Below are 283,033 nucleotides of genomic sequence, written 5' to 3'. Positions count from 1 at the left end.
AAAACTCATCAGTAGAGTTTTTGGCATCATTCAGATGGTGTCTGCTACAACAGGCTTGTACTAATAGAGGATAAAAGCAAGATGACAAAAAAATTTTAACCGTAATCAAACTAAAATATACCTGTTCTGTCTCCATGCAGCATATATTCTCTGGCTTATTACTGACAGTTTCTGACATTTTCAGTGCTTGAGATTGTCCTGTTTGTTTTTTGCATGAGCTCTTGAAAATCCGCTCTCTTCTTGAAAGTGGGCCGGGAGCAGCAGCTCATTTGCATTTAAAGGGGCACACACAAAAACAGCTTGTTTATGCTCACCCCCCAAAACGTCTCAGTTATGTATGTAACCCTCGTTCCCTGACGAGGAGAACAGAGACGTCATGTCATGACTGACAAATTGGGATCTCGCCAGAGAAACCAATCTACTTTGAGTGTAAGCCAAGGCGATGGAGTTCACGAACCAGTGGGCCATCCTCTGCTTGCAGACAGCCTTTTCCCTTCTGCTGGTCTCCGTAAAAGACAATGAGTTCCTGAAGCTTTGTGTTTGGTCCACGTACAAGCGCAAAGCATGGAAAAGACAGGACTGGGTCTCCCTCTTCCAGGGGCAGCACTTGCAGGTTCACATAACCAGGCCGGGGTCTCACGACCACATGGGTGTCACCAGGACCAAACTCTAGGCATGATTCCTTGACCGAAAATGGCTGCAGGTCCCCTACCCTCTTGATGGAGGCCAATGCAACCTGCAGCAAAGTGAATAATAGAAGCGCAGTATCGGGCCCCCTTAAGGAACCTGACGACCAGGTCATGCTTCCCAACTGACCTGCCTCCTATGGGGTCGTGATATGCATAAATTGCAGCAGCATACACTTTGAGGCTGGAGGGAGACAGCCTTCGCTCCGACTCTTGCTGCAGGAAGGAAAGCACGGCTCTGATTGAACATTTTTGGGGGTTTTCTCGGTGAGAAGAACACCAACAAACAGGTTTGACTTCATAAGCATGTCTCATTCATGGTGCTCTCGCCAAAATGATGGTGTCTATTATCTCCTGGGGTGGGTAACCTAGAACCTCCACGTCCTGTCCAGGGACCAGACATGGAGTTTCCAGAGGTCTGGACACAGGTGCCATAGGGTGCCCGGTCTTTGAGAAAGTAGAGGTCTATGTTAGTAGCTCTGAAATGTCTCCAAATCAGCTGGACCGCCTGGGGATGGAGTCTCCATTCTCCCGGGAGTACAGCTTGTGAGAGCTCGTCGGCCACACAGTTGAGCATAATGCGACCACAGATGCTTCTCTTCATGCACCACCGGGAAGAAAGGAAATGGGGCTTGGCACTAAGAACCAGCACGAGCCGCCCCGAGAAACAAATCATCCAACCTTGAGGGTTTGGGACACGGTGGTAGATTCCACTCAAGCCGACCCTCTCGGCAACCCGGACAAGCATAGCCATCATCTCTGTGTCTGACTTGGACAATGCTACCGTTCTCGAAGGAGGCAACACAACCGAATCATCATCCCCAGATGAGAGAGTAAACTCACCCTCCGATGAAGTGATTGACATCTAGTCGTCGGGGGAGCGCCAAAGGATATGGCAAAAATAAACACACACCAGAGGCTCGACCACCACTGCAGTGCCAAAAACCAACAGCAAAACAAAAAATAAAGCTTCTTCCTAAAGAACTTGACACTATGTAGAAAACACTAGCCGCGTTTCCATTACAGATTTGTGCGAAACTTTTGCAATATTTTCTAAATGTCGATAAAAACTATTATGCGAAATGACGGCGTTTCCATTAACCGATGTTATGCGACTAAAACTCTTAGGGTGAAGCTGAGGCATGAGGAAAGAGATGCATAAATAAGAAAAGAAAAGCATCTCGTCTTCTGTACAAACCTACCGCGCTATGATGATGTGACTGTACGTCAGGTGACCTGTAAATGCGGGAAAAAAATTGCAGTTTTGCGAAATTCCTTTTTCGAATTGCCTGAAAAACCACCTCATGCAAGCATAAAAACTTTTTTTGCTATAAGCTGATATGCGCTTGCACCTGCTTATTTATACCCACTTAGCTAGGTGTTACAGTGGTACACTATCGAAGACGATGTAACGATGTAGCGGTTCGTACAGTTATTACTCAATTTATGGATGGAATATGAATATAATAATTCATAAGGTTTTATGAATAAATTATGATTCATATATCGACCCAACGGGGAATTAATCATATATTGTGAATCAATTACAACAAATTATAATCAATTACATATATGATTAGTTCTGGTTTAATAATTATTTAGAGAAACTGTTCGTTTGTCCAGCAAACTAAGCCCCTCACAGAATATTATAAACGGAGTTATTCTCTGGCCAAGAGAATATTCCTATTATAGCATCAAAGCATAAAGCGATAGAAAAAACAAACAGAAAAAAGTGACTTGGTCTTCAGTTGAAAGATCAAACAGAACAATCGAGCATGAATTAAGTGTTTAATATGTGCAGCTACGACTACAGAGATTATACGTCTAAAATATATACAGAAGTATACACATATATATACACAAGAGTGAAAATGAAGAAAAGACAGGAAAAGAAAGATGATCAAAGAATGGCAAATTACACAGTTAAACCTTTTTGAGAGAGCCAGCACAGAAATCAGTTTGAAAAAATTGCAGATAAATCATAATACTTGCTTATTGGTTCAAGTCCGTGTGTAGCAGTTTCAATGCGCCTGGCTGGGTTGGTCCTTTCCGAGAGGGTTTCTCCGGCGGGGTTTTCAAAAGAGGTTTAAACTTAAGTACCTTAACCAAAGAGAGAGAGTCCAAAGAAGTGGTCCCGAAGATGAGCGCGATGGCAGCGCGTGGTCACCGGCGGCATCCAGGAGAGACGTGCACGAGGTGCTCGTGAGACAATCAGGAGACAAAGGAGAAGGTGTGTGTCGTTGTTTTTATGGAAACCCAAGCTAACACACCTCCTGAATTGTAGCGGCCAATAGATGTGCAGCACTATTTGGCGGGCAAAGTTCCTTTGTTTGGTCTCCTAGATGAATTTGCATTCTTAATGACTATCAGATCGGATTTTGAGATTGAGTGCTTTCTTCACAGTATCATTAAACACATAGAAATGATGGGTGCTCCTTATGAAGTCACCAAAGTGAGGAAGTTAGAGTTTTCTGTTTACTCTCACAGGTCCACAAACCTGCCGAAAGTCACAGTCGTCCGGAGCCAAACAAAGTTCATCAGGTTAAAAGCGTTCTGAAAACTCCAAAGTTTATTGACTCTGAACAGATCCATCCAGAATGGCCTTTCGGCCAACGAAATTCCTGTGCGGACTTTGTTGGACGTTAACCAAGTTTGATGGCACATGGATCCGGATGGTCACGCAGCAGGTGGTTCCTACTGGTCCTTGAGGAAGGGCGGATGGGCACTTGTCTGTGGACTCTTGCATCCCTTTGGTCCCTTTGGATAGGATGAAGGCCAGGCCCAGGGCGAGTGCGTACTTGATTGCCATGGGGAGGCAACGGACTGTGTTGGCAGCAGTCCAAGCTCGGGCTCTAGGTGAGCTGGTCAGGACAGGCATTTGTGAGAGTGCTTGGAGGGCTGCATCAATGGGAGTACTGTCACTTAGCTGGGACCCCCCTTTGTCAATCCTCAGTTCCAGTCCTGGATCTAAGGTGTGATAGTGATTCCTGGAGGAGGATGGGATTTCCAGTTCTGACTGGTCCTCTTTGCTTGAGAGACAGTACACTGCCAGATGGCTGCGGTGAAGGATGGAACCCAGGGGTACCTGGATCCACTTACTTGGATTGGGCAGGCTGACACGAGTGGCGGTGTTGTGCTGATTGTCGGGTAGGGTGGCAGCATGAGTGGGGGTGTGGATGAGCAATCGATCACCCACAATCTCGGCTTGTGTTCCACTGACTGGGGTGCGAAGCTTGGCCAGGCAGCATGTGTCGCTGGTCATGGGCTGCAACCGGCCCATTCCTTCAGTGTGGTTTCTGAGGAAGAGCTGGTTTGGGCAGAAGTACTGAAAGTCTTTGGTGAAACTACACCTGCAAAAGTGGGGAGCCAGGCACAGCCGTGGGTTGCTGTTGTGGTAGGCTACCGCAACTGAGGTGTGTTTCTTGGCATGGGTGTTACATTTCCGCCACCTGACATTGACCATGTCTTTGGGTCTGGAGATGTTATCTTGTTCACCGCTGGGTGGATTGAGAAGGACGGCCACCTCATTCTGCTCGGGGTCGACATGCAGTAGGATGGCAGCACCCAGGGAGTCGGCGAGGTGGGCTGGAACAGTCTTGGTGGGTCTGCCAGTAGCAAAGTCCAGCACAGTTTGTGTAGGAAACTGAGGAATCCTATTCATAGCCACTCCGTCCATAGAGAAGCTAACTTCTCGCAGCAGGTCTGTCATCAGAGCTATGACCAGCTGATTTTGGGCAAAATCATTTTGGAAGACTGTTCGCCGTTTGGATCAGCAGGAAACTGTGAGTATAGAGAACCACCACAATACCTTTCCGGGATTTGCAGGTGGTTTGCAGGGTTTGGCTCTGTGTTGCGAGTTGTTTTCTCAGTTGTAGGCAGAGCTTGTTGCGATGCTGATGAGGGGAGCAGGCTGTGATGAGACTGAAGTCTCCTGGTTGGTACAGGTGCAACGGCAGTGGCACCTGCCGTGCCATCAGTAGTTCCGTGGGGAACACCTGAGTTGACTCCTGTATGGTGTCTGTGATGGCTATGAGCATCAGATGAGGTTTTACAGTCCAGTCTTTCTGGTCGACTGACCGTGGAAACGTGACTCCTCGGTTTTGCTGTGGGGCTCGATGCTTTGCATTTGCAGTCCGGACGTGACGGCAAACTTGACATCCTCTGGCGTGCTCTGCCACATCTTGCTGCATGCTGGGCCAGTACGCCACTTGTTTTAATGTCTCATGAGTGATTCTGGTGCCATGGTGTTTGGCACATGGTGTGTTGTGGGCGTACATCAGTTCACCCCCCTTTTGGCCCTGTGGCAGTACAAGCTTTGGCGCTGTGAGGACATCAGGGACATATTTTAGAAAGTTCACTCCCACATGCAGCATGTGGTTGGTGTCATGTAGTTGTTTGTGGCCAGGGGCCGTCATGGGACCAGATGCCATGAACGGGAGGTTGGAGAGGTATGAGTGGTGGTGTAAAACCTTTCGCATGGAAGTGTTGGCAAGTTTGGTTGTCAGTGGCAGTGGTAGTAAGGCGGGAAATGTTGCAGGAACAGTCCGCTGGCTGCGGGTTGTTGTTGCCACACTAAGGGTGGGTGTGACCATAGCTTGTTATACAGGGTGCCAGTCTTGGTAAGGGCATTAGTTTGGTCGTTCACGCCTTTGTCACGCACTGGTTGCTTTAAGCGTCTTTTCACCTTTTCCCCGTAAGCGATCGTGTCGTGTGCTTGGGTGAGGTGATCACGTGTCTGGAACAGGTGTTGAAGTTTCACCTGCTTGTTGCATTCAGTCTTGAAACCAGTTTGTTTCCAGCCCAGAAGATGGCATGTGAAACAACATTCCTTGGCACGCATTCTCTTTGAGGTACCTGTGACAGGTTGGTCGCTGTTGTTGGGGTACCATTATCTCAAGTGTCAATGCTGGTGTGCTGTTATAGCCGTTTTGGCAGGCAGCTGAATCTCCGCTCCATGCAGACTTGTGCTTTCTGGCACGTTGTGGCAGTGGCACTTGCTGGTTTGACTTCCTGAAGTCGATGGTGAGTCGCCACTTGCTGTCTGGTTTGACAACGGACCAGATGGAGACTGAATAGGTGCTGTTGCATGGGCAGCTAACACCTTTTTCTTCCGTGAAACAAATAGTTTCCTGCACTGGTTCATGTGAGGCAATAGGACCATTGTACTGTTTGATGAAGGTGGGAGGAGCATTTGGGTGTGTTGCACTATGCACTGTGTGAAGTTTAGTGAGACCACAGCCTAAAAAGTCTTTGTCAAATGTCACTTTGAATTTGTTCAAGACGTTTCTGAGTCTTTGACAGTCTGCGTCATTCTTTAGGGCACTTGCATCTTTCTGGATCTGTTGGCCTTTAGGCTCAAACCTTGGGAATGGCTCTGTTGTGGTGTTAGCTGTCAGATTGGCTATCAGAGGTGCGGCGCTTTCCTGAGTTTCCCAGGCAGGCTGTTTAGAGACTGTGGGTACTGCAAGGTGTTTGTCCTCCATCAGCTCCGTTCTGCGCACCTGTTCTGTGGGTACCAGTTTGACGGGAGTGATGGAGATGATGGAGATGCTCTTGAAGGATGCTGTGAAACTTGTGTTGCTTAAGCTTCCTTCTGGGACCATGGCAGCTGGTATTAAGTTAATGACTGTTAACCTGAGTTTAAAGTCATAGGGGCCATGGTCCACTATCCATTCTAGATGGTAGGCTTTGGGAATGCCGCTGTCTGTCACCATGCATTTGTTGAGCCAACTGTGAACTGCATAGGGTGGCACTTCAGTTAGGGGTGTGGCTTTTAGAGTGAGTCCAAGTTCCACGCCTTCAGGTGAACGTGTGAAGGGGCCCAGCATGTGGCTTGGGTTTGACCACATTGCTTGTTGAGCCAAACAGCACCCCCTTTGGTGTAAGGTGGTACTACCGTTTCCTGTGTGTGGAGCCAAACAGCACCCCCTTTGGTGTAAGGTGGTACTACAATTCCCTCTATGTTGATCCAAACAGCACCCTCTTTGGTGTAAGGTGGTACTACAGGTTCCTGTATGTTGATCAGGATGCAGACCTGTTGGATAGTCTGGCCTGACAGGAAGTTGGCAGTGTTGACAGGAACAACAGGAAGCTGTACAGTCATCGGGGCCCACAACAACTCATTTGCACTGTCCGTATGAGCATTAGAGTGCATCAGGAGGTCTGGAAGGACCAGGAAGTGAAGGGTTAAATGCCGGTTGTTCCATTTGAAGTTCAAAACGCAGATGTCCTTGACAGTCATCATGGTTGACAGACGAAAGTCTAGTGGAAAGTGTGTTTGCTTGTTGACAAATGGGAGGTCCGGTGTTCCTTCACTGAGAGCACTTAACAGCGTGTGGCTGAAGGCTGAGTTGTCTGCCCACAGTGTGAGAATAATGTCTGTTGTAGTTACATCATTCAGCTGTGAGTCTGTCGTGACCTTGGAGCAGAGAGAGTTACAGTCTATGGTGAGTTGAAGTACGCCAGGTAGCGAACTTGAACTGTGCTCTGAGCCGGGGTTCCTGCGGTTAGCTGGGAGATTTCCCGCGACCTCTGTGACCTGACCGTCTGGCTCAGGTGGTCTGGGTGACTTGGAAGGCAGAAGTTCACACACTTGAGCCCAGATTTTCAGCAGCCTGGCATTCAATAAGGGCTCAAAACAGTCTAGCAGGTCTTTGTGGGTGAAACAGAGAAACGTGTCCATTTGCGCTACGCACACAGGAGGTACCAGGCTCACTTGACCAATGGTGTGGTGCGTGGGAGCTGTGTGTTCAAGGTGGACCTCATTTGGACTGTGCGACTGCACATTCAGCTCACATCTTTGTGACTTGAGAGTCTGTTTTGTCTTTCAGCTTCGTTTCTCAGTCTTTCAAAAAGGTAAGGACAGGTTTCTGGGCAGTGATCGGAGACTGTGTAACTGGTTTGATTTTCTACAGTCTTTTCAGGAGCAGTGTTCTGCTTGGATTGAGCTTCGTCGACCAAGTTTTGCAGCTGCTGAGTAGACATACTGCGTGAGCAGGCCAAGGCTGCCAGGTGATCACTCACCGCAGGGTGCAGCTCTCGGAGAAGCAGAGTGTTGAAGATAAAATCTTCCTCCATTGCTGGATGACCACGTGCTCTGAAGTAGGCCATTTGCAGTTGGTTGTAGCAAGTGTATGGGTTTTTCAGTCTGCCCCGTTTTAGGTCCATGGCAGCAGGGAGCCCTTGATCTGATGCAGGGTCAGAAAGCTTTTGGATCAGAGCCTGTCGCAGGTGCTGGCAGTTGGATGTGACACCTGCTGGCGAAGGTTCTTGGCCGCTGGACATTTTGGGCAGTGGACTTTTAACCCCATTTGGAATTAGGGCTTCTTGACTGGTTAGGGGAAACCCGGTGATGTGTGTTTCCCCTCCCATGCCACTTTTCAGTTCTCTGTAACCAGTGTCAAGTTCATTCACATAGTTTCTTTGTTGTTTTGGAGCCATAACTCCTTTCTGGGCCTGTTTAAGATGATTTTCACAGGTCAGGGCTTTAGTGTGTCTGTCTTTCGGCTTAGTCTCTGCTTTGGCTTGGGGAGCTTCGCTGTGTTGAAGTTTTTCAGTCAGTTCTCTATGCTCCACCTCCAGGTGGAGCTCTGCAAGGGCTTTTTGAAGTCTTTGCAGCTCCTCCTGCAGCTTGGGTTTGGATTCATCCGCTGTCCAACGCTGGTCCTGGGTCTCGACGAGTCGCTGATCGTGGTGACAATGAATCTGGGCCTGATTCCGTCGGGCATCCTGCGCCTGGAGCTTGAGGTTGTGGGCAAAGGCTTGGATGACTTTCGCCTATTCTTTGTAGCTCGGCGTCGGATCGGGGGCCATTAGTCAATTCAGGTTGTCGTCCAGCTGCTCGTTGCTTAGGTGCTGGGGATCCACAGTGTCGTTGGGCAGGATCGTGCTGGTCAGGGAGCCCAACCCGGTCTTGAGTCCGTCCCCATGGGTGCTGGGGCTGGCTGCTCTGAACATGTTAGCTTGCTGTTGGCGAGAGAAAGACAGCACAAACAGAACCAATGCAAGCACGCGTAGAACTAAGGACTTATAACAATGCATGATTATATAATTCTTTGGTTTGGTTCCAGTTAACTGGTGCAGACAGTTAGTGGAATATAGGCTAGACCAGCACTTCTCAAAGTCCGGACTCCGGTCCGGATCCGGACCCGGAGGGAATTCAATCCGGACCCGCCTCCATTTCGTATTTCAACAGCAGTAATTGTGTGTAAGGGATTACAAATCTGGATTTCCTACTTTGATAAACGGAAGTCAAAATCATTTGTTTAGTGTTTTTTTTTTTGAAATTATCTTTTTATTAGGAAAGGCAAATTTCCATCACATACATTAGTTACAACTTTAGTTATTTAAGTACATAGATGGAGATGAATACAGATATTTTAGATGAGATTGTCCATATTGCCTTTCTGATATTTTCTTTTACGGACCACTACTTATTTCAGTTGGGAACCTTAACAAAGCAGAACAGAACCGGGATGCGCACCATTTCAAGTAATTAAAACATCACATAAAAAGAGGGCAGGTCTACACAGAGCACAAATACAGTCAAATGAAATCAGATCTAATTGGTTTTACATACTCAGTCCATTTAGTCCAAATCTTATAGAATTTTTCTTTTTCAACTTTGAGGGAAAAGGATATCTTTTCCATAACATAAATTTCATAGACAATTCCTCAATGGTGGGTGGATCTACTTTTAACCATTTCCTCGTAACAGATTTCTTACTGGCTGCCAATAGTATCACAAGCAGTTTTTTATCGTTAATGTTCCATGTTTCCAACCCTAGATTACCCAAATACACAGTTTCACATTTAAATGGAATGTTTACATTAAATACATTGTTTATGTGTTTATGGATCTCTTCCCAGTAAGATCTTATTATCTGGCAGTCCCAAAAAATATGGAAGTGATTGGCTCCGTTAGATCCACAAAGTCTCCAACAGGCATCTCCGCTGCCTTGGTATCGTTTCTGAGTGGGTGTAATAAAAAATCTTGCAATATTTTTCCAGCAGAATTCCCGCCATGTGTGTGACCCGGTTGATAACCATTGTAACTGGCATATTTTCCCCCAGCTCTCCTGTGTGATCTTCACATTTATTTCCTTTTCCCATTTCTTCTTTATGTATTCTGTATTTTCTTGTTTAGATAATTGTATAGCATTATATAATTTGGAGATAATTTTGTTGCTTGGTCTGGGTTTAGTTAGTGATAAAAATACTTCCAGGAACCCTGACTCACTAGTTCCTAACACCCCTTTAATATTTTTGTTAAAATATTGTCTTACTTGCAGGTATCTAAAAAAATCATCTTTTCCCAGTCCATAATCTTTCTGTAGGGTTTCAAAACTCTGGAATGCCCCTTTGTGAATAAATGAATGATAAGTAGTTAAACCTTTTAAGATCCATATCTTAAACCTGCCATCGATTCTGTTTGGTGCAAAGTCTGAATCATAGGCACACCATCTCATAATTTTAGATGCTTCTCCTAATCTACAAATTTTAACTAATGCCTGCCAGGACTTCAGAAAGCTGCCTGTTATAGAATCATCTGGGATGGCCTGTTCTTCTAGTAATTTGTTGTCACTTAGTAAAGCTGTTATTGGGATTCCGTTTAACATTGTACTTTCTATTTCTTTCCATGTTGCAGTGTATGTTGGTGAGCACAGGCAGACTAAGGGTCTCAGTTGGGCTGCATGATAATATTCTTGTAGGCAAGGAAGGCCCAATCCACCCTTCTCTTTTCTTAATTGCAGTGTCTTAAATTTAATTCTGGCTCTTTTCCCTTGCCACAAATACCTTGCTATTAATCTGTCCCATTCTAAGAACTGCTTAGATGGTATTTTGGTTGGCAGACATTGAAAAAGGTATAGCATCCGTGGAAGAATATTCATTCTGATTGATTCTATGCGGGAACTTAAACTCAAAAAGGGAATAACATTCCATCTGTGAATATCAGATTTTATCTTTGAATTTAATGGGCCATAATTGATTTCGTACAATCTTGAGAAGTCCCTAGGTAATACAACACCCAAATATTTATATATAGATATATATATAATATATAGATTCAGCATCCCATTTCCAATTGTACATGGTCTTAATCGAGGCTGGTGGATCATAGTTAAATTTTAATATTTGAGTTTTGTTAATATTAATTTTATAACCTGAAATGGAACCAAATTCTTCTAGTAATTTCATCAATTTTGGGAGTGTCTGAGTAGGTTGTGTTATACTTATCAATAAATCGTCAGCAAATAGGGCCAGTTTTTGCTCCCCAGATTTCATTGTTACCCCCTTTATATCCGACCTTTGCCTAATCAGTTGACTCATGGGTTCTATAAACAGGGCAAAGAGGAGCGGCGACGCACAACACCCTTGTCTCGTTCCTCTCTCCAGAATAAATGAATTGGTTAGATCTCCATTGATTTTGATTCTAGCCGTTGGTTTATTGTATAAAGCTGCAAATGTATCAATTATAGTCATATGGAAGCCAAATTTTGAAAGTACTTTATATAAAAATGACCACCTCACAGAGTCGAACGCTTTCTCTGCGTCTAAACTTAATATCAGTGTTTCCAGTTTTTGTTGTGTGATTTGTCTCATAACGTGCAGTGTTTTCCTGATGTTATCTTGGGTCTGTCTTTGTCTGACAAAGCCAGTCTGGTCCTTGTGTATTAATACTGGTAATATCAGTTCTATTCTTTTAGATAATATGGAGGTGAATAATTTATAATCATTATTTAAAAGACTTACAGGACGGTAGTTCCCACAATCCAATTTGTCTTTCCCCTCTTTAGGTATGACCGAGATCATTGCCTCCCTCCAAGAGGGGGGGATATTTTTATTTTCCAAAACCCAATTGAATGTTTTTAATAATGTTGGAATTAGTTGATCTTGCATTGCTTTGTACCATTCTGTGGGAAAACCGTCGGTCCCTGGAGACTTCCCCCCTTTCATTTTCCTGATTGCTAATTGAATTTCTTCTTTTGTTATTTTAGATATTAATTTTCCATTTTGTTCATCAGTGATCTGTGGGAGATTAATCTGGGCCAGAAAGGCATCGATTTGATTGTCATTGTTTTCCTGTGGCTGGGAATATAATGTTTTATAGTAATTTAGGAAGCATTGCTGGATTTTTTCCAGACTGGTTTCTATTTCATTTGTTGCAAAGTTTCTTATTTTGTGTATAGTTCTATCTGCTTGTTGTTTTCTTAACTTATATGATAGAAGTTTGAGTGATTTTCCACCTACCTCATAGTATTGTTGTCTTGTGAAAAGGAGCTTTTTTTGAATTTCCTGCGTGTTTATTTCATCTATTTCTTTTTTTAATTTTTTAATCTTATGTTTTTGTTTAGTGTTTTATGTCTTTTTGGAGATGGTCCGAAATTAAAGCGAAGGCGAGATATTTAAAGTTTTCCTCTGTGGTTCAGTTGCCATGACATCCAGGGAGCATATACTTTTGATGTAATTGGACACGAGTCGCGCGACGCAGCGTTTGAATGGGTGTGGAGCAGTGGTTCTCAACCTGCGGCCCGTCACAAATGTAAATGCGGACCGTGATATGCCGACCACAATAATAATAATAAAAATTAGCATACAATTTATTTAAATTATTAAGTGAATTAAATAAATATAAATGAGCTATAATGCTTTATTTGTCATATAAAATAATTTTGGTGAGCATTTATTATTTTCAGACATCAGGCAATGTAGCCTAATGACGCAATCGCTCAGTTAACGAAACAAACACAAGTGCGCGCTTAGGAAGAATTAAAACAGTAGTCATTAATTTTGTAAATTTAAGCCTCAAAATGGTCAAATTTGTTATTAAAGGAGAAAAGCTAAATGTGGAAGATAAAATGAAGGAACACATGCAAACAAGAAGAGTCGCAGCATCAGCAGGAAAGGTAAGAAGAATGGAAGAATCAGTTTGCTGTTAGGCCTAATGAGCGAGATGGGCAGCCTTCCTGTTTGCTCTGTATTAAAGTACTTGACAAGCAAAACTACAATTTCAAAAGACTGAACTGTGAATTCGATGTGTTTGTTTGATGTATTTTAAATCAGTAAAAATCACCGCATACTGATACCCGTGGCTCGATGAGCCCAACTCTGCGCGCGCTCGCGGATCCGATGCTGCGCGAGGGATTGCGACATGACAGAATGCTTGATATTGTCAGAGATTGTAATTAGCATACAGCGCGCTCAGTGTTGTTTGTAAAAAGAGCTGAGTAACATTTGCTTATTAAGGTGTTTATGTGATTGTTTGGTAACTATTGCGATGCTGTTGAAGAGAGTCATACAGTCATACAGAATTAAATAGCAACTTAAAGTGATGTATATACAGTTTGTGTGTTTATTGAGCATTACTGATTATTATTGTAAAGCTAATGTCAGTAAGTTAGTTTTTTATTTGTTATCTGTTGTGTGCAACATCTTGGTATAATAATAGTATTATCTGCTAATACCATAACATTAAATCTGATTGGTTTGCATTGGTGACGTCATATGTAAATTATATGCGGACCGTGAGACTTGCACTTGGACCATTGTGCGGCCCACTGGGAAAAAAGTTTGAGAACCACTGGGCTAGACACTTAATTGTCGATAGCCAAAAGGACCACGTGGGTCAATTTGTGTGGGTGAGTGCCGGATTTGAATAAAGATTTCGACAGGCGGTAGCCCTAAAAGTCCCTGACCCGTACTGAACTGTGAAAGTTTTCACAGATCAGAAAAGTTATGTACATGACCCAGGGAAGGGTCAGCTGACCAAAACTCAACTGTGAAAGTTTTCACAGATCAGAATAGCGATGTTAGTGACCCAGGGAAGGGTCAGCTGACCCGTACTGAACTGTGAAAGTTTTCACAGGTCAGAATAGTGATGTACATGACCCAGGGAAGGGTCAGCTGACCCGTACTGAACTGTGAAAGTTTGAACAGATCAGAAAAGTGATTCTAGTGACCTTGGGATGGGTCAGCTGACCCGTACTGAACTGTGAAAGTTTTCACAGATCAGAAAAGTGATTCTAGTGACACTGGGATGGGTCAGCTGACCCTTACTGAACTGTGAAAGTTTTCACAGATCAGAATAGTGATGTACATGACCCAGGGAAGGGTCAGCTGACCCGTACTGAACTGTGAAAGTTTTCACAGGTCAGAATAGTGATGTACATGACCCAGGGAAGGGTCAGCTGACCCGTACTGAACTGTGAAAGTTTTCACAGGTCAGAATAGTGATGTACATGACCCAGGGAAGGGTCAGCTGACCCGTACTGTACTGTGAAAGTTTTCACAGATCAGAAAAGTGATTCTAGTGACCTTGGGATGGGTCAGCTGACCCGTACTGAACTGTGAAAGTTTGAACAGATCAGAAAAGTGATTCTAGTGACCCAGGGAAGGGTCAGCTGACCCGTACTGAACTGTTAAAGTATAGTGATGTACATGGTCCAGGGAAGGGTCAGCTGACCCGTACTGAACTGTGAAAGTTTTCACAGATCAGAATAGTGATGCTAGTGACCCAGGGATGAGTCAGCTGACCCGTACTGAACTGTGAAAGTTTTCACAGATCAGAATAGCGATGTTAGTGACCCTGGGATGGGTCAGCTGACCCGTACTGAACTGTGAAAGTTTTCACAGATGAGAATAGTGATGCTAGTGACCCAGGGAAGGGTCAGCTGACCCGTACTGAACTGTGAAAGTTTTCACAGATCAGAATAGTGATGTTAGTGACCCAGGGAAGGGTCAGCTGACCAAAACTCAACTGTGAAAGTTTTCACAGATCAGAATAGCGATGTTAGTGACCCTGGGATGGGTCAGCTGACCCGTACTGAACTGTGAAAGTTTTCATAGACGAGAATAGTGATGCTAGTGACCCAGGGAAGGGTCAGCTGACCCGTACTGAACTGTGAAAGTTTTCACAGATCAGAATAGCGATGTTAGTGACCCTGGGATGGGTCAGCTGACCCGTACTGAACTGTGAAAGTTTTCACAGATGAGAATAGTGATGTACATTATCTGTACAAGGTCATTTATATAGTAATATATAGCAATATATAGTAATATATATATATATATATATATATATATATATCATATTATACAAAAAACGGGGGGCAGAGCAAAGAGAAACACGACCACGAGATAAAATGCTATTGTGAAAGTTTTCACAAATCGAGCTCGACCTAAAACAATGTTATTTTATTCCAGCAGTCTGCGTGTTCATTGGTAATAGACGTTAAACATGAAGAACGCCTTTATTTCACATTCCTTACTGGTGGACTTACCAAGGGGTTTACGGACAAGAGCTTTGCTGTGAAAAAATTCATAGATCAAGCTGGTGAAGATGACACCAGTTTCATTCCTCTAAGTGTCCAACATTTGGAGCTATAGCCATTATAAAATTAAGAGTCGCTACGAAAAAAAACCCTGATTTCGGCCCAAAGGACAGCGTCACCTTAATTCACAAATCATGGAGAACGATATTTGGTATTATTTGCATGTCTATGACAGCGCACTGCGTATTTATAGCCAAAAGAAATCTGAATTTCAAACCGCAAACTATCTTTACTGCGGTCCAGCACCAGAAGAGCTAACGTTACTGGAGGGATGTTATGCTCCTCACTTCAAAACGGATCAAAAGTAGGATTCTGTTGTGACTTACCCTGCTGTTGAACTCCCTTCCTCCTCATCAAGGACTCCAAGATGTTTTCGTTTTAGGTGCCGAATCATCACCGTGGTGCTCCCGTGCCATGCCATGTTGCTTTTGCATATCTTGCAATTAACACACTTTTTTGAATGATCTAGTGTGAAATGCTCCCACACCTTGGATGACTTGGGTCGTACTGATTTCTCTGCCTCCGCCATGTGTTTCAGAACAACGTTACGGGTCTCTCCGATGGTCTTTCCTCTACCTCCGCTCTGCTATTTATTTATTTTTGCTCCGCTCTGCTTCACGCTCAACCGCACTTTTTTATACTCAAACATCTCCGCGTCTTATTGAGAGGCGTAGTAGTCGCGCGACACAACGAATCGATAATGAAATTGTTTGCCAACTCTTTTAATAATCGAATTTTATCGATTTTATCGATTCGTTGTTGCAGCCCTAATTTATAACACACGTTTAATCTCTCTCTCTCTCTTTTTTTTTAAAGGACACCTATTATGCAAAATTCACTTTTACATGGTGTTTGACTGTAAATGTGTGTTGGCAGTGTGTGAGCAAAACCACCCTAAAATGAGAAAAATCCACCCAGTGTTTTTTTTACAATCTCAATAATTCATAAGCACTGTCTCAGAACGCCCTGTTCTAAGATTGCTCTAACTGTGACGTAGAATTGCGCTAAGCCCCACCCACGTGGTTTGATTGACAATCTGGTTTTGGCATAGACCCCGCCGTCGGTGATCTGTCAACCATCCTCCATTGTTTCAAGGACAGCCGGTAATGTCTGCTAAGAAACATAAGTGTTCTGTTGTGGGATGTAATAATGAACATAGTAGTTCCCTTTCATGGGAACTATCGACGCTACGTCGGATGACGTGATGGGAACCCTCTGTATTTTGTGTTCGTGAAGCACCTCTGTATCCAACCAATGAAAAGACGTGACGTCAGCGGCGGGTGACGTCACGGATCAGGAAGCTATAAAGCACACCTGAACACAAAGCACGCCAGCTTCTGTTGTCTTCAGCAAGCGCTCTCTGTATCTCGTTTGTCTTATTTATTGTTTGTCTGTCTGATATATTCACACAGTGATCTCTTCGTCCGAGGACAAGAGTTTCAAAGCACAATAAAAAAAGACATATAAAGAGAAATATTATGGCGGAAAAGCAGCAGTTCAAAAAGTGTGTTCCTCCCTGCCCACGCTTCATTGTGGAAGGGGATACACACGACATGTGTGTAAAATGCCTGGGGGTTGAGCACGCACAGGCGGCTCTCGAGGGAGCCGTCTGTGTGCACTGTGAGCGGCTCACCCTCAGAGTGCTGCGATCGCGTCGAGCGCTCTTCGAGGAGGGCGCCGAGGCGAGTGTTCCCCGCGGGTCCGGTCCCGCTGCTGCCGAGGCTCAGCGTAGGCTGCACTCGTGGGGTTCACAGATGGATCTAGCGGAGGGGGAAGAGACGGGCCCTGCCTTATCGCTTCCCTTACCCGCTAGACCCAGTGTCTCTCCTTTGGTGGCGGAAGCACGCGTAGCGGTTTCTTCCCCCCGAAGAGAGGCACCGATGCTCAATATATCTTCCTCCGAGGAGGTTGATGTAGAGAGTGTCGATGATGTACCGCCAGCAACATTACCGGCTTATGAGGAGCTATTAGAGGTAGTGACCAGGGCTGTTGAAAAGTTGAATATAGAATGGCCTGTGGAGAAAGCCGAATCCAGAGTAAAGAGTAAACTGGACGAACGCTTTCTTCCCCCTCGGTCACTGCCTCAGCGCCGGGGTGTCCCGTTCTTTCCCGACCTCCATGCCGAGGTGTCGAGGTCATGGAAGAGACCCGTACAGTATCGGCTGTACAGCCCGCAGACATCGCTGTACAGCAATATTGTTGGCCTAAAAAATCATGGCTATGGGGCGATGCCTCGGGTAGAGGAGACGCTTGCGAGCCATCTCTCGCCCGAGACCGCGTCGTCCCTTAAGACTCCAGCGCTGCCCACCAAGCCTCTGAAAACTACATCCAGCTTGGTGGGTAAGGCTTACTCGGCAGCAGGTCAGGCGGCGGCATGCCTTCATACAATGTCTATCCTCCAGGCATATCAAGCCGACCTGCTGGGGGAAATTGATCAGAGCGGGGAAGCGTCCTTTGAGGCGATTCACGAATTGCGTAAAGCCTCAGATTTAGCTCTCCGGGCCACCAAGGAGACGGCCAAATCCATCGGCCGTTCTATGGCAGCCCTGGTGGCCACGGAGAGGCACCTATGGTTGAATCTGTCTGATATCAAGGAACGTGATAAAAATACGCCCATGGACGCGCCGCTGTCTCCTGATGGCCTGTTCGGCGACGCAGTGTCAACAGTCGTCGACAGGTTTCAGGAGTCACGTAAACAAACGGCGGCGTTCTCTAAAGTCATTCCCCGCCGCGCTCATTCCCCCGAGGCTGCTGGGCGGGAGCAGCCTCGGCCGACAGCCAGCTCCTCAGCAACATCCGCGCACAGAGCGCAGCAAAAAGCCAGTGTCGCCTCCCGTACTCCCCCACGCAGTGCCTGGGGACCGGGACGGGCGGCACAGGCGAAGCCTTCCGGAGGTAGGGCGGATCTGAGGACCGTCATTATCTCCCGGAAGGCTTCAAAGAAGAAGTCCTGACACTAGTGTCACAGGATTTCTTGAGGGCAGCCCCCTCCGGGAGGATTCGGATATCGGGTCCTCCTCGGTGCCCTCAGGGGACCGTTCTGCCAACCCTGCCACCAAGTGTGAGTCAGGGCGCAGCGGTCTCCACCGATCCTCCGAGGGGGGTCGGTCAGCACGTGATTCGCCTGTCTGCCGGTGCGCCGCGTCAGATGGACGAGCCAAGTGCTCAAAAAACACCAGAGACCAGTCTCGAGAGACTGGTTCCCTTAGTAGAATATTTGGAAGAGTGGAAAAATCTCCCGAATGTTTCGAAGTGGGTGCTGCTCATGATAGAACAGGGCTACAGAATTCAGTTCGGTTCACGACCGCCCAGGTTCAACGGGGTGCTTCCCACGGTGGTAACCCCAGAGCAGTCTCTGGTGATGGAGCAAGAAGTAACAACGCTTTTGCAAAAAGGGGCTATAGGAAGGGTTTCCCCTCCCAGCAAAATGTTGGGCTTTTACAGCCGCTACTTCATTGTTCCGAAGAAGGATGGAGGGTTGCGCCCGATCATAGATTTACGTGTGCTAAATCGATCCGTTAAGAAGCTGAAGTTCAAAATGCTTACACTCAGACAGATCATCCCTCAGATCAGGTCCGAGGACTGGTTTGTAGCGATAGATCTGAAAGACGCATACTTTCATGTATCCATCCATCCTTCACACAGGAAGTTCCTCAGGTTTGCTTTCGGGGGCGAAGCTTACCAATACAGGGTTCTTCCGTTCGGCCTATCCCTCTCACCCCGCACGTTCACGAAGTGCGTGGATGCAGCGCTGGCTCCGCTGAGACTCCAGGGCATCCGCGTGCTGAACTATATCGACGATTGGTTGATATTAGCTCAAACAGAACAATTGGCAGTTCAACATTGAGATGTTGTTCTGTCGCACATGAAGAGGCTTGGGCTGAGGCTCAACGCCAAAAAAGAGTGTGTTGGTCCCGAGTCAGGTTGCAAACTACTTAGGTGTAATCTGGGATTCCACCACGATGCAGGCGCAGTTGTCCCCTGCTCGTGTGAATTCCATTCTCGGGGCCGTGAAAGGGGTGAAGTTAGGCCAGTCACTCACTGTAAAACATTTTTCAGAGAAAATGTTTCAGAGACTGGTGGGTCTGATGGCAGCTGCGTCCAACGTTATTACTTTTGGCCTTCTGCACATGAGACCCCTACAGTGGTGGCTCAGGACCAAGGGGTTTTCCCCAAGGGGAAATCCTTTTCGCATGATCAAAGTCACGCGGCGATGCCTTCGTGCTCTGGTCATGTGGAAGAAGCCTTGGTTCCTAACCCAGGGACCCGTGCTGGGGACTTCTGGTCGTCGTGTAATGCTTACGACAGATGCTTCCCTCACGGGCTGGGGAGCGGTCATGAGTGGCCGCTCAGCTCAGGGTCTGTGGGAGGACCATCAGCGCTCCTGGCACATAAATCGGCTGGAGATGATGGCGGTGTTCTTTGCACTAAAACACTTCCTCCCCGACCTGAGAGACTGTCATGTGTTGGTCCGCACGGACAACACTACGGTGGTCTCGTATATCAACCATCAGGGGGGTTTGCGGTCTCGCCCATTATCAAAGTTGGCCAGCCGCATCCTCCTCTGGTCCCAGGGGAAGCTCCTCTCACTGAGAGCAGCTTATATCCCCGGGCGGTTGAATGTGGGAGCGGACGCCCTGTCGAGGCAGGGCGCGAGACCGGGGGAATGGAAACTCCACACCGAGGTGGTGGAGTTGATATGGAAAACTTTCGGTCGAGCTCAAGTCGATCTCTTTGCCACAGAGGAGTCAGCTCAGTGCCCTCTGTGGTACTCACTTCAACACCCAGCACCTCTAGGGCTGGATGCCATGCTACAGACGTGGCCGAGGCTACGTCTGTATGCATTCCCCCCAGTCTCAATGCTCCCGGGAGTTCTGGAAAAGGTTCGCCAGGAGAAGGTCGACCTAATATTGGTGGCCCCTTACTGGCCGACCAGAATATGGTTTTCAGACATAATGTCTCTACTGCACGGCTCTCCCTTGGAGCTTCCTCTCAGGCAGGATCTTCCGTCTCAAGTGGGCGGCACGATTCTCCAACCCCGCCCAGAAATGTGGAAACTGTGGGCCTGGCCCCTGAGGGGGCAAGGCTCATAGAAACTGGTCTCCCAACCGAGGTTGTGGAGACCATCCTTCATTCCAGAGCTCCCTCCACGAGGAAGTTGTACTTATACAAATGGAAAGTGTTCTCTCTGTGGTGTGAACAGCATAATTTGGACCCGGTCCATTCCTCAGTCTCAGACGTGCTTCGGTTCCTTCAGGAAAAGTTCTCAGAAGGTTTAACCCCTTCCACGCTGAAAGTATATGTGGCCGCTATTTCGGCTCATCATATCCCTGTAGGGGGCTCCTCGCTGGGTCGAGACCCCCTAGTAGTACGCTTCCTCCGTGGTGCACTCAGGTTGAGGCCTGTGGTGCGCACAAAGACCCCGACCTGGGACCTCACTATTGTGCTCCAAGGGCTGGCTGAGGCTCCCTTCGAGCCAATAGAAGAGGTGTCAGACAAGTTCCTGACACTCAAAACTATCTTTCTCTTGGCCGTCTCTTCTCTGAAGAGAATTGGTGATTTACAAGCGCTGTCAGTCGCTCCATCCTGTCTTGAGTTCGCGCCTGGTATGGTGAAAGCCTTTCTACATACCAGGCCGGGATATGTTCCAAAGGTTCCGACGAGGGTCCAAGGCCCCATTGTACTGGAGGCTTTCTGCCCGCCTCCTTTCACAAATGTGGATCAGGAAAGAATCTGCTTTGCCCTGTAAGAGCACTAGATGCGTATGTCCACAGAGCTGCCCTGTGGAGAAAAACAGAACAATTGTTTGTGTGTTATGGGTCCCCTAAGAAAGGGGGCCCAGCATCTAAACAGCGGATGAGCAAGTGGGTGGTCGAGGCCATCTCACTTGCATATGAGACGGTGGGGCGCCCGTGTCCTTTGATGGTGCGGGCTCACTCCACGAGAGGTATGGCCGCGTCCAGAGCTCTTCTGTCTGGTGTCTCTATGGACGACATTTGTGGTGGGGCTGGATGGTCATCCCAGTACACCTTCATCAGATTTTATAATCTTCATCTTAATATCACTCCGGGGGCCAGGGTGCTACGAGATAGCAGCCAGGCACTTGGAGAGACGGCGTAGTTGGGATTGCGTTCCCATCACGTCATCCGACGTAGCGTCGATAGTTCCCACGAAAGGGAACGTCTCGGGTTACGAGTGTAACCCTTGTTCCCTGAGTAAGGGAACGAGACGCTACGTCACGTGGCCGTATCTCCCGCATACCTGGTGCGCTTGCTTCAGACAACCTACAGAAGCTGGCGTGCTTTGTGTTCAGGTGTTCTTTATAGCTTCCTGATCCGTGACGTCACCCGCCGCTGACGTCACGTCTTTTCATTGGTTGGATACAGAGGTGCTTCACGAACACAAAATACAGAGGGTTCCCATCACGTCATCCGACGTAGCGTCTCGTTCCCTTACTCAGGGAACAAGGGTTACACTCGTAACCCGAGACGTTTTCACTTACTTCCGACATCAGAGCCACTGAAAACGCAGTGGATGGATTTTATTTACGAAGGAAAGGCACCACTCAAAATTCCAAAATACGTTTATGTTTGCGCGAATCATTTTTGACTGACTGTTTTGAGAACGAGGGTCAATTCAAAGCAGGTCTTGCTTCAAAGTTAATCCTCAAGTGTGGATCGTTGCCTACTGTTCACGATCCAACGTCACCTCCAGAAGAAGTACGTGTATTTAATGTTTTTTGAGCAAATAGTCATTTCATTCGATGTCACAGCCAATTCATTAACAAATGCGTCTAAAGTTGTTGCCGTCGTCGTAGAATGTCTGTGTAACGTTATATAATTTAAACCTTGTTTGTATAGTGTGTATCTAACGTACTTAGCAAACGTTATCACAGTATTTGTGTTTGTAGTTTCAAAAAATTGCGCGAACGTTATCACATTGTGCGTGTGTGTGTTGCACATCCATAATTGCAAAGGGGACGTGATTAAAACTCTATAAGTACATAAATTTATCAAATAACCATTCAGAGACGTCCTGCTCCATTCTCAATTGTGTTTCTTCTGCCGGAGTCTCTTCATCATCTGGGTCTGATTCCGGTTCAAACATGTACGGCTAAATGCCATACAAAACAGCGGGTCTCTCATTCTCAGCCATTCTGCTTCTACAGACTGTTTATTGCCATATGTATGCAAGTTACGCCCTCATCCAAAGGCAGGGCGGGGATATGCAGCTCATTTACATTTAAGGTGGTACACACCAAAACAGCTCTTTTTAAAACAGGCCTCAAAAATGACATTTTCAAATGGTTATAATAAATTAACTGTGGGGTATTTTGTGCTGGGGACACCCAAGACCAATATTACATCTTGTAAAAGGGCCATAATAGGTGCCCTTTAAAATCCCTGATAGTGATGGCAGCCATGGCCGCTATGTCCCTTGGTGGCGGGCTTTATAGCTGCACCGTTCCCATGGATACTGTCTAGTAATGAATATGAAATATAAAACAACATAAAAATAACACATATGCACAACACCTTAAAACTATCAAATAAATGTACAATTCTAAAATTAAATTGAGTTATACTTATGTTAACCGTTTAAAGTTTAAATTATGTAACGTTATTTAATGTAACATGCAAGAGGCATGTGTTACATTACCCAGTGTAAGGTTATGTCAAAGACGTCTATGCAAATGTGACTGGAATGGAAGCAAACAATGCTTTAATCTTAGTGTAAAAGTTAGCTCTATTTATTTAGGCTATTTATCATTACCTTAATTATTAACGTTGGTCTTTATCTTTTCATGAATATTTGTTTGTTACTGTTATTGAACTGGATTGAAGATCATTTTCAATTAACATTACCTATTTTTTATCTCTCTCTCTCTGCAGGTTATGTCAGACTTCAAATGTTGGACATCTGTCCAAGTTTGCCAGTGGTTGAGAGATATTGACTTGGGGGAATTCTGTGAAACTTTTGTGGGTGAGCTTCAAGTATTCTGTGATTGATGCACCAGTGTCCTAATTGCATGTAAGAACAGTCTCTTTCAACAAATAGCTCAAATACCTGCAGTATTTCCATGAGAATGAGCCTAATTTCTTTGTTGTATGTGGACATAATGGCTGCCAAAAAAGGTACAAAAGAGTGAGTTCTTTACGTGTCCATGTTTTTCGGAATCATAAAGTCTTGAGAAACGTTGAGGACTCTGAGAACAATCAGGAGGCTCCAGGCACCTTAACTGCTTTTAATGATTTTTATGATACTTTTGATTCTGAGGAACCAAATATCCCTTTTTCTGAAAAAATATGTGGGTTCAGATCACTAATTGAGAGACATTTTGCATTGTTTTGTTTTTCGTGTTTTTTTTTTTGAAGCTTTGATTGTGTTTATAGTGTGCAATATAACATGTGTTCATGTTATATTGTATTTTTCACATAAGTATTATGTGTATTTTTCACAGTATTTTTCACATAATTTACTTATCTGTATACCGCTGTTTCCACTGTCATAAAAAAGGGGCTGATGACTTCCTTGTTCTATGAAGTCCCTCCTGCAGAAATACGTAACAAGTTCTGATTGTGCCAGCGGTTCCTGTGTTGTGATTCGACAGCAGCTTTCCATATAGCGCTCCTTGCCCGGAAAGGTCACGCCTCTTACCATAACGAGGAGATGCACATAGTTTTACATGTGGATTATTGTGGTGTTGTGCCGAATGAACACAAAAGACAATAATTCCCGAGAGACTGAACTCTTTAATCTCCACAAGCAGCGACAGAAAATGTACAACGTTAGCACTCACTCAGAAGAGTACCTCATACGGAAAACAGCCATGTACATAAACATAGTCCCCTCTTGTGGCCATTATGTGCACTGCAGTCCAACATTAACTATTGCAGTAAGGATACCACAATTATACTTTTCGGGAACCGAGTTAAACATAAATTGTAACCATTGATCTCTAAATACAGCGTCCCTGGGAAGGCCAAACAAAGGGGATTGGACTGCGGGATGAAAATAACAGCGTTTCGACGACATGGCGACAAACACACTCTACAAATGCAACTCTTGTGTATTCCTGTGGGCGGAGGTTAGTCAAAAAACGGTTTAATGACGTCATTAAAGAAGGAAGTAGAGGGATGTAGTCCAAACTGGCCGTTTGATGTAGGCGACTTCCGTTAAATAAAATATCTCGCTTGGCATTGAACTTTGAGCTTTAAAATTTTACAGATTTTATTTATACTCTAACAACAACATTACACACTAACTAAAGTTTGAAACATGGGATCACGAAGAACGGGACCTTTAAAACTTAAAGAAAAGCACATCCTCCCCAAAACTGTTCGGCATACTATTACTAGTGAAGTTAAAGAACTGATTGAACTTTTTAATGCGCAGTCTAGGGACCTTTTATAGTTTTGTCTTGAAGAAGCAAATATCAAGATTGACAATCTTTCAAACTTGAAGTCCTTGGTTGAAGACAACCTCTTTGGGAAGTGTTTTGATGTTATTGTGTCAGACTATCAGTTTGAGAGGTACTGTATTAGAGAGTTTGGGTTAATTTAACCTGTTGAATATTTACTTGGATATGACTCAACAGGAAGAAAAGAGACTTTCCAGTACATTCCCATTTTGGAAGTTTTAAAAAATATATTGAAAAGAGAGGATGTTTTTCATCATGTTGTGGAAGACACAGTTTTTGATGGAGAAACACTTAAAGACTTCACAGATGGATTAATTTTTCAGCAGCATGCCTTTTTTGATGGCTCTGAGACACAGCCGAGACTCCAGTTAAATACTGATGAATGTGAAATTGTTAATTGTTTAGGATCCAAAAAGCAGGTCCACAAAATTTCAAGCGTCTACTTTGTTCTTGGAAATCTTCCACTGAAGTATCGTTCCAGTCTTCAAAATATACATGTGGCTGTACATATCAGAAACCGATTGCTTCAGAAGTATGGTTATGTGCAAATTTTGCAACCTCTTCTTTGTGACCTTTGTGAACTTCAGTGCCGTGGTGTGTCAGTTGACATTGAAGACGAGTCATGCGATTTCAAAGGCTCTGTGATTTCCATTTGTGCTGACAATTTATCAGCCCATTCCTTGGCCGGCTTCAATACTTGCTTTAGTCAAGGACAGATCTGTCGTTTTTGTCTGTGCTACCACCATTGGTAACAAAACTGAGGAAAATGAGTGTATTCTCGGGACTCCTGACACACACCGTAGACATTTACAAGTGTCAGATGGTAAATCCTTGTATGGTGTTACTGGAAGCTGCCCTTTTGGTGTCTCAGGTATGAGGCCAAACATCTGTACTTTAAACACCTGTCATCGATTGTAAACAATTACCAGAATATTGCAAAGAGCTATCAAATGCGCCAGTGTTGGGAAACCCAATCACCTGGATACCATGGCTCTGAATATATCCCATACTCTTTAATAGAGATACCCTTGCATGCACTACCCTCTCAGCTTAGGGAGATTCTTGCAGAGGACACAGCTGAATTGAGTGAGACACTCTGGAAAACCAAATAAGTGGTATATGAAACAGTCAAATACACCACTGGGGACTTCTTGATCCTTGACCTTGTGCATGCTGAGGAAATCCCAGTTTTTTTGAAAGTTATACATATTGTTAAATACCATAGTCAGTGGAAATTGTGTGGAAGAATCAACAAAACCTAGTGCTTCTCTGAGCATCTGCATGCCTACAGTGTCCAATCAACAACTCAGTGGTTGGCCATTTCACCTGGGGAGGAAACTGACTTCCATGCCCTTGACGCATACACGGATCAAGAGGACAACCTGCACATCACACTGCTTCATCGGCATGTGAGATATACTAAGTTATTTGCAAATTCAAATTAATTTAAATTTAATGATTTGTTTGATTGCAGTGATGAGCAAAATTAGAATCTTGGTGTTATCTATGCACCTCCTAAAATGCATCTACACTGAACAGCAGTTATGTTTTGTCCTGCAATTGGCTTTTTTCACGCATTCATTCAAAGACTTTGCTTCAGTCAGCAGAGCAAGTGCAAGACATGCACGACGTACCACACTTCAAAGATTGTTTACAAGGTGAAATGGGTGATACGCATTTACAAGACAGTCTCATGCTGACAGTAAATGTAAATGCATTTATTTTCATATTTACACTTCAGTGATGAGCAAAATTAGAATCTTGGTGTTATCTATGCACCTCCTAAAATGCATCTACACTGAACAGCAGTTCCCATTCAGTCGGTCACGTTCGACGTACGTCGGACAGACCGACGAATAGGAATCTCGCTAGAGAGGCCAATCTACTTCGAGTGTAACTAAACGAGCCAATGCACATTGGCATGCAATCATATGCATCAGCTGCTTACCTCGCAGCGCGGGTATATAATGAGCAGCAGGTGCGTTGCATCTTCAGCTTTTCGCTTCGGAGCCAAACCTTCCATGAAGACAGCTACTGAAAGCGAGTGTGGTGAACGAGTCTCTCTTCAAGACGTCTCTTTGTTGCGAGGTGCAGGCGGACAGCGCAGCAGCGGGGCCGATTCTCCTTTTGTTTTTGTTTTTGCCTTTTGTTTGATTGAGCAAAGCTGTAATCAGCGTGAAGGCCGTTCTCATGGCTGGTGAAACGGTGCGCCTAGAGCGCTAAAAAGCTGTTGTTACAGCTGGTAAGAGGAGCGCCTTCAAGGAGAGTGCACACGACAGGCTGCACATTCCCTGTCTGTGCTGCAGCGGCTATTCCCCTGCGTGCTTCAGCACCTAAAAGAGTCAGTCCTTGAAAGAGCTAACACGAGTAGTTCGCGTCTTTTTAAAGATGTCGTTCTACTTGTGTGTTTCTGGATGCGGTCGTTACCTGGCGCCTCGGGATGGTCACCAGCGCTGTATCGCGTGCTTGGGCTTAAGGCACGCTGAGGCAGCGTTTGTGGATGAGTCATGTACCCATTGTGGGAAGATGACCATCGCGGAGTTGCGGTCGAGACTCCACTTTCTGCAAAGGGGTGGAGTCCCGGTCCCGACGCCTCGCTCCAATCCTCCTCAGAGGGTTGCTGCGAGCGGCGGGGCTGGTGACTTGAGGATAACGGTGAGCGTGCTTCCTTCGGGGAACCAACCCCCTAGGAACCCTCCCCCCTCGTGCGCTCCGCAGCCAGTAGAGCTGCCCGCGGAACGTGGTGGACCACCCCAGAGGTGTGTACCATCCGTTTCCTTCGGAGCTCCCCCAGACGACCGGATGTCGATCGCTGCATCGGAGGGTGAGCCTGATACTTCTGGGGAGGATGAGTCGGCGCAGTTGCCTCCTTCGGGGGTGACAACTGTGCCCGACACGGACCCGGAAATGATGGCTATGCTTTCGCGGGCCGCCAACAGGGTCGGGCTCGTGTGGAATCCTCCACCGTGTCCCGAACCTTCGAGGTTGGATAACTGGTATCTCGGGGTGGCCAGGGCTGGTTCTCAGCCCCCCACCCCAGTGCCCTTCTTCCCGGAGGTGCATGCAGAGCTCACAGGCACGTGGACGGCACCTTTTACTGCCCGAAACCGTGTCGGTGGGTCCTCCTCCCTCACCACCCTTGATGGCGGGGCAGCGAAGGGTTACACGCGCATACCCCCTGTGGAACGGGCCGTTGCTATGCAACTGTGCCCTAACTCCACCTGGCGGGGGGAGCCGTCTCTCCCTTCCCGGGCCTGTAAGTACTCGTCGGATCTTACCGGCAGGGCTTATCAGGCCTGTGGGGAAGCTGCCTCTGCCTTACACGCTACGGCGTTGTTGCAGGTCCATCAGGCCAAGGCACTGAGGGACCTGCACGAGGGTGGTCATGATCCACAAGTTCTCCAGGAACTTCGTGCCGCGACGGACCTCGCGCTTCGAGTGACGAAGGTTACGGCGCGGTCAGTGGGTCGTGCGATGTCTACTATGGTGGTCCAGGAACGCCATCTCTGGCTGTGTCTTGCGGACATGAGGGATACCGACAAGGTCAGGTTTCTTAATTCCCCCGTGTCCCAGACTGGCCTTTTCGGCGACGCGGTCGAGAACTTTGCCCAACAGTTCTCGGCTGTACAAAGGCAGTCTGAGGCCATCAGTCACATCTTGCCGAGGCGGTCAGCTGCTGCACCTCCACCGCCGGCGGCACCTCAGACTACCCGTCGCCGAGGGCGCCCCCCTGCAGCCGCCCCCGCTCCCGCGCCCCAGCAGCAGCAGCCTCCATCCAAGCGGCGCCGTGGAGCCGGTCGCGGGCGGGGTGCCCAGCCCGTCCAGCCACCCCCCAAGAAGAAGGGTGGCAAGGCCAAGTCCAAGCGGCCCTAGGACGGGCGACCCGGAGATGGAGGGGACTGCTCTTCAGGAGGTGGTGACTGCACCGCTCCTTCCCCCGGAGGAGGGCCGGGTGGAGAATCTTTTGTTGTTTCCTTTTGTTCCGCCGCTGGCTCAACGACCAGCGGTACCCAAATTTTCAATAAAAGAGCAGTTTCCTTTATCTCCGGGTCCGAAGAGGGCTCGGAGAGCAGTGGGAGGGCTAGAACCTCACCACTCTCATCCACCTCTTCTGTCGCCAGCGGACAGCAGCGAGCAGCAGGTAAGCAAATCCTCGACTGCTCCCTCTGTCCACCCGTGGAAGCAGGTAAGTGTTGCACAGCACACTGTGACCTAACTCCACCTGGCGGGGGGAGCCGTCTCTCCCTTCCCGGGCCTGTAAGTACTCGTCGGATCTTACCGGCAGGGCTTATCAGGCCTGTGGGGAAGCTGCCTCTGCCTTACACGCTACGGCGTTGTTGCAGGTCCATCAGGCCAAGGCACTGAGGGACCTGCACGAGGGTGGTCATGATCCACAAGTTCTCCAGGAACTTCGTGCCGCGACGGACCTCGCGCTTCGAGTGACGAAGGTTACGGCGCGGTCAGTGGGTCGTGCGATGTCCACTATGGTGGTCCAGGAACGCCATCTCTGGCTGTGTCTTGCGGACATGAGGGATACCGACAAGGTCAGGTTTCTTAATTCCCCCGTGTCCCAGACCGGCCTTTTCGGCGACGCGATCGAGAACTTTGCCCAACAGTTCTCGGCTGTACAAAGGCAGTCTGAGGCCATCAGTCACATCTTGCCGAGGCGGTCAGCTGCTGCACCTCCACCGCCGGCGGTACCTCAGACTACCCGTCGCCGAGGGCGCCCCCTGCAGCCGCCCCCGCTCCCGCGCCCCAGCAGCAGCAGCCTCCATCCAAGCGGCGCCGTGGAGCCGGTCGCGGGCGGGGTGCCCAGCCCGTCCAGCCACCCCCCAAGAAGAAGGGTGGCAAGGCCAAGTCCAAGCGGCCCTAGGACGGGCGACCCGGAGATGGAGGGGACTGCTCTTCAGGAGGTGGTGACTGCACCGCTCCTTCCCCCGGAGGAGGGCCGGGTGGAGAATCTTTTGTTGTTTCCTTTTGTTCCGCCGCTGGCTCAACGACCAGCGGTACCCAAATTTTCAATAAAAGAGCAGTTTCCTTTATCTCCGGGTCCGAAGAGGGCTCGGAGAGCAGTGGGAGGGCTAGAACCTCACCACTCTCATCCACCTCTTCTGTCGCCAGCGGACAGCAGCGAGCAGCAGGTAAGCAAATCCTCGACTGCTCCCTCTGTCCACCCGTGGAAGCAGGTAAGTGTTGCACAGCACACTGTGACCTAACTCCACCTGGCGGGGGGAGCCGTCTCTCCCTTCCCGGGCCTGTAAGTACTCGTCGGATCTTACCGGCAGGGCTTATCAGGCCTGTGGGGAAGCTGCCTCTGCCTTACACGCTACGGCGTTGTTGCAGGTCCATCAGGCCAAGGCACTGAGGGACCTGCACGAGGGTGGTCATGATCCACAAGTTCTCCAGGAACTTCGTGCCGCGACGGACCTCGCGCTTCGAGTGACGAAGGTTACGGCGCGGTCAGTGGGTCGTGCGATGTCCACTATGGTGGTCCAGGAACGCCATCTCTGGCTGTGTCTTGCGGACATGAGGGATACCGACAAGGTCAGGTTTCTTAATTCCCCCGTGTCCCAGACCGGCCTTTTCGGCGACGCGGTCGAGAACTTTGCCCAACAGTTCTCGGCTGTACAAAGGCAGTCTGAGGCCATCAGTCACATCTTGCCGAGGCGGTCAGCTGCTGCACCTCCACCGCCGGCGGTACCTCAGACTACCCGTCGCCGAGGGCGCCCCCCTGCAGCCGCCCCCGCTCCCGCGCCCCAGCAGCAGCAGCCTCCATCCAAGCGGCGCCGTGGAGCCGGTCGCGGGCGGGGTGCCCAGCCCGTCCAGCCACCCCCCAAGAAGAAGGGTGGCAAGGCCAAGTCCAAGCGGCCCTAGGACGGGCGACCCGGAGATGGAGGGGACTGCTCTTCAGGAGGTGGTGACTGCACCGCTCCTTCCCCCGGAGGAGGGCCGGGTGGAGAATCTTTTGTTGTTTCCTTTTGTTCCGCCGCTGGCTCAACGACCAGCGGTACCCAAATTTTCAATAAAAGAGCAGTTTCCTTTATCTCCGGGTCCGAAGAGGGCTCGGAGAGCAGTGGGAGGGCTAGAACCTCACCACTCTCATCCACCTCTTCTGTCGCCAGCGGACAGCAGCGAGCAGCAGGTAAGCAAATCCTCGACTGCTCCCTCTGTCCACCCGTGGAAGCAGGTAAGTGTTGCACAGCACACTGTGACCCCGCTTCGGGCCGCCTCACACAGAGAGCCTCCCGGGCCGCGTCCCTGCGTTCCACCTCGCTGCCCCGCGGCGGGTACGCCGGTGGTCCTCTTGGTGCCGCTGGTGTGGTCTCTGGGAGCCTGGCTAGCGCTCCCCAGTCCGTCTCGCTGGCTCCTCCGGACCATCAGGCTCGGCTATGCGATTCAGTTCGCCCGGCGTCCCCCCAAGTTCAGGGGCGTCCTCTTCACTTCAGTGAAAGATGTCGATGCCCCTGTTCTGCGTGCGGAGATCGCAGTCCTACTGGCGAAGGACGCGATAGAGCCGGTCTCTCCAGCCGATTTGAGGTCAGGGTTCTACAGCCCCTACTTCATTGTACCCAAGAAAAGCGGCGGGTTACGACCGATCTTGGACCTGCGAGTTTTGAATCGGAGTCTTCACAAGCTACCGTTCAAAATGCTTACGCAGAGACGCATTTTCGAGTGCATCCGTCCCCGAGATTGGTTTGCAGCGATAGACCTGAAGGACGCGTACTTTCATGTTTCGATTCTTCCGCGACACAGGCCATTCCTGAGATTCGCGTTCGAAGGTCGAGCATATCAGTACAGAGTCTTACCCTTCGGGCTGGCCCTGTCTCCCCGCGTCTTCACGAAAGTTGTGGAGGGAGCCCTTGTTCCCATGAGAGAACAGGGTGTTCGCATTCTCAACTACCTGGACGACTGGCTCATTCTAGCACAGTCTCGGGATCAGTTGTGCGAACACAGGGACTTAGTGCTCAGGCACCTCAGCCAGTTGGGGCTTCAGGTCAACTGGGAGAAGAGCAAACTCGCCCCAGTGCAGAGGATCTCTTTTCTCGGTATGGAGTTGGATTCGGTCGAACGGGTAGCACGCCTCACAGAGGAACGTGCTCGGTCGGTGTTGAACTGCCTGAATACGTTCAATGGCAGGACAGCGGTCCCACTGAAGTTTTTTCAATGGCTCCTGGGGCATAAGGCGGCTGCAGCGGCTGTAACACCGCTCGGTCTGCTTCATATGAGACCGCTTCAGCACTGGCTTCACGGCCGAGTCCCGAGATGGGCGTGGCAACGCGGCACGTTCCGGGTGCCAATCACTCAGGAGTGCCGCCGTACCTTCAGCCCGTGGTCGGACCCCTTGTTTCTTCGGGCAGGAGTCCCTCTAGAACAGGTGTCCCGGCATGCTGTGGTCTTCACAGATGCTTCTACCACCGGCTGGGGTGCCACGTACAACGGGCATGCAGTCTCAGGGGTTTGGATGGGACCCCATCTGCATTGGCACATCAATTGCCTCGAGTTGCTGGCAGTACGCCTTGCGCTGAGCCGCCTCAAAGGCCTGCTTCGCGACAAGCATGTACTGGTCCGTACGGACAACACTGCGACCGTTGCGTACATCAACCGCCAAGGTGGTCTACGCTCCCGTCGCATGTCGCAACTCGCCCGCCATCTCCTCCTGTGGAGTCGGAAGCATCTGAGGTCGCTTCGCGCCATTCATGTCCCCGGTGTGCTCAACCGTGTGGCCGACGAGCTATCACGAGCTGCACTGCCCGGAGAGTGGCGACTCCACCCCCAGGTGGTTCAGCTGATCTGGAGAGAGTTCGGAGAGGCTCAGGTAGACCTGTTTGCCTCACCAGAAACCTCCCACTGCCAGTTGTTTTACTCTCTGACCGAGGGAACACTCGGGACAGATGCACTGGCTCACAGCTGGCCCCGGGGCCTGCGCAAATATGCGTTTCCCCCAGTGAGCCTACTTGCACAGACCCTGTGCAAAGTCAGGGAGGACGAGGAGCAGGTCTTGTTAGTTGCGCCTTACTGGCCCAACCGGACCTGGTTCCCAGAACTCTCACTCCTCGCAACAGCCCCTCCCTGGCCCATCCCTCTGAGGAAGGACCTCCTCTCTCAGAGACGGGGCACTCTTTGGCACCCGCGTCCAGACCTCTGGAAACTCCATGTCTGGTCCCTGGACGGGACACGGAGGTTCTAGGTGACTTACCCCCTGAGGTACTTAACACCATCACTTCGGCACGTGCACTGTCTACGAGACGTGCTTACGCCTCGAAGTGGAACCTGTTCGTCGAGTGGTGTTCTTCTCGTCGAGAAGACCCCCGAAGATGCTCGATCGGAGTCGTGCTTTCCTTCTTGCAGCAAGGGTTCGAGCGTAGGCTGTCCCCCTCCACCCTCAAAGTCCATACTGCAGCCATATCCGCTTACCACGACCACATAGATGGCAAATCTGTTGGTCAGCACGACCTGGTCATCAGGTTCCTTAGGGGGGCGAGACGGTTAAATCCTCCTCGTCCCCCCTCCATACCCTCTTGGGACCTTACTCTGGTGCTCAGAGCACTCCAGATTGCTCCCTTTGAGCCTTTGCTGTCAGCAAACTTAAAGATTCTCTCTATGAAGACTTTGCTGCTGGTGGCATTGGCCTCCATCAAGAGGGTAGGGGACCTGCAGTCATTTTCGGTCGACGAATCGTGCCTAGAGTTCGGGCCGGGTGACAGCCACGTGGTACTGAGACCCCGGCCTGGCTACGTGCCCAAGGTTCCTACCACTCCCTTCAGGGACCAGGTAGTGAGCCTGCAAGTGCTGCCCTCGGAGGAGGCAGACCCAGCCCTGGCTTTGCTCTGTCCAGTTCGCGCCTTGCGACTGTACTTAGACAGAACTATAACAGACATTTGTAGAGCTGCGGGCTGGGCGACACCTAACACGTTCACTAGATACTATAGCCTTCGTGTCGAGCCGGTCTCCTCCCGTGTTCTCGCCTCAGGTCAGAGGCACGGAGAGGCCCCGGCTTAGTGTCGGCTTGCTGCGCGACATGCGCATTCTATTCTCCAGAGAGTCCCTACGGGCAGACCCTGTTGAGTCCTCCGGTTACCCTTCGGCAGCCGACGTGGCGGAGCGTCTGGCGCCAGGCCTATACTCCGTTGTATCCTTGAGAACCGGATTTAGGCTGGGTTCCATATGTGTGACCCTACGGGGATCCCATATGGCTTTTTCCACGGCTGCTCCTAAACGAAGCCCGTGTCTTTCCCTCTGGGAGAACCCATCTCTCATCGAGTGGAGTCACCCCAGTTCTTCCATATGTTGTACAACCTACAAGGTTAGTCCATATGTACTTATCCATATAACTCCTTCGGGGAAGGATATGGCTTCCGCAGCGTTCCTTATTGCATGTAAGGCTACTCTTTCCCAGCGTTATCCAATTGTCGCACTGAGTGGGTTTTGGGAACAACAGTGATCGACCCTCTCTGTGTGAGCCTGGTCCCACCGTCCTTAGACAAGGGGGTTCAGGTGGCTCACATCAGAGCGCTGGAAGGGGGCAGCTCCTGTGGCGCTTTGGTAGGGATTCCTATTCGTTGGTCTGTCCGACGTACGTCGAACGTGACCGACTGAATGGGAACGTCTCGGTTACATAGGTAACCCTCGTTCCCTGAAGGAGGGAACGGAGACGTACGTCCCGTCGCCACAGGCGTTGTCCTGCTGATGCTGCCGCCTGCTCGGTTCGGCTCCTCAGCGAAAACCTGAAGATGCAACGCACCTGCTGCTCATTATATACCCGCGCTGCGAGGTAAGCAGCTGATGCATATGATTGCATGCCAATGTGCATTGGCTCGTTTAGTTACACTCGAAGTAGATTGGCCTCTCTAGCGAGATTCCTATTCGTCGGTCTGTCCGACGTACGTCTCCGTTCCCTCCTTCAGGGAACGAGGGTTACCTATGTAACCGAGACGTTATGTTTTGTCCTGCAATTGGCTTTTTTCACGCATTCATTCAAAGACTTTGCTTCAGTCAGCAGAGCAAGTGCAAGACATGCACGACGTACCACACTTCAAAGATTGTTTACAAGGTGAAATGGGTGATACGCATTTACAAGACAGTCTCATGCTGACAGTAAATGTAAATGCATTTATTTTCATATTTACACTTCACCTAGACTGTTTTTACTTAATGTCAAACTTTTAAAGTTATTTATTTATTTATTTATTTTTACATATTTCAAAAAAAATTAAAAAAAAAAATTAAAAACATTTGTACATCATTATTTAAAAATGAGCTGCATTAAGCAATCTATGTAAACATATCTAAATAATGCCACTTCAGATGGAGCTTCTTTGACACTTTTGCAGTGCAAAAAAAATTAGATGATCCATTTGGATAGGTAACAGTTTGATTGGGTCTTATTGTTCTAACTGAATTTATTGTTTAATATTTAAAAACAAATTTTCTATTTTAATTTAAGAAATTGCAGAAATATGATGCATATGTTTAATAAGATTAGAAAAAAATTACTCTTATAATGGCCCGTGGAAATTAATTTAAAGGGGCAAATATAGCCTTCTAATGGGAAGTTGGTGTCTGTTATTGATCAGAAAGTGCTCAAAAATTTGGACTGTGCTATTTTTTTTTTTTTTTTTTTTTTTTTTTTTCGGAGCACAAGTGCTCCTAAAGAAAAATGATAGTGTAGAGCCCTGATGCAATATGCCAGTAAAGCTTTAGTTTACTTTGTGATTAACCAATACTACTTAACCTATACCATGAAATTTTGCCACTGCTCTGCTGAAAGCACAGTTGCAAAATCATACATTTGTTAAGTTACAGTACCTGATTTGTGTTGGGGGGATTTTTAATAATAAAGTTAATTTATTCATAAAATGATTATTGTTTTTGATTAATAAGTGCAGTTACTAACAATATTACTTGTTTATTTCTTGAAAATGCACATTTGACAGGAAAGCACAGAGTTTGAGTTGAGATGCAGATAAAATTAACTTTTATTAACTACAGTAAAATGTAAAAACCTTTTATAGGGAAATATTTTAATTTTATTTATTTATTTTGGTTGTCACATTAAAAATAACATTTAAATTAATATTAATAATAAAAAAATAATATTTAGAGGTTTCTCCAGAGATGTTTGTTTGGGTTCAAGTCCAGGCTCTAACTGGGTCACTTGAGGACATGCACAGATCTCGATCTGGCCACTCTTCTATAAGGCGCAGCTTGGTTGAGTGTTGCAGTGATGGTTGTCCTTGTAAGTTTCTCCAATCTCCGTTCATGATATCTAAAGCTCAACCAGAGTCACCATTAGGTTGTTGGTCACCGTTTACCAAAGCCTATCTTTCCAGATCCTTAGATCGGTGCCTCAAAAGAATCCGGTCTCTGAGCACTGCAGGCAGTTCCTTTGACCTTATAGGTTGTTTTTTTCCTAATATGCTTTTTCAGCTGTTAGACCTTAGATAGGAGTATGTCTTTCCAAGTAATGTCAAATCAATTTGTCTCAGTTTAATTCCAATCAAGATGTAAAACATCTCAAAGAGGATCCAGAGAAATTGCAATGCCCCTTAGTTAAATCGAAAAAGGGTATACATTTTTACACTATTTAAGTATTTGAGTTTTTTTTTCTTTTTTCTTTTTTAGGCTGATGTAAAAAAAAAAAAAAAAACAAAACAAATTGAAAACATTGTAGCATATGTAGAAATTTCTGTGCATCCCTAAAGCCGTCTTTCCACTTGCACATGACAAACAATGGCTGATGGACCAGAAGTCATTCATTTCCAATGGACAGTCGCACAGGGGCTAGTAAGGCTGCATATCTCGGCTACCATGTCACCAAGATGTGCAGAAGGTCATCTCAATTTGAAGGATCCTTGGAAGGCAGCCTTTCATTTCGTATCCTTCATTCGGTTCATTTTGAAGGATGCATCAAGTGTATCCTTTGCGTCCTTCAATTGCCCACAGTCCTTTGAACGTATTCCAATTCATGAAAAAGAACCAAAAGAAAACGTCTTGGGTTACAAGTGTAACCCTTGTTCCCTGAGTAAGGGAACGAGACGCTACGTCAGTGACGTGATGGGAATCCTCTGCATTTTTGTGTTCGTGAAGCACTATTGTATCTAACCAATGAGAGAACGCGACGTCAGAGGCGGGTGACGTCACGGACCGGAACCTATAAAGCATGCCCGGAAACAACGTGACGTAGCGTCTCGTTCCCTTACTCCGGGAACAAGGGTTACACTCGTAACCCAAGACGTGTCCTTTCGTGGGAACTATCGACGCTACGTCAGTGACGTGATGGGAACGCTGTCCCAACTACGCCGTGCCTCCGAGTGTCTGGCTACTATCTTGTAACACCAAAGCACCCGGAGTTCTACTCACATTAAGATTATAAAATCTGATGAAGGTGTGCTGGGATGACCAAATATCAGCCAAGGAATCTCCTGACACATGAGCTCTAGAAGCAGCCATACCTCTAGTTGAGTGTGCCCTGACATGCAAAGGACACGGGTGCCCTAGGGCTTTATAAGTCAATGTGATGGCCTCAGCCACCCATTTACTCATCCTCTGCTTGGACGCTGGGCCCCCTTGACTCGGGGACCCGTAACATACAAATAGTTGGTCTGATTTTCTCCACAGGGCAGCTCTGTGAACATATGCATCCAATGCCCTCACAGGGCACAGCAGATTAAGTTTTTCCTGATCCGGTTTAGTGAACGGAGGGGGATAAAAAGCCTCCAAAACGATAGGACCTGGGACCCTAGTGGGGACCTTAGGTATGTAACCAGGCCTTGTATGCAGAAAAGCCTTAACCCTGCCTGGTGCAAACTCTAAACATGATGGTAAAACCGAAAGAGCTTGAAGGTCACCTATCCTTTTCAAGGATGAAATGGCCAATAAAAACACAGTCTTCAATGTGAGCATTTTATCTGACACATTTTCCAAGGGTTCAAAGGGCGCCTCAGCCAACCCTTGTAACACAATGGCTAAATCCCAGGTCGGAGATTTTGGGCGTACTGAAGGCCTCAACCTCAGTGCGCCATGAAGCGAACGACTAAGGGGTCTCGACCTACCGAGACACCACCCATAGGAACATGATAGGCTGAAATAGCAGCAACATACACTTTTAGTGTGGAATGAGTTAACCCCTCTGAAAGCTTTTCTTGAAGGAATTGAAGCACACAGCTGATAGATGAATGGACTGGGTCCAACCTATGTTGACTACACCATGTAGAGAACACCTTCCATTTATACATATAAAGCTTCCTTGTAGATGGAGCTCTGGACTGAAGGATGGTCTCCACAGCCTTGGTTGGGAGACCAGATTCTATGAGCCTTGCCACCTCAGAGGCCAGGCCCACAGTTTCCACATTCCTGGACGGGGATGTAAGATCATGCCGTCAGCTTGGGACAGGAGATCCGGTCTGACTGGAAGCTCCAGAGGAGAGCTGTGAAGAAGCGATACAAGGTCCGCAAACCATATTCTCGTTGGCCAGAAAGGAGCCACCAATATTAAGTCCACCCCTTCCTGACGGACTTTGTCCAGAACTCCCGGGAGCAGAGAGACTGGGGGAAAAGCATACAGACGTTGCCTCGGCCATGTCTGTATCATGGCATCCAACCCCAGGGGAGCTGGATGCCTCAGAGAATACCACAGAGGGCATTGAGTTGACTCCTTTGTGGCAAAGAGATCGACTTCCGCTCGACCGAATGTTTTCCATATAAGCTCCACTACCTCGGAGTGAAGCTTCCATTCCCCCGGACTCGCGCTCTGCCTCGACAGAGCGTCCGCCTCCATATTCAAATACCCCGGAATATACGCCGCCCTCAGCGAGAGTAATTTCCTTTGGGTCCACAGGAGGATGCCACTGACTAATTTGCATAGTGGACGAGACCTCAAACCCCCTTGGTGATTTATGTAGGAGACCACCGTAGTGTTGTCTGTTTGAATCAACACATGGTGGCCCCTCAGGTCGGGGAAGAAGTGCTTCATAGCCTGAAACATTGCCAGCATCTCCAGCCGATTTATGTGCCAAGAGATCTGGTGTACCTCCCAAAGACCTTGAGCTGAGCAACCACTCATGATCGCTCCCCAGCCCGTGAGGGACGCATCTGTCGTAAGCATTACACGACGACAAGAAGTTCCCAGCATGGGTCCCTGGGACAGGAACCAAGGCTTTTTCCACATGACCAGAGCATGAAGGCATCGCCGCGTGACTTTGATCATGCAAAAAGGATTTCCCCTCGGAGAAAACCCCTTGGTCCTGAGCCACCACTGTAAGGGTCTCATGTGCAGAAGGCCAAAGGTGATAACGTTGGACGCAGCTGCCATCAGACCCAACAGTCTCTGAAACTGTTTTACAGTGAGTGACCGGCCTAACTTCACCCCATTCACGGCCCAGAGAATGGACGTCACACGAGCGGGAGACAATTCTGCATCGTTGCCTGCATCGTTGGCAACCTGACTCGGAACCAGCACACTTTTCTTGCCATTGAGCCTCAGCCCAAGCCTCTTCATGTGTGACAGCCCAACATCTCGATGTTGAGCTGCCACACGTTCTGTTTGAGCTAAAATCAACCAATCGTTGATATAGTTCAGCACGCGGATGCCCTGGAGTCTCAGAGGAGCCAAGGCTGCATCCACGCACTTCGTGAACGTGCGGGGTGATAATCATAGGCCGAAGGGAAGGACCTTGTATTGGTATGCTTCGCCCCCGAAAGCAAACCTGAGGAACTTCCTGTGAGAAGGATGGATGGATATGTGGAAATATGCGTCCTTCAGATCTATCGCCACAAACCAGTCCTCGGATCTGATCTGTGGGATAATCTGTTTGAGTGTAAGCATTTTGAACTTCAACTTCTTTACAGATCGATTTAGTATACGTAGATCTATGATCGGACGCAACCCTCCATCCTTCTTTGGAACAATGAAGTAGCGACTGTAAAAGCCCGACATTTTGCTGGGAGAGGGAACCCGTTCTATAGCCCCTTTTTGCAAAAGCGTCGTAACCTCTTGTTCCATTAGCAGAGACTGCTCCGGAGCTACCACTGTGTGAATCACTCCACTGAACCTGGGCGGACGAGAACCGAACTGAATTCTGTAACCCTGTTCTACCATGAGCAGCACCCATTTCGAAATATTCGGAAGACGTTTCCATTCCCCCAAAAATTCTACTAAGGGAACCAGCCTCTCGAGACTGGTCTCTGGTGTTTTTTGAGCACTTGGCTCATTTATCTGGCACGGCGCACCGGCAGATAAGCGAATCACGTGCTGGCCAATCCTCCTCGAAGGATCGACGGGGAATGCTGCGCCCTGTCACACACTGGGTGGCAGGGTTGGCAGAGCAGCCCCCTGAGGACACCGATGGGCAATATCGATAGATATCAATCGTGGAACCCCTTCGGAGAGGACTGCCCTCAGAAACCCTGACCCATGAACGTCAGGATTTCTTTTGGGAAGCCTTCCGAGAAATAATGACGGTCCTCAGATCCGCCCTACCCCCAGAAGGCTTCTGCTGTACAGCGCGCACCGGTCCCCAAGCTTTCCGCGGGGGAGAACGGGCAGCCACACTAGCTTTTTGCTGGGACCTGTGTCCCGAGGAGCCGGCTGTCGGCTGAGGCTGCTCCCGCCCAGCAGCCTCAGAGGGATGAGATTTCCGAGGGAGGAATCTTTGGAACGTCGCTTTCTGTTTTTTCGCCTCCTCGAACCTGTCGACGAATGTAGCGACTGTGTCACCGAACAGGCCCTCGGAGGAAAGCGGCGCATCCCTAAGGATATGCTTGTCTTTATCCTTAATGTCTGCAAGATTGAGCCACAGATGTCTCTCCGTGGCCACCAGGGCTGCCATAGAGCGGCCTACTGACTTGGCCGTCTCCTTGGTGGCACGGAGAGCTAAATCTGTGGCTTTTCTCAACTCTTGAATTGTCTCAAAAGTAGCCTCCCCAGTCTCATGAATCTCCCCCAGCAGATCAGCTTGGTATGCCTGCATTATGGACATTGTGTGCAGACATGCCGCAGCCTGACCCGCTGCCGAATAAGCCTTGCCCACCAGATTCGATGTTTGCTTTAGTGGTTTGGTGGGCAACGTCAGGGATTTCAGGGACGATGTAGACTCGGGCAAGAGATAGCTCGCAAGCGTCTCCTCAACCCGAGCCCAGTGATGTTGCTGTACATTGATGTCTGTGGGCTGAAGACACGGTACTGCACGGGTCTATTCCACGACCTCAACACCTCAGTGTGGAGGTCATGAAAGAACGGCAGTCCCCGACACTGGGGTAGTGACCTAGCTGGGAGGAAGCATTCATCTAACTTGCTTTTAACTTTCGGAACACTTTCTTTCGCGGGCCAGCTTATTTTCAGTTTTTCTACTGCCCGGGTCACTACCTCCATAAGCTCCTCATGGACCGGAGATGAGGATGACGGTCCCTCATCACCACCCTCGACACCTTCAACATCAACCTCCTCGGAGGAAGATATATTCAGTGTCGGTGCCTCCCTTTGAGGGGAAGAAACCGCAGCGCGTGCTTCCACCACCAAAGGAGAGACACTAGATCTAGTAGGTAAGGGGAGCAATAAGGCAGAGCCCGTCTCTCCCCCCTCTGCTAAATCCATTTGTGAACCCCACGAGTGCAGTCTTCGCTGTGCCTCGGCAGCAGCGGGACCAGACCCGCGGGGAACACTCGCCGCAGCGCCCTCCTCAAAGAGCGCCCGGCGTGAGCGCAGCGCCCTGAGAGTGAGCCGCTCACAGTGCACACAGACAGCCCCCTCGAGAGCTGCCTGTGCGTGCTCAACTCCCAGGCACTTCACACACATCTCGTGTGTATCCCCCACCACGATGAATCGTGGGCAAGGAGGTGCACACTTAGTGAAACGCTGGCTTTCCGTCATTTTATATATATGTGTATGTGTCTTATTCACTTGTTTTGGAATCTCTTGTCCTCAGATGAAGAGATCACTTTTTTTGGCGAGATGGTAGACAAACAACAGTAAATAAGACAGACAAGATAAAATAGCGCTTACTGAAGACAACAGAAGCTAGTGTTCTTTGTTTCTGGGCATGCTTTATAGGTTCCGGTCCGTGACTTCACCCGCCTCTGACGTCGCGTTCTCTCATTGGTTAGATACAATAGTGCTTCACGAACACAAAAATGCAGAGGATTCCCATCACGTCACTGACGTAGCGTCGATAGTTCCCATGAAAGGGAACAAGTTTTTGTTTAACTTTATCAGAAACATTTGATACTTTTAAAAATGCATTGTTACTGATAAGTAATAAATTATTAATTTAATATTTATATGCTATTATTTTTAATGTTGTCTCCATATGTTCCCTCCAAATTTATTAGCCATTTGCATTCATTTATTCATTCCACCACTGTGAATGTGAAAGGCTCTTTCTGTTGCACTCCTTTACTGGACAATGTTGCAGCCAGACATATAAATCAGTGTGGGTAAAACCCTACCTGGCACGGAGGACACATCTCGGTGAGCACCAGCATTTAGTGCAAGTTCTAGCACTAGTTCTTTTATTTATAAAGCAGATTTCAAACACCTGAAGCAACTGGATAGGTCATCCAAAAATACATTCACTGGGTCGGTGCAAGAGGTGCACCTTAAAGTAACTGTGGACCGCCCTGTAGAGACATGTTCCCATTGACCGCATGCTTTCCGGTCATTCACGAAAGTCAACGTTCTGTAAAAAAAAAAAAAAAAAAGAAAAGAAAAAAAAAAGATAATAATAAAATAATAGAATATTCTGCTACATTTATGTGTATCTCACATATTGTAGCTTAAATGAGCCATTGAGTGAATAAAAGAGTAAAATCCTTTCATTCAAAATATTATTACCAGTTTGAACAACACCACAATTTACCCAATTTCCATCCCTAATAATTTGCAACTATCACAGTTGTTTTATAACTGTAACAGATGAACATTATACTTGAGACTGGTGTGACAGAATCACTTAACTGACCCTGTGAACGTATTTTTGGATGGCCTATCCAGTTGCCTCAGGGGTTTGAATTATTTTTCATAGTGCAACATGAACTTACTTGCTAGGGCCAGTCCTACATTGCCTGTGGGAACCATGCAGTAATTCCATCATATCTACATGGATGTGTCTTTCCTATAATTTATGAAGGCTAGGAATTGAAAAAGAGATCAAAACCTTGGTGTTGGCTTCACAATGATTTCTACTCTTTGGTTGTTGTACTGTATATAAATTGTATTTTAAATACTCTAAAGTTGCCCCCCATGGGCACAATAAAAGCTGGTGCCATAGTAGACTCTCTTGTGCTATTTTTTTGGCCATTGTGGTGTCACAGTAGAATAGAACTTGTATAGTTTACCATTATTTTACAATATACTTGCCCCATATTTTTGTTAATGTAGGCCTATATACTAACTTTACCCTAGGCTGGAAGATTGTGTATAGGCATAGACAACAGGAAAACAGTCCAAGATCAAATACAGTATAACAATCCACAAAGAAATGCTCAGAAAGGACCACCATAGCAAATCAAGACTTCGCAAAGGTGGTGTGTGTGTGTGTCTTGCTTAAATGGTGTGCGTGTGATGAACTGCAGGTGTGTGCGCAATCAGTCCCAGGTTTTTTAAACCAATTCCACTTTGTTCATTCTTGGAATGTTTGCTTGTATGGTGTTAAGATTCATTGACTGCTGCTTTGAACTTGTGAATTGTCCTGACACTTTATTTTTATTTTCAAATATTTATGTTTTCTACTTTGTTGTTTATATGATTTAGACCTACAATTAAATAGTTTAATATGATATGTTTTAATAATAATCAGTGTTCTAGTCTGAAATATTTTGAATTTTTTTTTTAATTCTGCTTGGGGAACTCATTGAGCTAGCAGCAGCCCTGGGCCATAATAAGTATGCATGTATTGACTCATATCTACAGAGCCCTGACCATGACATGCAAGAAAAATAAATAAATTGTGCATACGATTTACTAATTTGTCATCAACAGGACTATTGCAGCAAGCCTAGCGAAAACCAATGAGGTTCATTCTCGTGTGTTACGCAGCACCTTTGGGCTTCCACAAAAACCAATGTGGTTTGTTCTCACGCGCCAAGCAGGTATAATTGAGCTTCTATTTATGTTTGCTGATCAATGTTTATAAGTGAATAAAAGCCTAAATTCAATCTATTCATCATATAAAGCGACAGTCTCTTCAGAAAATTATTTGGACTAAACCACTTGACTCATATGGATTAGTTTTATGATCTCATTATGAACTCAACAGAGGGATAGAAATCTGTCAGATTTAATTTAAAATTTCTTCATTTGTGTTTGGAACAACATGAAGGTGAGTAATTGATTACTTTTTTTCACTTTTGGGTGAACTAACCCTTTAAATATATAAAGTATATTTGTATTATTTAACCGTTTAATTATTGCAGGTTTGTGTAATATTTTGTGTTTGCAATTTCAATGTTTTTATTCATTTTGAGGAATACAGAATCTGTTTTTGTGAAATGAGTAAATTTCTCTTAACACGGGGCCAGGAGAGGTGTCAGTCAATAAATGAAAAAACAAAGTAACTTGCATTACTTGATGTGTCATTCCTGGTTTCAAGAGGCTGTGTTTATGAGCCAAATTTAGAGCCTATTCACAAGCAAAATTCTACAATCAATATTTCAATATGAAAGACAATGAACAATTTGTTTTATGCATAATAATTTACAGTACATAGGTCATATGGAGTAAAATGCAGTCACATGATGCAAACACCTAGGTGATAATTCCCAATAATATTTTTTTATCTCTGTCCACGCTTGTGTATGCGTAATGAGACATAAATGGCAATGAGACTGTGTAAGGAGCATCAGGAGGAGAAAATATGGCCTACAGAGCACACAATATGGAAAACAGCCACCGCACTGTTGTGTTTGGCTTCCAGGACACAAATGCTAGTTTAACATTTAGACACAAACAGTGAATACCATTCCTTCTAGAGAAAGCAGGAGAGCTGATGGCTTTCCAGACAGTACTGCAGGCTCCATATTGAGGAAGAGGAATTAATGTGCTCCTTTAATCTCACTGTGGTCTTGGTGAATTTGTATGATTTTGGAAATCACTAAATACATGTGTGCATGCCTGGACCTGAATTTTGAACACTCCTTAAGTCATGAACGTTTTAGGGTTATGCAGTTTAGACAACTAAAGGTTAGTGTATTTCACTGCTGTGGATGTGTTTGTTGAGGAAATATGTAGTATGGAGTGTTATTGGTGATAAAAAAATTACAAAAGAATATGATCAAACAACAACAATAATTGTTATTATTTTATTCATTTTATTAGATCTTTTTATACTCCGACTTGATTTTAGTTTTTCTGTTGCCTAACAGTAAGGTGTTTATCAAGAAGAATGTGTGAGAGATACAGCATGTTTATTTCACAGTTTACAGAGAGCGCTGAATTACTTAGTTGCTCAAAGTACATATTGTTCAGTCTTTTCTATACTGTAGAGTCTGAAATCAGATAAAACTTTTCCGAAATTTAGCTTCAGGGCCCAGAATCAGTTTAAAAGATCTGAGAAGCCTTTTCATTCACTTGCCTATATTAGGGCTGTGTTACAGAAGATTTGCAGTGCACTTATTTGCAGCGCACCATTACTTTGTGGTTAAGTGTCTGGAGTACCAAAGGAGTTTGTGGCAAGAGATACTTTAAAAAAAAATTTTATTTCTTAGTTATATCCATTCATTGGCTCAATGAGCATAAGTGAACTCTATATTTAATATAATAATGGGTGCAAAAATAAAATGTTTTTGATACATTGTTGTATATAATATATAATCAAGCAATGTACATTAAGGTAACTTTGCAAGGTAAATAGAAGTAATTTATATTACTTCTAAAATGTAGAAATGTTTGCACAACAAAAAGAGTATTTAACTATTACAACTACTGCAATATCACATGAATGGTAATAAGATCAATACATTTATGCCTTCTTCTACATGCACTTTCACTCATTCTCTTAATGACATAAGCAAAACAAATGTTTGCTTTTTTCGTCATTTAGATTTTCTATTCCATGTTTCTACTCTGTATGTCCATGTGTGTGCTGTCTGTACTATAACAAGAAATTCACAGATCCATTGTGGAGAAACAGAGAGTGTTAACAACATCAAGAGCCTCAACAAGCAAGTGTACATCTCTCTGGTCACTTAACTGAAGGTTTTGATGTGACATTGACACCAAGTCTAAAACCCTCTTCCAGATTTGAGAGCAACTCCCTATTCCCACACTGAAGAGACTGATATGGACCCTTCTCAAAATACCTGCCTCCCCATATCTGAACATGACAACAGAGGCAAGTGGACTACAGCTCTTCTACCACATGTTCTCACTAGAACCCAGAGAACTTGAAGGAGGAACTTTTTGATTCCTTGTAAACCGAAGAAGAGAAAAAAGGCTGAAGAAGAGGAGGAGACGGAAGAGGAGGAGGAGGGAGAGGTGTGGGACCTTGTGTATGTCAAGTGGAATTCAAGTCCAGGGTGCTGAGCAGGCAGAGTAGAGGGGCACTGGCTCCTTGACGGAACTGATCAGACTCAGCAGACACCAAGCAAGATAGGCACGTAAGACAAACCTTCTCCAAATATGTCCTTCGTGGTTGTCTTTGTCTATATCTGTCTGTTTTTCTTTTTCTTCAACTCTCCACTGATGGTCATTACTCTACTGTCATCTAATGTTATTCAATGAAAGAAATTTAACTCTAATTTAACGTGTTATTACTGTACCTTTTATACCTCTAATATGGTAATATAATTCTAACAATTTAAAATATAAATTATATAAATTAAAAAGATTTTTGAAATTTGATCATTTGGCTGGTTTTGGCTGGTAGGTAATCGCTTGCATGAGCATGTCTTGACTGTTAGAGTGCCTGTACAGAAATAACCAACCAATACTGGAATAGGGTTTTCACACTGGCCTTCCTTTGCTTCACTAGGCAATGTATCCTCTGATTATGCTGATATTCTATAAATTTACATAAATTTCCTCACAGACTGAAACACTCAAGGATTGTTAGGTTTTGCTGTTGGATGCAGATTGCTGTCCGATATGCAGTTAGAAGCAATGAGTGCATAAAATAATTTTTATATCAGTTTTGATTTTTCTCTTAAATTTCTCATCATTTGTCAATACTGTAAATGGTTTGGGATAGATGAAGCAAACCATATGCCAAACCAGCATTTGAGAGCTTCTTAAATAATAGTTCAGTAGTGCAGTAGTCCTCAAGCCACTGGTTTGATAGGCACCAGCATGTGTCAGTAGAGATTTGTCATATGATCCCTTGGTGAGGAGCCCTGACTCCATTAAATAGTGGACACCCCCCCCCCCCCCTCTCTCTCTCCTACTTGTTCTTTTACTTGCTCACTCTTTCCCTTCATGGTCCTGCCACCCCACCACAGTGTTAGCACTGACATAGTTTGCACAGATAACCACTTTAGCCAAGGGGTTTTATGACCTTTTGCAATGTTTGTCCACCTAAAAAAGCTTTTGGTAAGTCAGGTTGCTTTAGACTTAGCTGACTGTTAGAAAGGGAAAGGATCAGCATTAGAAAATTATGTTTTTTTTACAAAATTGTGAAGATAGATTGCCTGGATTTATAGTGTAAGTGTTTGCTTATTTTCTCCAGAACAACTTGAGGCATTCCCTCATGCTTATTTCTTATTTAAAGTTGTATTAATTCAGTCAGAATTGTTTTGATGTAAATGTGTCTGATTAATTTTAAATTACTGAATTTATTAATTTTTAATAATAATAATTAAAAAAAACTGTTTTGACCTAAAGTTTAAATGAGTTTCAACTAACCCAGCTAACAATGTTCTACTGAGGCTTGTGTGATATAGAGAGCTAATAGACAATAAATGACCTCACTTTAAATGTTCTACCTAAACGGCATAATGCAATATTGAAATTGCTTAATAGTACACACTTATTAATACTTTTAAATAATAGTTGGTGCCTAAACACAGATGTATTGACCATGGTAATTACATATGAGATGACCTATGCAAATTTCAAGGTGCACTATGGCCATGTACACACCCAATTTCAGGAGTGACAACTGCATTTAACCCTCATGTGCTGTTTGATTTCTGGGTACAACCCAAGCGGGAAGGAAGTCGACCGGAAGTTGAAGTTGGCCGCGTGCCGCCATCTTGTTGCAGAACTTCACTTATGTTAGCATCCCATTGACTCCCATTAATTTTGGCGTCACTTTGACAGCGAACAACTTTACATCTGAGGCGTTTAAAGACTCCATTTGTCCATTATTTATTTTTAAAGATACATGACAATGTATAAAGGGCTCCATTACCTTCTATGTTACATTATGGCCCCGTAGCAACAGTTTTTGTAAAAATAGGCGAACGATTGTGTCATAACCACTCGACTCTCTGTCGCACGGTAGAGAAATTACCGTACAGACAGGAGGAGAATCTCGCAGACAATCGGGGAGACGTCAAGAGAGAAGCCTACTGGCGTTACATTTTAAAATACTATACAAAATAATTAATCAGAATACTTACTCCTGCTCACTCACGCCAAAGAACTCCCCGCTCAAGCTCGCCGTCTCTGCAAGATTAACGATGGCAGTTTGCACGCACAGCTACTAGAAGATTTACATCTGTCAGACAGGTTGCGGACGTCATCAAGCTTAGTGTGAGTCTGCGCGTCAGAAACGGAAGTGCTAAAAATCGCAAAAAATGGGCTTCACTTGACTCAATTGAGTTCCAATGGGGTCGCTGTGTCCATTTCTTTTACTGTCTATGGTACAACCTTGCTGGTGCGGGTCAAACTGACCCTAATTGGATTCAATACAATTCCCCAAAAATCACACTATGAAAAAAACAAACAAAAAACAAAACAAACAAACAAACAAACAAACAAAAAAAAAACATACAATCAGTTTGAAATACTTATCTTTTAAAATCAATACTTTTCACACATTACAAAGATATAACTACCTTAGACTTAACCTAAATGAATATTGACAAACTACAGTCAAACAAAAAATTATTCAGACACAATTTTTTATATATTTTTACTAGTGGGTGCAGGACACTATAGTTCATATATGTAAGTGAGGATAGTAAAATAAAGTAAACTGTGACATATAATAACAAAAATCCTTCATACAGTGGACTAGCAGTAAAATTGATATAAATTTGGGACCAAAAATTATTCAGACACTTGACCTGACCAGGTTTTGTGTTATCTAACATAATTAAGATTATTTTTTTCTGACACAGTTTGAGTTCACTAAACTATATTGAACAAACTGTAATAATTAATTAAATGTTTAAGGTGTATGAATAAATTTTGGTTTGACTGTATATATCATTTGAAAGCTTTCAGACTGTAGTTTTCATATTTGGTGACTGATTTTCAAAAGAAGTGACAGCGCAATATAGAAATAGCGATAGATTCTCCAATTGTGATGCGGTGCCAAACAATAACGCTATCTGGTTCTTTCCTTATTTTATTTTTTTTTTGTGTGTGTGGGTTTTAGAGGTTAAATTCAAATCAGATATTAACATTACTGCTCAAACTACTTCTGAATAGGATGTCTACTTCATAAATATTATGAAAATTATGGAGCAATATGGTTCAGCTCACTCAAACCATATATGGAAATCAATCCTTGTATGGTCACTAGTGGAGCCTGGATGTCATCTAGTAAAAAAGCTTGGTGCTACACCTAAGAAAACCGGAAAGTTCTTTTTTTTTTAGATATCAACTTAAAATTAGGTACAGAACTTGTTCAGATATTTAGCTTTGATTTTCTTGAAATTTTAGAGTTCAACATGTTTTGTAAAATATATATTTTTATATTTTAAATTTTCATAAACTTAAACTTCTATAACTTTTTAAACTTTACTTTTACAACTTATTTTTTTTACTTTTACAATAATCTGTGAAGTGTTTCCTTAAAAAAAAAAAAAAATTTAGTCTGTGCTCTAAAGTATTCAAGACCAACTTTTTTTAACAATTTAAGTCGGAAAAGTAATTTTTATGTTTATGCTCAAAAAGTGGGACAGACAGTTAACAGGTAAAACAACTTTTTATTTTCACAAACTTTGAAAATAAAAAGTTGTTAAACTCAGCAAGACACTGGCACTTCAGGACTAGAGTTGAAGAAAGTTTTATTATTATAGCTGAGGGTCAAATTGACCCATGATCAGCAAGATTGTATAAAATTTCTGTATGCACATTTCACAAACATCAGCATGTTGAAACTTTGTTTGCATGTTGTATGCAAACTGCATTTCAGTCAACTCAAAAATTGAAATGGCTCAAATTGACCCGCAACAGTACATGAGTGTAAAATATGGGAGTTTTGTGTGTATAGAGTTGAACTCACTCTTGAAATTGCTATGATTGACACTGTGGTAACCATAGCAATGTTCAGGCTTTTCGCATGTTTGATATCCTTCATTTTTGACCAAAGCAATATTAAAGCGACTAACTACTTTGATATGCTTGATGGTTTTAACTAAACCACTGTCGACTGAATCATCTTGTTTTGTTTAAGTGTGAAAGGTTGCTTCACAGAGGCTCATATAGCTATCCACTTTATGGATTTAATAAAGTAGGCCATTGCAGGTCACAATATTTTGGTATTTGGATTTAAGTTTATTAAGGGCTTGATCTTATTTGATGTTGTTTTTTTCTAGCAATATTTGGCAACATAATGAGTCAAGACGTGCCTTGTTCCATCTGATTTCTTGCACCATCCATACAGAAAAGAGACACAACTCTGATACACGTTTAAATACATCATTAACAACTAGTTGTTCAGTTCTGTACACACTGCATAGAATTTTTTGTAAATGCGGTTGTCACTACCTGATTTTTTCCGGAGTTAATATGGTTGTAGAATGCGGTTGTCACACCTGTAAATTACTGAACAGTGTGTGTATAGAACAGGAACTACTAAAAGTTGAACTGACCACTGAATTTAGCTGGTGTGTGTTTGTGGCTTATGAGCCAATGCTGCATGATGTTGTCCCAAATGCATCAATGTACAAATATCTAAATAATTGTGTATTTCCATTCTTCATAATTTTCATGCCATTTTTTAATTTCCTTGTCCTGAATTTTCTTTCACAGGACTAAGACGGAGTGAGGTATGGTCAGTGAGACAGCTGAAAAAAGCCAACTCTACAAATAAACATAAAGCATTGCTTTTCACTGCTGCCAAAAACAAGGGTGTGTTGATGTTCAAGAAGTGTTGACAAAGGGTCAGAAGGTTCTTGCTGGTTAGCTACACTGTTACAGCTTCTAGATGACAGATTTCAGGACGAGAATGAGATTGTACACTACAAAGTAAGTCAGGACTTCAAGATTGCCACGCTCTTCATAAATTGAATCTGAGAAGACGACTGCTCAGGTCAAGGTTCTGTTTTGAGCTACATCTGAATTTTTAAGCACAGGCTGTGTATAACTTGGAAACAATGGAGCATCTTCCACAGACAAAAGGCAAGGGAGTCTTAATGTTTGCCAAGAGGCGTCAAAGGATGGATGAGCTTTCTGTAGAACAAGAGGAAATGAGAAGAAAAGGCATACCAGTGGATGCAATTGTGGAACCAGTAGGTGAAATTGTAAAGCGTCCTCCACAAGAAGAAAGTACACAAGCCCGACAAAATGTCTATGAAAGACAACAACAGCAGTATCAAGAGCAGCTAATCCAGCAACAGATGTTGCCACAGTCAGCAAATGGTATGAATGGTATGGATCAATACCAAGGTTTGGCTGTTCCCAGACCCCTTGTTCCCAACAGAACTGCTAAGCCCTTCCTTGGTGGTCATAATCAAGGCAAAAAAACTTTTTCACCAGTCAGAGGTGTCTCAAGCCCAGCAACTAATAAACCTGAAAACATATTCAAAGTTGCTGTTCCAGTAAACACAACCCCACAGGTTTGGTCCCCCATATCAGACATCATTGCTTCACGTGATGAACGTATTGCTATACCTGCAATTAAAACAGGGATAGGAGCTAAAACTAAAAGGAGAGGAGCAAGCAAGGCAGACTTGAAAGAAATGCCCCTGCTTCAAAAGAAAGGAGATCAGAAGTCCTTAACAGAGTCAGTTCCAGAAGAGGACTTTCTCAGTCTGGGTGCTGAAGCATGCAATTTCATGCAAGCTCCAACGATCAAGCAGAAAAACCCACCACCTGTCCTACCCAAACCTGTTATCAACCCAGCTCACCCTCCCTGGGCTGCAGAGGGCCATGCCATCTCTAGGAGTCCCCTTGCAGCATCTAGCTCAGTTCCAGTTATGGGGCACACCCAGGTGCAGGCAATACCCCAACAAAACCCACCAAAGCTACAGCCTGCAGGAAGAGCCCGGCCCTCATTGACAACTCAGCCAATATCACTGCAGGCATCAGCTGCTTGGGTTCCATCCCACCCACCAGATCTGCATCAATCACCCTGGACTCCAGAACCACATCAGGTACAACATAAACCTGATTCACTCCATGCTGGTCCTTCCCAGTCTAAAACATCATGGATTAGGTCACAAAATGATGGTAACTCTGTTGCTTCCTGTCCACCCCAACACCTGGGCACCTACGTTCAGATATCTAAGGCTTCATCAGCTTCTCCTAAAGGGTATTCATCAGATGCAGGTGCTTCTGAGGGTCTGAACCTTAAAGGAAAAGGGGCTGAACTGTTTGCTCGGAGACAGTCCCGTATGGAAAAATTTGTGGTGGACGATGAGACTGTGCGAGCCAACAAGGCCAGATCCTCATCGCCAACACTTTCAATGCCAAGCACTTGGAAATACTCTTCTAATGTCCGTGCCCCACCTCCAGTGTCCTACAATCCTATTTTGTCCCCCTTTTATCCCCTTGCAGCAGTTAAACAACCCCCTCCTGCAACTAGTCCAAAGATAAAGCCTAAAGCAAACAAGGAGAAGATGAATCCACCACCCAAACACCTCAATGTTCTGGATGTCATGAAACATCAGCCTTACCAACTGAATTCTTCACTTTTTACCTACAACTCCACTCTAGAGGCTAAGGAAACAGTTTCCCCTAAAGAGTCTAAGCAAACTTCTAATCAAACTTCTACCAGTTTTCAGACCCAGTCCCTCACTCTTGAGGCACCTACAACATTCTCTCCATCCCCAAATAGTTTTTCCAAGAGTACACAGCCAGTTCTAAAGCCATCTAAAGCAACTGGAGAGGTAAATGTTCCATACCCATTTGTCCGTCAGTCTACATCAAATGAGGCAACAATTGTTCCACAACAATTAGATGGGAAACAGCGATCCATGTATGATGGTTCCAGAAACACCTCCAATGCTCATAGTAGCACTGGGGTCAATGTTTTTGTAGGGTCTTCTTTACCCATGAATAATGAATATGCTTCACGATGTTCATTACCAGTGGCTCCAAGACCAAAGTTTTCAGCCAAAAAGTCAAACACTGGCAAGCAATGGAAACCAATGAATTTGCAACGTTAGGTCATAAGTATGCAAAACATTTTGTTTTGGCAGATTCAAAAAATGCTCTTTGGCAGTTAGGAGGAATTTTTTTGGTCTGAACATTTTTTTTTTAATAGTACAATGACAAAGGATCAAAGAAAGTTTGATTCCTCATGTTATGACCCTTTTAATGATGCTTCCTAGATCAATACACAAGATAAGAATCTCATACATTATAGAACAGTTCTACAATTTATAGCATGAATTGATTTGATTAGTTTCACAATTTTATTGTGATATGTTTCAATTACAATTTCAGTTACAATTTATTTTTATCTATCTTTTGTAGATAAACATTTTCTATTTCTTGTATAAAAGCAACACATCAAATTCACCACATTATGCCAAGTAGACCTGGGTTATGAAAAAGGAATGTAAACTTCTCATATTTGTGGCCAGGCAAAGCACCAATTAAAAATCAGTGTTAAAAGCATTAGATTCTACGTTTTGGCTACAGTACTAGATCTCCCCTTGGACTGAGTTTCCTTTGCAATTCTGTCAGACCCCTAATTCATTCTTATTATGTATTTTGTAAATTAATTATTTGTAATGTTTAGACACTGTTCAAGTGCAGAAAGCAAAGGATGTGTGTACAGAATACTTTTAGCATATTCATTTGTACTAATTCAAATATAATTCTGAACTGTTACTTCTGTTCTTGTTTCTTCTTTCCCTTGCACTTCTTGATTCTTCCCTTTAATAAATATTTCTATCAGCTCTGTCTCACTTAAAGCTTTCTGTGCTCTCTATTTGCTTTTCTGATTCCCCCACACATTTTACCAGTCTTACTACAGTTCTCTTTCTCATATTTCCATATTACTCATGTTCCTCTTCTTGCTTTCTTTCTGGTCCTGCAAAGACCAGTCCTTAAATGGAACATCTTCAGTGTAATATAAAACACCTTGGGTCAATGAGTACTAAATTTAGTCAAAAAATACAAAACTTTAAAAGCACAAAAAACTTTAAACAATATTAAACAATGTTCAATTATGTGATTTTGCATTGGCTTACCATTATTTGAACAGTGTCAACAGGTGTAGTCTTTATTCTGTCAGATTAATTCTGTTCACAAATAGTTGAAATAATATGGATAGAAGTGGCTTGGAGGCTGTGGTTTTCTTGAATGGATAGTTCACCCAAAAATGAAAATTTTGTTGTCATTTACTCACCCTAATGCTGGTCCAAACATGAATGAGTTTCTTTCTTCTGTTGAACACAAAAGAAGATATTTTTAAGAATGTTGGTAATCAGATAGTTGACAGTAACCACTGAATTCCATTGTATTATTTTTTCTTACTATGGAAGTCAATGTCTACCGTTAAATGTTTGATTACCAACATTCTTTAAAATATCTTCTTTTGTGTTTAACAGAAGAAATAAACTCGTAGGTTTGGAACAACTTGACGCTGAGTACGTGATAGGTGAACTATCCCTTTAACTCTGCGAAGAGCTCATTTTAAAAATAGCTCTCGCTCCATCATGTTTGAAACACACAAACACTATTAAGACAATTTCTGCTTAATAATATAGGTCTTACACTTCTTAACTAGTCAAGTGCCTTTAACCAGAGGTAAGTGCTGAAATATCCCCACCCCCAACTCAATCATCATGTTCTAATTACGACACTAAAAGACAGCAGTTTTGTCTGAGAGGCAATGTCAGAATGTTCAGAGCTTACTGTATGACTTGCAGAATTTTTTTTCAATGTGCTTCTCAGATCTTCCCAAACTGAGAGAGTATAAGCTTGTGTAGTTAAGTTACAAAGTTATGTAAAATCAAAAATATTTCAGGGTGACTGAATAGAAAAAAAAAAAAAAAAAAAAAAGAAAAAAAAAAAAAAAATATATATATATATATATATATATATATATATATATATATATATGTGTGTGTGTGTGTGATTAATGTGTTAAATCTGGTTAATTTTCATTTTTTAAATATTTTTAATTATATATAATTCAATTATATACATATTTTAATTATTATGTCTCTATTAAATAATATTAATATTTGATAATATTTAAACAATCTTCCTCTTTTCAAAAGTGCAACCACTTTTTGTGACTGTATCTATTTATAAAGCATAATGACCAGTTATAACCACGGAATTAATCCTGTGCCAACCAACCCCTGTAGGCAAACTACCCTGACCTCCCCTAACCCAAAATGAGCCCAATGTCTCTAAAGAGCATTTACAGATGGAGTCCAGATGAGGGCAGTCTAAAAGCATGTAATAATTTATTTTTTTGTTTGGTGTAAAAAGTCTCTTGAGAAATCCATATGCGACAATAGTTTCTTCATGTTACAAACTAAATATGTGATTTTTTGGTAAGGCTCATGAGTCAACTACTGTGACAACTTAAGTATACTGAATTGTTTTACAAGTACTGATAAGTGAATGTCCATCTTTCCACCTTGTCTTTTCCTCAGAGACTGTCCTCTGTCTCCTGCTTTCCCTGTGTCCACCTCAGGTGTTCATCCAACACGCGAATCACTGAATAGGCAATATTCTTGGGTGGAGCATCCCAAAAAAACACTCTCTTCTATGGAGGCAGTTGCTCAAAGTTCTTTTGTTCTCGATGAGGTCAAAAAGTCTGCTGCTCATAGAAAATCACTACCAGAAACGCAGCAGAATGGAAGCAAAGAGTGTCCTATGAGTTAGTTGATGGCCCACAGGAGATGGCGCCTGTAATAGCTGTTACATCCCCTACAAGCAGCTTTTCTTCTGTGCCAAAAGAACCAACTGTATATGGGCTTCCTTTCCGTACCTCACAGCTTCTGGTGACCAGCAACAGGTACAGCAGGGGTAGTTCTCTGCCATGTAATCTCACACTTCACACAAAGTATCCACAATCGTATAGAGTCAGTTGGAAACTGTAATCAAAATAGTTTTGTGATTGATCAAATTAAATCATAGAATAGTTATTACAAAAAGGGGCTTTATGAGTTGATATTTGAATTGATTCATTTTGTAATTACAGAGGTTTTAGTAAATTGTTATTCAGTAAAAACAGTTTTTAAGAGGAAAAATATGAAATTTGTTCTTTTGCTCACTCTGTATAATATTGGTGTGCAATTACCTTTAATTACAAATTAAATCAATATTGTTGCTGTTGGCAGTGGGCAGAGAAATAAGTGGACAAAACCAAATTTTGTTTTTGTTTTATAATAGTAAGAATCATCATCAATACAGAACACAGGTTTTAGTGACTTGCAAGACCTAAATTAAGCAGGATTGTGTGCAGTGAGAATAAATTCATTGTTAGCAGGCAATGTCAGTTTAAAGTTTGTTGTAGGCCTAGCATTCTAGCATTTTTAATAAGTTTCATTTTTTAAATCTATCTTAAAGGTAGGGTAGACAATTTCAGAGTGGCTAAATAGCAAGTTAGCTTTGAAAGCATGAGATCCCACCCTCCCTTCTGAGCACTCTCCAAAGCCATGCCTCCTCTAAAAGTCATTGATGCATAGAGCAGTTTCTGCAAAGAATCACGAGACAAGAGACGGTGTTAAATTAAAGCACACAACACATAGATACGCATAAATTCTAGTCTGAGGACGTGAACAGCTCTGGGTAGAGCGTCAAGGGTTGCCATCTCGTAATTACAGTTATGCCATGGTGAGAAAGCAGCATAAGCTTGTTCTTTTGGTTAAGGAGTAACTGTAAAATGTGGCTGCTGTTTGTTTACGGTCTATGTTCAACTCTGCATAGCCTTACGGAATGAGCTCATGATTTGTGATCCTACATGAACAGGGTGTGTGGAGGTATGGAAATGTTACATTGACAGGCAGGCAGGACAATGTATCATTGCATTCAAACCAAATGCAATGACTGGACATTTTTTGTCCTAAGACTTCCACAGAGGATATATGTGTTTCAATATTTAGAACACTTCTATTATTCATTGCTATCAGGATGTGAAAAGAGTTTGAACCAGTTTAACAAAAAGTGTTTATAAAACAAATTGCCTATCCTACCTTTAATATTATTAAATCACCTAAGTAATTTTAAATTACTAGTGGGCCCTGCCACCTTGTTGAGAACAGCTGGACTGGATTATTTGTTAAATGGCACTCATTACATCATGTAAATTACATCTTTTATACTATGAATGAGCACAAAAGGAGCGAAAGTCACTTTTTATTAGTATTATGTTAGATTACTTTAATTTGTCCTCAAAGAGGAAATTCTTTTCCACAGTATGTGTGTAGGTGTTTTCTGTGTAATATATATATATATATATATATATATATATATATATATATTACACAGAAAACACCTACACACATACTGTGGAAAAGAATTTCCTCTTTTTCAAGACAGAAGTCAAGCCAAAATCTGATATATATATATATATATATAAGATTTTGGCTTGACTTCTGTCTTGTACAATTAATCTATTTAGTTGTGATAAATGCAGTTAGTATGCAAAGATTAATCTGAATTACTGAATTATTTAGATCTCACACTACAAATACGACAAGTTCATGACAAGCCTTCAAAACAACATTTTAAATAAAAGAGTATTCAGACTTTGTTGGAAATTGTGGAAGTGTGGTGATTTCATTGTTATTCTTATTAGTCTTTGATTATGCCTTTTTCTCTGATAGTGAGGGCAGCAGGGGGTGATCTGTGTGGGTCCTGACACCCCAGTAGTGTGATGGGGACCCTATACTATCAAAAAGCACTGTCCTTCACATGAGACATTAAACCTAGGTCCTAATTCTTGGTCGTAAAAAACCCCAGGATGTCCTTTGAAAAAGACAAAGACAAATGTCCCCACTGGCCTCTGGCCATCATCATAGCCTCTCAATCATCCCCATATATATATACTGATTGGCTTCATCACTCCGTCTCCTCTTCACAGATAAGCTGCTGTGTGGCGGGCGTTCTGGTATGGCTGCTGTCATATAATCAAGGAGGATGCTGCACATTGGTGGTGGTTGAGGAGATTTGTGGGGTGTTCTGTACATTGTGGCTGTGAATGTTTATCCACATTGCCTTTCATTTAAGTTTAAAAAAGATAAAAAGTCATTGTCAGTTTTGTCTATCACTTGACAGGCAGTTTTGGTTGCTTTATTAGAAAGTTGTTTCTCTGTGCTGTGTGTGAGAGAAAATAAAAGTTGTCTTAAAGGTGGTACAGAGGATGTTTTGTTTTATACATTTTTGCAATATTACTTGAAACTGTCTTTACTAACTGATAAAAGACCATTTATTAGGTGCACTGAAAGGAATATTATTAATATACATCATCTGTACATGAGGTAGGGCCTTAAAAACATCAGCCAATCGTTTACGCCATGATCGGCCCTCTGGCTTGTCAATCACTGCCATTACGTTCCTTGTGAGAGACGCGCGGCTGCGCGCTCCAGTAAGTTTCCACACTCTACAGGCGCCGCATGCAATGTTTTTGTCAGGAGACAGGAGTAACAACTGCAGATTATGAGTTACCTGCGGTGAGTCCGACATAATGAATCCACTATAGCCGCGCACACACTTAACGATTGTAAGGCCGATTATGAATGTAAATTGAGACTTATGACTGATCACACTCAAACGCGTCCAGTCAGAGCCAGTTGCGTTCAGTCTGCGATTAAAATCGGTTAAATTAAAATTGCGTTCAGTCTGCGATTAAAATCACAGGAAACAATCACTGTATGTTGAGCACAGTCTTATAATGTTTTAGCTAGTCGTTAAATGTGTGCCCGGCTTAAAGGGATAGTTCACCCAAAAATGAAAATTTGATGTTTATCTGCTTACCCCCAGTGCATCCAAGATGTAGGTGACTTTTTTTCTTCAGTCAAACGCAAATTATGATTTTTAACTGCAACCGCTGCTGTCTGTCAGTCAAATAAAAGCAGTGGATGGGAACTTCAACTATAACAGTAAATAAAACTTGCTTAGACAAATCAAAATTAAAACCTGCGGCTCGTGACGACACATTAATGTCCTAAGACACGAAACGATCGGTTTGTGCGAGAAACCGAACATTATTTATAGAATTTTTACCTCTAATACACCACTATGTCCAACTTCATTCAGCTTCCTGTTAGTGAGGTCAAAAAACGCGTTGTAATGACGGAAGTGATGTCTCGCCCATATACTTCAATGAGCGCGAGACATCACTTCCGTTGTCAGAGCGCGATCAGACCTCACTAGCCGGAAGCTGAACGAAGTTGGACATAGTGGTGTATTAGAGGTAAAAAATTATATAAATACTGTTCGGTTTCTCGCACAAACCGATCGTTTCGTGTCTAAGGACATCAATGTGTCGTCACGAGCCGCAGGGTTTAATTTGGATTTGTCTATGGAAGCTTTTTCGACTCTTATTATTCAAGTTCCCAATCACTGCTATTATTTGACTGACAGACGGCAGCGGTTGCAGTTAAAAATCATAATTTGCGTTCGACTGAAGAAAAAAAGTCATCTACATCTTGGATGCCCTGGGGGTAAGCAGATAAACATCAAATTTTCATTTTTGGGTGAACTATCCCTTTAATAACACAGCGTATGCCGTTGGTAAATACTCGTGTTCCACTTGAACCCCAAAGTCGTGTTTTTGGGAGGCGTTCACTCGAAATGAGCTGTGAACGAGGGGGGTTGTTCTTACGCATGCGCTTATTTTAAAAACTCAGTCGACGAAAATAACCTCTGTACCACCTTTAAGGCCCGATAGGCCTTACTTCATTTTCCACGTCCCGCTCCATCTTGTGCACAGTTAAGCACGCGAGCCTTTCAAAGTAGCCTATACTCCTTTGGCCTTGAGTGCGGAAAGAGTTTGTACGCACTATCTAGTGGACTGCTGTATTTCAAGCATCCCCGCACCGTGCACACATATATGATTTGACTACCAGTTGACTATAGGCAATCTGATTCGAATCTGATTCGACTATGTAAATCCGTAGTCGGGGACACCCCTACACTGAATAAATATATTTTCGTCAGGTTAGATGCTGATTATTAATCACTCAACTAGCTCTACTGCTATGTAATGGGCCCAAGTCTCTGTTATGGAACCCCGAAGCCACTTCAGCATTCAACCAACTGTAGACAGCCTTCTGTACAAGTCAAGTCACAACTCTTGTTGTACAACAACTGTACAACCTCCTGACTCATCCAGATCCAGAACTCCCCTTCATCGTCGAAGTCAACGCCTCCATCACCAGGGAAGGAGCTGTACTCTCCTAGTGGCAGGGTAAGCCTCCCAAACTCCATCCATGATGGAGGATAACTATGATATTAAGAATCGAGAACTGGTGGCTATCAAAACTGACCTTAGAAGAGTGGCATCACTGGCTGGAGGGATCCAAACACCCCTTTGAGGTCATCGCTGATCACAGAAATCTTGAATGAAGCCAAAAGACTTAACACCCGTCAAGCACGCTGGGCTCTCTTCTTCATTCGATTACATATCACTGTTACATACTGACTTGGTGACAAGAACCAGAGAGCTGATGCCTTTTCACGTCTTCATCATCCTAAAATTGTCTTCACACCTACAGAACCCATACTCCCTCCAGCCATAATTGTCAGTCCTATACAGTGGTCCATTTATGAACAAATAGTCAAAGCCACGCAGTCTGACCCAGCTCCGTCAGGAGGTCCTGAGAGATGGACCGACGTTCCCACTCATCTTTGTCTGTGATTCATGGATTCAGTTCACACATTTCCGGCCTCTGGACACCCAAGCAGCCAGCAGACACTCTCACTAATCACCAACCATTACTGGTGGCCCAATATGGCCCAGGAGCTCAGTCTGCGCCATTTCAAAAGTCCCACGTCGTCTTCCTGAAGGTAAACTGTTGCCACTCCCGGTTTCCAGTTAACCATAGTCCCACATCGATGTTGACTGCCACCTTCTAACTCTCACACATGCATATCATCATCGATGGAGAGTGAGAGGGTCTCAGACTTCTCAGAGTTCATAGACAAAAGAGTCAGGCCAACAACTAGAAGAACAGCGACACCCCAATACCATCCTGGGCAGAAGATCTGGCTTTCAACTGTCGCAAGCTGAGTCCCCGCTATATCGGTCCCTTCACCATCCAGAGGCAGATCAACAATGTCACCTACAGGCTAAACCTTCCTCCTTACTACTGCATTACACCTTCTTTCCATGTGTCACTCCTCAAGCCCTTCACTAACCCTCTGATTTTTTCTTCCTGTTGCTGATGACATACCTCCTCCTTCTCCAATGGACCCTGCGGATGAAAACATCTATAAAGTCAACACCATCCTGGACTCCCGATGACGGGGCAGCCTACTCAAATACCTCGTTGACTGGGAGGGGTTTGGGCCGGAGGAAAGATCCTGGAGCACTCGTGACCATATCCTGGACCCAGCACTGCTAGAGGAATTCCATTCCAATCATCCCAATCGCCCAGCACCCAGAGCCAGAGGCTATCCCTGTCGTCATCCGCCACCATACCTGTCAACACTCACGTTTTTCCCGGGAGTCTCCCATATTTCACACCCATCTCCCGCCCCCCTCCCGTTCTATTATTTCTCCCGGGAAACTCCCGTAATTTGTATGGCCATACCTCGTTATATGAATATCAATACATAATTCCAAGGTTGTGCAGTTGCCAGATCTTGCATGAAACACATCCTACTCACACAATAGATACATCATACAATTTTGAATCCATTTGTGACCTCAACCTGGCAACCTACAACTCGGTTGCGCTGTTGATATCTGTACAGATAGATGGGGGAATATGAATCAAGCGTCACTAATAATGGCATTAGAAAGCTCAGGTGGTGCTACGGCGGAAAAAAAAACCTAAATATAGCTGCAAATATAACAACAGCTGGACGGAGGAATTTAATTTCTTATCACGAAGCAGCATCAACAATTCCCATGCTTTTTTATGGGTTGCACTTCCGGTTTGGGGAACTTCCATTCAAAAAGACTGAAACTAAAAGTTTCAAATCATGAAACTTTTAGTTTCCCTAAAAATAAAGTTTATCCGTCAGTTTGACTGAATGAGCTGTCAATTTATCTTTCATGTTTTATTTTCAGACATCATGAGAATAACGTAACGCTTGGTATTTTAACGTAACATGTTTTTTAACGTACTGCTGTAATAGTATGAAAAAGGACAACATATACTGCACATTTGTGGTCTGTTCTCCCGATATAATTTACAATATATCCCATTAATAATTAACTGGAATGCACAAAGAATCTCTCGTTTTCTCCTCAAATCCTTACGTATCTTTCCAGGTTTATTTTCACAGGTAAATACAATTTATAATCTGTAAAAATGATGGAAATAACTTTGAAATAGTATCATGCAATGCTGAAGTTTATGAACATTTTTATTAAGGCAACGTATGTTTACATAATACAGATATATATCACTATAGTTATATGTAACCTGTCTGTTATTGCTGTGGAAGAATCACGCTTTTTCATGGCCTGTTGAAAGTACCTTGATGATGCTTTTACACTTTTAAATGTCCTTTTAATGTTCATTGGTTGAAGGGTGAGAAGAATAATGTCATCTCACATCTCTACAAATGTTGACAGGTATGTCCGCCATGGTCGGGGTGGAGGGGGTTATGGGGGGTATTGTCAGCCACACCCTCAGCACCAGATTCCTACACACACCTAATCACCTGACTACTGATCAGCACCACCTGCACTCAATCACCATCACAGTCACTATTTAAACCATGCACCTCATTTCTACCTTGTCTGGTCTCGTCGTTCTACACTGAACACTTACCCGACTACCTACCTTTGGATACTTACTTGTTACAATCCAGTTTCGAACAGTCTTCAGTGCTTCTTTCATCTTCAGCATCCAGTTCACCAGTCTTCTCTACACACCGTCTACAACAGATAAGAACTGTCACTTCACTGCCAGTATCACCATATTGATCTACCACCATGTTACTCACCTTGTTCTTCCCTGGTGTTTCAATAAACTCGGTTTCGTTATTACCTGTGTTTGCATTCTTCTGTTCAGTGACAGATAATGTTATCAATGACTTGCTATAATCCACATTAAATGTATAAAAAAAAAAAAAATTAAGAAGTGGAAGAAATGCTGCTACAAAATGGTCCATGCCATGTTTTGGCGATGATCTATTGGATTTGACTTTTTACTTGAATTTCAAACACATGACAATAGAATATATAAACTTTGATGAACTTCTGTTCTGGCTAGGCCTATGCACATTTTGGGATATTGCACAAGATGTGAACAAAATCTTCAAAAAGAAACTCGTACACTCTCTTGAGGTGGATCATTAAATATTGAACAAAAAGCTGCAATAAATGCATTATGAATCCATAGCAGGGAAGGACTATTATTCTGCTGTGCTGAACTGTGGAAGAACTGATGACGGCACGGTTTAATGTTTAGTTGACCAATCATTTTCCATCAATTTCCGACCACATGTAGAGATCAAATATTCAAGTTGTTTATTCATTTTCTACCCCTGAACAAAAATGAGAAATCAAGCCAAATTCTTGTTTTTCGTTTTGTTTGAAAAATTAAAAAGGTGCAGTTTTTTAATTTTCCGATTTCTATATTAAATAAAAAAACGAATGACCAAAATATACACTGACCTTAGAATAATCTAAGCAACACATCTGAAACGTTGCTCTGATCATTCTGAAATGTGGTATTCTAAAATTCCATAGCCAGATCAGAATTGAATCAGAGAAAACTTTTTGACACGCATTTTATCTAGCACAAAACTCAAGATAATTTGCATCTAGCGCGTTAAATGTCTACGTTAATTCTGAGTTTATTTTGCATGTCAACCATTTCCATTCAGGATTTCTCATGCACATTTCCAAAAAGCGCATCAAAAGAATTTAATAGAAACCTGACTGTGATCATGTTCCATTACCTCTCCCTACCTTGGATCCATTGCCCCTTTTGGAGCAGACAGCTATCTCAGTTCTGAGTCCTGATTATGTGTTATGCAATAAGGCAAGAGCAGGATTGTCATACTGCCCATGCTTCTGTATGGAAAGAGAAATAGTGCGGTCTATTTGCTGGAAGGCCCGCCTTAAATGACAATCAAGAAAATCCCAGCCTCTGAAGCTAAGAATTACACGGACTAAAGCCCCATCACCTTTTACATACATACATACAAAGTAAATCACCCATAGACTTTTGTACACTTTATTCTCGAGTATACAATTCTCCCTCCCCCTTCCATACCATCTTACAGCATTGTGAGAGGTTTGAGTGCTGAACACAGCTAAAATTAGCCTATTGATGTAAGCTGGCGTTCCACTAACACCCGCACACACCCCCACCCCAGTGCAAGTCAAGAACAGTGCGAGACAAAGACAAATCAGGCCGGATCGATCTATCTAAAAGTAAACTCTACATTTGTACAGGTAGAACTCAAGACAAACACAGCTCTAACAGGTAAGAAGAAGTTGGCCTTCCTTGAGTGTGTGCTGTGTGGACATAATGATAATCGACGTGTTATAACAATATTGGGGGGTTTTATTGTGTTTTGTGGACAGTTCTGACCCTTAAACTATGATAACAAAGCTTAGATACAAAGAAATGTATTTTGGAATATCTTAAATGTGTCATTTAGAGGGCAGATGATGTATAAATGTGCACATAATAATGGAATGATGACTAAAACAGAATGAAATTTTGAAAATTATTGTCACAGAAATACAAAGCATGCAAACAAACTAATTTTATTGTATAACCTTGAAAAAAAGCAAACTATTTAATTAGGAATAACAGATCAATTTAAGCAATACTAGCAATGTTACAAATAATTGAAATCAGAGATCAATCGTTTTAAAGTTTTTGATGAGAGCAGCAAGTAAAGGATGAAATGGAAAGGCCGTGTGAACTGTGCCAAAAAAGTTTCCATTGGCTTTGATCATCTTCAGTAACCCAATCTACACCCTGGACACAATGTTCTGTCACCAGCTCATGCATAACCATTGATTTATTTCACTTTAAGACATATGCTATCTTGTTCTGTTTAAAGATTTGGCTTGTGGTCGGGTAAGTTTCACCTTTATGCTTTCATGACCATTATGGAAGGAAACTTACAGTGGCTTAGAAAGCCTAAATATGGAATTTAATGCAACTAAAGGATTTGCTTTGGTTACTATAATAGTCTTAATTATTAAAATTGTATTTTACACAGACGTACAGTAAATTGGAAGTTTATATAAATGGATTTTTCAGTTAAATTACAATGAGAGTGCCAACATATTTTGAATATCCAGAGTGGCAACATATTAGCAATAAAAACGTACTATATTGTAGCTACAATAGTAGATTAATTCATCCTATTTATAAAGCTATAGTCGTTATATCCTCATTTATAACCTTCTTTTTTTCAGAAAGGTACTCTCGAGACTTTTATCGCATTATCCTATAAATGGACTTTAGATAGTTCTACTTCAAGTATCTGTGTCCTTTATGTATTGCAGCACTACTGGGATTCTCATTTAAACCAACATGTCACAGTTCAGCACTCTTTCAGTGCGTGAGAGGAAGATACAGGCAGCTGCCCTTTGCCATGAGGTCCATGGTGGTGCCAACGGTATAACCTTCTATCAAAACCTGCTCTCAGATCAGCACTGAATGTTTGCAGAGCACAGCACAAAATGTAGCTGCCCATCACAGAGAGAAACGCCAACATTTAGAATGTGGTTCAGGGCCACAACCTCATTCTAGCCATAAATAATCTTGTGTGGATGTTCTGCTGCCTGCCAGTGGATTCACTCTGTCATTGTCATAGGCTATTTCTGCAGAGGCTAAAGTTGGAAGGATGGGATAGGACAGCTGTGTTGGAGCTGAAATGAGCACAGAATAAAGATCATGAAGAACAAGAGAGCTTCTCCTGTTTAAACAACTTTTTAGATTATGTGGCATTTTAAATGCTTTAAGTAACATTAAACATTCCCATGTTGAAAATCATTCAATAAGAATGAATGATACACAAAATGAATGCTTTTAAATGTCAAGTTATGTTTGGAATCATCTTTTTAATGCATAACATCAACAGTTTAGGTGAAAAGCTTCTGCAGCAACAGCACATGACATTCAACTTTTATAATTTCCCTTTAATAAAACATTCATAACCATCCTGTTTTACCTGTTTATCATGAATTTAACAGTTTCTATTAAATTTCAATGTTTTTTCATGTGACCTGTCATAGAATGTGTCTCTAACACAGGCATCTAAACTCACACTAAAACCTTTTTGTATTTTTGGTTTTGTTATATCATGATATATGAAAAGCTATTTGAATATATGATGTATACATGCAGTATTCAAATAAGAATCAAAAGAAGCATCTATAAATGTTCACTTCATAATAACTGTAATTTCATTATTAAGTCATTAACAGAAATTTTTACATCAATCTTCAGTAGTTAATGTCCATATAAACTGTAATAATGTCATGAGCCATGTATGTTCATATATACATATATATATATATACATACATACATGCATATCTATCTATTAGGGCTGTAACGGTACATAGACTTGATGGTTCAATACGTACTCCGGTTTTGAAGTCACTGTTTGGTACAGGTTCGTTACAGCAGGGGGGAGAATATTAAACAAATTTGCTTTTTTTTTCTTCTTCTTTTTTTTTTTTTAACAAATGTGCCTCTGTGTTTAAATAAATTCAATTATAATTACATTTTCTTAATGATAAAAATCTTAGCTAATGCAGTAAACTATATAGGTAGACCTTACAAATTACTATAATATTAAAGATTACAATTGACAACACAGCCAAAATTATTAAATTCAGATGCTATTTATTTTTAGATATAATAATCAACACTCAAATAATAATAATAATAATAATAATAAAATAATAATAAAAACATGTAAATTGCACATAAGGCAGGTTATGCATTAATTTTCTACTCCAATTAATTTTTTTTCTTTTTTAAATATAATCACTGTCAACTTGTTTTCATGACAAATTGATTTAAACATACATTAAATTAAGACATTACCAACAAGTTAAGTAGGCCAAATATAATGAATAGGCTAATATAGTGCATATTTGAGATGCTTCTCTCTAGAGGTTATTTCTCTATAATGAACTACAGTAACATGCTGTCGACAATAAATGCCTGAGGTAAATGTAATGCTACGTGTAATGCTATTATTCTCAATGTAATGCTATTATTGTCTGATGCCTTTCTGCAATTGAAACACATGTAAACATACCAATCAATTGCCTTTTCGTCTTCTTCTGCACTTTTTACTGATAGCACACAACGTTGCATTACCACGCGCACCCCCTTCTTTATTTGGATTGTATTCGTTGTGTGACTTCATGCACCAAACTGTGACATGTATTTGGTTGGACGAATATATATATATATATATATATACACACACACACACACATCGCACACGCACACACACATACATAAGTTATATAGCGTTATCCAATTTGGATAATCCATTTAGGCTCTGTTGAATTATTTTGTAATAACAAAATGGTGTTATATTAATGCAGGTTTTACTATGGACCTGGGGAAGAAACTTTCCACTCCAAAAGACATCATGCTGGAGGAACTTTCTCTCTTGTCAAACCGAGGATCACGTCTTTTTAAGATGCGACAGCGGAGATCAGAGAAATACACATTTGAAAGCATTCAGAATGAAGCCAACACAATTTTAAATGTAAGTAGCATCTACACAAATACACTGGCTTGAGCCTAAATGCATAATGAAGTCTATTTGCTTTTATTGTGTATAAATCAGTACAACAGTTCAAAGGAAAGGATACAAATCAATGTTATATCTAACCTACTCCTGATGTGATAAAAATGGCTCAGATATCTAATTTGATGTTTAATTTGTCACTTGATCACTGACACTGAGCCTATGACTAGGCTGTTATATAATTGTGATATGCTTGTTTGAACTGCTGTATGTGTGGTTACTTTGTTAGTTGGTAAAGCAAGCATGTGTTCTCAGCTGAATGAATGGCAGCCACACATGGAAGATAGCAAATGCCACGTGCCCTGTGTCCTTTCAAATGTTCCTTCTTAAGGGTCAGCACTGCCAGGCGTCCCTGACAACCTACTTCATTTATCACTGTTCAAGTGTGCGTGCGTGTGTGTGTGCTCATGTTCACCACTGTGTGCCAAAATGCATTTATAATTTATACATAAATTAAATCTGTACACAAGTATTCATAACTTATATATAAATGCAGGGCCGGCTCTAGCCCTTTGGTTGCCCTAGGTGAGATTGCCCTAGCCCCCCTCCCCCCAAAGGACAAATACTATACACCAACTACAAGCATAGATAAATGCAACATAAAGTTACAAATAAAATATGAGTTCTAACTTAAATATAAAATGAAACTGTTCACTGTGTAAATGTAATGTAATATAGATTAATCTTTGTTAAAGCTGTGTTTTGTTGTTTGACATGACAGACAACCGCAGGTATTTTTAGGTTGCTGTCACTTTAAGAGTAAGACTCCATTAACGCGCACATCCGATAGATACACATCCGATTCCGAATTCTCACCTCGTTCAATTAAGACATAACCGAATGTGTTTGAGAATACTTTATTATTTTATTATTTTGACTGACATAATGCGTGTTTGTGACCATCCAAGTGCATTGAGGACGCGAAAGAAAAATTAATTTAGGGTTTAAGAGCTATCTGGAACGCGCCTCTCTCTCTTTCTAGCTCTCTGTGCGCGCGAGCCTTGTATGCGCGTCTGCGCGTAGCCTACCGATAACACCTGCGTGCGATACCGAATTAAATCCTCTTTTTCCTCTTCTAGCGCTGGAATAGTTTTATATCTATTTAATGTGTGAAATAGCAAAACAAAACACGTTCAAATTATAACCTGTTCACCCTATTGCGGTGATACTTGCAAATGATCCGTGAATCACATGCGTCCCGAACCGTGAGGCTTGATCCGAACGGATCACGGATCAACAACAATCCGTTTAACCGCTAGTTTAAGGTGATGATGCACAATACTAAGCACATTTATTTCATTTAACACCTTAATGGCTGAGATGAGAAGATTTAGCCTACCTCTATACTGGGTTTTCCTTTTATCTTTCTCCGTTTTCGTCCCTGTGCACCGGAGGGTTTATTAGACCGCTTCATTTTCTTCATCAACTGCGCACCTAACGTAACGTAACGGCGACCCTAGAGGGCGCCCGCGCCCCCAACATATTTGTCGCCCTAGGCAACCGCCTAGTTCGCCTATAGCAATCGCCGGCCCTGTATAAATGTGTATATTATGTAATGTATGCAAATGCAGAAGCCACAGTATCTCATAATTGCTACCAAAATGAAGTGAATTATTTTAAAGTGAAGAGTTGGTATAAGTGAATTGTTTTAACAAAAAATCTATTTTTTTTTAAGTCCCCATGAACCTGAAGTTGCAAACGAGTTTTCTCCAGTTTTGTGATGTATTTCCAAGTGAAACGGAATATTGAATAGAGGGCAGGGTTTTACTTTAGCGCTCCTCATCTCCTTCTCTGGCTCATAGCCGACTAATGGTTAGGGGAGTGGTTTAAGCGTTTTCAACCCAAGCGGTCAAACTGACATCATCAGCGAAGGAACTTTTCAGGTTATTTTTTTTCTGTGCGTTAACATGCATAAATGAATTGTTCACCACAAGACTAGTAATATGCACTAACAAAGTAAATAGGGCTAATTTTGATTTCATGATGACTTTAAGAAAAGAGTGTCAGTGCTGTGACACAATGGTAGTGATGGGCTCTTGATGTAATGATTCTGTGGTAATCTAGGCTGTTACATGTTGTGATCCTAACTATTTTATTTGAAATCAGTGGTGTTGACATGAAGTTTTAAAATCCTCCATGGAATTCTTGGGCCTTTTAACATAGCGTGTTAAAGAGTGCACTTTTTGGAAATCAAGCATTATGTACACAGACATTTTAAAGTTTCAAATGGGGTTTAGTTTACCCAACTTCACCCTTGGAGAAACTGCTGCCAAAAAAAGAGAGTGCTTTCACAGTGCAATTTTAACTGTGAAACCATGTCACTTTCATGCCACTTTATCTACAATGTGAAATTATTTGAAAATAAAAAAACATTCTGATATAAAATTGTTTTCTTGCTACACATGCACAATGAGCTATGTCCAAATTGAAATTGACATTTTGTTTCAGAATGAAAATCAAGCAAATGCAGAAAACTCAGAAAATAAAGAAGTTGCATCAAAAACACCACCAAACACACCAGATCCCAGAAACCCAGCAAACCCAGAGGACATTGCACCAGGTATGTAAAATTCACCAATGTTCATAATGCGCAGTTAAATCGTATAGATAATTTGGTAACAAAAATGAGAATTGTGTTTTAGAACCAATTTTATTTCAAAACTATTTCATTTGAACAATGAAAATGGTTTATGTGAATTATTAATGGGTGTCATAATGGCAGATGAGTCAGGAGGATTGCAGTACTCTTGCTTGTTATCCACCCTCACATGCTAAGATGCTTACAAAGCCTTGTATCATCTAGAGTAGGTGCAATGGAATCAGAGAGAGTGAAAAGAATATATGATAGCGACAGCACACGACACCCCCAACTTACTTTCTATTTTTAGTTAATTAATCACTCAATAAATGGATGCTGCATTTGCTTTAACATAAACCTGAAGGTTATATTGTGCTACTAAATCCAAGACAAAACTGGATTTTTAAGTTTGTTAGGTTTATTAAAGTGCAGTATGGTGCAGTTAATTCTGTTTGAGTCCAGTTTTAATCTCCCCGATTAGTTCCATTTCTTTCATCTCCATTTAGGTCAATCATTTTCAATTTATATGGTTGTTCTACATAAGATATTCTTTACAGAGGGCTACGCTATATCCATAATTTCACCAGATCTAATGATAACATGCAATCAAAGTCTAAACAGCAGAAAATGTTTTGCAGGATATGGCGGTCCCTTGACAAACATTCCTCCGGAGAGGTTCAATGCCACAGCTATGCCAAAATCCTACCACTCCCCCTGGGAAGAAGCCATCATCAATGACCCCACGCTGGCCGAGACACTTAAAGTTCACATGCCAGTGCCCGAGCCTAAACCAGAGCTGCCTGACTACAAAAGCTTTAATAGGTATTGTATTTTTTCTTAATGCCATCATGCAAATACTGTTTCCAACAACCATTCATTTTAATTTTAGAAAATGCAAATGCAGTGTTTTTCTCAGGATATGTTGGTTTATTTTAAAGTTATCATATTTATTATTAAATATAGTTTCATGACAGTTAACATTGTTGTATTTAATGTATGACACACTGTTGAAAATGGTATAGTTATTCAAGTGTATATTTTCAGTTGTGTTATATAGTATCTGTAGTACACAGCACCATCCTGAGGAGAAGAACAGGAGGTGCAGTCTCAATATCCATATATCCAATAATTCATATCTGAAAAATGTATTCATGCCCTAAACTTTGATGAAAATTTGAAATCAGAATTTATACTGGATTTTTGACAGTAAGTTTTAAATATTTTTGAACATTTTTTACAGGATATATATATATATATATATATATATATATATATATATATATATATATATATATATATATATATATATATATATATATATCCTGTAAAAAATGTTCATAACTTCATATATAATATATATATATATATATATATATATATATATATATATATATATGAAAATTGTCCATAACTCTCTATTTTCTCAGAGTGGCTACACCATTTGGTGGTTTCGAAAAAGCTCCACGAGGGATCACTTTCAAGCTTCCAGAGGTAGACTTGAATGCTCCTCGATACCCTGAGCTCCAGGATCCCACAGCTAAGCGGCCCACTTTCAACAGGACTGCCCAAGGATGGATCTCCGAAGGCATGCCTCTCATTTTACCCACTGTCTCTCTGGAGCCTTTCGAGATCCCTGAGTCTGACGATCTGTAACACTGATTGAATCCTTTTTGTCCCCCAACCCCAATGAGCTTGATTGTGGTATAAGGTGTTAGTAGATGTCAGCTTCTGATTGCAGGCCAGATTTGTGTTTTATTTCATTTCTTTGTATGTTTAAGTGACTTTTGGACAGCTGATGCCTCAGAACTGAAGACTCAAAAGGGAATTTAACAAAACATAATTATGTGAGGCAGCATTAATAATCATCAGGATGAATCATTTCTGTTGGGTTAAAATCCACATAGCATCGCAACTGTTATTGTACTATGTTAAGCTATATCACTGATCATTACAACTTTACGTTTAATGTTATAATTATCTGTAACCACAAACTCTGAATTTGATTGCCTTCAAAAAACAGAAATTAATTTAGATTTATGGTGAATGCACAATGATTTTTTTGTCCTTGTAAAAATTGCAAAACAAGCATACAGTAAGTAAAAGTATATACATGTGGTGTTTGTGTAATGAGTTAATTTACTGACACATCCAGGGTGTTATAGTGATTTTCACTAACATTATGCATGGTTATACTGTGAAACATCATCAGTTTTCTAATGTTGCAATCATCTTTATCAGTAATATATTTAGTACAGCATCACATAATTTTGAGGTTATAATTTTTTTATGTTGTGATTAAATATTTTGCACTCTAGGTTACAGAAAATCCCATAAAGCTTTTAAAAATCATTCATTTAAAATCTGAAATTAAATTGCAATGCGTTAAACAATGTAAATATAATGTGTTGAGTTCCTGAAATGTTGTTATATATATTAGGGCTGTCAAATGATTAATCACAATTAATCGCATACAAAATAAAAGTTTGAGTTTGTGTAATATATGTGTGAGTAATGTGTGTAAATAATATGTATATATAAATACACAAATTAATGTATATATTTAAGAGAAATATGTTATTTATGTACAATTTTTTTTATTTATATACATAATATAAATTATATAAAAATATAAATAAATACATATACTTGTAAATATTTCTCAAATATATACATGGATGTGTTTGTATTTATATATACATAATAATTACACACAGTACACCCATATATATTAGGCAAACTCAAACTTTTATTTTGTATGCGATTAATCGTGATTAATCGTTTGACAGCCCTAATATATATATATATATATATATATATATATATATATATATATATATATATATATATATATATATATATATATTCTGAAAAAAATATTAACAGTGTTAGAACATTTGCTTGAATTGTAGCTCCAAACTGTACAAATAAATTGCATATTTATTTCACATTTCTGTCATCATTTTAATATAACATGGTCAACAACAACAATAATAATAATTTTCTGCATGGTGTTTTCGCCCATACAGTCTATCAGCATACTAAATCATCATCATCCAAAACAGTCTCTGGAAGAATCTGTCTCACTTACCCTGAGACATAGCACACAGACATATCCTCTGACACTGGCTATATTTAAAGGAGTCATAAGTAGCCTTGAATTTGACACTCCCTGTGCTACAGTTACAGTAAACACAAAGACTTTCAGACAGTCAGCAAATGCTTCCTTCGAGCTCTTTAATAAAATGTGCATTGAAAAACATTAGCTATTTTACACTAGAATACTTAAAGACCATTAAATAATCTATAGCAGAAATATACCCTAAGAAACCCTAAATGACAACAAAAACTGATTTATTATCCCAGGTGTTCAAAACCTGATTTCTGCTTTTTTTTTTAACTAATTACCTTTTAATTGGTAGATCCATCTGTAGACTTGCAGTTAAGGCATTTTCTCTTAGTTGATATCATTAGTGCACAAGCTAATTGCAGTGACTGACACTTTTTAAGGCGGATGGAATATTCCTGTGATCTGTTAAGGAAGTTCTTGCCTGCAGCCTGGTTCCACCTCATTATTCACACAACAATGACCAACAAATGCTAATTATAGTCAGCAAAATATAGATAATACTCAGGAGTATTTTAACTGTAAGTGTACTGCACTGTCTTTCAAAACATAGAAAGGACAAGACAAACATTATCTGTGTATATTACGGTCAATGTTCAGTGGGAGATAAAAAAAAAATCAACATCAAAATCTTGTCTGACACACACACACACACACACACACACACACACACACACACACACACACACACACACACACACACACTCGCACACACACACACACACACACACCTATGTTTGTTTTTGTGAATTGTGGGGACTTTCCATAGACTTCAATGCATTTTACACTGAACAAACTGTACATTCTATCCCCCTACCCTGCCCCTACCCCTAAACCTAACCCTCACAGGAAACTGTGCAAACTTTTACTTTTTCACAAAAACTCATTCTATATTATTTATAAACCCATTTACATTGTGGGGACCGCTGGCTGGTCCCCACGATGTAGGTGAACTCAGGTTTATATTACATCATGGGGACATTTGGTCCCCACAATGTAATATAAACAAAAGCACACACACACACACACACACACACACACACACACACACACACACACACACACACACACACAGGTTTGTTTTGCTATCAAAGTGAGGACATCCCATAGGTGTAATAGTTTTTATACTGTACAAACTGTACATTCTATCCCCCTACACTAAAAATGTAAAAATGCAGAACGTAAAAATTCAGAATGTTTTCTGTGATGGGTAAGGGTACCCTTACCCATCACAGAAAACATTCTGCATTTTTACATTTTTAAAACATTGTTTAGTATGTTTTTAAATCTATTTTAAATATGATGACTCATATTTCACGTTTATGTCGTAATACCAGTGTAATACCCATGTCATTATACAAATTTGTGTCCTCATAAATCAAAATAACACACACACACACATTATATATATATATAGGCCAACATATTTCATCACATTTGAGTCATATGATTTTGCGCGTAGGCTATTAGTCACAAATTTCGTAAAATGCGACAGTAATATGATAATATTATGATACATATATATTTTTTTTTCTTTAAAATGTTGTTTGTCATGCACCAAACACTGTATTGACCAGTACTGCACAACAATCTAAATGTCACATCGGGTGTTTTGCTTGGTCTCGTGAGAATATGACTGAATCCACGCCCTCCAAACACGCGGGTTATTCCTGCGGAATGACAGTAAATAGTGTAGCGGAATATGTGGGGCGGAGTCAGCGCGTCTAACTCCACATCCATCAGAATAATCTCCAGCTCAGGACCTGAACGGATAAACCCTCATGTTGATGAGTGTGGAGGAGCAGGAATGCATGAACATGGACACAGCGCTGCGATGTTATTGTATTTAGGCCTGGAAGAGGATCTTTGACCAAATGGATTTACTGCGCTTTATGACATGCTGAGCAATGAGGGATTCCGACAGCAAGTAACTTGAGCTGGACGCGCACAATGAACTCAGCTCCTTATGCATATGGATAAACACGCTTCTAAAAGCAGGATTTGAATACAAATATACCGGACACGTGTAAGTGAGCTTGTTTATTAACGACTGTGTCTCAAAACCTAGCTAGCTGCCTACATGAACAGCATTTTGGGGCATCATAGGCGCGTTCTAATGCCCCGAAATGCTGCATAGAGCAGGTCACCTGATGCGCATGCGCAGTAACAGGTGTAACGGCATGCTGAGCGCATTTCTGCTTTTGTTTATCATCTCATGTTATGCAAATACTTTTACAAGACAACATACTAATGAAATCTGTTTCATAATTACTTAAAGGGAGAAAGGACTGTTTTTAATGGCTGTATAGACTGACTGACACAAAGTGAATGACATTCTGAAGTGTTTTAATGTGCTTTTTAACGTCAAATGAGCTCATATAGACACGATTTTTGTTTTTCTGACAGTTTTTTTTTTCACTGTGTGGATTAAAATATAAACATAAAATAACAGAATAGCTAGCTATTGTTCTATGCACTATTGTTTCATGATGAAGAATAGCTGCAAATCAATTAAATACACTGAGCTTTGCCACAGTATTTACACCGGTCAACTCCAGAGTATTCTCTAGAGTAAATATTCAAGTTCTTGTGATAACCACAAATTCTTCAGAAAATCCTTCATTGTTTGTTGTAATCGTAATGCTGTTAGAAATTATGTGTTTTTAGAATGAACTATGTAGAGGCAGGAATTCAGCAACAGTACTGCAGTTGCCTACAGCCCATCATCTTCATGCAGTAGCCATGGCAATGGTCCAGCATTTACAGTAATATACTGCGACACTGCGGCAACAAGTTCTACATTCATCCTGACCCTAGCCACAAGGGCTTTGGGTAGAGGATTGCCCCTTAGCACTGAAAAACAGTCATATTTCCTTACACAGTCATCTGTCTCAGACATCATGACACAGCCAAACTTTTCCTTATAGCCAAATGAAAAGGCTAGATGCAAATGCTGCCATTGATTACTGCAGTTCAAAGTAAAATAATAAACAGTAGTCACTTTAATAATAACAAATACAATACAAATGTCTTTACATGTGTAAACAAATTTGTAAAAAAAAGTATTTTCTAACATTTTTGGGAAACGTGAATTGTGTTTAGACTTAAAGGGTTAGTACACCCAAAAATGAAAATTCTGTCATGAATTACTCACCCTCATGTTTTTCCAAACCCATTTTGTCTTCTTCGGAACACAAATTAAGATATTTTTGATGAAATACAAGAGCTCTCTGACTCCTCAATAGACATACCACCACTTTCAAATTCCGAAAAGGTACTAAAGACATATTAAAATAGTCAACGTGACTGCAGTGGTTCAACCTTAATTTTATGAAGTGACAATATATTTTTCATTAAAAATATCTTAATTTGTGTTCCGAAGATGAACGAAGGTCTTACGTGTGTGGAATGACATGAGGGTGAGTAATTAATGACAGAATTTTCATTTTTGAGTGAACTAACCCTTTAAATGTCAAGCATCTGTCATTCATGTTTAATGAGTTTGAGAGGTGTCGAAGTACAAGCAGTGCAGGAGAGTTCATTTAAAAAAACACAAGAACAAAGAAAAAGTAGCTTGATTTTTTTATGGGACATTTTAATTGCATATTAGAAAAAAGTATCATATCTTAATGCAAAATCATATCATTGCCATGTGATTTTGTGTGGCAAATACAGTATAAAAGAATGTGCTTAATGATGTTGCTTAATGTGTTAGACTTGCTTTTACAACAGTTTGTATGTATTGCTCATTTAACAATTTTTTTGGATTTGTTTTAATGGAACTATACGTTAAAATATATTATTTTAAATTGAAACAAGTTAGTAGGAGTGGTTTGATTTTTCAGTCAGCATTTCTCAACACAGTGAAAGAAGAATGCTAAAGCAGGATGTCTAAACTGTAGAGTTTTCAGAAAGAGATATTTTTTTAATTTTTCTTTCTTTTTTTATGGATAAAAGTCAACCATGCAAAATAACCAAGCCCGTTAAAGTACAGTAATGGATCAGTTTAATTATAAACAGAAATCAAGTCCATGTCATGTACTTCTTTACAGTAGCTGCTTACAGCTATATTTTAGTTTTGTTCTTGGTAGCCTATCTTGTTTTCGGTAGTACTCTTTTATAGGTTGCTTACTAATGACCATTAGAGTAGCTGTTTTGATATTTTATCTTGCATGGTCATTGTGCCTCTCAACACTGAGGTGAATACCAGAGATAATGTCTAATAAAATGTTTGGACTTGGCCTGGATATTCTTTCTGAGCTCAACCAGCAAAAAGTTAAGCAGTCAGGAACTATTTTAGGAACTATTGACCCATAGACCTTAACATCATAGGGTATACCAAACAAATCTCATGCGAAACATTTTATTGTTTTATGTTTTGGTGAATTTGTATGATTTGATACATAAAGATCACCATAACCCCACCCCTAATCCCGTAAGTGGGCCATAAGCAGGTTTTACGAATTCCCCACCAATTCGCCCAAATGTAAAATTACCACGAGATCGTGTTGTGTAAACTCTCAAGAATTCAGATGGCTTTGTTGTGGCATAGAGTTTTAAAAGAACAAACCATCCTGTCATGAAATGCAGTTGGTAACTGCTGAGTATGATTTAAAACCAAATATATGGCTCTTAATTGTAATAACACCAGAGTTCAGTAAAATGGCTATATTGTAGTAATCTGAAGTAGCTTTCTATTTAACAAATTTTTTTTCCCCCATATCACTTACCTCCTGTACCCTCTGTGTCTCTTCCTCTCTGTAGGTCTTCCTTTGTTAGCCAGTGTTCTTCTTCAGTGCCTGTCCTGAGGAACCTTTATGAATGACCCCCTTCAGTGACCTCCATTGACTTTGCTGGAAATGCTGAGGAGAGTAATGGATTTGTTCTTCTATCTGCATCCATCCTCTTATTGCCAGTGTGCCTGGATGCAGATGAATCCTCACATACAGAGGAGACAAAGTGTGATCATTGTCGTAGTAACTGCTGGACTGATAAAGCAACGTGCTGCAACTTGTGGCTAAAAGTCACATTATCACATTAACTGAAGAGCTACTGTTTTGAATGATTCCTTATATCCCAATGGTGTGCTGTCAAATACTGCACATTGAGAAAAAAAAAATCCAGTGCAGTATATTTTGCTATTTTTGTAGGGCACTGTGAAGTTGGCCTTCTCTGTCAGGTACAGGGACTGTGGCACTAATGTTGCCTAAAACAAATGCATCAACCTCAAGTTGCTTCAATAATTGACTCTGGTTGTTTGCTGGAGAGGGCCAGTCTCCAACCTCATGGCATGGGTCAAACTTTTTAAAAAGCCTGGAGGCAACATGGCTGGTACAGGTACCTTGAGTGGAACAGGGCTGGGCAAGTCCTACCAGCCGGGCAGTATGATCTCTCTTGCTTTGACCAAAGGTCTTCTTAATGAGCCAGGCCAGAACAGCTGCTTCCTTAACAGTGCTGTGCAGGTGAGTGAAGTGGTTTTAAAAGCATGTGCAGGTGTATGATTTAACAAATAGTTAAAGGGTTGGGTAAATGTAAAATGTAAACTCTGTCATTAATTACTCACCCTCATGTCGTTCCACATCCATAAGACCTTTGTTCATCTTTGGAACACCAATTAAGATATTTTTGATGAAATCAGAGAGCTGTCTGACTCATTAATAGACAGCAATTTAACCATTACTTTCAAATTCAAGAAAGATGCTAAAGACATTGTTAAAATAGTCAACGTGACTGCAGTGGTTAATTAAACCTTAATTTTATGAAGCGATGAGAATAATTTTTGTGCACAAAAACAAAACAAAAATAACAACTTTATTCAGCAATATCTTCTTTTCTATGTCATTCTCATACGCTGTTTACATCCAGCGCTTCCAGGTTCTATATCCGTGTTTACGTCCGAACACCGGCTCAGTATTGGCCGACGCTGTACACGTGAGCACCACGACGCATGCATGTGATGCTGACGCAGGAGTCGGCTAATACAGAGTTGGCGTTCTGAACATGGAAACTCTGCAATGTGTTTTTAACATGAACTGTGTAAAAGAATGACAGTAGAGAGGAAATTGTTGAATAAAGTTATTTTTGTTTTGTTTTTGAGCAAAAAAAGTATTCTCATTGCTTCATAACATTAAGGTTAAACCACTGTAGTCACGTTGACAATTTTAACGATGTCTTTACTACTTTTCTGGATCTTTAATGTGGTAATTTCATTGCTTTCTATGGGAGATAAAAAAAAACTCTCAGATTTAATCAAAATATTGATGAAGGTCTTATGGGTTTGGAACGACATGAGGGTGAGTACTTAATAACAAAAAATTATTATTATTATTATTTTTTTTTTTCAAAAATTCACTAACCCTTTAATCAACGAGGTCCAAAAAAAATCCACCACTGTTTGACAAGTCAAACCCCCCTTTCAAGGATACTATAAAGAAAATGGTATATGGAAAACAATCAGTCATATATTTGGAATCAATGGTGAGAGTTATTAACAGAGGTGGGATCATTATGCCAGGCTAGCAAACAGAACATAAAATTATCTCAGGTATCCAGCGCTAGTTTTGAAAACAGTGTCTGGCTTCATTTAAAGTTGCAGTGGAAAAAGACTAGGTGTTGTTTTAATTCCATTATATTGACTACGTCAGCTAAATACACTGTTAGATTAGATCGATTACACTAGCTAGATTCACTCAAAACAGTATGCTGAGGACATCTGCTGGTTAAAGCCATGTACATGCAACAAGAACAGCTAAAACATGTTCAATGACATGTTGTACACACTTTGAAACCACTGCTTGCAAGCTTAGAACAAACAGACCATTATTGTTAGTTGGTGTGGAAGCAAATATGGTTATTGTTATAGTTATCTTTATAGTTATCATTCTTGGTGTGAACAGGCCTTAAGGGTGCAAAAAGATTGAACATCGTTCACGATGACAGGTTGATTATAAACAAACTAAAGACCAATTTTTCTTACAGGTTCTTTGGCAGCTTGACATATTCAGGAGGAGTCTACGACACCTATCTGGCCATTTCTGCTTGGGCGATGCCTGTATTTTCTGCGCTTTAAAGGTGCGCATGTGAAGGCTCAAATCTCTTAAATTCTAGTGAGCTTCTTTCCTAGACAACATTGAAAAACAATATGAAACATTAAAATTGTCTCAACTTGTGAATTGCAAATTTATGGTACCTTCTAAAGTCTGCATGCAATGGAAATTGCGAAGGTGTCCTGTGGTATCTGTCACCAAAACGTTTGCAGCCGATCCCTCAAGTCCTGTAGGTTGTGAGGTGAAGCCGCACATTCCACAGATGCTCAATTGGATTGAGATCTGGGGAATTTGGAGGTCAGAGCAACCCCTTGAACTCTTCATCATGTTGTTCAAACCATGTTTTTTATATATATGTATATATATATATATATATATATATATATATATACATACATACATACACGACTCACCTATGTTCCTCAACAGTTTTCTGCATCCCTCCACCACCCAGTATCCTCACTCTCGCATGGTTAATATCCTAGCCAGGGATACGGGGGGAGCACTCTGGGTTCTGGGCACTGGCTTGTCATTGTCCAATTCACTGGGGAAGTGATGTTGCCATCACTTTCCCAGATCCATGTGATGTAAATGAAAATGGAACTCATCGGACCAGACGACCTTTTTCCACTGTTCCAAGGTCCAGTTCCGACACTTGTAGGTGGACAGGGGTTGTCATATGCACTCTGATTGGTAACCATAACAATCATTAAAATTTTGTGTGACTCGTGCCACAATAGACCTTCTGTTGGCTCAGACCTTTGTTGCCCTTGAGCATTGCTGAGCCTTGAGCACCCAACACCCTGTCTCCTTATCCCTCCTCGAACCATTGTTGGTAAATATTTGTCACTGCTAAAAGGGAGCAATCCACAAGCCTTGCCGTTTCAGATATACTCTGACTTAGTCATCAGTTCGGCCCTTGTCAAAGTCATTCAGATCTTTACTCCTGCCCAGTTCTCCTGCATTCAACACGTTGATTAATCTACCCAGACCATAATATATGACCTTGTTAGGAGATGATCAGCGATAATCACTTAATCTGTGACTGGTCATAATGTTGTGGCGCATCAGTGTAAATCACATTGACTTGTAGTGCGGGACTTGATTTTGTCCATCGAGAATTGATTGGATTGTTGAATCGTTGGATTGTTAGATTGTTGTTCTTTGCTAATTGCTGCAATTGTTTCATGTCAGTGACAGGTTGCTGGATTATAGCCCAGTCCTTATGCTGGTGCACACTTCATCAGAGAACAGATGTTGCTGCAAGGGGGAGCTAATGTTTTGAAAAAAAATAAGGATGTACACAGATAAATGATTTATAAATATTCCATGAAAACAGTTTGTTAATTTTGATTCCATCCATAGTGACTTAAAGAATATCTGAGACGACATTCTCAATGAACACTATTGCATTTCTGAATTGTGTGTACTGCATTGCTGAGTTTGTATGTGAGGTTTATTTGGCTGTTTCTTTTTACAGAGCATCTTCTGTCAGTTCCAGCAGAGTCGAGAACGGGCTCTGCCGTCAGACACCCTGCGTCACGCTCTGGCCGAGACCTTTAAAGATGAGCAGCGCTTCCAGCTGGGCCTCATGGATGATGCAGCAGAGTGTTTTGTATGTCTGACTTCAGAGAGAAAAATTAGTAGTTGTGATAAAATCTGTTTATACCTCTGTTTCCTCTTCTAAGTGGAACTCTACAGTGCGTCATGTAGTTGCTATGGGAACGCTCCTCATGAGCCAGTGTGTGTGCTTCATGCCTATCTTGATTGGCTAACGCCATCAGGTGACATCACAGGTGCAACAGCAGGCTATATAAGGGGGCCTAGAGAGTGTCATCAGCTTCTTTGTCTTCAGGAAGACATTTGTTTGCAACCCATGTGTGTGAACTTTCTGTTTTCTGTTTGTGGCTAGGAGTGTAAAAAATGTCTAGAAAGATATTCTGAAAGTGTGTGTTGCAGTGTCAAAGATACATAACACCCAGCAATCTTCATGAATTGTGTGATATGTGTCTTGGAGCGGAGCATGCTTGACCTGCCCTTGAGCGAGCTGGTTGTCCTCACTGTGACCAGTGAACAAGCTCCGCTTCCGCTTGCCTCTTTTCAAGAGGGATGGGAGCCTGGCGTCTGCACCCTGTGGATCAAGTCCCATGGCGGCTCTGGTAGCCCGACGATTGTAAGGAATATGTGGTGGCGGGCCAGGCCGCATATCATGTCGGTGCTCCTGGATACTAAGCAAGCTTCCTGCACTGTGTGCCACTCCATTGCTGAGGAGAGCAGCAATAGAGTAGACAAGTTGAGGTCCTACATCTCCCTCTCCTGACCCTATTGTTGACCCCAGCTGGAGGCAGGGTCAGAAGGACAGGGCATTTGAAGGACAGGCATTTGTTCAGTATGGTGTAGTGGGTATTTCATTCCCATAGCATCAGCTCAATGAGAAGGGGAACGAGACATTGCTTCACGTTGCCATATTTCCAGCCTGTACAACTTCCTTCAGACAATTGAAATTGATGACATCCTCTCTAGGCACCCTTATATACCCTGCTGGCACACCTGTGACAGCACCTGACCGCCATATCCAATCAAGATTAGTGTGTATCACACATGCTTCAGACACCAGCTCACAAGTCATCCATAGCTGTGGTGCAAGAGGGACTATTCAAATTTTGACATTATTTAAGGATCTAATGCCTAGTATCTTTTAACAAAGATATTAGGCCTGGTTTTCAAGGTCAATACAAATTAGAGTTGTATGGCAGTGCTAAAGTTAAAGTGGAAAGAGTAAAGAGGTTTTTATCTCTTAAGATATAAACATCTCACTTGATCAAGGTCACAAATGATGTTCACTTGTGAGTCGTGACCATCGCAAACTGTCCTGTTTGCAGTGGTCTAAGCCAGTTTTTATGAGCTCTGCAGTGTCTTGCCTAAATGTTTGGGTTACACTTTATTCGAATGGTGACATTGTTACAGTGTAATTACATGAAGTACTGAGTAATATTAATTAACCATTGTGCTGTGTTGAAAACCCTGTAACACCTTTTGTGTTCCTGGTCAGAAATATCTGGCCTTTTAAAAAATTGCTTGTAAATCGCCCGTAATGCTATATTATCTCCAAATGTTAGATTCAATCTTTTTGTCAACTTGATTTCTTTTAATTAGGACAGGTTTTGTGTTTCTTTTTGGAACTGATTGATCGTATACCTCGTTGATCTGAGCTTATGCACCCCAGTTTTTTAGTGAAAAAAAAAAAAAAAAAACAGCATTATTTGTGGATAAATTGCCCATTCAAAGAGAGAGGAGCTGCACTTGTATTCCAGAGAGTCGTTTCAAAGATGGCCACTGAGTGAAATGACTTGTCTTAAAAGGACTTTGGTTTAACCCAGAAGTCTGTGTTTTGAAATGCTTTTATTTTGTACAAAATGGAACAAAGTCACACTTTTGGTGTTCGTGGTCAAAATGACTGGCCTACGAAAAATAGCTTATAAATCTCTTATTTTGCTATATTATCACCAAATATTGGATTTAATCTTTTTGTCAACTTGTTTTCTTTTAATTAGGTTAGGTTTTTTATTTATTTTTACAAACCCGATTCCAAAAAAGTTGGGACACTGTACAAATTGTGAATAAAAAAGGAATGTAATAATTTACAAATCTTATAAACTTATATTTTATTCACAATAGAATATAGATAACATATCAAATGTTGAAAGTGAGACATTTTGAAATGTCATGCCAAATATTGGCTCTTTTTGGATTTCATGAGAGCTACACATTCCAAAAAAGTTGGGACAGGTAGCAATAAGAGGCCGGAAAAGTTAAATGTACATATAAGGAACAGCTGGAGGACCAATTTGCAACTAATTAGGTCAATTGGCAACATGATTGGGTATAAAAAGATACTCAGTGTGGCAGTGTCTCTCAGAAGTCAAGATGGGCAGAGGATCACCATTTCCCCCAATGCTGTGGTGAAAAATGGTGGCGCAATATCAGAAAGGAGTTTCTCAGAGAAATATTGCAAAGAGTTGAAGTTATCATCATCTATAGTGCATAATATCATCCAAATATATCATCCAAAGATTCAGAGAATCTGGAACAATCTCTGTGCGTAAGGGTCAAGGCCGGAAAACCATACTGGATGCCCGTGATCTTTGGCCCTTAGACGGCACTGCATCACATACAGGAATGCTATTGTAATGGAAATCACAACATGGGCTCAGGAATACTTCCGGAAAACATTTTCAGTGAACACAATCCACCGTGCCATTTGCCGTTGCCGGCTGAAACTCTATAGGTCAAAAAAGAAGCCATATCTAAACATAATCCAGAAGCGCAGAAGAAGGATCCAGGTACTGAAATGGCCAGCCTGCAGTCCAGATCTCCTATAGAATACATTTGGCACATCATAAAGAGGAAGATGCGACAAAGAAGATCTAAGACAGTTAAGCAACTAGAAGCCTGCATTAGACAAGAATGGGACAACATTCCTATTCCTAAACTTGAGCAACTTGTCTCCTCAGTCCCCAGACGTTTGCAGAATGTTATAAAAATAAGAGGGGATGCCACAAAGTGGTCAACATGGCCTTGTCCCAACTTTTTTGAGATATGTTTATGCCATGAAATTTAAAATCAACTTATTTTCCCCTTACAATTATACATTTTCTCAGTTTAAACATTTGATATGTCATTTATGTTGTATTCTAAATAAAATATTGAAATTTGAAACTTCCACATTATTGCATTCTGTTTTTATTCACAATTTGTACAGTGTCCCAACTTTTTTGGAATCGGGTTTGAAAACTAATTGTATGCCTCATTGTTCTGAGCCTCATTGATCTAAGGATAAAGTTCTTCTCTCTGAAAAAGAAAGCCTGTAATTCTTAAAATTGCTTGTTTGTGTACAAATAGTTACTATGGTTAAGGTTTGGGATTAGTTTATGGTTGCCTTTAATTATACATAATTAACTCTTACTACTATAGTAAGTACATATAAAATGTGTAACTACAGTACATCATCCCTTAATAAAATGTTACCAGTGTTTGCATGTATAGTAAAAGTTGCACAACAACCCAATTAAAGGGATATTAAAGGGATAGATCACTCACTAGGCTTTTTTTCAGACTCACAATGGCTCTCCTGTCCCCTTGTGTGAAGAAATATCTTGATAAACTAAATGGAAAATATGGCAAATTGTTTAATTAGCATATATATATATATATATATATATATATATATATATATATATATATATATATATATATATATATATGTATATATATATAGTACTTATACCTATTTTTATTAATGTTGTATGTGTATTAAATGCATTGTCCACTTGCTCATTGTATGAGCGATCAAATATAATGGTTCACTTTTCTTTTCTTTTCTTTTCTTTTCTTTTCTTTTCTTTTCTTTTCTTTTCTTTTCTTTTCTTTTCTTTCTTACTGTGATTAATTTTAATCCATTTGGTGCCATTAATGTGCTTTATTTGAAGTTGCTGTTTTTTTGTTGTTTGACCTTCTTTGTGGTAGGTTGCTGTCACTAATAATAACGACGATTGTTAAAAATAACATGAAGAAGTGTTAGCCTAGAACTAAGAATAACTGATTTGTCACTGATCTTTTTTTTTTTTTTTTTTTTTTTTTTCATCTTTTTTGTAAACTTTGGGAGACAGGAGAACATTCTAGAAAGGATACACCTGCACCTTGTTTCTGACTCATCCACAGAAAATTGTACTTCCAAATCATGCATCACCCACCAGAAGTTTGCCATGACTCTTTATGAGCAGGTACTATGATGTTGTTTTCTCTTTTTTCTTATTTACTCAGTTACAGCTTAAAATAACAATTGTCTTAGTGTTTTCTGATAGTCTTTGAATCATGAAGTTTTTGTTAATTATTTTTTTACATTTTTGTTAAAAAACTGCACTCCACCCTCACAGAAGTTTCTTTCCCTCTCTAGTTTGTTTGTCGTAGTTGTGGAGCATCATCAGATCCACACCCTTTCACTGAGCTTGTGCATTATGTGTCCTCCACAGCCCTCTGGTGAGTGAAATAATCTACTGTTACTGAGAGAAAATCTTCTGCAATCAAATCACAATATTTAAAAAAATAAAATTATTAATAGTGTCAGTGTGAGGATCCAGTTGACCCATTATAATCATCATACCTGCATTCTTTGGGAGGGACAAAAGTTAAATTCTGACAGATAGAAATAGCTTCACAAAAAGTTCTGACTGATAGCTGAAAGCTTCACAGAAAGAGCATTGTTTGCATCGAAGGATTACAGTTTAATTTAAACTAAGTGGAATAGAGCAAGGTCAGCACTGCAGTACACTATTGCATTGTCTACTAGCGAGAGTGGTTCTGTGTCAGAAGTGATCCTCTTTGTACTTTTGCTCTTTTGTCAGTCAACAAGTGGAGCGAATCTTGGAGAAGACAGACAGACTACGCTCAGACATGTTTGGTGAACTGCTGCAGGCAGCCAACACTATTGGAGATCTCCGCAACTGCCCAGTATGCAAACTTTTGTTTCCTTTTTAACTAGTTGCATGCACTCTAGATGCTACCACATTTGTGTCTAACTCTTATTTTTAAGTGCATTTTTGTTGCCCTCTGTTAAGTGTGTTAATGCATCATAGTACATTTCATTCCAATGTAGTAAAGTTGTAAAGCCTGTAAAGATGTCATTACATATCACAGATAACATTATTTAAATCAAATTGGCTCAGGCACAATTTTGCATGAAAACACTCTTTCTGTTTTTTTTTTTTTTATTTATTACTAAATTACTTATTGGTGGCAGATCTAATAACATTAAACCTTGCTTTGATAAGTTTGAACAATGTTTTGAAGAGTGCAGCAAATCAAAGAAAGCAGAATATGACATCTTTATGGACATTGTATATACATTGTCAGTTCCATCACTGTATTAGAAATTACCTGAAGCTTTAGTTGCATCACGTGTAGTGCTAATAATTAACATGCCAAGTTTAGCAAGAATCTCTGATTAACAAATTAGTAAGTATTAGCTCTCAGTTGAAGTTGGTAGTTCACTATTAGCTAATCAATAACTATATTTTTACATACCTCTCAGAGGACAACTAAGAGCTACTATATACAGGCTTATAATTAATGTGAATAATGCATGATGTATAATTAATTCTAAAGTGAAGATCATGGTAACCCACTAGTAATGACTCAAGTATTACCAAATCCTTCAGAAGGAGTTACTTGGATTGAAAAGCCATGCTTGAAGTGAAAAGCATGATAACTGAAGTCTTTGCAAGCATCTGAGGGTTTTGTAAGGTTTTGGATGGCAATGACTCAAGTGTTACTACATCCTTTTAAAGGAATTACTCATTATTTGGAAAATTGTCTTGTCTATACAGGCAATAAATGTTAAATCTGCAAATCCTTCTCAGAGTGCTTCAGAACAGAATGCCAAATGCGGGTGGATTTCAGGATGTCGCAGTTGAATTGTATATATAATAAATACTTTTTTCAATTGTAGTCTTTTAAAAAGGTATCAAAAACAATAAATTAAGGGCAATGTATTGGTGTCAAAAATGTTGGTTACATTTTATATATATTTTTCAATTGTAGTCTTTTAAAAAGGCATCTGAAACAATAAACTAAGTCCAATGTAGTGTTGTCAAAAATATTGATTGATACATATTGATACTGAAATATCTGAAACGCTTCCAATACTCATTTTCTACAGAATAGATACATGATATCAGCTGCTCTCTCATCTCTCTGAAAGCGAGTTGACACACAAACCTGCCTCCCCTTACCGGATGAATATTGTTGATGTTACAGTGTTTGAATTTCAGGGGATTGCATGTATTGCGTGCAATTTTACTTGCACACAAAGTTCTTTTTCGCTGCTTATTGTGTTTAAACAGTCAAATATACACAAAATAATATCTTGGCAAGTATTCACATAAACACAGTCAGTTATATTTTAAGTGAACGTAAACAGTTGGAAAAGAAAATGCATGTGTAACAGTATAATGGATCTGTGCGTCAGGTCTTAGGGTGTACTCACACTAGGCACGTTGCCTTACACATTCACACTCACATTGCACTTAATGTTCCGTGCCGAGGCACGCTTACGTCATGTAGCTTTTTGTATGCAAGAAAACAGGAAGAAAAAGCAGATACTGCCTAATAGATTTATCATTTATACCGTGCAGCGACTTTCACTTGCATGTATAAGAGGATTATTACGAAGGCAGCTGATGTTAATGGAGGGATTTTCAGCTTTACTCACAAACTACAATTCCTGTTCATCAATAAGGTGAGAACCAGACCCGTTATAAACGCAAATACACTCAAATTAATTACATTAATTGAAAAGTGTACTATTCAAGTAGTAATAAAGATGTTTGCCATCACAATGATGACAGTAGCGCACACAAAAGTAGTAGCTGTTCCGTGCTCCGGCATGGTCAGCGCTCACAATGCATGCGTACTGTGCTTGAGCCCAACTGAAATGTGCTCTGGCCTACCTCAGTGGTCCGGGGACGGCTAAACGAACCGCGCCCGGGCATGGTATGGAGTGATCACACTAGTCAAACGAACCGGGCTTCAGGGGTCAAACGCTCTCTGGCTCGGTTCAGAGCGCCTAGTGTGAGTACACCCTTAAAGTGACAGCAGCCTAATATATACCTGCTGCCTTATAATATATAAAAATATATGGCAGTTTTCCCCCATGGTATCAAAATAGTTAATGTCAATCCCTGCTTACATGTATACTATAGCTTTACTTGGATAGTATGTCTTTTAGATGTATTTTAAATGAAACAGACTACCTCTTTCTTACCACATAAGATTCTCATTCTAATTTACATTTTTATTTTTTTTTTCATAATTCTGCCTCAATAACTTACAGTAGTCAATACAGTAGTTACTTTATCACTGTTATGAGGCAGCTCCGGAATGACAGAGGAGGATCCAAATGCAGACTAGTTTATTAAAACAAAACAACAAAAGTAAATCCAGGCAACAAACAGGAGATTCCAACTGTGAGATAAACAGAGCACACATAACATCCACTAAAGACAACACTAGACAAAGAACATGACAAACACTGGGCTAAATATACACAAGGGGTGATTGGCAAACAAGACACACCTGGGAACAAAACATGGCATAAAACAGGAAATAAGTCCACATAATGTCAGGAGAGCACAAGACAGGAATCATGACAATCACGTTTGATTAAGAGAAATAAAATATATTCCATTCTTTGTTATCAACAACATGAAGTACATTAAACATACATTACATTGTGTCATGGTTTCTCTAACTGGCATTTGTGAAGGAACTGTAGGGGGTTTGTGAGTTTAATGGAAAGCTTATAATTAAATAAAAAGTAAACTTAAAATACATAATATTATAATAATAAAAAAAAATGTGTTTGAAAGATAAAAGCAAGGCATAGCTGTACATGGTTTTAATGACTTACTGAGTATAATTAAAATAATAATTAATGTGTTTGTCAAGACTTTATTCGATATGCAAAGTTGCAATGTTGAGAAAAGGTGAAATGATTTCTGTAAATCCAGTGGTCAAATGCTGTGTGGCCTCTCCATTATCCATGTAATTATAGCCAATGGACTAGTGGCTGGTCTTTGTGTGCAATTCCACAAAACTGGAAGACTTTTTGAATGTTTTTAAGTTGTAGATTTTCTTTAGAAAGGAAATTTTAAAAGATTAAAAATAAGAAATAGGGAGAATAAAAAATTCTGAATGATTTATTGCCATTGTGTGAGTAATGTGTAATCATATAATCAATAAAAAAAGTAACTGTTGTCTGATTACAATTATTTCAAAACATAATATAATTGTTTGTTTGTTCATTTATTTGTTTTGAGCAATTAAAATAAAAATAATACATTTAATAAAATAAATTTGCATGTATATATATATATATATATATATATATATATATATATATATATATATATATATATATATATATATATATATATATCGGCTTGAAAAGGAATTGGAAGAAGAAAACGTATTTAATCCCACCCCCATCTGTCATTCAAAAACATAACACACAAAGCATAGCCGCTTCCTTAAAGGCAATCTTACATCAAACCAAATAGTTACCAAACTCCAAATAAATAAAAATAAATAAAAAATAGTTGAGAATAATTAGAACTATATACAGCTATGGAAAAAATTAAGAGACCACTCCAAGTTCAGAAATCAATGTTAAGTGGTCTCTTAATTTTTCCCATAGCTGTATATGCAAACATACACATGCACACACACAACAATGTTAACACAGCAACAAAATAATTATTTATCTTAGAGATTGTAATACATACATTCAAATTGCAACACTATCACATATTAATCTAATTACAGTTATTTTTTTAAAAATCTGATTACGTAATCCAGATTATAAAGTGTGTAATCTGTTACTGCAAATAAAATAGTATTATTATTACATACTGCATCAGCATCCCTTTGCTTGACATTTTGATCTGTTCTCTTATGCATTGCAGAGTAACTGTGGGCAGAGTATCAAAATCCGACGCGTGCTGATGAACTGCCCAGAGATCGTCACCATTGGCTTTGTGTGGGACGCTGAACAGTCTGACCTCACTGAAGATGTCATCCGCTCTTTGGGCCCAAACCTCAATCTTTCGGGGGTGAGGGTCAAATCTCTCTGCATGACTGTAGCTAAATGATGAATTGTCTGTTTATTATTATTCAGTCAGTTTTTATTATTCTGCACCTATTCAATATGATCATGTTGTGTAATTATATTATAGTGCAGTGCATGTCATTGTTGTATTATTCAACATTTAAATGATTCAAAATGTCCTGCATGTCATGTGTGGGACTCACCATCTTGTGTGCTTTAGCAGAAGCAAGGATATCTGAATTTTTGTACAGGAGTATCAAAATTTGTATATATATTTATTTATTTTTTTATAAAAAAGTCATATTTTTGGTCTCACTGCATGTATAAATTTAAATGCCACATGGCTGTTTGCAAGTGTGTGATGATAAAGTCAGCCATCTTTTGCCATACTCCCCTCTGTTAGACCTCAGTTTCCTCTTCAGCAGTCATATGAGTACTGGAGGCCAATATCACGTAATTTCTAGGTCACTTCACCAGAGGAGACATCATGAACCTTGGCACAATATGACAAAACCATCCAGTTTGAACCCCATGAGCTGGAGGCAGTTTACCATTTTATTTTGATTTTGAGACATCAATGTCCGTAGATTGAACTAATATTGCAGTTCTGCAGTAGACTATATATGTCACATTGTGAAGCACAATGCTTCAAAATATCTTCAGTGTTTCATTTTCCTCACTCTGAGAGTTTTAAATGTAAGTTTGACTGTTTTCTCTGTTTATTCTTCAGCTGTTTTATAGAGTCACTGATGAAAATGCCAAGAAAAGAGATCTCCACTTGGTGGGAATGATCTGTTACTCTAGTCGACATTACCTAGCATTCGCTTTTCACAGCAAGTCTTCCAAATGGATCTTTTTTGATGATGCAACCGTGAAAGAGGTATTTAACAAAAACACATTTTGTACATACAGCATGAGTGAAATAGTTACTGTATTTATTATCTGACACTTACCTCCTAAAAAGTGTTGGATGTGGGCTGTTGGTTCAAACACCACAAGGGTTGATCCATGAGATTCCATCATTGTGTTCATGTTTATTGCACTTAACCTCAGCTTGTTGCAGAGAGACCTTGCATCTTGCAGCTTTACTGTCTGTCAGTAACGTTGGTTGAAAGTCTTTGCTAAATGACTACTTACCACTGCATAAGCTTTATACTGTATATTGTAAAATCTCAAAATATCTCAAAGACTACAAATTATCCAACAGATTCTACCAGACTAAGATTTCCAACAAATATCTGATGCATGTTCAGATTTATATCACATTTTATCTTCTGAAATCATACAGTTATTGGCACAGTTGTTTTTATTGTGTGAACAGACTTTTTTTTGGAGTGGAACGACTCTTTTCTCACTCATACTAAACATCTGAGCCTCATACCCTGTTTTGCATATTTAGTGGGGTAATAGCACCTGAAATTGAATTCCTAAAGCACTGCAATTTACTCTTTGCAGATCAGGCACAATGCCATTAGTTAACCACTTGAAACAGCACATTTTTATGTCAGTTATTTAAATATATAAGGAGGACTAAAAAAAATACATGACAATACATGACATGTGGGGGAAAACAAGATTATTGTGGTGAATTAAAACTTTGTTTCACACCTTATTAATCCATACTCTTGTTTTAGTTAAGTGGTGGCCATGACTTACTCATTCCATCATTTTAGTTAAACAGTGACAATAATTTAACTAAATTAAAATGAGGAACAAATTACATCAAGCTACACCAAGCATCTCTTTAGGATATAGTATACGGTCTACCATATGGTTTTGATATTGTATTAAGTTGTGTAGCTTTTTTTTGGTATAAAAGTGGAGTCAGATGTGGACATTTGTTAATAAATCTATTTTTAGTTAAAGTAATTGTAATTACCGGAATGATAATGAGGTGCAGACTAAATAAGCTAAGCTTAGTGTGCAGAGCTTAGTAAAGAGTTTGAACAAACACAGTCTTTACGTGATGTGATTTGTGTGCTGTGTGAAGGCAGCTAGCAGACGGTCGCTTAAGCCTGTCTGCTTCCTGGCCTGAGCCCCAGTGAGTCAGATACTCATACTATTACAAGGTTAGTTAACCCCAAAATGAAAATTCTGTTATGACTTTCATTCATCTTCGGAACACAAATGAAGAGTGAATGAATCTTTTTAATGAAATCAGAGAGCTTTCTGTCTTTCCATTGACAGCATACGCAACTACCACTTTCAAGCCCCAAAAAGGTAGTGAAGATCATTAAAATAATCCTTGTTATCCAAGTGGTTTAACCTCAGTTTTATGAAGGGATCCGAGTACATTGTGCAAAAAACAAAACATAATTTACCATCTTATTTACAAAATATTAATCTCCAATGCTCAATCATGAGAGCACCATGATGCATGCATGTTGTGTCGACATGAGAGTAGATGTTTTTCTCAAGTGGTCAATTATGAGGTTTTTTTGCACAAACTATTGTGCAAATTATAGTTTATAGTAGAAAGCTCTCAGATTTCATTAAAAATATATGCATTTGTGTTCCAACGTTCGAACGACATGAGAGTGAGTAATTAATGACAGAATTTTAATTTTGTTGTGAACTAAACCTTTAAGCTTATTTAACAAATTTAAGAGTGGCACGTTCCTGTAGGCGATGGAGTCATTCTCTCTTCAAAAGACCAGGTCTTCATCAAAAGCTATTGCAAGTACAGTATCTCTGAATCTTGTTTACTGTATTCTCTTGACACCATTCACATATTCACCACCTTTTTGAATAGGACCAGAGCTGATTTCAGTGTTATCTTTGCTAACACACACCTCTTTAAAATTACTTTTTGGATTCTCCAACTAGTAAAGCCAGATGTTATTAGTGCAGACATGAGTAATAATAGCAAGCACTTTTATATATACCTTTGAACGAAGAGTGTCTGGCTCCTCGTTTCATTGCACTGGTTGAAGATGCATCTTCTAAAAACTAGTGAAAAGCAACATCATCACACTCTGTATACAACCAGTGCTTGAAGTGGGGGAAAAAAGTGCCGGTATACTCCCGAGGGTGGAAATCACAGTCCAGGGAGGTCAGAGTACTGGCAACATGTGAGAAGTACACAAGAAAATGTGAGGGTACAGTACAGATTAAAATATAGAAATGCCAGTACTGCGTACCGGTATGTACCAGCCCGCTTCGAACACTGAGTACAGCAGCTTGTCACTGGGGCAGTACCCTTAAAGGGGCATCTTACCATAATTCATAATAGTACCTTAAGGGTATATATCACTACTCTAAGTAATAAAACACAATTTTTAGGGGTTGATAAGGTATGAAGTTGCCCTTTTAGGGGTTCTGTCCCAGTAACAAGCTGTTGTACCCCTGAAGGTAAAATTTTGCAAATTTTTTTCTAAATTTAGTGAGCTTTCTGATATTTGAACCTCTTGTCGTTTATTGATATATTCTTGTATCCAATACCTTATATCAAGATTGGCTCCAAGTGGAAAGATGTGGCATCTAAATGTATCCGAGGTCACTTCCAGCCCCTCCTCTTGTTCTATGCCAACCCAGATGGTACCGCAGTGTCCAATGAGGACGCCCCCAGACAGACCACCATGTGGTCCCGTTATAACTCGCCCCTCAATGGGAAAGGGACAGGTAAGACTGCTCATTTTGTTCAAGAGTGTTTAAACTGAGGAGGTGATCAAAAAAATTTGGCCAATGATTTTAAAATGGCTGTTTTTTTTTTAACACTTATACTTGAAAACATAACTTATAATATTTATTATTATTATTGGCTGTGTGGCTTGGGGTGTAATCTTTTTAAACATGTTGTATTTTTACTATTAAAATTGTATTGTGTTGGACCCAACATCAAGTTGATTGCAGAGTTAATAAAATAAATCAATTAGTCAAGTATGGACATTTGTGTGGAAATTAGGTACAGACCACTTTTTGATGAGTGCTGAGAATTAGAGCTTAGATTCTCTGCCCGAGCCCGAGCCCGGACTCGGCCCGACCCGACCCGACCCGACCCGCGGGCCGGGTCGGGCCCATATTTCCCGCCACCGTCCTCGGGCCGGGTCGGGCCCTTGTCACGTGTCATGCGCAGCGTCTCGTCCACTCGCAGTCTCGCACGCGTGACGCATCACACCTGTTGTGCGTGTTGTACTATTCAGTAGCTTAAAGCCTCGTTTAAAGCCTCGTTTACACTACACGCGTGCGGCGCGTTACGGCTGCGACGCGGCTACCGGAGCTGATACGCGGCCACTCTAGTCAATGCTCGTGTTTACACCAGCCGCGCCGCGGTGCGTTTGAGAAGCGTCCCAGAAGCGGCTCGCCGCTTCGCTAAAGATATTTTTGACGGACGCCGCGTCCAAGACGCGCAGCTGAAATACAAAATAAAGTCAAAATAATCACCCTGAGTAAACTCCCGCTCATATTTCACATTAATACGATGCCAGAAACTGACGACAAGAGATTCGAACTTGAAATTTCTTGTTTTTTGTTGTGTTTTAACTTCATCTGTATGGCTACAGCAAAATAAAGTATGGCATAGCAATAAACACAATCAAACCGGACAAAATATAACCATTTAGCCATTAAAAACATGAAAAAATTAACGAAAACAATGTTTGCCAGGCAAATCTAGTGGTCTCGCGAATCCAGCCGCTTCGCTTCTGAAATGCTTCTGGTGTGAGTTGACACCCCTCAGAAGACGGAACAAAACCTTGTCGGAGCCGAAACGAGGCTTAAGTACAACATGGAGCTTGAAGAACCAAAGAAAAAAAATAAAACAGGAGAATTAACTTTGAGCAAGTCTGGAGGAAAATCGGAGGTATGGAAACATTTTAAACTAGTTTTAATAAACAAACAACGCAGTTTACATGCTTCTTCCTTGTCGTATTATTCATTAAGATAATAATTAATAAATGCACGCACAATTATGAACTTGATAAATGTTACAGATATGTTTTACTATGCACAAACAAATGCTTTTCAACTTACATATGCAAAATTCAGAATTAAATGAATGTGCTGCAATTTGTACAAAAAGAGAGTCTAGCTATAGCCTACGTGTTTTAGCCATTAAATAAGCACATTTAGTTTCAAGTTTGTTAAATTTGTTTTGAAGAAAGATTTTCTTTAAAGTGAATTTCGTTTAGTATTAATTGTATCTTAATTTTAATACATTTTTCATCATCCAATTACCTGGATTTAATACATAAAAAGCAATATAGCAGATAATATAATATTGATATGGAGGCGCCGGCGCGCCACGGACACACTTACACCATTTGAAACTCGTAACACACGCTGTCACCGAATTTACAAATGCACATCTTGCTTGTTGCTCACACACATATTATGTTAAAATAACAATAGGTTGAAGTAACATTATTAATAATAATTAATCTTTAAGAATATTTGATTGAATGCTGAATGTTGAGCTTGTTCAATTTAATAAAATTAAAACTTTATTATAATTAAAATAATTTAATATTTAATATTGAGTGGCCAATTTTTTGCTCATTTATTAATAGTATTTATATAATTTATATAACTGCGCAGCTCCCCCCTGTAGCCTATGATCTAGCACAGCAGCACCTGCATTAAAAAAAATAAAATAATCTGGCGCCGCCCCTGGTTATAACGGCCCACATATTAAAAATGGTCGGGTTTAAATCGGGCTCGGGCTCATAATTACAGTGGACGTGTCGGGCCGGGCCGGGCCGGGCTCGGACACAACGTGCTCGGGCTCGGGTAGGGTCGGGCTTGATTTGTTGGGCCCGATCTAAGCTCTACTGAGAATTATTTAAATGGTGTTTTTTTCCATTACAATATTCTGTTTGTAACTCTGATTTTGAGCACAAATCCCAATTTTGTGGCAAGCATTTGCCAGGTGGATGAGTTGATTTCTGCTCGGGTTTCTGAACTCTACCAAGGACAGGGATTATCACCCACGCGCACTTTCTCTCTCTGCCTTTCACTTTATCGTTCTCTCTCTTTCTGTCTCTTCTAATCCTTTCCCTCTGGCCTCTGCATTGCACAGTTATTCTCTTGTCCCCTCTGCCGAATTTTCCCTCCATTCTCTCTTCTATTCTTGCTTTCCTCTGACTGTTGTGCTAAATGGATATTCTCCCCAGGCTGTCATACTCACAGAGCTCTATTGGAATGGGAAAGCATTCTTATTTTCCCATGAAAAACTGTAAGTAGTGTTTTTCTTTTCTTTTCCCTTTAAGTTTCATTGATTTTATTCTATTTGCGTCAATAGCTGACCACAGAAGGGTTTAGCAACCCACCCTTTAGTTTAGTATGTGCAGCTTTATGCACAGTGGGTTGCAGCACAGAGTGGTGTTGTGCATGGCTAACTATTGCAGTTGTGCAGCAAATTTGTCCACTCAATTCCCTCCTCTGCTGGACCTTTGTGTGTATATCTTTGGTGGTTGCTCAGTGTTTTGGAGACTGTGAAAGGTCTTAATGTGTTTCCTGGATTTGTTCCTCTGGTACATTTGGAAGGATGTTTAATGTCGGATCTGTGCCAGCTTGTTCCTGTAGTCTCTGCTGAGCTCTGTACTTTAGACTGAGTTGGCAACACTTCTGTTGAGCAGAACACAGATGCTCTCTTGGTAATGATAGACTGCTGCAGTGCTGTGATTTAATCAAAGTTGCTAACTTTTCGTTTGCTTCAAATAATAGGCTTAAAAACAACATTACCTAAGTTTGGCTCTGGTTGTTAGTGAATGGGAGAACATCAGTCAAATTAGTCATTAAATGTTTTGTATGTTGATATATTTAGCAAAGACTTGGGCAGTACTAATAATAAACTCTAACAACACTCTATTTTTCATCTGATGTCAAATTCTGTTACTGGTTTCAAATAATTTCGCGTGAAAAGTGTAAAGAAGTGCCAGAGACATGGTGTAGTGGTTAGTGCACATGTTGGTGCTCTTATCACACTTATCATTTACAGTCCTCACTATCCCTATAAATAAAACTGGCCAAGAAAAAAGCCAAACATTACAAGAACATTAAAAAGAATAATTTTATTATCATCGTATTACTATAGTAATCATTGATGTGTACTCACAGTCAGTTCCGATCAGTTCGTATTAGTTTATTATTTTGTGATTAAAGCCGGCATGAACCAGAAATTGCGATAGTCTTTTCTTCCCTGTTGTGATTATCCAAGTGAAACAGCTTCTTGAACAAGAAAAAAACACTTGATTTTGTCCATCTAGAGTTTAATGAATGATTGGATCATTGTGGTATTCTATTACAGTAATCTCATGTGAGTGACAGGTTGTCCTGCCCTTGTGCACGTCATAAGAGAAGAGAAGAGATGTTGCTGCAGGAGGGAGGGGAAGATATTTTGACTAACATTATGAGGGCATATGAGTTTTTTTTTTTTAGTTTTAAGTCTCTCTCAAAGGTAGATTATATTATGATTCATGTAGATTAAAATCCAATACATTTTCTATTGTTTACTTACGTGTATTACCTAAGAAAATACTGGGTAATGTAATGTAGCTACAGGGGTTAAGATTAGGTTAAGGGGTAGATTCAGGGTTATTATTTAGTCATTGCCCAGTTACTGTAATAAGTGCATCATATGTACATGGGGAACAGGACTGTAAAATAAAGTGCTACCCTTATTTGTTTAATTTATTATACAGTATTTATGTGTGTACAGTTGCAGATCCACATTACTCTTCATCTATGGGGAATGCAGTAATCCATGAACTTGTTTTTTCCCTATTGAAACATCTAGGGCAGGTTACTGCATGTCCTATATAAACAAATAATAAGCAAGTCCTCCCTCTAGCCCAGCAGAAGTTTGCAGACGCAGCAGAGATGTAATATAGTTTAGCAGGCTGTCTCTACCCAAAGCTGTTTGATGACTTTAAGATTGCATTGGCTTATTTGATTACTTAACTTTCTCTAGATGAGATACATAATTAATTTGTAAAGGTCTTTCTCTGCAAATAAACCATGAAAATAGGTCAGTCTAAATCAAGATACTATTAAGCTGTAGTGCATTATACTAATCACATTATATGCCCCTTGCATCATGTGTTACGACTAAATAAATGTTGCTGTTACTTGCAAATACTGTATTTTGCAAAAGATTACACCAGCCAACAGTTAAGCCCAGTCATCATTTACTCGCCATTGTGTCGTTCAAAACTCACATTTCTTTCTTATCTGACTTGTCTTTCTTCTGTGGAGCACAAAAGGATAAGTTTACCAGAATGTGTTCACTGCTCTTTTAAAAAATTATGGTTTGGTTTCAAACATACAAATATAGCTTTTTTCAGGCGTTTTGCCCTTTTTGGCTTTCATTTGACATGCAGGAAAAAATAGTAGGCTAAATCATGCACACGCTTCACTAAGTCATTCCCTCGATTTACTAAATCGTGTGCACGCTTTACGTTTTTTTTCCCCTGCATGTCATGTGTAAGGCTCTGTAGTATGGAAAACGTCTCGGTTACGTATGTAACCCTCGTTCCCTGAAGGAGGGAATGGAGACGTACGTCAGTAGTGACCGACGAATTGGGATATCGCTTAGAGAGCCCTATCAGCTTCGTGTAAACTAAAACAAGCCAATGGAATTGGCGTGCGATATTTGCATAATGCGCACCGCCCCCGACAGGTGTATATAAATAGGAAGCAGATGCAATCGCACTCTGTTTTTCGCTGAGGAGACAACTGGTGTCCGCGCTACAGCGAGGGTACAGAAACTGTGGCGACGGGACGTACGTCTCCGTTCCCTCCTTCAGGGAACGAGGGTTACATACGTAACCGAGACGTTCCCTTTCAGTCGGTCACGTTCGACGTACGTCAGTAGTGACCGACGAATTGGGATCCCAACTAAAGCGCCACAGTTACGAAACCCCTTCCAGTGCCCAGCGCAAGCTCAGCCGCCCATAGCACCGGCTGGCGGTGAAGGGGGCGAGCTTACACCGAGAGAGTCTACTGCTGTCTAACCACTACCCACTAAGTAAACTAGACTACACTGGGGAAGCGAACCCGTAAGGGACGCTGCGGAGACCACTACCTACCCAATGGGGGAGGAGTTTACGTGGGAATACACATATGGACTGGCCCGGGGGGCAGTACGCATATGGAGTCCCTGGGATGGCTCCACCTGGTAGGGGGAGACTCATCTGACAGGTGACAGCAGAGCTGGCTCTGCTAAGGGAAAGACACGGACTCAGCCCGTAGGGAGTTTTAAACCGTGGATAATTACACATATGGGACCGCTCACGTAGAGGAGTCACGACATATGGGCCCCAGCCAACAGACAGCGTCAGCGACGGATGTAGGCCTGGCATCAGACACTCCGCAATGTCCGAGCCGAAGGGGGAGGCGGAGGAACTCGACAGGGTTCGCCAAGCGGGGAACACGACTGGAGTGAAAGTATGCACGTATTCGGCCAGTGGCGGGAATGGCATTGCAAGCCGACACTTAGAGTGGGTACAACACGTCTACCGACTAGTGGATGCGAGTACACGTGAGGATACCGGCTCTACACGTAGGCTATAAAACCTAGCGAACGTGTTTGGTGTCGCCCAGCCCGCAGCTCTACAGATATCTGTCAGCGAGGCGCCATGAGCCAGCGCCCAGGAAGAGGCCACCCCTCTGGTGGAGTGGGCTCTCAACCCGAGCGGGCAAGGCACTCCCTGGGATTCGTACGCCAAGGCGATGGCATCCACTATCCAGTGGGCCATCCTCTGCTTGGAGACAGCCTTTCCCTTCTGCTGGCCTCCGTAACAGATGAAGAGCTGATCTGAGGTCCTGAAGCTTCGCGTTCTATCCACGTAAACGCGCAGAGCGCGGACGGGACACAGCAAAGCTAGGGCTGGGTCTGCCTCCTCCGAGGGCAGCGCTTGCAGGTTCACTACCTGATCTCTGAAGGGAGTGGTAGGAACCTTGGGTCTCAGGATGACGTGAGAATCACCAGGCCCGAATTCTAGGCACGTTTCGTCGACCGAAAATGCATGTAGATCCCCTACCCTCTTCAGGGAAGCCAATGCAACCAGAAGAACCGTCTTAAGAGACATTAGTTTCAGGTCGACTGATTGCAAAGGCTCAAAGGGATGACCCCGGAGAGCTGTGAGAACCAGGGTCAGATCCCAAGAGGGTACGGAGGAAGGGCGAGGAGGATTCAGTCTCCTCGCCCCCTCAGGAACCTGACGATCAGTTGGATTCAGGAGGATTCAGTTTCCCCAGGGACTTACCCTCAACTGCGTGGTGATGTGCGGCGATAGCGGCAACATACACCTTGAGGGTGGAGGGAGACAGCCTTCGCTCCAACCCATCTTGCAGGAAGGAAAGCACGGATCCGACCGAACATGATCGGGGGTCCTCTCGGCGAGAGGCGCACCATTCGACGAACAGGTTCCACTTCAACGCATAGAGACTCCTAGTGGAAGGAGCTATAGCGGAAGTGATGGTGTCTACGACCGCTTGCGGGAGATCACTCAGAACCTCCGCATCCCGTCCAGGGACCACACGTGGAGGTTCCATAGATCGGGACGCGGGTGCCACAGGGTGCCCCGTCTCTGAGTCAGGAGGTCCTTCCTCAGAGGAATCGGCCAGGGAGGGGCTGTCGCGAGGAGAATGAGGTCTGAGAACCAGGTCCGAGTGGGCCAGTACAGAGCCACTAACAGAACCTGCTCCCCGTCCTCCCTGACCTTGCATAGGAGTTGTGCGAAAAGGCTCACTGGGGGAAACGCATATTTGCGCAGACCCAGGGGCCAGCTGTGTGCCAGGGCATCCGTGCCGAGCGTGCCGCCGGTCAGGGAATAAAACCACTGGCAGTGGGCAGTTTCTGGGGAGGCAAACAGGTCTACCTGGGCCTCGCCGAAATGCTGCCAAATCAGCTGGACCACCTGGGGGTGGAGCCGCCACTCGCCCGCAAGTGGAGGCTGCCGTGACAGCTCGTCGGCTGCACGGTTGAGCACACCTGGGACATGAGTGGCCCGAAGGGACCTCAGATACTTCTGACTCCACAACAAGAGATGGCGGGCGAGTTGCGACATGCGACGGGAGCGTAGACCACCTTGACGGTTGATGTACACAACGGCCGCAGTGCTGTCTGAGCGGACTAGAACGTGCTTGCCTGACAACAGCTTCTTGAAGCGGGTCAGCGCAAGATGTACCGCTAGCAACTCGAGGCAATTGATATGCCAATGCAGCTGAGGCCCCGTCCAAAGCCCGTTGTACGTGGCCCCCCATCCTGTGCCAGAGGCATCTGTGGAGACCACAGCATGCCTGGACACTTGTTCGAGGGGTACTCCGGCCCGCAGGAACGAAGGGTCCGACCACCGGACAAGGGTGCGACGGCGGCTCGGTGTCACGGGGACACGGAGCGTGCCGCACTGCCACGGCCATCTCGGGACCCGGCCGCGGAGCCAGTGTTGAAGCGGGCTCATATGAAGCAATCCGAGCGGCGTGACCGTGGCTGCAGATGCCATATGCCCCAGGAGCCTCTGAAAATCTTTCAGTGGAGCCGCTGTCCTGCGCTTGAGCGAGCTCAGGCAGTTCAACACCGACTGGACGCGCGCCTTGGTGAGACGCGCAGTCCGTGTGACCGAGTCTAGCTCGAGACCGAGATAAGAGATCCTCTGCCCGGGGGCGAGTTTGCTCTTGTCCCAGTTGACCCGAAGACCCAACCGGTTGAGGTGAGCTAAAACCATGTCCCTGTGTTCGCACAACTGCTCTCGCGAGCTGGCCAGGATCAGCCAGTCGTCGAGATAGTTGAGAATACGAACGCCCTGTTCCTTGAGAGGAACAATGGCCGCCTCCGCAACCTTCGTAAAGACGCGGGGTGACAGGGCCAGCCCGAAGGGTAGGACTTTGTACTGATATGCCCGACCCTCGAACGCAAACCGGAGGAAGGGTCTGTGTCGAGGCAGAATCGAGACATGAAAGTACACGTCCTTCAGGTCTATTGCTGCAAACCAATCCCGGGGACGGACGCATTCGAAAATACGCTTCTGCGTGAGCATCTTGAAAGGCATCCTGTGAAGATACCGGTTCAGGACGCGCAGATCCAGGATTGGCCGTAGCCCACCGCCCTTTTTCGGTACAATGAAGTAGGGGCTGTAGAACCCCGAATTCATATCGGCTGGAGGGACCGGCTCGATTGCATCCTTCGCCAGTATGACAGCAATCTCCGCCCGGAGAACAGGTGCACTGTCCAACGACACTTGAGTGAAGTGGACACCCCTGAAAACCGGGGGACGCCGGGCGAACTGAATCGCATAGCCGAGTCTGCGAATGAGCCAGCGGGACGGGCTGGGAAGCGTGATCCACGCCTCCAGACTCCAAGCCAGCGGGACCAAAGGCGCCACAGACGCACCGGGGGTGGGGCAGCAAGGCAGAGAGGGACCCGACTCGGACGGCATGGGAGCGGCCCGGTGTGAGGTCGGACTCTGCGAGGCAGCAGTGCGAATGGGAGACGGCGCACGGGACGCGGTCTGCGCCATCACACTGCCGCCTACTGGCGGAATGGGAGGGGGTTGCGAGTGGCGAGGCGGGGCCTGGCACACTGGCAAACGCGCCCTCTTGTGACCTGGAGTTTGAGGAAACTGCTCTTTTTGTGGCAAAGTGGGTACCGCTGGACTCCGGAGAGCCAGCGGTGGTAGATGGACAGACGCCACAAAATCCCCCCGGCCCTCCTCTGGGGGTGGGTGAGCAGATGGAATACTCTCCCAAAGGGCAGGAACCTTCCGCTCCAGGTCGCCCGTCTCAGGGCAGAGTTTTCCCCGACTGCTTGCCACCTGGCTTGGCAGAGACGGGCTGGGCACCACGTCCGCGACCGGCACCCTGCTGTTTGGCTGGTGTAGGCTGCTGCTTTGCCGACTTAGCAGGGGCGGAGGAAGACGCAGGCGGGCGCCCTCGGCGACGAGCGGGCTGAGGCTGAGCCACGGGCGGCTGGGTGGAGGCAGCAGCGGACCGCCGTGGCATGACATGTCTGATAGCCTCAGCCTGCTTCTGTGCAGCGGAGAACTGTTGGGCACAGCTCTCCACCGCGTCGCCGAAAAGGCCGACCGGAGACACGGGGGAATCCAGGAACCGATGTTTGTCGGTCTCCCTCATGTCTGCCAAGGTCAGCCAGAGGTGGCGTTGCTGGACTACCAGAGTAGACATCGCCTGGCCAACAGAACGCGCTGTCACCTTCGTTGCCCGGAGGGCAAGGTCAGTGGCAGCGCGCAGCTCCCCAAGCAGCTGTTGGTCAGGACCTTCCTGGGGCATCTGCGACAGCGCTTTTGCCTGATAGACCTGCAAAAGTTCACACAAAACAGTCTTCTTAAACAGGACACCACTGAATGGCTCCGAAGCGAAAGACAGAGTGCGATTGCATCTGCTTCCTATTTATATACACCTGTCGGGGGCGGTGCGCATTATGCAAATATCGCACGCCAATTCCATTGGCTTGTTTTAGTTTACACGAAGCTGATAGGGCTCTCTAAGCGATATCCCAATTCGTCGGTCACTACTGACGTACGTCGAACGTGATCGACTGAAAGGGAACAGTGGTTTGAATTTTCGGCCAAATTTCTCCTGTTGTATCCCATAGAAGAGAAGGGTTGGATTTACATGAGGGTGAGTAAATGATGACATTTTTAAACTATTAAAAACTATTTAAAACTGATTATTCTACAAAATAAAGTATCGAAATAAAGTATCAGTGTTATTTTACTATTTTTATATAATATTATAGTATTTAATAACATTCTGAATTCGCTTTTGTTGATTTTAAATTTAATTTTGTTATGTGCTTTTTCATCCAGTGTTTATATTTTATTGTATTTCATCTTTATTTCAGTTACAGGACATTATTTAAAGTTTATTTATACTTAAAAATGACATGTAAACACTAAATATTAATGCAAATTTAGAAGTTCTTACAGTTTATATTATTGTATTAAAAAAAATTGTGTTTTCAGTGTTTTGAAACACACTGAACTAAAATTTCAATGTAATTCCTCTACTTAATAAACAATTTTTTAGTTTTGTTATGTAATTATGCACTTGAAAAAAAAGTCTAATTGAATGTAGGCTTAGCCCTGTGATTTCTCTGTCTCTCTTTCTTTGTTACAGACACTCAGCTGTCAAGCTCTAAGAAGCTAGACAGTGTGAGAGATGTGAGTGCAGGTTCCCAACGAACAAATCAGGGATCCCAAAAAACACCAATGCAGTCTTCAACCAATCGTTGTAAGTAAAGTATTTTATGCTTCCTTGCAATGGTTAAAGGGTTACTCCACCCAAAATTGAAAATTCTCTTATCATTTACTCACCCTCATGCTGTCCCAGTTGTATGACTTTCTTTCTTCAATTGAACACAAGCAAAGACCTGTAGAGTCCATTTCAGACTTGTTCAATCCATTTAACACAAGTGGAGGAGTCCTTCAAAGTTTGACGCTTTAAAAACCACACAAAACGACCACGATGGTAATCCAGCGGTAATTCTCACTTCTCGCCTGAGCTTCACAACACAGTTATATCAAGCTTTACAACATGCTGATGTAGTGCTTCACGAAACTATCGTGAACTCATATACGACAGCTGGAAGTGATTGCTTATATTTAAAAAAAGATTAAAATATTAGTATTTTCCTTTCACACAACTGTTGTTTCACTTCAGAAGACATTGATTCATCAACTGGGGTAGTAAGGATTACTGTTGCATTCACTTCATTTGTGTTCATTTAACGAAAGTCATATAAAGTACATCTGGAATGACATGAGGGTGATTAAATGATAAGAGAATTTTCATTTTGGGTGGAATATCCCTTTAACTAAAGAAAGAAACATAGTTTGAAGGAATTGCATTATACATATACAAATTTCTGGTATGAAACTCTAATGGGCAGGCTAATAGGTCATTTAACTCAACCTGTTTGTAATCACAACATTATCTATAGGACACAGATGATTGGTTCCTGCTGTATTAGTAGCCAATGAGCTTGCGTGCTCAATCTTCAAATACATGAGTAGCATTTGCCTAGCAGTGCAGCATGCTTCAGAAACCCTCCACCTTCCCCAGCTCCACCTGTATAGATCTGCTACGGGTAATTCATGTACGCTACATTGTACAGCTGCAGCATGTCTTACTTACTCACAGCAGCGTGTTGTGTATGTATTGGCAGTAGCAAGTCCTGTACTTGCTCTGCAGCATCAGCAGCAATAATCAACAACAGCAGCATAGCAGATCTATTCCGTCAAGACCAAACATATCAACATTGTCATACCCATTACCATGCCAAACACTGAGTTGTCATGACAGAAATAATTTTCTGCTCTTAGACAATTTACAATAGACAATTTTTGATCCTATTTCTCCCTTTTCAATGTCCCAGTTAAAGTGCTTCCAGAAAGTCCCAGCAGGTTCCGAGAGTCTTCCAGAGATTTTTCTCACCGAGGAGGGGGGCAGAGGAGAGAGAATGAAAGAAGCTATCGAAGATCAGACTCTCTCCAGCACAAAGGTATGTTACTGAAAGATACATATTTATAATGAAATATTTGTATAAATGCATCTAAAACAAATTCTCATCCTGTGGACAGTAGCCTTTGTAGAGCCCATTATATTTTTCTCTATAATAAATCCAACAAAATAATGCAGTTCTAATGATAATTCATACAGAAGTTTCAAACAACAACTTTTTTTATTTTTTTTTAATAATGTGCTCATAAAATATTTACACTTTAATCATATTATAGTGTTAGTGTAGACCATACTTCACTCATCCATTTTTACCTTGCAGTTTTTGAATTTTGTAGTTCATGGAGATTTGTGTGTTGCACATGTAATACGGTTTCCACTGGTAATATGCATCAATCACCCACAAGCCAAAAAAGAATTGCTAAACCTTTTCATGAGCACTAGAACCCTTTTAGCATAAGCCGATTTTAGACTTTTATTTTGCTACTGTAGTCCTGTCTTTTTTTGCTTATGTTTCTGAAATTAGGTTTCATATGAGAATTTATATGCATTTATGTATCTTTTGCACTGAATTTGAGACAGTATAAACTTTTTATACAGTATAAACTCCACAGTATAAACTATATATATATATATATATATACACACACACACACACACACACACACACACACATATATATATATATATATATATACATAATGGTGTTGATCAGTTGATCAATCAGACATTTATGCATCTTTTATGCATTTTAAATGCTTTTATTATTCACTATTGAGTCCACAGAACTATCAAATAAATAAATGCATCAGTCATTTGAATTTACAATGAATTAACTAAAATGGTGAATCAATGCAATGATTTTTTCCCCCTCTGTCAATCTTATTACTTATAAGATTTTTGTTGGCTCATGAGCCAGCATATACAGTCACTGTTTATTTAGTTGAGATAGCAGCTTACAGATATTTTTCTGGGAGTTTGAAAACATGAAAGAAGCCATGTGCCCAATGTGATTCAACATTTCTATTTTCAGCTGGGGGCGCTTGCTCTGACAGACGGAGCTTCTAAGGGCAACTTACACACAGGAAAAAGTTTAATACTGGCTAACCTCCAAAATAACTGCAAACCATCTGTCCTATTAAACAGGATGCAGAAAGCATATCTGTTAAAAGAAGCTTAATATTCATGTTAAAATCAGTGTAACCTTATGAATGACTGAGTCTTTGAAGATTGAACAGTTGTTTTTGGTAACACTTTACAATAAGATTCCATTTGATAACATTAGTTAAATGAATTAACAATTCAAAATACTTCAAATGTTAATTTCAACATTATTAAAATCAAACGTTGTATCTGTTAATATTATTTAATGTACCTGAGCTAACGTGAACTAACAATGAATGATTTTTATTAAGTGACATTAAAAAAGATAATACTATAGCAAATGTATTGCTCACTGTTAATTATAATGAGTGCAATAACTAATGTTATCTAATGGGACCTTATTTGTAAAGTGTTACCTTTTTTCAGTTAAGTTAAAGCAAAATAATAATAAATTTTTTATATCTCTCTCATACTTTTACATATAGATAACACTTTAGAGCTTTCATTAACTAAACTACTAAATACATAGGCCTATTATCTAACATCATTACTGTGCATTTACATAATTAGAAACAGCATGAAACTATAATTTATATCTACTGTTCCCCCAAACACCATTTAGACATTTAAACATTTCAGAATGTATTTACTTTAGATAACAAAATATCAAACAAAGTGACATACTTAAACAAATTATTTTTTTTTCCCAGAAGTAACTGTTCTGAGCCATTTATATCTATTTTAAAATGAACTGGTGCCAAGGTGATTTCATTTTTTTTTTTTTATATAGAGTCAGTTCCCCTTTAGTGTCATAAAATATGACAACTGGACCATGTCTTGATTTTGAAGAATCTATCAGTTGTTTTAAAATGTGACATGTAACACTTTTTTTGTAAGATGCTTGGCTTGAAAATTGTATATTTGAATTAATTTTTAAATGATATGTTATTTTAGACATTCATTCATTTTAAGTAGATTCGGTATCCAAATATATTTTGGACCACTGTTTATTTATATTCATAATTTGATTTTTTTTAGATATGACATATCCTCGATCATCTTCTCCCCCTGAAAATGGCCCGAGGTTTCATTCTGATCAGAGACAGAGAACTCTCTCCTCGCGAATCTCTCGACCTGAGCATTCTTCAGTACATCCTCGTGTATCACCCCAGGAGTCACGCTCAAACCAGGGAATGGCCACTGGCACCAGTCGTCACATCGAATCATCATCCCTCTGCCATCGTGGGTCCACAAATGTCCCAGAGCGTGGCAAGTCCAAGCCCTCATGGAGACCAGTGCGAGAGGTCTTGAATGTAGACAGTGTGCTGAGCGAACTAGAACAACGTCAGCAACAGCAGCAGCGTGGGAGCCCTCGATGTGTCCGTCGCTTTGATCATGAGAGAGGGCTGATGAAGGAGAAACAAAAAGGTCTGATGACTATTTACGAAGATGACTCACGGTTGGAGACTGAAAGTCAAAGCTCCCAGGAGTCTCAGCGACAGATGATGGTGACCAGACCTAAAGGTGGAGCAAATATAGCACAGCGGAGTGATAATTGGATGATCCAGAGGACAGAGTCAGGATATGAGAGCAGTGATAGGTTGAGCAGTGGTTCCACCAATCCTGACTCACCAGGTGTTGAGAACTTCACAGGCAAAGAGCTCAGACTCAGTCAAGAAGCACAGCACCTCAGGTAGGAGAAATTAAGTAAAGATACGTGTGAAGTTTTTCTTTTGGATTCCTTGGTCTTAATGCAGTGGTGTATTTTCCCAGGGATCAAGGCCATAATAATCAAGGTGACTCAAAAATGGAGGCAGTGCGTTCTCCGCTGTATCACAGTGAGTATTACTCATACTCCATGGCATCAAGTCACCTTTCACAAAAATGATAAGCAGCAAAAACTGTTTTCAACATTGATAATAATAATTAAAAAAATAATAATAAATGTTTCTTGAGCAGCAAATCAGCATTAAAATCATGTGATCATAAGATCATGTGACTCTGAAGCCTGAAATAATGTTGCTGAAAATTCAGCTTTGTCATAACAGGAATAAATTACATTTTTAAATTGATTAAAATAGAAAACACAACTTCCTTCTATTTTGTGCACATAATAGTGAATGTACTTTCTTTTTGTCAATAACAGAATACATCTTTCGGACAAAATGCACTCAGCATGTCATGAAATCCATTTGGTTCACTTACATTTCATGAATCAGCATTCAGCACACCACAAAAAGCTCATTCTGTGGAGTACATGTTATTTTTTTTAACCCCCTTTCATGGACTAAATATATATTTCATTCACAGAATGAGCATTTCAGGTCACATTTGGCACCTCATAAAGTAGCATGTGTTCAAAAGGATGTTTTGGTTTAAGCTACAAATAAAACCAAGCTCCATCGAACCCCAAAAGTTAGACAGGCATTTGGAGTCATTCAAAAAGACGGAGTCATTCAAAAAGACTGACTCATCTACAGTTTTGTCATGTTTTTGTATACTTTGCGATTTTACGCAACTGTAATTCTCTCTAATTCCATGGTAGCACATGGTAGCATGCCAAAAACTGAGAAAATCCCTCTCTCTCCTTCTTCTACTGAGCAAAAAGAGACAGAAGCAGCTTAAAATTTCGAATACTTCATCCCACTAAAGAGTGTTGTATTACGTTGGAAAAGGGGGATGGAGGAGGAAAAGATAGATAAAAATGAATTCTTTATAATGCCTTGGTTGCATCATTGGTCAGTTGGGCTTGTGTGGCAGTCACAGAATCAGCCCCATGATATCTCTGCCTTTCAAATCTGCATGTACTGTTTCCGAATCTTGGTTTCCCAGAACTCATGGAATTTTAAAGCCCCTTCTTAGTAAAGAAAAAAAAAAAAAAAAAAACACCAGAAGCTTATGCGCCAGTAGGACAGCACACAATCAGTAAAAGAGAGAGAAATACAGGAGTATGGTGAAAGTGAAAATAGAAAAGCATCATCAGTTGTAAAATGTATTCTATAAACTTGCTAATGCCTAAATCTTAGACTTAGAGCACGTGTTGTATCCTGTGGCTTTTATCCTCACATGGAACTCAGCAGGTTGGCAGGAAAGAGATGAATAGTCTATCTATTTATAAATAAGTGAGTAGGATGTGTCCTAGTGAGTGTGTCTGTGCCCACTGCGATACAGCTAGGGGGATTTTGGCAGCTCTGTTCCTTTGCTGCTACACACCCATGGCAGAGATGCAAAAATCCACCTTTCAGGCTTTATTGTCTGTTGTTTTATGTCTCAAAAAATAAATTATTTGTTTGCATTTTGTTCCCTCAGGTAAACATTTGGTTAAAATTCAGGGAAAGAACTCAGAACATCTCATGAAAGGCAGCCCAAGTTCAAGGTATTTGCAGACTTTGTCTTCACACTGCAAATATGTTATAGTTTACATTTATAACAGCATTGGTCACAAGAATATAAAGAAAAATATATAAGAATGTAAACCTTCAAAGACAAGTTTAAAATCCAGTCGATTATCAACTTGTATGAATACAAATAATTAATTGACAGTTCTGCACATAGATCAATGACATGCCTCGATTTTTTTTTTTTCAGAAACACATTAAAAATGCAATTCATATTATGACTTTAATACACCTTATGTTTTTTAATTTATGAATTAAATGCATTTTTTAAAGGGAATAAAGTAAAAATGTGAGGGTGATGTAAATGTACTGATATACTAATGAAGAAAAAAGCCTCATTAAAAGAACATACTGTAGTTACACAAGACATTTGTGATATTTAAATCATTAAATTCAAACCATGTGAAATCAACATCAATACAAGAGGACATTTCTAAAAACATATTATTCTTACATATTTGTTTTAAAATAGATTTTTACAATCTTTTTCTTCATCATGGACACTTTTACAATCAGTTTACAATCAAAGTCTATAGGGTGTATAATGGTCCATTTCTGTAGTTTTGTTGTTGTTAGTTTTGTTAGTTTAAATGAGACAATACAGTATGTTAAGAAAAAATCTGAAATATGTAAATATGATGAAATAAGGTGACATCTAAATAAAAGTGTTAATATTTCACAGAAGGAAGCTTAGATACTCATCCTGTGGTGCCAGGAAAGGGGGCAACACAGAGAAAGAGCCATCGGCCGGTGACCTTCAAGCAGAGCAACAGGAAGTTTCCATGCGATGGCACCACAGCCCAGAAAGCCCCCTTCTGCGCCGCCTGGGCAAGATCAGCAGTTCAGAGTGTAACAGTTCTGATGAACTCACTAACCCTCTTTCAGAGCAGGAAGACAGCGCTTATCGTTCTAGCACCAGTGAAGTCGCTCCACACGAATCACCGGGTCCTAATCGCACCATTTACCCTTTGCAGCCAAGGGAAGAGTCAGCAATAGCTCCATCAATGCCAACTCACTCCAAACACGCACAGCGACCGATTGAGATAAAGACTCCACCCTTCCGTCCCAGAATTTTACAGGAGCCATCACAGACAGCATCAAGAACATCCGGTCGTGGTATTTCATCATTGCACACCACTGCAGTACACAAGAGAATGGAAATCAACGGCACATGCCCAAGCTCCTCAGATGTGAGCTCAAAATCGTGTTCTGACCAGGAAAGAGGGGAGCAGGTGTCCAGCGAGCCTGAGGAAAGATCTTGTGGGTGGGATAAGCCATCTGCTTCAGTGTCTCCAGGATCAGGAGTAGCACTGACTACTTATTTCTCTGTGGATAATTGTATGACAGACACCTACAGACTAAAGTATCACCACCAGAGGCCATTGGTCCTCTCCATGCCTGAGCCAAGAGGAGCTGTTAAGGACGGGAGAGACTCGGGACACTCAAGCCGCATAGAGAACCAATCTGAGCGTGCCAAAAATAAGCCTGACTCTGGTATGTTAAAGCTCAGCTGAGCTATTCATTCATTCATTGATATATTGTTTTATTGACACTGATGTTCCAAAGTTTGGGGTTGATAAGATTTTTTAATGTTTTTGATCACCAAGGCTAATTTATTTCACCAAAAAACAGCAAACACTGTAAAACTGAGAAATATTATTTCAATTTTAATTCAATATTAAATATTATTTTTTCATTAAATGTAATTTATTACTGTGATGGCAAATTCAAAGCTGAGTATTCAGCATCAATACTCCAGTCTTCAGTGTCACATGATCCTTCAGAAATCATCCTAATATGCTGATTTGGTGCTCAAGTATTATTATTATTATTATTAATTTTGTTCAATAGTTGTGCTGCTTAATAGTTTTGTGGAAACTGTGATGCGATCTTTTGTAACATTATACATGTCTTTACTGTTACTTTTGATCAATTTAAAGCATCCTTCCTGAAAAGAATATTTCTTAAAAAAAAAATCTTACTGATCCCAAATGTTTGAATGGCAGTTTATGGATTTAGTAACTTACCAACTGCAGTTAGTAGCTTAACTAAACTAAATTGTCCTTTTCAGGCAATAGCATCAATAAGCCCACTGCTAAATGGCACCCTGTGACTTCAAAAGGGCTAGATGAACATGGATATTTGTGAAAGTTATGGTAAGTTCTCACTAAACCTTGAGATACTGTTGTAAATTTAAAAGTTTAAAAAATGAGTATGGCATTTAACACAACTATTCTCAAAGAAAGCTCATGATCCACTTGTTAAAAGAAACAAATTCATAAAACTGTGTAACACTTCAGATTTCTTTGAAAAGTGTCAGTATTGTAAACTCAAATGAAAAGTTCTAAATATGCATAAAAGTTAATTTGATTGAACAAATTTGTTTAATTTAAGTTTACCCTACACAAACCAATTCATTATTTTGAGCATTAGGGTTTACAGTTTAAAATAAAAACTGTATCTACAGTACCAGTCAGACATTTTGACACATCTGACTGAATGTAAGTTTCTCATGATCTAAAAGCTCTTTTTATCTAAAGTACCAGGAAATCTTGACAATCGGGCTCAAAAATGTTTACACATGTAAGCTACCCTGATAAATTATAGGGATAACTAGAACATTCATAATTTTACTGTTTTAAAATTACAGCTCTGTAGTTATTGTAAGCAACACAACAAAAAACAATGTAGATATCAGCCATTTTTAATGTAAATAGCACACAGCAGAGAATTGTGCTGACGAAGAAGAAAGGAGCATTATCTAATGAAACTGTCTTCAAGCTTCAGGCAAGCCCAATGTTTAGCTGAACCAAGCAAACTAAGACTGTTACCTGGCAGATGGTGTATGCAATGCCCTATTATTTTGATAAAGAATTTAAAAGTAGATAGGCTAGTGGTGAGAATATAATAAAGATATTGGCAGATATGAACTTGATTAATGGTATAATTTGTTCTAAGAAAATGCAACATTTAACAAGCAAACACAATCAGCATATATATATATATATATATATATATATATATATTCTGTTGCGTATTTAGCTATTGATTGATTATTATTATTACCACTACTACTACTGTATAGCCTAGTTGCAATATTAAATAATAATAATAATAAAAATAATAAAACAATAATAAATTTAGTACTTAGTACTTTATGTATTTAAAAACCATGCAGTAATAATAAGAAGTATTCTTTCTTATCAGGTCCTGGTGACCCAGTGAGATGTAATGCAAGAGAATTGCCAAAGAAGTTGAAAAATATGGATTGTTTTTGTACTTGTAATTACAATGTATTTGAAACAGAAGAAAGCATAAGAAAAGATTTGTCCTTTTGTATCCTCTTCCTGTAAATTTTGAAGTTCAAATATCTTATAAGAGCCATCCACAGGAGGGCAGTATGCACTTTGGATTTAATCAGTATTTGCTTGTGAACAAGAATGACCATTTTATGCTGAATATCAAATTTATTATCTTTTACTGAATTGTGACAGGTAATACATATATGCATACTACTGTTTAAAAGTTTTAGATCGGTAAGATTTTTAAAACTTACAAAGTTTTCAGCATACTTTGGTGAATAGTAAGCTTTTGTAACATTATACATTATCTTTAAACATTTTGGGGTCAGTAAAAAACAATTTGGAAAGAAATTACAGAAATGAATACTTTTATTCAACAAGGATGCATTAGGTTGATCAAAAGTGACAGTAAAGATATTTATAATGTTACAAAAGATTTCTATTTCAGATAAATGCTGTTCTTTTGAACTTTCTATTCATCAAAGAATCCTTAAAAACAAATTGAAAAGAAAACTGTTTAAACTGTTTTCAACATTGATGATGATAATAAATTGTTTTATTATAATAAATGTATAAATACGTTTATTTTAAATTCTATTACTGTTTTGCTGTATTTTGGATCTAATAAATTCAGCTTTGGTGAACAGAAGAGACTTTTTTTAAAAACATTTACAAAATCTTACCAATCTAAAACTTTGAAAACGGTAGCGTGTATAAATAAAATAAGTCTTAAAGACAAAGATAGCGATTGTGTCCTTGATTTTAATTTCATTGCAAATGGACCTTTGTACATACTCCCTAGAGGTTGTTTGTGGAGTGCCTTCCTGCGATTTTTTTCATGCAAAATATTGACATGATTGAAAATAAATGAATTATGTAAAATGATATCCACTATATATTTTTGGAGATGTCTATGCAGTTATTTTTATTCTTTGTTTAATAAACTTCAAATGTTCAATCACTGATACAATTTATTTGCGTCTTTGTATGATAATTTTTACATCTGAAAATAATCTAAATGTTTTCCTTTTCAAACAATGTAAAACAGTGTGATGTATTGGTGTATTTCTATTTAAAATCATTTCATCCAACATGATTCACAACAGCATAAAGGACGTAAAAATGGCTTTATTACCATAAATATCAAAACTCATAGTGCAAATGACACATGATTTACATACACACTTTGTAAACTTTAGGGCTGCTAATTGTTAAAATCCCTATTTTCAAGTGGAATATTAATGCTTGCAACACGTTTCATATCGTCCCACTAAATGTTGGAATGCTGATGACATTTTAACCCCTCTTGAATATTCTCTTGGCCTCGACACCTTCATAGCAATAACTCTGTAAGCAAAAAATCAAAAAGTGAGACAACACAACTTATACACAAATTTTGATCTAAGGATATGTCATAATCCATACAGCTCACCTGTACAAGTTCATCACCGATAATCTTCCTGGTTGTTATTAGTGTCTTTCCGTTGTCCTTGCGTGTGAAAGTCCCTTTGAGCATGTCACCCTCCATGACCCAGGATCCCTGCAATCAAAATGTCAAAGGTCAGACTCATTTTGAACCCAGCAGTGACCTGTTACTGATTGTTTGTTCAGGAGGCTTGAATAAAGGGTGTTGTGATAGTTATGCATTCTTCTCTGCTACTCTAGTGTGAACTTTGTAGTTTCCACTCCAATAAGAAAAGCACACTGATTCAGCACATAACCAGCTGGCAACATTCAGTAAATGTTGTACATGTGATGCTGATTTAGAGCAGAAAAATGAATGTATAACAACACAACTGCAAGAGTCATCATTCTGCACTGCTGAACACACATCTGAATCTTTGCCCTTGATCATGGGTTAATGGTTCTTCATGGAACCATAGATGCCAATACAGAGCCTTTATTTTGAGGATGTGAAGACTGAAAACACATCTAAAATTTGAGATCATTGCGCTTACTGTGAGCTCAGTGCCGTCTGCCATAGAATAGTTAAAGGTGACACCCAGAGTAAAATCAATATCCAGTGTGCGGAAAGTGCTGACTTCTTTCACATGAAACTTATCTTCAGTCTGCTCCAGGGTGATCTTCAGGTTGTCATGAGAAGCTAGTTTCCTTTTCACCATGTTGATTCCTGTTGAAGATATGCAGTACATGTACAAACACCTTATAAATAATGACTCACTGAATCACTCTTTCTTTTGAAAGAGAAGAAACCAACAATAATCAGGCTATGCTTAATTTGTCTTTGTCCACTCACCCATTTGTTCCATGAACTTCTCGTAGTTCTCATTGCGGTCAACTTTCCAGGTCCCGTTGAAGGCCATGATGACAGACTGCTGTGATCCTGACGGTGGCCTAACTTTACCCCGCGTCTGTCTTTTATACCCGTGTGAGTGAGAGCACTCTGCCTTATCTGAGTATTATCTTCATGCTGATGTGGCTGAGTAAAGCTCACAGAGAATAAATTTCACCCTCCCTCCAGGCTATACGTTACACATCCCAGCAGCCTCGCTTCTTCATTGATTGTGCAAAAGAGTGGAGGCTTCAAGTAATTCCATGAGAACAAGCACTCACTTGTATTGGATGGTCATACATTCACAAGATATTAGTGTCTCTGTTGTTCTCACACAAAGTCTTGCTTTTGTTTGAATTGTTTGCTGTTTAAACTGTAGGGTGTGTCTGTTCACTAGTTATGGGTGTAAGAACTACTATGAACTCACTAGTAATGTGGCAAGAACTACTGTGGAACTCTGAATGGTGTATTTAAACAATGCATTTTAGCTAGCATAATTTGACATCTGTTGTATCTTTTAAATTGAAAACTGTGAAAGGCTAAACTCTTCTGATGGGTTATCGATGAATTACTTTGCAATTCTGCTGCGTATGACATGACTCATTGAGTTATTTGAGAGTTATTCACTTTTATTGCTTACAGTGGCTTAAATACTAACGAAAAAGCCACCACTGTAAGAAAAGCTGTGGCATATTCACTTATAATGAAAATATAAATCAAAAAGTGTACATGGCCTGCCAAATATAATATTAAAGCAATATGTAGTGTGGAAGCTTTATCTGGAGACTCCATGACAAGATAAAGAGATATCAAGACCTGAAACATGATAATCTCTGATAATGGTTTGTTTTATCATTCCCTCTGTCTTAATCTCTCAACAGTGCAATAAAATAAGACCTTTGAAGACCTTTTGCATACTCCCATTGCAAGACCTTTGGTATCGTCCCATTGAAAGCAAACACAAGAGAAGATCTAAACTCAAAAATAATCCATATTCAAAAAGTTCATAATGGCACCTTTACTGCAACTCAAACCATGTTGAACCATAGAGGATTCAAGTGAACATACAGGACTAAAGTGGTTACAAGTTTACATATACCTTGTAGAATCTACATAGTCAGGGGTGTAGTTTGTGGGGGGGATGTAACCCCCCCAATATTCAAATCCTTCAGTTACAACCCCCCCAATACAATACAACCATACCAACGTTCAACCCCCTCAAAGTTGAAACCAAATCTACGCCCTTGTGCATAGTGATCTTATTTTGTTAAAATTCTAAATATGACTTATTTAAAAAGAAGTCTCTTATGCTTTCCAAGGCAGAAAACAGCATTTATTTGAAATAGATTTTTTTTCTTAACATTAGAATTGTAATATACATGTATTTACTGTCTGAGACTTTAAATGGTAGTTTATATCCACAATTTATTTTTTTCTGTATATATGATTTTACAAACATTGTATGCTCCATTGAAGCCTCTGTGGTTCATATGCTGTAGGTTGTTAATGTGCATTTTCCCTGCACCATTATTCTTCTATAACACATGAAAGGTTGTTTATTAATCAGGATTGTAAAGTCATGCTTGGTTGCTGTAATCAAATAATCTTGCAATTTGCATTTGCACTTTATCACTAGGTTATCAACAATCTTTCCACTAACTCTTAGTTCAGACACAATTCAAAACAATCTGTTTCTATGATCTGTTTTAATCTTTTTTATGACATAATCAGTTGTCTTACTGCATTTGGCATGTTGATGCATTTTTGCAGAGTAGTATCCTCTAGCACAGTTTATGTACAGAAGATAATGATTAACAATCTATAATCTACAAATAAAAGTTGATTTCTCTTTATGGAAGTGGAAGTATTGAAAATATTGGGGTCATAGAGCTTCAGAAAGATTCCAAGGTAAAATAGAAATTGCAAAAGTGGCATTCTGTATTAGTTTTCAGAGCTTAGCATTATTTTTCAAAGTAGTTACATGTTTGCACCACAAGAAGGAGACAGTTGCACTAATATTAACAGATTAAAGCGACAAGCCTATTGCTTTAGTATATGTTAATGACTGACTGTATAAAGTTAATATTGGAATCCGGTGATGATGATAATACATTCATCTGCTCATATTGTAGTAGAGGATTTGCAGTCAAAATTATGATCCATAGTAAGCTTTTTTTTTTTTCATACTCTCATTAAATAAACTTCTGTATATTTAATCAATCTGTACACTCCTGACATTGTATTTTTGTTAATGTTTCTATTCAATTCACATTTATTTGTATAGCGCTTTTCACAATACTTTTCAAAGGCAATTTAATTTACATTCACATTTATACCACACCACTTATAAAGATACAGAGTCTGAGGGTCTGTGATTTTATAAAAAACAACAACAACAACAAAAACAATAGTGTACTATTTTAGATTTGACTGCTTACTTTTAAGCAGCCAGAAAGACTTATGTTTAGGGGCATTAGAAGGTAGGGCTTTTAACGACTACTGATTATTTTTAATTTTGTAACAGAAAACCCTTAGCAGTACAATGCTATTTTATTTTATCATGCAACACAAACAAACAAATACGAATATGCAAATATTTTAAATAATATTTTAATACAAGACTTAAATATATGCTGCAAGTAGAGGTGTACATAAAAGCACTGTGACATGGGCAGGTTTCCTTTAAAGAAATCTATAAATACAAACTCTCACACCAAGTCTATCCACTTTTTAAATAGTAAATATTCACTTTTGTTTTAATTTTGTTTGTTTAGAATTTATTCATTCATGTAATAACTACTCCTAGTAAAACAATAACAGTAGTGTAAGTATATTCTAAATTGTAATCATAAAACGTCTTGTCTAAATGTACATGTTTGTCAAATACTCTGATGCAGTGTACGAGTGTAATTATGATTCAAATGTGCAGGAACCTTTTTATTTACAGCATGCACATTATGCTCAGAAAAATGTGAATATGGTTAAACTAAGTTTTTCCCAATATAATACACTGATACAGTAATAAAACTGTGTTGTGATACTGAACATCTACAAGTTATTTCTTAATTAATGTGTAAAAAACAGTTTGTTTTAGGTATTTCTATGCTGTAGTGCTCTTAACTTTAAATATCAACACACAGACATATAGGACTTAATACAGTATGACAAAAGAAAATAACTGGTTTTACTCGGTGACGAAATAAAATATTATAAATACTGTCACATCCTCTACTACAAATAAAAATGATGAAAACAAACACTTTATGAGCATGTTTGCATGTTGCATAGTGTATTTGAACTATTTTCCAGTTGTATTTATTCAGATGTTCTGTTTCTGTATTAAATCAGTTCAATAGCACTCAAAATAGTATAATTAATATCAAATGGACAGTAGTTTCCATGTAAAATGTGTACAGCTCTGTTCACCCTCTGCTCTATACCCTTTTCCCCCTATTTTTTTTTTTTTCATTATCTGTGAATCAGAGATAATTGGCACTTGAAACACAGGGGTCACTGAAGAACATTCTTAATTTGGCCTCTGAGAGGGGAAGAATGAAATGATCTTGATGAAGAAAGCAAAATACATTTTGTTCTTTTTCATAGATTTCAGAATGAACAGAACATTAGCTGAGAACATAATAAAATTGCATCGTGCAGTGTGTCTGTTAGGTCTTGCGAGAGAGAAACCACACTTTCATTGGCTCTTTTTTTCCTTTCATGGTTACAGGTCCTCTGTACTCCAAATGAAACTGAGGATCAGCATTTTCGACTGACTGCAAACACCTGAGACAAAAGAATACAATAACAACATTCACTTTATTTGTGTATATAATATAATATAATATAATATAATATAATATAATATAATATAATATAATATAATATAATATAATATATAATTAACCTCATTTTGGTTGTCAAAAAAAATTAACAAAAACTACATTTAAATTTAAATTAAAACAAAATTATTTTAATAAGTCAGAAATTACTCTTTAACAATACAGATTACCACTTTTTACAATGTGTTTAATAACCTACGTATAATTATTGTACAGTGCCTATTTCATAAAAATACAAACAGATTTTTATCATTCAGGTTTGACATGGTTTTCTCACCTGTATGTGTATTCAGACACATTTATTTTTCCTTTCTCTCCTGTGGTCTCTGTACGACTTGTCAGGTTGACCGTGTTTCCAAACAAGCAGTAACGGGGCATTCTTTGCCCTATCACCCCTGTGACCACCTCTCCTGTATGGATTCCAATGGTGATCTGCTCCAAAACATAACAGTTAGATGGTAAATATGTAAAGCTTGAAAATATGTAAACACATTCACACATAACACATTAATAATCACATTGTCTTAAACAATTCTGACATATTTATACAGGAGAAATCATTCTTTTTTTTCCAGCAAATGCATAGAACATTCCTTCTCTGAGCGAGACATGCTCTGCCATGTGTACGTGCCAGAGCAGAGATAACTGTTCAGAATAAAGTTAATGTGGGTGTATTTTTAAACACTGAAAAGAAGAATGATCTGACGGTGTCCCCCTTTGCCAGACTGTGCTTATTTTGGTGTGTGTGTCTTTGTGTGAAAGTGTCTGTCCCATCCATCTATAGCTTTCTCTCTCATTTAGATGCTCTTAGTGTTTCAGCAGCATAATAACAAATCTGTGTCTTCTGGTTAAACAAAAGACCTCACCAAAACTCTTTTCTACTGCGGACATGTCTAAAACCATTTAGACCCATTATAAAGCTATTCTTAGACAACATCAAACAACCTTAATACACTGGATAAAATGTATACCCACACAGGCATGTTTTATGATGGGGGTGTTTTATGAAGGACAGCATGGTGGGTGGGTAGTTGCTGACCCCATCAGCCAGGTGCGCAAAATATTCAAGAGATGTTGTTTAATTTACGCTATGAGGCAGCATATTAAACAAGTCTAAACATTTAGGGTTTACTTATTCATTAAATTACATATACACAATGACCAGAGTTGTGTATTATGCTGTGAGCTCACAAAACATACTGTATGTGCAAAATTAATTTCTGTGATTAAAATTTGCTGCTTAACGTGTTAACAATAATTACCACAGCATCTGCTTTTTTAGATTCTCAAAGTACTTTTGCTAATGTCTTTACTGAAACATTGCCAAACATTATATAAAAGGCACAGCTAAATGTGACATTTATAATATGGGTTTCTGTGAATACTCTTTTGAGATCACCCCTAAATTAAACATTATTTTTAATGTTCAGTAATTGTTAAAGTAATTGACATGATTTTATTTTTTTAATTATTATTATTTTAATATGTTCCTTGAGTTTCACTTATAATGTTAATATAAGGAAGAAGTTTAGGAAAAGAGTGTTGATTTCCCAGTCTCATCAAGCCAGTTCAAGAGATCTGTTGGATTTAGAAGACCGTTCTGTGGATTCTTATGATCCAGCAGAGAGCATGCTACAAGGGCAGGGATTGCCTTCTGAGGCACTCGCTGAACTATGCCGCACCACAGAACTGGCTCTCTGGGTCACCAAACAAACAGCCACAGCCATCAGTCATTTGATGACAGCGTTGGTGGTTATGGAGAGATACCTGTGATTAAACCTGTTGGGGATCAGGAAAAAAAGAGAAATTTTTCTTGATACTTTGATCTCACCCTCTGGTCTTTTTGACTCATCCATTGAGACGGTGGTAGAGAGGTTTAGAGAGCCAAGGGCTCAGTCTGCTGCCTTCAGGAGTTATAATCTTTGGAGCTTTGAGTCTATACCCAAAACCCTCTGCTTCTTCCAAACCTTCTGAGCCATCTCCAGGATGTTCCAAGAGACACGATCAGAAGGTTCAGAGTTTTTGGCAAACTGCAGACTGCCTTTCTCTTTTCTGGGACAAGTATCCCCTTTGGATGGCCCTAAGGGTTGAGCTGCTCTCCACCAATTACATTGGGGTCTTTAAGTAAAGTCTAAGCTCCCCTGTGTTTTCCCTGGGGGTTTAGAGTCCGGGTGAAGAGAGTTAATGGACAAACTGCATTATGTCTGGCTCTTGTTTGCCTTCCGTCATGAGTAGGAGTAAGGATGTAGGTTCCCCCTTGGAATAGTGGCAAATTACTGAGGTAAGCTGCTCAAGTACCCCTTAGGCATGGAGCAGGGTGAACAGAACTACTATAGGCAAATCACAAGAACCCCTCAGTTTTGTTTACCTTCCTTCCAAACTTTTGTTGGGTCTTGAAGTAGGGATATCAGTCCCCTTTGAATGGATGCTCTACTATGGCCCTGGTTTGACAATGCTAACAAGTAGAGGAAGTTTGCCTGCAGGTTTCTCACCTTGTTATTTGTCAGATACTATGGTCTGATGCTAAAAGAAAAAGGCAAAGAGCTTTTAACAGGGCTTAAGTAGAGTGCCTTTACTCTAGGTAAGTTTAAGATGCTCTCCCCCAGTTTCATTGAAGTGTTTAACTCTCTGAGGTCTGGAAACGCGCCAGCGCGATCTGCATTATGTCCTGCTCTTGCTTGTCTTCCTTTGCTGAGTAAGAGTAAGGATGTTGGCTCTGCCTTGGAAGAGCAACAACATCGAATGTTGTAGCCTGAAGGGCTAATTATTGAGGTTTTTAGCACCTTGCATGCTCCCTTGGGTAGGCTGCTTTTTAGGATACCCTTTAGGGTTGAGTAAGATTAACTAAGTATGGCTGGTGATTTGCATCCCCCTGTTACCTCCCTGCCCAACTATTGTTGGATCTTGATGTAAAGTCTTATGCTCATCTTTGGTTGGGTACCACCTAAGGTCTCTCTATGATCCATGCTCAAGAAAATGTAGAGGTAATTTGCCTGGTAGCATCCCTCCTTGTTATAATAGCACTCTATAACTTAGACAGGTGAATGGATTGTGATTGTGTTTGTCTGAAAGAAGATAGTCATATTCACCTAGGTTGAGTAAATCATGGGATAATTTTTGGGTGAACAATCCCTTTAAGGAGCAGCTCCTTTAAGACTTGTCAGTAAACAGTCAATGTTATGATTGAATAACATCACTGCATAAGAAACAGTATTAACGCCCACTCACTATTGCATATGAGTGTTCTGAAAACATTATCCATAAAAAACGTGTGATACAGGTGATGTCAGAGCCAATACTGTTGCCTGCTTCATCTTTCAAAGAAAGTTTCATTCTGAACTCTCAATTACACTGCACCTTATTTATAAAACAAAATGCTCCAAACAAGCAAATAATCCTCCAACACGATGCGGGACACCATTAAAAGAAACCATCCACTTGTTCCCAACACTGGGATCCTTCTGAAGATTGCACTGAGATGCAAACTAGCTGCTTGAATTGGACGCATCAAAGCGGATATTAATTCACCCTTCCATCTGTCTTGTTGTCAACAGACTCAAGTGTGTGTTGTGTGGTTGAGACACCGAGCCAGTCTTCCCAAACATTACCTGTTTATACACAACACACGGGAAGAAACTGGCTTAACCTGGAGATTGAAGAATCTCGCAAAGGTGTTAGGTGTGGCCCAGCTCACAGCTCTGCAGATGTCTGCCAGAGAGGTGCCATGTGCCAACGCCCAAGGAGAAGGCGACAATCCAAGTGGAGTGAGCCCTCACTCCGAGGGGGCATGGCTTGCCTTGGGATTGGTATACCAAGACGATTGCATCCAATATCCAGTGGGCCAACCTCTGCTTGGAAACAGCCTTTCGCATCTGCTGACCTGCAAAACAGACAAAGAGTTGCTCTGAGCTTCTAAAGCTCTGTGTGCTGGGTCAGCCTACTCCAGGGGCAGCACTTGCAAGTTCACCACCTGGTCCCAAAAAGGAGTGGTGGAAACTTTGGGCACATATCCGGGCTGGGGTTTCAAGATTACATGATAATCCGCCGGTCCAAATTCCAGGCACATTTCACTGACCGAAAATGCCTGCAGGTCCCCCACCTCTTGATGGAAGTGAGTGCAGTCAGGAGCACTGACAGGATCTTAAGCTCGACTGACTGTATCAGCTCAAAGGGCACTCTCTGCAGGGTTATAAGTACTACAGAGAGGTCCCAAGAGGGGATGAGGCATGGCTGAGAAGGATTTAGGCTGCATCTGAAAACCTAGGCAGATGACTTGTTGCCCACTGCCTTATCTGGCAATGACTTGTAAGGCAGCTTTTGTGCATGAAGGCACCTCACAAAACTGATTTCAGACAGACTTCTGAGGCAACGTAACAGTTTAATGATCTACAGCAAAATAGTGTGAGCTTTAGTAAGAACTAAACAAATATCTACAACTAAATATTGTGAGCTTTGGTAAAAACTAAACAAATATTTAATTACAGTAGTAAACTACAGTATTTGCCACTAGAAATTACATCAAAAGTGGAAAATGTTGGTCAAAAACGTACATTTACACAAACACAACATTCGGACGCCATATTTATTTTTATAGCTCAACTGTAACAGAATGGAATACACAGGATTGTGGGATATCAAAAGGCAGTGAAGGATACATCTATGCTGCCTTCACAAATCAATCAAATAAAGGTATCTCAGGAAACAGGAAGTGAAGCTAACATTGGATTTGGATGTGCCTTGATGCCTTCCTACCTTGAAATGTGTCCTCTGAAGGCAGCATTTTACATTTTTTGGATGCAGCCTTAGTCTCTTGGCATCTCTCAGGAACCTCATAATCAGGTTGTGCTTTCCCAAAGACCTACCATCTACTGCAGTGGTTCCCAAACTAGGGTACGCATACCCCTGGGGGTGAGGTGACAGAGGGGGTTCATGAGCAAGATGCTTAGTTTTAATGTTCAATTAATTCTGCCCCACCTTAAAATAACATTAACCCTCTGGGGTCTGATGGGGTTTTGGAGCCCTGGAAAAGTTTTGACATTCTGACATTTGTGTTTTTTTTTCTGTTGCTTATAAAAATATTAACACCCTGAGGTCCGAAAACACGCCGGCGCGTTTTGCAGGATTTTTTTCACATTGCAGCAAAACAGACTTAAAATACTCCATAATTTCTTGTCATAGAGACATAAGTAATATATCAATTGAAACTATAGAATGTCTTCTTTTATTTGTGTACACTCAGAGTAAAAACACAATGTTGTGCTTTTTGTAAAATAAAGAAAACTAACATGATGCGTGATCTCTCCTCTCCCTCTGAACGAAGTCCAATCTAATAGTTCTCAGAAAATGAACTGTAACTTATGAATACTAATGACAAAAAAAAAAGACATTTATGTCTAAAGAAATGTTGAAATGTCAGGTTTTAAATTGTGCAAGTCAAATCGAAAACAAACATTCTGTGTTTATGTAATCTGTATGAAAAGAGAGCCATGTCAGAAGTCCGAGATTCAGCTCATTATCCGCTAATGTGGCCACGCCCACAGAGCCAGCGCTATTCAGATGCAAATTCAGATATATTGTATATATTATTCAATATATTGTTTTATATGAAGGAGTAGGCAGCATAATTTTTACATAATTCTGAAGCAAAAAACTCTAGTCTACAACCTCCAATACCGAGAAGTCTTGTGAACACAGATTTGATATACTTTTTTTGGCATTATTTCAGGGACTTAAGTTTTTTGTTTTTTCAATAACCACGCATAAACATTATTCCTTCAAAAATGCAAACATGTACATACATGTTCCTCACATATTATTGTAGCCTAGTTTGTGCTGAATACAGTGTAATGACACTTTTGTCAATCATATGCTTATGAACAACTGAAAAAATGTCAGGGCATGTCAAAACTTCTCCAAGCCCCAAATCAGCATCAGACTCCAGAGGGTTAATGGCTAAAGTCTCATTACACTGTATTCAGCACGAATTAGGCTACCATAATATGTGAGCAACATGTACAGTATGTACATGTTTGTATTTTTTAGAAAATAATGTTTATGCATGGTTATTAAAAAATAAAATTTAATTTAAGTCACTGAAATAAGGCCACAAAACACATACAGAATATGTATCCACACAATATTTGAGTATTGGATGTTATAGCCTAGAGGTTTATTTTCACAAAATGATATGAAAGTCATCCTGCCTACTCATTCACATAAAATAATATATTAATTTAATTTTTGTAAGACACATTTTGTTTAGACAGTATGCTTGGAGGCATAAATAATCCTGAATTATGCTGTGATTCACACCTGAGGAGACAATGACCTGCATAATGAGCCTTTCAGTCAGGTATGTGAGAGGTAATTACAAGAAATAACATAAGGACAAAGTAGTTTATTGTGTAGTTTATTTATTATATAGTTACCAATCAAATCAGAATCAAAGGCACATTTTGAGTACACAGCTATACCTGGAAATAAATCCTGTTCAAAGATATAAGTTAACATCACTTACATGGCATTGCAAGGTGTTTGGTGTTTCTATGCACTGGAGGAAAAAAAAAAAAAAAAAACTTTCCTGCTTCCAATCAGAGATCCCACCATCATATTCATGAAGAGTGTCCAATGTAGGCCAATAATCTGTGAGATAAAAGAAAAAAAACATCTGTGAGCATGCTGATAACAGGATCATATTAACTTTTGTATTAACTTTAATATAATGTCCACTCTTAACAGAAAACATATTTTTTGTGATCTCATGCATGCACATATTATTGCACATCATGTGAAGAAAATTTTGTATAGACCTATTATATTTTAAATTATATACAGTACTGGTCAAAAGATTGAACACATTACTATTTTTAATGTTTTTGAAAGAAGTATCATGCTCATCAAGCCTGTATTTATTTGATCAAAAATACAGAAAAAAAAACAGCAATATTGTGAAATATTATTACAATTTAAAATAATGGTTTTCTGTCTTAATATACTTTAAAATATAATTTATTTCTGTGAAGCAAAGCAGAATTTTCATCATTCATTGTGAACAAAAGCCTCACTGATGTGGCACTAGGCTATTTCACAGTAAACAGTTCATAATCTCTCCAAAACAGGCCAAAGAAATCTTGTCTAAACATTCATATTACCTCTATGACATTTTATGTATCGTATGTGTTATATTAGAGAGCCTATAAATGTGATTGTGCAGTTTAATACTTTTTTAACTTTTTATTTCAGTATTTATTACATTAATACGTATTATGTTCACTCATCTCAGTATAGCAATATAGTTTGGGAAAAGCCAATATGGCATGTTTACTAATGTAAGTTATGTGTAATAGCCTAAACGAAACCGCTCGTCTGTGCAATTCATATACACATAGACACACAGACCATGCAGGATTAATATTTAAAGTCATATTTAAAGTCTATAATACTTAGTCTTTTTGCAGTTTAGTATTCACAGACTATTCAGACTATCACTATTAGAAAAATGAACTTAAGAATAAAATACTTACCATTCACAGTCATCTGCTTGATCAAGTTGATCCTCGTAATGAAACTGAAAGTCACGCTCTTCCTCTGAGGGAAATTCTTCCAGGCCATAAATCCCATACTGAATATTTGTTCACAAGACTTTTGAAAAATGTATGTTGTAGCCTAAAATTTTTGCTTCAAAACTATTTGAAAATCTTCCTGTCCACTCATTCACATAAAACAATATATTGATTTAAAATCTGTATGCGGGGAGGGCATGAATGATCATGAATAATGATATGTTTCACACCAGGGAAGACAAAGACCCTCCCTTAAAGGTGATAGAGAGGATTTTTTCGTCGACTGAGAATCCAAAGACTGTAACTGGGTTTTTGAAATGAGCGCATGCGTAAGAACAGCCCCCCTCCTTCACAACTCATTTCAAAGGAACGCCTCCCAAAACTCGTGCATGAGTATTGGAAAACGAGTGTTTACCACCGGCATTCGCTGTGTCGTGTTTTTTGGTTTCATTATGTCGGACTCACCGCAGGTAACTCATAATCTGCAGTTATTACTCCTGTCTCCTGACAAAAACATTGCATGCAGCGCCTGTGGAGAGTGGAAAGTTACTGGAGTGCGCAGCCGCGCTCGTCTCTCACAAGGAACGTCACGGTAGAGATTGACAAGCCAGAGGGCCAATCCGCGCACGTCTCTCACAAATGTTTGGCTGATGTTTTTAAGGCCCTACCTCGTGCACAGATGATGTATATTAATATTATTACTTTCAGTGCACCTAATAAATAGTCTATTATCAGTTAGTAAAGACAGTTTCAAGTAATATTGCAAAAATTTAAAAAACAAAACATCCTCTTTAGCACCTTTAAAGGGATAGTTCACCCAAAAATGAAAATTTGATGTTTATCTGCTTACCCCCAGCGCATCCAAGATGTAGGTGACTTTTTTTCTTCAGTAGAACACAAATGATGATTTTTAGCTGCAACCGCTGCCGTCTGTCATTCAAATAATGCTAGTGGATGGGAACTTCTACTATAAGAGTAAATAAAACTTGCATAGACAAGTCCAAATTAAACCCTGCGGCATTCATCACTCGATTCGTGAGGTCTGATCGCGCTCTGACAGCAGCAGTGATGTCTCGCTCTCACTGAAGTATATGCGCAAGACATCACTGCTGCTGTCAGAGCGCGATCAGACCTCACAAATCGAGTGATGAATGCCGTTGGACATAGTGATGTATTAGAGATAAAAAATGATATAAATACTGTTTGGTTTCTCACACAAACCGATCGTTTCGTGTCTTAGGACATCAATGTGTCGTCACGAGCCGCAGGGTTTAATTTGGACTTGTCTATGCAAGTTTATTTTTGCTCTTATAGTAGAAGTTCCCATCCACTAGAATTATTTGACTGACAGACAGTAACGGTTGGAGTTAAAAATCATCATTTGTGTTCTACTGAAGAAACAAAGTCACCTACATCTTGGATGCGCTGGGGGTAAGCAGATAAACATCAAATTTTCATTTTTGGGTGAACTATCCCTTTAATGGACTTGTCAGGTGGGGACTGTGAGAGAACCAGAAAAAAGAATGTGAGTAAAAGTATGGCTTTTTTTGATTGATTGTATTTTATTTACAACATAATCCAAATATACATAACAAAGGCCAAAAAGGCAAATTACTAAGCACACTTATCTAAAGACAGAGACTTAAACAAGCACGCAATTTTGTGCGTTCCTGAAACAGTTCCTGTTCAACATACCTGTCATTTTGAAGGTGTTTGCGTTTTCATTTTACCATGTTCATGTAGTGCAGCTTGCTGGTGTTGGGACAGCACTCTCAGAGAAAAACAGATTTAAGAGACTTGAGGAAGTTTGAGTCAGCAGGACTCATCAGTGGTATCTGGTACTTGTAAAAAACATCAAAACAACTGTGAACATGCTGATATCAGAAGCAACTAGGGCTGCATCTAATTGTGATTTTCTGGTTAAAATTGTGATTTAATTATTCTCAAAAAAAGAAGAACACCAGGTTTGTTGTGTCTACTTATATGGCTGCATAAAATAATAATAATAATTATTATGATTTCACTTTACAGAAAACATTTTATTTTTTGGAAAAAAATGCAGGCGGCCTAGCTATAAATCATTATAAATGTTATGTATGTTTAATTCATACTAGAAGCTGGAGGGCGCCCTCGAGCAGAAAGTCCAAATATGCTTCACAGAAGTAAAATAACATGCCATTCAAGGACACCCCAATACAACTTTCACTGTAGCTGAATAAAAAGTAGACGGAAATGAAGACAATAAACACAAGACTGCAAGAGTATTTATCTGTGTCCTTAAAGTCATCTTGGATATTTTCATAAGAATAATTATATTTATGATGCAACTCTAATCGACATAGCATTAATTTTTGAATACTTAATTATAGCATTAACTATAGAATACTAATATATAATATACTGTCTGCCTCATTCTGTGATAAGAAGCCACTTCAGATCCCAAATGAAAATTATTTCAAACACATAAGACGTTATGAAGTTTTCTTATATTGTTTAGCCTAATATAAACATCTATGTTTGAGCAGATATTCACAAACATGGTATTTCACAGTAAATACTGTCCAAACATTCTAATGTTACAGTTTATGTAACAATAACACGTTAACTAATGTAAGTGGAAATAAATGACTTACCTCCGCTGGATATCAATCCCATTCTTCTGAAGTAAATTCAAGGTAAACTCACAACGCGACTTTCAAACTCGATGAAAAGCAGAGGAATGATGAAGCTGATGCTTTGTTTTGAGGTGATGGGGGTATTACGTTATCATGCCTCGGACATGGCGGATTTGCATATCAAAAGCTGTGCTGCATGTGGGGGTGGTAACATTAATTAATTAATAATGAGGCCAGGCAGGGAGAATTGTACCTCTCATTGGTTTCATAGAGAATATTTGTTTTTCAATATAACTTACTTAATATAAAAGTAGACACTTCAAGCTTTCTAAAGACATATCAAGTCTGTGTGGCAAGTATTAGCCGAGTTACAGTTCATTTTTGAAACGTGTTTCAGAAAAAGGTTCACAGAGACTGAGACGGCAGAAAGTGCTCCCATTTTGTTTTCTTTATTTTACACAAGCACAAAGTTTTGTCATTATTGTGAGTGTACACAAATAAAAGTAGACACTTAGTTTCGAATAATGTATAACACATTCAGTATTTTGAGTCTCTTTCTCACTGATAAGAAAAAAGCGAGGTAGTATCACTGACGCGACCACCGACCCCAGGTTATGCCACTATTGTTTGCTCTATTTTGAATGGAAATAATAGTTCCAATGAAAGCTTCAGCAGATCTGCAACACGGTGTTTCATGAACAAATCTGTGGCTTTGAACGAATTGCAAGAGTCAATGATTCAATGACTCATTCATAAATACAGCCACTTGCTTCATTATGGAATAAATGACTCAATGACTCACTCATTAAGACAGTGACTTACCACCACCTTCTGGCAGTTTTAGTTTAATGTTTAAAAGTATCACTTCATTTTTACCATCATTGCATATTTCTTTATCGAAAATTTTTATTTAAATTTTTTTTATTTTATAAAGGTAAAAAAAAAAAAAAAATGCACTGGAAAGTCACTTTAAAGGGGAAATATGAAAGTGTCTCCCATACATTGATTTATTTGTGGCAGCCCGCCACAATATCAACATTGACCGCCACAAATCGATTTCAGTGTTTCCCATTCATTAACTAGACTGTGGTGTATAAAATAAATATATTTAAACTTCTCATAATAACATTGAAGTTCTTTAATGTCATATGCCCCAGGACCCTCTGAAATTGTTTCAGTGGAACTGCTGTCCCGCTCCTGAATGAATTCAGGCAGTTCAGCACTGACTGGGCACGCTCGTTAATGAGACGTGCCGTCATGTTGACAGAGTCAAACGGCACCGTAAGCCTTGGTGGCAAATGCAGCCGAGAACTTACATGCCTTGGATGGGAGGTGCGGGCAATGTATGTGAGGAGTGGGAGGCCCGTGGGGTCTGGCCCGGTGGGAGAGCTCCCATTATAGTCCTCAGATCACCCTGTGTTTTAACGGAAGTGGTCCTCTGTCGTGTAGAGAGACCAGGGGCCTCATTTATAAAACTTTCTATAGATTTCATCCTAAAATTGTAGGTACATGCAAAAGCTTGATTCTGCGTACACACAAAAATTTTCAGATTTATAAAACCATGCATATGCCAGAACCTGGGCAAAAATCCCTTTATAAATCCCAGTCAGAGGAAGATTGTGTGTACATATAAAGATAAAGGTTTTAGAATGGAGTTGATTCATTCATTTCCACTGGCCAAATAGTATTTTAATTGTTTTAAACAATTAAAATCAAATTTATGCAGTTTTACTGATAAGGTGAACATATCTTTTAGGATGTATATAAGCTATCTTTAGTGGAAACAGATAGGCCTACTTATTAATTGCAGTGTAAATACAATTGTCTGACTCGGCGCATAACTGACAAAGTATTTTAAAAAGGAAATGTGCAAATCTTACCGTTTTCCTCAAGTTGATTCCTTCAAATACTGTGGTATTTTCATAATTGTTCAAACTGGGCAACGGACCATTCGACTATCGAATCAAGCAGTGTCTGCCATAATATCGAAGTGTGCATCACTGATCATTGTTCTCGCTAAAATATTTTGCATCTGCAGTTTAGTTTAAAGAGGAATTATTGTGCTCCTCACTGTCATTAAAACAGCGTATCACAGGAAAAGTGATCGAAAGTAGCACATCTACTATCTAAATTCATATAATTTTTGTTTAGCTTCTGCGTAATAATGATGATGATTAATGTAATTGAGTGCTTATCGCCATTAGTGAAAGTGTAATATTAATGTAAATGTGTATATCAAAATGAAAAAAATTTGTTTCCACACTAGTTTAAATCATTCTTTTATTTATTTAAACTGTTATTGTGAACATGCACTGTATTTATGATTAGGACTCATAATGAGGATTTAAAGTAGTATTCCTTCATCTGCCGTCAGTCCCTCAGCTCACCACGCACCTCATCATGGAGGTGCGCAAATTTTCCTGTCAAGTTTGTTTTTATAAATCACAACTTATGCGTAGGAACTGGCGTACGCCTCTTTCAGGGCCTGTTTTGTGCATACGCAACGGTTATAAATGAGCCCCCAGAACAGGGAATAGCACAGGGGACTCAATGATCATGTTCCCACAGTGAGAACGAATCATCAACAAATGCTGCCTCATCGTGCTTAGAGCCCAGACATGAGGCAGTGATCATAGCTATAAGACAGGGCAAGGAAATGACCACATCCAGAAATACACGGGTGGAATGCCATCTTTAAAAAGACACAGAGTCACCGTGGTTGCTCTTTTATGGAAGCTGCTCTTTTAACTGTTGAAGTGCCCAGGGGTGCGATTTCTGCACTTATCTGTGCATGTTTGCTCTTTGGCAAATGCACCCCTGAATGTGATGTATATCCAATGTAGAACACTCCCACTTTCAGCAAAGGCAGATCGGCAGAGCACTCTGAAACAACTGCTTGGCTCCGAAGCAGAATGAGCGAGTTGCCGGCAAGCTTATAAACCCGTATGTCCGGGGGAGTTTCTTGTCATGTAAATCTCACTCGCCAACCTTCATTGGCCTGTTTTCTTACTACCCGAAGGAGACTGGGCTCCCAAATGAGACCCCTTAATGTCAGTTCATTCGACATAACATTGAATGTCAGTGACTGAAAGGAAACCCAGACAAAGCAGAACAGGAAACGAAACACAAAGAAAATAGATTAGAACATAATCCTGACACTAATAGTCTATATTATATTATATAGAATTTCATATATTAAACAGTCCACAGTATCTCATGTGAATTCTCAGCACCCTTAGCATGCCAACTTCTACATTCTTGGCAAAACATGCCTCCAGTATCTGAAAGTAGGCCTGTGGTAATATTCTTCATGTACGTTGTACATTGGATCTATTCTGTATATATCCACCCCTCTAACAAGCGTTCCAACAGTACTGATAAAAGTAAGTAGCAATAAAACACAACTGCACCACACACACTAGTTTGTGTGATATTGCTGTAATGTTCTTCATTACATATACTTGAACTGGTATTCAGTCTTAGGCAAAGATAAGATTTGAGAAAACAAGAATTTTGTGTCCACATAATTCAGTTATTCTGGCAGAGAATGCAGTGATATGTTACCCTGTTGATTAGATGTTCTGAAACAAAATACCTTTAAAAAAATTATGTGCAACGCATAAAAAATGTTATTTTTGTTTAAACTTGTAACGGGGTCAAGAAAATATTCTGAGACATAACCTGCACAGGATCCTCATCCACTTTCACCTGTCCAGCGATCTCCATCATGTCCAGGGCCAGGTGACAGATGGATTTTGCATGGTGCGTGCAGGGCTCTGGAAGACCACTCACAGTCATGTACTTATCACCAACAGTCTCCACCTTTCAGAGAACAGAAATATTTTTAAGAAAGTGATGGATTCAAATCAGAAACCACCATAAATAGCTGATGTGCCTGTGGTTTTATGAACCTCAAAGGACTTTCCATGAAGTACACTTGGATATTTTTGAGTTCTTTAGCCCAATTTTGTATTTAAGTAATTTAATAGTTAACAGATAATATGCATTTGAGAAATTTGAGCAAGACAAAATGCAAAATCTAAAATTGGCACTTTTTTATGAGACTTTATCTTGTAATCGTTCAATTGTTTTCATTTAGGAAGATCTTACCAATTGAAGTTCAAATGCCATTAATGAATTAAATGTGACTAGTGGTGCTGGACTGGATGGAATTGAAAATAGGTTTCTTAAATCATCTTCTCATATTCTTATGTATCCACTTGCTGATTTATTTAACTTTTCTTGTCTACATGTGAGTTGCCAGTTATCTGGAAATGTGCATATTATTACTCCACTTCTCATGGGAGGTGATGTACTTGATATTAATAATTATAGACCTATATCTATTATATGTTCTATATCTAAAGTTTTTGAAAAATTGAGTAATAAACAACTGACACAGTTTTTTATATATATATATATATATATATATATATATATATATATATATATTTATTTATTTATTTTACAATTGTTTATATATATATATATATATATATATATATATATATATATATATTTTTTTTTTTTTTTTTTTTTTTTATATACTTGATGTTCATTTGTAATTGTATTCATTGATCAGTATATTTTGTTGTATATTTATTATTGACCATTCTGGTAACTTGGTGATGTAATATGTGTTTGGTTGTTTGTTTGTTGATGTATTGATAATTATATTTTTTAGTTTTATTTTTGTTATTACGTTGTGATTGTGTTATGTTGTATGTTAGGACCCCCTTGAAAACGAGATGGTACATCTCAAGGGGTTAATCTTAATTAATAAAATTCATTCATTCAACACTAACCAACTTGATGCAATAATATTTGTACAGCATACAGATATTTACTTAACATTCTTAATCAACATGTATCGACTAATGGATATCCAGGATAAAAAAAATTATTTAACAAAGTCATTAAACCATTTAAAGATATCTCATGGCCTTGAATGTATGATAAAAACTAGCCTTAGTTTGTGTTATTAATACAGCCCAAAAAAATAAAATGAAAATAGCAGGATAAACTATCATCCAAGATAGCCAATTTTAGGACATTTTTGATTCATCTAAGCTTCCTTGGCAACTGCAAATGTTGCCAGTAAAACTTCTCATGCTTTTTTTCCCTCCAAACTCAAACCTATTGCAACAAACTATAAAACATCTTCAGAGAGAGCCCAGTCCTTCATGAGACCTTTGGACCACATAGATACAGTTGGCTTTAAGTAAATATTACTTTTTTTGGTGAGCCAGCCTTGAAATTCTACCCACCCGTTTTGTTTAGTTAGCAAAGGTACATGAAGTGCATTCTTGTCTGTATGCCTGGGATGTAAATCAAGGACATGTTCTCATGCCCTTGTTTTTAAGAGAGCATTGTACATTATGTGTAGTTTGAAAAGTACAGGCTATGAGACACAGAAAGTTACAACAAAAAAGCAAAAAAGCAACAGAAAATACAAAACCATGGCTGTTAATGGCTACTCTGGATGTTCAAAAGACAAGCGTGTCAAACATACAGCCTGTGGGCCAAATATGGTCCCTAAAGGGTTCTAATCCGGCTTGTGAACTGATTTGAAAGAGAAAAAAATAATAATAATTTTGCTGAAAAACAAAACGTTGAGAACCAATTAATTTATGGGTATGACAAATTCATAATATTCTGTTCTAAGCTGAACTTGTTTGCATTATAGCTCACATTTTAAAACAGCAGTAGCAATTATGCATAATATCTGGCATGAATATCTAGCACTTTCAGCTGAAACTTTTTTTTGTGGGTGATGCAACTGTTTAGTTGATTTTTCCACTTTGATGAATCATTCACTAAGCATGACAACATGGAAATGTATAAGAAAAAATATCAACTGAAAGTGTCAACAGAATGATTGTAGTTGCTTCCTTCCATAGCCACTTCCTAGCAATAGAAGAAAAAAAAAAAAAATAATAATAATAGTGTGTAGAATGTTGCTGATGTTCAAATAACTGTTTCCTTTCAAGGGATTGCTTCTGTGTGACTGCCTCTGAAGCACGTGTTGACTAGTCCAATGGTGAGACGGAACGTCACGGGCGGGTGACGTCACAACCAGGAAAGCATAAAAGCACATCCAGAATGAACGGCGTTAGCATCTGTGCATCAGCAAGCGGTCTTTGATCATACTGTTTGTCCTTTATATTGTTGTCTGCCCCGACATAGTGCAGTACACAAACACACAAATATATATATATATATATATATATATATATATATATATATATATATATATATATATATATATCGTATATCTATGTATGATCAAGGTCAAGCGCAGATGTCCCACGTCCCACTCCTTGGTTATATGGAGGAAGCCTTGGTTCTTGTCCCAGGGTCCTGTGTTAGGAGCTCATTGTCACGCTCATGACAGATGCTTCTCTCATGGGATGGGGAGCCATAATGGAAGATTCAGACCTGCCAACCTTGGAAAATTTTTTCGAGTACCAGTGTGACGGGACGGGATACGGAGTTTTGGGGGGGTCATATATTTTTTTTTTTTTTTTTTACATTTTTGAGAATACAATACACAAAGCACACACACACCCATCTTCGTTAATCTAATTTTGATTGTTAAAGTTTTTTTTTTTAATTTGAAAATTAAACATTTCACTACACCTGCTCAAAAGCATTTTTTTAATTCATGATTAATATTGCTTTGCATAATGTGTGAATCGAATTCATACATTTAATATGGACTAAAAAAATTTGTTTGCAATTTCAAGTAGGCTGTATTTACATACAACTAACCTAACAGTCGAGTATTTTATATAGGTTTTGAAATGAAAAATAGTCTAAAATTAAGAAACCCTTAGAAAAGAGTAAACATTGAGTTTATATGTGATTCATTTAAAATACTTAATTTATTATTCCAATATCCAAATATGATACTAAATCCCACCGGAAAAAAATTGTAACGTGCTGTCTTTGAATTATAAACAAGACAAACATTCACTGAATAAAGGTTAGCCAATACAAACATATTTATAGAAAACAGTCCACAATGAATAGAAAGGACCAATAAGAGCAAAACGAATCGAGTATTCAAGAATATCAAGTAGAAGTTAGTCCTACATATAAGGAGGGGTTGTGTTAACTAAAGCGTCCGTCATTTACCCAATCGTGAAAACACGGGTGGATAATTAAAATATTTTCTGACAAAAAGACAAAAAAACCAAAAAACAAGCAAGAACAAGTTTTAAACCAAGCAATTTTCATTTTACAATGATCCTCGCTCTCTCTGTACTTGCACGCACCTTTGGGTTTATGAGAGAGGGCTTGCGCAGCACTGAGACAACGGTACTTTATGCATAAGTAACTAACGTGCTAGTTTTCATACAAAAGCAGGCTATGTAACATAATTAGGTACTTTAGTTAGTATGTACACAATAACGCAACACATGTAGGCTATACGTTTCTCAACACTGAGAATAAATAAATAAACGCCTGTTTCTCCAGACTCGCGCTTGTCAGTCAGTCACACATCACAGCACTTTCATAATCACCAAGCCATATAGCGATTTCAATTTTATTTAGATTTGTTGTTCAACATTACTTGAGCATTTTATACCCGTTTACCTCAAGGAGTCAGAAGTGACTGCTGTACTGTCCTCGCTTGAGAATTCAGTCACAGACGGCAGGAGTGGAAGGAGGCTTGAGCGGGATTTCGATATGCAGTCTCTTTTTAATGATAGGCCGTACGCATTTGTCAACCATCCCCGCTTGCTATTTGGGGAAATGAACCCAGCACTATGATTGGTCGAACTGAATTTGAGTACTACGCGTGCACAGAGGACTCACCGGGTTTTTGCGTAGTATAAAGTGACAAATCGTACCGGCGTACTTTGAGGTCAAAATGCGTACCCACTACACAAAATGCGTACATGTTGGCAGGTCTGAAGATTGTTCAGCTCAGGGTCTGTGGAGGAGTCATCATCTCTCGTGCCACATAAATTGCCTGAAGATGATGGCTGTCTTCATGGCACTGAAACACTTCCTCCCAGACCTACGAGGCCATCATGTGCTTGTTCGCACAGACAACACATCCGTGGTCTCTTACATAAATCACCAGGGGGGTCTGCATTTGCGTCCACTATGCAATCTGGTGCACCAGATCCTCCTGTGGTCCCTAGGGAAGTTGCACTCTCTGAGAGCAGTATACATCCCAGAGTACCAAAACGTAGGAGCAGACATCCTGTCAAGACACCCTGAGGTGGTGAAGCGTATATGGGAGGTTTATGGTCAAGCAGAAGTGGATCTGTTTGCATCTCAGGGCATGACACACTGTCCACTTTGGTTCTCCTTCACACACCTAGCCCCCTGGTGTTGGATATCAGATGTTAAATATACAAAGTTTGTTGGAGTTGTAGAAACTTGGTGGTGTGTCTGAAAAAAAACACCAGTCCTTTGCAGTCTAATTTATTGAATTCAGGATGCTTAAGTCTTGAATAAGTCAAATCTCCTAAAGCACATGGAGGCACATGGAGCAAGTTCACATGATGTAAATGGATAGATGTTAAAAAGAAGGGCAGGATTAACAGGATGGGATGAATAGGTTGAACAGGATGAACAGTCACTACAAACCATACAAGAAGAAAAATCAGGCTCATACAAACAATTCATGAATAAACATTAACAATATATACTCAATCTAAGATAATTATTAAACCCAATCCAAATAATTTAAATAAACAAATTCAAACCATAGAATTGACAAAAACAAACTTACTTAACACTAGTGATGGCTAATTTCGAAACACTGCTTCATGAAGCTCAGAAGCTTTATGAATCTTTTGTTTCGAATCAGTGATTTGGAGCATGTATCAAACTGCAAAGTCACGTGATTTCAGTAAACAAGAATTCATTACGTCATCACAGTTTCAAAACGTTTCAAAACAGTTAAAAATTTCAATGGTTCACTGGTAGAGGGTAATGAAAAGTAAAGTGAACCCATGAATCATGCAGATTCACTGAGAACTATTGAACAAGTGTCTATGGACTTTACCCTATGGTTTTATACATTATTATTACAGAATAATGGTAGTTCTTAATCTATAATTTGCCTTTATTTGAATTTTAATCTGCCTTTTAGCCTTTTTAGCTTGAGCCATGGAACAAAGAAAACAAGCCCTGAAAACTGATAAAAGAACACATATTATACAGACACTCTATATTTAATCTTATTAGATGATTAGTTAAATGCATTTGATAGATTTTACTCTCAATAAAACTTTTGCAAAACATTTGTAAAAGGTGTTTTTAATGCATGTTTGGCCTGAGTTTTGTTGCATTTGCACTGTTCTGACCACTAGGGGTCACCATGGAGACAGGTGTCAGATTGTTTCGAAGCCTCTACACATTACGGCACATTTGCTTCAACCGCTTCAGTGTTTCGAAAAAGCCTCAATCTGCCCATCACTACTTAACACATCCTAAGGAAAGGACTCAAAGGACATGGTTGGGTGTCCAAACACCCACACCTCAGGAAGGTCTATTTATAGACCTTGAACAGGGGGTTGTGGGTAATGTAGTGCACCATATATGGTAGTGTAATTTACTAGGAATTGGGGGAGATGTAGTACAAAGAGAAATATAAAATAAAACATTGTGGCGAGGGGGGCGTGGTTCAGCGAGGTCTGCAACCGGAGAGAATAGCGGGAGACGCTTGGTAAGTGAGTGGGTTGGATACAAATCACGAACACCTGTTTCTCATTCCAGTGATTGGCGCGGAGACAGGATAAAACGCCGTGAGAAGCAGGAGCGTGTGAGAGAGAGGGGAACTGTTGACTGAGTCGAGTCGAGGTTCGTGGAGAGAAGCCCTTGTGGATGGTGTAAACAAAACTTGGAGAGAAGCCCTTGTGGATAGCGTATGCCGAACCTGGAGTGAAGCCCTTTGTGGATTGTTTATTTTCGTTGTTGTGCGTTGCACAGTCCTTCTGTTGAACCGTTTTTCAATAAAGACTCAGTCAGCAGTTGTTCGTCATCCCTGACCTCTTCCTTCCCCCACTACGAACTTAAGTTTACTACACTGGTGCCGAAACCCGGGAAGGAAGGCGGTGAGCACGTCGCCATGCAATCTTCGTCCTCCGCCACATTTGCGGACATCATCGCGTCCCTCGCGGTCCTGCACCGCGAGCAACAACAGGCCCTGCTGGAGTTAAGAGGCGACCAGGTGCGGTGTTTCCAAGCCATTCTGCAGACCCAGCAGGAGGACCGCGAGGCGTTCCGCAGCTGGATTGACCGGGAGGTTCCCCGGGCGCCCACCGAACAGCCCACCGAGCAGCCCGCTGTGCCTGTCCACCTGCCATTAAATAAGATGGGTCCACTGGACGATCCAGAGGTGTTCTTAGACCTCTTCGAGAGATCCGCGGAGGCGTGTAAATGGCCGCGGGACCAGTGGTCGATGAGGCTGGTCCCGCTCCTCTCAGGAGAAGCACAGGTGGCGGCACAGCAGCTCCCCGTCCCGAACCTCCTGGTCTATGAAGACCTACGGCGGGCCATCGTCCAGCGGGTCGGTCGGACCCCAGAGCAGCACCGACAGCGCTTCCGCTCCCTCGACCTGGGTGAGTCCGGCCGGCCCTTCACGTTGGCCCAGCAGCTCTGGGACTCGTGCCGCAAATGGTTGCTGGCTGAGGGAAGCAACGTGGACCTGGTCGTCGATCGCGTGGTGCTGGAGCAATTCATCACTCGGCTCCCGAAAAAGACGGCCGAGTGGGTCCAGTGCCACCGCCCCACGTCGCTGGACTCAGCCATCCAACTGGCGGAGGATCATCTGGTGGCGTGCCAAGGGGGCGGCGAACCCCTTCCAGCTGCCTCTCTCTCTCCCTCTCTTTTGTCCCCCTCTCTCTCTAGACCTGTCCCTCTTCCTAGGTCTCGTCCGCCCGGCCCACCTCGTCGGGGCGGAACGGGACCGGCACCTTCCTACTCACCCAGAGCCCCGCCCAGGGGGGCGGGACTCCCTGCTGCCGGGACGGACCCCGCTCCTGCTTCTCCCCTCTCTCCGCGCCATCTATTCAGCCCACTCTCTGCCACTGGAGCGGCGGGCAGGTCTGGGCCGGCCTGTTGGCGGTGCGGGGATCCGGATCATTTTGTGGATAAGTGTCCGGTTATGGAGGTCGGGACGGTGATCCGGGTCCCCGACGATCCACAGGCCGCCCCTGGTCAGGCTGGCGGGTACCAAATACCTGTGAGTATCAAGGGTGGTACCTATCAGGCTTTGGTGGACTTGGGCTGTAACCAAACCTCTCTCCATCAAAGCCTGATTTCATCTGGGGCATTGGATACAGGCCGCATGGTTGGGGTTCGGTGCGTGCACGGGGATGTGGTAAGATATCCCGTAATGTCCGTCATAATTAAATTTAGGGGACAAAAGCATAGTGTTGAGGTGGCAGTTAACCCGCACCTCCGGCATCCGATAATTTTGGGGATGGATTGGCCCGCGTTTAAACAATTATTGGGATGTTTATGCTCGGATGCCTCTTGGGGGAAAAGAATGCGGGGTGAGCAAGCACGAGTACAGGTGGGAGAGACTGATCAGAGACCGGAGAGTCCTGCTGCAAGGGATCTGAGTGAAGCCGGAAGACTAATTCTTCCGGAACGCGATGATTTTCCCCTGACATTAAAAAATGCATTTGATAGGGTCTCTATGATTGATGGTCAGCCTCTCCAGCCTGGACGTCCGCTTGCTTACCCATATTTCGCGATTATAAAAGATAGGTTGTATCGAGTGACCCAAGACACTCAGACAAAAGAAGATACAACCCAGTTATTAGTACCAAAGAGCCGCAGGGAAATGCTTTTCCACGCGGCTCATTCTAATCCAATGGCGGGGCATTTGGGACAGGCAGCGACACTAAATCGTCTCATGACCCGGTTTTTCTGGCCGGGCATTCACGAGAATGTACGCAGGTGGTGCGCGTCTTGTCATGAATGCCAGTTGGTGAACCCACCGGCCACCCCAAAAGCGCCATTGCGCCCGCTTCCATTAATGCACATCCCCTTCGAGAGAATTGGTATGGACCTCATCGGGCCATTAGAACGATCAGCAAGGGGACATCGCTTTGCATTAGTCATTGTTGATTATGCAACACGATATCCTGAAGCAGTGGCTCTCCGCAACATTTCTGCTAAAAGTGTTGCGGATGTACTGTTTCGCTTAATCTCCCGGGTGGGGATTCCAAAAGAAATCTTCACTGATCAAGGCACAGCGTTTATGTCACGTGCGTTACGCGAACTATACGAATTATTGGGCATTAAATCGGTTCGTACCAGCGTCTTTCACCCACAAACGGATGGGCTGGTCGAACGTTTTAATCGCACGCTTAAATCCATGATTCGTAAGTTCGTACAAGAGGACGCCAAAAATTGGGATAAGTGGTTAGAACCTCTGTTATTCGCAGTGCGAGAGGTCCCGCAAGCCTCCACGGGTTTTCCCCCTTCGAGCTTTTCTTTGGGCGCCAGCCCCGTGGGGTGCTGGATGTCCTCAGGGAGACTTGGGAGGACGGACCATCACAGGCCAAAAATGAAATTCAGTATGTGCTGGACTTGAGATCAAAACTCCACACTTTGGGGCAGCTATCAATGGAGAATTTGTTACAGGCCCAGCATAGACAGAGCCAACTGTATAACCGACGGTCTAACCTACGTAAATTTGCAACGGGAGAAAAAGTGCTTGTATTGCTCCCTACTTCCAGTTCGAAATTACTTGCAAAGTGGCAAGGACCCTTTGAGGTCACACGGCAAGTGGGCGAGCTCGATTACGAGGTGGTACGGTCCGACAGGAGGGGGGCACGTCAAATCTATCACCTCAACCTACTAAAAAAATGGAATGAGGCAGTGATGCTGGCGACGGTGATTAGCGGGGAGGATGATCTCGGACCAGAGGCGAATGTAAAAACTCAATCTCTCGCTCTGGTCCCGGGGGGAGATCACCTCTCGCCCTCCCAGCTCACTGATTTATCCCAGTTGCAAACAGAATTTGCAGATGTGTTCTCTCCCCTGCCGGGACGTACCAACCTCATTCAGCACCATGTCGAGACGGAGCCGGGCGTGGTTGTTCGCAGCCGGCTGTATAGGTTACCTGAACACAAAAAAAAAAGGTAGTTCAGGATGAATTAGAGGCAATGCTGAAAATGGGAGTAATAGAAGAGTCCAGCAGTAACTGGGCGAGCCCGATAGTTTTGGTTCCTAAGACCGACGGCTCGGTTAGTTTCTGCGTGGACTATCGCAGGGTGAATGCAGTGTCGAAATTCGACGCGTATCCAATGCCACGGGTGGACGAATTGCTTGACCGGCTAGGTGCGGCTCGATTTTATTCGACACTGGATTTAACGAAAGGGTACTGGCAGATCCCCTTGTCGCCTTTATCCAAAGAAAAGACAGCTTTCACGACGCTGTTCGGATTACACCAATTTGTTACGCTTCCGTTTGGGTTGTTCGGGGCACCGGCCACCTTTCAGCGACTCATGGATAAAATTCTCCGGCCCCATGCTGCATATGCAGCTGCCTATCTGGATGATATTATTATCTACAGTAATGATTGGCAGCGGCATATGCAGCATGTGAGAGCCGTCCTGAGATCGCTGAGAGCGGCTGGGCTCACGGCCAACCCGAAGAAGTGTGCAATTGGGCGCGTGGAAGTCAGGTATCTGGGCTTCCACTTGGGGCATGGGCAGGTGCGTCCCCAAATTGATAAGACGGCAGCGATTGCGACCTGTCCACGCCCCAAGACCAAAAAGGAGGTTAGACAGTTCCTCGGGCTGGCGGGATATTATAGAAGGTTTGTACCTAATTATTCGGCCCTCACCAGCTCGTTGACTGATCTAACTAAAAAGGATGCTCCAGATACGGTCCAGTGGACGGAGCCGTGCTAGCAGGCTTTCACCCAGGTAAAAGCTGCTCTATGTGGCGGGCCATTGCTTCACTCTCCTGACTTTTCTCTCCCTTTTCTGTTGCAGACTGACGCGTCGGACAGGGGGCTGGGTGCTGTCCTGTCCCAGGAGATAGAGGGTGAGGAGCGGCCGGTACTGTACATTAGCCGTAAGCTCTCGAAGAGAGAGGCTAAGTACAGTACCGTAGAAAAAGAATGTTTGGCTATCAGGTGGGCCGTCCTCACCCTCCGCTATTATCTCCTGGGGCGGGAATTCACTCTCTGTTCGGACCACGCTCCTCTGCAGTGGCTCCACCGCATGAAGGATACCAACGCGCGGATCACTCGTTGGTATCTGGCTTTACAGCCTTTTAAGTTCAAGGTGGTCCACAGGCCGGGTGTTTGGATGGCTGCGGCTGATTTCCTCTCCAGAAAGGGGGGGGGGGGGGCGCAGGCCGGACGGCTCCCCGGCCTGAGTCGGGCGGTGGGGGTATGTGGCGAGGGGGGCGTGGTTCAGCGAGGTCTGCAACCGGAGAGAATATCGGGAAACGCTTGGTAAGTGAGTGGGTTGGATACAAATCACGAACACCTGTTTCTCATTCCAGTGATTGGCGCGGAGACAGGATAAAACGCAGTGAGAAGCAGGAACGTGTGAGAGAGAGGGGAACTGTTGACTGAGTCGAGTCGAGGTTCGTGGAGAGAAGCCCTTGTGGATGGTGTAAACCAAACTTGGAGAGAAGCCCTTGTGGATAGCGTATGCCGAACCTGGAGTGAAGCCCTTTGTGGATTGTTTATTTTCGTTGTTGTGCGTTGCACAGTCCTTCTGTTGAACCGTTTTTCAATAAAGACTCAGTCAGCAGTTGTTCGTCGTCCCTGACCTCTTCCTTCCCCCACTACGAACTTAAGTTTACTACAAACATAAAGAAAACAAATGGGTCAATTTACAACACCTAGGACTGGATGCTATGGTACAGACATGGCCAAGGCTACGTCTGTATGCTTTTTCCCTGACTGCTCTGCTCCCAGGAGTTCTGGAGAATGTCCGCCGGGACGGAATAAGTCTACTAATATTATCGCCTTACTGGCCAAGCTGAATATGGTTCTCGGAACTAGTGTCCCTGCTCAATGGCTCTCCCCTGGAGATTTTAGTCAGGAGGGACTTTCTTTCTCAAACGGGAGGTATGATCCTTCACCCCAGCCCAGAGATATGGAACCTGTGGGTTTGGCCTCTGAGGGGGCCCAACTCATATTCTCAGGTTTCTATACTTCACTCCAGAGCTCCATCCATAAGGAAACTTTATGCCCTTAAGTGGAGAGTCTTTACTTCTTGGTACAGAATGCGTCAGTGGGATCCAGTTAACTGTCCAGTTGGTTCAGTGCTAGGGGTTCTGTAAGATCGGTTTTCTACAGGGCTATCCCCTTCCACACTAAAGGTGTATGTGGGGGCCATAGCTGCTTACCATGTCCCTTTGGGTTGTGTATCTTTGGGGAGGAACCCAATGGTGACATGTTTCTTTGTGGCGCTTTGAGGCTGAGGCCTGCAATTTGCACCAGAGTTCCATCTTGGGACCTGGCAACAGATGGAACTGCATAATTATTTTGACTGTTCCGATCCCAATCTGACCTGACTTGAACGTGACTATTGTTCTAGAGAGTTTATCAGCGGCTCCCTTCAAGCCCCTTGATACTGTTCCAGAAAGGTTTCTTACCTTAAAAACAGTGTTCCTGCTAGCCTGATATCTTCTCTTAAAAGAGTAGGAGAGTAGGAGATCTCCAGGCCTTGTTGGTGTCCCCATGTACCTTGAGTTTGCACTGGGGATGGTCAAGGCATTCCTTTACCCAAAGCCAGGCTATGTCCATAAGGTGCCAACCAATGTACTGTGGCCTATTGTTTTACAAGCCTTTTGCCCTCCTCCTTTCAGTGATTCCGAACCACGAAAAGCTGAGCCATGTGTGTCCAGTGAGAGCGCTGGATAATTATGTCCACAAAGCTGCGTGGAGGAAAACTGATCAGCTATTTGTCTGCTTTGGATCACCTAAAAAGGGGCTCCCTGCATCCAAACAGAGAAGTGGTTATTTTATAGTCGAGTCTTGTATATGAGGTTTCTGGCCAGCCATCACCTTTGGCAGACAGAGCTTAATCTACTAGGAATATGGCGGCGTCCAAGGCCTTAATTTCAGGTGTTTCCCTGCAAGAGGTTTGTGATACAGCGGGCTGGTCCTCTCCGCTCATATTCATGAGGTTCTACAACCAGGACCTGGGCACTGCCCCAGGTTCACAGGTGCTCATGTCTTAGGGTGCTTTCACACTTGGTTCGATTGCCTGGACCGAACCCGAGTTCGATTACTCCCCCCTCCCCCTGCGCCCACTAGACTGTGTTCACATTATATTATTTGGGTCCGACCCGCGGTTCGTTTTCGTCATCAAACCAGCAGCTGTTTACTACGTTGCTTAGTAACGATGACACAGGAGAAGGCGGCAAAATGCATAACGTTGCTCTCCTCACTTTTATATTTTTGTTTTTGAACCATTGGTTTTGTTCATAACGGCTCTTGCATCTATCTGCCGTGAATGTAGAATGTTGAAGGCGAGCATAAATGAGAAAAGCTATGCTACAGCTCTCTGTTTGCAGCACGTCAGTCATGCTCGTCGGGAAAGTGAGTGAAACACACACACACAAACACACATTTTTATCAAATTATATGGCATTAATAGCGGTTCACTTCCGCAATTTGGTACTTTTGCATTCATATCAGAAGCGAACCGTACCGGAGTTCACCCGCACCGCACCCCAGACCACCCTTTTTAAGTGGACTCGGGTACGGTTCGCGGGTGCTCACCCGAGTTCAGAAGACCGTGTTCACATCATCCAAACGTACCGAACTCTGACGTCAATCGAACCCGGGTGCACACCAAAAGTGCTAATGTGAAAGCACCCTTAGTTGTGCTCCAGTATTCACACAGACAGGCAATTTTAAGCATGGTGTTTGGGCATTATCTTTCGCAAAGCATTGTGAGTTCCCTCGAAAGGGAACATCTCAGGTTACGACTGTAACCATTGTTACCTGAGAAGGGAACAAGACGCTGCATATTTCCTTCATCCCTGTGATCGACTTGCTTTGGCTAATTGAAGCTAACAACGGTCATTCCGGATGTGCTTTAATGCTTTCCTGGGCTGCGTTTCCCAAAAGCATTGTACGTTTAAGCTGATCGTAGCTCCATTTTGTGGCAGTGGTTCTGTGATCAGCTTATGATGCTTTTGGGAAACGCAGCCCTGTTCGTGACATCACTCGCCCGTGACGTTCTATCTTGCCATTGGACTAGTTGACACACATGCTTCGATGCAATCATGCAGAAATGTTCCCAAAGCGTCCTTGATGCTACATCCAATTCCCTTCTCAGGGAACAATGGTTACAGTCGTAACCTGACATGTTTATCTTCCCTCACAAATTCATGCCAGATTACTTCCTGTTTATATGTGGAAGTTCCAATGTTTAAGGCAGATGCAATGCTTATAGACCATAGGAAGAGAACAGAAAAACAAGCAATGAGCCATTTTGTAAAGAAATCAATATTTAAACAGATAATTTTAGATTTCTTTTAAAAATAATTCTATAGCTCCTACAAACCTACAAAAAGGCATCAAATCGCACAGATGAATGCATCAACACTTGACTGTCTACTGTGGGTAATCAGAATTATAAATAAGGGGCTGAAGTTTAACTAGGTTTAACAAGGTCTCTCACCTAATGCTGTGTTCACACCAGACGCGACTTGCGCGAATAAATCGCGCTATTCGCGCGTAGTTGGACGCTTGAACATTTTGAGTTTACTCGCTTCATTCGCGCGTGACATTCGCTTCATTCGCGCGTGAAAATCCCTTCACAACAGACGCGAATTCGCGTCATGAGAGGGGCTCTCCCGCTCTGTGTCCCAGACTCTCCCACTGCTGCACACTTCCTCTGAATAAACACAACTTGTCAGTGGGGAAATAATTGTAAATTACAGCGAATAAGCTCAATTGGTCGTCTTTAGTTGGCTTGTAGTCTTAATATGTATTTATATATATGTATATAGCTCAAATTGAGTAAAGACCGTTTTTTACAACTTATCAGATTGTCCGACCTCCTCACTCACTTTCTTTCAAACACGGTCCTTTTTATTTCTGTTTCTATAAATGTATGAAGATGTACAGCGACGATGATTTTGTCCTCCATTGTTGTTTCGAATTTCTGCCTCAGCTCGCTACGTCACGTCACTACTAGAGCAAGCTCCTGATTGGTTAACGCGGCGCGGAAATTCGCCAAAGTTCAGATTTTTCAACTTGCGCGATTCGCGCGAATCGCGTCATTCGCGCGAATCGCGTCATTCGCGCCGCGGGATGTCAATTCGCGTCTTTGCATTGACTTAACATGCAAATCACTCGCGCTTACCGCTTCATTCGCGTCCGGTGTGAACGCACCATCAGTCCGATCTTCAAAGACATTTTTGTGTTGCTCAAAGAAATGGGAAAAAAAATATTAAATGGTAAGCAATATGCATAATGCATAACTGGAGACTAGAGTAAGTAATTTGAGATGTGTAATAGGGACACTGTAAAATAAAGTGTTACTGAACTGATTTGCTGCTCTTGGAATTTAAACGAGATGCGGCTGTCGTGTGTGTTTTGGTTTTGTGTTCATGTTTTTGATTTCATGTCTTTTATTTTGTAGTTTGTTTCATGTTGCTTGTTTGTGTCATGCTTCCCTTGCTCCTCATGTTCTCCCTTAGTCTATGTGTCTTATTCTCATTGGTTGTTCATGGTCATGTGTTTCTGAGTTCTGTTCGGTCATTGGTTCTCATGTTCCTTGTGTCACTTCCCCATTGGTTGTCTTAGTCATGTGTTCTCTTAGTTCTTGTATTTATAGCCATTGTCTTCCCCATGTTCCTTTGTCATGTATTGTAAATGTAACCTGCTGTTGGTGAGACATCAAGTCGAGTCTGTTCAAGTCGAGTCTGTTCAAGTCGAGTCTGTTCAAGTCGAGTCTGTTCAAGTCGAGTCTGTTCAAGTCGAGTCTGTTTCTTCACATTGTTACAATAAACTGCACTTGGGTTCATCATCTCACTACGCTCGCCTCCAGTGGACTCTTGTTACATGAGCCTATAATTATAATTAGCCATACAGTTGCTGTAATATTAAACAAAGAACAATATATCAGTATCAGTAGTAACTACCAATTGCATACCTATGTTATTTAAAGGTGTCTAGCGAATAAATTAGTAAATTCCATGTGCTTCTTTTTTATCCCAGTAATGGTTACTCAGAAAAATGTGAATTATTTACGCACTCTTGGTTGCCACAGCAAGATTTAAAAAAAAAAAAATCCACATAAGAGGATTCAGTCTGGCACTAAGCTCCACACCCTGCTCTAAATACAGTCATTCATTTATTGATCTAATTAGTTACATCATGCAAGATTTATTATAAAACTATGTATCATAAAAATACTTTTTTGTCTTTGAACTTTGTAGCTGAACTTTTGTATCTGTAGGTTTATTACATTTGTTTAAAGTGACACCTTTATTACAGAAAGTTTGCTAAAAGTGACACTGAAATTTGATTTTCATATTTTTCACCTTGCAAGTTATAATGCTTTAACTTTACATTGTGGCTAACTTGCCTTCTCACAAGCACATTCACACAAATTTATACATGTACCTGGGACCATTTTTGTCAAGATATTTGTAGGCCAGTCACAATCATACAGAGTTGTGTCTTTTTCGTGTACTGAATATCTCTGAATGGGTGCAAAAATATTTCTGTTTATGTCTGTGAGTATGGTTATTAGGTATTTCTATGTGTCTATCAATTCTGAAGCTTTTTTTGTAATCAGATAATAAATATTTTATTTTCTTATCAGCTGTTCCACTAAGCCAAAAACACAGATATGAACAAATTCAAATTCCAGGTTAAAATTCACTCACCTTATACACATAAGGGTTCTTCCGAGAATCAGTGAGAATGTCAAATCTGGTGTAGATGTCATTCAGCAGGTTGACGATTTTAATGGCTCCCTCTGCTGATGCGTGTTTGCTGCAGAATGCATTAAACCCAACAATGCCACTAAAAAGAATGGTCACGTTGTCATATCGTTTAGCTGGCACAGGCCGCTTATGCCGCAGTTCATTGGCTACAGATGGAGGCAGAACCGAATACAGCAACCTGAAAACAAAGAGGTATCATTATTTTAATGTGCACTCTTCAAAAAAAAACACATATGTTCATTTAATTCAATGTCACTGAACAAAAGATGTTAATTTTGAGTCATATAGTCACAATTTACTGTTGTGTAGTCATTCAAAGCAACACAGTTGTTTACTTCAGTTTGTAAAAAAAAAAAAAAAAAAAAAAAAAGGGTTGTTAAAAGACCTAAATGTATTAATCTAGTACAAAGTGAATCCTTTTGTGAAATTCACTTCAAGTGACCATGGAATAACGTGCATCACTTCATTCTTTTAGACACTGTACTTTCCCTGAAGGTTGAGTGCTAATTATCCACAGAGCTGTTTGAGTATTGGCTCTCTACATTTAGACATTCATCCATCTGTTCTGTTCTTATTTCATACTGCCAATGGGAAAACACAAATATTAATCTCTGCAATCAAAAAGCATTTCAGAGCTCTGTTATACAACATTATAGAAAATAGGTATGACATTAACATTACAGGCTTTTTATAGGCTAAATATGCATGTATTTATGTAAATACTTTGTGCTCACCACAGTGGCATTTATTTGATCAAACATAGAGCAAACATAGTGATATTGTGAAATATTATTGCAATTTAAAATAACTGCTTTTATTTCAATATTTTAATTAACATTTTCATTTCAATTACAATGTAATTTATATCTGTGATGGCAAAGCTGAATGCTTAATGCTGAATGTTTCATGTTGTCTCAAATGTACAACAAAAAAAAATACAAAAAAAACCCCAGCAATTTTATGAGGCGAGACCTACTTCATTTGCACATAAAAACTGTCCTAAAATAATATACATAAACCTTAAGGAAAATGGCACAGTCACAACTCAGTGTCTTAAATTGACCAACTGTGCAGTGCAGGATGCCTGCTAGTGAAGATAAGGCTGCACTATTCAGCACATTCAAAATACGGGCCATTTGTTCACCTGTTATCAATAAGTCACAAACAGCCAGGTTTCCGTTAAATGCATGTGCATCTAACTCAACAGAAAGAAAGAAAAAGAAAAAACATGTACATTTGAAATTAACTGAAAAAAAAAGTATGTTTAGAAGTCATAGCCACACCAGCTACTCACAGTAATTCTTACACTTATAGCTTGCAATTTGCAGCACAAATGAAAAAATAACCTACTTTGTATTTAATGAATACTTTCTATATCCTACCTAGGAACACATCATATTCTGACTAGAACACAGGCATTTGTGTAGCTCCAGCTGGTATTTATTGTATGTGTGGATGAGAGAGAGGGTCTCTAGTGATGTTCAAGGTTCTCCACCATATTTAATAAACAAACACAGAGCTTGCAGACTGAGGCAGACAGGCTCCCCACGGTGAGCGCAAATACAGCCTCATTTTCCAAGCAGGAAAAGAGAGACAGCCATCTTAAAAAATCTGTACGCAGGGAAAACAAAGTAAAACCAATTTCATGCTTTTTTTTTTTTTTTTGTCATTCTATCCTTGTTTGTGCGGCATTATATCACCAAACTATAGACATGAAGCAGGGTCGAAAGGGCTTAGGATGCCATCTGGGATAGTCATTACACCTAAAAGTGATCTTTGTTGCACTCAGTGTATTGGTCTGGATCTGGGTCCTCACACATGGTCTTATATGACTACAGCCTATTTCCAGCTTGCCTTGTGTAACCTCCCATTTAGACAGGAAGAGATGGTCTGATTGACATGTAATGTAATTTACAGATTACTGTACAAAGGTAATGATGACATGCAGAGGAGATGAGCCTTATTTTATTTGTCCGGAAATTATCGAATACTGTAATCTTTACACAGACTCTCAAAGTTCTTCCTTTAGTGAAGAAGGGAAGCAAAGAAATTATGACAGAAATGTAATACTATACTATGTATTACATTTAAGTATGATGTATGGTATAATGTAGCTTGAGACTAGATTAAAAATCAGTTAATCTCATAATCAGTGTTGGGGGTAAATCAGATTACATAATCAGATTACTTTTTCAAGTATCTAATAAAGTAACACATTACTTTTAAATTTACAAAAATAAATAAATAAATAAATAAATATACTTTTTCAAATAAGTAACTTAAATTATTTTGTTTTCCTATTTATTTACTGAGAGCTCTCCTCATGTTGAGAGAAATCGGGAGTAAGGGCAAAGGTGTTGGGTAGTTAGAGATGCACCAATTGCAATTTTCTTGGCTGATTCAGATTTCCGATTTTTTGTTAGTGTGATCTGCCGATACTAATTTTTGCCGATTCCGATTTTCTTTCTAAGAGCTATAATTGACAACATATACAAACAAAAATCTACTTTTCTTCAACGCAAAGTTTTATTTTCATAAAAAAAATAAATAAAAAAAAAAAAAGTAAAAAGTCAGTAATAAAATATAAAAAGCTCAAATAAATGCAATAGAATAAAGAGAACTTTTTCAGTTTAACTGGGTTTTAATTCAGGTAAGAAAATACTACAGAAATTAAAGTAATCAAATGTAAAATAACACCTTCAGTGTTATTTTACATTGGTTACCTTAATTTCTGTAGTCTTTATTGTAAATATTAATACAGATCAATTCTTACCATTAACGTTATAAAACGTATTGAATCAAGAGCAGAAAGTGTTTTTTTTTTAGCTGTTTCAGCATCCGGTAGTGCCGTGCTGAGCAATGTCCGACACCACGGAAATTCTACCATCCCCCTTCAGACGACGAACTTTCCCCGAGACACCAACAGTCACATGTCGCGTAAGATCGGATCTCACAGATCCAAACATGGATGTTCTTTCTGAGCGCTCATACAGACCACGCTCTGGATAACCACTCTCTCCTCCACCCTCAAGATCGCCCATCTAACTGCGCCTCATCAGTCTTCTTCACAGACTTCATCTCTTCATTCTACCGCCGCTAATACACTGATTCTACCCATTTCAAATGGTCCGCCAACAGGCTACGTCAAGTCCTCTCCAGCTCTGGAATTAATTTCTCCCGCAGATCATCGAAAGCTAAACTCTATGATCTTCTTTAGTTCTAACAACAGTTCCAGCATGCCAACAAACACTTCAACATCATAAAATCAAGACTCAGAAATTTCTCTTTCGACCTGATGTCCTGAACATAAACATTTACAGCACGCTAATCCACAGGCTGCCGCCGCCGCACGCACTTCCTCGTCCGCCGTTTTTCTACCCGATCAACAACAGCGGCCGCAAAAACAGTCCCGCTGCTTTTCCAGCTCTTCCCATTTGCAGCTCCACTCCTCAGGCAAGAACTATCCAAACTTACTCCTGTCTCCCGCACTTTACTTCCTTCTATGGATTATGAAATGAAACCTCTTAAATCTTGAATCTTTTAAAAATAAATAAATACATTTACAGCAGCCATAAACCAGCCAGTGCAGCCAAAGAATATAGATGTACAGCTCAGTCATTCCATTAAGCAAATAAAAGCCTGGCAATGTTAAACGTGTAGTTTTCTGATAATATAATTTCCATACTAATGTGTTGCAATAAATTAAATATAACAATAATAATACTAACAGAGTTGTTTAATGCAAGTAAATCATGCTCTAATTATGATATGGTTTTATACTGTCTTTATGGCAGAATGTACAATTATGTAACTTAATATATATTAGTAAATGGACTTTAAATTCCATAAACCCGTAGAGTAGTGGTCTGGGTTCAACATTCTGAAACGCACAGCATTTATGTGACTGGAAAGATAGTTGAGACGTCTTTCATTTATCACTGCTCCTCTGAAAACATATCCATTCATTATAATTGAGCTGTGTATTCGATATGAGATTTGAAGCTTCAGTTTCATATGTAGCATCACTAATTCTTTCTGCTTTTTCAGTTCTTTTTCAATCTTCTTCATGATAACCCCATGTGCCAGGATGCCCTCGCAGATGGTTACTTCTTGCTCACCCCCAAACTAACTTACCCAGAAAGCGGATCCTAGCATGAGGCTGCCTCCACTAGTGGTCCCTGACCCTCTATCCCTTTACAACTTACCTCATTCCTCATTTCCCTTCTGTTCGCCAATTTCTTCTAACATTCTTCTTGGCACAGATCTTAGCGTGAGGTTGCCTCCGCAAATGATCTCAACACTCTTTTTGCCCACCAACCCCTTTCTCTCACTTCAGCCATCTTGGACACCAGTCAGTAATGGAGCCCTCCTCCCAGCATCCATCTTTTTCCGACACCAAACACTTCTTCAGGTCTGAGCCACTTGCCAGCCCATTCTTTCGCAAAAGCAGTCCCTCTTCCAGTTCCTCCCAACGCAGTCACCAAGGAACAACCAACATTCTCAACCCATAACCGTTCCCTAATTCCATCAGGTGCAGGCATTTGAACTTCTTCCTTTGGAGCAGTCATTTTTATATCTACCTCAAGCTTTGCAGCTAAGTAAGCAGCCTCTCTCTTCTTCAATCATTACTTCCCAGTTACTTAGTGAAATGGACACCATCCAAACAATTTCCAACCAGTTCTTTCTTTCAGGCCTGACAGAACATTTCAGCCGCAGTCTGGAAAATATACCTGACTCCAGCTTGATCTGCAATAACTTATAATCTGCAACAGCTGGACCCGATATAGTGGAAGGCCTCATCAAAAAGAACTAGATTCCGGATTCATGATCGGCCCCTTTTGATTCTCCACCTTATTCCGCATAAGCCCAATTGGAGTAGCCAACCATTCTCATAAACCTGTATCCCATAGTAGTAACAGCCAATCTAGGGGGTTCCGAAATGTTAATTGCCCCTTAGAATTTCCGCCTGTTACCAGTTCATCATCATAGATTAACATATCCCAGGTCACCTTCTTTTTCAAATTTAGAACATTGGCTCTGGAAGCAGACTCCAATCCAACTTCAATTCCTCCTGATTCAGAACTGGCATTCGTTTGTTCCATTCCCTCAAGACATCTTCATACCACATCCACAAATACCATACTGCAAGCCGATTCTCCCAGAACACTCCAAACCCACTGGACAGCTTGGAGTTCCTTCAAAAAACTTCCACAGAGCTTTCCAGAAGTTTTCCCTCCTTTCAATATCCTTCATCTCTTACCTCCATCATACCAATTTAATTCAGCCAGGAACAATCAAAATCTACCTCAGTGGCATACAGTACATTGCTCTCCAAGTTCATCCATGGCCAACAGTGCCCCGACTCTTCAAGTCCCCAGATATCCCTCCTCATCAAAGGTTTACAAAACCAGCCAAACCCTCAGCCAAACACCAGAAAAACCTTTTAACCATCCATTTTTATTATCTTTCTGCATAGGTGCAGCCATCACAGCAGCCCAGAGGGGCCTATCCGAATACCAAATTAAAAAAATGACCGGTCGATGCCACGCCTTTAAAACAACATATGTTCGATTGGTTCTACATCTCCCTATTATTTTTGCATCTCCTCGCTTACCAAGCCCCGCAGGGCTCATATTCATCTGGATGCAGTGAGAGTTCTCCCTTTTCGGATGTGTGTTAGCTACCATTCCTGGAGTGGGCTTTCCCATTCGAATTGCTGTGTGGGCTCCCCCGTCCAAATACTGTGCAGGCTCTCCCGTTTAACTTGCAGTGTGGGCTCTCCCGGTCGAATCGCAGTGTGAGCTTCCGTTCAGGCGCCGTGGGGGCTCTCCCTTTCTGAATCGCAGTGTGATTCTTCATGTTCTTAACCATGGAGGCTCTCCCGTTCGGATCGCAGTGTGGGCCCTCCTATCTGAACAAGCGGACTGGAGGTACCAAGGATCGTATGTCCCATAAGGATCGCACAAGGATGTCCTTATGTGATCCAAACCACCTTGGAAGGACGGTAGCTCTGCGTTTTATCTATATACCGTAGGCTCCCTTTTTCTGCGGCGGGGCAGGGTCGCTCTGGATATCAGTGGCCCGTTTTCCCTTTAGGGACGAGGACCTCCTTCCCCTCTGCTGGCAGCTGGGGGCCCCATGTACTTCTGAATTCATGGGCCCCCATGTTGCAGACATTGCGGCGGGACGTTCTCCAACCACGTACTCAAACCTCCAGTCCCAAAAAACACTCCCGCAGGAGTAATTTTAGAAGTCACTGCCGCAGCAGTGCAGCGGCGAGATGCTTCCTAGTCAAACTTCTACAAGTCTCATGCTGTTCACACAGCAGCAATGAACGCAAGCTCCCGGCGGAGTCTTAAATAATACTGCCGCAGCAGAAGCCCGCTCATAGCTCCACATGTTGGACATAGTAGGGCGACGCGGTCCAGCCCAGCTCCCACAGGAGCCTCGTTAAATATCACTGCCGCAGCAGTGTTCATTCATGACTCCAGGCCAATTAATCACAGCTTCCTTGTGTTCCGGTGTGAACTAACCCTTTAAGATACAAAGTTAACAGTGTCAATCAGTTGTTTTCGTCAAATTGTTATAGGATATTAAAAATTTTGTAAGCATATTCCATAGTTTTACTTGGAGACGATTGTGAACATGCAAAAACACGAGAGAACCAACAAAATATTAATAACTGGTTATGTTGTAGTCAATGTATGCTTTTTTTTTTTATTAATTTACTTTTTTGCATTGTAAAATAAAGTTTGAATGGAGCATGTTTGGCTCTGCACAATAGTTGAAAAAACTGACATATTTTGATTTTCTGCAATATATATTGCAATATGAAAAAAAAAAAAAAAAACAGATGACTTGAATATCTCTATTTGGAAAGAATTAATCATTCTAGGATGATTGGGGTGATTTTGTAGTTGAGTGAATATGCATAGAAAATAATTAACAAATTACAAGCATGGATAAATATAAGAGAACAAAGATACAAAATAAATAGTGCTTTATATATTTCGGGTAAGTCTAACACTATTGCAATATACAATTGTAAAATAACATTGCATAGTCTCACTGAACAAATTAAATATTAATCTGTGTTAAAACTACAAAAATTTACAATTTTTTTTTCTTGTCTTTTGTTGTTTTTATTAACAGTCATGACACAGAAAGCAGCAGGGGCTGCTGTCACTTTAAAACCGGATCCAAAATTCTGTTACACATCCGGGTTTCTTTCTCAATTGTTTAGTTCACCTAAGCCATAATCAATTGTGTTTACGAGGATAGGCAATCTTTTATGTGCATTTTAACTTTTTTTTTTTTTTCATGTATGTGTCCGTTCAGGCACAAATAAATGAGGAAGAGAATGCCATGCGGTGTTCACTTGAAACTGCATGGCTCTGTGCGTCTCTCTGCGTGTGCGCACATAAAACCCTATTATGTCTATGCATAAAACAGCCACACATTCAGAATTGAGTTCTGTTTCGTGTCTCCGTGCTCTCATATGGTTTAAAAATCACTTGAATGTTTAAACTGACAGGACCTAAAACACATTCAAATGATAAACTTTCATTGTATGATGGTCAAACTTTGCAATTAATCAGAGAATCACCTGCTTTTTGAACCTTGGTGTCTGGTCCGTACGGATTAACAATCCCTACTAGACATCGCGATTTCGATCGCAGCCCTAGTCTCAAGGAATTTGGAAGCATAGTGTTGCATTTGCACTAGTAAGCTCTGTTCGTGCTTTATTCTCTCTCGGGGGATGAGAATCAAGAGTTTGCACAGAGCACGTTCAGCTCTCAAGGGAATGCTTTCACTGTGATGCATTTGCTGTGATTAGCTCCGCCTCTGCCAGACTCTCTCTTGAGGGATGTGAGTCAAGCGTCTGCACCTCACGGTTCAGGTCCCGCAGCTGCAGAGGCAGCAAGACAGGATCGATAGTGGGGATTGTAGGCGAAGCATGGGGAAGAGTCTAATGTAAGCAGGGCTTGACATTAACTTTTTTGCTCACCAGCCACTGTGGCTAGTGGTTTTCCAAAGTTACAAGCCACTCAGCATTTGTACTGGCCTAAATTTTGACATCAATACCATGGGGGAAAACTGCCATATACATATTTTTAATATTATCTCATAATTTGGCAGCAGGTGTATTAGGCTGCTGTCACTTTAAGACCTGATGCACAGATCCATTATACTGTTAACACATTGGTTAACTGTTTATGTTCACTTAAAACAAAACTGACTATGTTTATGTGAATACTCGTCAAGACTGGCATTTTGTGTGTATTTGACTGTTTAAGTGCAATAAGCAGTGAAAAAGCACAAAAGTAGTGAGAGGCAACTTTAGTAGTGAGAGTAGTACTTTAGTAGTACTTTAGTAGTGAGAGGCAACTTTATGTGAGAACACTTTGGGTATGAGCACAAAATCTGGGGGAATAAGTAAGATTATGCCCAATTTGCGCAATTCCACACAGAAATTCAAGCCCTGTAATACCACCAGGTAATGGGTATTAATGTCCCCATAGTGTCAGCAACTGATGCAGTGTTGAGTTCCCTCCAGAGGGAAAGTCTTAAGGTTACCTTTGTATGCTCAGGTGCTCCATGTGCCATCATCAGACTGCCGTCGGCCAATAAGATTGGTGTGAATTAACACATGCTTCAGACACCAGGTTATGCGGTATGAGTCCCCATAGTGTCAGCAACTGATGCAGGATCTTGTTCCCCTCTCAGGGAACCGAGGTTTGATACGTAACCCTAAGATATTAACCCCTTTGGACATTATTTTTAGCCACTACTGTATTTAAATATTAAAATCTGTCATAGACTGACCTGTCTGTCTTCTTCTTCTCATCTTCCAGGGCTCGGAGTGTGTGCTGCAGACGATCGGTCAGGATCTCCAGCTCTTGGGTCAACTTGTACTCCTCACGAAACTGCTCCCCAAGTAACACAAGGTCACGGGTGGCATCATGAAGAGGAATGTCACTCAGGTACAGACCTCTCCTCGTAAGGTCATCCAGATTCATAACACTGACATACACAAAAGACAAAATGCTGGATTAAGCCCATAAATTACCAAAAAGTCAAGGAGTATCCAATAAAACTGTTATAAAAAAACAAATTATAACAATATGACTCAAATACTGTATAACCCAATTTATCAGTCCTACCAGAAAATATTTTCATCACATGTCTCATAATAAGTTATCAAAGACTCTGTGTGTATGCCATGGGGATATTGTAGTTTCTAAAAAACAGCAGACCATTCAATCTAAACCAGTGGGAAGTACAGATTATTCTAGTAGTCATGCTTGCCAGTGAATGAGTGTCTGAACCAAGTGACCTGTTCAACACTAAGTGGACTCACGTCATCTCAGGCAGGCACTGTGAAATAAGGTATTAGCACACACAGTGATTATAATGAAGAAAAAAAAAAAAAACACTTCTATTAGGATTTGGCTTATAAGGGGCATACAGAATAACTGGAATGTGAACATATTTAGATACTGGCCCAACTCCTATTCTTCATGTTCATTCATCATGTTCATGTTCATTCTATTCATCAGGAGCAGTTTCCATATGTTTCATTAACAGTTAATTTTAGCATTGTGTATTTACCATGGTAACTGTAGTTTCCATAATCCCAAAATGCCACTTTATTTTCACTTATGTTGTTTTGTACATTTTTACATAACTGTGGTGGCTCATACCAACTTACCTAATTAATTTTATTAACAAAATCTACTTTGGGACTGCTATTTAATAGCCTTACCATATTGGCTACTGTTTATTCATCAGTATTAGTCATATTCTTACAATTTACGTGTATGATAAGTGGGATGGTACTTGTGTGTGTCTGTCAACCATTTTTGTGAAATAAATTTGCTTGAATTTTGAAAGCAAATTTATTAAACATTTTTATAATTTTTTTAGGATATTAATCTGTGTTAAAACTACAAAAATGATTTTTCTCTTGTCTTTTGTTGTTTGATTAACATTCATGACACAGAAAGCAGCAGGAGCTGCTATCACTTTAAAACCGGATCCAAAATTCTGTTACACAGAATTTAATAGCCTTACCATATTGGCTACTGTTTATTCATCAGTATTAGTCATATTCTTACAATTTACGTGTATGATAAGTAAAGTGGGATGGTACTTGTGTGTATCTGTGTGTGTCTGTTTTTGTGAAATAAATTTGCTTGAATTTTGAAATTTTTTTAGGATATTAATTAGGTAAAATTCCTACAAAAAATTTGTTGTGGCTTAATGAGCATGGGAAAATGCGTGTCCCATGGCCAAACCAGTTGAGAACCTCTCATTTAAGCTACCAAAACCATGTGCTTTATTGGTAATAATTCACAGTCTTTTCCATCTACCTTGGTGAGCACAGGAAAAGGATGTTCTCAGTCTCAGGAAGTGAAATCATCTGGCCCTTCAGTCTGAGACAGCTGATCTCTGTTCCTGTGAGTTCATCTTCACTCTCAGCAGTCTCTACATTCAGCAGTCCCTCCTATATGAAACCATTAACAAACATACATTTGTATTTAACAATTTTAAATTTTCACATTTCTTACAACATGTACTGTTGTCCTTGTATTTGTATATGAGATGCTTACTATAAGAACTGATAAAAACACATGTCAAAAAATGTTAACCATATTTTTTTAATGATTGTTGGTGTTTTTTTTTTTTTAATATCAGACTGTATGTAATGTGTTTTGAGGCAGACAAACCTTACTTCGCAGCACAAAGACAGTGTTGATGTGAGACAGGATGCCATGGAAACTAAAGTCTATGTGCGGCCGCACCAGAGAGAACACTGAGGACAGATTACAGACGCCAGGCTGCAGCTGGAAGATAACACACATAACTTGACAAGTTACTCCATCACACTTTATATACTTTCTAGATCTCTCACTTTTATATTTGTAAAATAAACCATTTTTGAGCAGACAAACCTGTGGCAGAACTCTGAAGATGGCATTTCCACACTGTGTAAGCATGAGATCCTTGTCAAACATCAGGTGGAATGGGAAAGCTTTGCAGAAGGTGTATGGACTGATCCGTGTTTCTTGAGTCCCATTCTCCTCAAAACCATCCAAGTCTTCATAAAATGCCTCTTCTTCTGAGTCCTTCTCCTCAATCAAGAACTTAATGTGATCACAGTCTTCACTCTTCTGCTGAATGACCTGGTACACCCCCACAAATAACAGATTTAGAGTCTCATTTGGAGATGGCATTTCCAAACATTAAACACGGTATGAAGGTAACAGACAGGAAATAATTGTATAGACTGATACAGGGTTCCCTTTTGAGGGAACTCGCACTGCGTTGGACCGACACTTTGGGGAACGCCTTCAGCGTGATACCGTCTAAAGCATGTGTTGAACTAGTCCAATCTTGATTAGTCTTGCATCATGAAGTAACATGTGACGGTGCACCAGGAAGCTACAAAGGGACGCCGGTACAGTGTTAGCTTCTGCTCTTCAGCAAGCATTCTGTGTTGCTCTTGTCTGTCTTATTTGGTGTTGTATGTCCCACAGTGCAAAGCATTCACATATCATATCATATTATATTCATTATGGTGAGTCAAAGGCAGTTTAAGCACTGTGCGTCTCTTTGTCCTCGTTACATCACGGAGGGAGACTCACACATGCTTTGAGCTATGTGCCTCAGAGTTTCTGTGAAAACTGTGAGCTGCTGCTGCTCAGAACGCTCCTCTCTCGCCTAGCCCTGTTCAATGAGGCAGGCCAGGCTCACGCTCCCCGTGGTTCGGAACCCGTGTCTGTCGAGGCAGTGTGGCGTTTACAATCAGGAGGATCGCAGATGGAGCTGGTGGAGGAGGTTTAGATGGCTTCGGCCCTTACTCAGCTTTCAGAAACCAGCTCCAGTGTTCTCATTCAGGAATCAGAAACCCACTCTGTGGCTTCTTCCACCCAGGTTGAGGACCTGATGCTACAACTATCTAGTTCTGAAAAATTAGATGTTCTAAGCATAGAGGCAGGAGAAATAGAGGACTCACCACCTCATTTCCCTGCTTTTGAGGAGCTGCTGGAGGTTGTGACCAGAGCAGTGGCCAAATGAAATATTGAGTGGCCATCAAAAAGCAGGAGGCGCATAAGAAAAGTAAACTTGATAAACGCTTTCTGCAGTCTCGGTCGCAGCCTTCACGTCGGAGCCCTCAGAAAATCGATGTTTGCTTTCCGCTGCCTTGTGTGCCTCAGGATGCATTGGTTTCCAGTGAACACAAATCGCAGTGTCTGTCCGACGTCGCTGCGGCCCTGTCAAGTTTGCTCCCTCAAACGAGGCCTGTAAAAAAAAATAATTTGGTTGTCCCCTGCTGGCCAGCCGCTTCAGGGTACCAAAATTATTTCAGACCCAATACCCAAGGTCAGTGACTCCCCTAGTAGAATATATGGAAGCTTGGAGGAATCTTCAAAATATATCACAGATATATCACAGTGGGTCCTGCGTACGGTAGAAAGAGGATACAATATTAAATTCGAGTATCGTCCAACGAAATTCAACAGGGTAATTTACACTATTGTCAACCCCCAAGCAGGGTTGGGTGATGGAACAGGAAGTTCAGTCCCTTTTAGCAAAGGCCACAGAATGTATTTATCCTTGCGAGAGGGAAGCTACAGGGTTCTACAGCCAGTACTTCACTGTTCCCAAGAAGGATGGGGGGTTGTGTCCCATCATAGGTCTCAGGGTATTGAATCACGTTCAAGAGATTCAGGTTTAAGATGTTAACCATGCCTATCATTGTGAGTTAAATCAGATCCGAGGATTGGTTTATTATAGACCGCAAGGATGCATACTTCCACATTTCCATCCTTCCTCAACACAGGAAGTTCCACAGGAAGATCGGGGGAAAAGCATACAAAAATCGGGTTCTTCCGTTCAGCCCCTTGCACCTTCACAAAATGTATGGATGCTGCAATAGCTACACTAAGGCTTCAGGGCATTCATATACTGAATCATATCAAAGACTGGCTTATCCTAGCACAGTCTGAGGATATGGCAGTTCGGCATCAAGATGTCATTCTTTGCCATCCAAGGTGCTTGGGGTTGATGTCAAGAAGAGTTCATTATCTCCCCAGCAGAGAACTACGTTTCTGGGGATAGTATGGGACTCTATGAGTGGTGGCTCAGGACCAGGGGGTTTTCCCAAAGAAGAAAAATTTGATAATTTCCCATTCTGCATGATCAGAGTAATGCGCAGGTGCCTTTGTTCTTTGGCTATGTGTCCCAGGACCCTGTATTAGGAGTGGATGGTCAGTGAAAAATTGTGACTATGGACACGTCCTTTATGGGCTGGGGAGTGGTCATAAAGGGCCGGTTAACCAGAGGTCTGTGGAGAGAGCATCATCTTTCGTGGCCATCAATTGTCTGGAGATGATGGCTGTGTTTCTGGCCCTGAGACACTTTCTACCAGACCTCAGGGGCCATCATGTTCGAACAGACAAAACGTGGTCTCCTATAAATCAGCAGGGGGGCCTGAGGTCGCGCCCTCTGTGCAGACTGGTGCATCAGGTCCTTCTGTGGTACCAGGGCAAGTTACTCTTACTCAGAGCAATGTATATCCAAGGGGACAAAAATTTGGGAGCAGGCAGAGGCTGAAGCCCCAGAGAATGGAGACTCCACCCCGAGACGGTGGAGTTCATTTGGAGGAGGTTCGGCCAAGCGGAAGTAGATTTGCTCACCTCTCATGAGAACACACACTGTCCACTGTGGTTTTCCCTCAAACATTCAGCTCTTTTGGGACTGGATGCTATAGTGCAGGCATGGCTGAGGCAACATCTGTATGCTTTTCCCCCCAATTGCTCTGCTCCCAAGAATTCTTGAGACGGTCCATTAGGACGGGGTCAGTCTACTTCTGGTAGCCCCCGTACTGGCCGGCCCTATATGGTTTTCAAACATCATAGCGATCCTGGCAGGCCCCCCATGGGGCATTCCCACCAGGAGGGACCTTCTCTCAAGCAGAGGGCTCACTACATCACCCTCGGCCAGAGCTGTGGAAGCTATGGGTCTGGCCCCTGAGTGGGACCAACTTGGGACCAACTCGTAGGTGCTGGTCTCTCAGCCGAGTTTGTTGAGACCATTCTGAACTCTAGAGCTCCTTCCATGAGGAATGCCTTAAAGAGGAATTTTTTCGCTTTATGGTGCAGAGAACGCCAGCTGGACCCAGTTAACTGCGCAGTGGCTTCAGTGCTGGAGTTCCTCCAAGGTCATTTCTCTGATGGGCTTTCCCTGTCCACACTTAAAGGGAACCCCTAGTGTTAAGACATGTATGGCTTAATAGTAGAAAACCCATGAAAGATAACATTATTTTAAAAAAAACATGACATATTTGGAATGAATTGGACAATGGGCAGCACCTTTTTTTTTTAGGTGCACAGTGCATTCTACGTCGATGATGTCAAATGGTTGCACTCACTGAGCTACTGACACTGTCCTACTGCTATTTTTACCGCAACACAACTCGTAATATAATATACGATGCCACATTGTGCAGCTTTTGGTTGTAATTTTCAGTCGATGAGCCACAAGAGAAGCAAGTTGTTACAGCTTTACTAGTGATAAGAGGAGAAAAGAATGGGAAGTTGTGCAGAATGTGGACTAATAAAACTTCCTAAAGATCCGCATCTTTGTTCTCTTCACTTTAGCCCTGATGCCTTCTAGGCTTTTAGTAGACCACAGCCGAAAGAGCTTACAGTTGCCAATGGATATAAGTGTATGCTTTAACCAAATGCTGCGCCTGTCATGGAGACTGATGAAGGTAAACTTATAACACATCTCGATTGAGACAGACTGCCTCAAAGTGCATAAACAGTAGCATATTCTCAGCATGTTTAACTGTGTGTAATGCATTCAGGTGATCAGACGATTTTAACAAGTCAATCATACAACAGTAGTTTGAATAGCCGCAGAGACATTGCACAGCTTTGATGTTTTCATCCTCACTAATTTTGCGCTCTGGCTCATATTGAAAAGGCTGATCGGGTTTTAAAAGGAACCCCGTGATTAATAAGACCTGTATGCGTTACTAGATTACCGTTGCACCAAAACATACAAATAAAAAGCTTCAAAGTTATCAGGGCTAAAGTGAAGTGAACAAAGACACAGTTAGGAAGTTTTATTCATCCACATTCTCCTGAGTGCCTGAGAATGGTTTGCTTTGACCTATCAGAAGCTAACACTGTTGTGTGCAGGCATCCATTTGTAGCTTCCAGGTGCACCGTCACATGTGACATCATGACGCAACACCAATCGAGATTGGATTAGTTCTACACATGCTTCATATGCTATCACGGTGGAGGCGTTCCCAAAGCGTCTTTCTGACGCAGCGTTTCGTTCTCTTCTCAGGGAACAATGGTAACAGTCGTAACCCGAGACATTATTATTATAGTTAACTAAAGCTAATTCAATAATTATAATAATAATAATCATAATAAACATTTTCATTACTTGAAATAAAATACATGTTAACTGAAATTAAATAAAATACAAAAACACTTTTTTGTTTCAGCTAAGGCAACAATTCACTTTAATTTAGTTTAAGCTGAAGAACTAAAAAAAACTAAAACTAAATACGTCACCAGATCATTGAATGTCTATAGCAACCAGAGCTTCTAACGGCAGCTGTAGTTACATGATGACCTTTACCAATCAGCGACTGGCTCTTTTAGTTAGAAGGCGGGACTTATTCTGCCATTTTGCTTTCTCCCATTTATCAGTAATATAAGTGCACCACCTTTGTATATCTAAAGTCTTTGACAAAACTCCAAACTCCTTTTCTTAAAAAACAAAAACAAATCTGTGTTACACTGAGGCACCTGAGAACACAGCGAATCCATAAACATTAAAATACTCGCTGTTTCAAAAGTATCACCAAGATGTAAACAATATGTGATAATATGTGAAAAATCACTTTCTAATCTTTTCTATGTAATGTTATATCCATGCCATGATAACGCAATGTTATAAATCTTAAAATGACAAAAATGATGATTAAAACAGCTTTACAGTTTAAATAATACACAGGTTTTAACAGAAATAAATTATGTTAAATGCATTTAAAAATAAGCTTTATATTAAATTACATTAAATTATATTTGCTTTTAAATCCTTCAAAAAATTACACCATTATAAAGCTTTCAAGGTAACTTAGATTTACCTTTTTAAAGAAAATTAAGGATAAGTTTAAATTATTTGTTGTAGTAATCAGCATTATACCACAAATGCTGTTGACTGAGATTTTGTTCATTTGTATTGAACCCGGATTATTCCTTTTAAGAACAAAAAAGACAAAGTCTAATGGTCTCTTGTGATTCCAAACAATATCATCTTAAGTGCTAAGAGTCCAGGGTCAGTGATCTCATTCCTCGTTTAGACTAAGCAAAGAGAAAGTTACAGCTTCAAGTGTGTCTGAGTGTTTAATAAAGGAGACTGTTTCGTGTATTAAGTATCAGTCAAATACAGGAATAACTTTTGGGATTTTTTTGCGTAATGAAGACACTCATTACAGTTTCTCTCTGTTTTCTCTTTAGAAATATCACTGAAAATGGCCCTAAAAGCTTTTTTTTGTAGACATCATATCAGCTTGAGCAGAATGCAGAGAAGCTGTTGTTTTTTCTCTCTCAGCTTGAAGTTGAGCCCATTTTACTGACGTCAAGTCGCTGTCTCTTTGCCCTGCCATCACCATGACGACGATGGCTAACATTTTTTTTTCAACAAGTCAGGTGTTGCATTTCGAGGGTCTGTCGATTGGACTCACTCATTTCACACAAAGTCCAGATGGAGAGAGAGAGACGGAAAGAGCAGTCTGTCGTCTGGGGGATGATTAGCTCTTATTGGGTAAAGGGGATTTATTTGGAAAATAAGACAGTGACTGAAGCACGGTGACAAAGGATATACTGCAGGGAGTTCATCATAATGTTATGTATCGATGAGCCTCTCTCAATGAGAACAAGACTAAATCTACCTCTTGTCTACTTCCTGTTATGTTTTTATCATTGCACTTTCCTTAATGTTTATTTAAAAATACCATTGTGTTTTTTTTTTAAATAGTAAGTACATTTTATTTATAGAACATATTTAAATTCAGCTTACACTGAACAAAGTGTAAACAATAGAATAAATAGCAATAGAAATTACTAATCCATAATTTAATAATCAGGAAAGGCTAAAGAGTAAAGATGTGTCTTAAGTCTAGATTTAAAAATAGAAGGAGCACTCTTAATGTCAGGTGGCAACTGATTCCATAACCGTGGAGCAGCAACTGCAAAGGCACTGTCACCTTTTGATTTAAGACGTGACCGTGGGACATGTAAGAGAGCTTTATTGGCAGATCTGAGGGACTTAGGAGCTGAGTTCAAATAAATAAGATCAGAGATGTAAGATGGAGCTTGTCCGTTAAGAGCTTTAAAAACAATCAGCAAAATTTTGAACTGAATTCTAAAAAAGAAAGGAAGCCAGTGAAGAGAAGCTAAAATTGGGAGTGATATAATCAAGTATTTTGCACTATTTAACATTCTGGCTGCTGCATTCTGAGCCATCTGCAAATGTGCCAGTGAAGACTGGGGAAGACCAAGATATAAAGAATTGCAATAGTCCAGCTGTGATGTGATAAATGCATGAATAACTTTTTCAAAGTCTTGAAAGAAAATTGTCGATTTAAGTCTGGAAATGACTTTCAATTGATAGTAGCTGTTTTTAACTGAGCTAATTTGTTTTTCAAGACAAAGTTCAGAGTCAAAGATAACAACTAAATTTTTTGCATGTGATATAAGATATGGAGTGAGATTGTTTAAGTAACTAGCTAAAGAGTTTCTGGTTTTGGAGGGCCCAAAGATAACCACCTGTTTTCTCATTGTTAAGATGGAGGAAATTATTTGCCATCCAGCATTTAATATCATCAAGACAATCAATGAGAATCTGCAGAGAATCTCTATATTTTAATGGAACAGCTGAAAATCATCGGCATAGAAAAAATTAATGTTATATTTCCTAATTATATTACTGAGCGGAAGCATGTACAGATTAAACAGTAATGGCCCCAAAATTGACCCTGTAGGAACCCCACAAGAAGCAGATGATGAGAAAAACTAGCCAATAGCCACAGAGTAGTGCTGTATCCTTAATGCCCACCCACTGTTCAAGGCATGACAGAAGGATATTGTGATCTACCGTGTCAAAAGCAGTGCTCAGATCCAGTAAAATCAAAACATTTTAAACTCTATTGGAGTTAGACAACACGTGTCAGGACCCACTCATTGTCGTAATCATACCCTAGATCTAATACTGTCGCATGGAATTGATATTGATGCTGTTGAAATTCTACAGCAGAGCGATGATATATCAGATCATTATTTAGTCTCGTGTATAATACAATTAGCCAAGGCTACAAAACCACCACCCAGCCATAAATATTGTAGAACCATCACGTCTACCACTAAAGATTGCTTTATAAATAATCTCCCCGAGCAGTTTCATCGCCTTAGTATACCTGACAACTTAGAAGAACTCGATGCTGCAACAGAAACTATTGGCTCTCTCTTTTCCAGCACATTAGATGCAGTTGCTCCTTTACGTCTAAAGAAGATTAAGGAAACTAATCCAACGCGTGGTATGATGAGCACACTCGGGCTCTAAAACGAGCTGTTAGAAAAGCTGAACGTAGTTGGAAGAAAACAAAACTAGAAGTTTTTCGCCTTTCATGGAAAGAAAAAATTATTGAGTACAGAACGGCTATAAGAAATGCTAGATCTACTTATTTTTCAAATCTCTTAATAGAAAACAAACATAATCCTAGGTATTTATTTGACACAGTGGCTAAATTAACTAGAAACAGAGATTCAACTGCTGACGTTTCCAAAGAGCAGTAATGACTTTATGAACTTCTTTACTTGCAAGATTTAACAATATTAGAGAGAAAATTAAAAACATGCAACCGTCTACAGTTTCGCTTCAGACAGTGCACTGTAGTGTCCCTGAGGTAAAACTAGAATCATTCGCCGCTATAGGAGAGGAAGAATTATCTAAACTTATCAAATCATAAAAATCAACGACATGTATGCTAGACCCAATGCCGACTAAACTACTGAAAAAAATGCTTCCAGAGGTCGTAGGTCCACTTCTTGATATAATTAATTCATCCTTAACACTAGGATACGTGCCAAAAACCTTTAAGCAGGCTATTATTAAACCTCTTATTAAAAAACCTCAACTAGATCCGAGAGAGTAAATTACAGGCCAATATCGAATCTACCTTTTCTGTCAAAGATACTAGAAAAGGCAGTTTCAACACAACTGTGCTCCTTTTTAGAAAGAAATGGAATCTGTGAGGATTTCCAGTCAGGATTTAGACCGTACCATAGTACTGAGACTGCTCTCGTTAGAGTTACAAACGATCTACTCCTATCATCCGATCGTGGCTGTATTTCTCTATTAGTGTTATTAGATCTCAGTGCTGCTTTTGACACTATCGATCATACCATTCTTTTAAAAAGACTTGAAAACTATATTGGCATTAGTGGAATTGCTTTGGCATGGTTCAAATTGTACTTATCTGACCGTTATCAGTCTGTAGTAGTTAATGAAGAGATGTCGTACCGATCACAGGTTCAATATGGAGTACTACAAGGCTCAGTACTAGGACCGTTGCTTTTCACTCTGTACATGCTGCCCTTAGGAGAGATAATTAGGAAGCATGGTGTTAGTTTTCACTGCTACGCTGACGATACTCAGCTCTATATTTCCTCGCGCCCTGACGAAACCTACAAATTCACAAAACTAACAGAATGCATAGCTGACATTAAAAACTGGATGACAAGAAATTTCTTATTATTAAATTCAGAAAAAAACGATATCCTAATCTTTGGACCAAAAACTTCCTCACGAAAAAACCTTGAATACTCTCTAACATTTGACGGGTGCTCCATTAAACCTTCGTCCTCAGTTAGGAACTTGGGTGTGCTCTTTGATACCAATCTTTCATTTGAAAGTCATGTTTCTAGTATCTGTAAAACCGCCTTCTTCCATCTAAAAAATATATCTAAATTACGACATATGCTCTCAATGACAAATGCGGAACAGTTGGTTCATGAATTCATGACCTCAAGACTAGATTATTGTAATGCTCTACTGTGTGGTTGTTCTGCTCAGCTTTTAAACAGACTACAGTTGGTCCAAAATGCGGCAGCTAGAGTTCTTACTAGAATCAGAAAGTATGACCATATTAGCCCAGTTCTGTCAACATTACATTGGCTACATTGTATAGATTTTAAAATCTTGCTACTTATTTATAAAGCTCTAAATGGTTTAGCTCCCCAGTACCTAAGTGAGCTCTTAATGCATTATAGTCCTTCACGTTTATTGCGATCTCAGAATTCAGGCCAGTTGATAATACCCAGAATATCAAAATCAACTGAAGGCGGCAGATCCTTTTCCTATTTAGCACCTAAACTCTGGAACAATCTTCCTAGCATTGTTCGGGAAGCAGACACACTCTGTCAGTTTAAATCTAGACTAAAAACACATCTCTTTGCTCTTGCATACACATAACACATTATCAATACATTAACATTTTTCAAATCCGTTAAAGGATTGTTACGCTGCAATAATTAGGTCGGCCGGAACCGAGAACATTTCCTATAACACTAGATATACCTGTACATCAGAATAAGAATGGCATCTACGCTAATATCTGTCTCTCTGCTTATCCTTTGCCGGGTGCTGGATCCAGGCCGTATCCAGATCAGATGGAGAACCTGTGTCTGGACCTGACTACAACGTAGCCCAGGAGACAATGGGCCTACAGATCCAGTTCTGGCTGCTTCTATAATTCAGATTTTTAATCCCCGTATCCGCTTACATATATTTATATATAATCTATTTTTTATCTCTATAATAAAAATGTATAATTCAGATTTTGATCTCCATATCCATTTACATATATTATATATATCTCCTAAAGGGGTTTTTCCCTCCTAGGACTTTTTTCCCAGTGCTAGCATGCTGGGTTTTTCTCCTAGGGGTTTTTTTCCACCCCTGGGGGTCAGCCGACATTGGCTTAATGTAGCACCATCTTTTATGTTACACATTACCACGCTTGTTTGTAGGGATGTCCAGATCCGATCACATGATCGGAAATCGGGCCCGATCATGTGGTTTCAGACTCGATCGGAATCGGACATTACCTCCCGATCAGGACTCGGATATATATGTATTAGGGGTGCAACGGTTCTCTGTAAAAAATCGAACCATACGGTTCTCCACTTACGGACCGCACTTGCACTGCGGTCCATCTCGAATGACGACGCATCTATTGGTTAATATGGTTTGTTTAAAATAGCAACGTGGAATACAGACAGAGTTCAGATAATGTATGTTTCAGTCGATGGATGCGCAAAACGTTACAACAACGATAATCAGAAAGCGTGGACAAAACAGTCACTCTTTGTAAACTGTTAACTGCGAGTGCCGTCTGCTCTAATGTCCAGTCATTTACGCCGTCATCACCCGGGTGTTGACACACGTTGCACACGTTGCTGTCTGTATTTAAACTAACTCGTTTAAGCCTTGCTGATTTAAACCTTAAAGAACAAGACGCGAAAGAGAACTCGCACGCGCTGTGAGAAGATTTCTGTGCGCTCATCCGAAGCGCGCACACGCTTATTCCAGTCAGCGCGCAAATACTGAGTTCTCTTTCACGCCTTGCGCTTCGGCGGCCACATTCATACAAAAATTATGTCAACATGCCCGTCCTAGCGAGTATCCTAGCAAACATAGTCGGTTATGTCTTAAGTGAACGTATATTAGCCGAGAAAGACAGCGCATGTGGAACAGTAGGCTATATGTACTGGATCGTGCATGTCTTAAAGGGAAAACAACTATTCCTGCTGCCTGTATTTAATGTTAAATCAAACAACAAATAACAAAGAAATTACTCACTGCTCTTGACTGAATAGTTTTTGTAACTTCAATAATGATTAATCTTTATTTATTTTATACAGTAAAGATAATATGCAGTGATATTTTATATTTGATTACTATTTGAAAACCGAATACCTGAAAAACCTGAAAAGCACTGTTCCTGGATCTGTTTTTTTGCTCTTCTTTATTCTTTTTTATGTAGGCTATTAAGTATCGGATCGGGACTCGGTATCGGCAGATACTCAAAATCAAATGACTCGGACTCGAGGGCAAAAAAACGTGATCGGGACATCCCTACTTGTTTGTACAGCTTATTTTTAACCACTTCCCTTTTTTCTGTGCTTCTAATATGTAAAGCTGCTTTGAAACAATTACCAATTGTAAAAGCGCTATATAAATAAATTTGACTTGACTTGACTTGACTCTACGTGAACTGGTGTCTGAAAAACTTATCCAGTCTTGGCAATATCATATTTACCATGATATCATAACAATGCGACCCAAAAGTATATAAGGGGGGCCCAGATAACATGTCATCCTCTTTTTGTCTTCAGGGACTGTTATGTGTGAAGCACTATCGTGGCAATAATGAAACGCACAGAGACCTTACAAGGTTTACTAAGTGTGTGGATCCGTGTCCTCATTATCTGACACTAGATGACACACACAAGCTGTGCGTTCTCTGTCTGGGGCAAGAGCACGCATGGGAAGTTCTCAAGGGAGCTGCCTGTGCAAACTGTGAGCGTTTTCCTTTGATAACGCTTTGTTCTCGTCTGGCTCTCTTCTCGAGGGAAGAGGGTTCAACATCTGAACCTGGTGGCGCTGGTCCCACTCGTGCTAAGGCAGAGCAAAGACTAAGATCAATCGGGCTCTCAGATGGGGCGCGACGAACAGTTTGAAAGTGGTGTGACCGCTCGCGCAATACGGTGGCTCATGAGAGTAAGCTGCTGGGAGAGGACGCGTTGTCATTTGCATCCTCAAGTTCAGCGGCGAGTGCTCTTCCAGCCGAGCAGGAGATGGCTGAGGAGGACAGACAGGGTGAGTAAATGACTGAATCCTCTCAGCCACCCTGTCCCACTTATGCTGAGCTGTTGGAGATTATGGAACGCGCTGCCGGCAGTTTATAGTGTTGCCATGGCAACGTGTTAGGACAGATAAGAACCCATATTCTGCAAAAAAAGAAAAAAGGAAAAATCCTCTTCAGGCTTGAAAGGGTGGTAAACTTAGACCAGCGGCATTCAAGATGTGCATGCAGTTTGAGTGATTGTGCCTCCTCTCATCTTTGAGAGCTGATCTGTTGAGGCTGCTGCTCTGAGGAGTGCCAGGTAGATCTATGCTTTTGGGCTGGCCCTTACCAGGGCTATCCTGACAGCTGGCCTAGGCTAAGCGCTAGGGATGTTGGAGTTGGTCTGCTAAGCATTCCTGCCCACTGGTAGGGGGGCAGGTTCTCTTTATGCATCCCTAGTGCTGGCCTCCTCTCAATAGAGAGTCATCCGGCCAAGGCCTGCCCCCTCCTACATTGGGGCATAATGCAGGTTGGTGTAGAGGCAGAATAGGTGGTTTAGGCCCCTTTCACTTTCCGAATAGTATGCTCTTTGCTGTGGCCCTGCATTTCAGAAGCTAGTTACTGTTAGTCCCTAGGTAGACTCTCTAGTCCTCTCTGAGAATTAGCAGGCCTCCCTGTTGGCGAGCCCCAGTATTGCAGGCTTTGACAGCTAGCTAGGCTGGCTATCAGGTAGCTGGACTCAGCAGGCCTCCCTAGGTATTAGCAGACCTTCCTGTGGGCGCGCCCCAGTGTTGTAAGCCCTAGAAAGCTAGCTAACAGGTAGTTGGACTTAGCAGGCTTCCCTGAGAGCCAGCCCCTAATAAGTGGGTGCATGGCGGTTAAAAATGCTACTTCAGCCAGTGAACTTTTGCTATTGAGGTGTTTGGTCTTACTCGTCCCCTCTGAAGGCGAATTCCCTACAGTGTGGGAACTTCTCTCCCAGTTAAGGCTCAATACCAGGTAGTTGACCAGTGTAGGCCTCCTTGATGCGAGTCCCCAGCAGTTGGGTATTGGTCAGCAAGGTCATGTTGTCAGGTAGTTGGCCTTCCTGGCCCCTTCCTGAGACCTCACGTTACTACATGTAGCTGGCTTGGCTATCTAGTTCACCTTCGCATCCTAGCCTATAGCCTGGTTGACCTAATAGGTCGAGCTTTTGACTCCCCTTACTCTGGGGTAGATTTGAGTACTTAGCTCCCTAAGTCTGGTCAGAGGTTGAAGGCTTCTCTCGAGGCCTCCCAGTTAGATCAGCCCATAGGCTGTGAGCATTCCCCTCACAAAGGTTCTTTTTTAGAGTGCACAGCCTCCTTAGTGCCTTGAAACATAGGTGCTTTGTATATCCTAGGATCGAGCAGATATTCTCCACTCCTGCTCTCCAGGATGCCCGATTCTAGATCCGGTCTGAGTTGGTTACGGCCCTTTTGCAGTCCTTTTTAATGGATATTTCTTTGTGAGACTTATGCTTCTAGAGGCTCTGTTTCTGAGGAAACAGACAGGTTGCTGGCAGACTAGGTTACTAGTACAGCTAGAGGCCAGGTCAGCCTCCCTGGTGGCATTCAGGGTTGACTTTGTTACCCTGAGAAATGACTGGCTGGGGTGCCTTTGGGCCCCCTAGCCACGCTCCCTAAAAGGGACCCTTTCTGTGGAAGTGTTTGGTTCCAGGCCTTTGTGCGGCCTTGGCAGGCCTCCATAAAATATGGAGGCCGACTTGAGGCTTTGACCGCTGAGAGTGCTGTCACTGACAGCTCATTTGTGTCCCGCAGGGAGTGTGAGTCTGGCGTTTTAGTTGGAATTGCTTGATTCTGACAGAATCACTGCCATACATTGGCATGCACTCCCCTCAGCATTGCGGCGTGGGTATATCGTTCCCCTAGCGCTCTGACACAGAGCGAGCTCCCTTTCGAAAGGGAACATCTCAGGTTACGCATGTAACCATGGTTCCCTGAGAACAGGGAATGAGACACTGCGTCTCTTAGCCATGCCTCGGGGTCCGCCTGCTTACAGTCCCTTCTGACGATAAGCAGATGACATGTTATCTGGGTGCCTCTTGTATACTTTCGGGTGGCATTGTTATGATGTCATGGGCTGTCGCCGGTCAATATGATATTGCCAAGATTGGATAAGTGTTTCAGACATGGTTTCATGCGGAAGCGGTTCCCCTAGTGCTCTGACGCAGCATCTCATTCCCTGTTCTCAGGGAACCATGGTTACATGCGCAACCTGAGACGTTTTCCTACCCTGATTTTAGGCCTTTTATTTGAAAGCTCTTTTTTAAGGGGTGTGTCTCCTGTGAGACTTCAGTGTAAACACCCACTGCTGTGATTGGCTAACATCTTTACATATGAAAATAGCTAAATATTACATATGGAACTCTCGAAAACTTTTAGCACGTTTTTACTATTACCGTTCTCAAGGTTTACTAATCCTAAAAAAAAGTGTTGATTATAGTGATCTCTGAACACTGATTTCTGATCACTAACGAATGCTTTCATCATAACTAACAGTGCAAATACAGTAATGTAGAGATTCATTGATTCTAATGGGAGTTTTGGCGAGAGTCAGTCACTGATAGCCTTTTGCTGTTAATTGACAGCTACAACAATTGTAACGTTTAAAATGTTCTTTGATTGCTTTCTACAGTGCTCAGCATACATACGTACACCCCCTTTGAAAAGTAACATTTTAAACAATATCTCAATGAACACAAAAACAATTTCCAAAATGTTGATAAGACTAAGTTTTATATAACATCTGTTTAACTTATAACATAAAAGTAAGGTTAATAATATAACTTAGAGAACAAAATTTTCAGTTTTACTCAAATTAGGGTGATTTAAAATGAGTACACCCCACTGAAAGTCTCTGGAGCAAAGCTAAATTTTAAACTACAAAAGTATAATTTAACAAGAATTCAACCACAGGTGAGTCTAATTATTCATTACACAGGTGTCCAGCAGACAGTTGACTATAAAAGGGTGTTAAAACCCCTTCCCATTTCATGCTGTCAGCAATGGCACCACATGGAAGAAAGACCTGAGAAAGAAAATAATTTCTTTACACCAGAAAGGTTAAAGCCCCGGTATACTTCACTTTATCTTTATCTGCTTACCCCCAGGGCATCCAAGATGTAGGTGACTTTGTTTCTTCAGTAGAACACAAATGATGATTTTTAACTCGAACCGTTGCCGTCTGTCAGTCTTATAATGCGAGTCAATGGTAACACAATTTATAAGAGTCAATGAACATGCACAGACAAATCCAAATTAAACCCTGCGGCTCGTGACGGCACATTGATGTCCTAAGACACGAAAGGATCGCTTTGTGCGAGAAAACGAACAGTATTTATATAATTTTTTACCTCTAATACACCACTATGTCCAACTGTGTTCAGCATTCGCTTAGTGAGGTCTGATCGCGCTCCGACAACGGAAGTGATGTTTAGCACTCATTGAAGTATATATCTTTTAAAAAGATGGAACTGCAACCATCTCACAGAGACATCCAGATCGTCCACCGAAGTTAACACCTCGACATGAGCATCATCTGATGAGAAGGGTTGAAGAAAATTGGCATGCGAGTTCACTGCAGTTATCTAAAGAAGTAGAGAGCCAAACTGGGGTGACTATTTCCCGTGACACAATACGGAGTACACTGCAGAGGAATGGTAGCATGGGTGCCGTCCACGAAAGAAGCCTTTCCTAAAGCCCAGGCACAAAAAAGCCCGCCTAGAGTTTGCCAGGGCCCATGCTGACAAAGATGAAGACTACTGGGACTCTATACTCTGGAGTGATGAGACCAAGATAAATGTTTTTGGAACTGGTGGCTTCAAAACTGTATGGCATTGCAAAGGTGAGGAATACAAAGAAAAATTCATGGTGCCAGTGTCCTTATGTGGGGCTGCTTGAGTGCTGCTGGTGTCGGGGAGCTGCATTTCACATGTACTGCTCTATACTAAAAGAGAAGATGCTACCATCACTCCATGCCCTTGGTCATCGTGCACTTTTCCAACATAACAATGATCCTAAACACACATCTAAGGCCATTGTTGGATTTCTGAAGAAGAACATGGTGAAAGTGATTCATTGGCTCCTGATCTGAACTCAATTGAACACCTATGGGGAATTCTCAAGAGACAAGTTGAGCATCACTCTCCATCCAGCATCCAGTCTCTAAAAGAGGTCATTCTTGAAGAATGGAAAAAGATAGATGTTGCAAAATATCGCCAACTTGTTCATTCCATGCCTAGAAGTCTTGGTGCTGTCATTAAAAATCATGGAGGCCATACAAAGTACTAGTTTTTGTTGTGGGGTGTACTCATTTTTGCATCACCCTAATTTGAATAAAACTGAAAAATGTGTAATCTAAGTTATATTATTAACCTTACTTTTTATGTTATAAATTAAACAGATGTTATATTAAACTTAAGTCTTGTCAACATTTTGGAAATTGTTTTTGTGTTGATTTCAAATGAAACAGCAAGATGATCTTTTTCCATCTCCTCCTTTATGACAGATCTGTCTAAGTGAACGAGTGGAGTCATCCAACCATGGATGCGATTTAAATTTTGGGCATTTGTATTTAAGAGGTGCTACAGAGTCCAAGATATCTGAACAAGAAGAATTAAAGAGAGAATAAATATATGTATAGAATTAAAGAATGTATAGAATTAAAGAGAATAAATATGAGAATGTCATTATATATATATATATATATATATATATATATATATATATATATATATATATATATATATATATATAATCTTATAAATTAAGATTTAAAAAATTATTAAAAATAAAAATACATAAAAACAGTAATATTTTGAAATATCATTACTATTTAAATATAGTAATAATATTTTTATTTTTCTATTTTATTATGTTTCAAAATGTAATTTATTTCTGTGATGGCAAAGCTAAATTTCCAGATCCAAAATCTCTGTTAAAGGGATAGTTCACCCAAAAATGAAAATTTGATGTTTATCTGCTTACCCCCAGTGCATCCAAGATGTAGGTGACATTTTTTCTTCAGTCGATCACAAATGATGATTTTTAACTGCAACCGCTGCCCTCTGTCATTCAAATAATTGCAGTAGATGGGAACTTCATCTATAAGAGTGAATAAACCTTGCTTATACAAATCCAAATGAAACCCTGCGGCTCGTGACGACACATTAATGTCCTAAGACACGAAACGATCGGTTTGTGTGAGAAACCGAACAGTATTTATATCATTTTTTACCTCTAATACACCACTATGTCCAACTCCGTTCAGCTTCCGGTAAGTGAGGTCAGATCGCGTTCTGACAACGGAAGTGATGTCTCGCGCTCATTGAAGTATATGGGCGAGACATCACTTCCGTCACCAGAACGCGTTTTTTGACCTCACTAGCAGGAAGCTGAACGGAGTTGGACATAGTGGTGTATTAGAGGTAAAAAATTATATAAATACTTTTTGGTTTCTCTCACAAACCGATCGTTTCGTGTCTTAGGACATTAATGTGTCGTCACGAGCCGCAGGGTTTCATTTGGATTTGTCTAAGCAAGGTTTATTCACTCTTATAGAAGAAGTTCCCATCTACTGCAATTATTTGAATGACAGAGGGCAGCGGTTGCAGTTAAAAATCATCATTTGTGATCGACTGAAGAAAAAATGTCACCTACATCTTGGATGCACTGGGGGTAAGCAGATAATCATCAAATTTTCATTTTTGGGTGAACTATCCCTTTAATTAATATTAATGAATAATCAGACCTGTCTTTTGATTAGGGTAAGAACTGACCACAGACTTTCTTCTACCAGTCATCTTAGCAACCAATCTGAATCTTCCAGGCTAAAGACAATTAAAGGAACAAAGCAAAATCTATATGGGAAGATAATCAATCCACAGGCACAGAACATGCAGACCTTCATCTCAATCTCAGTTCCATGAATCTGCTGTGCAACCGTCTTGATGATCCCTATGACGATGTCCTGAAGACCCTCTCTCTCAGAATAATAGTGTAGAATAAGGTTGTTCCCTTTCTCTGCATCCGTGCAGCGGAAGGAGGGCGCACGCATACCGGGGTAGATGGTGCCCAGATGGTCATGCAATGCGTCCAGATTCTGAGGGAGAGAACAAGATGATCTTAATGTGGTGATGCAAAGAGCAGATTTTTGCTTAGCTAGAATAAGTGAATGCAAGGAAAGGGTGTGCAAACAGGGTAGTTTGCTGTACTAAGTTTAGTCTGGCAGAATCACACTCGAACACAAAAATACAACTAATGAGAAATTCACACTATATGATAAACTGCAGAAATGTGTTTCAATGAATATTTAATTATTTATATTTCTTTTTTAAAAAACTAAGCTGCTGAAAAACAGCTAAGCTGCTGAAAATATTTTTTTTAAGTAACTCACATCATTAGCAGAGGAAATGCCAAACTTTTCTGTCATTTTTAATTTAGGTGTTTACTATGGACACAGCCTTAGCATAGAATTTTTCACAAAATAAACCAAATAAATTACATTCTTTGAAAAACACAATCTGTAATTTATATTATTACTTCACAAATTGGCAGTGAAATGACATTAAGGATTATTTTAAATATATAGCTGATGATGTTATTGTCAATTCTTATCGACTCAAAACATTTCCATAGTTCCATTTCCAGTGTTCAATCAAACAAAACTGACCCAGTCTGTTATTATTTTTAACTATTCTAAAAATCATCCTAAAAAAAGTACAGTATATGCAATGCAAACAGACAGACATAACAGACAGTGTTGCTTGCGTCACTTTCTCAACATTGCTGCTGCTGATTTTGGGTGATAAAAACAGTGGCCTCTTACTTGTAAGAATTCACGGACATTAGAGCCCAACACTCTGAGAATGGTGTCATAGCCAGATTCCTGACAGAACTCAAAGAACATTTTCCCAAACATTTGCAAGATGCCTCCAGCATCCATTTCTATTGGAGAAGAAATCATATTTAAATCAACAAGGAAAAGAAAAATGGTCATCAAAAACATCAAAAAAGATTTTTACATTTAAACTAAGTAATTTTGCTACATTTTATTGTATAACACCAGTTAATCATGATGTTGTTCTGTCAAATCAACCTGTGATCTAATAGAACCTTAATAATGAACCACTTCTGTCTTAATAAAACTAATTAATAATTAATTAAATTTTTAGCAAATTATTACCTCCATCCTTCCAAAACAACAATAAAAAACATAAATAAAAAATAAATAAATAAAACCCTTACTCAGTACTTTGCTTGCAGCAGCCACAAGGTCATATGTTTTGGCATCTTCATAAATAATTCTGACCAGAAACTGTCCTTCTACATCAACCTGAGCCTCTCTCCTGGAAAAAAATGATAATATAAAAGATTTAGAACATCAAGCAATTACTCTTTCATTATCAAATTAACAAAAAAAAAAACAGTAAAATGTTTATTTAGAATGCCTAGAATATTGAAATTTATAATTTTTAAGGTCAAAAGTGATTTTCTTGACCATATTACTAAAACTGAGCTGAAGAAAAAAAAAATCAGCATTGACCAAGAATGACCAAAGTTCAGCTAAAAAGTTGCTACAAAATCAACAAGGGAAAGCACTTGTAAAACTCAACCTAAAAATAGAACTAGAAACATCATTAATCACGCCTGGTACAGTGCACTGAGAGATGCTGCTAGCCTTGAGATAATACTGAACCTCGCTGAAAAATGCTGCAATAACTGAGTCCAACTACTTGAATGTTGCCAGAACATTGAGTGAGACTCAAGCTTACGACTTGAGCCTAAACAGGCTCTAAAACATATGTTTACATTAAGCACAGCTGTGACTTGAAAAGACTGCTCTTAAAAGTCATGTCAAAGAGATGGAGGAAGTTAAAATAAAGCTGAACTGTTTGTGCAAGAGGAAAAAGTTGTACGCATTTGACCTCACCCCACGACATGTTATGCATGTTTTCTCATGCTCTGAATTAATGAAAAAGTGCATCTGGTAGTAAAGGCTGGGCAATCACAACATCCTGAGCTACTGATATTATGAATTTTATTTGGAAATGCAACTACTTTTTTCCCCTTTTTAGGTATTGAGAAAAAGTGCTGAGAATAAAATAGCAATTGCTGAAATGTTATTTTATTTCAGGAGCTTTAGTTCATTTTTGCAAGTGTTATTGTCAATCGCACATTGATGCTCACACACACACACACACACACACCTCACAACTATAACTGAGAAAATGTACACACATATTTTATAATATTCAGTGAATAGAATATTCAGTGGACCAAAAAAAAAAAAAAAAAAAAAAAAAGAAAGATTATTCATGATGTAATATAGAAGTCCATTTGAACTTACTTGATGTCCTCCCACACATCTGGACCATAATTTCTCAGCACCAGAAGTTCCAGTGCATGGTTCACAAACCCGTACTGCCAAAAAGAGAGAGAAATATACAATTGTGAAATTCAAACATAAAATGTCTTTATATGTGACTATATATAAATTAATTGTAAGAATGCATTATTTGCTTTCTTATTGTTTACATATCCAGCCATCTATACAAATATGCTGTAGTGCTTATAGTGCGTAAATTAAAATATGAGCTGTGCTTCCTTGCCTAGGTTATATTTTACCACTCAATGAGGCAATACAGTAATTATTCAATTAAAAATACAGAATTACATATTTAAATAATGCTTTATTTCCATGGCTTTTACACGGTCGATGATACCGTAAGCTACAGAGCAAATATATTTACATGAATAGTGACTAGAAAATAAATATAAGACATGTACAACCGCATTCATATTATTGCTACATACCATGTTTCGATTAATTCGCCAATCCTTTTTCTGATAGATTAAACCACTAAACACCAGAACTGACAAACCGTACAGCTGTTACGATTGAAACCACCATTCCTGAAACGAGCTCATTGTTATTGACAGAGAATGTAGCCAACGGGAGCGCGGGGATGCGGGGAGTACACACAGCTGGTTCTCGCTATTTGCATTTCACTAGATCCCGGATTCAGGAATTATACTACGTTGTAGGTTTGTCTTATGAATATTGATTACGCAACATGACGTTTGTCCAGAAGACCTACCTGATTGGTTGCGAGGTAGACGTTAGTAGGTGGGCGCTAATCAACTGGCGAATTAACGATTCCTACTATGGTTGATGTTCTGGCACATAAATATTAATTAGGTTACGTCTCGTATGCTCTGTGAAGGTTACCAAGCAACGCCGCATGACCTTATTAATATTCATCGACCAAATGCAAGCGCAATGCTCTCAGGAGATATTATCATTGGAGTTAATACAAGTTAATATCGTAAGATTGCAATTAGCTAAACAATGCATCTAAATAATGAAAAATATTATAAAATTAAGGAAAAGGTTTTTTTTTTCTGTGTGTGTTATTTTGTTTTTTAGTATTTTATAAAGACGTTGGAATTTTCACAGTTTGGTTGGTAGTCATCATATAAAATAGCAAGATATACTATTTCTCTAATGTAGCCTATCAATCTCGTATTAAAATTCAAAATGCTAGCAAATGAAAATCATATGTACCTGAATGTGTCATTTTGGGGTTTTATAGGCCTTGTTCTGAAACATTTAATGAAGCTAACCTTGGTGGATTCCAGTTTATAAAATGTTTCAATTATATTTCTTATAAACGTTATGTTATATTTAAACAATTTTATTGGTTATAATATGTATGATAGTGATAAATGTAGAAGAGCAAAATGAGGCTTTTATGTGGTCTCTCTTTCACTCGTTTCAAGGAAAGAGCAGGTCGCATTGAAACACCAACAACAAACCAAACCTTGAGTAAAGCATGTTTATTACAGATCTATTACAATACAAAAAATGTCACAATGTTTAGCTTAAAGGCACAATATGTAAGATTTTTGGATTAAAATATCCAAAAACCACTAGAACAATGCACTAGAATAGAAAACTAATCATGTTATATAGCTCAACACAGTAAGTCTTCTTCAGTAAGTTTTCTTGATTTACAGCGATGTTTTACCATGCCTAATATCAATCTAGCTTACTGCACTGTGCATTAAGTGTCTCATAGTAGCCACAGAGCAAACACAGTTGCACTATAACAGCTTTCAATACACAAATGTATCTGCTGCTTTACCCCACATACACTTGACCGGAAGAAACGAAAGCGGCGACTGCGGCATAATAAAAGTTCCACTGCTCTCGAGACGTGTGTCACGCTCGTCTCTCATTAGCAATCACTCCAGCAGCCTCATTTCTGCTCGTACAACACTCTGCCCTGCTCTGCTTCATACTATAGTAAGGTTAATAATATCTTCCATGAACGCGATTTCTGCCCGAGTCTCGTCCCGTTTCTTTTTCACCAACTGTAGACGTGAAGACAACACCTCGCATGATTCTGCGAAATCAAGGCATCATCGAGCTACGCCTTTGTTTTGAATTAATGACCTCTAGTGGTGAAAATTTACATATTGTGCCTTTAAGGATTATAGTGATTGGGCTCTGCTGAGGTGATGCTCCACTGTGTGCTTTTCTTCCTCTTTACTGTGTACTACAATGACATGTGCTCTATTCAGATTATTGGACTGATCCTTATAGACTATAAATGATTCACTCTCTTGACTCTATAGCATTTAAAGAAACAGTCAATCGTTATATATATATATATATATATATATATATATATATATATATATATATATATATATATATATATATATAAATGTGGATGACATTCTCTGCTTTTTAGATTTTTGGTATACAGTTAGGAAGTCAAAATAAACAAATTACTTTATTAAAACAAAAAATGTTCAGGCGGTCAAAATCACAGGACTCATACTTAATGCCACTGTGAAGAAAAACAGTGCTCAGTGAAACCCTTCTAATGAGTGTTATTTGATAGCTTTTTGGCAACATTCAACAGTTGGATGATAAACTACCTCTGGCTCAACTAAAAAGATACAGAGACTGACAGGCAGTATTAACCCACTGTTTCCAGCATTCGTTGTCTGAGAGATTTTGTGTTTTCATCCACTGGGCTGAGTTTCCTCTGTAACGCAGCCTCTGGAAGCAGCACTTGTCTTTTGATCACGAGCCTGGAGGAAGTAACAAACTCCAGGGATGTCACTGGGGAAGTTGGGCGGAAGATCCTCTCTTCTCCGGGGGATGAGAGTGAACTCTGGACAATCTTTTAACAATCTGAAATAAAAGAGAAGTAACAAATTGTCCTAAAGCCCACTTGTAAACACAGTAAAAAGTGTTAAATCAGCTGTAACAGAGTGGAATATGATGAAAATACTTATACATGTTTTGGCTCAGCCAGAAATGATTTAATAAGGACAATCTTCTGTGTTTAAAAACACAGATCCATCTGGTGGAATGTTCCTATTCTTCGTTTATGTAGAACTAATATAGTTGCTGACACTTCATTGTATGATAAATAACTAGCTGTTGAGCTAATTTATGTTTAAAAATTATTTAACTCCCACTTAAAGGTTAAAAATGTATGTATATGCCAAAACTACAATAGAATTAGAAACATGCCGATTCAAATAATAATAAAATAAAATAAAAAAAACAAGCAGAGCAGTTGTGTCTGTTTATACCTGTATGTGGTGGGACTGACGTTAATCTTTCTTGGCAGGCTACAGGACTCAAACTTGTTGGCTAATGTGACGTTATTGCCAAAAAGGCAATAGCGGGGCATTTTAACCCCGACCACACCTGCCAAAACCGAGCCAGAGTGGATCCCGATACGCATCTGAGAATAAAACAAAGCAAACACTGTTTAAAAATCTTCTCAGATTTTCCTTTTTTAAATTCTTTATTTCAAACCATGTGTAATATTACTATTTCTGAGCCAATTTTAATCTCCTGATGTCTATTGTTTGCCAATTCATGTTAAAACAATGATAATACAGAAGATCCAACCCAATCTTTAAACCAAACATATATTACTTTTCTCCAAGATCATTTGTTAAGATAAAATTATCATATTTTTGCATCTCAAGCAGCAGTATTCATATTCTAATTCAAATTCTGATAAATTATTCTGGGTGACAATTGCACATTATATAAATAATATAAACAATACCTATATTTTTTTGCCTAAAATAGGATAAATTAGATGTGACCTTTAAAAAAAATGATTTTCCCTTGTAGTGGGAGTGTATTTGCACAAAAACGTACAAGAATTCTGTGTAAATGAGTCACATATTAAATTGGGAATTTCTAACTAACAATATTGTTGAAACATTTTTGTTTCATAGCAGTGTAGTAAAGGTTTGCATGACAAATAAGAGAAATTTAAATAAATTAATAAAAGACAAAAATAAGAATATGGAACATTTGACTAATTTCATATTCATGCTATAACTGCAATCATAATTTGTGAAAACCTGATGAAACACTAACCTTGATTATCTCCCCCATGGGAGTCGTGACCTCATCCGACAATTCCATCATCTTCAGAGCCATGAGAGCAATCTGGACAGCATGGGTCGGACTCTCTTTGTGTAATCCTCCAGCTACACAGTACGCATCGCCGATGGTTTCCACCTTGAATGCACAAATGAGGACATATGAAAGGTTATGAGAGCAGAGTGCTAAATATTTCATAACACACCTCTGGGTATATTCAAGGTTCATGGCTGCCGTAATATTCCAAATTGCCTCTCTTGTGACATCCATGTATTAGCTAAAACCAATTAACAGAACCGTTATGCATTTAAACAACAATTTAATTATGATTAATGCATAATTATTATATGATATTATTGTATTTTATGATACAATTTGAATTTTTTAAAAGCTCACAAGTGCATTCCCATCCATGCACCAGATTAGGTTAACTGACTTTTTAATGTAATTCTGACCACAAAAAAAAAAAAAAAAAAAAAAAAAAAATCATCAGTTTCTTACAACGTGAACGCAGAAGATCCAGTTTTGAAGGAAAGCTATTTTGAAACCAGTTATAACAAACTAACTTTACGTTAACAAAATGGTACAATTTTGACAGCTTGAAAGACATTAATTCCCTATTATTGCACATTCAGTATGGAGATGTTTGAGACACACATCATGAACAAGCTGAGATATGTTGGGAGAAGACAAGAGGGGAATCTATTTTAGGATATAGCTGTCTGTAAGAATGTAAGCAAAGCCAGACACTAAGCTAAACTTTACCTCCACTGTCTTTTACAAGAAATTCATCTCTGCTGCATGGTTCTGCTACAATTCTGCTACAGATTACATTAGACAACCTCCCAGCAGTTTAAGAGCCTGCATGTCAGGAATTATTAAAATAATTATTGTTTGGTTAAAAGATTTCGAGTGAATGATTGTCTCAAAATCACAAGGGCCTCTAGATAAGGTTAGAGGAACATATCTTGCAATATGCAGAAAAAGAAGGGAAAAAAGGGAAAAAGAGGCCCCTTTTTTGTTATTTTGAAGATTAAAGACCAAAAAAGGTTTCGTTACACTATGCCAAAAACAGCCGAACCAAAGGACTATACATCCACGAAGAATTATCAATAGTAAGTGGCAGTGAAATATTCTACATAGTTTTATTTGTTTGCAGGTACAATATCACTCACCTTATACACATCCAGCTCACCGCAGTGGTGATCAAACCTAGTGTAGAGCTCACTGAGCATGTTTACCACTTGCATGGGCGTACATCGTGAACAGGTCGCAGTGAAGCCCACAATATCTGAGAACAGCACGGTGACATGATCAAACTTTTTCGCCTGCACAGGAAGTCCCTGCCACAAGCGCTGGGCGACGTTCCCTGGGAATATTGTGAAGAGCAGCTCTACCGTTCGCCTCTTTTCTTCTTCCAGGGCCTGGTGTGCCTGTTCCAGGGCAGCTTTGGCTTTGCCCAGGCGTTTTTTTAGTCCATCCTGGGCCTTGGTCTGCTCCCCAACCAGAACAACATCTCGTAGTGCATTGTGGATGGGAATGTCAGAGAGGTAGAGGCCCCGGCCTGTCAACTCCTCCAGCTTATCCACACACGGTGAGCCGAGGAAGAGGAGAGCGCTCATTTCTGACATGAAGATCATCTGCCCCTTCAGGTCCATATGCTACAATGAGAGGGTTGGGAGGATGGGAATTAATTCAGAGTTTTGGACTAGTTTGCTATAAATGTGACCAATGTATGTATGTATATTAATTATCTATATTATGTTAATATATTTTATAATATATAATTTAATTGAACTATTTGCGAATTTGTATGAATTCTGTATAACGTCATTTCATACAATCTGCTTAAAACCCACAGAGGGTTAGGTTTATGTGTGGAGTTAGTTTTGTTTAGGGAAATGATTTCTTTGCCGTCTGATTTCCATATACATTATTTCAGCAAAATCTTATAGTCTACACTGGATATATTTAATTTTTATATTGTATACCCAAAAGATCTGACAGTAGTGTCCAAAAATGATGTCCAGAGGAGATATTTGTTTTTTATGAACCTACAAGTTCAATTAAACCATCAAAATATGAGGAAATATTTTATATTTTTTTTAATATTTTAGGTAGGAAGAAAAACAAGATATTTATCTGACAAAATTATTTGGCAAAAAAGGCAAACTACAGCTACAGGTTTTATTTTACTATGCAAAAAAAGAAAAAAAAAAGCTCTCAGGAAAAAGCATACATTGAGTACAACATAATGAATATTTTGTTGGTTATCTCTTGTTTTTGCATGAGTTCATAATTTCTTTGCATGACAGCCTGGCCAAAAATTACGTCTGCACAATTTGACGTTTCATTGTGTTATCACAAATAAAACAATTGACTCTATGCATGAAGCTTACAAAATGTTTAATAATATTTAAATAAAGGGTGAAGATGTAAATTTTCCAAGGCCGGACATCATACTGTATATGAATTTTGAGTTTTTGAAAAGACCCAAAGCATATTAATAACTGATATTTAGTCTGTGTAAATAAAATTAACGTGCCATTCAGTGGGTGTGCTCTTAGGGGGGAAAATATATATATATATATATAAAAATATCTTCCTCTCTTTTTCCACAAGATTATCGAGGGGTAAACCTGAAATGAATTCTACTTGGTATAGATAAATTTAACTAATAAATGAAAGCACATAAGACTAAACATTATATGAATCATAATGATGCAAAAACTCCTTATAATGTCTCTGTACCATCAATGTATATTATGTGTACGGTTTGTTTCTTAAATTAATCTAGACATGAGGTTGCTGGGCAATTCCTTTCATATGATCAGGTAGATCTCATTAATTGTGGCTTTGAGGGGCCTTCCACGTCTTGACATTTGGCGCCATGTTCATTTCATCTTGGTACAGGACTTTATTGCATTGCCCTTATTATACTGATCATCTGCAACCTAAGAAACTGAGATTTACTGAAAAAAAATTCCCCTCAACCACCTCATAAAAACTCATTTCAGATCAGCACAAAGATAAACCTATGAGTAAAAACCCTACTAATTACTTTGCACTGATTAGTTGAACCATGTTGTGCTTTTTAATTGTCTAATCAACATGAAACCCAAGGCAATCTTTGATTCCTCTTTCTCTTTGATGTAGGTGTGATAAAATAACACATAGACCTTCAGAAGTTCACATTGTGAATGCAAACTAGCATACATTGCATTCAAAGCTGCAAACATAGATGTTTTTTTCCACACTCTGTGCAGCTTGTCTTAGATAAGCAATAAGCTTGATGTTTTAAAAATTCCCAGGAAAGCAATTTCACATGTAACTTGTGGCCCATTGTTAGCATCAGCATTTCGATATATTGGATGCAAGGCCACCCTTACGGCAGAGGGAGAAACTGGAAAACAAAAAATACCTTTCCAGGGCTGTCAGCAGAGCTCGCTCCATGATGTTTCACCCGTAGCACGAACTGGGTGTTAAGCATGGTCAAAATATCCTGGAAGCTGGCTCGTATTTCAGGTGACACAATGGCAAAGTGCTCATTGAAAACAGGTCTCCTTTGACCATCTCTACATCGCCCGAGCCTCCTCCTCAAACCATCTCCAATCTGCATCAAGCCCATTTCCTGATCCAGGAGAATATGGAATGGAAAAGTAGAGTAGAGCAGCGAGAGGGGAATGTCTCCAGACGAGTGTGTCCTCATGGGGCTTGGTGTGAGGCTCCTGCCATCTCTCACTACCACCGAGTACAGCAGATGGGGCTGATGATTGGCCTGTAGAGCACCACTGTCTTTACCCCCAACATCCATTCTGACTTCTACCCGTGTGCAGTAGAGCAAACACGCCGCCGCCTGGATGATACCCGGGAAGAAGAGCTCGGTCGTGGGGAGGGGATTGAAGTAATAGACGGTCAGGAGTCCTGGATCTTTGTCTAAACAGAGGATGGAGGCTTGGCGGATGTAATGCTGTACTTCAGGGGTGGGTGGTGTGCTTTGCTTTAAGAGAACATTGAAGCTGTTGAGAAAATCATGGAGAGCTCCCCCCACCACTCTAAGAATATGACCATCCTCCTCATAACAGTCCCGAAACACTTCCAGACCCAGAGAAATCTTAAGCGCATCCATGGGGATACCTTGGATACAATGTGAAAATACAATTAATTCAAAATGAAATTAATACTTTAATGAATAGGCTATATATATATACATTTTTTATGCCTCTTCTTACCTGTTTTAAGGGAGTAGTTTCTCATGACATCAGATAATTGTTCAGCATTGTCCAGTTTCTGAGATACATCAGAACTGCATGCTACAGGGCTTTTGACACATATTAAAACATATGGTTAATAAATTAATATGTAGAATGGAACAAGGAGAACATCATTAGAACACTTTTGAACCTTAGGATTATCTAGGAAAATTTTATATATGCATTATAATATAACATAATGTAATAATTCGCATAATTCACAATTCACAATGACCATAGCCTATCATTTGAAATATTGTATGTAATATAAATATAAAACAATGTGGAAAACACACACACTGTCATAAGAATGAAAACAATATTCAAACGATCTCTACAGCAGTAAATGGTCGACAAATTGTCAAAATTAAAAATAGTATGATTAAAGGACAATATAACAATTCATGGTCAGCATTAACAGATGTAAAGCAACATATTATAATGAAGAAAAAACAACAACAACAACAACAACAAAACATCTTACCAGGTCATGTCTATCTTCTGTTTCATAACTCTGAACAATGCATTTCGTAATTTCTCGAACTAAAAGAAAAGAAGAACATTTTAAATAGCATTGCATATCGTGTCTGTAATTGATGTTTTAATTAGCAATCGTTTGTCTGCCTTGCACGTTTCTCTTAATTACAATATTTCATTTGCGCGCTTGCAAGCACAACGCAGAAATCAAACAGATTTTCCAATGCAATGGAGAATAAGATTCTGCAGCAAAATATCATCAGGTGAATTAAATATGAATTTACCTCCGGGCACACCAGCTTTCGGATGCTCTCGCCCAGTGAATGCAGATTAACTTTGCTCCGGCTTATTTTGCGTCTGGGCAGAATGTTTGTGATATTGCCCTGCACCTCTCTGGATACTGGCACAACATTCACCGCATCGCTTTCCTTAAAGTCCGCGGGTTCCTCATTACCCACGACCATAGAGAAGGGACATTCACCCGCAATCTTCAGATCTTTCAGTTTAGCGCAAAACATTGTTTGCGTAATAGTCCTCACCAAACATGCAGCAAAAATATCTACATTGTGAATATCCGACTGAGACCATTCATACCCATCCGAATCCAGGATAGAAGCATCCTAATATGATGGAAAAATCTAAGCCCAGCAAGGAAATATAATTTGCCCGCACGCACACGTCTTATCCAGGACTAAGCTATTTCAAACTTATCAGCAGCTGTTCCGCCTGCATACAATATTCATAGTAAATTAAAGGGGCAAATGATAAGACAAGGATCATTAAGTATGGCCAATCACAAGCACTAGTGGAACATCCAGCTAGCCAATGGATGCACCAGCAGGCAGAGCTCCTTTAAGATGTATTATGCTCGTCTGGAGATGCGTGATGTTCTCCTGGAGATGCTGTATACCATGCGCATCATCCAATGAACTGGCTGGTGATTTTAGAGGAATGCCGTTCTGCACCGAGTGTTTGCTTAATCCTCAGTTTACTATGTGCTTTCGGCGACGTCTAGCAGTTATTTAAATGTCACATAGTCTAACCCTAACCGTTGGATTCTTATGCAACATCACGTTTTATTTCATTCGGATTCCAACTGAAACGTTTCCAACTAGAAACGCTCTCAACATCTCTCACTTGGACCTGTCATGTATCATCTCAACAACAAACTATTTGGACACATGCTGCGCTTTGGGCCACCCAGATGTCTGCTGCCCAGATTCTCGCCAACATAAATTGCCATGTTACTCATTACAGTCGCAAATAGATGTTATATAAGTGTCTCAAGGCATTGCATTCTTTCATGGGTCCCTTTCCCTAACAGACAGCCAGGACTTGTCAGGCTAATGAGGAGCATTCATTCTGGTTCACTAGATCATGCTATGATTCCAGTTGAATGAGCCTAATTATTTGGAAAAAAAGAACTAACAAATGTCTTTAACCACTAAACAACTCATTTATTTTTTATTCTATTTTATTCTAAAATAAAAGGAAATATTTCACACTATTGTGTAACTTTATTCTTATCTGGTGACAAAGACTTGTTTTGATGTAGCCGTGGTCTTGAAGATTGCATTAGGGTCCTGCAGAGTCAGACACTGAGAGAGGTGAGTCCATAGTGCAAAACAGATCAATAGCATGTACACAGATCAATAAAAACTCAGTATTATTATTATTATTATTATTATTTTATTTTATTTTTTTTCTGATTTTGATAAAACACAATGATCACTGACATGTTCTTGAAATAATGTATTTTTGGACTGTGAGATCACCCTAATATCATTGTTGCCTTGCATGGCTGATCAAGTTAAAATGTCTCAAATGCTTTTATTCAATTTAAATTTAGTTGTTTGTGCAAGGGGAAAATTAATATATAAAAATGATATCTCTTTAATATCTCATTGCTTCTAGGCAGCCATGTAATTACAATTTTTTTCAACTACTCACAAAAAATCCTTACTTGGCACACAATTTCTGAAACCTGACACTCAAACACCAGAACCACACACCAAATCTGCAAAACCATAAGCTAATTCTGGGCCTTCTACACAGTTTTCAATTTCATGAAACACTTTTTTCAAAACACAACACACCATTCTCTATGTAACACAAAAATCTAAGGAAGTATATTGATTTCCTTTTTCAAACACAACCATTGTTTCTGTCCAACTGCATATGGTTGATGTATTTCTTTTCTTTCATACTGTGTAATACTATTCACAACCACAAATACTTATTGTAAAAAAATAAAAATAAAAATAGTTTGGTTTCAATCTTGGTTTTGTGTTTACCATGAATTTTTTCAACATCTCTCTGCCAATTACTTTTAATCTTACAGAAATGTACATAAGAACTCATGAAAGAAGAGCTTTAAGTTTTGAATAACTGTGTATGATATATCCAAAAATAGAATATTATGGCAAAGGTGTTTGCAACATAAGACAAATGTTTGCTTTTCATATATTTTTGTGATATTTTGAATGCAGTGCTTCATTTTGCAAGAGATGTGAGGCATTTTGCATTTTGTGTGTGCAGTTCTTGGATTTTTGTGTAAAGTTTTGAAAAAAAGAGACAAAGTTTTTAAAGTTTTTGTATGTGTGTAAGCAGTTGAGAAAAACTGTAAATGACTTGTGCTGCTTGTGCTAAATTTATGCACTTTTTTTTTCTCCTGAGACAAAAAACATATTCTCAGATATGGTTTTATAATCTCAAATCTCAAAGAAATCTGCAAGTTCGAGATTTCATAGTTAACATTTCTCATCAAAATATTCCAATATTATTAGATAATGCTGTTGTTTCTAATTTTATTTATTCAATGTAATTTTGAAAACATCTGATATTTAACTGATATTTAAATGTAAATATCAGCTCTTTTTGCCCCACAATTTTTTTAAGCTAAGAATGTAGGCTTTCATCTGCATATGGATATGGAAATGGATATCAGCATATGTTATATGTACCATGAAAAATATTTAACAAATAATGATATCCATTCTCCCCTATAAGAACGATAGTCCAAGATGGACTGAAACATTAGCTTTTTTTTTTTTTTTTTTTTTTTTTTTTTGTTTGTGCACTGTCACATATTTGTTAGTGCACTTTGATATTCTGTTTCATTTATGTAAATCTTCAGTAAAAATTTTGCTCGAAGGACCTTGAACGGATTCCCATTTTCTACTTATCTGTAGCTGAACACATAATCAAATAAGCCAAACTACTTTTGTTTAATAAACAAACAGGCACTAGAATTTTGAATGAGGGGAGTTCCAGTTTCTGTGGAAATCTGTGGAGTTTTCAAATTACCCAACTTTTTCTTTTACTCCAACTAAATATTTGCTCTCAGTATTTTGGAATCAACTAAAAAAATATTGTATGGTGTTATTATGCATATAATGCTTTCTCCTTTCCCATTCAAACTGAATTTAGTGTAGGGCATCTTCAAATTAAACAAACACATCTCAAAAGCAAACATTTGTCTTACGTTGTAAACACCTTTGCAATAATATTCGGTAACATTTTAGTTTACAGGGCCATAGTTACATGTTACTACTTGTACTTACTATAGTAACCACAGTAAATTCTGCATAATTACAAGTAACTAACCCTAAACCAAACCCTAACCCATAACTGTAACTCTATAGTAAGTACATGTAGTTAATTAAGAGTACTCAGTACTTATTTGAGTAATTACAATGTAAAATAAAGTGTAACCTAATATTTTATTTTTGGACATATCATATACACACAGTTATTCAAAACCTAAAGCTCTTCTTTCATGAGCTCCTATGTATATTTCTGTACAATATTGAAAGTAATTGGCAGAGAGATGTTGAAAAATTCACAGTAAACATGAAAAAAAGATTAAAACCAAACTATTTATGTTTTTACAGTGCATTGGTGGTTGTGAATACAGTATTACACAGTACGAAAGAAAATAAATACATCAACCATATGTAGTTGGACAGAAACAATGGTTGTGTTTGAAAAAGGAAATCAAGATACTTCCTGTTAGATTTTTGTGTTACATAGAGAATTGTGTGTTGTGTTTTGAAAAAAGTGTTTCATGAATTTGAATTTTTTTGAAGTCGAAAGCCAAGAATTAGTGTATGGTTTTGCAGATTTGGTGTGTGGTTCTGGTGTTTGAGTGTCAGGTAAGGATTTTGTGTGTAAGCAGTTGAAAAAAATGTAAGATTAAGAAAAGACAGCATGTTTTGGAGGTTACAGACTTTGAATTCATCATCAGTTTATGGGACTGAATTAGCTCCATAAGAGGTCACTGATTAACAAACAAGAGGAATCACATGGGAAGTTACTGTGAAGTGCAGTGATCATTTCTCTGATTTACATTAATGGCCACCTAATGGCCACAGATGTGTCAACACATGATGCCATGGCAGTACTTTTAAGATATTTTGAGTTATGCATATGTTTTTGTGAGTGCGTGTTTGTGATTTATGAGGACACAAATTTGTATAATGACATGGGTATTACACTGGTATTGCGATATAAACATGAAATATGAGGACATTTGATGAGTCCTCATATTTAAAATAGCTTTAAAAACATACTAAACAATGTTTTATTAAAAATGTAAAAATGCAGAATGTTTTCTGTGATGGGTAGGTTTAGGGGTAGGGGTAGTGTAGGGGGACAGAATGTACAGTTTGTTCAGTATAAAAACCATTACGCCTATGGAATGTCCTCACTTTGATACCAAAACAAACCTTTGTGTGTGTGTGCTTTTGTTTATATTACATTAAACCTGAGTTCACCTACATCGTGGGGACCAGCCACCGGTCCCCACAATGTAAAATTAATTAATAAAAATACTAAATTATGTTTCCGTGAGAAAATAAAGGTGTGCACAGTTTCCTGTGATGGTTAGGTTTAGGGTTGGGGTAGGATAGGGGGATAGAAAGTACGGTTTGTACAGTATAAAATGCATTGCGGCCTATGGAAAGTCCCCACAATTCACAAAAACAAACGTGTGTGTGTGTGTGTGTGTGTGTTTTCTGTGCACATATTGTACGTGTATGTGATATTGGCCTTGATCATATCTATGTGATCATTATGTAAACACTGGCTACTCATCAACATTAAAAAAAGAGTTTGCTTCTTATCAGCTACTTGAGCTGCCAACACAGAGCCCAAGCTTCACTTGAAGCACAGAGAAGGCATAGAAGAAAGAGAAGAAAAAGAGTGATGAGACATTTTCTTGTTAGTTTACTAGCTTCATCCTCATTTGTCTTGGTTGCATGATTTCAAGCTTTAACTCTGTCTGTGCCCACATACTTTAAAATCCATATAGTGCCAGCTATAATCATCTCTGTCCTCTATTCTCTCTCTCTCTCTCCCTCTCCCTCTCTGACCATGCATAAAGCTGACAAATACTCAGTCTCATGCTAAAATAGCACTCCATTAAGAATTCATTGTTTTAAAACCATTAAAGTTTGGAGCAAAACTGATTCTTGTTACCCTGGCAATCCAAACCTCTGTTTACAGATTTTACCAAATTTTACACTATACCAGCTTTGATTTAACTTCCCTTTCCCTCAGAATTGCAGTACATTGATTATGTGTCTTTCGCTAAATGTTAGCTGCAGCTAAAATGACGCATTGCATTTAATTACAAAGGGCGTTGACACGTGAATACAAATATTTTACCACCAAATGTCACTAAATAAATTAACTCGCCAATCTCCACGTCTGTTACAAGCATGACTCATTTAATCGTGCCATCAGTTCATTAACGTACGTCATGTTTGGTACAAGTTTATTATTATCCCAGTGGTGCTGGCATGAATAATTCAAATTCCATGGGTACTATGAGACATATGACAAACTGGAATCACTGATAGATCTGTGCCTAATGTTATAAAGAAATGGAATTGATTTCAAAGTTTGTTTTGGTCAGTGCCCTTAGGGAGGCTGCTGATTGGCTAGGTGGCTTCCATAGCGATACATCAGGTCCAAAAACCTGTGTAAGGCAACGTGTCTCATTCCTCAGAGGTGGCAAAGATAATAAACCTCTATGCAACTGATGAAACAAATAGCACTGCAGCTGAGAAAGGGTTAACAGAACAAGAGCAGGTGTGTGTGTCTTCATGTTAAATGTCCAGTCCAAGATATGTATATAAATTAGGGACATCTTGAGGACATATATTTAACTCAGGTGCTGTCCATTTCTTCTTCCTTGAGATGGTTCTACACCTTCATTTGAGTCCAGCTGTGTTTGATTATACTGTTTATGGACTTGATTAGGAAAGCCACACACCTGTCTATATAAGACCTTACAGCTCACAGTGCATGTCAGACCAAATGAGAATTATGAGGTCAAAGGAACTGCCTGAAGAGCTCAGAGACAGAATTGTGGCAAGGCACAGATCTGGCCAAGGTTACAAAAAAAATTCTGCTGCACTTAAGGTTCCTAAGAGCACAGTTGCCTCCATAATCCTTAAATGGAAAACGTTTGGGACCAGAACCCTTCCTAGAGCTGGCTGTCCGGCCAAACTGAGCTATCGGGGGAGAAGAGCCTTGGTGAGAGAGGTAAAGAAGAACCCAAAGATCACTGTGGCTGAGCTCCAGAGATGCAGTCGGGAGATGGGAGAAAGTTGTAGAAAGTCAACCATCACTGCAGCCCTCCACCAGTCGGGGCTTTATGGCAGAGTGGCCCGACGGAAGCCTCTCCACAGTGAAAACACCTGAAAAAACACCTGTAAAGATGCTCACCAAGATGGTGAGAAATAAGATTATCTGTTCTGATGAGACCAAGATAGAACTTTTTGGCCTTAATTCTAAGCGGTATATGTGGAGAAAACCAGACACTGCTCATCACCTGTCCAATACAGTCCCAAAAGTGAAGCATGGTGGTGGCAGCATCATGCTGTGGGGGTGTTCTTCAGCTGCAGGGACAGGACGACTGGTTGCAATCGAGGGAAAGATGAATGTGGCCAAGTACAGGGATATCCTGAACAAAAACCTTCTCCAGAGTGCTCAGGACCTCAGACTGGGCCGAAGGTTTACCTTCCAACAAGACAATGACCACAGCTAAAATAACGAAGGAGTGGCTTCACAAAAACTCTGTGACTGTTCTTGAATGGCCCAGCCAGAGCCCTGACTTAAACCCAATTGAGCATCTCTGGAGAGACCTAACTCCTACTTCTACTCCTTGTTTTTGTCATGTTTGGTGTAAGCACATGGCTTGTCATGTTTGTTTCTATTTGCCATGTGCTCTACTGTCTATTGTCTTAGCCTCACCCTTCTTGTTAACTGATTATTGGTTTATCTGCCCCACCTGTCCTTCGTCGTTACCTGCTTTTTTTTTGCTCTCCTATTTATTCTCCTTGTGTCTCCAGTTTGTCGTCAAATGTTCCAGCTGCCTTGCCTATTCCTGCCCTACCCTGCCCTGCCTTGTCTTGTCCTGCCCAGTCAAGCTGCCAGTCATGTTTTCCCCCACGGGGTTGTTTTTGTTTTAGATTTAAACTGACAGAGTGTGTTTGCCCTCCGAACAAGGAAGATTGTTCCAGAGTTTGGGGCTAAATAGAAAAAGGATCTACGACCTGCAGTTGATTTTGATATTCTAGGTATTATCAACTGGCCAGACTTTTGAGATCACAACAGACATGAAGGACTATAATGCTTTAAGAGCTCACTCAAGTACTGAGGAGCTAAACAATTTAGTGTTTTGTAAGTAATTAGCAGGATTTTAAAATGTACATGATATTTAATAGGGAGCCAATGCAGTGTTGACAGAACCGGGCAACTATGACCATACTTCCTGGTTCAAGTAAGATGGTCTGGATCATCCAGCACTTGTCTCTGCATCGGGGGCTGACATCAGGGACTTTTTCTGTGATTTGCTAGCGACAGTGAATAATCTGGACTATGAGGACCTGCAATCCCACAGAGGTTTTCAACAGCTGCCTTGATGAGCCTCTCAATTCTTGGGAGATGGGAGGCTGGGGACTTTGACATTCTGGGAGTTTGTGTACCAGATATACTCATGGAGAGCCTGATTTTCTGAACCAATAAGGTTCTGGTACACCACCCCAACCTCCCTCCCGCATATAACCAAGACCCCAGTCCTCTGATGACCCTTCACAGAAGTGGTAGAGGAAGAATGGCCCTGCCTCACTCCTTTCTGCAGCTTTCACAGAGGCGGCTGAAGATGCTGTGCTCCCCAAGAGATGGACATGAGCACTGCTGCTTCCTCTGTGGCGTCTGTCCCCACATCGCCTCACCCTTGTAAGCAGAGGAGGAGAAATCCCCCCTCTTTACAAAATCTGGTGATCCCAGAGCTCCCAAGTCCAGTAGTCCCAGAACTCTCAAGTCCGGTGGTCCCGGAGGACCCAAAGCTGCCTGGTCTGCCTATCCTAGCTGTGGAGGCTGTTCCTGTCAGTCCAGCAATCTTCATCTTATGACTGTCCTTTGTGCCAGGGCCACACACAGCTCCCTGCTGGCTTCCTCTGACCCTGGACATGTCTGCCACCCACAGCCCACTCCCAGCCTGGAGGCCATCCAGCCTGCTCCTGGCCCTGAGGATGCCTTGTGTTGTTGTGTTGATGTGTGTTAGTCTTGTATTGTGCTGAAGAATAGAGCTTGTGGTTAGGCTGTGGGTGGCTACATAAAATACAAAGATGCTGTACTCAGTGAGCCATAACTGTACTAATGCCAGTGACAAGTAATTTCTTTTTACTTGTACATGACATAAAAAAAAAAAAACCTTCATAACTTCTATAAACTTTTTTAAATGTCTAATATAACATTAAACACTGACAACTCATTAAACACAGAAAACTCTGCATACTCAGCTACAGCACTGGTTGAAAACCAGATATACCAAATATTGTGTATATTTTTAATGTTTTGAAAGAAGTCTCTTATGCTCACTAGGGTTGCAGTTATTTGATTAGAAACACAGGGGGAAAATATAATTTCAGTTTAAAATAAGTTCTAAAAATGGTGATGGAAAAGCAAGATTTTCAGCAACCATTAATCCAGTCTTGAGTGTCACATGATCCTTCAGAAATACATACAATACATCATTTGGTCACCACAACATATGGAATACCTGGATCACACAGACAAATTGCAGAACATTAACCTCAGAAACCCTCTGGCACTGTCTACTGCTCCTGAATTTATTTAAAGAACATCATAGGTGTTCCCTTAGAGCCTTGAACTTGTTTTTCCTACCTACCCATAAATGACACATGACACTCTCCCCCCAATTCCCCTTCTAATAGAAGAAGATTACGCGACCCAGGGTCTTCGTAGCTGAAAAGGATGTTTGTTCTGACTCATTGTCAATCTCATAATCCAGAGACGTGTGAATGACTGAGCAGGACTCCTGCTGAAAGGGAGTTTGCCATTAGGAGCCCATAACAATGCAGAAAACAATCCTGAACAAGAAACACTCTGAATGATACTCGAAACCAACACAGCATGTTTATTCATTCATTTCATCTTTTCATTCTTGAGAATGGGCCACAAACTGAGCAGTGAGGTTTGCAGACAGGCAAATACACAGTGTTTTGACCTTGGACTAGAAATAGTGTTAAAGCATGGAATGAAATGAATACCCACTATGGCGTAAAATTATATTTAGTTCTTTTCTCTGAGGTGAAATTATTGCAGAGATAACAGAATATACTTCCAATGTTTCAAAATAATGAATGTTTCATAAATTGTATCGATTAATGTTCATTTGTGTGTCAATATTTTGTCATATTGCTCCAACCACTATTTAAAGAATCAATCAGAGGTCTGTGTACAGTAGATGAACTATACTGACAGAGTGCAAAACTGTTATTTACAGACTTCCACTCTTCCACAAGATTAGTCTCTGCAATATCCAGGGAGGGAGTCTGAATCATTATGTAATCCTGTCACGTATTTATGAACGCAATGATGGTTTCGAGCAGCACTGGGAGTTTGTGTATGTGTGTGACTAGAATGTCATAGCTCAATGCCATAGCAACACACCATCCACCAGGAGAAATGTTTAACTGAGTCCAATAATGTGACTGAAATATTCTTTCTCCGAGGAAATATTTTCTCTCTAATTGTATCTCTTCTTATACGCTTGCATGATCACTGCCATGCAGAACAGTAGCATGGACTGACCAGCTCTTTGAAAGTGTAAATGTATATATGCACAATGTTACACACAGTAGGCCCACCACACATCGCAATTTTGAAAGCGCTCATCAAAATATTTTCATATACCTCAAAGGTTTTTGATCCTATTTATGGGCCCTTTGCTGCAATCAGTTTTTCAGGAGCTCATTTATTCTTTTGAGCATCAAAACAGCACGATGAAGACTTTAATTAATGTGCTGTAGGCAGACTGGCCCCTGACAGCTCAGTTTATTACAACATCAGTGTAATTACTGTTTAGCACTAGTAGTAGTGGTAAAAGTAGCTCAGTCTAAGCACACAAAAATTAATTCAAATAATCCTGCTTCTTTTCAACCCACATAATGTAGAGGTCTAAAAATTATTTTACCAAACCATTCATTGCAATGCAAAGTCAAAGTGTTGAATACAGTATGTGGACCCAAATCAAATGACAGTAGTTGCATGCCCAAAGCTCTTATCCATAGATAAATTGAGGGCATTTGGCAGTGAGCACCGCAGGAGATCTTCCTCTGGAGCATTCTGACGCTGAAACATCACAAACACATTTAAAAGCCTAAATAATAGAAAGAGTTGAGGAACAGTACTGGAGTGGCTCTTTCTCCATCTTTCAGGCCTTCTTAATAAAGCCATTTGCGGAAATAAACAGAGGTGTTTTTCAAACACTTGAATCCAAACTTCATCAAATATGACATTCTGCTGTAAAGCAGCTTCACAGAAGATAATAATGTCATTATTCAGCTCAATTCAGTTCAGTGTTGATTCAATTCAGTTCAATAACTGTATAAACTGTGTTTACAGGTGATTTATTTCACTAATTCCATTCAAAAAGTGAAACTTGTATATTATATTCATTCATTACACACATACTGATATATTTCAAATGTTTATTTCTTTTCATTTTGATGATTATAACTGACAACTAAGGAAAATCCTAAATGCAGTATCTCAGAAAATTAGAATATTGTGAAAAGGTTCAATATTGAAGACACCTGGTGCCACACTCTAATCAGCTAATTAACTCAAAACACGTGCAAAGGCCTTGAAATGGTCTCAGTCTAGTTCTGTAGGCTACACAATCATGGGGAAGACTGCTGACTTGACAGTTGTCCAAAAGACGACCATTGACACCTTGTACATGGAGGGCAAGACACAAAAGGTCATTGCAAAAGAGGCTGGCTGTTCACAGAGCTCTGTGTCCAAGCACGTTAATAGAGAGGTGAAGGGAAGGAAAAGATGTGGTAGAAAAAAGTGTACAAGCAATAGGGATAACCGCACCCTGGAGAGGATTGTGAAACAAAACCCATTCAAAAATGTGGGAGAGATTCACAAAGAGTGGACTGCAGCTGGAGTCAGCGCTTCAAGAACAACTACGCACAGACGTATGCAAGACATGAGTTTCAGCTGTCGCATTCCTTGTGTCAAGCCACTCTTGAACAACAGAAAGCGTCAGAAGTGTCTCGCCTGGGCTAAAGACAAAAAGGACTGGACTGCTGCTGAGTGGTCCAAAGTTATGTTCTCTGATGACAGTAAATTCTGCATTTCCTTTGGAAATCAGGGTCCCAGAGTCTGGAGGAAGAGAGGAGAGGCACACAATCCACGTTGCTTGAGGTCCAGTGTAAAGTTTCCACAGTCAGTGATGGTTTGGGGTGCCATGTCATCTGCTGGTGTTGGTCCACTGTGTTTTCTGAGGTCCAAGGTCAATGCAGCCATATACCACTAAGTTTTAGAGCACTTCATGCTTCCTGCTGCTGACCAACTTTATGGAGATGCAGATTTCATTTTCTAACAGGACTTGGCACCTGCACACAGTGCCAAAGCTACCAGTACCTGGTTTAAGGACCATGGTATCCCTGTTCTTAATTGGCCAGCAAACTCGCCTGACCTTAACCCCATAGAAAATCTATGGGGTATTGTGAAGAGGAAGATGCGATATGCCAGACCCAACAATGCAGAAAAGCTGAAGGCCACGATCAGAGAAACCTGGGCTCTCATAACACCTGAGCAGTGGCACAGACTGATCGACGCCACGCCGCATTGCTGCAGTAATTCAGGCAAAAGGAGCCCCAACTAAGTATTGAGTGCTGTACATGCTCATACTTTTCATGTTCATACTTTTCAGTTGGCCAAGATTTCTAAAAATCCTTTCTTTGTATTGGTCTTAAGTAATATTCTAATTTTCTGAGATACTGCATTTGGGATTTTCCTTAGTTGTCAGTTATAATCATCAAAATTAAAAGAAATAAACATTATTGAAATATATCAGTCTGTGTGTATTGAATGAATATAATATACAAGTTTCACTTTTTGAATGGAATTAGTGAAATAAATCAATTTTTTGATGATATTCTAATTATATGGCCAGCACCTGTATTTCAGCTAAAAAGCAACAGACAGTAGTGTTGTTATCCAGCTCGAGTCAGTTCAATGTTGATTCAATTCAGTTCAGTCCAGTCAATTATAAAACAAAGTCAAATCAGCTATAGAGCAGCTCTGCAAAAAACAGGTTTTGTTGGTGTAATAAATTTAGGTTGATTCAGTGATATTAAATAATATTGTTGACTTGAATAAAATCAATTAATTTAGATGTTAACTAAGCCAGATGTAATATTTTAATGTTATTTTTCCAGTGTTTTTTTTTTTTTTTTTTTTTTTTTTTTTGATTTGACACCATTGCATGAGGCTTGGTAAGGGATTCACAAATAAACATCTAATTTTTTTTCTAATAAATTAAGCGAAGTTTAAACAATGATTTGAAAAAAGAATAAACCACATTGTTTCATTTGCCTCCTTATATGGTCATCCTGAGCTCAGTATGGAAGAATGTACTAAGCAGTGAAGAGGAATATCAGTATATCAGATGATGCTTACTTTACAACACATTTCCCCCCTAACAAATCAGCTACATGTAGGCACCATTTATGAGTTGCAACACATTTTAAATATAAACTAAACCCTCTGTAAACTAATTTCCCTTTTACAGTGTAACTGTGCCGCTGTCACTGTGCCATGGCATGTTTACACATATAGAAGAGGGATTTATCACAGTTTCGTTTCACCACGTTACAACCCCACGTCATGTGTTTACAAAAAAGGCCCACGTCTGCCAGCCCGTGCTCTTAAAAGGTAACCATGATAAACAATCTTAGGTTTCCCACAGCGTTCGGCCCATGACCAGACCTTTTAAGACTGGAGCACTGGTGCTGTGTTTACTTGGAGGAGAAGGGCAAAGGGAACCGCATGGAGAGTGACAACTACACATCCAAATAGCAACCTGAGATGCAAGGCTGCACATCAGGAGAGAAAAAAAACGTGATGGTCTGTGTCTATGTGTGGACACAGCTGTCTCTAGAAGCACAAATACGAGGAGTGTTTGTCCAGCAAACTGTGAGGTGCCATATGGTCATAATGAGCACTACAGAGCAGAAAAATACCTTTGTTTATCAGGTTTGTCTTTTTAGAAAGGAAATTGTATATGCCGGTTGAATGCTCATTAGGAAAAAAAACTTGTAGTAGCTACATGAGAACAGAATATTTATTGATAAATGTTTGTGCACTTAAAAAAAAACTTAAATTTTAACCTTTGGCAGATCTTTACAAAAACAGTTTTAAAGATTGTAAAAATTATATCTATTCTACAACACAGGCATACATCTGAACAAAATGCCATGTTGAGTGAAAGACACAGGAGAAGAAAGTGAGACATAATACATATCTGTCTATGTATTTATAAAGGCCTATTCACCGCAAAAGCAATAACAATGACTATAACGATTAGCGTCTACACCAATGAACCTTAACGATCTGTTTATTATAAGCGCAAACTGCAATTTTGTTGTGTGCTGCTTTAAAGAGGTGGTTCATTATGATTTCACTTTTTTAACTTTAGTTAGCGTGTAATGTTGCTGTTAGAGCACAAACAATATCTTCTAAGTTATGATGTTCAAAGCAAAGGGAGATATTTCCTTTTAAATAATTCTCTGTTTAAGGACTACAACAAACGGCTGGTTGAAATGACAATGAGCTTCTTCCGGGGTTGGTGGCATCACTAACCCTAAAATTTACATAAACCCTGCCCCCGAGAGCACGCAACATAGGGGTGAGGACATGTTATTGCAATACATAACACAAATGCAATAGCATGCCAAAAAAGCAAGATGAAAACATAAGTTATAAATGTAATTAAACTAAACTGTACCTGTTCTATCTTCATGCAGCATTTATTCTCTGGCTCTGTAGGCATCTTACAACAATTCCCACATGAGTGATTTATATATTATCATGACAGAATATGCTAATCAAAGACTTTAAGATATCCACATCAGCTACATAAATTAAATAACTAACCATTTAGAAACGTCCTGTTGCATTCTACATGTTGTCACTTCTTCTTGAGTCTCTCCATCATTGTTCAACTCTGGTTTGAACATAAAAGGCTGAACTGTTTCTGACATTTTCAGTGAGTCTGAGGTAATCGGCGTTACTAACACTATGTGTACACAAGCTCTCGAAACTCCGCCCTCTGCTTAGGAGCAGCAGCTCATTTGCATTTAAAGGGACACACACAAATATGGAGCGTTTTTGCTCACCCTCAAAAAGTGACAAATTTAACATGCTATAAAAATTATCTGGTAATTTCAGATAAAACTCCATATACACACACTGGGGACATCAGAGACTTATTTTACATCTTGTAAAAATGGCATTATATCAAGGTATTTGCCAGCTGGATCAAACTTTTCTGGAAAGTTAGCTTTAGCAGTTCGCTTTTGGAAATCCAGAAATGAACTCCAAACATTTATTCGAAAATGATGTCACACCAGTTTGTTATTTGATTTAGCTTGAAGTATATTGGGGCCTTAACTCAGTCAAGTTCGGAGGAGTACGTTTTGCACAGTTCAAGTCTATAGGTCCATTCATCTATGATAGGTTCAACCAATGATAAAGCAACCAAGAGGAATCCTTTAGAACAGTGGTCTGGGGACCGACCATTTTGCACATTTTGTCTCTCTTTATCTGATACACTCACACAGAGTTCACAGAGCTCTCTCCTGATGAGCCAATGATCTGAATCAAGGGTGTTAAATAAAGGAGACAAACAAAAATCTGACTGGAGTAGAGAAGAACCACTGTTTTAGAAGCTGTGGACAAGTTGGCACTGACATCTGCTCTGCATCTAGTAAGGACATTGATATTCCAGTCAGTGTCCTCCTATGTATCCTCAATCTGCCCAGGCTGGACTCTCTTTATCTCTTTTGGAATTACCATTTATAAATGGCAAACCTGCTGGGAGCATGTTACCACTGATGAATTCAGTCAATTTAAAAGCAGCAGAAGTGCTGGTGTGTATGTTGTGTAGTGGCCTGCAGTCAGGTAAGGTCAACATTTGGTTGGTATATCACCACAGTAAAATTTAATTGCCAATTGTTGCAAAATAATTCTGTTGAGATAGAGTTTGCTAAAGTGGCAGAGCAATTCCTTTTACTGAAAAATGTGTCCAACTAATTGCTAATCGCTACAAAAATAATCTGCTACAATGGTTATTTTGATGATTTAATACTTTCAGGCAAATGCACAAATACAAAAACATTTTAATTTAATTAACAACAATATATTCTTTTAATGTCATATTCAGCTAAACAAATGAGCTAATTTCTTTGTTCACAGTTGATGATCATTGATAGTTATTTTAAAGCTGATGATTACTTAATTTTATACCACACAGGTCAGTTGAATGCTTGATTATGATTGGTTAACACATTCTAAGGTATTTTCAGTGAACGCATGACTATGAAGTATTTAGAGGTCTGTCAACCACATTACAGTTTCATATATCACTTCACCAATTTCTTTAAATTATTTTAAAGATCCTTATAGCCTAAAACAGCAAAAGAACTGAAAACTACAAAAGACACTGAACAAGCAAATAAATATGACAGTCACAATTTATATGTCTTATACCGTACTTACATCCAAAAATAAGTACAATGTACTTATTGTGTTGATGTATTACACCAACAACACTTGTGCTGCTATTGAGGTGTGATCCGGATAAGTTTAGGGACAGGTTTGGTGGTATGGGTAGGTTCAAGGGTGGGTTAAAAGAGAAGGTAAGGATCAACAGTGTATATATAGCTGTAATTACAGAAACTAATTACAGATGTAATTAGACACAGGTAATATAATAATATAAGTACAATGTAAAAACATGCACATATGCATTGTATTAAATTATTAATTTAAATGTTAGTACATAGTAGTTAAAGACACCAGTGCTTGAAGTGGAAGTGTCGGTACTCCCTATGCCCAGTTCAAAATGCATTCCTGAAAAAGGAGGTTTGCAGTTCATCACCGCAACCTTTCATGCCACGATCTGAGCTGTAATAGTAAAAATGCGGTAAAAGAGAGAGTAATACTTGGCTATTTCAAATGGAAAGATGTCAGCCAATCACAACAGTGGGCATTTACACTGAAGTCTCACAGCAGACACGGCCCTTAAAACAGAGCGTTCAAACCAGAGGGCTAAAATCAGTGTAGGAAAAATGCCTTTTATTTATAAATTATGGACAATTTTGGATGTAAAAAACATACTTACATTATAAGTGCACCCCAACATTATAAAACAACACAGTTCATGACCCCTTTAAATATTCCAGGCCTGGTCCTTCACTGTCGTCGCTCCTCCTTTTATACTTCCGAGCTCCTCTGTGAGATACAAGACCGGTGCGGCACGCAGGTGACGCGCATTAGCACTAGCGCCTCCTGCCTCATTCCGCTCTCATGACGCTGTCTCTTCCTGCCTGCCACACTTGTGTTAGAAGATATCATTAAAATCTATTTAGTTTATTCCTCATCATGAGCTTCTCTTCAACCACAAACCGTGACAATATGACTAACAATAGGATAAAAATGACTATTTCTGTTTTCCCAACAAATGACCTTTTATCCATGAAAAGCTCCTGCTTTCTCCTGCTGTCTATCTACATGCACACACAACCAGGGGCGTAGCAATCGGGGGGGACGGGGGGGACACTTTTAGAAACAGGTGATTCTGACCCCTGCTATTTTTTATTTTTTTGGATCCATCGTGAATATTTCCGGCACCGGCAGTGTTCTCTGATTTGTTACTTAGATTTGAGTGAACTAACATTCAGCCAATCACAGAGCGAATCATCTCTTGGGCGCGTCTGCTATGAGCTTCAAATCTCTTGTTGCTGTTGTGAGTTTTCGTTAGTTCATTCACTTTGCTATTAGGCCGTCTGGGATAAAATGCACCCCAGAAAAAAGCAAAGAACGATTACATCCTTTTTTCAAACACACACTGTAAGTATGTTACAGTATGTCGCGATGACACGAATCACGCGATAAAGTTTTCATGTTATGATTTAAACGAACTGTTACTGTAACGTCAAAAGACAACAGAACCCGTATGGACCTCGTCACGTTGCGCCGGATTCAGTGTGTTAAATGCTCTCCTACTTGTCGTTTTGTATAAAAGCGTCTGCTAAATGAGACGTAACAAATTATTGGTTTCTTCTGTCTTTTGTTGCCAACGTGCTGCTCGCGGAGTAGAATTATCCTTTCACAATAAATCAAAATTGTTTTGCACCGAATATCTTAAAATACTTTAGCATTTTAAAATATATATATTTTTATACTTTATGTAAATATTCTACTTTATGTCCTAACTGGGGCACGTTCAAGCTCACACCGGTGCGCAACGTTTTGCTACGTTTTCCGGGTTGAACGACATGTTTCCTGGAAACGGTGTGCAACGGGTTTGAGATGCGTTTTCTCTTGTTTGGTGGGTGTGTCAGAAATGTCAGCCCAATCAGCGGCAACCTGTATATAAACCACGCGGTATTAAAGAGACAGCTCGCACACTAAAAATACTTTACTTATATATTTTGCTGTTGTATTGTGAAGGTACACTTTAATAAACTTTTCTATACTCCTCTGATTATATAATGGTAAATATTACAATATCAAAGCACAACAACAGTGATCAGCATTAATGATAAGCCTATTAAACAATAAAATAATATAGATCATAACAGTCTTGGAGGTAAGAAGTGGATTATCCTTCACCTGAAATGTTTGTCTTTTCATCCTGAAATGCAAGGCAAGTGTTGTATCAAAATAATTAGAAGATTCCACAAATCCCTTCACTCGATTGGGATGTTCTCTTTTATTCTGGACGGCAAGGGCAGTGGCTGTAACATCGAGGGAAGGCTACTTTGCAATATTAAACATGTATTTATATCGACTTCATCAGGCTCCGAAAATTCTTCAAAAAGAACACAAAGATTGGCCTTCTCAGATGCCATTGCAACTATTAAGAAGTAAGAAAAGTTATTGTTCAAATGTAGTGTAACTGAAATATTTTAAATATCATAAAATATCTTTATCTAAATAAAGTATAGATGGTCTCACATTGGTCTCAAAGTCCTGCAGTATATTTTTAAATTTTGAGGATGATTTCACAAAAATACGTTCCTGTAAGCTATCACGGCATGTTCCCAAAATTGCCACTAGGGTGCTGTAAAATGCCAATCGGTATTTTATTTAGAATTTATTATTATGAATATCAGCTTTGGGTCACATCACCATACAGCTGTCCCCCCACTTTTAAAATGGCTGCTACGCCCCTGCACACAACGTACAGATCTCAGAATTTACAGCTTCTATAAAATAGGACAAGCACACATCCAAAAAATGCCAAATATGTTAAAGAGACTATAAATAAAATGGCGGAAAACCAGATTGCTTTAACAGTTTTGTTGCTGACATACACTGTATTCCATTTTATTATATCCCATCTCTCCATCTCGTGTACCAGTATTATTTATAGCTTTATATTTCATTGACAAAAACCATTCAGGCTTTGTTGGTGCTCCAAGGCATCTTTCAGCAACCTGATTTTTTTCCCATCATCCCCCTTTTCTGTTTGACACAAACCAGCAAGCAGTTTACAACTCACAACTCAAACAAACTGCAGCCATTTAAAAAGTCTCTTCCTCTTAATAAGAACATCTACATTTGTTGTAGCACACAGCTGGTGCATTTAAAACTTTCAAAGTTTCAACTGTGCAAACTACACTGACATAAGCAATTCTTTTGAACCTGACAGCTAGTACCTACCTCCTTCAGACATAAATCTACTGCTGAATTTAGAAAAAAAGGGTTTGGCTGGTTCTGGTTCATGCTGCAATTGCTTGATTATTTTTCAAGTGTTTCCCTGAAAGAACATGGCAGCTGGCCTTGACCCAGACCTAAGGTCAGTGGAGCATTGGTTATTCTGTACACATTTTTTTTTTTTTTTTACTAGGTTAGTCAGACTATACAATTGGATATGCTGTTTATAAAGGAGACTGAAAAGTCATATCTTCTACAGTAACAAAAAAAACTCACAGTACCACTAATAAACAGTAGTACACATATGTAAAAGTATTATTGTGACAGGGAGAGGCTGGTGTGAGGCAGTAAATAGTATTGTGTAACCACAGTGATTTTTTTCTTCATCTTGGTGTAACAGTTGATGGGCACAGCTGATGTAGATGGCGCAAGTGGGTTTCCTCCACAGTGCCTTAGGCCACTGATGCTCTTCTGTATATGCACTCTACTCTCCGCATGAAAATGATTACAGAGCAGCAATACAGTAATCCTCTATGCACTTTAATATGAATAAGATGGAAGATTCTGGGTTCAATACAAAAGTCAAGCTCAACCAACAGCATTTGCAGCAAAATGTTGAGTACCACGAAAAATCATTTTGAATCCTTGGCGGTTTACGGTGAGGTACTTAATGCTTTTATAAAAGCACTTAATTCTTTTAAAAATGCTGTAGTTGTTCTCATCATTTTATAATTGTTTTGGAGTTTATGGTGTAAAATATATAGCCTGTAACTTTTCAGGTCAGTATTAATATCAGCATGATCTAGTCTATAGTTGTCCTGGCCATATGAAATGTAAGTTGAAAGAATGTTCCAATGTTCCACTGAGAATGTTCCAAATTAATAATGTTAATGGTGTATTAATATAAGTCATTATGAAGTATTACCAACACATACAGGTTTTGGAAGTGATATAAACAGTTCCTGTCAAACACAGCTGATGGGAGTAGTGTGATTAATATCTCAGACAATTCCCTGGCAAAAAAGCTAGAAGGATAAAAAAGGAAAAGAAAAAAGATTGTGATGGAGAAATAGATGCACTGGTGTCATACACAGGTCAGAATCTTTATGTATATCTTGTTATAAGACATTTGTGGTGCTTGCAAGTTGTTGAAGATACAAGAGCAACATGGACCACTGGCTGGAAAGAATGAATCACATTACTTCTTCTATGTGACAAATAAACATAGTAGACTTACTAAAACAAAAGTGTTTACTAATATGACTGACATTAATCACACACATACACATTATATATATATATATATATATATATATATATATATATATATATATATATATATATATATATATATATAATTTATGTTTTATTTATGTTTTTTAATGATTAAAATAACACTGAATCGTGACAGAATTAAAATTGGAGGACAGAAAAAGACTTTTGTCTTCCATCATTTCCATTGGACCATGATCAGTGAGCTCACTTAAATGCGGATGTCTTTTCCCAGGACAGGACCATTTTACGATGACTACCTCCCCCTGGTGGTTATATATGGTATTATATTTTCAGAAATATGTATTTTGCAATTGGTCCTGCCATGACAAAGGGGCAACCAGCCAGACGCAATAGCATGCAAATTTCACAGACAAAATAAATAAATAAATAAAAATGCTTTGGAAATATTTGTGTAAATATGGAATTTATACACTTTATACAGGGACTATGCACCTATTATAAAAGGTGCAAACAGGCTACTGATGCTCAAGAAGGCAACAGACAACATTAAGCGCCAAGAGGATGATGTGTAAAATGTTCTTATTGTGACCATATATATACAGTATCTCACAGAAGTGAGTACACCCCCCACATTTTTGTAAATATTTTATTATATATTTTCACGTGACAACACAGAAAAAATGATACTTTGCTACAATGTAAAGTAGTGAGTGTACAGCTTGTAACAGTGCAAATTTGCTGTCCCCTCAAAATAACACACAGCCATTAAAAGGTGCTACAGAGGATGTTTTGTTTTATACATTTTTGCAATATTACTTGAAACTGTCTTTACTAACTGATAAAAGACTATTTATTAGGTGCACTGAAAGGAATAATATTAATATACATCATCTGTGCACGAGGTAGGGCCTTAAAAACATCATACGCGATCACAACATACGCGATCATCGTGTAAACGATCGGCCCTCTGGCTTGTCAATCACTGCCATGACGTTCCTTGTGAGAGACGAGCGCGGCTGCGCGCTCCAGTAACTTTCCACACTCCACAGGCGCCACATGCAATGTTTTTATCAGGAGACAGGAGTAACAACTGCAGATTATGAGTTACCTGCGGTGAGTCCGACATATTGAATCCACTAACACGACACAGAGAATGCCGGTGGTAAACACTCGTGTTCCAATTCTCGTGCACGAGTTTTGGGAGGCGTCCCCTTGAAATGAGCTATGAAGGAGGGGGGTTGTTCTTACACATGCGCTGATTTCAAAAGCTCACTAACAGTCTTTGGTTTCTCAGTCGACGAAAAGATCCTCTGGATAACCTTTAATCTCTAACACCCCTTAGTAAAAATATCCAAATTGCCACTGGAGTCCTCTTCCACTCCTCCATGATGACATCACAGAGCTGGTGGATGTTACAGACCTTGCGCTCCTCCACCTTCCGTTTGAGGATGCCCCACAGATGCTCAGTAGGGTTCAGGTCTGGAGACAGCTTGGCCAGTCCATCACCTTTACCCTCAGCTTCTTTAGCAAGGCAGTGGTCATCTTGGACGTGTGTTTGGGGTCGTAATCATGTTGGAATATTACCCTGCGGCCCAGTCTCCAAAGGGAGGGGATCATGCTCTGCTTCAGTATGTCACAGCACATGTTGGCATGTACAGTACAGTGCCGGCAGCACTCATGCAGCCCCAGACCATGACACTCCCACCACCATGCTTGACTGTAGGCAAGACACACTTGTCTTTGTACTCCAGCTGGTTGCTGCCACACACGCTTGACACCATCTGAACCAAAAAAAAGTTTATCTTGGTCTCATCAGACCACAGAACATGGTTCCTTAGTCTGCTTGTCTTCAGCAAACTGTTTGCGGGCTTTCTTGTGCATCCTCTTTAGAAGAGGCTTCTTTCTGGGACGACAGCCATGCAGACCAATTTGATGCAGTGTGCGGCGTATGGTCTGAGCACTGGCAGGCTGACCCCCCACCCCTTCTACCTCTGCAGCATTGCTGGCAGCACTCATATGTCTATTCCCCAAACACAACCTCTGGATATGTCGCTGAGCACGTACACTCAAGTTCTTTGGTTGTCCATGGCAAGGCCTGTTCTGAGTGGAACCTGTCCTGTTAAACCATTGTATGGTCTTGGCCACTGTGCTGCAGCTCAGTTTCAGGGTCTTGGCAATCTTCTTATAGTCTACGCCATCTTTATATAGAGCAATAATTTTTTTTTTTTTTTCAGATCCTCAGAGAGTTCTTTGCCATAAGGTGCCATGTTGAACTTCCAGTGACCAGTATGAGAGAGTGAGACAGATAACACCAAATTTAACACACCTGCTTCCCATTCACACCTGAGACCTTGTAACACTAACGAGTCACATGACACCGGGGAGAGAAAATGGCTAATTGTGCCCAATTTGGACATTTTCACTTAGGGGTGTACTTACATTTGTGGCCAGCTTGGGCATTCAGTGTAAATTATAGGTTTAGACATTAATGGCTGTGTGTTGAGTTATTTTGAGGGGACAGCAAATTTACTGTTATACAAGCTAACTCACTATTTTACATTGTAGCAAAGTACCATTTCTTCAGTGTTGTCACATGAAAAGATATAATAAAATATTTACAAAAATGTGAGGGGAGTATACTCACTTCTGTGAGATACTGTGTATATTTTGTCCTTCAGATGCTGTATAAGAATTGTACATGTTCAAGACAATAACAATTCACTTTTTAATTCACTTTAACACAAATGTAGCCATATGAATTTCCAAATATTTCTGAAAATAAATATTTAAAAACATGGGAAGTTAGTTTGTGCTGAAATTGTGTGTGCTGCCTGTTTTCCTATATAGCCATGGGTTTTCACAGGTATAAACTCTGTGTGATCCAAAGGTTTTAGATCAGGCACTGTCTTCAACTGAAGCTGCTCAGTTTTGTATGGAAGCACATTTCCGCCACATAAGAAAAATAAATCACGCTTTGGTTAATTAGGCTATGATATAAAAAGTCAAAATTATGAGATACTAAGTAATAATTATAAGATAAAAGTCGAAATTATGACAGTCATAATTATGATATACTAATTCATAATTATTACAAAGTCATTATGGGATTTAAAAAAAGAAATTATTGCATAAAGTCAAATTATAACATACTAAAGTTATTATGAGATTGAATGGTCTTTTTGACTTTTGTCATAATTTTGATTGTCATAATTTTAACTTTTTGTGTCATAGTTATTTATTTATTTTTATATTTTTATTTTTTGAGTCAGAATGTTTCATTTTTATGTTATGATGTTAGCATGATTTTATTCTTCTCATGTGACGTTCCATAGGTTTTGCACTCCAAAAACCGATGAACTGGTAAAGCTTGGGGCATTCAATGTAAAAACGGTTTACCATAGGTTTTTTTTTTTTTTTTTAAGGTTTGCCATAGTATTTGCTACAGGAAGTAACGTCACCACACGCCCTCGTTTACGTTATGCCTTCGTCTTAGTAGGTTTCGGTAGTTGCTTTGGTAACTCGCGTAAACAAATGGCGTCCATGCTGAGCTGAACAACGCTTGCTACCTCTCATTTGTTTTGAAGCTACGGAAGGTTTTAATTGTTTGAACGGTTAACTGTTAAATGCTATATCTAAAATGAGCATGTTTGTTTGTTTATTAACAAATGATTGCATTTAAACAGTCGATAAGATGGATGACGAGCCTTTTTCTACAACGCTTGCTTACACGAAAAGCCCTAAAACATCCAGAAGAACAACTTTTCAGGTATACGCGTTTAATCATTAGTGTGCTTTTAAATTAAATCTTTATTTAGATTGTCAGACACAATTGCCTCTGTCTGAAAGCCTAGTGAGCTGCCTAGTTTCGAAACGAATTAACGTTACGTTCGTAACCGCATAAACGCTCTCTAATGTAGGACAGTATACTGTCTATGTTGTTGAATTTCAGGATGAGCTAAAGAAAGCTGTGTCTACTAGAGCCAATAAGCATAGTTACTCTGATGACTTTGACGATGATGATGAAGAAGATGGTAAAATTGATGATGATGATGATGATGATGGTAGGTACAATGTCATGCTTATCTTAAACATCTTAATTCAGTTTCAGTTTTAATGTTGTTCGTTGCCTTGAAATACTTGAATTGTTTCAGCAGACATGCTGAACAAACTTCTTAAAAGACAAAAACAGAAAAAGGAGAGATTTAAAGCTGGGAGGACAAAAGGCAAAATCAATGATTTCAAGCTTTCAGATGATGAAGAAGAAAATGTCAAACCCAAAAAAGTATCTTTCATGAAAACCAAAAGAACCAGCTCACCTGTGCGTTTTGAAGAGCTAAACTCCATGGGGAGTGCAGATGACCAGCATATTTCTTCCTATTCCATCCAATCCAAGAATACTTCTCAAAGTCCAAGCAATTCTTACACTTCAGAGAAAAATCAACTGTCAGATTCCCCTTTTTCCTCTCAGTCTGACAAGTTTCAACCAGAATCCACTTTATCCCAGAAGGATGAACAGCCAAAATCAGTTATGAGGTTGAGGAACCAAACAGAATCTGTGGTGAGGAAGAGCCTTTCAGAAACGCCACTGCCACTAAACTCTGAGAATAGCCAATGGGAATCTTCTGTCCCCCTTACATCAGAAGGCTCACAGTGGGACAGTCCAGTACCATTGCCCTCAGAAAAAGATGAGGACAACCAAAGGATTGGTGAAGATGGTGACGTACCCATTCATCAACCCAGGGAGAGAAGTGTTAAACCAAAACTCTCTACAGGTCAGGGCTACAGTCTTTGCATGTGTGCTGTTTTTTAAGATCTGTGGTATTTTGCAAGACCAATTATTACTACTGTTTATTATAATGCTGGTTTGGTGCTCAGTTATTAATAATGGTTCTTATTACTTTTGAAAGGAAGGATGAAAAGAAAGGATGACTAGAAAGTTCAAAATAACAGCACTTATTTGAAATAGAAATCTTGGTAACACTTCAGTATGGGGAACAATTTTAATTTTTAACTAGTTGCATATTAGCTTGCATATTGACTGTTTATTAATACTTATATACCACATATTAATGACTTATTCTACATTACCATATTCTACATCCCTTAATCCTACCCAATACTTGAACTTAACCACTACAACAACTACCTTACTAAAGTTATAAGCAGTAAATTAGGAATTTATTGTGGAAATAGTCATAGTTAATAGTGAATATGTGTTCCCCATACTATAGTGTTACAGAAATCTTTGTAACATTATAAATGTTTTCTTTACTGTCACTTTTAAACAGTATAATGCGTCCTTGCTGAATAAATGTAATAAATGTTTCATGCGCACAAAAGCAGCATATTATGATTTGGTATGATAAGGATCATGTGACACTACAGACTGGAGTAATGGCTGCTGAAAATTCAGCTTTGCTATTACAGGGATAAATTACATTTTAAAATATATTCAAATATAGCTATATTCAAAAATTGCTATTTTAAATTGTAATGATATTTCACAATAATAATGTTTTTACTGTATTTTCATCATATCAATTTTTGTCTTGCTCAAGACATGTCCCCCAGACCCAAGCCCAGACTGAGGACAGCCAATATGTGTGACACTGGTCAGTTAGAAGAGGAAACTCAAGCAGAAACTCCTGCCTTCAGCAGAACAGCCACATCCTCCATGTCTATACCCTTTTCCAACAGATCCTCTTCTGAGAAGAGTCAAACCTCTACAAATGAAAGTTTTCAGGTAAAAAGTTTAAATGATAGAAAGAAAAAAAGTGAAATAGCAGAAACCTATTTAAACGCTGTAAATACTAAAAACCCTGCTTAGAGATGTTACATTTTTGAATGAGTGGAGTCTGTTAACAGTAGTTAATATCTCACAACAGAAACAAGCTGATCAGGTCTAAATCCAGATTCAAGCAAATGTTTTTGACAGATCCTTGTTTTGTTTTTTTAACCCCACTAATGCGTTAAAAAACGGTATACACTTTTTGCATTCTAGGGTCTGTTTGGACCCAGTGGAACATAAGCCTATAAAAAAAAATTTAACTGCCTATTTTGGGGCATCATTAACTATGCACAGATTCATGCTACGGCCCCTTTAAATTGCACACTTACAAAATGTCGTACTAAAAAAAAAAAACAATTGTGTACCTCTTCCCAGTCCGGTCAAGATGGACCAGAATGCAATAGCAGGGTTAACCCAACCCTATTTTTACTGCAGGGTCCAGATGAACACCAGGCCATGTCAGAAAAGTCCAAAACACAGTCTTTTTCAACAGAAGAGCAAGTGTATGAGGCTCCAGCTACTGCAGACATTGGTATGTGTGTTTTAATGTTCAGACTTTCACTGATAGTATATTTTGGTATTGTTAATCTGTGATCTAACATTTAATATTTTAAAGTAAATTATAGTGAAGTATTATTAATAATTTTAAATAAATATGTAATTTTCATTCTAGTTGCCTCAGAAGAGAGCAAAGAGAGGAACCACTCAACATCATTTGAAGAAAAGCATGTAAGTCCAATTAAGAGTGAAATAGATCTTGTTCTTATCGATTACTCTGAAAGGTTGCTCTCTGAAAATGGCATCTCTCTCAGCAGTGTAATAAGAAACAGCTTTTTTTATGTTACTAAAGAATGCAGTACCCAACATATTAAGGTCAATTAAATGCCTTGTCAAAATTTAAATGCTAATGTAATTCTTAATTTAATCTGTCTTCTCACTTATCCAATCAGGAGAGTTTCCAGGATGACCTTGACCACACGTCAACCACACAAAGCCGAATGTCTAGAAAATCCACAGAAAGGTTAGTGGATTTCTTTAATACTTTATGCTGACACAGGCAGTGATGGGCATGTGGTAGACAACTGAAATAAGGAGGTAAAGTCTCTTCTTTTTTAAAAAATTTAATTCATGTTCTATTTGATGTTAACACAGCATCTGGAGCACCATTTCACAGCACACTTAATAAGGATAGTTGACAAAAAACTACTGTAATATTTATACACTGCTAAAAAAAAAACACTTTGAAAACACATCAGATCTCAATAGGGGAAAATATCATGCTGGATATCTATACTGATATGGACTGGGTCATGTGTTAGGAACGAAAGGATGCCACATCGTTTGATGGAAATGAAAATGATCAACCTACAGAGGACTGAATTCAAAGACACCCCGAAAATCAAAGTGAAAAAATTATGAAGCAAGCTAGTCCATTTTGCTGAAATTTCATTGCAGCAACTCAAAATGTTACTCAGTAGTTTGAATGTTCCCCACATGCTTGTATGCATGCCTGACAACTTCGAGGTATGCTCCTAATAAGACGGCAGATGGTGTCTTGGGGTATTTCCTCACAGATCTGGACCAGGGCATCACTGAGCTCCTGGACAGTCTGAGGTGCAACCTGGCGGAATCAGATGGACCGAAACATAATGTCCCAGAGGTGTTCTATTGGATTTAGGTCAGGTGAGTGTGGGGGCCATTAAATGGTATCAATTCCTTCATCCTCCAGGAACTGCCTGCATACTCTCGCTACATGAGGACAGACAATGTTGTGCACCTGGAGGAACCCAGGACCCGCTGCACCAGGGTAGGGTCTGACAATGGGTCCAGGGATTTCATCCCGATACCTAATGGCAGTCAGGATGCCATTGTCTAGCCTGTAGAGGTCTGTGCGTCCCCCCATGGATTTGCCTCCCCAGACCATCACTGACCCACCACCAAACTGGTCTTGCTAAACGATGTCACAGGCAGCAAAACGTTCTCCACGGCTTCTCCAGACCCTTTCATGTCGGTCACATGTGCTCAGTGTGAACCTGCTCTCATCTGAAAAGCACAGGGTGCCAGTGGGGGACCTTTCAATTCTGGTGTTCAATGGAAAATGCCAATCAAGCTCCACGGTGCCGGGCAGTGAGTACATGGCCCACTAGAGGATGTCGTGCCCTCAGGCCACCCTCATGAAGTCTGATTCTGATTGTTTGTTCAGAGACCTTCACACCAGTGGCCTGCTGGAGGCCATTTTGTAGGGCTCTGGCAGTGCTCATCCTGTTCCTCCATCACAAAGGAGAAGATACCGGTCCTGCTGATGGGTTAAGGACCTTCTACGGCCCTGTCCAGCTCTCCTAGAGTAACTGCCTGTCTCCAGGAATCTCCTCCATGCTCTTGAGACTGTGCTGGGAGACACAGCAAACCTTCTGACAATGCCACACATTGATGTGCCATCCTGGAGGAGTTGGACTGCCTGTGCAACCTCTGTAGGGTCCAGGTATCGCCTCATGCTACCAGTAGTGACACTGACCCTAGCCAAATGCAAAACTAGTGAAAAACATGAGTAGGGAAAAAAATGTCAGTGGCCTCCACCTGTAAAACCATTCCTGCTTTGGGGGTTGTCTCATTGTTGCCCATCTAGTGCACCTGTTGTTAATTTCATTAACACCAAAGCAGCTGAAACTGATTAACAACCCCCTCTGCTACTTAACTGACCAGAACAATATCCCAGGATTTTAACTGACTTAATGCTATTCTCTGATTAAAAAGTGTTCCTTTTATTTTATTTTATTTTATTTTATTTTATTTATTTATTATTTTATTTTTTTTGAGCAGTGTATTATACACACACACACACACACATATATTAATGAGGAAAAATTGCACCTTAAAAGTGCTAAAAAGTGTTATTTAAATGCACCAAACATTGAAAACTCAAAGAAGAATATCTTTTGGACATTAGACCTTCAAGCTCCCGGTCATGCAGTTCCAGAAAGTCCAAAAGCTCATATATAGCAGAGTCCAAATACCTTGGAACATTGAAGATTTTGGATCAGAGGACACAGACCCAACAGGTTCCAGAAGCAGCAGATTCACTAAGAGCTGCTGTGTACCAGGTTATAATCATTTACTAAAAACATGATTATTTTTTTTTTTAAAACTTTTTAATGCATCTAAAATGTATTTGTTTTTTTTTTTTTTTTTTTTTTTTTTTTTTTATCTTAACAGGAATGGCTAAAAAAGAAAGAAGAAACTTTAAAAATAGCAAGAAGGGCAAAAAAGCAGGAAGAGAAATTGAAAGAGGAGAAAATGCAAGAGGTAATTAACATAAACCAACGCTGCATCTGAAATCGAATACTTCCCTACTATATATGTGAAAAACAGTACGCCAAAAGAGTAGTATGTCTGAAATAATAGTATTCAACAAAAAAGTACCCGGATGACCTATTACTTAAGCTGAGATTCTGGAATGTGTATTCAATAGACACTTTACTATCCCACAGAAGAGGATTTATGAAAGTCAGTGAAGCGTTAGGTCACATGACTGTAACAACATGGTGGATTTTGTACATCTGAATTTCATTTATACTACCCATATTCATACTATATAGAGCATACTTTTTTAACCATTACAAAGTAAGTTTAAATTCAAATGTAGTACCTAGTTAGACAGTATGCGACTTTGGATGCACCGTAAAGATTTAATACACATTTCTTCCGCAATAAATTAATTGTATTCTTTGGTCAACACAGTCCTGTTGTGATTTATTTATTGTCATTTCCCTTCGAGGAAAAGCTTGCTAAAATTGCAGATGCAAAGGCCTCTTATGATGCCTGGAAAGAGAAAAAAGCTGAAATCATCAGAAAAAAAGTCAAAGAAAATCAGGAGGCAATCAACCAACAACAAATGGAAATGGATAAAAAACAAGAAAAAAAAGAAACCGCAAAACAGGTCAGTATTTTTCATAAATAATTATAAAAAAGTGGTTTATTAGAAATATTGTAAACCTTTTACTGTATTAAAAAGATGTAAAGGGTTTGTTCTGGACATTTGTTTGTAATTTATCCAGTACATGTGAGGTGCACATGAAAAACTGTATTTTCAAACAGCCACTTTATGGTTTTAAAAAAAGGATAACTAAAATGACTCGTTGTTTTCACCTCAATAATAAGCATTTCTAGAAAGAAAAAAATATGTCTGAAAAATACACTCCACATAAAGTCCAAGGTGGCACTGATCTGCCCCAACTGACGGTTGTTCAACCCAGTCAAAGTTGTTAGAATATACTCATGGTTTGAGAATTTTGTTACAGGCAAAATAATCATAACTCAAATACATGAAATGCACCATATTTCTCTTGTATAGTTTACTGTATGTGTGTGAATGTGGTTTGCTGTAGTGGCCAAACTGCACAGAACCTTGTGAGCCCTTTGCTAAAAGTCTTGAGAAAGGGACCCTTGGGAAGGTATTCAGTAACTCAGTTTCATTTGGAGTGTCCCTTCAAGTAACATTCCCTTGCCACCATGCCTGTCAAGGACATCATAACAGTGCCTTTGGCTTGAAGGCATTTTAGATCCAGCATTTTGGCCCCTTTCAGAACTGTCAAGTCCTTGTCATGTCTTATTTTATTTATTTATTTATTTTTTTTTTTTTCTGATGTCTGGACTGTCTGCAGGAGTTTCAGGTCTGCAGGCTTTACTCTTGAAAGTTGACATATCTTGCCGTGTGATGTAGTGTACTTATCTTAGACTAAAGGTCTGAATTGTTTTATAAATGCTTGCAGCTTTTGTGACTTCATAATAACTGTGAGACTGTGAAATATTTGTACTTTTAAAAAGCCATTTGCCACAGTACTAAAAATGATGGTGATTAAATAAAGGTGATTAAAAAATTAAAAGAGAGAGAGAAATATCAGAATCTATAATATACTGATAGATACAATATATACTACTAAATGCACTTTTAGAACAATCATTCACATAAATATATCCCAATCTAATTTACAAAAGCAGGTTTTTGAGAAGTGGAAAGAGGATCATGACAGTATCCTTAAAGACAGGATAAAGGAAAAGAAGCAGACTGAGAGAAAAGAGAAACTACAGCAGGTCAGAGAGAAAGAAGAAAGAAAGAAGGACTGCACCTCTGCTTTCACTGAATGGTAAGAAAGACACAATATATTAATGGTAAGAAAGATACATATATTACCCTAATTCATTCCTTTTATTTTGTTAAATAGCTCACATTTGAAGTTACTCAAGCAATTATGTATTGATTAAGATGTAAATGTGCTCTTTGTGAAGCCTCGGGTTACGGATCGACATTAATGATTGTGCCATTGTGCAGAACATTACATTCAGTTAATTACTTGTTACATAGGAGTTACCGAAAGAAGGATGTCATTGAAGAGAAGGTAAGGGCAGAACGCGAGAAGGAGAAAATAAAGGAAGTGGAGGAGAAATATGAAAAGGAGGAAAAAGAAAAAATGGCCTTGGAGATGTATGACAAATGGCTGGTATGTTACAGTAACTTTGATTACAAATAATTTCCCAATCACACGTATTATTTTGCACTGTAAAAACAGTTTTGTAGAAAATATATTTCCATGGCATTGCTGTTTATTATTTGTTAAGAAGTTGCTCTTCTTAAACTCTTCTCCTTTGTCATTTGCCATTAATTTTTTTTGTCATTATGGTAAATGATATTTATGTAAAAAGGGCATCAGTCATATTTCTACAAAGTGGGGTTTAGTGCATGGCGTCCTCGTTTGTCACGCCATGCACTATATAAACACATTTAAACAGATGCTTTGAGACTGAGACATACATGTTTTAATCTGTATTGAACATACATACATTTTTAATTGGCAAACAAAATCTTTTCACTGTTTTGATTGACATAGAATTTAAATGGTCCTGGTCCTTTTATTACAGAGAAGAAAAGAGTTTCAACAAAAAAGAGAGAGAAATGAAAAGAGGATACAGGCTATTCTTCAGGATGAGCCCCCTCCACCCTGGAGCCCACCTAATAAAACCATCCCATTTGGAAAATGAGCTTTATTTCATTTTATTTTTAACCCCCTATTTTTTTTGGCATTTTATATAATTATTTCAGGAATAATTGAAACAAATTAATGATAATGTACTGCAGTAACACTACATTACATTTTCATCATGTTGTCTTTAAATTAGAAAAGCAATTTTTGAGATATTTGTCTAAATATACATTTGATCATAAACATGGCAAGATAAGAGCGATAAATATGAGATACATAGAGATAAATATGTGCTGTTTATATATAATGGCATTATTGGTTGATCAAAGCCTTATACTTATTTACAAGAAATGTGTTTTTTTTTTTTTTTTTTTTAATTATGTCTTTAATTTATGTTCTTTTATGGATTTTTTTTTTTACTTTTTGACAAAAACCATTCACAGTTTGGATCTTTTCATTGTTTGTTCTGATGATAAACTTTATTGTATTATTTATCTTATAAAACATATCTTGAAATTGTACATCTGTGCCTTGTATTACTTCTCATAAACTCCAGTTAATCAGCCTTCTGAGCCTAAGTTGCAGGCACTGTACAGTCAAACCAAAAATTATTCAGACATTTTTTATATTTTTTATATATTTTTACTAGTGGGTGCAGGACACTAGTTAATTTATGTAAGTGAGGATAGCAAAATAAAGTAAACTGTGATATATTGTACCCAAAAATTCTTCATACAGTGGACTACCAGTAAAATAGATAAAAATGTGGAACCAAATATTACTCGGGCACTTTGATCTGACCATGTTTTGCTTAAGTGTTATATGACTGATGCAATTAGGAGATCCAAGGTCAGATGATTAAATAGATTTTATTTCTTAATAAAATATAATCAGAAAATAAACAATAGACATATTGATTTTGAATGATAAAGATGTAAATTTAATAAATGAAAATTATCATAATAATACAAATCTCTGAAATATTGAAGAAAAGTGTTAGTAATAATCTTCATCAAATTTTAGTAAAATCTCAATAAATCCAAATATAATGTTACTCAATGAATGTTATGTGTCTGAATAAATTGTAGTTTGACTCTATACTTTGCTGAAGTGATCTCTTCAGAGGTAGTCAAAGTCTGTCATCTTCATAAATGGTGCTTCAACGTTCCAATAAAGCATGAGTTTACCTAGGAACAAACCATCTGCACCTTGTGCCCCACCCATCAATGTCCTGCTCTAGAAAGTATAGTATAATAACCTTTATTTACCCCGAGGAGAAATTGTGTTGCTTGTGGCATCAAAGACCTTAACACTAAAGCAATCTGGCATCCACAGTTAAATGAGAAAGGTGAGTACTAGGACCTTTCACTGATAGGGTCGATTGTTACAAGCTTCTGTGCCTGGAATCCTTTGCGGTATAGTGTCTTTGATGTTAGTTTATTGTGGGATATGGGCAAATCAGCAACGAATGACTAAGAGATGACACTAATGGTAAAGCACATGCCTAAGCTTTGAGGCTAAAAGCCATCTGCTTGAAATAAAATCCCTAATGCAATGATGAATGAAGGTAAATAGTTTTGTGCAGAGACAGGGATTCACTTGTGAATTGCAGATATAATAGAAGTGGCTTTTGGGACATTCAAAGACGGGCAGGACAGTAATGGACAGGATCAATACTCAGACCCTCTTATTCTATTTTTATGTTGTTGCTCAGTAAGTATTGATTGGTCTGTTCCTGTCAGTTGATTGATCTTTTATGGGCCAGTGGCTATCAGAATTAGGAATACTGATCTTGATGGAGTACATTCCATTTGTAAACCGTATTTATTGTTTTAGTCTGTCTGGTGGGCAAAATTTCACAATCCCTCTCTTTATTACAACTAATAAAAATGTAATTTCATAATGCTAAAAAAAAATTATTTTATGATCTTATAATTCCAAATAATAGGGGTTGTCATTGCACATGATCCTTGTCCAATATGGAACATGAATCTCCATAAGAGACAAGCTGAGACAACATCCCAACAGCTAGACTTGTTCCTGATAAATTAACTTTAGACTTAATTTTGAGATTTTTTTGAGTATTCGGTTTTTAGAAGGGAACACTCTTAGAATCAAAATGGTGCAGTATTTCATTGCTTGTGATCCTAGAGTCTTATTGTGAACAATGTGCAGTATTAGAGGCCATGTAACCTAATTACCTGCGAGACATGGGGTGTCTGAAACAGAAAGCAGCTGGCTTGCTGCCTCGCTGCCCAACGAATTTGTTGATTCACACACAGCATTTTTGTATAAACCTTTTATACTTTTGTTAAACTTGTTTAAGACCAGCTTTCAAGGCACCAATATATTAAATTCAAGTAAGTTGTAGAGACAACCAAGCAAATACTTTATGACTACAATACTTATTTCTGTATAGAAATTAAATCATACATTGAAGAAAAAAAATTGACTTACCTACTGCACTGTGAGAAATTATTTTTATACTTTTGATGATCTGTCAAATCACATGCACAAGATTGTAAGTTATAGACAGGATCAAATTCAAATATTTGATTCCAACTTGTCCTGATGTCTTCCTACTGCTGCCTTGTTAATGCTTTGGGAGCCATTTTACGTAAAATCACGTTTATTTTCACAGGAAACAAACAGAAAAACTACAATATTCTTAACACGAGATCCCTGTCTCACTGACTTTTTTTTACAGATCAAATGCTAATTCCAAATATAACCAAATACATAATACATTTTAACAACAAAATACAAACTAAGTGAGTGTTTAGTAACAAATTCACCACAATTGTCTCGTATATAAAACATCAGGCAATTTGTAGAGTGTTCAATCTTAGATTTACTTACAGTCCTTCTTTACAGTAGACTTTTTGAATATTTGTCCTTATTATGTTTACATTTTGTGTTTTGAAATCTCAAAAGCAAATGGCCATCACAGCAAAGTGTTTTCTTCTTTAAAGACAACACTGATTGCGTTTTGCTTATTGCGTGTACATTTCTCACTTACTGCCTCACTGCTACAAACTCTTCTCATTCCGTTATTTAACCTTCCACACTTGAACACGGCCACAAAAGATCTTCTATAGTTCCTGTTCATCCAACCATAAAGGATAGGATTGGCAAAGGTGGAGCACATGGCTACAATGTGGAAAGCTGTATAGAGCAATTTGAAGTCTTTCATTTCCAGTACACTGCTATCAATATCCACAGCCAACTGGAAGGCGTGAAAGGGCAGCCAGCTAACGGTGAAGACTACCACTACGGCCACAAGCATTTTCGTCGTCTTCTGTCGCCGTTGATGACGGTCGCTACGGCCACCGCCGGGGCTGACGTGATTTCTTAGCTTGTGCCAGATTCGAGTGTACGCAAAAGAAATGATAGACAGTGGCAGCCCGTACTGCAGGAAAAACATGGCGATGCTGTAGATTGTCCCATCTGTGCTACTTCCAGGCCACTTCTCTGCGCAACCCTGAATTGTCTGCTCAGGTGATAAGTCAAAGGTCACATATTCACGGAAGATAGCTAGAGGGCTGGCAAGGATCGCGCTTGCCACCCATATGATCACAATCACGACTATACACATGTCTTTGGACATCTTGGTTTCCATGTGGTAGACAATGCTACGGTACCTGTCCAGCGCTATAACGTTGAGTGTGATGGTCGAAACGTGGACCGCTAAGCCTTGTGAATATGGCAGCAGGTAGCACATCACCTGTCCGAATTTCCATTCTCCATAGAGAGTGTACATCAAAGTAAAAGGTAGACACAATGTGTTGACCAACAAGTCTGCTACAGCCAAGTTGACAATGAAATAGTTAGTAACTGTGTGTAAATTTCGAAACTTGTACACAACATATATGACCAAAGAGTTCCCGGTCACACCAAAGACGATGATGGTGCTGTATGCCAAAATCAATATCACCTGAACACCCACCAGTTTTGTACTGTCTTCCAGACCATCAAAGACACCCTCAACTTGAATAGTGGCTGGTGTACAACAGTTTGTGGACTGAATTAAGGAGTTCAGGGTTTCGTCTTCAGATATGTTCATTTCGGTTCTTATATCCATGTTCACTTTAGTCACTTACTCTGAAAAAAAAAAAAAAAAATGAGTAAAGTGAAAATTAAAATATTAAAAATCTAGTCTGTATTCAAAACAACATTCAGACAAAAGATACTGGATGCCCTGTTATTACATTATATCATTCATATATATATATATGATAACAATTTTTTTAAGAATGATAAATTATGGAGGTACAAGGATTTTAGGTTATTTTAGGCTGCGTTATTACAGTGTAATTACACAGTTATTAACTGTATGTACTTACTACAGTGCTACGGTTTAGCTTAGTTACTTGTAATTATGCATAATTTAATGTTATTACTATAGTATGTACATGTAATATAATTGTCACTTTAGTGTTAAAGTGGATCTTATTTTATTGTATAAAAATTATATGCATTATCAATTTATAGCATAACGATTTAATATTTGATTAATCTAAACATGTTAATTCATAGTTTATATGAATGAATAAATAAATAAATCAAAGGTTCGTAGCATTCATCTGTTTGTACGTATACATTAGTTTGTAAAACATTAGTAGGGTTTTTGCAAATATATATATATATATATATATGGGTGGTTCTTCAACTACAGGCACTTTTGGCCTTGTGAACATGAGGGGAAAAAAAGTGTTCAAATCAAAATTGTCCCAGTCTAACAGTTAAATATAACTAGTCTAGTTTAATGATCCATAAGAGAACGCACTTACATTATAAGACAAATTGGTGTTTTTTGACATATTTTCCGATCCGTTCTGAACAAATGTCATATATATATATATATATATATATATATATATATATATATATATATATATATATATATATATATATGTTAAATGCACGTTTTAACCTATTGGTAATTTACTGACACTAATAATACACGGTCATTAAATTATATACAAAGACGTGCATAAACTTGAATAAGCTTCCGAATAAAGTAATTTAAGACTTTAAAGTGTCTTACCTTCTTTATGATGTGAAGTTTCCTGCCACAGAAGCTCACGTACGTATATCTGTCAGAAGAAAAAAATAGACCAAATCCATGCCAACATTATTGTGCAAAACCCTACGACAGACCTCAAGAAGTGTCAATAACACGAGTCCGAATCAATTTGATGCATTGAAAGGGTAAGGACCGCTTCCCTGAGAGTCTGCTGAGAATCTACAGGCTGCCTCTGCATGTTCTTTACGTGCGCAAATCCACCAGTACTCGCGAGATTGTTGATTGACATCGGACTTCATAATGAGCTACAGTTTGCTTTATAATTACAAATATAATAGATCAGAGGTTTATGAAAAAATAATTGTTAATTCATACTTCTTATTAAAATAAAGGAATCTAAGGATCTTGACATTTAAATCTTTGATTATCTGTTAAATACCAGTCTAAGTAATTTATGCTAATCCTCTCTAATAATGTTAATGAAAGTTATTACATAGTGTTAAGAAAATGTACTAACATGAAAAGAACTCAATTAGCCTATCCATTTTTTTTCTGATAACTGCAGTAATATATGGTTAATTAACTCATGAATAATGTCATCATTGTATCCTTAATTTTTTCAACATTGTTTTTATAGCTTTTTTTTTCCATTGTCAGCTGAGCTTTTCAGATACATGTACAAAGAGGGTTTCAAATGTCAGGAAATGTAATCATTAAGACAAAAGGACAAATGTCTATCCTCCTGATCTACATCAGGTAGAAATGGACACATGACGTCTACAGTCAAGATAAGACTCATCCCATTGTGTTGCCAGACCTTTTCAATTTAAACAGAATGAAGTGAATAATGCCCTTAGCAATATTTGCATTTTGTTGCTTTAGGCCATAAGATCTGATCTTGTCTGTTGTCAAGTGTTGATGGCGTCACCATGCCTTTCTTTTTAAAAATACATATTAACGTTGGTATTTTAGAATAATTACCTTGTATTACATGGCTTCATCTGATACAGCTTCGTGGGATGATGTAGTATGTATTATATTGTGATTGTGATAATTATTACTGAATGTAATAAGGACCTGATACAGTAAAAGTTTTAATAGTTGTAACCTGCCAGCCACTTTATACATAAGAAACAGAGACATAAGAACCTCAAAAATGTATTCCATTAGTTTTTGTTTTTGAGTGAGAGAGCAATTATCGTCTTTCACAGGGAAGCTTTTGGGAACCAGACTAATGCATGCAATAATTCAATCTAAAACTTCACAGACTGCCCGAGCATTAATATTCTCAACCATGCAGAGCTGCACTGAGACTAAAAATGTTATTTATTCTTGTCTCACTCTCCACTTAAATATCACAGCATTGAATATCTGTCACAGACACGTCAGGTTCCAACGTCACCCAACCACAACGCTCACAGTCTCCAGAGTACTGATCACCGCCACCTGCACCTCATCAGTCCACTCATTAGCAGCACCATAAAGCACACACGCACACAGCACTCTATGTCCGGTCTCGTTTGCATCTACACTTTGTAATGCTTACCTCAAGAAAGTGTGTGTGTGTGTGTGTGTGTGTGTGTGTGTGTGTGTGTGTGTGTGTGTGTGTGTGTGTGTGTGTGTGTGTGTGTGTGTGTGTGTGTGTGTGTGTGTGTGTGTGTGTGTGTGTGTGTGTGTGTGTGTGTGTGTGTGTGTGTTGGTTTTTGTGGTTTACGAGGACTTTTGACCTGAATACGCACCGGCATTACGGGGACATTTGGGTTTATGAGGACACAGGCCATGTCCTTGTAATTCCGGCAATGTAGATGCCTTTCTCTATGTCCCAGAAGCACCCTCTCCAATTTTCGCGGCATGTCCTTATATACCACAAAAACCTGATTTTATACCATACACTGTGTATCCTCTGTGTACGAGAGTGCGCCCCTGCAGCCGGGTCCTGGTACTGTACCGGCGTCATCGAAAATTTGCATTTTTCACACAAGTGTAAGTATTGAGGCCTGTGACTGGTCAGATCGGTACTGGTAGGCGGGAAATCACGAAAACAAGATGGCGCCGACGGGCGGAGCCTAATTCTGCAGCTCCTATTGGTTGCATACGCAATGAACAACAGCGAGACAAGATGGCGCCGGTGGGCGGAGCTTCATTCAGCTTCAGCTTCAGCATAGGTCTGTATAACAAGCGAGTTAATGCAAAATACTAATTATTTAAGTGTTATTGCCTATAATTTTTTATTTGTGAATTAAATATATGAATAAATAGTGATCCTCGATTAAAAATATCCCTTAAATGTCATGTAATAAAGTATAAAAATAACTTGAATGCTGTTTACTCAGTATTTATACAGTTTATTTAGCTCGTTAGCATATGCTATTCATGTAAACACAACCACACATTAACTCGTGCGCTCACATCACATATATTTATTATTATTATTTTAATCCCGCGTATATTATATTAAGTATGGTTTATAATAAGAGTCTTCGCGTTCATTTCCTGTTTGGGCCGGATAGAAGCTGCACCTGAGAAGACATCTGAGCACCTGATGGAGGCTACTATTATTTTAAAGGTAAGTTGTTCTGCTTTTTAAATGCTTGTGGGTCCGTTTGGCTTGTTTGTTCATGTTTTGTAAGCTCTTTGCAGCTCGTTTTACAGTTATAAAACAGCTAGCTCGCGATGCTAACGGCGCTAGCGAGATTGTGATTGTGTTTAAAGACTGTCAGGAGGGAATCAGCGATGCTTGTCATTTAAAGCTGGTTTTCGATTAAACTATAATTGTAACTGCATCATTTTCTGATCGCATGCAATAACCTAGCCAAGCCATCATAATAAGGCGTTGTCATGACTACAGTCTGAAGGGGACGGCATTTCACCCAGTACAGTATCCTCACATACCAGCCTACTGTAAATATTACTACAGTTCTGCTTGATTTAAAGACATTAAGAAACAAAGATTTACTGGCTATGATAAGATTTATCAGAACTGTCAGTCTTATTCAGTCAAATTAATGCTGTCAGTATTATTGTCTATAATTTATCAATTGTGAAAATTTATGAAGGAATATTGATCCTCAATTATACATAATTCTTAAATATCATACAATAAAGTATGAAAATAACTTGCTGTTTACTATAATTTATCTTTTGACGTTTATACTAAAAACAGAAGATGACAGAAGACACATCAGATCATGCTGAAGTGAAACAGTGATGGAGAAAGCCCAATCTCAGGAGGAAGACATACAGTATTCACAAAGATTCATCAGTGATTTCACCTGTGTCAGGTATATTATATGTTATTTACAGTCATGATTTTACTTGCTTTATTATTAAAGGTTAAATGTTACTCAGGGAAATAGGGCTACACAATATTGCAGAAAAACTGACATTGCAATATTTAGTTTTTCTGCAATTTATATATTGCGATATGAAAACAATTCCACCAGATGAATTGAATAGCACTATTTGAAAATAATTAATCATTCTAGGATGATTGGGATCATTTTGTAGGGTAGTGCATCTGCTTAGAGAATAATAAACGAATTACAAGCTTAGATAAACACAATAAAAATAAGATACAAATTAAAATAAGCAGTGCTTTATGTTTTTCAGGTTAATCTAACTGTATTGAGGTACACACATTGAGGAAAGCATGTATGGGTCCAATATTATATGCATCCGTTTTCTTAATTGTTTACAACACAGAACCAACTGTTTTCGCTGAGAGTGTTTGTTCAAGCTCAAAGATAAGAGAAAGAGAACTGAACTCTGTGTTCACGTGCTATCTGTCTGTCAGAAAACAGCGCGAGTTCCAGTCATAGTGCGTTTGATGTTTAAATTGACAGGACTTAAAAACACAAGCAAATGACATTTGTAAAAGTCACATGCGCTCTTAACCGGGGGGCAGCTGGACCGTTCGGATCAACTACGATCCCTACACTTGACATTGCACATCCTGTGATGTGACTTTTGTGGATGCACACATCGGGATACAATGCTAAAACCATACATCGTGCAGCCGTAGTCCGTATGGATCGCAGATCAACTATGATCCCTATAGCCTACTTGACTTCATTTGTACTGCAATGTCACACCCACAGATAGGTATCAGTGACAAAACTATATATTGTGCAGCCCTACATGGCTTTATATATGCATTAGGGCTGCACGATATATCGCATGCTTTTGTCACGCGCATTTCTTCAGTAAAGCCGGTTCCCTGATTACCGCTAAATCACCATCACCTGCTTTCAAATGGAGCGCCATTTAATAGACAGAGCCGTAGATCACTGAAAAGCCACGCAATATCGCGTTCATTATCGAAGGCGATTCATCTGCGATATGAACGCGATATTGCGTAGCTTGTCAGTGATCTACGGCTCTGTCTATTAAATTTGAAAGCAGGTGATGGCGATTTAGCGGCAATCAGGGAACCGGCTTTACTGACGAAATGCGCGTGACAATCACATGCGATATATCGCCCAGCCCTAATATGCATCACATTACATGCATGTTCATGGCAGTATGTGAGGTGGTGTGTAGCTTTACACCTGTTTTATGAGGACACGTGTTTTATGAGGACATCATGCGAACATGTTCTTCATGTTTGACTTGACTGAAGAATCTCTGTGTGTTGTTAGATTGACACAAGCCTGGTCTATGAGGACACTCGTTTTACCGGGACTCTGGGGTGCACCCATATGGAAGATTGGGATTGATACTGATAACCCATAATTCACAGCTCACTGTAGCAAATGTCAATATTGAAAACTCATTATTGTGTTTGTTAGATTAGATATAATCATTTTAGAAGTAGGTAAAAAGAAGCACCCTCAGTTGAAATTGACTTTCAATGAGTAATACTGCAATGAATAATTGTTTTTTTTTTTGATTTGATTTTTATTTGCTTTTCTTTCTTATTTTCAGATGGTAACTGAGAAGAATCAGATTCAGAAGAATAAGATACAGCAACAATAAAGGTATCAAATAAAAGTAAAGTAATAATTGAGTTAGTCCTTAAAGGTGGTAAAGAGGATGTTTTGTTTTATACATTTTTGCAATATTACTTGAAACTGTGTTTACTTACTGATAAAAGACTATTTATTAGGTGCACTGAAAGTAATAATATTAATATACATAATCTGTGCACGAGGTAGGGCCTTAAAAACATCAGCCAATCACGTAAACGGTTGGCCCTCTGGCTTGTCAATCACTGCCGTGACGTTCCTTGTGAGAGACGAGCGCGGCTGCGCTCCAGTAACTTTCCAAACTCCACAGGCGCCGCATGCAATGTTTTTGTCAGGAGACAGGAGTAACAGCTGCAGATTATGAGTTACCTGCGGTGAGTCCGACATAATGAATCCACTAACACGACACAGCGAATGCCGGTGGTAAACACTCGTGATCTAATACTTGTGCAGGAGTTTTGGGAGGCGTTCCCGTGAAATGAGCTGTGAAGGAGGGGGCTGTTCTTACGCATGCGCTCATTTCAAAAACTCAGTAACAGTCTTTGGTTTCTCAGTCGACGAAAAGATCCTCTTTAGCACCTTTTAAAGAATAGAACAGATTTCAGTGTTTCTAAGAAGCAGATTGTTTGCCACAGTTATCAGTCACTGAATTATGATTGTGTGTGTGAAAAGTGAGTCATGATCACTTACTGTACAACTAGCACACCTCGTTTCACCACTATCACTCTCATACATACCCCTAACCTAACCCTAACCCTAACCCTAACCCTGAACTCAGGGCGCCATCCAAATGTATCTAGTTATCAGTGTCCCGTTAAAACTAGTGTCCTCATAGACCAGGCTTCTGTCAATCTAACAACACACTGAGATTCTTCAGTCAAGTCAAACATGAAGAACATGTTCTCATGATGTCCTCATAAAACACGTGTCCTCATAAAACAGGTGTAAAGCTACACACAACCTGACATACTGTGATGAACACACACACATAATGTAATGCATATATAAAGCCATGAACATTACCATGGGTTTTTAAATATTGAAATATTGATTTGAAATGGATCTATTATGTGATCTTGTATATGATCTTAAATCAATATTTCATGTGCACATATTTATTGATCGGAAGCTGTGAATGGTTGACACTGATCATCCTGTCCATGTTTAATTTGCATTAATTACTGTCTAACTGTACATTACCCCTTTGATATATTTCATATATACTGAAGGTTTGCAACTCTTAGTTGAAGTGATTGTATATAAAGCTTTATTTCTTATTTTCAGATAAGCCGTGAGACCCCGCTGTCATCAGTGACGATTGTGCTGCTCTTACTGTGGGCCTACACCAGGTAAGTGAGAGTTGTGCTGTAAGAGAATGAGCAAATGTAGCAGAGACTCTTGTGAGATCTAGGCTGTTAACATATTCAGACCAGTGTTTATGTCTAATTTGATGTTTGCAGACTCTCAGTGAGGTTGGACCCTCTGCTCTCAAAATGAACACTCTGTCCCAGTCAGAAGTCAGAGATGTACAGAAGGTATTGTTTTTCTTTTTGGAAATCAAATTAGGCATGTGCTGACAGGAAAATTTGGGCCAATTTTGATAACCAATAATTTTTTATATTTGAAAGGTGATAAATGATACATTGGCAGATAAATCTAAATCCAAATTCTAATATACTTTGAGAGCCTGATTACAAAAACAATAGACCGTGTCCCAAACACTTCAGCATAAATCAAACATATACAGTACAGCAGTCTAGTTTGATCCAGTATAAGATTCCTTTACTTTTACAATTATTTTGACACTACCATTCAAAAGTTTGGGGTCAGTAAGAATTTTTAATGTTTTAAAAGAAGTATCTTCTGCTCACCAAGTCTGCATTTATTTGATTAAAAATACAAACAAAAACAGTAATATTGTGAAATATTATTCCAATTTAAAACGGCTGTTTTCTTTGTCAGTATACAGTAAAGTGTAATTTATTCCTGTGATCAAAGCTGCATTTTCAGCATCATTACTCCAGTCTTCAATGTCACATGATCCTTCAGAAATCAATCTAATATGATGATGCGATGCTCAAGAAACATTTATTATTATTATCAATGTTGAAAACGGTTGTGTACAATTTTTTTTCAAAATTCTTCGATGAATAGAAAGTTCAAAAGAACAGCATTTATTTAAAATAGAATATTTTCTAACATTATAATTGTCTTTACTGCCACTTTTGATCAGTTTAACTTATCCTTGATGAATAAAAGTATTGATTAATTTTATTTCTATCCCCCAAAAATAAAATTAAAATTCTTACTGACCCCAAACTTTTGAACGGTAGTGTTTAATGTTACAAAAGATGTAGATTTCAGACAAATGCTGTTCTTTTGGACTTTCTATTCACCACAGCATCATAAAAAAAATGTAAATAACTGTTTTCAACATTAATAATAATCATAAATGTTTCTTGAGCAGCAAATCATCATATTAGAATGATTTCTGAAGGATCATGTGACACTGAAGACTGGAGTAACGATGCTGGAAAATTCAGCTTTGATCACAGAAATAAATTACACTTTACTGTATATTGACATAGAAAACAACTGTTTTAATTTGGAATAATATTTCATAATATTGCTGTTTTGTTTGTATTTTTAATCAAATAAATGCAGGCTAGGTGAGCAGAAGATACTTCTTTAAAACATTAAAAAAATCATACTGACCCCAAACTTTTGAACGGTGGTGTACATTCATATGGCCAATTTTCTTTATTTAAAAAAAGTGTCAACACTTTACAGTAAAGTTTATTGTTAGTATTAGTTAACATGAGCTAACAATGAATGGACAAATCCTGTCGAAGTTTTATTAATCTTAGCTAAGGTTAATCTCAACATTTCCCAAGACATTTTAGGATCCAGTGTTTTATCTGTTAACCTAAAATATGCGTGTTCATGTTAGTTCACAGTGCATTATTAACTCACATTTACAAGGGTTTTGCTCAGTTGATTCACGTTAGTTAATACAATAACAAATGAGACCTTATTGTAAAGTTGCAAAAAATATATATATTGCCTCACTACTACTACTACTAATAATAAATAAAATTAAATAAAAATGCAAACAAGTTATTGGTCAACATTACTTAGGCTACATAAAAAGAAACACAATACATGTGCTATGGATGAATAAAATGAAAGCCTGTTGGGAAATGATTTACTCAAACCATATTGTTGATGAAAATAAGAACAATACAAGTTGTAATGTTTTTGAAAAAAAAAAAAGTGTATATAAACATCTTTATTAAACATCTTTAGCATTACTGTTTCAAATAACACTGTTTTAGCATGAACCTGAAGAGCTGAATGAACACCCATAAACCAAAGCGCTTTGTTAGATGGTTTTCGCTCAACGGGATGCAACTTATATATGATAAAGTAGATATTTATACAAAAAAATTACAACTTATACCTGCACAAACTCATGCACAGATGTACATGAATTAAGTCACAAAGTGTTCTGGATACGCTCCCCACAACAACACACTAAAAAACGGCAACTAATCCAAAATAATTCACAGCGTTTTATTACAGTCGTGTTCTCATTATAATGTTATGTATATATGACAGTCCCAGCTATAGTTATTAATGTTATCCATTGCTGTTTGAGTGCGCATGCTGAAGAGATGATCACCGGTAGGCCTACAATGAAGCGCTTTCCTGCCGCGTTCATTAACTCAACCAAATGCATCCTATATGAGTTTAATCAGATATATACACAAAATAAAAAAATTCAACTTATAATTCCACAAAAGGCTGCGAATGCACAAGCAAACTGACTGTGCTAGTCATAAAGGTGTAACTCCGCAGATGTGCTCTTCGTGTAACAACGCTCTGATTTCACAGATTTGTGATTCACCGTAACTGTATCTTCCTTCAAGCAGTTCAATACTATCATGGAGAACAACGCACATCATATAATCCATTATTTATCAGTGTTAAAATATCTGCCTAGTTCGGACTGAGAATGATAACATTAAAATGAGCATTTATCGGCCAGTAAGATATGGTGGCTGATATATCATGAATCCCTGATTGGTTATGGCAGTATATTTATAGAGTTTTAACTATATGCATGATTTTAATGTTAACTTGTCACTGTTTTAAATGTGTAGGTCACTACTATAACGCATTAGTTTGATCACTATTAAAACGGAGTGGTTTAAAATGTACCATCATACCTGAAGACATTTGTGTTGAGCATGTGAACACAATAGCCAATCGGATACGTTTGTTAGTCTGAGTTTTTGCTTAGCGCGAGTGCTGCATGTTGAATCCTTTCATTATAACCAACAAAGTATTGACACAATGCCAATAAAAGATGCACAACGTAGACAGACACACACACACAACTTCATTTATTATAACGGACGTTTCTGCAGAAGTACAGCTTTGTGTTTCTCGTGTTGTAATCGATAGCTTCAGTGGCTAATATGGCAGCGATCTTTGATTTCTGTAGGCCTATATAACACATTTGTTTATGCTGCTAACTACACATTGCATAGTTTCTGGATTGACAAATGTATTTATATGTGCAATTAAATCCAATTGATGCTGATAACCATAGCAATGGGTGGAACAAAATAATCTTGATGCTGTGTGTCAAATGATCTTTTTATTAAGTATTGGAGTGTAAATGTAAAAAAATAATAGACCTCCCACTTTTGCAATGTAATGTATTATTTTGTTCATTTGTTCAAACTGGCCACTCAGTGACTTTTTACTTTTAAATGTACAGATATTTAAATATAAAATTGTTCTAAGCTCTTTCTTTTGTCATCTGTCCTGACAGAATTAATTATTTCATTTGTGAATGAATAGGATATGTTAAATTCCAAACTTTTTCTTCGCATTTATTGTGGAAAACCCTGTAATGTAAAATAGTTTTCATTGTATGTTTTCAGTTGACAGTGATCAGTCAGTGTTAATCAGTGTTAAGTTTCTGTACTGCTTCATTTGGATCATCTCTGAATCCTTTGTCTGTAGTAGAATGTTTATTTTTCTTTCTTTACCTTGCTTTCAGGTGAGCCCTGAGAAGGACCAGTTATCAATGGACAATCAAGATGGTGTTAGACGGAGAAGGTAATAAAAAGAGCATTGCATCCTTTTAGAAAATGGTAGTCTAGTGAGAACTTTTTCACATAATCTTTGGGCCTGTTAACACCTGGTCATTTTATGTGTTTTTTTACTGATTTGTTCAAACAATTTCATTTACGATTGGCCACATAAATGTGTCTGTACAGAATCAGGGGCCATATTCACAAAACATCTTACGGCTAAAAGTAGCTCCTGACATGCCGATTTATGAGAAACTCTATAATCGGCGTGTCAGTCCTAATTTTTGCTCTTAAGAGTATTTCACAAAACATTTTAGTGCTAAAACTAGCTCCCAAATCTGTAAAAGGTTAGGAGTAGTCAAGAGGACTCCTAAATCACTAAGACCAAATCACAAACAATCCTAATGGCCGTTGATGCCAATCCGCCCAAAGACACTGAACACTATTGAGACAATAGCGATAGAGCCTTGGGTGCTGAACCTTTTCTTCATACATGTAATAAATATTTGGATTTATAGATTTGAATTTATGAAAAAATGCCAAAAATCTATAATAAATAAATAAATAAATAAAGTCCAATTACCTGTAGCAGTTGTTTTCACAAATTCACACTTACAAATAATTGAATAGAGTAAAAAACCAAGTGTAATAAGTGTATTTTGGCGTCCTTGTCAAGGCGGTCGAGGGATCAGAGTTTGAAAATTTAGCCCAAATCCATATTACTTCCTCATATCTCCACTGAGAGTAAGGAACGGGGTGGCGACGGGATGCAGAAAACGGTCGAGGAAACTATAGGTGAGATCGGCTCTAGTCAGTGTATATATACCTCCTCTCGAGCCAATTAGACTGCTTGAACACGCTCCTCCCAAATTTTGTTTATAAAACATCATTTGACGCTTGAATTCTGCAATCTCTCGAGACGCAGACATGTAAGAGGCTGACAATTAGCTGAACGTATACTAGTTTAATTGACCCTTCACCAGGAGTTTGATTGACAAACAATCTAACCAATTATAACGCTAAATCCACCATCCAACCAAAGCTGTCAGGAGTTTAAGATTAACCTCGGTGGACTTGGAAAAATGGTGTACTGATGTCTTTCTGTGTTTTAAACAACATTCCTTCTGATGTTCATTCATGTTTATTTGATGCTATAAATGAACTAGTAGGAAGAGATGAATGATTCACGAGCCGCTTGAGCGGAGGCGCTACAGCGATCTGTCTTCAATTCCCTTACTATACGCAGATTTAACAGTATTCACATCATTAAAAGCTACCGCTATGAGCTCCATTTTATTGATCATGAGCAGCATCAGCACTGGTCAAATCATTTATTCTCACATTTTTTAATGAAGATGATTGTGTGTTGAGCGTTTTCGACTTTTTAAGTTTCATTTGAGGTATTTTGCACGTCAGCTTACTGAAGAGATACTCATCTGTTCATCTGCGCCAACGCATGCTGCAGTAATGCTGTCATATCTTTCTATAACATGCCTATAACACATTCTCACATGTTTATTATTTAGTATTTTTGGGAGGAGTAAAATGTATTATTGTATAAATGTATATACAGCTATGGAAAAAATTAAGAGACCACTTAACATTGATTTCTGAACTTGGAGTGGTCTCTTAATTTTTTCCATAGCTGTATTGTTTTAGACAACGTCCAAAGTGATTTGAGCGATCGGATTTAAATCCGTCTCGAATGCGTTTTGGAGGGCATTTACACCTGGTCTTTCTATTATTGCATAGCAATCCATTCAGAGAAAATGCATGAAGTGAACAGGTGTAAACAGGTTTAAAAAAAACGTTTAAACCAAATGAGCTGAAAATATTTTTATATGCCTCATAATAGTGCTGGGCGGTATGACCAAAAATTTATATCACAGTATTTTTCAAAATTATATCGGTTTCACAGTATATGACGGTGTGTGTGTGTGTATATATATATATATATATGACTGGGCGTTAACCACATTTTCTACTGATTGAGAGAGGAAATACTGCAGTAGATTGACTAGAATGCCCTGTTTTACTGTCATGATGAGTGAATATTGTAGAAAAATTCTACACTAGAGTTAATACAGGTTTACAAAACCCCACAAAATGATGCTGTGGGGAGACAACAACCAATAAAACTCAGACCTGCAACACATTCATTACAGACACATGAATATTAAAATATGACCATGGAGATGGGAAAAAAGAAGAGTTGAGGGCACCTTAAGCATTTTAAAAATCTAACGCTATATAAAAACAAACTGCCAAAAATAGGGAGAAACGCGGAAGAACATTTAAACTAAGGATATTTTCAGTACATTTAAGAGCACTACAGTCTCTGAACAAATGACACACGTAAGTTTAACACAGAAAGCAGTTAAATAAAGCAGTTACATTTTTTACCATTCTTCTTTGAATTGTCAGTCTATTTCTGTGTTGCAGAATAACCCATCGTGTCATCGCGGTGGTGATCAGACGTACAGTTCAGTGTCCTTTGCATAACGTTACATTTCATTTGAAGAAGACGTGATGAAATATGTGCGAATACACGCTGCTGGCTCATGTTTAGAGCACTAGAGTATATGAAATAGGTCCATAAAAAACGTAAACAGGCTCGCTCCGGTCTATATAATATGATCCATGTGGAGAAAGTTGTTAATCTCATCACGGCGCTCCGCGCAGAAACCGCTCTATCTCGCGCGCTGGTTGAATTCTCAGCTGTAATCAAGGGCTGAATCCGAAATCGCCCCCTATAACCTCAAATAGGGCATTATTTGAGGCGACAGCCATTTGTAGTGGCGTCCGAAACCATAGTGGACGTTATTGAGTGCACTCGTTCAATCCCACAATGCACCACAATGAGTGTACAGCCGATGCACACACAACGGCTGTCCGAATTCACTCATTCGTTTTCATTCATTCTTTCAAGTGAAACGGGACGCTCTCAAACAGTGACGGGCTGCGCCGCGTTCTGAACGTTGGTTAAGCGACACATACCGGTATTGCGGTATCATCAAAATTCATATCATAACAAAAATAAATACCGGTATTCGGTATGAACCGGTATACCACCCAGCACTACCTCAAAATAAGATAAATTTTGGTCTTTGTGTTTTGTTTCATTGCTTTGGCAAAGCATTTCAAACAAACTAAAATCAACAGCACAATGTGGCTTTGTGCCCTTATCAAATTGCAAAAGCTGATAATTTATTAAGACTGTAGTCCGTTGCGCTCCCCGTTTCAAAGTGGAGATCACACTTTGTTCACTCGATCATCTTGTGATTCGGTGTTTTCCATGTCTCAGTTCACAGGGAATGAATGTAGTGAACTCTATCTCAGCAGTTTAACATGCATTTGGGAACGCAACGAGCACCAGTTACACATTTCACATTCGCATTATTTACAAAATTTGTGTGGCCAGTTGTTTCAAGTATTTCACCTGATTTGTAATAAGATGCATTTATAAACCTGTTTTCACTGAAACAGCTTAAGCGAAGAAATGAAGATAGAAGTATTGTAATGTCGTATTGTAAAATAGTTTTTCATTTACAGTAGTAGTATATTTCTGTCTTGGCAATAATTCTAATAATAGTCATCTAAAAGTATTAGTTATTATTTTTATTTTTATTTTTATTTATTATTAAACAGCATAAAGTTTCATAAATTACTTTTGAAAACAGGTTAAACTGAAGATGTTCTTGTGTTTTAAAATTCTGTTTTTCTTCAAGATGAGATCAGTATGATGGATCCTAATGCCAGTGATCCTGATGAAAGCGTTTCTCAGGATGTTGTTCCTGCTGGAGCTGCGCAGGCGTCTCCAGTAATGCTGGTATGTGTTAACTAACAGGTTTATGTTTATTATTATTTTAACCCATTATTATTTTAGATTATTGTCATAAATACAATGCATAGATACAATTATATATTTATAGTTCAACTTAACATTTGTATTTTCACAAAAGAAAAATGGTTTTAAGCCAGTTATTTTTATCTATTGCTGTAGTGTGTCAGTAGGAAATATCAGTTTATATTTCCAAACATTCCTTTTGCCATTAATTGTAATAATTAATGAGCAATAATCAGTTATTATATACAGAGATTTTTGCACTTATATAGTGCAACTTTTCTATAAGAATATTATTGGAATCAGGGTTGCACCAACATTGTAAATCTGGTTGATACAAATGAGTTTATCATTTTTGTGTTGGTAAAAGACTTGGAGATTTTTAAAGGGTAGTTCACCCAAAAATGAAAATTTGATGTTTATCTGCTTACCCCCAGCACATCCAAGATGTAGGTGACTTTGTTTCTTCAGTCGAACACAAATGATGATTTTTAACTCCAACCATTGCCATCTGACAGCTGTATAATTGGTGTCAATGGGAGCACAATTTATGAGTCAAAAAACATGCACAGACAAATCCATATTAAACCCTGCGGCTCGTGACGACACATTGATGTCCTAAGACACGAAACTATCGGTTTGTGTGAGAAACCAAACAGTATTTATATCATTTCTTACCTCTAATACACCATGTCCAACTGCGTTCAGCACTCGGTTAGTGAGGTCTGATCGCGCTCTGACAGCGGCAGTGATGTCTCGAGCATATACTTCAATGAGTGCTAGACATTACTTCCACTGTTAGACCGCAATCAGACATCACTGGTGTATTAGAGGTAAAAAATGATATAAATACTGTTTGGTTTCTCGCACAAACCGATCTTTTCGTGTCTTAGGACATAAATGTGCCGTCACAAGCCACAGGGTTTCATTTGAATTTGTCTATGTATATGTTTTGACTCTTATGAATTGTTTCCATTGACACCCATTATACAGCTGACAGACGGCAACGGTTGGAGTTAAAAATCATCATTTGTGTTCGACTGAAGAAACAAAGTCACCTACATCTTGGATGCGCTGGGGGTAAGCAGATAAACATCACATTTTCATTTTGGGGTGAATTATCCCTTTAACAGGCTAATAACATTTAATCTCCAGAATAATATTTTGTGTCACTTGAAATTTTATTTTTAGATATCAGGTGTATAACCAGTTTTAAGTTCTAGGTATTTGAGAGTTAAATCTTAGTTTCCTGATCAGTATGTAACTGATTTCTTGCAGATGTTCAGAAGATGCCCATTTGGAAAACTGCTGAGTTTGTCAAGGTACCTGAGGTTTAAATTAGAGTACGACCATCATTGTAAGTACATGAGCTTTGATAGAGTAGGAGCTTAATAAAGTATGTATCTGTACAGAGAATGAGAGTTCGGCAGAAATTAAAAAACGGAAAGGAAAAGGACAAGACGGAAAGGACAAAAGGTTTGCTGGTCAGATGCTGAAGTTACAGCTGTAATTGATCATTTTAAGGCACATATGACCAAAGGAAAATTGTGGACAAAACACAAGAGATTTTGTAAGAAATCAAGGAATTAGCTTGAAAAAAAAAGCACAAAATAAGTGATGTTGCATTGTGTCTCATTTGATGCTGTTGTATAAGGATTATTATTTTAGTTGTTGGTTATGTTAGTTTCATTCTAGAGCATGAATATACTAAGACTTCACTCTGTAAATCTCTAAAGTTTAACTGTTCTTTAAAGCAGTAGTTTGTCACAAAAACATGACAATTTAATATTCAACATTATTATTGATCTGACTGCATTGACACTATTGTATGAGAACTGAACTGAGCTGGACGATGACATGACTGTTGTCTCCAGAGCTGCTGCTGCTGCTGTATAGATGAAGTGAACTAAATTAATAACTGATGAGTTTTACAACGTAATTGAATCAACACTGAACTGACTCTGGCTGAACAATGACACAATACTCTTCTGCTGTACAGCCCAAACAATCTTTGTTGAACAATGTTCCTGTTATGAGGGCTGCTTTGAAACAATATGTAGTTTAAAAGCGCTTTATAAATAAAGGTGACTTGACTTGACTCAACAATTCTGTTCACATTTTTTCAAAGTTTTGAATGGTTGCCATTTCAATATGTCAAAACATTAATATTGCTGTATGCTTTCTGATTACACAGATTACACAGTTGTCCATGTGTTATTGACCTAGTTTTTTAGTTGTGGATTTCATTTTCCCCTTAAAATGCCATTCCATGATGGTATTACATGGTTAAAACCGGAAAAACTCAATGTTTATGTTGTTATTTTAAGTCATAATTAAAGTACTTCTAATACACACTGGTCCCTGTAATGTTGGAGTGTGTCAGGTGTGTATTGTATTGAGGAACCGGTACTCATTAATCACCTCAGTCTTGCTAATACACCTTATCGTCAGGTTTGTGTGTTGTGTGTGGTCATGTACCATTAAACACACTGGTCCCTGTAATGTTGGAGTGTGTCAGGTGTGTATTGTGTTTAAGATCAGGTACTCATTAATCACCTCAGTCTTGCTAATACACCATATCGTCAGGTTTGTGTGTTGTGTGTGGTCATGTACCATTAAACACACTGGTCCCTGTAATGTTGGAGTGTGTCAGGTGTGTATTGTATTGAGGAACCGGTACTCATTAATCACCTCAGTCTTGCTAATACACCTTATCGTCAGGTTTGTGTGTTGTGTGTGGTCATGTACCATTAAACACACTGGTCCCTGTAATGTTGGAGTGTGTCAGGTGTGTATTGTATTGAGGAACCGGTACTCATTAATCACCTCAGTCTTGCTAATACACCATATCGTCAGGTTTGTGTGTTGTGTGTGGTCATGTACCATTAAACACACTGGTCCCTGTAATGTTGGAGTGTGTCAGGTGTGTATTGTATTGAGGAACCGGTACTCATTAATCACCTCAGTCTTGCTAATACACCATATCGTCAGGTTTGTGTGTGTGTGTGGTCATGTACCTGTAAAACACACTAGTCCTTGTAATCCAGAGAAATGACATGTTTTGTGTATTGTACAATAGGTGTCCTCATAAATCAGGTTGTACCCAAAAATCACAATTATGTCATAGGCGGGAACATTTTTGGATGGGCGGGAATGTCCTTGTATACCACTGATATGTCATGTTGTCATATTTTCCGTTCTGTTGTGTGTAAAGAAACTTTAAAGCCAGATGTGTGATCTGCAGATCAAAACAAAATTTTTGATAGTTTTATCATCACTGTAGGGCATCGGGAAAGGTGTGTCCCCCTAAACCACAATCCTACTGGTTTGAGCATCAAAGTCCTCGTAAACCACAAAAACCAGTATGTGTGTGTGTGTGTGTGTGTGTGTGTGTGTGTGTGTGTGTGTGTGTGTGTGTGTGTGTGTGTGTGTGTGTGTGTGTGTGTGTGTGTGTGTGTGTGTGTGTGTGTGTGTGTGTGTGTGTGTGTGTGTGTGTGTGTGTGTGTGTGTGTGTGTTCCAGCGTGTATCCATCTACAAAAGAAAGGACAGTAACTATTCCTCATATCATCAGCTCTAACCTCTCTACAACCAGTTCACTTACATGTGTGTGTTCCTCTGCTCTACTGTGGTCAAATAAACAACCATTACCTGTTACATCTGTGTCTGTCTCCTGTATACCGTAACAATATCTGAGTGATTTAGCATTTTCCAATTCTTGTCCACCATTACTTCACTTTCAAATTTGAGTTTGTGTCATAGATTTCTTTTTTTCAATATTTTTTTTTTTAAGCCATTTACTCTTTAAGATTCAAGACTTTCTCTTTTTTAGATTAGTTGTGCTGTGTTCATAAAGGATATTAAGTATAAAGTCAATATGGATTGTCATCTGCAACCCAGAGGAAGAGCAAATACATTTTGTGTTTAAGAATCATTTAGTTTTTTCCCCTGGAATAACACACAATTGCACTCTGGAATAACAATCAATTGCTCACAGTAAGACCAGGAACATTAAAGGGATAGTTCACCCAAGTTCACCCAAATTCATTATTTACTCACCCTCATGTCATGTTGCAAACTCATAAGACTTTTGTTCATGGAGCACAAATGAATATTCTCTCATCATTTTTGTGACAAACAAGCACACAAATTAACATCCTTTTACCATATCTGATATGATCTATTTATTTGTGGTGATCAATGTTTAATTAAAGCCAAAATTACATCTATAAAGCAATCATGTATCTTCAGAAGACTTAGATTATGCAGCTTGATTTATATGGATTACTTTTACAAAGTCTTTATGTACTTGATAAAGCTTGATAGCCTAGCCCTAGAGATATAGAAATATATGAAATGAAATATATTTCATTTTGAGTGGATCCATTACATATATTTATATAAAATTATAACTTTGTATGTTTGATTGTGGATAATGAAATACCATGAATCATTTTCCTTATTTATACAGAGTCTATTTTCTTTAATATTCTTGGCACAGCATTAACATCAAACCCCACAGCATGTTATTAGTAATTGGACGAACAACTGTCTAAAGAGCTTTCCTATGTCTGCCATCCCTGATCCATCTCATCCAGAAGCTCATACCACAGGAAATCTGCCTTGCGATGTGTTTTCTTATGTTTTCTTCTCATATACTATAGGTTGTTGAAGCAATAATTGCAGCTTGGTTGCTATGACATCTATGTTCAGTAAGACCCCCCTAAATCTCAGTGCAATAGGTTTCTAATAGAGCTGAGATGGCAGCTTTAGTCATTGATTGGCTGTGTAATTAATTGCTATAGATTTTTATTCACTTCCGCAGGGAGATTGAGGTAAATGTCCAGCCAGGCAAATTGACATAAATAGCAGCAGTGCAACAACACTACAGAGAACACAAAGACAGAAATAACCAGCTCCCTAAAGCACTGCTTCTGTTGTTCTGTGTTGTTTTCTGATGTTAATCCAGTGATCCATAGTGCTGTTAGCTGTTTTACTTAAGGGTAAAAAAATATAACACCATTAAATATAAAGAAATATATCTGTCATATAGTCAAAGTGAGATTGCAAATCATAATCAACTTAAAAATGTGTTTCTTGCAAATAATGCATCCCCTTAATACACATGTGAAATATTACCTGTCTGCACAGTCTAAAAAATAACTTGAAGGATGATATTATTATAATTGCAAACAAACAAGCCTGATATTACCTGTTTAAGTGGATGCAGTAAGAATTTCCCCCTGCATTGAATTTAACAAAGCAGGACTGGATCCAGGCTCAGTGTATGTAAACACTGTCTGCAGCATCTCTCCATTAACTGCCATTCATCATAATTATCCACATTACTGTTCTTTCTGACTACATCATGGCACTTCTCAGGACTGTTCAAATATTTCTTACTGTTCCTTTGTAATCTACAATTGCTGAATAGAATTAGTATGAATTATTACTAAATTTTTTATATTGCTTTTGATTTTCTTCTTTTCTTTTTTCTGATGTTTTGTTTGTTTCCTTCAGTGACAGATTTCCTCTCTCGTTTACGTTTTCACTCATTCGAGTGTTACAATTCTGCTGTGGCCAGTGGCAGATGTCTTGCGATCATGGTGCACATTAAACATAGACAATAGTGTGTTGTTTGTCATACATTTTTATTTATTACAAAAATAGTGCTAAAATTGTTAAATGAAAGTGATAATCATCCATCAATCCATCATCACCACTCCTTGTAACATTTATAGTGTGCAGACACATATTGTGCAGATACCAAGATATTTTGTAGCCTGAATAGCAGTTGTTGCCAGAGTAAATGCCTTGATGCTTTTGTGGCTGTTTAAACAATAAAGGACAAATTCCACCCGGAGTGTCTTCAAGATGCCATCCAGATGGTAAAGGGGAGGATGACAATGGGGAGGGTGGTGAAAGGTGTCATAGCGCCTAGATATAAAATGATGAAGACCCCGATTATAGCTGACAGGAAGGCTATCTTCCTGCTGAAGAGAACTGTCCTTACAATTTTGCAGAACTGAAAGAGAGGGGAGAGGAACTGTTTAGCGTGGATTAAGATGTTTATGTGTTCTGTATTAGGAACCTTTGCTGCAGGTTTCACAAAAACGGATGATTCTGTGTAAGGTCATGCTTTATGACTGTCCACTAGATGGTGCTGCTACTATTGTTTGATGCTATTGCAAAATGCAAAATATATTGGAGTATATTGGAGTGTGCAATTTAGGGTTTTATTATTTTAAATGTAGTATGATTCTCATAACAATTTGAATAGAAAAAGAACCATGCTGATTTTACATAATTTTATGTAACTTTTTATGTAATTTTTATGTACTAGGTCTAGTTTTATTTTTTGAATATTCAGTTTTTATAGTACTTCATGTTCATTCATAATACTTAATCTAATAAACTGAAGATTGCTATACTGTACCATACCATACCGCCATTGTTAGTCCACATGTTACCTATAATACAGTAACTGATTGAATATAATTTTCATGTATAGCAGCAAGAAGTTATAGCTGTTTGGATCCAAATACAAGACTCAGACTGGGCTTTTGTGCTCTGAAAAGTGTTATTCTGTTTGTTTGTTGCATTCAGCAGCTTTTCATAGCACATGTGGTTAAGGTTACTACACAAAATGCCTTTTTTTTTGTCTTTTCTCAGCTCTATTTATGGGGAATAAATCGTGAGGGGAAGAGTTCACTGACATATTCAAATAGGAGATAATCTGTACTTGTAGGAGGAAATTGTGAAATCCTGCTTGGAATTTGAAAACAAAAATGGACAAGTAAATAAATGCAGCGGGAGGCTTTAAAGTGTGACTGTCATGTCAACACATAAAACTCAAGAAACTTAAAAGTATTCATTTTTAATGTCACCACTTATGTAAAGATTAGCTATGCCATTAAACTTAAATGCTATTTTCAGGCTCATGGATTTCCTGCATGACACACACGTCCTATTACGTACTGCCAACTGCATACTCTCACAACACATAATACTCCAAAAAGATGTCAGATGTATGTTATTTTTTTCATTTCTAAATAAGATTAATTCATTCATGTAAAATATTCTGATGCAAAGAGGTCTTTATCAGACATATTTTTTTGTAAGGAATAATTGACGACGGGCCATTTCATTATTAGAAAATAATGCACACCTGAGGTGGTAATGCGGCCATGATGCGAAGCGAAGTGCATTATTTTCAATTATTAGAGTCAATTATTCCACTATGGTTACCACACCTCAAGACACTGTTCTGATGTTGTATTTCAAGTAGGGATGTAACAATATTCAAACCAAACCAAAAAACTGCAATACACCACCTACGGTAGGCCCTACGTATCGCAATACTCTCATGGCGTACCAAACGCGCCCCACCCCTGCTGCCCCACCCAACCCTGAATCTACACAACAAAAACAGCGCTGCCTAACCACCATTAAAAACAATAAGCTCCACGTTTTGGTACTTTCAATAAGAAACAAAGTGTCATCTTTAAAACTTTGTCCATTTTATCACAAAATTCTAAACAAAAATGCAGTTTTTACGTTCTTTAATGTGGCGCGACAGATTTCTGTATAGGCACCTCAGTTTAGGCGGCAGCCTGGAGCACGAGTGAACACTATCATCTCTTTCTCTTTAATAGCCTACTAGTTAAAGACTAAACTTGAATGAACATCTGAAGGTATGTTGAAAGATACAGTACAACTTACTGAAATGTATCTCATGTAATCGCATAATCAGTGTTTCAACGACGGAAAGACTTCAGCAAAGATTAAATTGAACAGTAAACAGTAAAGTGACAGGAAATACATTTATGATGTTACAAAAGATTTCTATTTTCAAAGAATCCTGAAAAAAAATTATCATGTTTTCCACAAAAATATTGAGCAGCAGAACTGTTTTCAAATTTGATAATATTAAGAAATGTTTTTTGAGCACCAAATCAGCATATTAGAATGATTTCTGAAGGATCATGTGACACTGAAGACTGGAGTAATGATGAAAATTCAGCTTTGCTATCACTGGAATAAATTATATGTAAAATAAATTAAAATAGAAAACAGCTGTTTTAAATTGTAAGAATATTTCCCAATATTTATTTTTAGTCTAATAAATTCAGCCTTGGTGAGCATAAGAGACTTTTAAAATTTTACCAACACCAAACTCTTGTATCTATATTCCACATTGTCTATACATCAGCCCTGTTTAGTTTTTACCTGGAAGGTTTGGAAGCTAAATGCAACACCATAGCGGCAATACATGACATAGTGTTTGCAGTTGTGCCACAGTAAGCTGTAGCAGAAAGATCCAATCAGCTTCTCTGACCGCTGTGCCACTTCCTCGCCATTCAGTGGCTGTACACTATCTGTACTATTGACCTGAATCTGAGCACCATATGCAAAATCAGCCAAAGAGTCTACACGAACACTGGCTGCCTTGGCCAACACTCCAAAAATAAGTCTTTTGTTGGTCACCATCTTCGCAACAATGGACTTTTCTTTAGTGAAAACTGGTAGGATGTCTGGGATAAAATGAGCTACGCGACCTTCGCCTAAGTAGATTCCTAAATGTTTAAAAAAAATCCTGGATACCACCAAAAGATCACCACGCTTGTAAAGGGAGATATCGTAAGTTTTCATCCCTCTGTCATCTTCACACTCATCCTCCAGTGTTGAGGTGATGAAGAACAAATTAAACAATCTGAGAGCGATCATGGTGGAAGGCAGTGGACTGTGAGGTTTACTTCACATCTACTCAATTTATTTGATCTGCTCTGGGAGGAGTGATGTGGTTTGTTTAATTAAGCAGCTTTTTGGCATCACATGTTGACTACGACAAGGTGATTTCACAAGTTTTATATAAGCCACACTGTGTCTGAATAGATATTAAATGGCCTGCTGAATAAGTCAGTCTTAATTACCTGGAGGTAAAAGTCCTGGGTCAAGAGTGAGATTAATGCTGAGTGGTTGAATAATACTTACTCAATGAAATAAGTTGAACAGAACACTTGTATGTTTGTACCTTGACCATCAGGATGCTACCAAGAATTAAAGTCAAATGTATCATAACAGTCATTTATACTCTTTTACACATACAACTTTGGTCAGGGATAGGCCTGCCTGGATGCACATTACTGATGAGAGTATTTCACATGAAGTGTGGCTTTCCACTTCTGTTATTTAAGACCCAAAACCAAACAAATAATAATAATAATAATTCTTTATTTATTTTATCATGCATATTCAGCATATCATTGGTAGTAGTGAATCTTTGCATGTAACTTTGCCACCTCTAACTAGAAACCACTGGTTTCTCATTTTATCTTTTGTATATATAGCCCTTTGTCTCGATCTCAGTTTGTTGCTCCCATCCGGCCTGTTGGACTACCTCGACTCTTATGACTCATTTCCACTGAGGGGAACAGGTCAGGACAGTACAGTTCAGTACAATTCAGGATGGTAAACTCTGATCTGGCTTGCGTTTCCACTGCTAACAGTACAGTTACTTGATAGGCATGATGTATGCAGGACAGTAGCGATCAATGTCATTCTTGAGCTAAAAAGAAGCAAGCAACACAGTAAACAACAATGGAGGACATACAGCAGGTCTTGTTCTTGCTTCTCAGCATGTGGCTGTTTGTCACAAGAAGAAACGGTATTGTGTTTCAACTTTATTTAAAAAATGTCACCTCTTGTGTTTGTTTGTTTGTTTGTTGCCATTCCCCTTGTAACACGCGCAAGTGACGATTCTCTGTCAACCAATCAATGTTCTGCAGCGAGTCTAGCTCCACCCTTTAGTACCGGACTACTGTGCTAGGTACCACAGTGGGAGGGTCCCAAAAAGTGGTTCAGTACAGTTCGGAATTACCATTCACAACTTTTGACAATGGAAACGGCAAAAATTGCATACCATACTGAACTGTACTGTACCGTACCGCTCGGTGAAAATGATACATTAGGCTCGTCCTCGTCCCTCTGATACCTCGGCTCCACCACAGCTCTCCAACCCCTTGGCTCTACTGTTGTTCTCCATCCTGCTGGCCCTACCGTGGTCCCTCGTCTTTCCACTGATTTCGCAAATAGACTTAAGGTCCCACAGCTGCGCCTTGGCCCTCCACCCCTTTGGTGTCACCATGGTCCTCCATCCCTTTGGCTCTGTCATTATACTCTGTCCCACCGGCTCCACCGCAGTCCTCCAGTCTCCTGGATTCATCTCAGTTCAGTGTATTTTCTTTATGATTACTAATTCAATTAATGGAAAGATGGCAAAACTAAAATGTATTAAACATATACATAATAAAAACTGAGAAATATATGTCATTGATAGCTATAAAATAAGTAAATTAGCCAATTTTGTTTAAAATAAGGATTGCAGAAATGAGTACACCCTAGATTTAATTCAACAAATGCATAATATTCTAGCACTTAGTATGTCCTCCATAATTTTGAATATACTGCTCTGACCCTTCTTGGCACAGAGTGTACAAGTTCATGACAAGTTATCACATCTGTCCTGTTGAACTCCTGGATGATGAGCTCCTTAAATGCCCTGATCTTTAATAGAGAGTGTTGCTCAACTCATCTCTACAAAATCCCCCACAGGTGCTCAAGAGTGTTAAGATTGAGTGCAATACATGTCCACAGAAGATTGAATTCTCCTTGGGAGAATGCATAACCTCATTGTCTTGTTGAAAAAATGCCCAACATTGCATTGAATGAGGAAAGGGTAACATCTTCAGTTTCAAGTCTGTGTATTAAATTACACAGTGGTGTGGGAATTCATGACAGCATTGATAAAGCACAACTCCCTCACACCTTCAGCACTCATACAGCCCTATATAAGAGCTTTACCACTGAACTTTACTGTGGGAACCAGGCACTTCTCACTGTACTCCTCCTCTTGCAACACCATAACATTTTGGATCCTGTTAGATCCAAAATGATTGATTTGGTCTCAAGAGACCAGAGTATTGATTCCCAGAATCTATATTTTGTAAATATGGCCTTTGGAAATGGCTAACTGACTTTATTGCACTTTGGCTACAGTAAGTAGTTCCAGTTAGAACAACAACTATGCATGTCATTTCTGCAGGCTGCATCTTACTCTGTGAGATGAACAGTCATTCTTTTCATAGCTTTTGCTGGCTCTGGGACACTCGCTTGGTATTTCTTCTGCTCTTTGTCCAGCAAAAAAATCCCTCATCACTAAATGAAAGCTTAAAATGAAGGCCTTATTATTTCAGGGGCCTTGACACAAGTCCATTGTTTTTGAATTTCTGTGTTACTTTTGCTATATTTTCACACTTAAAACAATGATTTGGTAATCCTCTTGTGTCTTCTTTTGTGCTAAGAAATAAGTCTCCTGACAGCAGGCACATGCACACATAGACATAAAAGGGGGCTTGAGCCCCTGCCCTTTTTCTTCCTGGAGAGAAAGTGCCCTTTTTTCTGGGGTGTTTTTTTTTATTTTTAATAAATTAATATATATTACTGTTTGCGCACAGCTTCCCTGTCAAACAAATATATTTACTTTATAAAAAATACTATATCAGGTCGGCTTTGTCGAGTTCAGATGCCCTCACTCCGCGACAGGCCATTCATGCCCGCACGCGCGCCACGCCCCACCCCACCTCACCTCACTTGTGACAACTATTCCCGCGAAAATGCAACTACTGTCCGGCGATAAGAAGCGAAAAAGAAAAAAGGCCCTAGATGGATCCATCCCGTGCATTTCTTTCAGGTAGGCTAGCCTATGTTCACAAACCTGAAAGTTTTGTCTATTTAAGGGTTATTTATATATTTAACACTGCATTAATAGTTTGACCACAATCAACACATCTGCCTGATTTGATACTAGTGAAATATGTGTCATATTATAATTTAAATTATTATATTGTGCTCTGCATTGCGTTTTGAACCATGGTAAACACTTGACCGATAGGTTGGGCTGTCAATACAAGAAGAGAAGCATTCCATGGACGCACATCCATGAACCACATTATTAGACAGATTTCTAAGGATGCATGGTTTATTAAAACTATTTAAAAATCATAATACAGCATCAGCTACATAATGCTATTCTTAAATCTACGCTTACACAGGATAATACATCAATAAAAGTTTAAACCCTCGCTCTGTCTTTGCATGTTTGATGTCCACATATTCTTGAAGAAATTACAGTGGCTGTAGCATTTCTATCACAAAGAAGTGGGCGAATATTATTATTTAACTAATATATTTTTTTAATCATGGTTGGCTTTGATCGTGGATTTGATCGTGCTGTGCTGTCTAACAACAAAAATCAGCAGGCTTTTGGCGTCCTCTGCAGGCATTTGTTATAATATATAATGTATTAACAGTTCAGGAAAAAAAATTCTTGATGTGTTTAAATATGCAGATTAGCTTATTTTGGTTAATTTAGAAAAAAAAAAACAGATGCAAACAGACGGAGGGCTTAAAACAAACTCCATCTAAATGTGTGGGGTTAGGGTTAAGTTTTCTTTCCATTAGAGTAAAAGACATGGCAGCAAAAATGGACCTTAAAATTGTAAAATCTTAAAATTGTCCACTTCATGAAAGTTATTAAAACGATTTCTTGATTTGTGCAAAATAAACAAATTATTAGTGAAACTATGTCCCTCTCCTTGGTGCAGTCATTTATTTATAGCTACTTGAAAATAGTTGCTGTTGACTTCTCTTGTGATAAACCTAGTATATACTAAAGAAAACCATGGTCTCTGTGTGAACTGATTATTTTGTAGAAATCTGTGGGGTATAAAACAATCGCGTGAGTGTAAGTGAAGTCAAAGTTGTCTTAATTTATTTAAGGGTTCATTATTTTTTAAATAAATAATTATGAGAAGTGCCCTTTTTTCCACTTGAGTCCCTGCCCCCTAAAATGTCTGTGCACGTCCCTGCCTGAGTTCTTTCCCAAGTGGTTCCATTGTTGTCAGCATTAAGTCTGAGAATGATTCAGTGGGCTATATAACACTTTTAATTGTCAAGAAATTACTTCTCTTTAAATGTTTTGGTTCAACATACTTACCCGTTGATCAAACATTGCCTTAAACTTACACCAGAAAAATTTTATTTTGTTTTATTTAGTAACTTTTAGAAGGGTGTACTAATTTTTGCTACACAATATTTTATCACCCTGATAAGAAAACCTCAATAATTTTGACATGCTTCTTTGGTAATTGATTAAGCAGACTTGCTGGAACATTATATCTCTAAAGAACCCTAACATGTCTTCTAAGTAATTGAGTAATTGCTGACTTTCAGAAGTTTCAGAGGGGGTGTATTCATTTATGCTGTGCACTGTATCTCCATCCCTTCGGTGCTGCCATGGTCATCAACTCCACTGGTTCCACTGTGGGCCTATTTTCTGCTAACCCCTCCATTGGGTCTACAGCTCCTAATGGCCAGCCAAAAGAGGCTGCACTTAGATCCACGCTTCATCTACTCTTTCCTTCCTGCAGCATGACATGTATGGTCATATTTATCAAAATCCTAAATGGATGCTGCCTTAATGGGACCTACTAATGGGACCTCCCTTACAAATACCCCTAACCATAGGTGTCCTCAAAAGTGCAAGAAGGGTTTTTAGCATGGTGACAAATTGAGCTTTAACAATTTGAAATGGGAACAGGGAGAAGAATGGGATCAGGAAAACTTTGGTTGGTTGCATCAAAAGCTAAATTGAGCATTTTTACTCTTCTGGCTGCTCTGTCCACCAGGTGGGCGTAGTTAGTGTAATTAGCCTTTGGTGGGCTATCTGATATAAAAATAATCAAAATAAACTTAAGAAAGAAAGAAAAAAACAACAACTTTAAAACAACATTAAATGTATTTGATGTTCTTGTCTTGTTGTTGAGTGGGCAAATATAATTTATATTTTTTACTTTTTTAATTAACAACTGATTTTTCAGAAAATACAGTTCTAGAAATGTTCGTAATTGAAACAAAAAAAAATCTATGGCCACTTCTGGTTTCTGGTTTCTGGTAATAATATATTTGAAAACAAAAAGCTTATTCATCATTACAGCAGGAGAAGCAGAGAAAATATGTAGGGGCACCTACCCTACATCAGGGGGCCTCTTAATATTGTCTTTACCAATGCCGAGAACCACTGCTTTAGACACAAACACTGCTACTTTCTAAATAAAATTCTAACACTTTTTGTGAATATTGACAATCACAGTCTACTTTTTTATTTTATTTTTTATTCTTTTCATGAACACAGAACTTTGACCTGATCTAAAAACAAGTCAAACATGTTTTGAATTCAACAATTTTGGCTTTATTTTGATGAAAATATGGTAATAAATCCAATCAACTGTTTACAGCAGTAACCAGAAATAATAGTACTATTTACACAACTACTATTAACATTCCTCAAATTCTGTCTAAATGTTCTTATTCTGGTTTTTGTTTAGGAACTTATGGTATTAAATACATTTTAAACTGTACAAATTCACAATCAAGCATTGTCAGAGCTTAAAAATAATAATAAAAAATAAAAAAATTGATCAGTGAAATGTGTCACGTCTGTTTAACACTTTTGCTTAATGCATATATAAGGCACTTTCTGTGAGCAGTATATACATGCAATCTGTAACTTTAAGCTACAACAATATTGGCTTTACCAATTTTAAGTAAGTGTTTTAAAAGCAAGATAGAGCTAATGGCATGTTTTCATGAACTGCTTAAATGATAAAGCTTACCATTTAACATATAGAGAGGCAAAATGCAAACAATGCTCAAACATTGCTTGACTACATAATCAGACTTTGCATGATACACATATTCCGCTGTTGCACTGTATTTGTTGTGTATTAGTTGTGTATTTGTCCCCTTTAACTGTATTGTTTTATGTGATGTATTGAAAGTGTCTCTCAGCCAGCCATCCACAGAATGAAGGGAATAAGGATTGTGGGTAATGTAGTTGAAGGTGCCATGCCAAAGTAAAGGATGTACATCACTCCCATCCCAACAGTTATGGCAACACTTCTCTGGTCCCGAATAATGGTTTTCAGACAGTCACAGAACTGCAAAATAATAATAAAATAAATAAAAAAATTAAAGATATCATTAACAGGCTAATGATTGATTATTTTTCAAAATCCTAGGTTTTATAGACACTAAAAAAATAATAAAAATAATAATAATTTATTATTATTTTAGCATTTGTGATCCAGTATTGGTATTTTGAAAGCATGGTATTAATTCTATAATAGCCTGCATAGGCTATTATTATTAATTCGGTTATTTTAATTACTATGTACAACAGAAGGTGTGTTCTAGGCTATATTTTCCACGTTTTGTAATAAAGAGAACTCACCCTCTCTGTCTGCTGGCTCACAGGTGTCCCGTACCTGCAATACGTCACGAAATGTTCGCAGTTATTCCATAATAAACTGTACGGAATATCGCCGACCAGTTTCTCTGCTCTTCTCGCGACATCCTCGCTCGCCAGTGCCTGACACTTCATTTTCATATCCATATCATTCACCAATATCTGTGCTCCATACGCGAAATCTTCAACCGAATCGACGCGTATACTCGCGTTTCTGTAAATGCAGCCTAAAATGAGTCTTTTGTTGGTGACAACTGGTTTAATAAGCTGTTTGTCGTTAGTTAATATGGGCATGATGTCAGGCATCAGGTGCGCCACTCTGTTCTCGCCCAGATAGATGCCGTAATGAATGAAGAGAGTGCGCTGCACCTCCAATAGATCTCCTCTCCTGAGCATTGGACATCTCACTGCACACTCCTCCGTCTCCTGCCATAGACTTTTAAAAAGATTAAAGTTTGAGAAGAGAAAGAATTTCTCAAATAGAAATGTCAGCGAGTCTAGCATTTTAGTGTTTTTATGACTGTGAAGACCTCACAGTCGATTGAGATTTTATATTGCATGTGCTTGAGGACTGAGGAGGTTCCCAGCATTCTGATTGGCTGGAAGTTACATTCCCACACTAAACCACTTTAATGCTTCAACACTTGATTACTTAATGTTAAGTGGTTTTTGGAAATAAACAGTAAGCTTATTGGTAACACTTTATAATACCTTTCATTGATAACATTAATTTAATTAGCTATCAAATAGTTGGAAATCTTGATTAATATATTTATTAAACTATTTTGGTATTTGACATTATTGATATATATTAATAGAAATTGACTGACAATAAATTTACTTTGTTTGTTTAAACTGCTTGCAAACAGCACTGAAATGAACTCTGCTCTGTAATTAAATGTGCTTATTAATTCAACTGTGTGACTGTAAATTCACAAGACCAACTGTAGGAAAAGCAAACAGAAAACAACAATCTCCACAATGAGACTTTGTTATTGTGTGGCCATTATATTTTACACTTTTTCACACATGTGTTTCAGACATGTGAAAAAGCTTATCCAAAACCATATTTTTCCCTCTACATGAACATGTTTTGAAGTCCACTTTGAGCTGATTTTGTCTGTGAAACGTGAGCCCCTTAGTGAGAGGCAGGAGCTGATTATCCTATAACAATACCGCTTGCTGTTCTCACACACATTGGTCCAGCCTTTTAGCCTCCCGGCCTTTCTCCTAAGCACCCAAAAGATTCCTGCAAATGTGAAAGGAATAAGTGACTGTAATTAGCAGTGGCATGTAATAGAGATTCTTTGTCGTAATCAGGTCATCTGATAAACGTGAATTTTATTCCCAGATCCTTCCAGATCCTCTTTCTTTTTAAATCATTAGAACCATTTGTCCAGTCTAGGGCATGAAACTAGAGCATGAAATCAGAATCAGTACAATTCCTCCACAAAGTTTGGCTCCAAGTGCTATTTAACCTATAAATTAGCAGCTAATCAGAAGAGTATCTTACTGTCTTATTTTTGTATGTGTGTGAACACTTTTCATGAATTCTTCAAGAAGAAGCAGCATTAATCTCACAGAATTCTTTCTCCTTCTTCCTTTCAGTTTATAATACAAAAAGCAAGCAATGCAACTGGTTCAGAATCAATACTTAAACATTATTCAAATGTTCAATAGTGGCTCTGTGTAAGATTGCTACCAGTTTAGCTGACAAACTGGGAGAAGTAATGAAAGGGTTAGTTCACCCAAAAATAAAAATTCTGTCATTAATTACCTTGTGTCGTTCCACAACCGCAAGACCTTCGTTCATCTTCGGAACACAAATTATGATATTTTTAATAAAATCCGATGGCTCCATTGCCAGCAAGATAATTAACACTTTCAATGCCCAGAAAGCTACTAAAGACATGTGACTACAGTGGTTCAACCTTAATGTTATGAAGCGACAAGAAGACTTTTTGTGCGACAAAAAAACAAACAAAATAACTTTATTTAATAATATTTAGTGATGGGAGATTTCAAAACACTGCTTCATGAAGCTTCAAAGCTTTACGAATCTTTTGTTTCGAATCAGTAGTTCGGAGCATGTATCAAACTGCCAAAGTCACGTGATTTCAGAGGCTTCGTTACGTCATAAGTGTTTCAAAATTTCAATGGTTCAACACTGGGGGGCGTGACTTTGGCAGTTTGAAACGCACTCTGAACTACTTATTCGAAACAAAAGATTCGTAAAGCTTCGAAGCTTCATGAAGCAGTGTTTTGAAATCTCCCTCCATCACTAGATATTATTGAATAAAGTCATTGTTTTGCCGCACAAAAAGTCTTCTCGTCGCTTCATAGCATTAAGGTTGAACCACTGTAGTCAAATGAACTATTTTAAATATGTCTTTAGTAGCTTTCTGCGCATCTGAAAGTGTTAATTTTCTTGCTGGCAATACAGGCCTCACTGAACCATCGGATTTTATCAAAAATATCTTAATTTGTTTTCCGAAGATGAACAAAGGTCTTACGAGTGTGAAACGACATGAGGGTGAGTAATTAATGCGAGAATTTTCATTTTTGGGTGAACTAACCATTGATGGTAAGTCTGTAATAAAGTAGTCATAAGGTCTAAACATGGTCTAATACCATATGTACAGATGGTACAACCAATAAATCTTTCAAGGCATCTGAGAACTGATCTCGTGCCATTGCACCTAGAATGATTTTAAAGGTGCTGTATGTCTCCAATATTATTAGCACAGGCTTTTGGCTGTGAAAACTATTGTGGGCAGATTTCATAAGCACATCTATTAAGTGCAATAGGTAAAACAGTGCTAGAAAAATCATCACAGTGCGCTGATTTCAACAAAATAGAGATATAAAATAAATACATGTGTGTGATCATGTACACTGTCTTCTGTTTCATCATTTGTAAAAGGTTATCTCACAGTACCCATCTTGTTTAGCATATAAACCTAATAGTAAATGCATTTCATTATTGTGGCCTTGAAAGCCGTTTATGTTGAATATTTGGCAGATGTGCTCACCAGGCAGTCTGAGGTCTTAAGGGCAGATGTGAAACTGCGGTCATTGCAGAACTACACTCAAAGTGACGGCCGCTGAACTTACACTGCCCTTGCTATGACCTCCCACTTACAAATTCACTGTGATCATATTTACAGGATGCCAGATAAGAGTACTCTTGTTGAGAAAACAAATGCACTATACTTAACTCTCACTACTGTTTTTGTGCATTTATTGATTATTCTTTCATTGCTGGTTCCTTCCAATCCTGTTTACAAAATTCAAAGAGAAGCATGGGGTGGGGGGGGGATTAAAGTGGAGGAAAGAAGATAGAGGACTTCAGTAAATCAAATGGACAGGAGAGGTAAACCTGAGTAACTGCTTTGCATGAACATAAACAATCCCTATGAGAAACATTAGAAGCAGTTTGCTATATAAAACAAAATAATGAATATTTAAAACTTGATTGCGTTACTGCAGTTTTTAACACACACATCACCTCAAGTCATGATGGTTCAGCAAACATCACAATAACAATGTATGACCAATTGTGATTTTGCAGTATGCATTCAAACCAACACTTGGAGAAGCTGGGAAGAGGGTTTTTTTTTTTTTTTTTTCAGAATTAATTTGACAATGGGGGGAAAAAAAATCTCAATATTATTAATAAAAGTAAAACCTGACATGGAAGATTTGTCAGATTTTTTTTTTTTTTTTTTTACGTGCTCATAAAGCAAAAAAAAATTAGTTTTACTTCCTAAAAAAAAGTATAAACTATAAATCAGATGAAATAAGGCAAGTAGTAGATTTAAAGCCTACTGTATCATATTTGATACACAAATTTCGTAGGCCTTTTTTTTCAGCAAAGATTTGACTACTAATATTTTAGAATAAAATACATAAAAATATTAGTTCCCACTTTATATTAAGTGGCCTTAACTACTATGTACTTACATCAAAAAATAAGTACAATATACTTATTGGTTTCATATTGAATTGCAAAACACTTTTGCTGCTATTGAGGTGGATACGGGTAAGGTTAGGGAAAGCTTTGGTGGTATGGGCAGGTTTAAGGGTAGGGGTAAGGTGTAAGGGATGGGTCAACAGTGTAATTATAAATGTAATTACAGAAATTAATTACAGATGTAATTACATGCAGGTGTTTTAAAATATGTGCAATAAAAAAAACAGTAAAAACATGTACGTACACAATAAGTGCATTGTATCAAATTATCAATTTAAATGTAAGTACATAGCAGTTAAGGCCACATATAAAATGGGACCGAATATTGTAATGGTCGGACCATATAATTCTTGGAACTGAGGATTTGCTTGTTTGGGTCTTGATGAGGTATAGCTGACCTACTTATGTTTAGTTCTACACCACACTGTATTAAGGCCTATTCACAACAAAGACGATAAAAATAACGATAAAGGTTTCATTTTAAAAATCAATCTAAATTTAATAGAATAGCAGAGCTATAACCACAAACATGAAGATAAATGACAAAAAGGAACAAAATCATTGAATTCACTTTCAGTTTCAGGTAAATTTTTGTCAGTTGATGAATGATAAACACTGACAGCCAATCAGAATCCATCTCGCTCAAGCCTTTAAAGTGGCAGACAACTTAACTGCACTGCGGGAAGCACTTATAATAAAAAGAACATGATCGTGCATTGGTGTTGAAGCTAATATAGTTATCTTTATAGTTATTTTTATAGTCTGTGTGAACATTTTTCCATTATCCTCACAATGACATTTGCATACAAGCCAATAAAACGACAAGCCTGACAGTTTTGCAGACTTCATCGTGGCATGTATACTGGTGGAAGTTCAATTCAGGCAATATATTAAATAACCTCAAAATGACCTAAGACTATGTGAGCATTTCAGTACAGTTTAGACGGCAATGACCTCCCATGATGGCTGCAATGGTGGTGACATTTCTTATCATTTGTTTGGGAGACTACAGAGTTGGCAGGCTGCTTCTTGGGACTTGTGAAATGGAAGCAGCTCTCCATCTGGTTTTGAGAGAGGTTCAGGCAGAGTTCAGAGTAGTTTAAGTTCACAGACGCTCAAGTTGACTCTCAGGTCAGCCATGTCTTATATCTGTCGTCTACCACGTTCAATATGGTTTCGCACCATAAAATCAGGTCACAGCCTGGTCACTTTAATGATATTCTTGTCAGAGCTTCATGATACACCTGAGCAGAAAATAAACAGAATGAAGAAAGCCTGCTGTGATTCTTTATAGAAATATGAATGTAAAGAACATAGCTCTCTTTAGACACACTGCTCTAGTAAACTGACCTGCTATAGGGTACATTGCTGTAAATAAAGCTTTAAAATTTAACCAGGTACTACTTTGCACAACTCTGTGGATTTATTGTGGATTAGTGTCTCACTTTGTATTTCATACTGGATCCTTTATGTCTTAAAGCTGATTGTGTTAAATCTGTCTTGTTTTAATTAAGATCTTTAAATCACCTTTCAGACAGAGATCAGACTTCTTTCATACCTATCACTGCTACCACAGTTAAAGAAGAAAAACAGAGCTGACCTTTGCTTGACTCATTGAATCTTGTTTATCACTTGTTGTTTATAATACTTTAATCTTTTCCAATTGCAGCTGGACATTTGTCACAAAACTCCTCAAGCAGGGATACTACAAAATTTGTTTTGTTAGTCGAATACATTCATTGCACCTCTCAACATGCATTTGCGATATAGACCTTACAAAACAAAAGTTTACCAGCTATGAGGATTTTATAAACTTAGGCTTCAGACTTAATTGATTACATTTTCCTGAATAAAGGAATCCAGTCTATAGAGCAAAATGGTGGTTAAAGCGATATTTCACACATGAAAACTGTCACCATTTACTCACACTCATGTTGTTTATAAACCTACCAAAATGTATTCCACAAATAAATAGATACATAAATAAATTAAATAAAAAAAGTATTATTTTGTGCTACTATAAATCAAATTATGGTAGAAGACTCCTAGACCTTTTCGTATACTAGAGGGATTTGGCTGAGAAAAGAAAAGAAAAGAAAAGAAAAGAAAAGAAAAGAAAAGAAAAGAAAAGAAAAGAAAAGAAAAGAAAAGAAAAGAAAAAAAGAAACCCTGTTTTTTGGACTTACATTAGAAGAAGAATAGCATTAGCCTAGACAAAATTTCAGTGTTCAAATTAAGCAATAAGCCACATGAAGCCATGATTTATAGTAATTTTAAAAAGGGCTGCTGTTCTAAAATCACTGTAAACCATGCCTTAAGAGGACTTATTGCTTTTATAAAATGGTAACTACATAAACCTGGCAAGTTTCATAAAATATACAAACAGCAACAGTAATACTGATGTAATGAGATTACAGGTGTGTGTTTATAGAGTTTTTTACAACTGCTTTGAACATGCCTCAGCCAATCATAATAAAGGACCAGAATTATCCATTTTAGGGTTGTTGTTGTAATATTTCGAACATTTAAATAGTATTCAAATAACAAAGTGTGCAGGGATAACAGAACGGGCCTTAGTGTTCAGCTTGACTGTAATGTTCTTTTACATTTTAGCTAACTTTTAGCTTTCTTTAGCAGTCTTAGGTCATGAAGCACCTGATAACTGAACTGAACATGGCATTAAAACCCAGTTCTGTTTAATTTGGTACATTCCATAGACATAATGATTTTTATACTGTACAAACTGTATATTCTATCCCCTAACCTACACTTAAATGTACTCATCACAGAAAACTTTCTGCATTTTTACATTTTCAAAAAACATCATTTAGTATGACACACACACACACACACACACACACACAGAGAGAGAGAGAGAGAGAGAGAGAGAGAGAATACAAACACCTCAGAAAACTTAATTATACAAAGATTAGTGTTATTAACATAAAAATAACAAAAATGTACCCAATTTAGCGAAGTAAATCCAACTCATTTACTCATTCAGTTGAGTATACATCCATTTCAGTATATTAAGTAGCTTCAACTATATTAGTTTCTAAAAGCTGCAGATGTGTGTATTGCTTCTCTGGTTAAAAGGTTAATGTAATACTTTTGATTTGCAACATCCCCTAGTGGTTTAGTTGGTTAAGACATGTTCATAGTCTATATCACCTTTGGTACAGATGTTTGTAGCCTTGAAAACATAGAAAAGTATTGAGCAAGAATATTGATATTTAAAGTTATTAAAATTTACTAGTATTCAGACATAAAAATATTTAAAATGTTTATAACTATCAAAAGTTTCAAATTATCAATCAGACTGTTAAAATGTGTGTATTAATCAGTTAAATACTGCCTAATTAAGTAGTGAATCTTTATTGAATGTAAATTCTTGGAAGAACCATGGAAGATTAATTCATACCACATTATTCAACCTTTTTTCCTTTTTAAAAAAAAAAAAAAAAAAAAAAATCATTTAAACATTTGAATTCTTTGCTTTGGTTATAACCAGAAAAATGAAGAAAGACTATTTTTGTACATGAGTGACTCAGGTGGTGGACCTCTTTCACCTTTTTTTTGTTTACTACCAGTAAAATGAAGAAAGATATCATTTTGCCTCAGTGACTCAGGTGGTGAAAGCATGTTAGGAAAAGTGTCTGTCTGTGCGTAGGTGTGTACATGTCCTGTAGAGGTTTGTGGAACATTTGATCTCAAAAGAAAAAAAGTTACAAATCATTAACTTAGAATGTGCATCCTGACCCATAAGCGCTGTGGCAATGGGTCTGTGGTGTCACAGTAAATGATCTGTTTGTCATTTTGGTTTGTTTGCTTGTTCATGCCTACACAGTAAAAAAAAATAATAATAATAATAATGGTAAAAGGTCTGGCAGCAAAGTTTGCAGACGGATTCTGTTAAATTGCAGCAGATCACACCTACTCACATTACAACAGTTCACATCTACCATTTCATAAAATTACGTGCAAAAAAACAAATACAGAGTAGACTTCACAGTCCAAATAAATTAATTTCCAGTATATTACTGTTGATAATTGCTTATTAATCCATGGAAAAAACTGAATTACATAGAAAATAATTAACTTTAAGGTTAATCTCAGTAAGGGTTTTAATTAGTTATTTTATAAAAGTGCTCTGTTCATCTACAGTAATTTACTTTTCAATAACTATGAAATAATTTATAAAATTCAGAAACACATGATTGTATATTTACAGTATTAATCTTTATTTTTATAGAACCAATTCTCACAGATTCTTTGAACAAAATTAAGTTCTATCTCTAAATTAAGTACTTACAAATACATAAAAATAGCAACATTTACAGCCAATTTATGTAAAATTAACAAAATGTTTACATAACTTTAATCAAAGGAACCTGCACATTTACAGTATTAGTCATAGTACAGAAACATGTATGTAAAGTTACATGAATGATAGGAAATACAAGCTTAGTATATCAATGCAAAAGCATCTACATGAAAAGGCAATTGCTGTATACCTTTATACTGTATTATTGCTGTTATTTTATACATTTACAATTACATTTTATCCAAAGCAAATTACAAATTAGAACAATAGAAGCAACAAAATGTACAGTGACAAGTAGAGTTCTGCACAGGCTTTAAATTGAAGCCTGAATCTGGCCCGTGCCCGAGAACGTTTGACTCAACCTGAGCCAGCTCGACAGGTACTGATAAATTTGAAGCCTGAACCTGACCCAAACCCAAAATCGCTTTCTTACAAAAATAACAATACATAATTTACACTTCTTTTCTTTTCTTTTACTACAGAATAAATCTGTAAAATATTCATCAACATTACTCTAATTAAAATGACAGATTACACAGATTAAAATTGATGTAATACCAAAATATAAGAAATTACCTGTAATTAATAATAAAGAATATTGGAACTTTAAATTACAGCAAATATCTAACAAGAGGTATCTCATTGTATAATGACAAAAAGGAAAAATTCTGTAAAAAAATAAAAAAATAAAATAAAAACCCAGACCATTATCTGTTTTTGTTTGTTTGTTTGTTTTTTAACAGTGTGTGTTTATTATGCTTCTGTATACGGAAAAATATATGGTGGAAAGCACAAAACTTAATCTAAAGGTCCTTAAAAGCGAACACTGCAGGGGTCCACCACTTATTTAGTCTCAAACTCATTTTTGTGAGAAAAGAAAATAATTTAAGAAACATAAAGTTAACTTTAACCAAAGCTAAATAAGATTCGGTTCAGCTGAATGTTTCATTTTCCCCTCATTTAACTATTTTAAGTATTAATCTAATCTACCATATGACTTTGTCAATGATTACATTTAATGGCTTTGCATTGTCAACATCATGAAAAAGTGTATAAATACATTAATATGGTACCCTATGCATATTGGGCAAGGCTTTTTTACAATATACAACCAAGGTTGAAGACCCCTGATCGATATAATGTTCAGGTACCAGTAATGAAACCCTTACAAGTTGTCTCGATTGTCTCTTCTCATTTATGTACATTAGCATGTATTCAGAATTAAGATGGACATGTTGACCAATCTCTGCAACATTTACGATTAGTTCTGAGTCAGACAGTGAGTAAGAGAAGGATTGTGTTAGCTTTTATTTGTATAGTGGACTGTTATCTTCATCTCTGAGGAGGACCTTGATCGGATAAATATCCTGCAGCAGTCAACAGTCCCTCACATTCTCAAAAGTACACCACACAGATTGCAGGTCCAACATGGCCTCGTTCATGCATGTGGTTTCTTCCATCCTGCTGCTGTCCACATTAACGTCAGCGGTGAGCGGCACTGAATTTTTTATTGTTATTGTTTTAATAGCAAATATGTTATAATGCTTTTTACTAATTGTCTTTTCTCCTTTTTTTCACCTTTTTCAGCAAATGAGAGGGGACTATTCACCGCCGCAAGATATATGTAACCCAAACGATGGGTTTGTAAGTACAGACTGTCTGCTCTGGATTGTTTTAAGTAATAAACTTGCATCTAAAATGCTTTATTGTAACAGTCAGTGGTTTAACAGTCACTCTCCGTCCTCACTTCCTCAGGGGAAATACTGCCCTACCACATGTGGAGTTGCTGATTACCTACAGAGGTACCAGCCTGATATAGACAGACAGCTGGATGACATGGAACAGGATTTGAAGGAGATCGCCAACCTTACCAGAGGAGCACAGGACAAAGTGGTCTACCTGAGAGACTCAGAAGCACAAGCACAAAAACAAGCACCAGGTATCACAATTTTTCATTAAATATGGATTGAAAAAAATCCAGGAGGTTACAGTTGTCCATATTTTTCTTACACCTTGAATACATGCGTTTGTATTTTATTATTTTAAAAAAGTGAAAATAATGGGTTATCTATTTATAGACATAATTTATTTATTTAAAATATGAACACAATCTTTAAGTTGGGCCACATGAATTGGTCACACAACAGGACTTTTTTATTTAATTAAAAAGTAAAACAATTTGTTAAAAGCATTAATCTGACATTTATAGAATAATTAAAAATTGTTCTATGCAGTAATTTTGTTAATGGGGCTTTTATTTTTCTTCATTATAATATCAGGACAGTTGTACCACCATGACATTTTTGACATTACTCCTGTCAAAATATATAAACATTAATTTTAATACAGAAATTAAAACTTCTTACCATTGAATAATTAGTGTATGTATGAATGAATTGCAATTTTTTAAAGTAAATTTTAAACTTCACTTGATTTTCATGAGGTTAAACACAATCCTTTTGTCAGATACATACATCAAAAAATCTTCAAGCATGCTGGATGATATACTGCGATTTGAGAAGAGCATTCTCGCTCAGGAAGATCAAATATAGTGAGCAATTTTTCTTCTTTTTTATACCACTTTTCTTGATAGTTTATTAAATGTCATTACTTAAATCAATAGTCTTATTAAATGTTTTTTTTTATTATTCATCTCCCCTCTCCAGTCAACTGCAGTCAATCCTACAGGCTAACGAGAAACGAATAACTGATTTAAAGCAGATGTCTCTCCAGCTGGACCAGGTGTGCAAAGAGCCCTGCAAAGACACTGTGGAGATTCAGACGGTCACAGGCAAAGGTAAAATCAGCATATATAAACATAGCAATGACAACAGGGTAAATTTACTTTACATAAGATTAGAGAGCTGAATACATGCGTACTTTTCTGCAGATTGTCAAGACATTGCAAACAAAGGTGGTAAGGTCAGTGGGCTCTACTATGTAAAACCAGCCAGGGCTCCTGAGGCGTTCCTGGTCTACTGTGAGATAGACAGCTTTGGACGTGGATGGACTGTACTTCAGAGGGTACGTAACACAACAGACGATGCACAGTAACACAATTTCCTGTAGGGAAATGTAGGGACACTGGATATGTGTGAAAAACCATAACAGTTTTTGGGGAATATTGAAGATTTTTGTAATTACATTGGATATTTAATTGTGATTAAATGTGTTAAATTGTACTGATTATCTTTGCCATCATCTAACACTCAAAAGAGTTTACTAATAATTTATTAGTAATTTAATTTAATAATAATAATTTATTAGTACATTTTTAGCAAATCTCAAAATAAATTTTTCACATTATACATAATGTATAAATTTACATTTTAAATTATTGATTAATTTAGTTTTTAATCATTATTGTATAGGTAGGCCAGAATTTTGATATCGGTGCATTCCTAAGATAAAAGAAACCTTCTATGCTGGATGAATCCCACTACTGTTGCAAACAGGACCAGTTACATTTGGTGCCGTGACCCAGATTAGAGTGAGATTTAGGGTGGTGAGAGTCCAGCTAGTAAGAGTTGTTCAGATAAACTTCACTCCCCTGGCCTGAAGAGGTGCACAAAAGACTGACTTTAGATCCTGAGATCTTTAGCATCCTTTTTTATGACGATGACTCAAATCCCACTCAATGTAGTAGGACCAGTTACAAATGCATACAACTTTATTGATCAATCAAAATTAATTGTATGTTTTTCAGAGACGGGATGGCAGCGTTGACTTCAACAAAAAGTGGATTCAGTATAAGGAAGGCTTTGGGTACCTCTCACCAGATGACAGAACAGAGTTCTGGCTAGGAAATGAGAAGATACATCTGCTGTCGGTTCAGTCCAGCGTGCCTTATGTGCTGAGGATAGAGATGGTCGATTGGGAAGGCAACAAAAAGTAATTAACCATTGGAAACCATTGGTTTTCCTACTTCCTAGATACTTTTTTCCAAATTGACTTACATTGCATTCAAGGTATACATTTTGGGAGTTCATGCATTCCCTGGGAATCAAACCCATGCTAGCACTAATAGCACTATGCTCTATGGTTTATGTTACAAGAATGCATTTGGTGTCAAACCTAAGCAAGACTTATCCATGAATTCAAAATGCAAGAGTTTTCCTTATCTGCAGTTGTCAAACAGGACTTTGCTCTGTTACCAAAATTGATTTTTGCAAAGTAAAATTTCCTGACCTCTTCAGTTAGATCATACATGCTGCTGAACATTAAGGTGCATAACAATCAATAAGTTGAGTGTTTGTCACAAATTTGTCTTGCTTTCTCAGGTATGCCGACTACGCCACTTTCAAACTTGGACCAGAAGTTGATTTCTACCGCTTGACGTACGCTTATTACTTTGGCGGAGATGCCGGTGATGCCTTTGATGGTTATGACTTTGGCGACGATCCCAGTGACAAATTCTACACATCTCACAATGGCATGCAGTTCAGTACACCTGACAAAGACAATGACAAGTTCGCAGCACACTGTGCCTTGCAGGAAGGGTCCGGCTGGTGGATGAACCGCTGCCATGCTGCTCATCTCAATGGAAAATACTATCAAGGTAAGCCTTACACCCTTCCCTCTTCATAGGAGATGGTCTGCCTTCCAAAATCCATCAATATTATACATGCAGGAATCTCTTTGCTGATGTATGGTTTCTGTCTTCACAGGTGGCAAGTACACAGAGAAGGACACACAGCAAGGATATGACAACGGCATCATCTGGGCCACGTGGCACAGTCGCTGGTATTCTCTGAAGGAGACCACCATGAAGATCATTCCCCTCAACAGAATCACTGCTGGAGGGCAGGAAAGCGGTGCCAAGCATTTTGGAGGCCTGGGAGACATTTAAAGACCTTGCCAAAGCTCTCCCCATTGTTCTGAGTTTTCATTTTATTTTTGTGAAACAATTGTTGAAATACATGGGAATTACATGGGCAAGGCATTTTCAATTGAGGGTAAACATGTCTATTGATGTCTGATATTTTCCATTATTCAAGAATTAGGTCTGCAAAAGCTTCATACACAAGTCATGTTGGTCATGTTTTTAAATTTAAACAACTCATTTAAAATGTAATGGCCTAATGCATTGCATCTGTCAATGAATTAATAAAAAAAATTCTCGGTCTTTTGTAAGTGAAATGTATTCTGTAGTCCTCTTTACTTAAATAATCACTGAAAATGAAGGTATACCTACAAATAGATACCTCATAACAAAAAAAAAAGGTAACACTTTATTTTAAAGAGTCCTTGTTACACAGGTTACATGTAATTACTATTGCAATAACAATCAATTGTGCATAATTACAAGCAACTAACACTAAACCGAACCCTTAAACTAATTAATATTACTCGGAACTGTTTTTTGTAATTACACTGTAATGAGTAGTCATCAAAAAGGGTAAAAAAGACAAAAATGTATTATTGGGAATGCATCAGGGTTTGTTATATCAGGTTTTGTGTAGGTGTGCTAACCTCTGTGTAGGAGTTGTGGACCACATGGTCAGTAAGTCAATATTGCCCCAGTACCATGATAGAACACTGCCATGGGGTGAACAGGCTGTACTCCAAGCTCCCTGATGTAAAAGGATTTCAACATCCCTGCTGTGGAGCATCAATCAATACATACTGTGTCAGCTATTTCGACACAGGAAACAACTGCCTTCTTGTCTACATTGTATTTTCCCCCATGTATTTCTTTATTAATATAAAGAGTATATAGATTATAGGTGGTTGTGAATTTTTCAGATCAGGCAAAGAGGTGTCAGAAATATGACTGTATTGGGAATCTGTTCACATATAAACATTCATCAACTCAAACATCAGTTGTAGTAAACGGAAGCTCAAGCTTGTTTGCTTGAAACGTGAGAACCAATGAGATTCATTCTCGTGTGTTACACAGCATGATTGAGCTTCCGGAAGAGGTTTGTTCTCACGTGAAGCAGGTTCAGTTGAGCTTTTGTTTATGTTTGCTGATCAATGTTTATATGTTAATAAAAGCCTTTTCATCAATCTTTTCATCACATAAAGCAATCGAGTCTCTTCAGAAAATTTGGACTTAACCCCTCAATTCATATGGATTAGTCATACGATCTCTTTAACTTTTTGAAGCGTCAAAGTGGTAGTTGCATAGCTGTCTACAGAAAGCGCTCCGATTTCATCCAAAAGATCTTCATTTGTGTTCCCAAGATGAAGAAATCTCTAACAGGTTTGGAAGGACATGAGGTTGAGTAATTAATGACAGAATTATCATATTTGGGTGAACTAACCCTCTGTTAATGTTTTGCTAATAATAGGGGTAAACAGTCCGGACAAGGGGTCAGTTTAATCATTGGGTAATATGTGAATGATTATGTTTATGCTTATTTAAAATTTTTCCTGGCACTTATGAAATTTAATTTGACATGCAAGAAAGTCTGTTAGGTCAAAAACTTACTTTTCTAACGCGCATCCCTCAATTATTTATTTATTTTCTATACAAGAAAAAGGAAGGACAATGTAGATCTTGACCTTTCATGAACAAAGTGAAGCAACTAAATGAACTCCAAAATCAAGATCAGGGGAAATATTTTTGAGCTATGATTGAATCTTCCATCCAGCCATTTTGCAAATTGCTTGTCCTATGCAGCATCTCACATGCATGATTCTCAGCAAGGAAACCTGAATGGATGGCCTAAAGTAGTGTTTCACAACTCCGTTCATGGAGGCACACCAACACTACACGGGTGCTTCTCAAACGGAAGGCTACGTCCTAGTAAGACTGCATATCTTGGCTGCTACGGCAAGCTCAGTAAAAGGACGTCTCAATTTAAAGGATCCTTTGAAAACAGCCTTCATTCTGCCTGTTTTGAAGGACGCATCAAATATATTCTTCGCGACCTTCACTCACTCACAATCCTTTGCAAAAATTCCACTTCACAAAAAAGAACTATCAGAAAATGAATCGGCACTGAGCTTGTCAAATTTCACTACATAATGCAAGAAAAAAAATGCTTTTGGAGATAAAAAGGTAATGTTTTTGTTTTTTTTGTTTTTTACCTTTACTGCATTAAAGTATTTTTCAAATTCTTTTAAATAGTATTTTCATGTTGTGACCGCAGGGGTGGAAACATTTATGATGTAGCCATGTGCACTTACTAGACTGTATCATTCAAGAATTTAATGCTGAGGTAGACTTTAGCCTACAAGCCTGGACTAGAAAGGACACAGCCTCACTAGGATGTAGCCTTCTATTTGAGAATCACCCCACTTTTTACAACTCTTTCAAATCAAACACACCTGATTAAACTCATCAGTAGTTAGTGGACTCCAAAACCAGAAAGATGTGGGTCAGAAAAGGGAGCCTCCAGGAACTGGGTTGGAAAACACTGGCTTTGCGATGGACAATACTTTACCAGAAATAAAAGTTTAAGAATGAAAAAGTGAATAAAGTTAAAACCTTTTTCAATTAACATATTGCTTTTCACAGGAATAATGGCAGAAACTGCAAAAGCTGATATGCACAATAGAAAAAGCACAAAAATTATTCTACTTTCATTAATGAGGGCAGCAGAGGTTCAACTTTGCATTCTTGAAATTATGCCTTTCATGAAATGAAGATCAGTTCAATATGATGAAAACCATGGGTTTTAAACTTGACGGTTCTTTATTTTACAAAATGTTGTGTCAGGAAATAAAACACGTTTTTCCAGACATGACAGATACATGGTATAGACGGGCTTGTTTTTGTTTTTTTCCCCCGCTGTAAATTGACAAGAAATGTCACATTATGAATGTCAAAAAATGTACAGCAAGTATATATGTAAATGACATTTGTATTGTTTGACTCTGGTTGAGATCAGCAACAGTGCTCAGATCCGAAATAGAACATTCACCCTTATAATTATTCTGCAGGACCTCTTGCAGTTCAGAATTAATAAGTGTCAGGCCTTGTCACACAGAGCTGCAAATGATGTTTGGAGTAGACAGGGAAGAAACCTTTCCTCATGTATACAACTGCAATGTTCATATTGTTATTTAAATAGGTAGAGCAACGCAAAGAGTCTCATCTGATCTCAAGTCTCGGGACTTCCCTTAAATTGTGGATGTGCTGTTTGTTTATGCCTTAAGCAGACATTGTTATAGAAATCAGCCAGCTAAAATGTAACAAAATGAAAGGATTGAAATATAGAAAAATTAAATACAAAAAAAAAAAAAAAAAAAAAAAAACTAAAATCTTTTCCTCTTCAGAATCTCAGGTTTCCAATTAACTGGGTGGGATTCTTCAGTCTGAAAGAAATATATATATATCCATCAATGAAAAATTAACAGTTTAATAATGAATAAGGTTTAACTTGAAAAATTGCAAAATCACATCAAGGCAATTCTCTTACCAGTCAATGTTAATTATTATCAATATAGTTTTTAACAAGTATTACTAGTGAACCATAAACTTACAGCTGTGTCGTCCTCTTTGTAGACTTTAATGGTTTTGTCAGCCTCTGCTGTTATGAGCCGACTCTCAGACTGATCAAACACGCATGCAAAAATCCCTGACTCGCTGTCCAGAGAACCAGGCTGCACCGCTGCATGAATCCTCTGGAAGTTGTAGCCAGTCCTCCAGTCCCACATGTGAATGGTTCCATTATCAGCTGAAAAACAATCGAACGATAGTCAGGGCAAGATTCAACAATTGAGGGGACTCAAGGAAATAAAGAAAAACTTCTTTTAAGTCCACTTTTATGGCTTGCTAACTTCCCCCCTTTTCGTTCACTCGGATGTCCGTCAATGCTTACGGTGCACGAGTGCCCACTATTGGCGAAACCCTTGCAATGGGTTTAAATGGAAAACTCTAAGCCCTTGACCACTTGAAATCTGCTATAGTGAATGGTTTCTCTTTCATTGGGTGTGACATCACAATAATGTTGCATTGTGGTCTATGGGTCTGCCTGAAGTATACATATGAGTAGACTTGCTCCCTCAGTCAAAATCTAGGGGTCAAGGGTCAGTCCAAATCTTCCGTCTTCCACTTGACGAAGCTGAACGCACTTCAAAATAGCAGTGGGGATTCCCCTGAGGGGAAGTGATTATGGAAGTTAGTGAGTTTAGAAGTGAATGTCTAAAAGTGGAGTTAAATGCAGCCCAGGCAAGACAAAAGGTAAACTTATGTAGAAGATAAAATAAGTAATATATTTTTAGCATAACTGGCATTAAAACATAAGTGTGAAGGAGTATATCACCTCCAGACACCAGAACACCATCTGAATTGACGGCCAGTGTGTTGATAATGGCGTTGTGTCCTGAAAGATTTTGGATGAAGTTCCCATCAGGAAATTTCCACTGCTTAATGTTATCTGGAGAGCCAGAGGCAAAGGTGTACCTGTTAAAGAGAAGATATGATTTAAAACTATGCGATATGGAAATCACAAATTGAATATAAAAAAAAAAAAAAGGGTCAGAATATCACCAAAATAAAAGTTGTTTAACCAGATGCATTATGAATAAATAAATAATAATTATTATTATTATTATTATTATTTTTATTATTATTATTATTATTATTATTATTATTATTATTATTATTATTATTATTATTATATATTATATATATATACACACACACACACACACACACACACACACACACACGTAGTAAAGTGTACTGTTCATTCTAAATAATAAATAGAAAATTTTAAAAATAAATTATTGAAAGCTGTATTACATGTAGTGTTATACTAATATGAGAACTTTTGTACTTAATGTCAGCACAGCTGTGATTTGGGCTTAGCTACTGTTGTTAATTGAAACTATTAAAACATTTTAGATGAAAAAAAACTAAAAATTAAAAAAGTTGCCTTAAGTAACATTTTTTTTTAGGTTGAAAACTTAATTACATAAAAATTACATAAAACTACTAAAACTAAAATTACAGTTAAAAATTGACTGATTTATACAGTGAAACTGCTGTAAAGCAGCAAAATTATGCTGTGAAGCTCTAAATTAAAGCCCATGATCTGATAAATGGGATGTTGCATTGAACGTTAAAATATATATATTTTTTTTTTTTTTTTTAATGTTAAAAATTAATTTATGAAGAATAAATTAAATCAAACCATGAAACGCATAATCCAGCAAAAACTCGAATGTGGAATGGAAATACAGAATGTGGGATAAACTAAAAATAATGTGGATTTCATATGTCCTTAATTTATGACTTTATTCTGTTTACAGGTTTACTATATTTATATTAGTTTATCGTGTTTCTTAAAGCATGACTTTTTGTTCAACATACTGCCTGGGATGGAGCACCAACGCTCTGACAGACTTCTTGTGGTTAGTCAGTGTGGCTCTCGTCTTGCCAGCGATCAGATCCCAAAGTCTAATGGTGGTGTCATGACTTCCTGAAGATGGAATATAAAAGTACATGAAACATGATAATACATAACCTAGAAAAATACATGGTATTTCCTTGAAAAATGAACCAGAAGTCAGTGTCAAAACTACAATGTATGCATACCTGTAATCACCTGTGGCTCGGCACTTTGACATTTGACAGTAGCCACTGTGTTGGTGTGTCCAGAAAGGGTGTGGACATTTGCCTTGGTCCTGATGTCCCAAACCTACCACAAACAGGCAACATACATTACTACTTTTGCACAACAGTTTCATGATCGGTTATCAGCACACACATACAAAAAAAAAAGTGTCATACTCTTGCTGTGGCATCTCGACTGCAGGTCACTAGTACGTCAATTGTAGGATGGAGGTCAAGATCATAGACTGCACTCAGATGACCGTGATAGTGCCTTATAACCTATGGACAACACAAAACTCAATGTATCTATATCTTTTAAGTGATGCTTACACTGAATGCACATTGTATATGTATTAAAAGTTTGTACCTTGTTATACTCTAGATCCCAGCATTTAACCTGTTTGTCCTCCCCGCAGGAGAACAAATAAGGGCTGCGCGTGCTGACGGCCACGCCTCTCACTGTGCTGATGTGACCCGTCAGAGACAACTTCAGCCTACCACTGGCAAGATCCCAGATCTAGAAATACAGAACAAAAGATTAACACTATTCAATCATACATTATATTCTATACAAGTTAACTTTTCCCACCAATGTTTTTTCTCCAGTCAGCACCAGCATTTTTGATCATTTGCACAAAACTTTCATGGCCAACAGAATATTTTGTTGTATGAATATCTAGGCAAACCACAATGTATCAAAAGAAAGAACAGATCCTCTGCTTTTAAAACAAAACTGTACCTTCATATCTTCTTTTTTAATCAACACTTGTATGTGGGTAAGTTTCATGAAAAAAAAAAGCTGAGAAAATTGCATTTCTGTCAAAGACTTCGTCCGAGTTGGATTCAGAATGATGATCAAAACATAGATCGAGTTCATAAACACCCACAAATCTTGCACAGTCATACACCTCTTTGTGGGTTTGACATTTCATTCGGTGATGTCAGGCAGTTTTTGATTTGTATGCTTTTGAATGTTTGATGATCACATCATGATGATCACAATCTTCTATTGCTTGTTTTGGATCCAGAGATGCTGTACTACTTCAGAAGATTCGTAATAGCACCCACCCACTGCATGACAGTGAAATCATGCATTGCCAGAAAATCTCATCAATGGCAGGGAAAGAGTTAATAAGAGTAATAATTATCTGAAGTAGGGCTGCATGATGTGTGTGTGTGGGGAAATGAGTCACAATAAGCATATTATTCAGTTATTTTCACATTATCTATTAAAAAAAAAAAAACTTAAGTGATGTATGATTTGTTAGAATCAGGCAAAAAAAAAAAAAAAAAAAAAAAAAGCTACACCTGTTTGAAGTCAGCAAAGTCAAGTTTGAGAAAAATCTAGTTAAAGTGTACCAAACTTGTGCTGAGGGGAATCACCAGACGTTGAGAAACGAGCAGCAAAAAAAAAAAAAAACAACAATTTTTCAGGGATTATTAAAACAAAGGAAAGATTTAGGAAGACACACCTCTCTGAAAACGTACAAATAAAGATAAATTTACATGTTTAATTATTAGTTGGAGCATTGGAATCGCTAGACAAGGACTTTATGAACTCTTTAGCCTGTGTGCATTCTGACTTATTTTGCCAGCACAGGTCTCACACACACACACACACACACACACACACACACACACACACACACACACACACACACACACACACACACACACACACACACACACACACACACACACACACACACACACACACACACACACACACACACACACACACACACACTCTCTTAATTTATTTACTTATAAAATCACATTTTGTGATGTGATGAATCACCATAACATTGGTTTTATTCGGATTAATCATGCAGTCCTAATCCGAAGTCACATAGATCACCTTTATTGTTCTGTCTGCTGATCCAGTCACAAACCACTGGTTTCCAGGCTCCACTGCTATAGATCTGACCCAACCAAGATGGCCACTGATGACCTGAGAGACACAACCAGAGAAGAATATCATTACCAATGAGATATTGTAAACTTCCCTTTTGGGCCTCTGCAATAATGATCTTTAAAAAGGAAGCCACAAACATAACATGAAGCACAATGACAAAGTTTCTATACAAGTACTCAGGATTGATATGAACAAACATGCTGATTAACTCCTGGAAGACAAAACACTTACTCTGTACAGTTTCCATGGTGGATGCCACTGAGGTTTGGGCATGGTAGGAGCCTTTCTTGGCACCAGTGCAGAAGTCTTTGTGCCGCCTTCCATGAGAGACTGCAAGAGGAAAAAGGAAAAACTGATGCTTCATCTTTGAAACTACTTAATTCAAATGAACAAAGCACATAAAATTACAAAAACGTTTAAATGAAAACTGAAAATATAAAAATAAAAGGTGGTGCTCACCAGTGCGTGTTGTGGGGGTTGAGATCTCTCTGCACCTCCTGCATGTCTGTGGATATCTGCCACACTGGCTGCAGTTCGACTGGCTTCCTGCCTACAAAGCAAAGAATAAAATAAAATTAAAATAACCCAATCACAAGTGAACAAATTAACCAAAACTCAGCAGAGATTACTTCCTACATGTCATACAGACATGAAAAATATATCTATACAAACCTTGAAGTGCCTACTTTTAAGAGGAAATGAGATCTTAAGTATTGGTGTTTAACTTAGTACCTAGCTTGAGAAGGAGGAAGAGCCAGAGCCATGGAGTGAACACCTGCTTCACTGGGCATCTTCAGCATCTGTGTGTCTGCAGTGAGGGCCACTCCTGAAAACATTAGGGAAAAAAAAAAAAAACTTGATTACGCCTCGGAAGCAAATAAGGATCTGCAAATAAGCAAATGACTTAAATGTTCAGCATCTAGGTTCTCAGGCTTAAAGAAAAGGACTTGAAAAATCTCAGTCTTACCTGGAGCAGATGGGTATGGATGAGTTCCTGTCACCAAGTAATCTGGACCAGTATCTGCATAAAAGTAAAAAAATTACAGTAAACTGAAGAATCAATGTTGCTGATTTCACTAACAAAGCTTTTGAGAGGTTTAATCAGTAAAAACATTAATATAACAAAATAGGCTCCAAGACTTTGGTGTGTAGAAAATCAAGGCCAAAAAGAAAGACGTACCAGGCAGTGGGTATCCCGGCTGGCCATATGGGTCAGACCCATGGAGTGGCCCTTTGTCTCTGCCCTCTTTCAGCACAGGCATGTGTAAGACAGGTCCGTACTCTGTCCTCATCTTCACTGCCATCTTCATCTTGAAGCTAAAAGAAATTTAATGTACAAGTATTATTAATTAGTACTGGTTTCCACCACATAATTAAAAAATAATAATTAATAACAACAACAATAATATGTAATTGCGACTTTCAATATCACCATTTATTTTTACTAGTTTACATCTCATAATTCTTACCTTTCTGAATTGCAAGTTTATAACTTTATAACTAAATGTACAACTCAATTCCAAGTGAATTTTTTGAAATTCTAACCTATTTTTCAAATTTCTCTTCTTTTTTTTCCCAAGGAAAAGTCAGAATTGTGAGATAATGTCACAATTACCTTTATTCTTTTATTATGTGGCAGAAACAAGCTCCAATAATAAACAGCTTGTGAAATGTTAGTGTAAAACTTCAGTCTTTCAGTTCCTAGGATGTTATACTCTATACTACCTGGACTAAAAAAAAAAAAAAAAAAAAAAGAGCCATTGAAAAATAGTTGCGACACTCCCATAGACTTCCACAGGAACTGTAAAATGCGGAGGCAATGCGTGTCATGGGGAAACTGATAGTTAAAAACACAGAATTGCTACCCCCACTAGATAATAGAACCCAACTGAGTTCAGTGTCTTCCAAGCACATCCGCTGGTAAGTTTACGAAATGACTAATTTTTTGACATTTTAATTGACATCTCATGAGTCTATCAATAGTGGTATTTTTATGTAGCCAGCTTTAGTTGTTTATCATTAGTTAATAGCTAGTTAGATTCTTATTGCAGTTATAATGTGAGCAACACTTAAAGCTGCCCTTGAACGTTCTTTCACAAGATGTAATATAAGTCTAAGGTATCCCCTGAATGTGTCTGTGAAGTTTCAGCTCAAAATACCCCATCGATTTTTTTTTATTAATTTTTTTTAACTGCCTATTGTGAGGCATCATTAACTATGCGCCGATTCAGGCTGCGGTCCCTTTAAATCTCGAGCTCCCTGCCCCCGAGCTCTCGACCACAAAACAGTGAACAAACAAAGTTCACACAGCTAATATAACCCTCAAATGGATCTTTACAAGATGTTCCGTCATGCATACTGTATGCATCCTTCGGATCATGCGAGTATAGTATTTATTTGGGTGTTTACATTTGATTCTGAATGAGTTTGAGGCTGTGCTCTGTGGCTAAAGCTAACATTACACACTGTTGGAGAGATTTAAAGAATGAAGTTGCGTTTATGCATTATACAGACTGCAAGTGTTTAAAAATGAAAACAGCGAAGGCTATTGTGAAGGTCTCCATGAATACAGCAATAAACGATGGTAACTTTAACCACGTTTAACAGTACATTAGCAACATGCTAACGAAACATTTAGAAAGACAATTTACAAATATCACTAAAAATATCATGTAATCATGGATAATGTCAGTTATTGCTCCATCTGCCATTTTTCGCTATTGTTCTTGCTTGCTCATCTAGTCTGATGATTCTGCTGTGCACATCCAAACATTAATACTGGCTGCCCTTGTGTAATGCCTCGATCATGGGCTGGCATATGCAAATATTGGGGTCATGCATATTAATGATCCCGACTGTTACGTAACAGTGTTATATTGAGATTTGCCTGTTATTTGGAGGTCTTTTAAACAAATGAGATTTACATGAGGAAGCAATGGGTTTTTTTTGTAAGTCTTTTCCATGTACTGAACTCTTGTTATTCAACTATGCCAAGGTAAATTAAATTTTTGATTCTAGGGCACCTTTAACTATCTACCATAACCAGATGTCAGTTGGCTTACATTTACATCAAATTATTTTTTTAAATTAATTAATTAATCGTGAAACCGGGGGAATATTTTACAAATAAGATTTATACATTTATTTTACAAATAAGATTTATACATTTATTTTTACACAGTATACATTGTGTTTTGACTCTTTATACATAATTTATGCTTGCCTTTTAAATTTTATGATGGGGTCCCTCGCCTTAAAATGATCATATATGGGTCCATGGCATACGATTGAAAATGCCAATCCCCCTTCTCTCCAAAATTACACAGAAAAATTTATTAATTCTGCCCCTATTATACTCACAAGAAAATGCTACTATAAATGCAGTCAATGTAGTAATAAGTGTAAATTATGCATTTATATTTACAGAAATTTATACTCGCTGCTGCTGCTGCTATCTGTCCAGCTTAAATCCATTCAGCGCGGATCTGTTTGGAACTGTTGAGAGCGACATGAACATGAAAGGTTGCCCCGACGTTTTTTTCAACGACTCTGGTTAGATCGTATCACCACCATTCACGTTCTTCATTAATAAAACTGAGAGCAACAGGACTGTGTATTTACCTCTGTTCGTCCAGCGCTATTGGTTTGGCATGATCCGACACAAACATGTCATGAGTCCTTTTCAAAGAGCGAAACACTAGCGTGTGGACCGAGTGTTTCTGCACCTCCTGTATGAATAAAAAACAGAGAATATCCATATCAGATCATCGGATTAATCAGACAGAAAGGCGTTATTATAAGACTTGTAACGTTAAATCCAAATGACCACACATGTGCAAAATACAGCACGCCTCTTTCATTCACAAATACGAAACTATGCTGCTAGACCATCAATCTAAAACACTCGCCAATAAAACAAATTCACTGCTTTACCTCAGTCATGTTTGTGGGTTCCCTAAAACACGATGCTCAAACTTAAATAAAAAAAACTTCACCACACACCAAACAATCACAACCGGAACCGGACGTGAAAAACACTACTTCCGGCCGCGACAAACCGTCTTCCGGTAGAGCGTTACTTCAAAATCACACAAAAGTCCCCAAATGTACACATTTATACAGTAACATGGCCATCCTTAGTTATTCTCATTTGATTTCGTACGAACTTTTATGTTTTATATTTTACATTTACAAATATAAATTATATAAAAAATATATTCAAACTCATATTTCATAATTTCAAACTTTAAAAGTACACTGCAACAATATCCGGTTTTCATGTATTTATTAATTTATGCATGAATGGCTATTTATTTATTTATACTGGCTGAACAAGTTTAGACAGTCCATTTGAAGCATATATTAATGTATAGGCTAAATCAGGGGTGTCCAAAACTTGGTCCTTGAGGGCTGCTGTTCTGCAAAGTTTAGCTCCAACTTGCCTCAACACACTTGTCTGGAAGCTAGTTTATGTTTAGTAACACCTTGAATAGCTGGTTCATGTGTGTTTGAGCTAAACTCTGCATGGCCCTATAGGAACAGGACTGGACACCCATGGGTTATGTCAACCAGCTTGAAGGGGGGGGGGGGCAGAAAAACTGCACTAGCTAGCATAACTTCTATATGTAGCCAATTTCAAAGTTTAACCTGTTAACTGTCAGAGTTCCAGACACTTGGCATCTTTCAAAAGCTTAAACACTCAAAATTCAGTGCAAACCGTTTTGAAAATAGACATTGCATTAGCCTACCATGAAAATGGTACTAAAATCTTTTAGTGGGCTATCAACTTCAAATTTGGAACACAACTTAGTTGTAATTATTGTCCCAATTATTTTGTAAAATATACATTTTCTAGGCTATTCAATAAAAAAATGTTTAGTTCAGTATACATTTGCTTTACAGTGTAAACTACTATAACTTCTTTACGCTTTTATTTTTTGAAGCTGCTTTTCTTTCTGCAATAAGCTGTTGAGTGTCTTCTTTAAAAAGAAACCAACCTTAGGTCTGTATTTGAATGCATTTATGTATCACAACCATTTAAGTGGTAAACTTGGTATACATAAAAGAACACTCTGAAAAAACA

General features: G+C 39.2%; 12 protein-coding genes across 19 annotated transcripts; 5 read left to right on the top strand and 7 right to left on the bottom strand.

Annotated features, from left to right (window-relative positions):
• Nucleotides 1-45,708: 45,708 nt before the first annotated feature.
• On the top strand, nt 45,709-52,925 carry synpo2b (synaptopodin 2b). Its single transcript, XM_067404074.1, is given in 3 exon segments — nt 45,709-45,760; nt 50,569-51,725; nt 51,756-52,925. Coding segments are annotated over 3 exon segments (2,379 nt in total).
• Nucleotides 52,926-64,187: 11,262 nt separating this feature from the next.
• On the top strand, nt 64,188-72,956 carry myoz2b (myozenin 2b). Of its 3 annotated transcripts, none has more exons than XM_067403743.1 (6): nt 64,188-64,340; nt 65,381-65,493; nt 67,444-67,610; nt 70,101-70,212; nt 70,869-71,052; nt 71,658-72,955. In XM_067403743.1, exons 2-6 carry the CDS (start codon nt 65,409-65,411, stop codon nt 71,881-71,883), a joined length of 774 nt encoding a protein of 257 aa, XP_067259844.1. In that variant the 5' UTR covers nt 64,188-64,340; nt 65,381-65,408; the 3' UTR covers nt 71,884-72,955. The 3 variants fall into 3 exon arrangements, with proteins under 3 accessions (XP_067259844.1, XP_067259846.1, XP_067259845.1); XM_067403744.1 differs by lacking the exon at nt 64,188-64,340 and adding an exon at nt 64,804-64,946; XM_067403745.1 differs by lacking the exon at nt 65,381-65,493 and having other exon boundaries at nt 64,196-64,340; nt 71,658-72,956.
• A 5,745-nt stretch (nt 72,957-78,701) lies between these two features.
• Nucleotides 78,702-114,363, top strand: usp53b (ubiquitin specific peptidase 53b). Its single transcript, XM_067404707.1, has 17 exons — nt 78,702-78,816; nt 80,333-80,425; nt 81,881-82,015; nt 86,070-86,183; nt 86,357-86,439; nt 86,805-86,910; nt 90,921-91,067; nt 91,794-91,943; nt 94,516-94,684; nt 105,140-105,253; nt 106,398-106,523; nt 108,623-109,277; nt 109,358-109,422; nt 110,894-110,960; nt 111,665-112,476; nt 113,054-113,138; nt 114,190-114,363. The coding sequence occupies exons 1-16, from the start codon at nt 78,739-78,741 to the stop codon at nt 113,128-113,130; spliced, it is 2,991 nt and encodes a 996-aa protein (XP_067260808.1). The 5' UTR covers nt 78,702-78,738; the 3' UTR covers nt 113,131-113,138; nt 114,190-114,363.
• A 1,028-nt stretch (nt 114,364-115,391) lies between these two features.
• fabp2 (fatty acid binding protein 2, intestinal) lies at nt 115,392-116,697 on the bottom strand. Its single transcript, XM_067404708.1, has 4 exons — nt 116,542-116,697; nt 116,243-116,415; nt 115,717-115,824; nt 115,392-115,631 (listed from the first exon to the last, which is right to left on the bottom strand). Exons 1-4 carry the CDS (start codon nt 116,606-116,608, stop codon nt 115,581-115,583), a joined length of 399 nt encoding a protein of 132 aa, XP_067260809.1. The 5' UTR covers nt 116,609-116,697; the 3' UTR covers nt 115,392-115,580.
• Nucleotides 116,698-118,901: 2,204 nt separating this feature from the next.
• On the bottom strand, nt 118,902-182,479 carry gucy1b1 (guanylate cyclase 1 soluble subunit beta 1). Of its 2 annotated transcripts, none has more exons than XM_067403193.1 (13): nt 182,305-182,479; nt 181,838-181,911; nt 180,736-180,836; nt 180,317-180,435; nt 179,393-179,590; nt 161,463-161,693; nt 161,238-161,354; nt 160,881-161,014; nt 159,334-159,531; nt 150,448-150,685; nt 134,302-134,415; nt 120,694-120,848; nt 118,902-120,360 (listed from the first exon to the last, which is right to left on the bottom strand). In XM_067403193.1, exons 1-13 carry the CDS (start codon nt 182,305-182,307, stop codon nt 120,243-120,245), a joined length of 1,800 nt encoding a protein of 599 aa, XP_067259294.1. In that variant the 5' UTR covers nt 182,308-182,479; the 3' UTR covers nt 118,902-120,242. The 2 variants fall into 2 exon arrangements, with proteins under 2 accessions (XP_067259294.1, XP_067259293.1); XM_067403192.1 differs by having other exon boundaries at nt 118,906-120,360; nt 134,275-134,415.
• A 2,045-nt stretch (nt 182,480-184,524) lies between these two features.
• gucy1a1 (guanylate cyclase 1 soluble subunit alpha 1) lies at nt 184,525-191,224 on the bottom strand. Its single transcript, XM_067404073.1, has 8 exons — nt 190,932-191,224; nt 190,655-190,713; nt 190,150-190,238; nt 189,339-190,054; nt 187,093-187,578; nt 185,912-186,055; nt 185,104-185,258; nt 184,525-184,696 (listed from the first exon to the last, which is right to left on the bottom strand). Exons 1-8 carry the CDS (start codon nt 191,163-191,165, stop codon nt 184,525-184,527), a joined length of 2,055 nt encoding a protein of 684 aa, XP_067260174.1. The 5' UTR covers nt 191,166-191,224.
• Nucleotides 191,225-214,666: 23,442 nt separating this feature from the next.
• map9 (microtubule-associated protein 9) lies at nt 214,667-223,332 on the top strand. Of its 5 annotated transcripts, none has more exons than XM_067403934.1 (13): nt 214,667-214,924; nt 215,108-215,219; nt 215,313-215,930; nt 216,717-216,901; nt 217,382-217,478; nt 217,620-217,675; nt 217,897-217,967; nt 219,894-220,047; nt 220,160-220,249; nt 220,722-220,883; nt 221,945-222,090; nt 222,309-222,444; nt 222,863-223,332. In XM_067403934.1, exons 1-13 carry the CDS (start codon nt 214,850-214,852, stop codon nt 222,980-222,982), a joined length of 2,022 nt encoding a protein of 673 aa, XP_067260035.1. In that variant the 5' UTR covers nt 214,667-214,849; the 3' UTR covers nt 222,983-223,332. The 5 variants fall into 5 exon arrangements, with proteins under 5 accessions (XP_067260035.1, XP_067260032.1, XP_067260034.1 ...); XM_067403931.1 differs by having other exon boundaries at nt 221,942-222,090; XM_067403933.1 differs by having other exon boundaries at nt 215,310-215,930; nt 220,728-220,883; nt 221,942-222,090.
• A 2,536-nt stretch (nt 223,333-225,868) lies between these two features.
• On the bottom strand, nt 225,869-227,005 carry npy2r (neuropeptide Y receptor Y2). Its single transcript, XM_067404932.1, has one exon. The coding sequence runs from the start codon at nt 227,003-227,005 to the stop codon at nt 225,869-225,871; it is 1,137 nt and encodes a 378-aa protein (XP_067261033.1).
• A 20,725-nt stretch (nt 227,006-247,730) lies between these two features.
• On the bottom strand, nt 247,731-250,588 carry si:dkey-30k22.5 (lecithin retinol acyltransferase family protein). Its single transcript, XM_067404807.1, has 2 exons — nt 250,091-250,588; nt 247,731-247,886 (listed from the first exon to the last, which is right to left on the bottom strand). Exons 1-2 carry the CDS (start codon nt 250,586-250,588, stop codon nt 247,731-247,733), a joined length of 654 nt encoding a protein of 217 aa, XP_067260908.1.
• Nucleotides 250,589-256,176: 5,588 nt separating this feature from the next.
• lrata (lecithin retinol acyltransferase a) lies at nt 256,177-257,738 on the bottom strand. Its single transcript, XM_067404478.1, has 2 exons — nt 257,214-257,738; nt 256,177-256,920 (listed from the first exon to the last, which is right to left on the bottom strand). The coding sequence occupies exons 1-2, from the start codon at nt 257,730-257,732 to the stop codon at nt 256,768-256,770; spliced, it is 672 nt and encodes a 223-aa protein (XP_067260579.1). The 5' UTR covers nt 257,733-257,738; the 3' UTR covers nt 256,177-256,767.
• A 9,161-nt stretch (nt 257,739-266,899) lies between these two features.
• Nucleotides 266,900-270,664, top strand: fgg (fibrinogen gamma chain). The gene is made up of 9 exons (XM_067404612.1): nt 266,900-267,013; nt 267,113-267,169; nt 267,281-267,464; nt 267,992-268,076; nt 268,192-268,322; nt 268,416-268,549; nt 269,232-269,416; nt 269,806-270,083; nt 270,193-270,664. The coding sequence occupies exons 1-9, from the start codon at nt 266,954-266,956 to the stop codon at nt 270,372-270,374; spliced, it is 1,296 nt and encodes a 431-aa protein (XP_067260713.1). The 5' UTR covers nt 266,900-266,953; the 3' UTR covers nt 270,375-270,664.
• Nucleotides 270,665-273,162: 2,498 nt separating this feature from the next.
• On the bottom strand, nt 273,163-282,002 carry plrg1 (pleiotropic regulator 1). Its single transcript, XM_067403658.1, has 15 exons — nt 281,884-282,002; nt 281,572-281,678; nt 279,131-279,267; nt 278,918-278,971; nt 278,683-278,776; nt 278,410-278,500; nt 278,182-278,280; nt 277,894-277,986; nt 276,403-276,552; nt 276,213-276,314; nt 276,018-276,120; nt 275,793-275,901; nt 274,741-274,880; nt 273,959-274,152; nt 273,163-273,790 (listed from the first exon to the last, which is right to left on the bottom strand). The coding sequence occupies exons 1-15, from the start codon at nt 281,890-281,892 to the stop codon at nt 273,731-273,733; spliced, it is 1,542 nt and encodes a 513-aa protein (XP_067259759.1). The 5' UTR covers nt 281,893-282,002; the 3' UTR covers nt 273,163-273,730.
• Nucleotides 282,003-283,033: the final 1,031 nt, after the last annotated feature.

Source organism: Chanodichthys erythropterus, chromosome 12 (genome assembly GCF_024489055.1).
Source record: "Chanodichthys erythropterus isolate Z2021 chromosome 12, ASM2448905v1, whole genome shotgun sequence".
Classification (NCBI taxonomy): Eukaryota; Metazoa; Chordata; class Actinopteri; order Cypriniformes; family Xenocyprididae; genus Chanodichthys; species Chanodichthys erythropterus.
The sequence above is the reverse complement of the archived record's forward strand: the minus strand, read 5'-3'. Positions and strand labels throughout refer to the sequence as shown.

Excerpts from the sequence above, each read along its gene's own strand:
- fabp2 (XM_067404708.1), bottom strand. The coding sequence starts at position 116,608 with ATGGCCTTCAACGGGACCTGGAAAGTTGACCGCAATGAGAACTACGAG. Across the intron at positions 116,416-116,541 it reads GAAGTTCATGGAACAAATGG|GAATCAACATGGTGAAAAGG; the intron begins GTGAGTGGACAA and ends TATCTTCAACAG. Across the intron at positions 115,632-115,716 it reads TCGGTGATGAACTTGTACAG|AGTTATTGCTATGAAGGTGT; the intron begins GTGAGCTGTATG and ends TTTTGCTTACAG.
- fgg (XM_067404612.1), top strand. The coding sequence starts at position 266,954 with ATGGCCTCGTTCATGCATGTGGTTTCTTCCATCCTGCTGCTGTCCACA. Across the intron at positions 267,014-267,112 it reads TGTCCACATTAACGTCAGCG|CAAATGAGAGGGGACTATTC; the intron begins GTGAGCGGCACT and ends CACCTTTTTCAG. Across the intron at positions 268,077-268,191 it reads GCTCAGGAAGATCAAATATA|TCAACTGCAGTCAATCCTAC; the intron begins GTGAGCAATTTT and ends TCCCCTCTCCAG.
- npy2r (XM_067404932.1), bottom strand. The coding sequence starts at position 227,005 with ATGGATATAAGAACCGAAATGAACATATCTGAAGACGAAACCCTGAAC.
- gucy1a1 (XM_067404073.1), bottom strand. The coding sequence starts at position 191,165 with ATGTTTTGCGCTAAACTGAAAGATCTGAAGATTGCGGGTGAATGTCCC. Across the intron at positions 190,239-190,654 it reads CAGAAGATAGACATGACCTG|CCCTGTAGCATGCAGTTCTG; the intron begins GTAAGATGTTTT and ends ATGTGTCAAAAG. Across the intron at positions 184,697-185,103 it reads GTCAGTCCCACCACATACAG|ATTGTTAAAAGATTGTCCAG; the intron begins GTATAAACAGAC and ends CTTTTATTTCAG.
- myoz2b (XM_067403743.1), top strand. The coding sequence starts at position 65,409 with ATGTCACAGTTCAGCACTCTTTCAGTGCGTGAGAGGAAGATACAGGCA. Across the intron at positions 67,611-70,100 it reads AAGCCAACACAATTTTAAAT|AATGAAAATCAAGCAAATGC; the intron begins GTAAGTAGCATC and ends ATTTTGTTTCAG. Across the intron at positions 70,213-70,868 it reads CCCAGAGGACATTGCACCAG|GATATGGCGGTCCCTTGACA; the intron begins GTATGTAAAATT and ends AATGTTTTGCAG.
- usp53b (XM_067404707.1), top strand. The coding sequence starts at position 78,739 with ATGATCTCTCTTGCTTTGACCAAAGGTCTTCTTAATGAGCCAGGCCAG. Across the intron at positions 106,524-108,622 it reads AGACTCTCTCCAGCACAAAG|ATATGACATATCCTCGATCA; the intron begins GTATGTTACTGA and ends GATTTTTTTTAG. Across the intron at positions 109,423-110,893 it reads GCGTTCTCCGCTGTATCACA|GTAAACATTTGGTTAAAATT; the intron begins GTGAGTATTACT and ends TTGTTCCCTCAG.
- map9 (XM_067403930.1), top strand. The coding sequence starts at position 214,850 with ATGGATGACGAGCCTTTTTCTACAACGCTTGCTTACACGAAAAGCCCT. Across the intron at positions 217,479-217,619 it reads TCCAGCTACTGCAGACATTG|TTGCCTCAGAAGAGAGCAAA; the intron begins GTATGTGTGTTT and ends TTTTCATTCTAG. Across the intron at positions 217,676-217,896 it reads CATCATTTGAAGAAAAGCAT|GAGAGTTTCCAGGATGACCT; the intron begins GTAAGTCCAATT and ends TTATCCAATCAG.
- lrata (XM_067404478.1), bottom strand. The coding sequence starts at position 257,732 with ATGCTAGACTCGCTGACATTTCTATTTGAGAAATTCTTTCTCTTCTCA. Across the intron at positions 256,921-257,213 it reads TGAGCCAGCAGACAGAGAGG|TTCTGTGACTGTCTGAAAAC; the intron begins GTGAGTTCTCTT and ends ATTATTTTGCAG.
- gucy1b1 (XM_067403192.1), bottom strand. Across the intron at positions 161,015-161,237 it reads TCTTTGTGCTGCGAAGTAAG|GAGGGACTGCTGAATGTAGA; the intron begins GTTTGTCTGCCT and ends GGTTTCATATAG. Across the intron at positions 134,416-150,447 it reads AGAACCCTTATGTGTATAAG|GTGGAGACTGTTGGTGATAA; the intron begins GTGAGTGAATTT and ends GTTCTCTGAAAG.
- si:dkey-30k22.5 (XM_067404807.1), bottom strand. The coding sequence starts at position 250,588 with ATGATCGCTCTCAGATTGTTTAATTTGTTCTTCATCACCTCAACACTG. Across the intron at positions 247,887-250,090 it reads TTAGCTTCCAAACCTTCCAG|TTCTGCAAAATTGTAAGGAC; the intron begins GTAAAAACTAAA and ends CCTCTCTTTCAG.
- plrg1 (XM_067403658.1), bottom strand. Across the intron at positions 278,777-278,917 it reads TCCATACCCATCTGCTCCAG|GAGTGGCCCTCACTGCAGAC; the intron begins GTAAGACTGAGA and ends TAATGTTTTCAG. Across the intron at positions 278,501-278,682 it reads CTTCCTCCTTCTCAAGCTAG|GCAGGAAGCCAGTCGAACTG; the intron begins GTACTAAGTTAA and ends TTTGCTTTGTAG.